This window comes from Neopsephotus bourkii, unplaced genomic scaffold, assembly GCF_033783945.1.
Source record: "Neopsephotus bourkii isolate Nb327-2 ecotype Australia unplaced genomic scaffold, CSIRO-AGI_Nbou_v1 NB_1292, whole genome shotgun sequence".
In the NCBI taxonomy this organism is placed as follows: Eukaryota; Metazoa; Chordata; class Aves; order Psittaciformes; family Psittacidae; genus Neopsephotus; species Neopsephotus bourkii.
In genome coordinates, this window is record NW_026901776.1 from 10,850,978 (window position 1) to 11,139,335 (window position 288,358).

General features: G+C 41.6%; 2 protein-coding genes across 6 annotated transcripts; one reads left to right on the forward strand and one right to left on the reverse strand.

The window, feature by feature from the left end:
• Positions 1-2,330: 2,330 nt before the first annotated feature.
• DAAM2 (dishevelled associated activator of morphogenesis 2) lies at positions 2,331-181,170 on the forward strand. 2 transcript variants are annotated; one of them, XM_061365987.1, is made up of 26 exons: positions 2,331-2,457; positions 62,373-62,575; positions 85,385-85,474; positions 107,193-107,267; positions 113,662-113,756; positions 120,258-120,591; positions 126,992-127,102; positions 128,101-128,204; positions 130,373-130,439; positions 131,364-131,485; positions 132,769-132,903; positions 134,314-134,372; positions 134,775-134,959; positions 135,909-136,226; positions 142,916-143,023; positions 145,833-145,865; positions 148,280-148,386; positions 157,504-157,588; positions 158,977-159,083; positions 159,792-159,880; positions 160,614-160,782; positions 162,525-162,632; positions 163,687-163,747; positions 169,942-170,073; positions 177,492-177,662; positions 179,537-181,170. In XM_061365987.1, exons 2-26 carry the CDS (start codon positions 62,402-62,404, stop codon positions 179,750-179,752), a joined length of 3,255 nt encoding a protein of 1,084 aa, XP_061221971.1. In that variant the 5' UTR covers positions 2,331-2,457; positions 62,373-62,401; the 3' UTR covers positions 179,753-181,170. The 2 variants fall into 2 exon arrangements, with proteins under 2 accessions (XP_061221971.1, XP_061221972.1); XM_061365988.1 differs by lacking the exon at positions 145,833-145,865.
• Positions 181,171-208,772: 27,602 nt separating this feature from the next.
• MOCS1 (molybdenum cofactor synthesis 1) lies at positions 208,773-235,682 on the reverse strand. 4 transcript variants are annotated; one of them, XM_061366000.1, is made up of 11 exons: positions 235,567-235,682; positions 227,592-227,724; positions 226,516-226,683; positions 221,781-221,945; positions 217,501-217,562; positions 216,208-216,319; positions 215,768-215,880; positions 215,026-215,136; positions 214,085-214,205; positions 212,591-212,638; positions 208,773-209,768 (listed from the first exon to the last, which is right to left on the reverse strand). In XM_061366000.1, the coding sequence occupies exons 3-11, from the start codon at positions 226,670-226,672 to the stop codon at positions 208,918-208,920; spliced, it is 1,740 nt and encodes a 579-aa protein (XP_061221984.1). In that variant the 5' UTR covers positions 226,673-226,683; positions 227,592-227,724; positions 235,567-235,682; the 3' UTR covers positions 208,773-208,917. The 4 variants fall into 4 exon arrangements, with proteins under 4 accessions (XP_061221984.1, XP_061221985.1, XP_061221983.1 ...); XM_061366001.1 differs by having other exon boundaries at positions 235,562-235,652; XM_061366002.1 differs by having other exon boundaries at positions 209,632-209,768; positions 212,576-212,638.
• Positions 235,683-288,358: the final 52,676 nt, after the last annotated feature.

A 288,358-nucleotide genomic window follows, 5' to 3' on the forward strand; every position in this document is an offset into this window, starting at 1 on the left:
GCCCAAACCTGTTTCCTGCTGGGCGTATTTTGGTATTCTGTACATTCTTGTTTTGTTTACATGGAGCAATGGAGCATGGCTTTAGCTCCCCCAAGACCCCATTTCTCTCCATTATTGGTGTCTTTGCCATTCACTTCCCCATCCACTGTAGCACCTTACCCTGTTTTCTTGTAGATAGACTCTGACTGTTTTGAACATACCAGAATAACCTTAGCTGAGGTATCAAATGGATGATCAGCTTTATCTTAAAGATGAACATTCTTTTAACTAATGGACAAGAGCCATTTATCTTGGTTACACTGTATCGTAATAAATGGTACAGTGTGCTAAGGTGAGAAGGGAGATAGTGTCAGTAATGTGAGCCTATCTAACCCTTGTCCCTTGGCCTGCTGCTGCAGGTTAGTTAATTTCTAGGGCTTGATACAGGTCTTTGGCTCCAGAATCTTGGCTAGAGGAAGCAGAGGAAAGCAAGAGAGGGAACTGGTTAATCATTCTCACCTCTTCTTTCAGCTCTTCTTTCCTCTTCCAATGAGAAACTGAGAGGATGGTGGCAAAATGGGAGGACCAAGAATGTTAGGGAGAGCTCAAAAAATGGAGATCAGCTGCAGAAGTACCTGGCATGCAGAAGGGGCAAACAGAATAATGGGACAGGGACTTGGAGGTTAAGATGAAAAAAAGTATTAAGCAGAGATGTGAGTGGAAAGTAAGGAGTAATAGACCAATGGAAACATGTGAACAGAGGGAAGGATTGATGTAATTTAGAAGATCTCTTCTATTGTGCATCACATATAGCTTGTATGTGTAAATCACAGAAAACTTTCCCAGGCTTTATGCTGAGAAAGGCAGGAACACAGTACAGCTCATGATAGAGGAACACTTATGGGTCCCCGTGGTTTAATACAAGGTTAATAATGCTCAATATTATAATTCAGTAACGTTGCTAAATGGCTACTTAGCTTACAGGGTAAAATGTATACATGCTGGCAGTTAGCAGGTAGCTACTGAACCAGCTTGTGAAGTAACATTAGCATCAAAAGGGCTGGATTCAGCTTCTGGTTTGTACCCATGTTGTTCTACCAAAGGAACAAAGAAGCTGAAGGACATTATAGCTTGCTCCCATTTGCACCTATTCTGTGAACTGCTGCGTGTGAAGGCAGAGAGAACAGGACAGTGTTGGCTCGGTCTCATCTTATTTGGTTTGGCCTGCCAGTTTGAAGGCAATATTTTTCCTCTCTAACTTGCTTTCTCTGGTTGTGCCATTACATATATACATATTTGTGTGTATATATATGACTTTCCCTTGTGATACGTGTTGATTGGTATTGTCATCATGAGAGTTCACTTATTGTAATGAAAACAAATGACTTACACATACAGAGAGCAAACCATATATTTTCATGAGTTAAAAAAGCAGATGGTGTTAATATCTCCAAATTTTAACGTTACTGTTTGACATAAAATGTGGTTTCTTCCAATGCAGACAGGAGCACACGAGTCAGGGAATGCCTCCATATTAATCTAGCTATTAATATTATTAGATACTTTTGAAAGTGAAGTCAGAAAACAGCTAGAAACAGGGGTTTACGTGGGATTAAAGCTATCCAATGGATGACTGAAGAGGAAAAACTGGGAAATGAGGGCTTTTTATTCAGTTAAGTCAGACCCTCTCAGTTGCGGGGAATAAAATCCATTAAGGTCGCAATGACCCGGGTTGCGGGGGATATCCCTGACCCTGGTACCGCCGTGGGCTGTGGGAAGGCAGCAGTGCCGCATCGTGCGGCACCGGGCACGGGGCCGGAGGGATTGCACCAAGCCCCACAAGGGGCCCCGCACCCGCGGTCCAGGGAAAAATGCGGCCGCTCCCGTTGCTGCCGTCTCCTCCGCGGAGCGGTGATTCCTGCCTAGCTGCAGAAGGTGCGAAGGAAGCAGAACTAGAATAAAAAGTAAAACCAAAACCAACGCAACACCTGAGACCCTTTAATGAAAACTCTATAGAGGAGCGTTGCCCCTGTTGCCAAGGCGCGTAGGAGCCAAGCCCATCCTGCAGTGGTTACGCCCGAGCTGGAGAGGGCAATTACCCCCGGCTCCAGGCGCCTGCCCGGGCAGCCCTGGTGTCTCCCGGCCCGCAGCGGGCCGGAGCTTGTCCCTTTAAGAAACCGCAGCACAGTAGCAGCGGCCGGCCCTGCCTCCCGAAGCCTACAGCGCCGAGTGGGGCTGGGGAATGGGAAGCAGTTCCTGATCTGGGGCCGAGAGAGCGCGCACGGCAGCAGCAGCAGCAGCAGCAGCAGCAGCAGCAGCAGCAGCAGCAGGAGCCGTCGGCACAGCCACTCGCTCAGCAGCATCAGCGTGGGGATCAGCGCTCCGTCTGGCTCCCTCGCACGGGGTAGACGTTCCTGAGCACTAAGCTCGGCTGCTGTAAAAACAACAAGTAGGAAAGTATACAGCTGGATAAAATTGGTAAGTCAAACTAAAGTTACATCCTTCTCCTTGGGCTGCAGTTTTCTAGTCTCTTGATTTGTAATGGGGTTTTTTGCTTTTTTTTTTTTTTCAGTAGTTTTTTTTTTTTTTAATTTTAAAAATTGTCTTCTAAGCAGAGCAGCTGAGAAAACATGGAGGCAAAATAAAAGTGTAAAAAACCCTGAGGATTTGTCAGTGTTCGTGCTATTTTTAAATCCTCTTTTCACACTGACGGTTTGCTGCAGGAGTGGGGAAGGGGAAGCCAGCAAGTGCTTTTGTATGTGGAGGGAAAGCAAGCTGCTAAGGGTTGTCATTGACTTTCTCAAGGAGAGGATTAAAGAAGGGGGGAGCCCACAAAAAAGCTTTCGAGAAGCTTGAAGTGACTTGTCATTTACTTTTCCAGAGTGAAAACAAATCTCGTGTTAAACAGTTTTAAAACGCACTGGAATGTGTGCAAGAGGAATAAGAATCTGTTTAAAACTGTGTTATCAGTGAAAATTTGGATGCCAAAGTATTGCCGAGAGAGTGTCGTGTATGTTTGTTTAAATTTAGCTAAATACACGGGCAGCCCTGGACTAGCAGAGGCAGTAAATGCCATTTTATTTGCTTCGGACAGAGGGCGACGTTGCTGCAGCTGGGATAACCAGAACGGGGAGCTTTTAAAAACTCAAGTGAAAAATCGAGTAGCGATATTTTAAATCATTAAAGCAGAAATTGTTCACACATGCTGAATGCTGCAGCATTAGCATTAGCATCCAGTTAGTCGATGTCTTTAATTTATGTTTCCTTAAGTTGTGGAGGTTGTTTGCTTGTTTGTTTTAAGAGATTATCTGAATTATAAAGAAAAAAAAATCTAAATAATGGTAATCAGATCTAGAAATTAAAGCCTGGTGATGACCCTGTTATCTTTTCTGGAATGTATTGTGGGGTCAGCATGGATAGAGAAAGGCAAGGAAAGCGTTGGAACTGCTTGACAAAAACATTACTCAGTAATGGTGTAGGAGGTGATGAAGAACTCTCAGTGTTGATAAAGTTGCAGGCGATCCAACTGTCGAGTTAGACATCTGATATGGGAACATATTCCTTGTATCCGGTATGGATATGTATCAGAGGCTGGAGATCTATAAGCTGAATAGTAAAACCTGTAAACCCTAATGACTGAACAGAATATTGGGAAGTAGTTTGGGGAAAGGGAAGGGACGTGTTCAGGCAGACATGCGCTTTCTTCACGGAAATCCCAGTACCACTACTGGTACTGATAGAGGCTGATAGTTGTGCCATATTTTACCCATATATAGAAAAGAGAGAATACAGCAATAGACTGTCCTTACCTCTGCGTGTGTATATTCGCATATGCATACCCTGTTGGGTATAAGAATATTCTGCCACTTTGTGGAGTAGGAACTTAGGTTTTAAAGGCTTTGAAAGGAATGAAAGTATTATTTTAAGTGGTCCAGTTCTATTGTAAGTGGAGAAGGATCAGAGCTGTCAAGCTCCTGTCTGTTACAACCACTATAGAACTTGTTTCTGTTCTGACCTGGGGCTCTTCTTGTGCCTTGAACAACAAGGTGTTTCTGTCTGGCTTTATTCCTGTAACTGACAAACCACATGCAGAAAGATTTTCAGGTTTTGGGTCCTTAATGGATATGCTGGGCACAGCAGATTAGAACTGAATGGCCATATGGAATGCAGTCATTCAAACTCCCAATTATTGTACCTCATTGAAAAGTTTAGACTGCTACTATCTCTGCTGAATCAGTGGAGTATGTGAGTGTAAGTCAACTTAGTTGCAAGAGTCAGTTACACAGTTATGAGGGAGTGCATCTTTGGGATATTAATAGGTTTTGAGGATAAAAATAGACATTTCTTTGTACTCCTTATAGTTCATTCGACATCCAGGTATCAGTGGCCCTTTGAAATGATTTTCTAGATTAGAGGAAAGATTCCCCTCTTCAGTTCATCTTTGAACTAGCAGGCACTAGATAGATGTCCAACTCCTGCTTCTGTAATTTACTGAGGACTCTTTTTCACTTTCCTATAAGCAGACTACTTGGGATTACTTAGCTGTCCCCCGTGTGCTGTGCAGGACATGCTGAACCCCTGGGCAGTGGAGCAAGTGCATTGAAAATTATAGAGCTATCATCATCTATGCACCCTGCAACAGTTTTGTACCTAGCAGATGACTGTCTTGGTTATGAGGCTAATTTATTTACTGAAAAGTGTGTCTCCTCCACCGTCACTGATGTTCAGCTAAGCTCTATCAGTTACATTTCCCAATCTATTTCATGTCTGCATGACATGTTTAGTGTGGTAGTTAAAGTGATTTTAGTTCAGTTGTACTTGCTGGTATTTCAAATTAAAAATTTTGCTTCACAAATGGAAGAGACAGTTTGGTGTGTCTGATCCTATTTTTACTATGTTGTTTGGAAATTCACTTTAATATGCATTCTGTTTTGCTCCCGAGTGTTTTTCTTTGAGTTACTTTGTACCTGAGAGTCCACACTGTATGCCTGTCTGTGGCTGATGCTGAGGTCATGCAGTTAACTCCTGCAGAGTCTCCAAAACACGAGCTTGTTATGACATGTGTGTGATATTTAAAATGTGAAGAAATCCTCCATCTATATTTATGCCAAGTTAAAGAAATGGAGCTTTCTTGAATAACTTTTTTCATTAGAGACTCTTCTTTCTACCTGCCAGGAGATAACTTATGATGTTGGCAGTACTATTAATTCTGTGCCTGCCATTGGAGCGCTTGTCTGCTACTTGCTTACACTGACTTACTGCTTACACTGCCCTCTGAGCTAGTCTTGCCAGAGCAAGACTCATAGTTATTCAACAGATTACTGACAGGTCAGTTTCTAATGTTGTTAGTTTTTGATCATTTTTTGCAGAACTTCAGGTTCTTGGTAGTTCATCTTTGAGCATCTTATATAGTCTACTTAATAAAGCCTACTGCAAAATCATTTCTCTAAGGAAGTTTCTGGCTTGATGTAGTGCAGGATGGCTTCATCAAGGGTTATGAAGGCCTGTGATACTCAAATAGTTGAGCTGAATGTGGTCTTATTCTTTGATGTAAGGCCTCTTTTTGCTTTATATAACAGAAGCAGAATCCCAGCTTAAAACCTCAGTTTCATTTCAAATGCTCACTGTGCTGATAGTGTAGTAACCTGACTTGTTCTTTGATAACAGCTTTCATAGACAATTTTTTACACTGAAAAGTGATAGATGTGTTTTTATGTCTGATTTATTTTCCTGTCTCTACTTTTGCAATCATTTGGAATGACACGTTTTCCATTACACAAAAGATATGTTTATCAGTGTAAGTGGTGTCCTCTCAAGTTGCTGTCCTGTGCAACATCAAAAAAAGTTGACTTGCAGCGAAGGTGAAGAAAAGTAAATAAGACCTAATAGCTCTGAAGGTGGAAATGGAAATGAATTATTGCAGGAATGTGTTCCCCAAAGAATAATTTTGGTGGAGTACCTCCCTGTATGCATCTAGTCCCAACTCTTCCAGACTATTAGCCAATGCTCGTGTGATGAGCATCCTCCAAGGAATTAATTTCTTTCTGTCTTCACATATGTACAGCTGTCGTATCTGAAAAAGTTGATGACTGAATTGTTCCTTCTTCTTATCTGTAGTTCCAAAGTCCTTTTCTTAACCAGATTAATCAGAATCCTTGGAAAATTTCAATCTGTCTCTGATCTCAATCCATTATTGAGAATATTATTTCTTAAATGTAAAAAGTAATGAACAAGAAGGCTGTAAAAAAAACCAAAAAACAACCAACAAACTTTTAGGCACTCTACGAGTTTAATTATACTTACAAAAACATGGTAGTGACCTAATATATCATTAAATAATCAAATTTAAATACTGCACTGACCTTGCCTGTCAGTAAACCAAAGCAATGGTGAAATCCCTTTTGTTCTCTGCTACACCCTGAAACCTGTGAAATAATCTGAGCACTGAGCAAAAGTATGTATCAAGTTGCTGTGTTTTGAAGCATGAAATGGGGAAAAGAGGTACGAATTTCTAGATTCTTAGGAACTAAAAAAGGCCCTGCTGAGATTCCCCTTTCTTTTTTTATGATTGGATAAATTCCAGAGACCATGGATTTTAAATGTACCGTATGAGAAGAAAAGACAGTGGCAGCTGGCAGCACTGTTATTTAGTATGGGCTGCACTTTTGTGTGCCTTCATTGGAAAGGTTAGGTTTTATACTCAGGTCTGCTGCTTACCATCCTGTCAAATGTTCCTCTGGGGAGGGGTGGTAGGGTAGTTGATTCACAGTGTAACTGCTGACTTTTCAGTATAGTGCTGACTTTAAAGTGGAGTATAGAGCAAAACCTGTTCTGAAGTCTGCATCATTCTTAGCTTCCTGCTCTCATGCATTGTTCTATTTGAGAACCTTGACATGAGAAATGTGGATGAGCAGGAGCACCAAATAATGAACTTTTATGCCATGTGGTGTATAGCACAACATTCAGGTGCACCAGGTAGGCTACGGGCACCCTTTGCAACTGCCCTTTTCAGTTCTTTTCACGTACGTTTCATATTTGGTTTTGGGGTTTGTTTTTCTTTCATGGGGCACTGTGTCATTTTGCCAACACGAAGCATTAGCCAGTGTGTCTAGCTCTGCAGGCTCTTTTCAGATGTATCAAGACCTATAACTTTACCTACATCTGTCTGCTAACTGGCATGATCATATAGTTGTGTTTATTTTGAAATCCACATAAAGTATATGGAGAAACACTAATTTAATTTCTCCAAGAGAATCTTTTCCAGCAGTTCATGAAACCTGAGCTTGTGCCAAATGAAAAGCTTTTGTGTTATCATTTTCACTTAATTAAACAAATAAACACCAAATCCCTTACAGCAGCAGTTTTATAAATATTGTTCATGTGCATGTATGTGCATGCCTACACTGGTGCTTCACTTGACAGCTTGGGCCTTTTACAGCAGGCTGGGCGTTATTATACACTTTCAGCTACAGAATGGAATGATGCAGGAATGCAGGGGATGAATGATGTTTCGTTTTTCTTTTTTTTTAAATACATCTTAGTGCAGCTGAAACAGGGACAAAATAAACTAAAAGCTTCAGTGGTTGCATCAAAATGATAATTTTTTTGTTAGGGTACTTCTGAAGAAAACATGTTAAAGGCTCAATTTTATCTTTGGTAAGCAAAACCCCTGTTTTTTCTGGCAGTTTGGTACTTTCGTAAAATGAACTGTAATTTGGTGAGATGTGCAGCATTTATGTGTGCTAAAAGGCTGGGTTTTCGTGAATAGAAAGGTACATTGGCAACTTGGGCTGAGCTACCTCTTGGCGGCCACATCTATTAACCACAGATCTCAGTAAGCTGAAGGATTATTATCTTTTAAAAATCCTGGACAGCTTCATTGAAGAGTTGGATTTCTTTTGTTTTCATTTTAAGAAAGCCAGATTAATTTAGTTTGGGTGAAAGCTGTTAAACTGACAGCCCTGGAAGACCACAGCCCCTTGTTCAGCCACAGAACAAGTGATGCCTTGGGCCATGGCTGAGTGGGCTTCCCCAGTGCTGTGTGTTTTGGTTGGGTCACAGGATCAAACCTCTGCAGTTTGTCCAGCATCTTTCTGTTAAATTTCTTTTTTTTTTTGACAGCATTATCATATTACTGACAAGGGCCTGACTGGTTAGATTTGGGTGGCTTATTCTGTAATCTGTTTATGCCAGTAGAAGTCCTTGTGATGTTTTTGTTTCAAGTGACAAATAATACTATGGCAAACGTGCTCGCTTGTCAGGACAGCCTTGATCAATTCAACTCACATGAGCAGCCATGAAATGGGAACGGTTTTGTTGGTTAACCAGAATGGATACAGCCTGGTGACCTGGTGGCAGGGCATACTGTAGACTATTACCAGCCCTGTGAATCATTCAATCACCTGATGCAGTTTTCAGTACCCCACTTGCATTACACAAGTCCTGTGCTTTTAGGCTCCGCATTCCTTCCCTGATTCACAGGCCCTTTGGAAAGTTGCATGCTTAACTTGCATTAAGCTCATCTAGAAGTCAAAGACTGAATTGCAGATACTTCCTTTGAGAGTGGGAGGTGGAACAGAGGGACTACATGATAGCGGTACAGAGGTTGTGATAGTACCTGCAAGGATGTGTAATAACTTACGCACAGACTAAACTGGTTTTGGCAGGATGTTGTATTTAAGAAAACAAATGAACAAAACAGAAAAAAACAACTAAAGAAACTGTTTTTAAGCATTATACAAACTTGCATTTTCATGTTTTCATATATGTTCTTTCCTGAGATTTAAACCATCTTTTAAGCAAATTCTGTAGAAAAGAAAAATCTTTTATTTCTGTCTATAGAGCACTTGGTTATAAAAGTATATGTTTGTACTGGAAGCTGTTTTTCACTATTTGTGCTGGCTATTCTTTAATGACACACTACTCAGGTTATAGAGTGAAACTTGGCAAGGTAGTTGTCACTTCCTGTTTCTTGTTCACTTCTGTAACAGTTCTTTCATCATCTAATACTGTGCAGCATTTGGGTTGGAAGCCCTTCAGGGAATCATTCATGTTGAACAACCTTTTTTTTTTTTTTTTTCTGCTTAAGAAAACACCTGAAAACAAATGGTGAGTTAACTTTCAGTCAATAATGTTGTGCTCTTGCCAGCCATCCTGTGTCATGCTTAAGGTGGCTGACTGGTAGGTGAAATTAAAATGGAAAAATGCAAACATATATGTATATAATCCAGTCATGTTATTTTTTCCTCCTGATTCATTTATCTTTTCAAGATGCCTTAATTAGCTGTAAAGTAGGCAACTACTGCAGAGCTTTGACTTTGAGAGTAATAGAGAAAGAAGAAAGTGTGACTGTCAGGGTTTGGAGACATAAGCCCATGCTTGCTACTTCAACTCCTTTCATATCCCAAGGCCCAGACAGTCAAAATATCTCAGAGTTGCATTTTCAGTTTCTCAGACTGAGAACCAAATGATATTAATAGCCAGGCATTCAATGTGCAAAATTCTTTAGGAAAATACAGCATCTCATACCTCAGCAATATTTGAACTCTCTTGAAAGACTTGTCTCTCATCTTTACTTGGTGGTTAACAGGAACCTTTCCATATTTCAAATAGATTTGCTAATCTGCACAGGGTGTTGTAAATGCTTTATTAAAGGAAGCTGTTTTTTAATGCCCTTGCACTTTTTCAAAGTATTTCTTTGGGAACCAGAGCAAAGATCAGACTCAGAACTGGAGTTCCAGTAAAGGCTACTTGCAACATGGCTGGTTTTCCAATCTTTCCTTTAAATTGTGGGTTGTTATTTTTGCCCTTCAAAATATTTACTTAATTTATAAACTACTTTGACTCTAAAAATACACTAGACTGACAGGGGAACCACTGTACCATTCTCAGTACTCAGAGTTTCTTGTAGCACAATGGTCACAGGGAGCTGGTGGGTTACTAAATAGGTCTAGTGACTGCTTCCAAGGACCACCTTTTGTGGAGCACAGCTGAAAAACCACCAGAACAAGGCATCACCAAAAGAACATTTTTGCATAAAAAATTTGTGTTCTCTTCTGCTCCATCAAATGTAAGAGGTCAAGACTGATGAACAGTCTTGGTGTGTGTGTGGACAGGGTTAGATAGTGCTACTATACAACAGTACATAGTAAACACTGTTATTTAAGGATATATATTTGGGTGAATAATGGTATATGGATACATGTAGGTAGGAGAGTGATCATTGCTATGTAGTTGTACGGTTTGAAGGGATTTAGTTCTACACTTGGCTACGTGTGTGGAAGGGATATATATGAACTATTCTATGATTCTATGAAGTTATCATGCTACTTGGTTTATTGAGTCCCTTATCCCAGGGTCTGATGCTGTGATTTGTTATGCTGTGATGTGATTTGAAATAGAACCACAACTCACTGTAGCAGGTTCTTTCTATCCTCTGGGAATGTTTGTCTGGCTTAAATGCATGAAACGTGTGTAATACAGAGCTGCAGCTTATAGATCAACACTGACTCCATTTGCGGGAATGAATTAATACCTCATATTTGATGTGCTATAGAAGAGTTCACAGATGACTTATGTTACAGTGCTATATTTTTCATGATTTTTCAGCTTCACGTGTTTTGCTTTTTCTTCTGTGTGTAGAAGAGGGTGGTACTATCCTGGACTTTTTAATATAGAAATAGAATGTGAAAAGATTTCTCCCTGCTGACTCTTTTTAATGGTTTTGAGACTTCTTTTCAGTAAAACTTCAGTCAAGTCTGAAAAAGACACGATTGTTTCTATACCCACCTGCACATGTCAAATGAAACTTCTTTGTTTAACTTGGATTCTTCATGAATGATTTGCTGTTTTAATTTTCTCACTTATCTGCCCCCTTTTACAGTTTCTTTTGACAGCTTTGTCCCTGGATACAGGTCTGTGAATATAACTTCTCACAGTCTAGTCTAATGATTGCATGATAAGTGGGAGGTTTCACCTCCGTACTGCTCATTGCAGGTGGTTATAGATATATAGATTGTTCCTGATTTAGTCTTCCTTATGATCCAAATTTTCACTTGAAAATACCAAAGTCCCCACAGGTAGACAAACTCCACTTAAAAAAACACCATCAGTTTGCTTAATAAAGAAAGCAGACTCACCCTGCAAAATAATCTGGCTTTATTGCACCTTGTTTCTGGATTCTATGTATTTATTTATTTATCCTGTCTTGGCTCAGCAGAACATGAGGTGTTCAAGACTGAAAGAGATCTCCTGATTCACGGAGTATAGCATTTCTGTAGTTGCAGGAAATTATGTTGCGGGATAATTTACCCAATCTCTGCCTCAAAATCAAACGTCTTTGCTTCTGTTGCTTCCTATTGGGAAGCCATTCAAGTAGCATAATCCTGTCATGTTTAGAAATGTGCTTCAAATTTCCAAACTAAATTTGTTCGTAGCCAGTTCATGCCCATTTGGTTTTATGCTAATACTGGTCTCTAACAGTTCTTCCCCTTTCTTACAATCTTCTTATGATCTGAGATGATTCTTGACTTTCTCACCTTCTGTTTTTTTTTCTAAGAAGGGAAGATAATTAAAATTGTGCTTCTTTTCCCAATGTTCTTCATCGTTAGTGTCATTGTGCCTTGGTTTGATAAATTCTTTAGACTCTGGAGTTTTTTAGCCCTTCCAGTCAATTTTCAGACAGATGGAAGCAGGAAAAGGTGGCCATTTGCGTTTTCTTAGATAGGCAGAGATTATGTGTAACTTCCCGGTAACTCTGAGGCCAGGAAGGTGAGATGGGGAGAAGGAGAAAGTGGCCTGCATGTTTATGTTTTTGCATCTGTATAAAGCTTTCACTGAGGACTTTGTGAAGAATGACTTGAGTCTGAGGATATGGTGCCTGGGATAGCTGAAAGCATTCATCCAGTTCTTTCGTCCAGTCCAGCTCTCTCACCCCTCTGTAAAAATCTGCTTTAAATGAGCTGGCTGATAAAGCTTTTGGAGGGAATGCAGCTCACAAATGAGTTCTTGAGGGCAACTTTGCAGCTGTTTCCTCAGAAGGAATGAGGCAAGCGGCTCCCAGAGCCCCAGGCAAATGCCTGGGATCTCTCTTCTTCAAAGTGCATGGAGGGTTCCTGACAAGAGCTGAGAGTCCAGGGACTGATGGAGAGATGAAGCCAAAGGCCTGTCAGTGGGAACCTCCTGCTGTCAGGATCCCACGCTAAACTGTAGTTGAGGGCAAGCATGGAGGGGAGAGAGAGCTAAGTAAGGTTTGTTGTGACCTTAATACGTTCCCATGCAGCTTCCCTCTCTGAGCAGTGCTCAGTGGCCTAATTTACAAGATTCCTCAAATGCCCTTAAACTCAGTAGGAAAAAATACAAGATTCATTCAGCATGCTACTATACTTTATGCTAGACTTATCAGCATGCTACTGATTTAAGGTGGTATGATTAAGGTTGGACGTCTCTTATAAGGCAGTTTTTTGTTTGAGTATATCAAAACCAGGATTTTTTTGTAGAGAAGTACCAGTCTCAGGTAAACTGTCTGAGGTTCAGGGTAGAATTTTGGGGCAGGAGGACAAAGGGTGGAGAGGAGGGAGAGCCAACAATTTTGTGATCTGCCTCCTGGATTAGAGTGGATGGTATGTAATAGATAGGTAGGACAGATAGTGTGACAAAAGTGGGAGTTCTGTTTGAATTCATCACCTTTTTTGAGGTTTTGAGCTCTTTTGAAGTTGGTGTCTGTATTTTACTATGCATGTAGAGTTCTTTTTGATTAGCAAAGAAATTTAAACACTTTTATAAATATCCCCTCCTTCTCCCCCTTATACAAAGGCAGGGGAAAAATAGTATTTGTCACCAGTTTTAAGTACAGCAGTTACATTCCAGGAAAAGAGGTGTCGCAGTATACTCTTAAAATTCAGCAGGATTGTAGCTTTGATAGCTCTATCCAAGCATTTTTACTTCTATATGCTGTTTGAACAGTTTTAATCATTTGTTGCATGAGGTGCTGATGATCTGATGACTGTAAGTAAATACATTTTAAATAGCCTTTGTTTGACTCTATGCAAAGAAGCAGAACCAGTCTTTTTCTTTTTCAGTTCCATCCTAACGATCTCCAGCAGGAAGAGCCTAAGCTTACATTTAAAGTATGTCTCTAGTCAGTGCCAGCATAGACTAGCTGCAGGTGCCCTGCACTTTTTCAAAATCCGGCATACTCTTCTGTTTTATGACAAGCCCTTGTAGTCACTCGTTGATTTTTTTTGTTTGTTTGTTTATGAAATATGAATGGTAATGATTGGCCTTACTTAGGAAGTAGGCTTGTTGAAAATATTTTTTAATTATTTTTTATTTTTTTTTTTACTTGGAGTGTATCTCTGGTATTGTGATTTCATTTTGTGATGGCTCTCCTAAGAAGGAGGAGTAACATTAGTTGTACTATACCTATACTTACGTTCTCTTGTTGGAAATGTGAGGATTGGCAGAGGGTGCCTGACTAGACTTCCTGTGTTATCTGGGCACTCCTCCCATAGAGGTAATACAAGTTCTGTGTGGTTCAGTTCAGAAGGCACAGTAAGGTCTAAGCCCTATGTGCAGGGAATAGATGCTGAAGGAGTTCTCAGGGTCCTAAAAAAAAGAGGAGGGTCTGTATGCTTGTTGGTGCATGGGCAGCCCTCACAGGAACTTAGGAGGCTGAAGTTTAGCTGCACACCCAAATGTGGCTTCCTTCGGACTCTAATCAAGCATTAATAAACAGTCCACCACTGCTCTCTTTTTGGTTCCTCTCTTGTACAGAAACTGAAGAAGAGGGTCGTGACAAGCAAAGGTTGCACTTCAACTCCTGCTGGTGATTGTTGTTAAGAGTTCCCTGATCAGGATCAGTTGTACAGAATCCTGGGGAGAGTGTTCACACATGAGAGGCAGAGCCAGAAATAAGTATACTTTTAAAAGGCAATATAATGTCCATAGAAGGAAACAAGTGGCTGGATTCAGCTTGCAGGAAAACAAAATTCTTTGCTATTACCACCCCCCTCTGCAAATGTGATACTGAATACATTTAACAGGCTCAAACTTTGAGGGCCTGATGCTGAGCATTCTTCCCATGTTTTCTTTAATTTTTTAGTAAATATATACATTTGTAATACACTAAGCATACTGTGCATGGTACTATAAGGCTCACTTGCTAATGCAGCTCACAGCTGCCATTCATTCAGAATGCCAATACAAATGACCAAAATTATCCTTTTCCAGTGAGGCAACACTTCCACAAAGACAAGACATACCTGAAAGTTCCTAGGCGGCACTAACACTGGAGTCTCTTTTCTCTCTTTAAAAAGTGGTAACAGACTGCAGACTGCTCCAGCACCTGGAGCACTTCCTCTCCTTTTTCACTGACCTAGCTTTCTGCAGAGCTGTTTCTGTTGCATATTCTCATGTCTCTCTTTGGCTGAAGTTGTTCTTTTCCCGCTGTTCTTAACTATGTTATCCCAGAGGCTCTACCACCAACACTGGTGGGCTCAGACCAGCGGCAGGTCCCTCTTGGAGCTGGCTGGCATTGGCTCTGTCAGACACATGGGAAGCTTCTGGTATCTTCTTACAGAACCCCTCCTTGTGCCCCCCTGCTATCAAAACCTTGCCACATAAACCAAACACAAGAGTCTGACATTTAGACCTTGTTTTTCTTGAACATATTTCTACAAGGAACCTTGAGTTTGCTGTAAGTGCTTAATACCTAAGACAAAGATCTGGGAAATACATGGGCAGCAGTGTTATGGAATGTCTCTAGTCTGGGCACTATTCTGATTTTTCTTGTGAAGTAGGAATATTGGTAATTCTGGAAATGAACAGGATGCTGTTTTAGCATTGTGCAGATGGGTACAATTTCCTTAATTAAGTTCTCTCATAATTAGCATGTAGTTCTGCCTTTGATCTTATTTTCCTCATTACCATGTCTTAATTTGTAAAGAGTTTCTTTTTTAAGTGGTTTTAAATGGAGTTCAGCTTTCCTGAGGCAGGCTGCAGTGCCACTTTCTGAGCAGTGTTTACTGGGTCTTTATCAACGTGAACTATACCCTGCACAATCTGTCTAAGCATATTTTGATTCTGGGTGTGTTCTGTAACAAGAGAAGTGAAAATTGATGGTACTTTAACCTTTCTTACAAATGACTAAATATCTCTTGGTGGCATCTCCTAGGCCCAACCTGGGGGGAAAAAAAACCTGTCTTATCCTAGTTCCTTTGAGCAGCCTCAAAGCAGCTCTTCTTAAGCAGCTTTTCTTCCTTCCCTCTTGTTTTAACTTCGAACATAATTTAATTATGAACATGTTCTTTTATGCAGGCAGAGATAATGATGAGTAACAGATGGTAACCTATTCTTCCCTTTCCAATGCAACTTGCACAATAAACTATGTCTTACTGCACTTTATTCTCCAGGAGAATAGTAGAGACTCTTGAGAGTCCTGACCTACTGACTGTATTCTTGGTTTTGGGATAAGGCAGGAGAAAATACAGTTTACCACTTACAGCAGAGGATGGATAATGGGTTTCTGGATTATTAAGTGCTTGTCTGTGTGGTATGGAAGAGCAGTGTCTGATTCTGAAGACTGACTTGCTGCTGAACTTAGGTAATTTGCCAAGATGTTCTGGGTGGGATACAGGCTCATCACAGTTGGTGCCAGCACTCTTATTTTGGCTTCTCAGAAAGTCTATTATTTCTCAGTGATATTGACTTCTATGTAATCATCTTTTTGGGGGGCTAGATTTTTATGACTTGGTCATCTTGGCCCTATGTCTCACAGATGCATGTGGTATTTTCCAAAAACTTGTCAGTCTGTTAACATTTGTTATTCTGTCTCCTTCTGTCTTTCCCTGCAAGGGTGGGTAGGCTTAAACGGTGAACTCAACTGAATTAGGCAGAGTCCCTAGGATGAAAGAAATATAATACAGCAGTAGAAATTGTGAATGAGTTTGAAAGCTTCCTTCCTAATAAAAATAAATTAAATCCATCTCTCATATTCTTTTATGTAATGATAAGATTCTATGTTTAGGTTGGGAGATTCAAACTTTCATTCGTACTTTTTTTTTTTTTTGATGGATACACATGTTTGCATGCACATACACACACAGATACACAAGCTTTCCCTCCTCACAGATCATGTACAACTACATAACCTCTTCATGCTGTTCAGGAATGTGTTTCTCCTACTTTTTGCTGTGCACTTTAGGTAGAACTTAAGCAGCTGAGTTGTCAAAAATGAAACTTTTTGGGTAGTCAAAATATGCTCCTTGCTTTTTGATGTCTTCTAGCAAAAAAAAAAAAAAAAAAACAACAACCAAAAAAAAATCAGAAAAGCTTCCATAAACCCCGGTGTTTCAGTATCATTTTTTCCTCCTTCACTTTTTTTTTAATTTGATTTGTCAGGTTGATCAAATTGGTGCATGGAGTATGTAGAAGTGACCTGGTCAGACCTTTTCCTTCTCTGTTGACTTTGTATATTCCCATTTCTGTGGACTTAAGTTTCATTTAAAGTGTCCTTACATTCTCTATAGCTTTGAAAAATCTTGAACTAGGTACTTTGCCTTGTCATGTCACAGACATCATTTTGCCTCCATGGCATTTTTGTCTTGAGCTACCCTTTCCTGAAGTTTCACAGGTGTCAGATTCCCTGCCAAGTAATGGGAGGATGGTCTTTGGGAGCTCTCCCTCTGAATGGTACCACCGCCTTCTCAGACAGCGCTGCTTGTCTCAATTTTGCAGCCTTAAAATTCATATGAATCTCCTGCATTTTTTCTCCTGAACTGTTTTCTCTTGAGTTCCATATTGATCTTTTCCTGACTGACTCTGCCTGTTATTGCCTTATCGTTTGTCTTTGGTCTCATTCTCTACTTTGAGCTGTCTGTTCTTTTCCAGGGTTTGTCATTCATATGAACTTGAATAGCTACTGATATTTGCTTGTCCACATTTAACCCTCTTGAAATATTAGTCCTCCCTGAATTTTTTGCTTTGGTTAGTCTTCTTTTATCACCTTTCTTCTTTTTCTTCCCTATTTGCTATTTTTCCCAGATTATGCTTATCTGTTTGTGTATTCAGGCCTCCTATCTCTCCCTTCCATGTAGAGGAATAGTACAGATTTCCCAGAAGTTCATTCTTCCACAGGAAGAAAATGCCCCTTCACAAGTCACCTTCACACTACAGTCTAAGGCAGTCTGTGATACAGTAGCTGAGAAATACCGCTGCTTTGATGTCCTACCAAGAATGAGTTTGAATAATGAAGAATTCCTGAGAGCATTACTTGAGAGGATGAATTTACAAATCTTGACAATTTAGACAGGCACTTGCTCTAGTGAATAGCACTGTAACATAAGCAGTAATCTCACTCTTGGCCATTTACTTTTCATCCTGAGCTACTTTACAAACACCCAGTTAATGTGATGACATCGCACTTTTCTGTGAGATGATATTACTGCCACTGTACTGAGGCAACACATGTTGACTCTGTCTCATGACAGAGACTTACAGTACCTTACAGTCTCCTTTTTCTTCCTTTTCTAACCATTAGTATGCATGTTAGCTGATGGTGAAATGAAATTATGGAAAGCAACAGCAACATACCAGTGTAATGTTGCTCACCACTGCTTAAGACAGAAAATGCATGATGCACACTGACAGATCTGAACTAAGTTTAGTCTGGGAAGTTTTTAAATGGATGGCAGCTGTGGTGTCTTGAACTTCAGAACATGCTAGCCACCTGGGTAATTAACCTGACTTTTAAACAGGCTTAGATAGCTACTACAAAAAGCTCTGCTGTGAACCCTCAGTGCTGTTTTACTCAAGAAATTTAAATTTAGAAGGGAATAGCTTCATGTGCCACAATCAGACCTTTCAGTAAAGCTAGAAGCAACAATAATTTCTCATATAGTAAGTGGGTTTAAAAATACCTCACTGCCCCATTTAGGGGGATGACATATTTCATACATCTGTCCTCATATTCCCTTGCTTTTCTTCTGCATAAAGTCTAGTTCTTCCTCACCTCAGTCTTCTGTGTACCAGTATTTGTGCACCTCTTTGTACCTTGAGGCTTCAGAGACATGAAGGGGTATGGTAAGCTGGGGCATAACTCCTTTGCATTAGCCTAGCTATCATTTGCCAGCACTGACACCTTCATCTAATGACTCCAGCCATCTCAGCTTCTCTGTTGACAGCAGGAAATGCACGGAGGAGGATTAGAAATAAGTCACTAGAGGTCAGCAGAACAAAGGGGTGTTCTACATAAACTTCAGTGGTGTAGACTTAAAAACTGGTGACTGGAAAATAATAGATGAAATATCCAGTGTGCTTATTTGGCTCCAACTGCAAAGTTAAAAATCATAATATTACAGATACTATTGTTGTGCAAGTAGAGGATCCAAAGCTAACAATAATGCTGAAAGAGCATGGACAGCACAGACATAAATGCCTGACCAGTCCTATAACCACTGTGAAGTACTTTTGGTGTTACTGCTGGACAAATGTCACATTGAAATCCTAACAAAGGTATAAAATCAACTGCATATCTTTTTGACAATGTTGGTCCATATAGGTGGCTTTCAGAAAGTAGAATCTAGGGTGCACTAAGCTGGATGTTAAACCTCAGTTGCTTTAAACAAATCCTCAGTTGAATGGTCATAGATTCATGACACAGCCCGTGTTGGAAAGAACCTTGAAAAAAGTCATCTGATCCAACCTTTTATGGGAAAGGGAGACCAGATGACACTATCTAGTATCCTGTCCAGTTGCATCTTGGAAACCTGCAATGATGGGGACTCTACTGCATCCTTGGGAAGTTTGTTCCCAGTAATTGTTCTCACTGTAAAAAAATTCTTTCATATATCAGAAAGTATGGTTTCTTTGTTTGTATTTAAGGTATGATTCTGGTAAGCCTTAGGGATTTCAGTGAGTCTCTAGACATGTTCTTTTCTTCTTCTAAACATCTGTATTCCTTCACAGATACCTTTCGCTCTCCCTTTCGCTCTCCCTTTCGCTCTCCCTTTCGCTCTCCCTTTCGCTCTCCCTTTCGCTCTCCCTTTCGCTCTCCCTTTCGCTCTCCCTTTCGCTCTCCCTTTCGCTCTTTAGCTTTTTCTTTCTCTTCTGCTCTTCCCTCTTTCACTTTTTTTCTTTTAATTTCCCAGTACTAAGAGTACTGTTCCAAAGCTGACATCCTCTGTAGAAGTTGCAGGGAAGTGATTACATGGCAGGGGTACAAGCATTAAAAATAGCATGAACCAGGGATCATTCCTCTTTTTCTGTGGCATCTGAACTTGAAAAATTTGTCTGGATTATTTGAAATCCACAGACTTCAGAATAAAAGTGAGTTGTTGTGTGCTTTGTCCTATAAGCAAAGCTTGGTTAAAACAAATGAAAGTGCCACTTGTGTGCCTGAAACCATTGCAGCAAGTTGGAAAATCTGATAAAATTGTTCTTGTGTTTGGTGTTGCTCTCAGTCTCTTGATAATGTGTTCTTTGCCTCTCTGTACATGTGACTAAATGTATTTAAGAAGGAATATCTGTCATCAGTCTGCACTTTTATCTGAACATTTTGGTGTCACTGTAACCCTGACAATGAAGAAGTTTCCAATAAAGGATCTGCAAGACTGGTACAAGTATTATTTGATGCATCTTTGTTTCTCAGTGTTTGAGGCAATACATAGTGTTTCTTTTTGATTTCAGCCTATGAGACCAAAACCCACCAAAATACCAACCCGGTAAGCAGTGCTGATTGATAAGTGACTATCATCCTTTAGCTAGTTTGACAATAAGGAGTCATAGCTTCAGAGAACCTTTCCTTCCCAGCTTCTGGGGCATGCCAGTCTAATGCCCAGGGTGTAAGATGTATCCATATATTTGTCAGTGGTAGGGTTCTGTAACATCCGATTTCTTCTAATAGTTTCTTGCCTGGTCAGAATTAATAGAGATGACAAAGTCATTGTGTTTTCCCACTGCAGAACATTTATTAGCTGGAATAATTTCTTGTGGCTACCAGCAGCGCCTGCTGTCCACAGCTTTAATGCCTGAGGCTCCTGTCATGCTGTTGGTGGGTTAGAAGTTGAAGGGACAGGATATGGATCCTGTGGCATGGCTTTGTGAAACTGGAGAAGATAGGTTCTGTGGTTTTAGAGTCACTGAAGATCTTATATTTGTAGCAGCAGTAAGCAGGCAGAGTAACTGTTCACGTTTCCGATCCTTTGTTTTATTAGATGGTCTAGAAAGCTCTAGAAAATAATTAATGTCTGTGAAGGAAGACACATCACAGAAAAGCACTGTTTAGGTTCCAATTGAGGCAGTCAGTGGCTTAAGCATAGAGAAGCCATCCAAGACCCACAGCACTGCTTCAAAGCCTCGGTTGATGCTGTCATAAACAGGGAAATGTACATAATCCTCCCCTGTTTTTATCAGAAATGACTGGATTTCATTATGAATGTCAGAAGTCCCAGGTTATTAATACAGTGCAGGCAAACTGGATAAGAGCCTCCAGAAGTGTCTGTCTTCTTCCACAGTCATCAAATGACCTCACTGTGGTTTTGACTCTGCTGGTGTTCACAGGAAAACAGATTCCCAAGATTTCTCTTGGAGGATGGTTGTCCTGCGATTAAAGCATCTACATATCTTTCAGGGTCTCAGTATTCATGTTTAAGCCAATTTTGGTAAACTTGCCATTTTTCCTTCTTAAAAAAAAAAAAAAAAAAAAAGGAAGAAAAATCTCCTAGAATTTTTCCTGGAATATGCTATGACTTCATGTCAGCATGAGATGCCAACATGTGCATGGAATGGAAGAGCAGCAAGAAAAATGTCTTTTGCAGCTTGGGTGGTATTTTATACATGAGAAACATCACTCTCTTGTGACTGCCAAGTTATTGCACTCAGGCTCTAAATCTGTGTTTTGTACACAGAGCTGCATGTGTGCAAACTTGTGTTTCTGCCTTCATCCTGCCTGATCAACATGTGTATGCCTGAGTATGTAAGTAGGCATGCAATCACATGCTGTTGTCCTGGGATACATGAACACATGCTCATGCTCTTCATCACAGAACTGCAAGCTTCCTAGCATGATGCTGTGCATGCACGTCATTGTACAAACCCACAGCCACATCCAACTCTCTCTTCTTCTAAACAATGGGAACAGATACTTTTTATTTTGAGGAGAAATCATGTATCTGGGACCTTACACACTTTGATGGTTTTTCTGTTTTTAAAAATCCTTACTCAGCTACTGTGTTGTGAAATGTGGCTCTGTGAGAATCTCCTGACTGTGAAGTATGAGGATTTTTTTTGTGCTGGTCAGCAGTGGGATTTTTTGACCTCCAATTGATATCTGTACAGTACATCTTGTACGTGTGCATGAGTGAGACAGCACGGTGCCTCCAGGAAATGCATGCTTTTGCAGTGGGCCATATGAGTAGCTTTGCATTTTTATGATGAAGATGGGAAGATAAGGTTTGTTGCTTGCTTTTTTTCCTTTCTTAAAACTCTTTTATTGTGTTTTGTCCCTGCACTTAGTTGAGGCATCCTAAAAAGCATGCCTGAGATAAAGCAGAGCTTAGCTTCTCAAACAGCATTTGCAACAGACTGATAGATATTTCTGAGGTGGCTCCCTCAAAGACTAGTTCTTCAGTCTTGGCTATTGTTAAAAAAAAAATAGCAAACATACCAGCTTAACCTCAGCAGGTAGGGAGTTGAAGTAGTTTTTGACTATATTAAGATAGTGCTAAAGCAAATATAAAAAACTCGCCCAAGTAGTCTTTCTATCCGAGTGCATGCAGGCACTTGTCCTGTGTTTCTGGCATGATCTTAGGATATCAACATGAAAATTATAGGCTTCTATTCCTTTAGATAAAGGAGGAACTTGGCTAGTTACTTCATCCTACTCAAACAAATCCAGGTGCTAGAAGGAGAGATATGTTCACGTGCTAAGCCATTATGTTTCAATAGGAAATGGGGAGCATATGCTGAAACTTGGACAGTCTTCCTCCAACTCAGAGGAAGTAATTAGTATTGTAATAGTGCAGAAGGCTGTTTCTGGTCTGTATCATACAGATACTATCAACTGTCATTTAAAGATAGGGAAATGGACTACTCCATGAGCAGATGATATAGAGAGGATCAGGTTATACCAACTTTAAGAAGAAAAGAATCTGAGATCTTTGCTGCTATTTCTAAAGTCTTCTTGCCTGACAGCTAGCTGCCCATCTTAAGCGTACACCTGCATAATTTGGAGACCATTTTGTTCCTCAATTATTTCACCCTCACTTCGTTCTCCTTTCTTCAGATTTATTTGCCACAGAGGAGCTGCTGTCCCCAGAGTAACAGTCAGGCTCTCAGTCTCCCACTTAAAGTTGGCTGAATAAGAGCTAAATAAAACCCTTCTTTATTTCTGTATCCTTGCTTTCCCATCCATGTCCCAAATGGTATTTTGCAGTCTTTCTGCTTAAAGGAGCAGTGTTTACATCTAGCTCCAGCTACCTAGAAAAAAAAGCTGTGACTTTGTTGTTTTAGGATTTTTTTTCTCCCCAGTTTTACAAAGAGAATCTTGTCAAACCATGCATGAACACAAAAAACCAGAACTCCTAGTTCTCTTAAGACATCCCTGTTTTCCTTATTGAGAGATTTTATTACAGTTGACAATACAGGACATTTCTTGAGACATATTCACAAGTTCCTTGTACAAGCCAAGTACAATGTTCTTCTCTGTGCTTTCCTTAACCCCTCCCTGGTTCCACTGTACCTTCTTTTCCTTCTGACTGTGATGAGGCGCCATGTTTCAGGGCCTTGCGTTAGCAGCAGCTTCAGCAGAAATTAACATTCAATATGTGCAGACAGAGCAAGGTTAGAAAGTCCTGTTACAGTAGCAAAACGTAGCAGTTTAACAACTGTTGTGCCAAGAGGGACCAAATAATTCTGGGTCAAATCTTGTCTCTAATGTAAGCCAGTGCGTACTCCTCTGCATTCCTTGCACAAATTACAAGGGCAAATGTCCCTGCTCTCAACTTCTGATCAACTTACATCTTGAAGAGTAATGACTTGGGCAAGGAAAATAGATAAGCATTATGCTGAGGGAAGTATGAGTGAAACTTCAGAGTGTTACATGTTCTTCATCATATATAAATCACATGGTGTGAGATTCACGTATTTTATACTTACTGGTAGAGATAGTGTTTCCTGTGCTGTATTCTGGAGCCATTCAATACAGTTCCGGTCTAAAGGAAACATTTCCTTTTTTTATTCCCTGCCCCCACCCTCCAAGTTAAGAAAGGTGATGGAGAGCACCTATTCTTCCTGACTCCTGTCAGAGGTTACCTTACATCCTGCAGGTTACAAATACAGTTATTTGTAGGTTTTTATGCTAGTTACAGTGTCTATCTGATGTCTCTAAATATTCTTCTTTCCACTGTGTACCTGTAGTGCATGCAGGGTTTCCTTGACCTTGGAAATACTTGTCTGTGGTAGAGATCACAAACAGTTTGTACGAAGCACAGTGAAGGAGCCTACTAGCTGTTTCTAAGAGAAGAAACTACATCATTACTGAGTGAAACTTAATAGGATTCAGAAGGCCAGTACCAGAGCGCTTAGATTTATTCAAAAGCGGAGGAAAAGACTGTATCCGTCTCAGAACATTGAATAGGGTGTTAAAATCAGCCTGGAAGATGAGAAGAATCACCTGAACAGATCAAAAGGAAAGCTACTGAGTTCAAGTGGTGTTGATGGAAACAAAATAACGGCATCATAAAAATTAATGGGAATTGTGTGTGGTAGTTGGGTCTTAGTAACTGTTGGCAATTTTGAGACAAGTTCTTGGCTTGTTTACATCTTGCATGCCACTGGAGGCCAAGGGTACCTTTGAAATACTAGGAAAATCCTGCCGAAGGCAGATATATCTTCTGTTCTATGACTGAGCAAAGAATTTGGCCAGAGGCATCAAACTTGTAGCTATTTTTTAGCTTTGGGGTAGTGTATATGGTCTTTCTGTTACCTCAGTCACAAATACTACTGGACTAGGATGAAAATTTTATTTGAGTAGGATTCCTAAATGTTTTTTTCCCTGCAAAATTTAGGAATCACAGCTGTCTAGATCTGATCAACTGCAATTTGGTAATCTACCGGTGAACTGGATCTACCAGTAGATGTTTGCTAATCTGTAGAAAGAAGTCTTGAGGTGAAGCTTATATCCTACAGATTCGAGGCTGTGCTACATTTACAGAAAGGCAGGAGACATCTTAGAAGCACTAGAGTAAAATGAAATTTGAAGTACTATGGAGGGTTTCTTTGTTGGTTTTTTTTTTCTTTATCCTTTCAGCTCACTGCTTCACCCTCGTCCCCTGCTCCTGAAAGAAAAGGAAAACCAACAAAGACCAGCAAAACCAACCCTGACTTGACTCTTGGATCTTGTTTCTCAGTTAATGTTTAGAAGCTGTAGTGCACCATGGTAAAAGGCCGAGCAGTCCTACCACACGGTTATACATGTTACTGTGTAAAACTTTGTAACCTTTTCCAGTGATGGGCGAATTCTGGGTTTTAGGGAAGTATGCGGGAAGGCACTTGAGAGGGCAAGCTCTCTTTGCTGTGCAGTATAGCGTAGGTCACAGGCTGCCCCTTCTGGACTCTTCTATGAAAAAATGACTAGTTTTCTGCATTACCTGATTAATTTAAGGGAAACTGCTGTACCACAAATGGAGTTAAACTTGAAAGTAGGACACTTCTGTTCTGGTTGTAGCTCTATGAATACCGCTCTGTACAACTGTAGTTTTCTGATTTTTAATTCTGTTCCTATATCTGTGAAACAGGGAAAATAAGCTCCTTTAAGGCATAACCCGAGACTAAATTCACTGATGCTAGTAAAGCATTTACTGTTTCTTGGATAAGGAAGGTCAAATGGAAAGCTTGATCCAGAATTGAAGTGATTATCAAACATAATTTGTTGAAGTGTCTTTAGCTGTTAAGAGACACATCCTGGACTTTTGTAGATGCGAGTTAGAAAAAGAAATAGTTGTACCATGCAGTGCCAGCTCTGTACCCACCTCTATGAGAGATAGAATCATAAAATAGTTAGGGTTCGAAAGGACCTTAAGATCATCTAGTTCCAACCCCCTTGCCATGGGCAGGGACACCTCACACTAAACCATGTCACCCAAGCCTCTGTCCAACCTGGCCTTGAACACTGTCATGGATGGAACATTCACAGCTTCATTGGGCAACCCATTCTAGTGCCTCACCCCCCTCACAGTAAAGAACTTCTTCCTTATATCCAATCTAAACTTCTCCTGTTTAAGTTTGAACCCGTTACCCCTTGTCCTACCACTATAGTCCCAACTGAAGAGTCCATCCCCAGCATCCCTATAGCCCCCCTTCAGATACTGGAAGGCTGCTATGAGGTCTCCAAGCAACCTTCTCTTCTCCAGGCTGAAGAGCCTCAAATTTCTTAGCCTATCTTCCTATGGGAGGTGCTCCAGCCCCTGATCATCCTCGTGGCCCTCCTCTGGATTTGTTCCAACACTTCCATGTCTTTTTGATGTTGAGGACACCATAACTGTACACAGAATAGTGAATGAGAAGTTATTATGTGAGATTCTGCACTTTGTGCTCTGCAAAAGGTCAGGTTTGGTGATCATAATGGTCTGTTCTAACCTTCATCTTACATGAGTATCTTTCCATTGAGTGCTAGGGAATGTGGGCTGTGCATTTATCCATAAAGCTTAGAGCTGAGTTGGTGTGTGAAGCAGTCTCCTGAACATTAATGAGAACACTTGAAGGGGACCTTTAGACTAGACTTGAGGATGAAGAATGGGTTTTACAAGGGAGTCTAATCCAGAAGAGGAAATACAGCTATTTTTCTGTGCCTGACTTTGCTCTGCCATCTGTGCTACAGTGTTTAGATTCCTGGAATGGAGGATCCTGTGGCATAAACCTGTGTGTGTGTTTATGCTGTAACCAGTAAGTAGCAGTGCTAGTCTGGTTTGGTGAACTTGGTGCCTAGTAATTCATATGAATTGAGTTTGTTCATCCCATGATCTACTCGTTCACTGTAATATTCTCCATGGTCCAGTGTGAGCAGCGTTTTGGAAAAGCATTGCTATGTGATTATAATGAATGGGTTCAAAGGCAAACTTACCCCTCTGAAGTGAACTATGGCTGTAACTGAGAACGCAGAGCAAGCACAGGAGAATATATTTAAGGTCTGCGAATTTCTGACGCTTTCTCTGTGCTTGACACCTTGCTATCAAAGATGTTGCTAATGCAGATTTGACTATTCTTTGTAGCTAAGCTCTAATGAGGAGCAAGAGGAGAAGCTGCCACTCCTCCAAGGAACTTCAAGTATAAACAAGCTGAGGAACTGATACAGGAGGATTTGTGGGAACAGTACCAGTTTAAAAAGCAAAAGCAGGACTGGGGTTAACTTTTATGCGGGGGATGTTAACACTGTTTTGTGGCTTGAAGGAGGAAATGTCTAGTGTTTCATAAGCTTTGTCCCTTGGGATTTCAGGCTGGACAAGGCATTATTGTGAGTTCCACAAGCGCTTTCTATCTAAGAAGACTATCCTGGTGCATAACTGTTCCAACACACTGCTTTGGTGGAACAGAAGGTTTAATTCCAAGGTAAACACTTGCTGGCTTCCACTTTCCTGGGGAAAATTTTTTCATTCAACACTGAGTTGCAGTTTACCCCTAAGTTCAATAGGAAGGTGGAAGGCAATACTTTGCCAGTCTCATTTGCCAGGGCTGAAGGCAGACATGCCACAAATGAATGCCTACCCTATCTTCTCAAACATATAGCCCTCTAACTGTAGAAACCAGGGATAAATAAAGCCTGAGTAGTTTCACTTTGGAATATGCATTAGGGCATTGGCATGCAAACATAAGCATATATTCATTCAGGGGTAGACTCAAGATACATAGTTTTAGGATGTCTGCAGCAATGAGCTTTTGAATTGTCTTAATACCTGCTATTGGTGCTCAATCCAGAATTTCAGTGGTTACCATAAAAGCATGTGATATCAAAAGTCAATGTATTGCTGTGATACTTCAACCTGCACTCTTGTAGAAGAATCCACCAGAGGAGTGTGTGTGGGTTGCCTTGGGTAAGGTAGCTAGAAAGTAATTAAATAGGAATATTTCCATTTGAAAACAATGGGAAACACAAGGAAGGGAGCCAGATGCTGAATCCAACTGTAGTTTTCTTAAAGCCATCTGCCATTGCATTTTAAGAAATTAAAGGATCACAAGCTACTATAAATGTTCTAGCACCCTAATATTCCTTGCAGTTAGAAGTGTTCTAGTTTACTCGGTCATTGCATGGACCTCTGGTGCACTTATCTTTGCCTGTGTCTCTACTTCTGTACAATCACATAGTGCTGGGTTTGTACAGATTATTTTATTTGCTTTTCTCCTCTGTAAAATCTCAGTTTGTAAAACAAGCCGAAGAATGTTAACAAGGGATGCTTCTCTAACAGCTGTGTGACATGCTGCTATCTTACATGTGAGGTATATGCATAAAGTCCTTCAAAGTTTGCCTAGACACAATTCATGTGCTTTGTGAAGACACAGGGGAATTATGCTATATGCCTCACTTTCCAGGAAAAATAGGATATAAGACCAGGCTAAACTTCTGCCTTACTGCCTTTATGTTCTTCTCATGGCTTTCATCCTCATAATACCTAAAGGAGATCTTAACTGGAAGTTTTGGTCTGTACTTATTAAGCAGCTCCAGGGGAGAGATAAAGGAGCTGTAGCCCGAGAAGAGAGGGAGGAAAATAGTATCCAGCAAGTATGGCAAAACACATTTGGTTATAATACAATGTGTTTATTTTGTAATTAGACAGGAATACTAATAGATTTGGGTTTGGATGTCCTCTGTTTACACTCAGACAAACAGGGCACTAATCAGAAAACAGATAGGTGTTCTGTGTGCTATATAAAAATGCTTTCAAGTTACTCTTCTGTCTACTTTGCATGAATCCATGAATTGCAAAAACATTCCCTGTAATTATACAGAAAGTGGGGGTTGGGTAGTCCAGTAGTCCAGGATTAGTTGTTTAGGGAGCTGGAGAGAGCTGCATGTGGCTTTGACCCATGCTTGTAAGATGTATCTTATAAATTTCTGTGAATAAATAAGATTTCTGTCTCAAGGGCTGTCCATATGACCCCTTTCACCAGCACTGATTCCACTTAGATTAGCTGCACAGCACAAATATGGGTCAAAGCCTGGATTGTTGGGAGAATGAGTTCCCAATTGCAAACTGCTTCCCACAGAAGTACTTGTCAGCAGCTGAGATCATAGTGCTCACACTCCTCACAATAACCTACTTTGAAATGTATTTAGAGAGGGGCCTTGGCAGTCTGCTTGCTGCTTTTTCATACAAAGTGCAGGCCTTGGTTTTTAATCCCAAACAGCAAGTCAAGGCATTCACTGCTGGGCCATCCTCTCCTCGATTTTATGTAGCTCAAGGCATCTGCGTTTCGACCAGCAATACTAACCACTTTGGGTAGCACCTTTCATGGTTTAGCAAGAGGAGAGGAACTACTCTTTGGCGTACTGCATTGTTTATTATAGAAAAGCTGCTGGGTTATTTCTGTGAATGCTATGCCCTGACTGCAAGTGGTGAAAAGAGAGACCTGAAGGGAAGGAAGAGATTTCACAGTGTCTTTGGCTTGCATACGTCTGTTGTTCCAGTGAAACTTCTTTTTGCTTTTCTCCTTTGCCTACTCTTCTGGCGGCAAAGACCCTGCATTGCAGTCAGTCATGCCTGAGTCTGCATCTAGTTTGGTTATCTACTATTGTGCCAGGATGCCCTATGGGGGAAATACAAAACTTAGCCATAAATGGGCTGCCTCACGAAGTGGATCAAAGTGTAATGGGTTTTTTTGTTGTTGCTTTTGTTTAGGGTTTTTTTTTGTCATTTTTATTGTATTTTTTGTTTATGTCTGAAGTGATCTTCAGAGCCCAGTTCTTTCTGATACTTTCCTGATTTTTTTTCCCAAATTCACTCATACTATTCACAAAGAGTCACTCGTACTATTCACATTTGCCCCATACCTGGAGGTGCTTTAAGTGCAAGTTACCCTAAGCAGTTGGAAGTATAGGTTAGGGGCTAGAACCTCTCCATGCTGCAGTCAGTACAGAGGTAAGATTATTTCAGCACCATTAGCCCTCCCATGTTTATCACCAGTCTCTTTCCTTCCCCTCTGGATAGATGAGTTTTTGACAATTGACTGGGAAATTGATATCAGTCATCACAAGACAGAAAACTGTGTCCCTTTAGATGTTGATGATGGTTTATGAGGACTTGGTAACATAGGCATAATTTTGATGTGAAGATGCTTACATCTTGGTTAGCATAGGAAGTCTACATGCCTGTTTCTGGAGCTAATACTAATGCTACTAATACTGCAGTACAGAAACAAAGGAGAGATGGTGATATTTTATTCACTGGAGTGAAGGACTTCATGGACAAAGAACACAAGGCAGGTGTTTGCTCCTGGCCTCTGCTTCTGACTTGAGTTTGTAGAACTCTCACAACCACATTCTGCTTGCATGTACAGTGCCCCCTCCTTCACCTTTGTAGACTTGAGCAATTATTGAGCAACTTAAAATGAAAGTGAACATAGCAAAGGTGGGTACAGTTGAATAGATGGTGAAGCCCTCACCTTTTTACTGGCTTCATGCCCTCATGACAGTGTGAGGCTTCTTCCCATCCTCTGCTCCTTTCTATTTGGTAACACAAGGCAGGGTACCCACAGTGGAAGTGCACAGGCTCCAGCGTGCCTCGCTGTCCTACTGTTTAAGCAGCATAGACACACAAGTCAACATACCTGAGAAAGTTTTGTTTACTTATTTTAGTACACACAGAAATGATGATGGCAGCTTGTGCTGCATGCAGTCACACTTGCGAAGCAATTCCTGGCGTTTGTGAGGAATTTGGTATAAAGAATTGTTCTAAAAATCTGAATGGTCTGCATGGCCTAGAAGATGAGCAGTTACAAAATAATGTATTTCCTGTGCATGGTTGTAAAACACCTTAGGATAATTAAAGAACAAATATTTTGGGCTAGTTTCATTTTGCCTTCTTTATGGGAGTGCACTTTTTTTTTTTTAATGCCTTCTGCTGCTGTTTCAAGACTGCCATACTAAGAACTTTCTTCAGTATTTTCCAATCTCTTTCTCCTTATGAATGCAGGAAGCACAAAATATTCTTCTGGCATTTGAGCTGCAGTTATTTTGAGTGGCTCCAAACAGAGGGAAATGTGTTTCTGCTGTAGTTGCTGCAGAGAAAGAATTTTGCTGAAAACTCTCTCCCCCACTGCCCTTTGGTGGCTGCAGAAAAGAAGCCAGTGTTTGAGGCCTCAGCTCTGTGCATCTGCTGGATCAGTTTAGGCCAATTTCCCCCAGCCCCCCCCTTCCCCATCCCCTCTTTCCATTAGCAAACTAGATATAAAACAGAAGCCATTGGATAAATAGGAAAAATGTGTAGCAGAGGAAGCCCTTGTGATTAGGGAGCTGTTAACCAGTTATTTCATGTCCGGCTTTCAGTGTATTTATAAAACTGATGCTATTCAGTGACATGTTGAATTACTATAAATGGCATTGGCTCAGTTGCTTTCTCATGGAAGCCAACTTGCGCTTTATTTTTAACTTGGGCCCACTGATTATTTTTAAAGCTAGTGTAGTATTTGTTAAAGATGCTAAAATGGCAGGCAAAGTGCAGGCAATACACATCAAATTTGCTCACACCCTGTCTTGCCAGTGCACTCCACAGTCCTGCAGAAGCACGCTGGGAGAGAGCAGCTTGGGCAGTGCCTGTCCATTTGCTGCTTGGCTGCTCTGGGCTGATTGATGTGGTTAGTGGCAGCTGCAGTGTTTGGTTTTGTGATGTGGAGGTTGTCTGTTAGGATCTGCCCAAAGACACAGTAAATTCCTCCCCCCCCCCCCCCCCCCGTTTTTCTTTTTCCCCATTGATTGCCAGCAGCCGTCACATTGTTACATGCATTTATAATGTCCTTGTTGAGACTTCACTGCGTGTACATGATTTAAATTAATGGCTTCCTTAATAGGGGGAGCAAAAGCACCAGTACTCTCTACCTGTCTCCAGCAATGTGCTTGTAAGTTTCAGGGACAGGGAGCAAGAAAAAGTACAGCTCATGGAAAAGCACCAGGGGGTTCTGAGACTACAGTTCATGCTGTGCCTTGAACAGAGATGAGTCTTGCATCATGGTCTAAATGTGGTGAGGCTTTGGCTTCCGTACAGTTCTTTTGCAACAAACGTTGTAAAACATGCCCTGTGGCACCTGAGGCAGATTCTCCAGGCTGTTCTTGTCACATGGAGGCATCTGGCAGGTCTAGCCCACTTGATAAATGGTGGCTGACAGTGAGGGAGACCTTAGTAAGCCAGGGGCACAGGTCTTATCTCCCTTGCTTTATTTAGGGGATAGACTGCAGCTCTCATCGCACTTGCTGGAGTTTCCAGATAGTCTCAGGGCTATTACTCTTAGTAAATGAGATACCTGTGGGACTAATTATTCTATAAAACTGTCTTAAAGTCAGCTTTAGCCTGGGCTGCCACTGGAAGAATCTTAAGCAAGTGCTAGGGAGCCATTTCCATGCCAATTCAATCCCAAACAACCAGCATTCATTCCAATGGCACAACATTTCCCTCAATACCTGTACAGTAGGTTCTACTGTGTATAAAATGTCAGTGCTTGAAATCTGTATTACACTGCGCACTCAACAAAATACTGTCCAGCACACTGTTTTTTGTCTGTGACAAATAGAATATACAACCTTGGTACATCTTTATCGTCTTTATTTTCTCTGATCCTGAGAGATCCAGTGCATCACAGAAAATGACATTTTCAGAGCATTCGGCCTGTCCTTGGTGGCAATCCAGTTTGTGTGTCTCAAGAGATGCTTCTTCATAATATTTACTTTTAATATTCTGATTGGAATGGAGAAGACAGATTTGTTTGTACATTGCTGGGGTGAGAAATAAGGAGTTTTAAATAATATCACAGGACAGCCTATTTGCTAACAGGCTGTTTTCTGGTCTGGAGATTTTTTAACCTACTTAAAAAGAAGTCTCTCTTGGCTGAGATTTAATAGCATATGTATTTGTGATGCCTCCTCTGATTATTCAAGTATTAGTACTTAAGTAGGCGAAATATAATTAGGAATAATTGAGATAAATCAATTTTGGCTTATCTTCAGTTTTACTGCTACCGTATTGACAGAAGAATTTAGTCTTTACAACCATTTAACCAGGAAATGACTTTGTCTTGTCTATATCTCAATTTTGTCCTCTGCCAGATGGAGGGACGATAATGTTGCTTTGAAATTCTGCTTCCTAAAGAAATAAAATCCTTTTTGTGTCTTTATTTGCTTACTTTCTAATTCTCTTAATTTAGTAACTTTGTGATTCTAAAGACCCCTCTTGTGTGTTCACTACTTGCATGGACTGACTCACTAGAAGGCGTCCTCTGATATTTCAGTTAGGTAATGGAAGTATAAGGAAGAGGAAAGAAGATAAAAACTCAGACTTGCTTCAGCGTCCTGCTCACAGCCCACCATGGTTGCTCTGGAATCCTGCTGATGGAATGTCCTGACATTATGGTGTTTATTTCCACCACAACCCTGAAATGTAAACAGGACATTGTTGGATGCTAATCCAAGGGACAGGAAATGACTGAGAATCCTGAACTTTTGGGCTGTTGGTAGTACACAAGGATGTAAATTTTACAAGAGGATTGGCATATGGCACCAGCAGCACACTGGACCATGTGTCGGAGGAAGTGTTTTCAGGAAGGATATCTGATGTACTTTTACATGGAAGAACAAAACATAGCACTAGTGTCAAAAGAAGTGAATCAGTGTATGTGGCAACTTGCAGGACATTTGGCATGTTAGGATGCTCTGTGTATCCTACCCTAACAGGATGAAAGACATAGGGAGACTTTGCCTTGAGCTTAAAATGTATACAGAATAAATGGCAGCTTATCACTGCGGTATTCATTTTACCCTGTGCCTTATAACTCAAGAATGAAATTATCTGAGGAACATGAAAGTAGCAGAGAGGGAGCCATGTAGCATTTCTTGCTCTACCCTAAAGCCCAGAGGGCACTGATGGGAGGTAGCACGGTCAGCAAAGTGCTGGTATAAGTGGTTTGCACTAGAAAGCCATCTGTGCTTCTCTTAGGCAGACTTAAATAAATTAATAGCATGAGTACAGCACTGAACTTTCAGTTATAGCTCCCTCCTCAGTGAAATTGAAAGGGGCACATACAATTTGCAAAGGATGGAGCCTGCTGTGATGTGTCTGGGGAATAAGGAGGTGACAAAGCCATCATCACGTGCTGTGGGGCACTTGAGACTCACATTGCTGGAAGGAGGGCTCCACTCCACTTTTATCCTACTGGAAGACCTTGACTAATCCAAAGAGTAGCTGCTGATGCCTTCTCTCTATTACCCCTTACAGCAGCAAAGACAGAACTGTATTGTAATGAATATAAAAAGGGTCCTTTATTGCAGTTGCTAAATGCATACAGATGCTGTAATTCACACTGGCTCTCTAGCTTCCAGACTTGCTGCCTGATGTTGCCACACAAGGTCTCCCTAAGTCTTGGTCTGGCGTCTGTAGAAAGAAAAAAGACTAGCTAAAGAGAAAATGAATCAAGTTTTCTTTGCTGTGAACACTATACACTGTTCTTTCTAGTAACTCTTCACACACTGTGCTGGATGAATTTTGCAGCAAGGCATAACTTCATGATATGCATCTTCTGACTGTTTTCATGAGCATCTTGCTGGCATGGTTGCCAGTATTGATCTTTTGAACAAAGTGCTCTGAGTCGTGCCTCTGCTATGCTGCTTGGGCTGGGTTTCCATCCGGATCTGAAATTGGAAATTTATTACTTGGAACTGTTTTTTTAAGGTGAAACTGACACCAGTTTCTCATTACTTACCAAGTCCTGAGGGCAGCATTACATTCCTGATGCTGCTGTAGGTGTTAATGATTTCAACTCAAGAAGGACAGAGCCCTGAACTCTGCTTTTGGAAGCTAGTAAAGAAGAGAAACTGACCGTCAAATATTTTGGTTTTAAAGTTTGGGGTTTTTTTTCCTTTCTTTTTCTTTTATTTTTTTTTTAATGGTATTCACATTTGCAAACTGGAATTTGTTGGACAGACTTACAGTTGGAACTAGGAAAATTTGTTGACTACTTAGCTCTTAGAAATGAAATTGATAGTAAAGCCTCAGTAGGCTGTTGAAACTGGTCTTGCCAAGCACCTCTGAAGTTGCAAAAAACCAAGAATCTGTGAGTGGCTCTGCTGTGGGTGCAGGCCAAAGAGTTTCTTTCGCTTGGTATGTTTTCTATGCCTTATGATAATCAGGAAGGATACTATTACGCAGATACAAAGTTTTTTTTTTTTTTTTCTATATTACTTTCAGTTGCATGTGAATAGCTTTAAAAGCTTGCTTTAAGACTGGAGAGATTACAGATGTGGTTTTTGTTTTGTTTTTAGTATAGCTTCTGTCTTGTATCATTCAGGAAGATGGCATTGTGAACAAGGACCAGGATTTAAAATCAGGATTAACTGGCATTACGCTGGGCTCTGTCACTTACTTGCCGTATGATCATAAGCAGACCATCATTCTCTTCATACCTATATTGTGATATCCTTGTGTCTTTCCAGGTTGCCATGAAACATAGCTTCTTTTGTTTTAAACTTGAATAACTCTTTTGATCCAAGAGATAGCTGGTTTTTAAGTGACCATTGTATATGTGACAGACTGCTGAAGAGGTCATAAATGGAAGGTTACAGATTTAACATTGATTAATCCTGGGTATTGACAGAAGAGACTCAAAAGCTTATCCTATTTATAGAGGAGCTTAAAAAAAAGGTGACTTGTTGATCACCATTTATAATTAGCTATATAGAGAACATTTGGCTATAAGATTCTTCAGTCTAGGAAAAGTAAGTCAGGACCTAGGCTCTGGAAGTCGAAACTTGGCAGATGAAGCACACATTTCTAAAGTGAGATGCGGTTTACTGAGGGTTGTGGTAGATTTTTCTGCTGCTGGAAATCTTTAAATCTAATGAGATGCCTATTGAAAAGTTATATTCTGTTTCAGTCAGGAATTAGTTTATGTCAATCCTGTGGCTTGTGCTACACATGAGGTCAGACTAGCTGATTGGTACAACACTTTCAGCTTTATCATTCATAAGATTGTCTGTTAGATTTGGAAATTAAGTCTTACTGAGGCTGGTGGAAGCCAGGTAAATCTGAGGCCAGAGTTTTACATTGCCTTCTTTCACATCCTTCATGCTTCCAACCTGTATTCACTTGTTGCCTACCTAACATGTGGAAATGTTCTCCTGTGTTGCTTTTATCACTTCACAGTGCCACTTAGCTTGCTGTGTTCCAATCTGCAGTACCTTCCACACACGCTTTAAAACTATGGGATGTTTCCTTTTTTGTTTTATTTGTGGTTTTTTGGTTCTTGGTTTTTTTGTTTGTTTGTTTGTTTTTTAAATGGGAATTGGAAAGTGAGAAGGTTTGAGCAGATCTAAAAGGCAGCATATCAGGCTGTGGACACAGCTGGACATTCCTGCTTTGCTGTTCCTTTGGCAATGATTGATATAGGGCATTAATATGTATTTATATTTATGATTTTTTAATTCTATTTCTTCAAGCATTGTACCATTCAGAATTCCTTGGCAAACAAGGGATTCTTGATTCCTGAGTTGTTATCCATGCTTCACACATTTGTCCAGCAGGTCAGATGGAGATCCACTGTTACTTTTCCCCTGTACATTTTGGCAGAAGGCAACTAGCCTAGTGGGTTTTGTTTATTTTGTCTTCTAGTGTTGTGCTGTACTACCTGTTCAGAGAAGATGAGACAGCTAAGGGCAAGGTAGAGCTCCATATACCTGACCAAATCAGCAGCTAAATAATGAATGTTACAGAAGGGCGCAGCTGGTAACAGCCTACAGGTGCTGGAGAGTTTGAGTTGGCTGTTTGAGTGGCTATTCTTAGAAGACAGACTAGACCTTGGTAAGTGTTCATCTCCCTTACTGACACTGGTGGTTAGACTAGAAGACGAGTATCCTGAACAGATCAAGCAGCTGCATAGTAAAGGGTTGCCTGAAGAGAAAGAGCACCCATCTTGTAGTCCTCGGCATAGAAGTGCATACAGCCCTGTTTCAGGATAACCTGAAATGTAAGGGTAAATGTAAGGGTTTCATTCACCTCTAAGTCTTTTGCATCTTTAGAGATAAAAATCAAGCTGTCTTGAGGGGAAGCCCTTCTGATTTTGAAACAGTTATGAAAAAGACATCAGTTGAAGTCTCTATTAGAGGCTTATCTGATAGATATGCAGTGTGGTAGGGTGGCAAGTCAGGGCCAAGTGTATACTCACTTGGCCCATGATGTTTTGGTGAATGGGAGAGTGTATTTGATTTCAGGACCCCATGGGGAGTGGCTTTATCTGCAGTGCCAGTGCATTGGTGTGGATATTAATACCCTTTCCTTCAGACCTGTTTGGGAGGAGGTGCGTGGTACCTGGTGTGCTTTGGAAAAACCACAGGCAAGAGAATAAAGTTAGAAAGTAGTACAGGACAGAGAGTGTAAGGGAGAGAAGATGAGCTGCTTGTTGCTGGAAAACAGACATTTTCATCATTGTGGTCTTTTTAGCCAGGTTTCTGTGGAGACCGTCTCTAGTACATAAACTGTCAGATGTTTGGGGAGCTACATGCTGCTGAGCAGGAAATCCTTCAAATTCCTTATCTTCCACACAACAGGCTGAGGAGAAGTCCACCAGAAAGCACGCACCCAGACCCCAGGCAACCAGGCTTGACCCCTGGGAAAGGATTTTTCTGGGATTTTGCTTACAGAAACTGGATTCAACTACTTTCTAAGCATTTGCCCTGAAAAGCTTCTGAAGTGCAAATACAAGATGGTAGTGGTTAGCAGTCCTGCTGTGGCTAAAATCCTATCCTATTCCCACAGAAATCAGTGGTCAAACATCCACTGACTTCAGTGCAAGCAGCAGAGGCATACAAGGGGAACAATTCTGCAAAGCCCTAAACCTCTGGAGAATTCAAAGCCAAACCCAATGTTGAGTTGTTATTTTTCTTGGTTTTCATGGTGGTTTGTTTTTTTGGTTCTTTTGTTGTTTTGTTTTGTTTGGGTCATCTCCATTGACAAAGACTTATTCCGAAGCACTGAAATAATGAAACTGTAGATTAGCATGTCTAGGGAATGTCTTGGAGCAAGCCAGTGCGACAGCAGTGGTCTTACCTTGCCTGGTATGTGAACCAGTAGATGCAATTCCATTGTGTTTGTCACTGTGCTAATGCAGGGACAGTGTCTATGCTGTAAATGGTATTAGCACTGGGAAACAGTAGTTTGATAAGTGCTATGAGTCAAGAACTTTCCTTTAAGCCTGCCTCTATTTGTTAAAACCTCTGCGGAACCACAGCTTTTAATGTTAGTGGTAGTTTTATCATTAATAACGTTTTATAAGCTTTACCAGTCAAGAGCTTTTCTTTAAAGCTGCTTCTGTTGGTATTCAATTGTCTGCGGAATCACAGCTTTTAATATTAATGACAAAATCGTGTTGGCATTAACATCTGGTTTTGAGAAAGAATGGGTCAAAGGCTTAATGCAGTGGAGTAACAATCTGTGAAGACTCGCCTTCTACAACTATGGAGACTCTTTGGCTAAATGACACCCTGACTGTGAATTTTTGTGTCAGAATCTATGAGTTTGACTTATGGGAAAATGTATGGGTGTGTTTATTCCTAACATACCTCTTCAATGCATGGATCTTTGTTCTTCAGCTTGAGCTTGTGTGTCATCAGCAGGTGTTGGCTTAGGAGAGAACCTGTGATCTGTCATGAAGCCAGCCTAGATCTGTACACAGGAGTAAGTCGCCATAACACTTAGAGCAGGGGCTTTGCTGGTAACAGAACTGGGAAATTTGACACTTTGCTTAAGATAGCTGCACTCTTTTCAGTGGTGCCCAATGACAGGACAGACGCAATGAGTATAAATTGAAGCACAGGGAATTCCATCTGAATGTAAGAAGCTTTCACTGTGATGGTGGCTGAACATTGGCACAGGCTGTCCAGAGGAATTGTGTTTGCATCCTTGGAAATACTCAAAACCCAAATTGACACGGTCCGGGGCATCTTGCCCCAGCTAACCCTGCTTGAGCTTGTGGGGTTGTACTAGGCAATCTCGAGAGGCCCCCTCCAATCTCAATTGCTGAGATCAATATTGCAGCATTTTCTTAAGAGCTGGCTACCTGCCTGGCCCAACCTTATCTCAAAGGCAGCAGCAGTCATGAAGATTTATTCACCCAGCCTATGAAATACTTCCCTGTGCTCTCCCTTTCCTCAGCTCCACAAGGTGTGTGGCATGTGTTTTTTGGCTTTTGACCATGTGAAAGTTTTCAGCATGTGGCTTCTGGGACCAGGAAGTTGGGCCTCCCTTCTTGGTAGTACATGTTGCTTCTAAATGTCCTCTTTAACCCCCCCCTTGCAGACCAAAACTATACTTCTTCCTTGAAGGGGACATGTGGCTTACTATTTCACATTTTCCTTTTCTTTCTCTTTTTAACTCCCTCAAAACTTGTTTATCAACTTCTGAAGGAAAGGTGTGTCATGGCTCAACCCACCTCTAACTGCTCCAGGAGTTGTTCATTCTGCCTCTTAAAGAAAATCTATCATATCTTTTTTGTTAATCTGGGTATTGTTTGCTTTTAGTTTTACAGTGGAGTGTTTGCAAATAAAATTCTCTTCATAAGTGCACGAGAAACCATCGTTCCTTGAGAAAGACATACATTTTCCGCAGTGAGGCTGAAGGTAATGTTTTCAATTTTTGCCTTCCCTTCAACCATTTTTTTTCTGCCTTTTCTTACATGTATTTCATATAAATTAGCTGCCTGGTAAAATAACGTGAATTGGTAATTTTTTTACCTTTCTGAGATGGACAGAATAAAACATGTAGTTTGGAATTCTGATGTCCTCTGAATGGAAAAATGTGGATTCAAGCATAAAATGGGGTATTGGAGCCCTGTGAGATGGGGCTCTCTCTGTGTAAAGCCATTGTGGGATGTAATACTTGAGGAAACCCTCAACTTTCAGGGTCTCATCTCACTCAGGCTTTGAGGGGACCAAGATGCTCTAGCTAGTCTGCTGAGCTTGTTTCAAAACTCTCCTGTTGCATTCCCACCAACTTTTGGATGTCATGAGCCAAAGAGGTTAGTCTTTTTTGCAGCTTTATACAAATACTCTCCCCACGGAGTGCTTTCGAAACTGCACTGATGACTGAAGGTATGGTGTAGCACAGCCAAGCTAGGAGAGGCCTTGGTAAGAGGGATGTACGTACACATCCTCATCCTTCTCTGCAGTGGATAAATTCAACTTTTTTTCCAGGAGTGCTGGGATGCAGGTGGTATTATGGAGAGAGAAAAAGAGGCCTGGACCTTCAAGTGAGACTTGTTTAAGGAAAATTTTAGCACTGTGGCCCTAGTGGAGCTGTGTATCCAAAATGCTGGAGGAGAGCCATGAAACAAACTGCCATAAAGCAAACTTGCTGTACATGTTTTCATAATTATGTCCCCAGCTACTTTTGGTGTGTTCATCAAAACATTGTGGGCTTATGAGTCTGTCTGGTGGTGGGAATGAGATCAAGGAGATTATAGAGATTATATATATGTTTTTATATATATATATATATATACACACATATATGGACCAAGTAAAGCTTTGGTTTAGGCCCTCTATCTTTAAATATCCTCACTGAAGTCTTCCTTAGCTGGAAAAAGATAGAAAAGAGGTGTTGAAAAAATCTGTGTTCTCCTGGTAGAAGGGAATTCCTTCCAGCAGGTTATTTGAGATGGATAGCAAATCCGTTTGCTTTATCTAGAGGGCACAGACAGCTTGAACTAGAGTGGAGAATTTGATACAATGGCAGTCAGTTTGAAAGAGGATGCAGTAAGTCTGGACCAAGACTGTTTAATTATCCTCAGATAGAGAAGGAAGACTTGCATGAAAGCTGTCTGTGTTTATCTTTTAGAACTGCATGGGGGTGTGTGTGGATGTTTAGTTTTTTGATCCTGGAAGCATTTACTGCATAAAAGCACCTTCCACTGAAAACCAGGAATATATGACCAAAGCAATGAAAGAAGCTTAGGAATTTGGCTCATATTTCAATAGCTGAGTTTAAAGTATGTGTTCCACCAGCCACACTTGTTACCCATTTTTTACATGTTTATTAACAAGTTACTTGTGGGAGTTTAACTGACCAGCAGAACAGGAGGACATTGTTTTACTATTCACCAATAGTCTGACAGTGCCTTAGGTGTGAATACATGTATGTTGTATGTGGATGGCTGATGCTGAATATCTTATGTGGGTTTTGAGCAGTTCTTGGATGTTAGTGTGCAGGCGTTACTTTATTTCCGTGGGGTTGTCTCACAAGTGGTATGCAGGTGAGAGGAATTTTATTTTATGTGCTCCAAAGCTATAGCTGGTGAAGAGAATCTGCAAGTAGAAGTAAGAAAACATAAAATGTTCCTTTGAAACCAACTAAGAGACATGCAGACCACTGGCATATCCCAACAAGCTCTTCAGTTGGTGTGGGGAAAAAGTCTGCAACTAATGTAACTTTCCCCTGTGTTAGTTATCCTCTGCAGAATGAATGCTGTTTATCAGCTGCTGCTGTGATGCATTGAACATCTGTGGGTAAGGAGGAGCAGTGAGCAAACTACATCTAGGTCTTTGCTGGCAGTGGTGATGGGGGAACAGAATGGAGAGAGCTGAAGGTTGTTGCAGTAAATTCCTTGGTGGGTACCTCCGCCCTCTGGCACTGGTGGTGAAGGTGCAGAGGTCCTAGAGAGGAAGGGAAGCTTTGACTTTCTGCACAGTTTGAAAGCTGCTCCTGCTTAGGGGCATCAAAGCAGTGACAACTGCCCTCACTTTCTTTCTAATTTGAGGCAAGCTGGCTGAGCTGTTACAACCAGCATGGAAGAGTATTTCTGGGCAAGGAAGGTTTAAGGGGAGGTGTGGAAGAGTAGCTGAAGCATAAAACTACTACTGATGTATAGCACTTGTTGCTTTTCTGACTCTGTAGTCAGGCACTTTCACAGAATTGAAACTAAAAAAAACTGAACCTTTTTTGAGTACATCCAGCCTGTCAATAGGTCTGTGCAACATTAACCACTTTCTTATTTCAGTGTGAGGTACTACGTCCAATTTAAATTTAGATTTCTGCCTCACTGCATTGCCCACTTCTTGAGCAGTTTGAGTGTGCAAATGAAAAGGTGTCTCATCTTTAATAATTTTAAATCTGAATTATTAAAAGAAAGTATTTTTATCAACTCTGCCCCTAGCACCATCAGCTTTTCTTTGCCTCTTTAAATGATAGAATTTGCATGAGTGAATGCAGTTAAAGAGGCATTCATAGTGGCTCCTACTGAACTCTGTATATGACTTGGAATACATTCCCCATGAGTCAGGAAATGATGATTTGGATGTTTTACTTTGTTAAATTTAGCCTGAAGAAACTTTGGAGAAAGTGAAATATTTGGGGGACTAAAATAAAAAAAATAATCTCAGGTGCCCACCTGGCACAATTCCAGTGAGGGACATTTCACTAGATATGAACTGAGTCCGAGTTCTGTTTGGAAGAGTCAGTCTCTTGTTCTGCAAGGTTCGGTGTTTCCATCAGAATTAATACGAGTCTGTTATACATTCCCTATGTAGTTTCCTCTCCATGGGTATGTTGCTCACTCATCTGAGGAATGAAAGGCTCTTGTAAAGTCTCTATAATCTAATTCCAATTCACCCTGAATTTACTGCCTTGATAAGAGGAACATAATTTTGACTATACTTTCTGATATCCTTCTGAAGAGAAGGATAAAATGCTTCCCTCTTTTTTTTTTTTTTTGCCATTTTTTTTCTTTATTTTTTTTTTTCCCTGCTGACTTTGCCTACATAAATATGTTTTTTTTTTTGGTATTTCCCTGGTCAAGGTCTGAAATAATTCACTTTACACAATATGAGACCCATAGACTTGCTATAGTATCCCATAGAGCGTAGCATTCTTCCAGCTAGAAAACTGATTTTTCTTCTTGCCCTTTGCTCCGCTTCCTGTGATAAGTGGCTTCCCTCTATTCAGTTATTTAGTAACTCAAAGCTCAAACTTTGGTCCTTAGAGACACTCCTTCCAACTTGGAGAAATACTTTCTTTGGTCTAGAGTGGTTGGTTAGAAGGGACAGAGAGATTTCATTTCCAAGATACTGTCAGTGTTTGTTTATTAATACATGAGACAAAACTGTTTCTCAAGGTGGATCTAGTTCCAGTATTAAAGATTTTTGTTTCATTTTGTTTTTCACTTGGGCCCTGTTACGTTTCATCCTCTTTTGCATAGAGGGACTTTTTTTAGAGGCACTTCTCCTATGAGCAGTTTTCTGGGACACAGGTGACTTAGTCATCATGCTAAGATTTGATGATTGAGAACTGTTCACCATGTAGATGCACAGCTGTAATTTAAATGGGGAGACTCTTACTGTAGGGGTATTCCAGTAGATGCTGGAAATGTCCTGCAGTATTGACAGGGATATGAAATATGCTCTGGAAATTAGAGTTAGTGCTGCTCTTAGTAGGCCCTGTAGGAGATTAATTGTTTCCTTACCATGAAAATTCTTTACCTCATAAAAATGTAGAAAAATTTTGCCTGTGTTTGAAAACTCAGCATGAACAGGATATTCTAAGTCCTTGTGGACTTGCTTCTGTCTAAAGAACCATTTTATTCTTGGAAAAAAAATAACGTTCCTTAAAACTACTTCCCACACCAACTCCCCTCTCTAGACTTGTGTTGCTTAATTTGTTTAATTCTGGGGTTATCCCAGTGGAGCTTTTTGTGAGTAATAGCTGATACCACTGTGAATTCAGCGCTAAGAGTATTTCCTGGGCAGTAGTAGTGCTTCTTACAGGCTGTGTTTGACTGATGTGAGGGTGTGGACAGAACAAGCACTAGGGAAAAGGTCACTCTGAAGAGTGTCTCAGTGGTGTGGATTCAGTGTCTACATTATACGTCTGCTAGTTTATATTTTTTTCAGAGATTTGGAGATGGAGCCACTTCTCAGTACAATTTTCTGTGTATTAAGCATTGCCAGGAACCACTGTAGTGTGGTGCTCCCTTTGCTTGCAATATGAATGACTATGGGAGGGCAGGGGGAAGTAAAACATGGGGATTCAGTAGTGTTAGTGCCATTTTCATCTCATATTTACTCGTCCAAGAGCCAATAGTTTAATGATAGGCTGGCAGCTTGCATGTAAATTGTTGGGTTACATATTTTCTGCTTGGGTTTGCCATCCAGTCCAACTACATAGGTCTTGAAGTTTCAGAGCTTTTGGCATTTTGCATTTTCCACTTATTTTGCTGGAAATAGGTGAAAAGTTTGTGAAAATTGAGAGTGCTTCCTTGTTCAAATGGGTTTCTGGACAGGAGAATGGTAAAATGCAGCAGGTACCTCTTATTGCTCAAAAGATTTTGATATGCATTTTGACTCACTGGGTATGTCTTCTTTACAGCAAGTAGCAAACGGGGATTACAGGAAATTCAGTCATCCTTGCAGTGGGAAATAATCTTGCATATTGTGTATTTATTTTATAAATATCCCAGCCTGAACAGGGCAGCAGAGCAAAGACCTGAGGTGGTTGTAGGAGGCAATGTACAACTGCTTACTGTCTTTAACCATATGTATTCCATCCCTAAATTTAAGCCATAAGATGCAAGAAAAATTAATTATATAAATAAGTTTTAAATATGCTTCTAAAGGGTGAGACAATACAAACTGCAGCAGGTGATGATTTGGATAAACTCCTGTACAATCTATCACAGAAATCAGTGCTGTGTAGAACTAGAGACAACAAGCAGTGATATTGGCACAAATTCTGCAAAGACATACTTCAGTGAACATAATAATAATAATGTTTGCAACCCTAAGGGAATAAGGCAGATGTTTCTTCTATAACAGAGGGTAGGCTTCTATTGTATTTGTATACAAATCGGCCTTCTTTTTGAATCATGCTTAAGGACTGTGTACCCAGATCTAGTGGCAACCCAAGCAGGGTTGGATTTGTTTGTTTTTGTTTGCTTGTTTTTCCTGTAGTGGGAAGCTGTGCTGGGTAGCAGAGGGGATTTTATAAGTCAATCTGGTTTTCTGTAGAGAGTGTGCTTAAATCTGCCAACAAGATGCAAGCACGGTGGGCTCAGAAGCTGAAAGAACTTGCTGTATCTTCAGGCAGGTTGTTGGCTTGCTGTAGGTACTTAAAAATTATCCACTGTGTGCTACTTCTCTGCAGTTTTCTTTGGTTATCTGAGCACACGTTTAAGCAAATGACCTATCCTTGAGGAAGAAGAGTGTGTTGGTCAGTTAATGTTCTAGGAAATCTTCCCTAGATATACCTTACTTAAGGTACTTAAAGTACTTAAACTTCTCTTTTAATCATGAACAAGAAAAAGCCTTGACATGAACATGACCTCTTACCATGAGAATCCAGGAGACTAGAACTAGCTATCGGCAGCCTGAAGGCAGTAGAATAGAGTCGGTAGCAACTGGCACAGCCTCCAATTCCTTGTGTATCACATGCTCTAGACCACAAGGGTATATATCATTTTGTAGAGCAGATTCTCTCATTTGGGTATTTTAGGGGGGTTCTCGCTGTCCCTCTTTTTATGCAGTCTTTTTTGCATACTGCTGTTTACCAAAAGCACCCACTGACCGTGAAAGGAAGGTGTCTGAGTTTAGATAAGCTCTTACTTTTCAGACCCTCATAACTGATCACTGCCTGCATTTCTCAGAGCATCAGCTCTGTGGAATTTAACCTAAATATAGATGAAGACTTGTTCACCCTCATGCTATGAAATGCTTAACAGCCCCAAAGCCTAACACTGTAAGTCACGGCTCTGAAATCAGCTTTCTGTGTTGATGTAAAGTCTCCTCCTGTAAATATTACAGCAGCCAGGAAATATATTTTATCTGGATGCCACTTAAAAATACACATAGAAAACAACCCAAAATCTTTCAGCAGAACTCTTTCCAAATATCCATTCTTCATGAAGACACTTTAGGTTAAAAGTTCAACAGCTTCACCAAGCTGCTGGCTTAGAGTTCAAACCTACTTGCATAATGTTAAAGTTTTGGGAAATTGAACCCAGAGTACCCCTTGCCAGAATGTTGAACAAAAATAAAAATGCTGAAATAAAATGCTGCACATGACCTTTCCTTAACTTAATTTTCTAGAGTGAATTTATTTCCAGTACCAAATTGACAGCTCTGGAATCTGAGTAGCATGAAAAATAGATATATAAAATGACACTTTGACCCTGTCTGCGCCTTGACATACAGAAACCATCTCTTAAGAGCATCAAAATCCTCTAGACCTGTTCTCTTTGTGATGCCTCTACTTGACTGCTTCTTCCATCACTAAAGAAGTCTTTCAACTATCATCCCCACCAGCTGCTTTTCAGTATGTGGAATTGAACTGAGAACTACCATTTAACTTTATTTACAGGTTTTCAGTGACATGTAGAAATATACTGCACTTTGGCTGAAGTACCAAGCAGGAAAGTGGTAGATTTGCAGGCTGGAACCTGGGTGTTGATGAACACTAGCTTTGAAGATATTCAGGGCCATCCATGAAAGCCATGCAAAAGTCCAAACGGTGTCTGTGTTTGGTTTCTCCCAGTTATACCCATTTGCTGTGAAGACTGAGAGATGAGAGAACTTCAGGAAAATTTTACCAGTGCAGGAAATTGATTTGCCTGTCAATAGTGAAGACAGCACTTGTACACCTACATCTGTGGCTAGTTTCTATTGCTTATAACCAAGGCGTATTTCTAGTCAAGTTGAGCTTTACTGTCCTGTAGTGGTCCTGAACAGTGTTAGAATGGAAATCGTGTTTTGTATGCTGTGATAACAATGGACAACAGATGAAACATTCTTATATTAATTGTCTGAATAAGAACACATCATTTCACATGGACATGAGCTGGAGTTTTTGAAAATGTAATTGGACCTCTACCATTTGTTTGTTTTTCTTGGAACACACTGGCAGTTCTTACAGATTATTTCTCCCTCATCAGAGGCACTCTAATGCCCTCAGCAGCTTATTTTGTCTGGAAAGTTCAGGCACCCAGGATAATGATGACAACAAAAGCAAAATTTTGACTCCCAAATCCCCTGGCAAAATAGTTACATCATGTCTGGAAATAATTGGGCAATGACAGAATGGAAAAATTACAATGACTCAAACAAGAGAGGATGCTTTTAGTAATGGGTTTTTGTGTGATCATTCTTCTGAATGTAGCAGTTCTTAGTGCTACTGGGAAACTCTGGATTGACATCCCTTATAACTAAACTCTACTATTCCCAGTGGAAATGTTGCAGAGATTTCAAGTCTGTAGACCAAGCTCTAGTATTAACCTGCCTTACCAGTATTCCTGGTCTTTTGGCTTAGACATTGACTGTGATGGCATGTTCTCCAGGTCAGCCTACTCCTGGCTTTTTTCTTGCGGTGATCAGGGACTCAGCACTAGGGTGCATGTCTCATCCTTGGGAGCTGGTCTTAAAGACAGAACTGGCAGATGTTGCCAATTAGGGCTAGTTTCAAACAGTGACATCCTTGGAGGCATTTCATACCGTAAGACCTGTAAAAGGCATGGGGCTTCTCCTTCCTGTAGGGGAAAACACTTCTTCAATATGAAAGCAGAAGACTAATGTGCTGTTTCTGGCTGTTAAAGTGTGTGTTTGCTTGACTAACGTTATCACGGTCTATTTCATCTTCAGTCTATTAATTCTTATGCTGAATGTGGGTTTCATCTCATACTCCATCTTTCAAGACAGTCTTTTGTGTGAAACTGCATCACAGCATTGTACTCACCACCAAAAGAGAAGGAAGTTTAGAGTCTAACCTGGCTCTGCTGTCTAGACAGCAGACTGGGGTGTGTCTGTAGCTTGCAGAAAAGGCAGTTCAGACTTTGGTAGGTAGCACAGACACAACTCAGACTGTAGCCTTCTCCTGAAGTCATGGACTTGAGATTACAGTATATTTATGGCAAGTCCTAAAAATAGTATCTTTAACACCTGAATTCTTTCAAGAATAAAATGTGGGGGTTGTAGAAAGTGTTTGAAAAGACTTACTGCTGGATGGTTTTATCCTCATTTGTGATTGGGTCCAAGGGTGGCATCCATGGAATTCTTTCCCTGTGTTTGTTTTTATGTAGCTTATTTCCCACAGCTCTTACTATCACAGTAATTTGAAGAAGAGCAACGACATAACTAACCAACCTATCTAGTGAAGATGATGCTGCGTTAGGGGAAATCATTGCATAAATACCATTATTTCATAAAGCATAAATTTATCCATGCTGAATTTCTGGACATTGCTAAATGCTGCCTCTGCAGCAGCTTCACTACTGGGGTGTGAACCATTGTGTCCTGGAAAAATTCCAGCTGGGTGACTATATTTGCTAACCTATTGTTTTCATGACTATTTGTATAGTACTGTAAGTTTACTTGGTACTGTACAATTACTGACTTAAGCAGATAGCTTAAATCCTACACTGGAAAACTGTCCTGGGTTTAGCAGCAGCAGTCATTTTTTCTCCTTCTTGGTAGCTGGTGCACTGCTGTGTTTTGACTTTCGGGCTGGGAACAAAGCTGATAAAAATAATGTTTTGGTTTGGCCAAGGACTTTGTGAGTCTCATGCTCTGCCAGGGAGGAGGGGAAGCCGGGAGGAAGCAGAGACAGGACACCTGACCCAAACTGACCAAAGAGGTATTCCATACCACAGCACGTCATGCCGAGGGGGGAACTGGGAGGTACCCGGAAGGGGAGGGGGTCGGCCGGGTTGGGCTGGTGGTTCGGCGCGTGGTATTGTACTCCTTTCCTTTGCTATTTTCTCTTATCATTGTTGTCACTGATGGTAGCGGTGGTGATTCGTATTGTACATTAGTTGCTAGACTGTTCTTATCTCAGCCCGTGGGAGTTGCATTCCTTCGATTCTCCTCCCCACCCCTCTGGGAGCGGGGAAAGGGTGCGGCAGCCCCTGGGGAAGAGGGGGGGGGGGCGGACTAACGTGGGCCTCGATTGCTTCCAGCCTGGCACCACTCACTGGGAGTAAGTGAACAAGCTGTTTGGTTGGGTTAAACCACGACAGTTCTTTTTGGCGCCCAACGTGGGGCACGAAGGGGTTGAGATAACAACAGATCTGACCGGATTAATAGTCACTCATCACAATGCTGATTTATTGGCTCTCAAAGTTGTTCCTCTTGATCTCACAGCTTCAGAATGTTGTAACTTACTTAGATCTGGTATTTGCTGTATTAGTGTTTTTCAAGTGTGGGGCTTGGGCTAAAGTTCTTGTCTCAGTGTACTTTATGATGATGACTTGTAACACAATAGAATTATTGATCATGAAACTTATCTGGTTTATGTTCCCAGTATGGTCACCACCTTTATACTTTGGGAGGTATATAATAGAAGTGCTTAGTAATTACACATCTTCTTTCTCCTTCTCGGGTGGTCAACCTGTGAAGGAGGCATTCTTTTACCCTCCCAGTCCTCCCCCAAGAGCATTTACAGCATCATTTGAGAGTTTTGAATGGCCTTTTAATGCTATTGAGACTTGTTTGCTGATTGTGGTGGGGATCACCATGTTGGCACGTATACAGAGTGTATTTTGCCCACAACTATTTCATCTGTTTTCAAAAGTTAAGCAGAGTCAGGTTTGGGTCTTGTCTGGGGTTAAACGACGAAGTAGGAGGACCAAGAGATTTTCTCTGAGGCTGGACAGCCATGAGTGGCAGGGTGTGTGGGACAGTATGGGCAAGTATCTAGGTCAGTGGGCCCCTCCAGTACTTTGGAATTTCACCACCGAACAACTGCAAAATCCAGAAGAATTAGTAAAACACTTAAATGAGGTGTGTGGTCAGTCTGGCCATACCAGAGATGGACAAATCATTGCAACGTGCTGGGGCTTGGCCTATGCTTACAGGGCCATGTTCAATGCTTTCCAGCACCTTCAAAAGGAAAAAAATGTCGCTGGATATGAGGGCAAAGCAACAGCCAGTACAGTTACTCCAGCTCCAAGTACAGCAGCTACACCACCCCCAGCAACAAGTACAGCAGCTACTCAAACTTCGACTGCAACATACAGCGCAGCTATCCCAGCTCCAAGTACAGCAGCCACATCACCCCCAGCAACAAGTACAGTCGCTACTCAAACCACAGTGATAACCACCACAACTAAACCAGAGGACCAATTCGTACCAATATCGGTTGCCCCTGTACGCAAGAGAAAAAGCAAAAAGGAGGCAGGAAGGTTAAAGCAAGATGAAGAAACGATGTGTTCACTACTCGATCCAGAACATGATCAGGAGTCATCATCACATGATGAAGAAGAAGAAGGAGAGGTGACTTCTCGACTTCGGACCTCAACTGAGCTACGGAATACGCGAAAAGATTTTACCCGTCAACCAGGGGAGCACATCATCACCTGGTTGCTCCGATGCTGGGACAATGGGGCCAATGGTCACGAACTAGAAGGTACAGAAGCCAAGCAGCTGGGATCACTTGCTAGAGAAGGGGGAATTGACAAAGCAATTGCAAGAAAGAAAAAGTCCCTCAGTCTTTGGAGGCGGCTCTTGGCAGCTGTCAAAGAAAGGTTTCCATACAAGGACGATGTTATGAGTCGTTCGGCCAAGTGGACTACTATAGACAAAGGTATCCAGTCTCTGAGAGAATCAGCCATCGTAGAGATGATCTATCACATCAAGCCGAATAACGGGAATATACCCATAGATCCAGATGAAGTCGAATGTACACGACCCATGTGGCGAAAACTTACACGGAATGCACCATCATCATATGCCCATTCATTGGCAACAGTAACCTGGAATGACATAGTACCACTAACAGTGGATGAAATGGTTCATAAACTCCACGAGTTCGAAGACAATCTCACCCTTTCCATCATCTCAGCTGTGGAAAAACTGTCCCAGGATCTCAAACAATTGAGGGACAATATATCTGACTTATACAAGTCCTCGCGTGTACCAGCACACATTTCAGCTATTAACAAAAGGCCTCCCACTGTTCGAGAAAGGAGATACAAGAGGTATACGCCACTGTCTACCCTATGGTTTTACCTGTGGGATCACGGAGAAGACATGACAAAGTGGGATGGAAAACCTACTTTAGTTTTGGAGGAACGGGTGAGTGAATTGAAAAGAGGAGCAAAGGCCAAGACTGATCGTCCCATGAGAGCTACGGCTTCAGTCTCTGGTGAGCAGTTTCCCAGGTGGAGTGGAAGAGCTGATCTTACTCCAGCTCCTGTGATAAAGAAGAATAATCCCTTTCAACATGACTTAAGCGTCCAATCCTGTGATGACTATTAGAGGGGCCCTGACTCCAGCCAGGTGGAGGTAGGGGACAATCGGATTTACTGGACTGTGTGGATCAGATGGCCTGGCACATCAGTCCCACAGAAGTATAAGGCTCTAGTAGATACCGGTGCACAGTGTACCCTGATGCCATCGAGCTGTCAAGGGGTGGAACCCATCTATATTTCTGGAGTGACAGGAGGATCCCAAGAGTTGACTGTACTGGAGGCTGAAATCAGCCTGACTGGGAGAGAATGGCAAAAGCACCCTATTGTGACTGGTCCAGAGGCTCCATGCATCCTTGGCATAGACTACCTCAAGAGAGGGTACTTCAAAGACCCAAAAGGGTACCGATGGGCTTTTGGTATTGCTGCTTTGGAGACTGAAGAAGTTGAGCAGCTGTCCACCTTGCCTGGTCTCTCAGAGGATCCTTCTGTTGTGGGGCTGCTGAAAGTCGAAGAACAACAAGTGCCAATTGCGACCACAACAGTGCACCGGCGGCAATATCGCACCAACCGAGACTCCCTGATTCCTATCCATCAGCTGATCCGTAGACTGGAGAGTCAGGGAGTGATCAGCAGGACCCGCTCGCCCTTTAATAGCCCCATATGGCCAGTGCGAAAGTCTAACGGAGAGTGGAGACTAACAATAGACTATCGTGGCCTGAATGAAGTCACACCACCCTTGAGTGCTGCCGTACCAGACATGCTAGAACTTCAGTATGAACTGGAGTCAAAGGCAGCCAAGTGGTATGCCACGATTGATATTGCCAATGCGTTTTTCTCAATTCCTTTGGCAACAGAGTGCAGGCCACGGTTTGCTTTTACTTGGAGGGGTGTCCAGTTCACTTGGAACCGACTGCCCCAGGGCTGGAAACATAGCCCTACCATTTGCCACGGACTGATTCAGACTGCACTGGAACAGGGGCAAGCACCAGAACACCTGCAATACATTGATGACATTATAGTGTGGGGCGATACAGCAGAAGAAGTCTTTGAGAAAGGGAGGAAAATAATCCAAATCCTGCTGAAAGCCGGTTTTGCCATAAAACGAAGTAAGGTCAAGGGACCTGCACAGGAGATTCAATTTCTGGGAATAAAATGGCAAGATGGACGTAGACAGATCCCCACAGATGTAATCAACAAGATAACAGCAATGTCTCCACCAACTAATAAAAAATAAACACAAGCTTTCTTGGGTGCAGTGGGGTTCTGGAGACTGCACATCCCAAATTACAGTTTGATTGTAAGCCCTCTCTATTACGTGACCCGTAAGAAGAATGATTTTAAATGGGGACCTGAGCAACAACAAGCCTTTGAGCAAATTAAATGCGAGATAGTTCATGCAGTGGCCCTTGGACCAGTTCGGACTGGGCCAGATGTAAAAAATGTATTGTACACTGCAGCTGGGGAGAATGACCCTACCTGGAGCCTCTGGCAGAAAGCTCCAGGAGAGACTCGAGGTCGACCCCTTGGTTTTTGGAGTCGGGGATACAAAGGATCTGAGGCAAGCTATACCCCAACTGAGAAAGAGATACTGGCAGCCTACGAAGGGGTTCGAGCTGCTTTGGAAGTGATTGGCACCGAAGCACAGCTCCTCCTTGCACCCCGGTTGCCCGTGCTAGGCTGGATGTTCAAAGGCAGGGTCTCCTCTACGCATCATGCAACTGATGCTACATGGAGTAAATGGGCTGCACTAATTACACAACGAGCTCGAATAGGAAATCCCAGTCGTCCAGGCATTCTAGAAGTCATCATGGACTGGCCAGAGGGCAAAGATTTCGGAATGTCACCAGAGGAGGAGGTGATGCGTGCTGAAGAGGCCCCACCATATAATCAGCTGTCAGAAAGTGAAAAGCAATATGCCTTGTTTACTGATGGGTCCTGCCGTATTGTGGGAAAACATCGGAGATGGAAGGCAGCTGTATGGAATCCTCGACGACAAGTTGCAGAAACTGCTGAAGGAGAGGGTGAATCGTGTCAGTTTGCTGAGGTGAAAGCCATCCAGCTGGCCCTGGACATTGCTGAATGAGAAAAGTGGCCAGTACTATATCTCTATACTGACTCATGGATGGTGACAAATGCCCTGTGGGGGTGGTTGCAGCAATGGAAGCAGAGCAACTGGCAACGTAGAGGTAAACCTATCTGGGCTGCTGCACTGTGGAAAGATATTGCTGCCCGGGTGCAAAACCTCGTGGTGAAGGTACGTCATGTAGATGCCCATGTACCCAAGAGTCGGGCCACTGAGGAACACCAGAACAACCAACAAGTGGATAAAGCTGCTAAGATTGAAGTGGCTCAGATGGACTTAGATTGGCAACATAAAAGTGAATTATTTTTGGCCCGGTGGGCCCATGACACTTCAGGCCATCAGGGCAGAGATGCAACATACAGATGGGCCCGTGATCGAGGGGTGGACTCAACAATGGACACTATTGCCCAGGTTATTCATGAGTGTGAAACATGTGCTGCCATTAAACAAGCCAAACGGTTAAAACCTCTTTGGTATGGAGGACGATGGCTGAAGAATAAATATGGGGAGGCCTGGCAGATTGATTATATCACACTGCCACCAACCCGCCAAGGTAAGCGTCATGTGCTTACCATGGTGTAAGCAACCACCGGATGGCTGGAAACGTACGCTGTGCCCCACGCCACTGCCCGGAACACTATCCTGGGCCTTGAGAAACACATTTTGTGGCGACACGGCACCCCAGAGAGAATTGAGTCAGACAACGGGACTCATTTCCGGAATAACCTTATAGACACTTGGGCCAAAGAGCATGGCATTGAGTGGGTATATCACATCCCCTACCATGCACCAGCCTCTGGGAAAATCGAAAGGTACAATGGGCTGTTAAAAACTACACTGAGAGCAATGGGTGGGGGAACTTTCAAGCATTGGGATATACACTTACCAAAGGCCACCTGGTTGGTCAACACCAGAGGATCTGCCAACAGATCTGGCCCAGCCCAATCAGAACTTTTACATTTTGTAGAGGGGGACAAAGTTCCTGTGGTGCATATGAAGAATTTGCTGGGGAAGACAGTCTGGGTTATTCCTGCTTCAAGTAAAGGCAAACCCACTCGTGGGATTGCTTTTGCTCAGGGACCTGGATACACTTGGTGGGTAATGCGGGATGATGGGGAAGTCCGATGTGTACCTCAAGGGGATTTAATTTTAGGGGAAAACAGCCAATGAACTTAATTGTATGTTGTTGCCTGCTGTGTAATACTTTAATAGCCCATCAACCAGATGTCTTTAGGCCACCAGCGACTAGCCCTGACTTCCCTTCAACCATCATCCCAACAGAGAGCGAACTTTGACAGAACCAGACAAGTTCTACAGTAAGGGAATGATCAGCATCAGCAGGCAACAACCCAATACTGCACGCGGCCTCTCCTGTTCTGAAAGACTGTTACAAGAGATGGAGCCTGACATCATGGACCAGATGGAATCAGCAGCTTTATAGGGACTAGTCTTTGCACTAAGATAGAAGTGCACTGAGATCGGAGTGATGGTATATTGAAAATGTAGGATCTGAGCATGACGTGAGTGGTATGGAATAAGGGGTGGATAATGTCCTGGGTTTAGCAGCAGCAGTCATTTTTTCTCCTTCTTGGTAGCTGGTGCAGTGCTGTGTTTTGACTTTCGGGCTGGGAACAAAGCTGATAAAAATGATGTTTTGGTTTGGCCAAGGACTTTGTGAGTCTCATGCTCTGCCAGGGAGGAGGGGAAGCCGGGAGGAAGCAGAGACAGGACACCTGACCCAAACTGACCAAAGAGGTATTCCATACCACAGCACATCATGCCGAGGGGGGAACTGGGAGGTACCCGGAAGGGGAGGGGGTCGGCCGGGTCGGACTGGTGGTTCGGCGCGTGGTATTGTACTCCTTTCCTTTGCTATTTTCTCTTATCATTGTTGTCGCTGGTGGTAGCGGTGGTGATTCGTATTGTACATTAGTTGCTAGACTGTTCTTATCTCAGCCCGTGGGAGTTGCATTTCTTCAATTCTCCTCCCCACCCCTCTGGGAGGGGGGAAAGGGTGCGGCAGCCCCTGGGGAAGAGGGGGGGGGGCGGACTAACGTGGGCCTCGATTGCTTCCAGCCTGGCCCCACTCACTGGGAGTAAGTGAACAAGCTGTTTGGTTGGGTTAAACCACGACAAAAACCTATTACCTCAATGCCACACCTAGGACAATGGGGTACAGTGAAACAAAATTGAAACATACTGGTGGAATATAATACAACAAAAATAAAACATACATCTTTACAGTGTAAATTGTAAAATCTACACCTTGTGTAATTTTACACAATTGTGTAGATTTACACCTTGTGTCTCATGTAGTAGATGTCTCTTCAGAGGTCTTCTTTTGTCTGTAATATCTGCTTAAAGAATAAAGAGGAGTTTTGCGGTTTGAGGCGTAGGAAGTAGGTACTACTAAGCTACTAATAAGAAAATATTTCAAATCTAAGAGTTATCATGAAGGAAAGTGAGGATATTGATATGGAGCAGCGGAAAAAAATAGAGAATGGAACTAAAGCTAGTAGGCAGAAAGAGAGGGCTAAGGTGAAAACTGGAAAGTGTTCATCCTTGCCTGAAGAAATTTTTTGTTGTGGGTTTTTTGCTTTTATTGATTTATTTATTTTAATAGTAGGGAATGGAGTAATCTTTAGGGAAGTTTATTAATAGAACAAATGTGGTTCATGGTGACGGTGACAGAGACAGGAAAATTGATTTTGGTAGCAATCCAGATTTTCTGACTGAGAAGAGGTAGATGTTGCTGAAACTGCAGTGCTACAACACTAGAAAACTTGGAAGTAATAACAGGGAGAAGTCAAGAAAAGAAAAGCAGGACACCAGACTACTGTGCTCAAACCAGAAAGGTTGCTTATATTTTGGGCGTATGCAGTCCTGTTGGATCCACCAATGTGTTGGTTGGAATTGTTGCCAAACTTGCCTAAGTGTGGAACTGATAAATAGGAATGGGAACCAGTGGTACAATAAGCACTAAGTAAAAATGTGTTCCTGCCTCCAGAGTTCCTGTTTAGCAGGACATCTTGGCCTATGATCTTGGCCAAATATCTTGTGTGCTTAGACACTGAGGAGGAACACATGTATTCTGGGTGAACACTTGTGTGTTGTGTATTCTGCTTGTTTTGTTTGCAGGTGAAGCTATGGTGATCACATCGCCATTCAGAAATGTTAAGGATGTGTTATAGTAAACCAATACATTTGTGAAAATAAAACTTCTTAGCAGGTAAAAAGATGAATGGATTGTTCAGTCAGCTAAGTCAGGTATAGAAAATTATTAACCTCTACTCGATTAAAAGGTAGACAAAAAAGTGTAAAGAAAATAAATAATTATTAGCCAGACTTATGATACTGACTCTTCTTTGTTGCTCTTTCCACTTTTTATTTTGAATCTTGATTTGACTGTTGTTTTAGCATTGCTTTTCTATGAATGCAATTTTGATGGATAAATGGATTGGGAAGAACATGAGGAACCTGCTGGTATCTTTTTTCTGTTTTCTTTTGTTGTTCAGTTTTTGGGTTTGTTTGGAGTTTCTTCGTAGTGCTTTCCCCTCTCTCCCCTCATTCCCAAGTGAGGACAGTGAGAATGTCACAAGTTCGTCTCTTCAAAAGGAAAGACCTCTTACAGTACTTTAGCTTTTTTTTTGTGTTGGTAAGCTGGTATAAGGTGAGAGTTATTGGATTTGTGGGCATTAACAGACTAACATTAGTGGTTATTAGTCATCCAGCACATCCTTGAGCATCCTTGAAGTATTAAAAATAAACACATTTTTGACAGACATGTTGCTTTAAGTATTTCTTCTAATAACCCTAGCCTTTTCTCTCAGGACATACTTCCTAGGCAATAGGTGAATAAATAAAAAAGTGTGGATAAAAATTTAAAGAATAAAGTATTAATAATATATAATGCTATGTGTATACCAGGATTTTCTTTCCTGTAATCTATTGATCCATTTGGGCCTAACCCTCATGCTGCATTTGCTTTATGTTGCATTTGGCATCTGTCATGTTACATGTGACATACATGGAGAATTCCCATGTCAACTGGAACATGGTGTGAAGCTCATAGTTTCACCACCTGTGTACTGAAGAAGCAATGTGGTCTAGGGAACTGAGCATAGGACCAGTATGGAGCTGTTTAGCTTTACCCAATGTATATATTTTGACAATTTTTAGACCAGTGCTCATTTTCTCCATTTTATCATCAGTAAGTGATGATGAAGGTAGCTATTATAATGCCATGAAGTTCTCGTGGTTTATTATTTAATAGCTGAATGACATAGAGATTCAGTATTGGATTTGGGGGTGGAAAGCATGTTGGTTTATGCTCCAAACCAGTCCAAATTCAGGTTTCTTTCTACTTGCATTATAATACATCACATTTATACGTTTTATCTTGTCATAGAGAAAGATACAAATTTGAAGGGAAATGGAAGTGATTTACTTTGTTTCCTCTTCTGTTAGCGTAAACCAGTGTGGACAGTGATTCTGCATCATACATTGAGTCCCATGCGTCCCAGTCAGGTGAGAACTGTGCCTACATCCACCAAAAATGTGTGTCTGTTGATGATCAGTAAAGATTCAGCTCTGGAAATGAGTGTGTCAGTGTTTTCCATTAATGCTTCCTTTCATTGCAAACTAGTTTTGTAGGGCTGCATCTGTTTAGTTAACCCACAGAGTTCTCTTTCTTCTGTTTTTCCAAAGGTGATGATACTTAAATAGTTTTCTCTGTTTTAGTTATAGTTGTGCTCTGGCTGTTCACTGTGGAGAAGGACAGGACAGTGAGGTAATAATTAGGTTAATCAGGTATCTTGCACAGGAGAGCTGCTGGCATAGCAGTTGTTTCAGGTGTCTTGTTTGTGGAACGTTGCTTATTCAGTATATGTTTACATGAAAATTATAATTTCTGAGATGAGAATGAAGAAAAGAAATTGAAGAAACCATTTAGAACCTCCAATTGAAAGAGGATCCTGGTGTGCAGTTAGCATGAATCCCATTCCATGTAGCTAAACCTTCTGATAAGACTTAAAAATTGCATTAGTTTAATTGTGTTTGGTCACTGTGCCAAATGGTTTAGAAAAGAACATATATGCCTTGTCAGAGGAAGAGGACGTTGTTATAATTAGATCTTGGCAGTGTTCCAGACTGTGACTCCTGACCTGAGCCGAACCACAGATGGGGCTGGGAAGCAGGAGGGGGATCACTATGAGGAGTAGGTGTGCAGTTAGCTGTTGAAATGACAGCGACTTGCTTGTGTTTTGCAAAAGGTAAAACAGTACAACTGAGAAGAGCTGTGGGAGGGAGGTATGTGTAATAGGATTCTCTCCAGAGAGAGATTTCCCATTGATTCTGGTGGAGGTATATATAGAAATATATAATTGAACATGTTTCATTTTTACAATTGCTTTACTTGCAAGAAGTTAAAGGCAACAGAGCTTTTATTAGAATAAAAAACCCCACTTTTTGTTGTTTCCATACTTACTATTTTTGACAGCTTTGCTATCAATTACCGCTCAAAGATGAAAGATGTTATTTTTAAATTTTCTTTGTTGCCTTCTGCCCTACACCCACCCTATCCTTGGAAAGCACATTTCCCCCAGATTTTGGTTCTTAAGTAAATGCCCTTCAGCATCTGCTGAGTGGCAGGTTTAATCTTTAGGAAGATAATGTTCCCACTTAGAAATATCATTCATTCAGTGATTAATTTCTAAAATAGCTATGCTGGATTCCTCTCAAAGTGTTCAAGTATTCTTATTTTAAAAGCATCTAGACACCTCACCTATCTACAGCTATGGTATTGTAGCAGTACAAAAGTACCATTTTACCCCTCTGTGTCAGTATGAATTTCCTGCATGCTGCTTATGGACAGACCTGGAAAATGCCAGTGTTAAGAGTACAAGTTGTGCAATGGAATGTTGCTTTGTGAAAGTGAGGCACTACAAGGTTAATATTTATGTGAGCTGTGTATGCTTTTGCAGAGTAGTAAAAGCTGAGTAGCTTTTGCCGAGTTTCTCCACTATAGATCCAAAGGACCAGATGGTGATTTTGTAAAAACACTGCAGGAACAAGCACTAGCTTGTGCATTTTTTTGGCATTATGGGTGAAGAAGGCCAGGAGACTGTTCACCTCTTAGGTGAACCTGCTAAAGACGGATGCTGAGTGATGATATGTCAGTACAGGACAACCACAGGTACTGCACCACAGTACTTGCTCTGTAGAAAATGTTGATCTTATCCATTCATATAGTACTCATTTCCTGCAAAAATATGTTTTTTAGAGGAGTGCTTACCAAAGTCTTGTCCTCAACTGGTAAAGGAAAATGTTACAGTCCAATCAATTCAATCTCTCAGCCATTTGTTCACAGTATCACAGTATCACAGTGTGTTAGAGATTGGAAGGGACCTCAAAAGATCAGCTAGTCCAATCTCCCTGCTGGAGCAGGAACACCTAGATAAAGTTACACAGGAACGTGTCCAGGCGGGTTTTGAATGTCTCCAGAGAAGGAGACTCAACAACCTCCCTGGGCAGCCTGTTCCAGTGTTCTGTCACCCTCACTGAGAAGAAGTTTCTTCTCAAGTTTAAGTGGAACCTCTTGTGTTCCAGTTTGCACCCATTGCCCCTTGTCCTATCATTGTTTGCCACTGAGAAGAGCCTGGCTCCATCCTCGTGACACTCACCCTTTATATATTTATATGCACTAATAAGGTCACCCCTCAATCTCCTCTTCTCCAAACTATAGAGACCCAGCTCCCTCAGTCTTTCCTCATAAGGGAGATGCTCCACTCCCCTAATCATCTTAGTTGCCCTGCGCTGGACTGTCTCCGGCAGGTCCCTGTCCTTCTTAAACTGAGGGGCCCAGAACTGGACACAGTATTCCAGATGAGGTCTCACCAGGGCTGAGTAGAGGGGAAGGAGGACCTCTCTCGACCTACTAACCACCCCCCTTCTAATACACCCCGGGATGCCATTGACCTTCTTGGCCACAAGGCACAGTGTCGGCTCATGGTCACCCTGTCGTCCACTAGGACCCCCAGGTCCCTCTCCCCTACACTGCTCTCTAACAGGTCGTTCCCCAACCTATACTGGAACCTGGTGTTGTTCCTGCCCAGATGCAGGACTCTACACTTTCCCTTGTTATATTTCATCGAGTTACTCCCTGCCCAACTCTCCAGCCTGTCCAGGTCTCGCTGGATGGCAGCACAGCCTTCTGGTGTGTCGGCCACCCCTCCCAGATTAGTGTCATCAGCAAACTTGCTGATAGTACACTCAATTCCCTCATCTAAATCATTAATGAATATATTAAATAATACTGGTCCCAGTACCGACCCTTGAGGCACTCCACTAGATACAGGCCTCCAACTAGACTCCGCCCCATAGACTACAACTCTCTGGCTTCTCTCCTTCAGCCAGTTCACAGTCCACCTCACTACCCGATCATCCAGACCACACTTCCTCAATTTAGCCGCAAGGATGCTGTGGGAGACTGTGTCAAACGCTTTGCTGAAGTCAAGGTAGACCACATCCACCGCTCTGCCATCATCCATCCACCGTGTTATTTCCTCATAAAAGGCTACGAGATTGGTCAAGCATGACTTCCCCTTGGTGAAGCCATGCTGACTGCCCCTCATAACCCTCTTATCCTTGATATGCCTTAAAATGGCACCAAGGATAAGGTATTCCATCACTTTCCCAGGAATGGAGGTGAGGCTGACTGGTCTATAGTTACCTGGGTCCTCCTTCTTGCCCTTTTTGAAGACAGGAGTGACATTTGCTTTCCTCCAGTCCTCAGGCACCTTGTTCCAAGGATCTTTCACTTTCCATGCTTCAGGGAATGCTGTTCCTTTTGGTGGTTGGTGAAGAAGCCTCTAGGCAGTGGGCCAGAGCTTGGTTACAACTGAATTAAGTGTAGTTATATTGTACTTAAATCAGGTCTCATTGATTTGAGTTCCTTCCAAACAAAAAATTTGTCAAACTAATGGGTTCAAACCTCATCCATGATCAGATTACCATCAAGGACATTCTACTCAGAGTAGTCCCTGAGAAGATAGTCTGTGGTGGACAAGTTCGACTTCTTCTGAGGCTGTCTTGTGAAATCTTTTAAGAACTCAATCTCTTAAGTCCCTACCACTGAGGGGAAATGGAAGTTGCTGTGCACTCCATTGTGGTAGATTTGAGGGCATTTTGGTTATGCTGGCAGTGTCAGAGAACAGTTTCAGGGTTAAATTGACCTTTGGCATCTCCTAGTGAGGATATTCTTATGAATGTGCTTTTGAAGCCAGCATCATGCTACCCTAGTGTCCTGCTGAGACAAACGCAGGGTTGGCATGAAGAGCAAAGGAAAATGGATATTCCAGAAGACAGTGCTTGGTACCAACTCACTTTCAGCTGTGTGAGAGTTGCAGCTGATCCCCTTACAGTGCATAGGAGAAGGTACAACATAAATTAATCCTAGCACAAAGTAGGGCAGGTGCCTGCCAAGCACATAGTGCTTCAAGGGTGGAGGTTTGGGTGCTTTGTTTTTTTTGTTGTGTTTTTTTTTTTTTGTTTGTTTGGGGTTTTTTTGTTTGTTTGTTGCTTAGGGTTTTTTTTTCTTAAGTAATCATGTTGATGTCTATACAAAATGTCCCTGGAGAGCCTCTGGTTGTGTGCAGTATGTTAAGACCCACCATGCAACTGCTGTCCTAAAGGTGCTTTTCCTAGCACAGCTACTATGAGAGCTCAAAGCAGCCTTGTTCTGGCAAGCAGACTAAAGCATTGTGGGGCAGGTTAGGGCAGCAGCTGCTCTGATGACAAAGCTCAGCTGTGTTGCTGCTGATACAGCATCCAGCATCCTGTGGTTTGGTTCACCTGTCACCTCCCACCCTGCTCTCCTGCCCTGTGCCCAGGAGCTGAGCTTCACAACAGGCTTTAATTATTTACTCTCTAAGGATGTGGCTTATTCTGCAGATTAAGTGAAAAAGTGAAGTCCTTCGAAAATATAACACAAATAAGCCCCTGAGCTGTCAAACAAGTCCCTTAAAAGGGCAAAATATGTGTCTCTCTGTGGACTGCACAGATCCCTCCTCTCCAGCTGCTGGCAGGAGACTTCCTGTTTGGATAGGCTGCTCACAAATGGTGTTGTGTGGTGAAATCAGTGACTCCTAGCTCCTCCTTCAGGCCTCCTTTTGCTTCCCTTTACACTCCTGGTACTAAAGCTCCTCAAGCCTGGGTCCTGTTAAGATGAGGTAGCTCAAATGTACATCTGAAAGCATGCATTAGCACTGCACATTTTCTCCCCTGGATACATAAAGCAGCCCAAACTAGTTATGTGTGTTTGAAAGTGGGGTGGACAAAATGGTCCTCCTGCAGTACTCCTGGACATAGAGCCATAGTGTTGATGGTCTGGCTCCGGCAGTGGGGGGGGGGGGGGGAAGTTGGGGGTGGTGAATTGATTTCTGCTTTAATGTTTCATTGTTCATTTTATCTTGACTAAATGGCATGCCTTTGGAGGATCCTTCCAGTTATTCTGGGTAAATTCTCCTGTGTATGCTTTTTGCTTCTGATACTTTGGTTCCTTTACTATAGTGGTGAGAGAAAGGCCAATGGCATTCAATGGTAGCATTCAACCTTGGCTACTGGGTATCACTGATAAATCTACCTCCTGGGAAATCCCATGCTGAATTTGTAAAACCTCTTTAGAAACTTTGGAGAAGTGATTTACGCTGCCATACAGGGACATGTTAATACCGTATTAAAGCATGGCTACCTTGTCTATCTTGAGTGTTTGTTTTGCTCTTTTGTGTCTTGGATCCTTCTGTTCTGTTTCAGCTGTTACACCTGTGGCTTGTAACCACAGAGTACTGCACAGGTCCAAGAGAGTCTTGTTTAACAACTAATGTCTGGTTTGTTTTCTTTTTTCTTCCTGTAGAACATGATCAGAAGATAGCACCATACACCATGACCATGGCACCCCGGAAGAGGAATCGTCATGCATTGGGGTTTCTTTGCTGTTTTGGGGGTAGTGACCTCCCTGAAATCAATCTCAAGGACAATAACCCCCTCCAGTTCCTTGAGTTTTCTGTTCCAATCCCACCAGCAGAAGAGCTCAATGCCAGATTCTCTGAACTTGTGGTAAGTTTCTGCTGGCAGATTGATATATTTTAGGGGGTGGATGAACTCCTCCGCTCAGAGAAAGGAGTAAAGGGACTTAGGGAACTTATTAGGGGTAGGATAAATACGTATGTTCAGGCTTCTCCCTTCCCCTCATTCTTCTATGACCAGTTCCTTGGTGGGATAAAGGAGACAAATGACAGGGTGGATGACAGTGGCACTCTGTGCGTAGGTACAAGATACTTAAATACACTTAAATATGCTTATTTGTTCTTGCAGCATTATGCAATCCTCCAAATGTAGAATTGGGAATATTAGAAGGAACCCCATAAGTTTTTTAGAGAATGAATCCCTGACATCTGATTTCTTGCTAGCAACTTTGGTATGAAATCTGCTGTATGATATAGCACAGTAGGGGTTTTGGGCCTATAAAATAAGGACTATACTGTTTGTTGATCGGTAGCATACTTCCGGTGAGGTACAAAAAGCAGGTGACCATGCTGATTGTTTCATCATCCAGCTCCCTTTGAACCATGAAATTCCTTCCCGTTCATAATGTCTGTAACAGCACAGACATGAACAGGAAGGGAAGGAGGTATTTCAGATGGACTTTGTTTGTTTTTGTGGTAAATGTCAAAGATTCCAGTAGCAGGCACTGCATTTACTGTTCGTTCTTGGTATCAAATGATTTCACTGTCTTTGCCCACTTGTTCAACCTGAATGCAAAACACAAGCAGAGGGCATAGGGCTGTGGTATTTTGCAGTCTGCATTGTAGAGGTGATGTCCATTTGATGCAGTTGATCAGCTATCTCATTACTACTCTGAGATCAGAGGTTATGTAAACTGAGTATATATATAAGCCTGAGTGCTGGCACTGAGAAGAGGAATAGAACAGAAAATACTGGATCTCAGAATTAGAGGAATTTGAAAATAACCTTTCTACGTTACACTTATAACATTAGCCCAGAAAGTTCTTGTCCATTACTATGGCTTCAGAGTGCTATGAAAATAACCACATAATTTGGGTATGTAAGTGGAGGTTAACATGTGGACAACTATGGTAAGTCATACAAAACATAGGAACAGCTGTAGTTTGTCAGATCAGTAGTCTGACAACCTAGCCTAGGATTCTATTACAAGATGGGGTCCAAAGCAGATGCCTAGGGTGTTTAGGCCTAGGCCACATTTAAGATGTGGCCCTAGGGTGGTCTTTTCCATGGTATTCTCCAACCCTCTAACAATTTTCAGCTCAAGGGCTTCCTCAGCCAAAGCTGCCTTCTGTGTACATAGTAATTTAGTATTGATTTCTTTTCCATTAACTGTTTCCATGTCCCCTAGCACCCATGACAATTTTTTAGCATTTACAATTTTCTATGACAGGACTGTGGGAATGAGAAGATTTGCAGTGGTTTGGGGAAGAATAGGGTGTGCAGCAAAAAGAGAGTCTACTTATTTCTAAGTAGCAGATGAGGAATCTCCTCTTAATAGAGAGATTTCACAAAATCCTGGTCTATATTTAAGTCAGTGTATCTTTTATGTGAGACTACTTGAACTTCTCTCTGAAAGTGTAGCTGACTGACTGGAGAATTCTGCTTAGTGACGGGTATCTCTCATGAGTAAGAGTGTAATCTGCTGTTAATTTAATTCTGGGTGCTGTTTTAAGTATTGATTTTCACATGCAAAGCTTTAATTGCTGTATCAAAGTTCACCAGTACTGAGATCCATTGAAGCATTCAAATCATCTTTTATGAAGGTGTCACCAACAGATACACTTTGCTTCTGAACTTGGCATGTGAAAGCTTGAACTTGTTTACCTTTGGGTCATTGTGAAAGACTTGGTTTAGCTGCTGCTGGGCTTCTGCTCACTGAGAAGGGCATTGGTTTCTATGAGGAGTTTTGAGAGTTTATGGTGATATTAAGGGTGCTTTTAGCTTTTTTTTTTTTTTTGTGACTGGCAAATAACTGGGTTTCATGGGCTTGTGGCAAAATAGCTCACAGCTGCTTTCTGGAAGTCTATTAAACAGTATAATTTATAATGGTTTTGGTGCAGAATTTAATGACAAGCATACACGATAATCTGTAAAAGTTTTTGGCCCCAGAAGTTTGAGAGTTGTTGGTCTGTGCTATAACTTATTAAATGTGCTGGTGCTGACAGCCTGTAACTGGCACGTGCATTTCAAACAAATGATGATATTGAAATTAAAATAGATCATATTCATGTTCTTACGTTTAATGATAGTAACTTAGCCATCATTACGTGAGAAGTGAGCTGGGAGAGAAAAGTGCTATTTTTCAGAAGGCCAATGGTGTATATAGTACATTTTTATAAAGTACTTGGATAGGATAGGTATACATGTCCAGAGGAGTTCCTGGGTAGGCAGGTAACATGGGAGCAGTTAAGGCCTCTGAGTGAGAGAACCTGGGTGAAAAACCAGGCTGGACAAATGCAGAATTTGCCTAGCAGGGATAGTTTGTCCACGGGTCTGGATTAATGCATGTTCTATGAGACACTACTATAAAACAGGCTACATCTGTATTGACAGGTGAGATGAGATTTAATTGGGTTAGAAAGATTCAGTCTAAATGCATCAGTGTAAATCAGCAACCTGGAAGTGCCTGAGAGGGCTCTGTGTGTGTACTAACCTACCTGCTGCTTGTCCGTTAGTCTAGTCTGGGTTCACTTGTATAACATAAAAAACAGATTTGAGTGTAAAGCCTTCTAACCCAAATCCCTGAGTGAAATGATGACACCAACACCATCTGAGATCTGTTTTGAGAAGAGCATTTGTGTTAGATCCCTGAAGCAGGCCCAGGGGGTATAGCTTCGTCTTGCCATCTGCTCTACAAAGGGTATAAAAAACCCCGTTGGTGTGCTCGAATGAATTTTTAAAAGCCTTATTTTCCCCCTTGTTGCAGTTAAAATCTGGGTCATTTTCCCACATAAGAGTTAATGACAAGAAGAGCTAAGCTTAGCCGTGCTGGAAAAGCCTCCCTCGTGATGAGTTTTCCAGTCCAATAAATATTCAGTGTATTTCTATATGCCTTTCTGAGAAAAATGGTCATTTTGAGGGCCAGAGCATGTGTTCTCTTGTTCTTGTGGTCCCTATATTAATATATCATGAAAAGTGAATTTGGAGATGTCCATTTTGCAAGAGGAGGAATTAGGGATGTGTTGGGATTGTTTATTTCTGATGGCGTCACAAGACACCTCCAGAGTTTGCAAGCTTGCTTGTGTAAATGCCAGACTAAGGTGAATAAATACGTATGGGCTGCTTTATCTGGGGGATGCACCCAGACCAACCAGCTAAGTAACAGCAGCTCTTTAACTGGACTCTGACCAAGGCAGTGGTTGTCAAATGACAAGTTGATGCTGATTTCAGCAGAAATATCTGTTCTTGATGCTGCTCAACCAGAAAACCAGTTCTAGGAAGGATCCCAAGATTTTGTGTTAGTTGAAGCTGCATGCTATGATGAGGCCTTTTCTCTTGGATTAGAAAATTAAACCAGGAAGGATTACTCCTATTATGGGTCAAATTCAATCTCTATTTATTCCATTGGGACTGTGCACAGAGAGTAGATCTGAATGAAGACAATGCTCACTGTGATTTGGTCTGATTTTGTTTGGGCTAAGTTAGGAAAAGATGTAGTAGCTCTCAGGCTGTCTGCTGACAGTAATTGCCTTGGGACTGATGGCTTGGCTTCACAAGCTAAGATTTAGGAAGGGCTTTAACCACGCTTACTACAAGCACGATGACCAAGGGCATGTGGGATATGCAAATCTGTTTGAGAAAAAGGGTGCTTAGGCAATCAGGAAGTGTCTGACCACGACTGTCAACTCCTGAGCTAACTCAAACTACCCATGTGGTGGTCTGCCCACATGCATCATTGGATCTTGCAGTTTCCCATGCACCTTGTCACCTACCATTTTGATCCTAGGTCTTCCATACTGACAAGTGAGAGTAAGCCCTTCCAGCCTGCGCAGTGGATTTTTTAGGTGAAGGGCAGCTTGCACAGAACTGGCCCCACCCTTTAAACTTGAGGTTTAACTGCCACGGCCTAGTTAGCTAGGAGGGTGACAGCAAAGTCCACAGGTCGTAGGTTTTGTAAGAGTGTCCTTCTCTATGATGGAAGACCATACAAGGTCAGACGAGCTCCATCAGCCCGGGTTTGCAGATAGGAGTTTTTCTTCTCCTATGAGGAAGGCCTGACTTCGCTAACGAAGATTCGGGAAGACCTTTAGCCATGCATTCTGAGCCAGACTCATCTCTTGTGTCAATCACAAGTGACTGATGATGCAATAGCACAACAAACGTCTAAGCGGGTTCTTAGAGGCGTTCAGTCATAAGCCCTCAGATGGTAGCTTCGCGCCAGTGGCTCCTCAGCCAAGAGCACGCACCAGGGGTCTGAACCTGTGGCTCCTCTCATACTGAGCAGGATTACTATTGCAACAGCACATCATCAGTAGGGTAAAACTAACCTGTTTCGTGACAGTCTAAACCCAGCTCATGTTCCCTATTAGTGGGTGAACAATCCAACACTTGGTGAATTCTGCTTCAAAATGATAGGAAGAGCCAAAGTCTAGATGCAGACGAAACAAAGCAAACAAAAACGCTTGCGACCACAAGCTTTACCCCTCAAAGGTCCACTTTTGTGCACCCAACTGAAAGAGTGCAGAACAGCTGGCATTGGCATCTCTCTTTCAATGAGCAGGCAAGGAAGAGAAGCTCTTGAGAGTAAGGTATGTGGAATGGTCCTGTACCTCATAAATTACGAAGCTGGCCCTACCTGACCATCAAGGCTGTTCTAGCCAGCATCACTTCTGCCTTTTGCTTCAGTCTCTCTTCTCAGCTGGCATTGTGTATACTACCGTGGAGTAAAGTGCTGCTGCACTTGGTGGTCTTATTGGCAGACGCCAAGCTGGTTTTGTGCCTGCTGGCAAAAATGGCTGTGCTAAGCACATATGTTTATGCTTGTACAGATTTATTGACTGAACAGGAATCTGGAAGAACTATTGCAAGGCAAGGGGAAATAATTTTTTTCATGAAACAAGTTCTCCATGTCCTTGTTCATATTTCTTAACAGCAGTGTGTTCCTGTCACAGTGGATTCTGATTCCTTTTGCTCAGTATTAGAGCCCTGCACTCTTCTTGTTGGTTAAGGGTGGTGTGCTGCTTGATGCTAAAGATATAGCCGTCTAGATTGCTCTTACCTGAGCAACCTGATCCCAGATGTGAACATGGACCATGCCAAGAAACATAACTTCAATGTTAGCAATTCAGTGAAAGTAATAAAATGTAAAGAATGATAGCACAGAGGAAAGAGGTGAAAGTTATTTACAAAAAGTTCTTTACAAAAAAACTTGTGCTTTTGTTGTTTCTCTGTTTCTTTTGTTAGTGGCTCTGTTGAGGTGATTGTGGTATTTCAGAAGGTGGAAATTAAGACTGTCAACTTTAGTATGCACTGTTCCACAGGGAAGAGGTGGAATTGTCTTTTGAATTGCTGCTTTCAAAGTTGATCATATTATTACAGCCTTCAAGCCGGGATGAGTTACTTACTCCACATTAGATTCTTACACAGGGAAAGAATTGAGAAATGCTTACTTTTATCCCCTCTTAGCCTTGGCTGTCTGCTGCAGTCTGCTGTTTCGCTCAGGTGGGACATTGATTGGATTCTTCTCTCGTACTTTGTTTCTCTTATGTTGCATCTGAACCTGTTTTATCATATTTTTTTCCTTCTTTTTTTTTTTTTCCTCAGAGTCCCTATATGTTTTGTTCACTTTATAGATTCAAAAAAGCTTTTATCTATATTACAATTTACCATCTTCCCAGGCTTTTCCACAACAAAACTTTGGACCTTATGCCAGCAAAAGTGCCTACTGAGTTCCATTATTTACAGTTGAGGAGCAGCATAAATACTTATTAATTCTCTGTATTTGAAAACTTCAGAATTATCCAGCACCTTTTTTGTCTTGCTGTTATGTTTCTTTTTGTCTGCTGAAATGGCAACTTCATCTTCTCGTCATTCTTTAGTTGCTGAAAGAGCTTGCTGATTGGGTGAGGCAACATGCATTCTTCTTCTCTCCCCCTCCCTCTCTCTTTGAAGAGATCTAGGATACATTTCTAGTAGCATTGAAAGAAGTGGTCAATAACAGAGGTTTGGGAAAAATCTGGTCTTTGCTTACTCTCTGACATTTCTCCACATCTGTTCCTCTTCTACCTTCACAGAGAGTAAAATTCAGTGATTACAGTCTCTCTTCCCAGAGGAAAGTTGAAGAAAAAAGAAAGAAAAAGGAATTTTATGTTGAAGGAGGTAAAGGTACAGCATGGAAGTGTCTGAGAAAACATTTATTTATTTCATCAGAGGAAGCAAAACAATTTCTGAGCAAGGTATCAATTTGGCACATGCCAGATAACACACCTTCCTCAAGGGAGATGAGATCCAAACCTAAATAACTGTAGTAGCAGTTCCCACTACAAACAGCTGACTTGGAAGTAGCAAGTTTCTTTCATGCTTAGTTCTCCCATGCGGGCCATTTAATGTAGTGGATACAACATAAACCTTAGATGAAAACTAGGCTTCACCACATTGAATAAGTACTCCCATATATCACCTGTCCCACTCAAGCTTGCCAGGTCATAGCTGTGGTAGTGTTCATGAGGCCCTTCTTTGGCTCTGCAACCTGCAAGAGTATTCATGGTGTAAAAAAAGTACAAGAAATGCCTCTGTTGTGGGCTTTCATGTGAACATGGACAATATACGTTAGTGTATGTATGCATAAGAAGGCAACATCTGTGTTTTGTGTTTGTTGACGGGCCTGGGGAACAAAGTTCTCTATTTCTCAACCAGCTCCCTTGGAATGCTTCTGGGGAAGAGATATGCAGAGCTGCATGATCTGTCTCTTGGCTCCCAGAGTTGAGCAACACCTTCCTAGAAATTATCCTCCATGTCTGAAGCTTGTTTAGTCCTTACTTTCTCACCGAAAGTTTGTGGCTTAGAAAGACATGCATTTTAGGTCCTCACTTCAAACCCCAAACGTATCACGTGTATTGATAACAGTATTTACTCACGTTTAAATTCAGACATGTTATCAAGATTCAGCTTCAATATCAAATATCAATATTTTAGTTTCAAATTATCTGTCTTTTGAGTCATTGTGTCCTCTTGCTGGATTTTTTGAATACAGGGATTTACTTTCTGTGTCACTTGCACTGCGTGTAAATCATAGTTTCAGATTACATCTCTGACAGGCCTATGGCTTTGAGTTCTTGATCAATGCAAATTTCTCTGCAACTATAATTTAAGAGGGCCTCTATGCTGCTTTGCCCATAAAGAAGTTCTTTTATTCTCTGTGTCCAACTCCAGTGTACTTTTCTGTAACAAATGATTGTACCTAATCAGTTAGAAAAGTTGTGTAGTGCCATATGCAATCAAGATCTGGAGAGGTTCTTCATTTTTCTCTGCCTGTGATGAGCTCTGACTCCAGCAAGCTAAGTAGGCTTTGGTGGTCTTGTTTCAGTGGAGACTCCCCACCCCAATTATTTCTTTCTTTCTTGCACTTAATGAGAATGTCCCAGTGGAGGCTGTAAGAAAATACTGATGATGAAACTAGGCTGTTTTTTTCATGACCAGAAGCTCATACCCAGGAAGAAGGCTTGGCATCTCCATCTGAGTAGAAGACATTGACTCTGAAGGCATAAAAAAGCAAAGCTTTGAGGCAGCAGATTGCTTTCCTCACTGATGGGGGCCAGGCCACAAAAACTTCCCTTTCTTTTGGGTTAGTTTGTAGTTGTCAGATTAACATTTTTCATGCACTTAGATGCGCTTGTCTTCCATTATAATAATAGCAAAAGTACTGGGTGGTTTAAGATTTCTGGAGCAATTAGCAGACTGAGGCTTGGGAGGCAAAAGCTCTTTGTGGTATTATAGTCTGTCTAGTTATGCACAGATGTTCACATATGTCCAGCACAGTTCTTCAGTCCAAGATGGTATATACCCAGGATACCTTTTTTGTTTTCAATTGTCCATATCCAGGATACCTTTTTTCTTTTTATTCTTGCTCTTCAAACAGAGAATTTTTCATAATGTTGGGTCAGTTTTACATGTGTCGCATATGCTATACATGAGTACAAGTACCCGATTTTAATGCACGTGTTGCTACTTGTAGCTTTCAATAGTTGAATTCAAGTTCAAGTACCGAAGAGGTATTACTTTTCAGGCTTTGTGGTAGATGGCTTCCCCCTTCAGGCACTCACCTGCATATGGAGTCCTGAGATAGGGACAGGCTTGTGGCACTGAGTGCCGCACAATCGCTTTCATTCTCTAGGCTCCCTTCCAGTAGGTGCAGCTTGTTGGCAGCTCCCTGACCAGCTGTGTAAGAAGCAGCAGTCACTGTGCTGCAAATGTGTGAGACCCAGATGCCATGAGAAGAGCATGAAATGGGAGCCAGGTCTCACATTCTGAGTCTGAGAATCAATAGGGTTGTGAAAACAAATGTAAATCCAGACCCAGGCTTACGTGCCAGATTTTGGGTGGGAAGAAGCTGGGGGTGTTACCAAAGTACCTGTATTTATAAGGCTTCTGTGCAGGGATACAGTTTTGAAGATCTTGTTGCTTTACTACAAGACTTATGGACCAGTAGTTATCTGATAAAAAAGTTCAGTTCTATTGGAGACAGTAGTTGAGTTGTATCATTCTACGTTGCCTGGAATTTTGGCCTATGTGATATTTTCTGTGTCTGTGGTGATTGTTGGCTTCTGACTATCCCAAGCAGACAATACTGGTCACCTTTCTGAAAGGTGGGGAAAGCTGTGGTCATGATTGCAATATCTGGAGGGAATGTTTGAGTGTGTTCTGAGTATGATTTACTTAACAGTAGACATGAAACATCCAAAAAAGACTTACTGGACTACATGTTTTTAACAGGGAAACCCTGACATTCCCTAAGAGAGCACTGGATTTTGGAAGCACAACAGATATGTAGCTTGAGATGCAAAAAGAGGGGAAAGAACAGATCCTACCACTGAAGAATGGATGTGCTAAAATGCTAACCTAGTGTCTTCCCCCTCCTGAATGCTTGGATGCTGTCATGATATCCTATTCCTTAAGCCATGAATGTCTTACTATTCAAAAAACATGTGTCCACATGTTTCTAATACCTTATTAGCTGATTTGACATCACTATCTTGTTTTAACATAGATGCAAGTGTTAGGCAGCATTACATAAAAAGAAGAAATAAAAAAAAACAAACATAAAGCTCTACTGTGTCATTTTCCTTAGGACATCATTAACGTTTGAATGGTTTTTGTGTTCCATTATGTCTATAACAAAGAGTCAGAAACTTTCTGGATTAAGTCTCAAGGCTGCTGAAGGGATAAAACACTGAGGTTATATTGATAGTAGGAGTAATACATGCTAGCTAGAAGGATCAAATTAATTTATTTTTATTTCAGCTTTCCAGGGCATTTCCAGCTCTACTTGCTTGGATACAGAGTAGATAATTCCCTACCTTCCTCCTAGAACTGAACCAGTGTTCTTATATAGTTCCTGTCACTTTGATGCCTGCTGACTTAAACAGCCTCTGCAATTTCCAGTAGAAATAGAGCCAGCAGCAGCAGTACAGGGATGTCCTATTGCTCCACTTTTCTGAGTATGATTCTTGCTTTTCTGCATTTCTGTCCTTACTTTATTTCTCTTTGTGTCTTACGTTGTTCAGAGCTGTATTAAGCAACGTACAGATCTGTTAAGTCCTTGGTCTTCACCCTTTAGAGAGGATGTTTGAATCTAGATTTGGTCTGCTAAGGAGAGGCAGGACACTGTTATGAATAAGGTCAGAAAGATAATTTGGGACGAGAAGGTGCCACCTTAAGATGCATCTGGGAGAAATGGCAGAGGAAAACACTACATCATGCAAAGAGCATGATGGACAGATCATAATTCAACAGAAGATTCTGATAAGGAAGGATAAAGTTTTCCAAAGCATTGAAGAAAATGACACAACAAATGAAGTAGCTATGGTGCTGAAGGGACAGAAAGACAGGTTGCAAAGATGAGAGTGACATGAGAAGGATAGTAGGCCAAGAGGATCTTCTGGCTGTGCTTTTGGAGAGCAAGAGCTTGCATGGTGATGGAAGGAGGTTGAATGCCAGATGTCTGCTTCTTCTGCATCTCACAGAAGAATAGACAAATCTGAAATGATGTAGGAGGTACGATTTATCATTTAGCCTGATTCAAGCAAGAAAGGGAAGCCAGGTCCCTGTGATGATGAATACCTGTTGTGGTTTAACCCCAGCCAGACAACTCGTGCACTTACTCCCAGTGAGTGGTGCCAGGCTGGAAGCAATCAAGGCCCACGTTAGTCCCCCCCCCTTCCCCAGGGGCTGCCCCCCCCTTCCCCGCTCCCAGAGGGATGGGGAGGAGAATCGAAAGAATGCAACTCCCACGGGCTGAGATAAGAACAGTCTAGCAACTAATGTACAATACAAATCACCACCGCTACCACCAACGACAACAATGATAAGAGAAAATAGCAAGGGAAAGGAGCACAATACCACGCGCCGAACCACGAGTCCGACCCGGCCGACCCCCCGTCCTTCCGGCCACTCCCAGTTCCCCCCTGGGCATGACGTGCTGTGGTATGGAATACCTCCTTGGTCAGTTTGGGTCAGGTGTCCTGTCTCCGCCTCCTCCCAGTTTCCCCTCCTCCCTGGCAGAGCATGAGGCTCACAAAGTCCCTGGCCAAACCAAAACATCATTTTCATCAGCTTTGTTTCCAGCCTGCAAGCCAAAACACAGCACTGCACCAGCTACCAAGGAGAAAAAATGACTGCCGCTGCTAAACCCAGGACAATACCTTATAACATTTATAACAAAATAGCAACTTAAATGTAACCACCTGAAGCTGGGAAAGAAGTGAATTTTTCCAGAGGAGGAAAAGTTGTGAAAGATGATGGGATACAAGTGTTTTGCAGGATAAGTGTTACCCCTATGGAGGTACAGTGTAAACGGTGCTTGGGAGCAACTACTAACAAAATAAGGTAATTGAATGGAAAAATAGGTAACAGTCATGAAGGATCACGTGTTTAATGTGTTGATTCAAATTAGTTTCTGTATTTTCTCATCTAGTAGCAATTTATGTCAGATGTAATCATTGCTCAGACAATGTATCATATAGCCTGAAGGAGAATGGGGGGAAGGGTTTATAATTATGTCATGCCTCTTTGTCCTTCTGTAGGCAGATTGTGTCCTCAGTGTTCAAGGTTATCATTCAGGGGACCTGTAAAGGTCCTCTAGGAAGGCTTTTCCATTGTTGGAGAGAAATGTCCTTCTTTTGCCATTTGCCCTAGTCTGCAAGACACCAAACTGGGGAGCACAAGGTGTCATAGGTGAGGCTGGGTGGATATAGTAGCACCTTTTTAGGGTGCAAATTTTTCGGATCAGCAGCTTCCTTGCACCTTCCTCCACACCGGGTAAGGAGCAGCTTTTGCTTTCACTAAATACAGAAGTAGTCCTTTTGGAAGGCAAGTGGCACAAGGTGCTTTTTCTGTCGCTCATCACACTGGGCCATCTCCACAGCTGTTCTCTTTGGCATGTTTTGTTCAGAGGAAGTACAGACAGATGCCTTCCACCTGTCACTAGAACACCACTGAGCCAGAGCTTTTAATGCTAGATACCTCATTTTCCGTAAGTGAAAAAGTCAGATAGCTTGCTGGGGGAAAAACATTTCAAGAGCATTGCGTCTTTTTTCCTAGCTACCTCTGCAAGTTTACGCAACTCATTTCATGTATTCGTGAGCTTGTTTCCCTGGTGTGAAGCAGAGGAGAGTAGTGCTTCTTAACCAGTTATAGTATAGAATTATAACTACATTGAAATGTGATCAAAAGATGCAGCATGTGCATGTTATAGGCAGTACAGGAGTCTTCCAGTGGCAAAACATATTGTATTTGAGGATCTTGGGAGCAGATCTCTACTACTGCCTCCTGTGCACGACAGTGTTATGCAATGGTTTACTAGGTGGAAGTTTGAAGAATAACTTCTCCAAAGGAAATTAAAAGAGGAAAGCAGATTGCAGTTTCCCAGTTTGGAAGGTGTCCAGGGAGATCCTCGAGTCATAGAAAATCCATTGGGTTTGCCTTAGTGGCTGTGTTTCAGCATTACATCTTGCGTAGAGAGCAACAGCTGGATGAGTTTGTCAGTTAGTGTAAAGTTGTTGGCTTCTACATTAGTGATGTGAGAGACCTTTTGGATTACAATTGCTTAACCAGACAGTAAATGTAATTATAACTTGTTGTTAGGAGATTAGTTCATTCTACAAGGCAAATGCTCATCCTTCTCTCTTTCCTTTTGCTGTATTTTGTGAAAGTTTACGGTAATTTCCTTCTTAGAAATACTTGGAGAAAAACATCTTGGCTGGTATTTTTCGTAAACCCAGTGATGTCAGTGCAGTTCTGATTATCAGAATACTTGAACAGAATACTCTTCTGATTATCAGAATACTTGAACAATGAGACAGGACTGGGTGTGAGTAAATAACCAAATACTGTCATGCCTTCAATTCCATGCTTGGCTATGGAAATACTTGGTTTATATGTGTGAAGAGCATTGTGGAATTGCCCTCCATCTCATCCCAGAGGGGGTAACAGAAGCCTCATATGGGGGTGTTCTTCAAGCTGGTCTAGACTGATTTGTAGTAAATGCAGCTGGTCTCCATTTATTGAAGTTCACAATTAGTAAAAAGGGGACTGATAGACTGCTCAGCCCATTCTGTGATGGTCTATTTCAGACATAGTCTGTGTCTGATATCTGTGTTGTATACTATAGAACAAGCCTGTGTTATAGGTTGTCTAGCAGAGAGGTTTAGTCTGTTACAATTTAAAGCAGGTAATTTGATTAATATTTTATCACTGGTGTAAATCCAGAGCAAGTCCACTCAGTTTAATGGAATTAGGAACATTCTAATCTCTGCTTTCCACTACTAAATTGGGATGAATAATTCGGAGAGCAAGAGAGGAACAAAAGGCAGCTTCTGGTTTCACTCCTATCCGTGCAAACCTAAATTCATGGCAGAAATTGATGGTGATTTATCTGAATTCCTTTGAGTTTAGCTTGCATGTAAGTTGTGTGTGTGAGCTGCACAACCGAAGCTCACTAAGAAGTTAGTTTTTCCCATTAAATTCTTAACTAACCTTTCAGTTCCTCCTGCCCTTTTATGTAATATTTTATCAGAGATTTAAAGGTCAGCCAAGCTCTGACTTACCCTTGTTTTCCTCCATAGGGCATATGGCAAATAAGATGCACACAAGAGGATAAAGCTGGGAGGAGAGGAGTAGGTGGCACCAACACCCCTGTAAATTCAGCCACACTTTGGCATGGGGCTGCAGCAGCAATTCCCAGAGCACATTTGGAGGGTTGAGCCATCAGGACTGTGTTTGGGCAGGAAGGGATCAGTGAGGTGTGTGCCTGTGTGCTTTGGCAGTCCAGACTGTGAATTGCTCGAGCCTAGGAACCTCTTCTGAACTCATTAGCATTAAAACAGAACAGAGGAGACACTGTAGGGAGGGAAAGGTGGGGAAGCTGGAAAGGTAGCAGTTTAGATGGCAGTTTCCTCATAACCTTTCCCACACCTACCTTCCCATACAGAGTCTCATCTAAAGGACCTTGGCATGAAAAACAAACCCTGGCAAGGGTTCCCTGAAAGGGAGGGGGAAATGAGGAGAGGAGAAAGGAAATGAGGGGTGAGGAATGGGCACTGTGCTGAAACAGCAGGCTTTATTGTTATTTAGTAGTACTTATGCTGATAATAGAAGCTCTGTTTGAGAGATATTTGATGTATAATCAGAATGTGGAGGTAAATGTGGTACTTGTCCTAGAAGGCTTGCCACCTGTCACAGTGGACTGTGCAAAGCTTGGTAGTCTCTCCATGACGTCTCAGATACAAGCCCCTGGTGATCAGAATTGCCTCTCTAGAGAGTGCATCATTAGGCTGTAAACACTGGGGATATGTTAAAAGATAAGCTTAAAAGAAGATGGTGAAATTCTGTGAAAAAAGATGGTATTCAGTGGGGACAATAAAGCGTACAATTTTACTGTAAATCTGGTAATTCAGGATGGGAAGCAGCTGTGTGGGTACACTTCTTCAGAGAGGAAACTCAGGATCATATTAGATCATGAGTAAACAGAAGTCATGCAGGGTTTGGTGATTTTATTAAAAATAAAATAAAAAGTCATTGTCTTAATGGAATACATAACCAGGAATGCAGTATAGAAGCATGAAGTAATCTTTGTACACAGCATTGATGAGGTCTTAGCTAGAACACTGTCCCCACTTTTGAACAGTGCACTTCAAGAAAGATGTACTTTGAGTGGGAAGAGCCCGGAAGTCAATTAGAGGAGGAATGAGGGGTCCAGAGGACATGACCTCTAAGGAAGACTGAAAGAGCTGGGCTTGTTTAGCCTCAAGAAAGATGACTGAGAAGGGGACATTACAACAGCCTTTAATAGGCTTGAAAACTGCTATGAAGAGGAAGGATGAAATCTGCTCACCATGTCTGTGGTTGAGGGGGGCAGAAGTAATAGGCTTAAATTATAGCAGCTGGGGTTTAGATTAGACATGAGCCTGACTATTCAGTTTTCATCCCTATCCCTCTCACTGGGCTCATTCCAATTCACTGACATGAGCATGCATGCCACCTTAACAGAAAAGCAGTGATGGTAGTCAAGTTCTTGCGTTATTGTCCTCATATGCCATCCATATCCCTCTTGCTCTACCCATATTATAGCCCTGCATATGAAAACGCATATCTAAGCTATGACCTCTCTCTAAACATCTGTGTGTATTGTTTCATAAACAGGTACTGGTTTTCCTTGTTCTTCGTTTTTCTATTTGGCCCAGCAGATTGTTGTCCGATGCACATAGTTTGCCTGTGAAGGGCAATAAAACAAACAGTAGGTGCCGTTTCTAGTGGCCTGTGAAAGGGAACTGCCCACAACAGGCCTTGCTAGTCATGGGTACTTGTATGCTGTCAAGTCAAAGAGCTTTGAGGAATAGGAGAGACAGGGTTTAGCAGTCTCTAGGAAGCAAAGAAGCAATTAGGAAAAAGGAAGTGTTATAGTATTGGTGGTGGTGGTGAGGAATGAGAGGAGAGATGTTTAGCTGTGAGATAAGTTTTTTCCACCAAAAAGCAGTATGAGATGGATGAGAGTCTTATTCTGCTGCTGAACCTTAAGAATGTGTAGCTTCTCTGTTGGCAGGATAGTAGAGAAACATATCTTCCACTTCATAAACATCAGGTGCTTTCTGTCTTGTACTGTGATGACTGAGAATCAAGTTATTTTGGCCCATAGTACTGAAGGAGTTTTAAAGCTGCAACTTGCTTGAAAAGCAAGAAGGAAGGAGTGTATGAAGGAAATTGCAGACTTTGGTTTGTCTGCTTTACAGTCAGATCTATGTCAGTAGCTGAAATGTAAACATTATTTCCTATGTCAACAGGCTGTGTGAGCAACTCAAGTGCGCACAGTGGTTTCATCATAGCTGTATGGGTGGTGGTGATGTTGCCTGTTGAAAAAGCACCTGCCATCAATCTCTGCTGTGGGTACAGCCATGCACTTGTGGCCAGGCACAGCCCTGAGAAGGTAGGAATGGGCACTGGTTGCTATCTAAAGATGGAAGCTCTGTTTCTCTTCTCTAATATCTGTCTCAATCACACTCCAGTGTTTGCAGTTGCACATTAGGCAAAGCCTGTGAAATGTTTCTCTTTTTTAGGGAGCTTTGCTGAGTGATATTTTTTTGCACTGCTCATTGCTCCACTTTGTACATGAGAGTAGGCATTTCTGCAGTCTGATGAACCTCATTCAGTGACAGTTCAGGCAAGCTGTCTTTCAGAATGCCTTATTGACCTCCTCAGTATTGGAAACGTGCAATCTTCCAGCAGGCTGCCTCTTGCATGTCAGCCTGGTGAGCTGGATTGATCAAAGCAATGGAAGGAAGACTGCAGGGGGGACAACCCTATACTGTGCCCTGGAGGTGGACACGGGGAATAAATAGGGGAAGATTTATCTGTTCTACTTGAAGGATTCAGAAGCTGTTTGCGAAGAGAATGAAAGCTGAAGATTTTTTTATTTTTTTTTTTTTATTATATTCACTCACTGCAGTTATCTCTGAAGCAGCGTTTTGGACATTTGCCTCTGGACCTCTGCTGAGAATATCCCCAGTCCTCCCCAGCCTTGCTCCCTGGTGGAGAGAGGTACAGCTTGAATGTGATCCACTAGACTGACCTGTTTGTTATTTGTCAAGAGAAACCTGGCATAGGCAGTGTGAACTGAAAAATAAAGGTTCCTGGGACTGTTGTTAATGTAAAAATGTAGCTTTCAGGCAATATGTCATGTGTTAGCAGTGTGGTCCTACTCAGGTCGCTTGTTAAAGCTTGTAATAGTTATGTTGGATTGGAGTTTCTATTGCAAAAGTTTGTAGCGTGCTGCCGACCACCTTCTCCCTGATCTACTTCCACTGCTTCTCCTTCCTCTACAGTCCCAGATGTGTCAGTGCCATTTATCTTATGTCAGCTTGAGTTGTACTTCAGCATTGATTAATCCACCATCAGCTACTCCCTCAAGATGACTGCACGTGAACATGAACCTTTTCTGGGGCCTGCCAGTGGATGCTGGATGGGATCCCATGTTGTGTCATAATCACTGTTTACTTTGTAGAAGATTGAAATAAATTCATCCAGGGCATAAGGCCGTGAGCTGTGCTGTGCCAGTTGGGAGCAGGAGAATCAGTGGAACTGGAATATGGCCCTTTTGGGGACATGGTGACAGACATGTATATACATGATGTTGGGGATCCTGAAGTGTGAGGTATTATTCTGTACAGCAAATTTATTGTAGTGGCAGCAGTGTATTATACTTCATTTGTAACTTGGGTGGGGTTGGTGCTATTAGGAGTCTGAGAGAGAATGATTGATTAGGTGGATGAGGGAGGGTGCATTTGTGCATGACAGGAGAAAAGGGTCAAGGGGGATGAGAAAAAGACTGGGGGAGAAGAAAAGGTAGGTGTGTGGAAAAGACAAAAGAAGGAATGGGGGTGTGATCAGGAAGCAAGATAAGAACAGTGCATTTAACTAAAATTCCTACAGTGCAAGGTCATAATGTAAAAATGAATTCACACTTGGAACCGAAAATTTTAAGGCAGGGATCTGGGAAGTGTTTAACCATGTACAGAGTTTGCTCTATGGCTTTGTACTTGCAGGGCTTTTCCACAGCCCTCTGAAGCTTTTGGTGCTGGTCACAGGTCAGGTAGCTGCCAGTCTAATCTGTTCTGGGAGTTCTTAAGTTTTCATTCTGATTTTAACACGGAAGAGTAAAGTTCAACCTTCCTAGGGAGCTTTGACAGTTTGTGCACTCTAAATATTTGATTCCCATGGTGCGTAGCAATGCTGAGACCTGGCTGTTGTTTTGCTTGATTACCCATCTGCTGCTAAAGAGCCAAACAGTGCGATAAACCTGTAATCAGAAAGTCAAAATGGGCATCTCTGAACAGCAGAAGTGATGAAAGCTATTTGCAAATGTATTGCTTAGTGTTACATTCTGTGATGTCAAATAAAGATTGATTTCATGCTAAAGCCCTCTGGGGATGGGAAAAAGATTTCATTCTTTAATAATTCTTTAATAATTGCCCAAATGAATTTCTAAGCAGAAATAAACATTTAGGAAATGAAAATATGCTTTTAGAAGGCATTAACTTCTTTCAGTCAAAAAAATGCAGTTAAGTATGAAACACAGGCCTGGGATGGGTGCTTATGGAAAGGATGTGATTTCAAGAGCACTATGAGTATGAGAGACCATGACCTGTGGACAAAACTCAACTACCTGTAGCTGAAATTATAAGAGATTGATGAAACAATGCAGGTATTCAACTGAACATAAGAAAATCAGCAAAATCTCCTTTTCCTCCTGACAGGATCTGTTATGCCCATATTAATCAAGTTATTGCCTGCAGTAAACAAAACATGACAGAATTCTGTGCTTCATCAGACTGGAAATGCTATGCAGGGTTCATTAAAACCCCCAAACCAAGCCCAACAGCCTCTGAAGGTTTGTTGGTTGGTCCTTTTGGGTTGTATTTTGCCTTTGACAAAAATGAAGCAGCTGTCTGACCTTAAGTCAGGGGGAAGCTCCCTGGTGACCAGGAAGTCCAGCAGTCCAGCACCAGTGGAACTGGGACAAGTAGAATGTGAAACTAGAACTGAGGAAATATCCTGTGAGTGTCTAAATGTCTCTGGAGAAGCAAGTTTGGGGCTCTTGTTCTCCAACATTCTGGCTTGGAGCCAAGAGGTGCTGGAGCCTGGAAGCCCTCATGCTCTCTCTGTACTGAGTATTAAGGTTTCCATCCTATGTTTACCGTAACTTCAGTATTATTATGTTGGGAATGGGAAGTCTCATTGTGTCTGTGAGTGTTTTACTAACTTTGTCTTTCAAACAATTGAAAGTTTTCCTCATATAAATTCCAAAATTCCTATGGACTGTATAAGTCTTCTTGCAAGGCCAAGTAAAGTAGACTCATGAAGGAGTAGCTACCATGTGATTCTGTCCCACCTCTCCACAGGTGACTGAATGGTGGGGATGCAATATACATTTCAGTACAAAGATGATGCTGGCGGGATTTAAAGGTTCTTTAGAGAAGCAAGCATGTTGGTAGGCATTAAATGTTCTCCTTTAGTGGTTCTCTCTCCAACTGATCAACTCTTCTGCATTCCCAAAATACTAATTTTTCTCTATGTTTATTTCATTTTACCTCACTAGGAAAAGTTCTGTCCAGTCTAGGTGGGGAAATACTTGTCTGTTCAGCTCTTTTGGGGCTCTGAGTGATATAATTATTCAGCTGATGGCTACCCAGCATCAAATCTAGGTTTTACACTTTGATGAATGTTCTCAAAGACAAGGGACATAATGTGGTTTTAAATCCCACAAAATCTTAGTTTTATGTTTCCTACCCATTCCTCCCCCTTGTTCTCTTTCTTTGTCTCTTATTCCCTTGGGTTGTAGCCATTTTGAATTAAGGCCATCTTCCCTTTTGGCCTAAGAACTGGACTTCGAAATACTTGAACCTCAAATCCAGCTCCAGCACATTTTAAATGTTTTATCATTGAAATTCAATCTGTGTAAGTTAAAAAGAATGCCTGGATTTAACTGAATGTTTAGCTGAATGTTTAACTGAATTTAACTGAAATTAATAGAATGTATCCCTCTCAGTAAATAAAATAAGAAATAGACAAAGGAAAGAAAGGTAAGGAATAGTAACTGGAGGTACTTTACATCTCCCTCGGGCCAGCCTGGCAAATATCTTTTTAATCAGTGTTTCACAAGAACAGTTTCAAGTATTTTTAAGAGCCAGAAGGCTGAGCTCCATTGTGCAGGGTCATGCTGGCATGAATTGCTGGATCTAAGCCACCCATCCAAGGCACAGAAAAGGATTTATTACGTTTCTGCTGGGAAACTGGCACAGGTGATGAAGGAAGGTGTTCTCCCTACTTTGTTCTGACTGACCCTTTTTTCTTGCCATTTACATTTGCTCCCTGGCCATTTGGTCATGTCGTGTTCCTTAACATGGCTCCAACTCCAGTTGTGATGACTGCATTCAGAGTTTGTAGCTCCCCTTTCCTGCCAACCTTTGCAATTCCTTTTTCCTTCAATAGCTGTTTGCTGTCACCAAGCTAACTCTAGGGTCTGAATTTCTACACAGTGACACATCTACCTCTGTCACTGGGTCAGAATGACCTATTCATGGACCAGATTACCCTTCCAAGATTTATTCTTTCTGTTTTTCCTCCTGTTTACCTCCAGGGCAGCAAGTTTCCTTATGTGCCATCTGCCAGTATCCTGAGTCAGAATAGGAAAATGGTCTGTCTGTTCCACGATCATCTTTCTTAGCTAGATCCAGGGGGTTCTTGTGCAGTCACAGTGGTCTTCTGTTCCTCTATAGAGAAGGCATGGGAGAGGTAATATGATTTGGAGGGTTCCAGAAGAAGGGTTCATGTCTCTTGTATTCTGCAGGGATTTCTTGATCCTTTATAGGGTAGGACTTGATTAATGTTATAGGTAGAGGAGTTATATAGGCTTCTTCACTTCCTACTACTCCTTTATTCCTCTCAGAAAAGAACACTTAATGAACACTAACTTCCGGAAAATATATTGAAAAACTTGACTGCTGCTTTGCATACTGGAGAAGGTGTCTCTCCCTGTTGAATATTCATGCTTGCTACCTGCCCATTTGACCTGGAGTTTAGAACCCAGTATTTTGCCTCCTAACAAACACTAGCTGTTTCAAAAGGAAACGTGCCATCTTCCAGTCAGGTGTGTTGTGGTGTGTCTCTGGTGATCACCTGGACCTGATTATGCCTGGAACCCTGAGCAATTTCCTTGTTACTACATCACCCTAGCTAATATGGTAATATGATACATTACCTGAGCTAATATGGTAATCACTCTAATGTTCTTCTGGCTTAATCTACCCTCCTGAGCCACAGTCAAGTGGGGTGTGGATGCACTTTGTCCTCACTGGATCTTACATCCTTTCAAGCTACCTTTCCAGGCTTCTGTTCTGAAAAGATTGTCATGCTATCAGCATGCAAAATTATATGATTGGAAATTGCAGATTCTTATTGTCCTATTAAAAGCAGAGTGCTCTTTGTGTCCCTGGTAGTGCCAGTATCTAGAGCAGTGTCTAGAAGCTATGAAGTATCAGCATCCTGCCCTTTGGTTGTTTTAGTCAATAGGAGTGTTCAGCTGATTAAATTGTTGTTTTGAGCTATGTTGGTTGAGATCATTATGTGGTTTTGTGCACAGCTTCTAGGAAGAGCTTTTGCTGCTTCTCTGATCTGCCACCAGAGTCCAGAAAGAGCAGAAGGGACTAAAAATCCAATCAGCTGGTCTGCATTAAAAAAAACAAACAAGCAAACAAACAAAAAAAAACCCCAAAAAAACCCCCACACCCCAAAACACAACCCACAAACAAAAACCTAACAAAACCCCCCAAATAATGCTAAGATTATTAAGTAACTCAATAAAGCGATCAGAATTTTTGTAAGTGTTTAGCTGAGCCCAGCCAGCTTATATCAGATGTCTATTCTGGCCTGTTTGGTAGTTCTTCCAAACTTGGCATTTCTGATGCCCTGTCTGCCCCTCCTTTCCCCTCCCACATACTTGACCTCCAACAGCTTTATATCACTTGTCTTAAGACCTTACATGTCATTTCATTCTCACTCTCCCCCCAAGAATGTGAACCTGGCCTGAGCTATCTAATTGTGTGTAGCAAGGATAAAACTCTTTGTCTCACTTGGCTGCCCACTTGTTTGGAAACTCACCCTAAACATTTCCACATGATTTGCACTCTTTTTGCACATCTAAAATTTTGTGGGTTGTTTTTTTTTCCTTTAAACTTTTTCTTATTTAAAAAAATACTTCTTAAGCTGCTTCTGCCTTGGGCTGCTGGCACTGACCTCACCTTGTTACTGTTTGCATTTCTTTTGTACCTTTTTGCAGCTCAATTCTCTATGGACTTTTAAATCTGTCAGCAGCCGCTACCAGGCTCAGTGTGCAGTTTAGATCATTGTTTTCACAAGTTTCCCAGCTCTGAATGCTTTCCAAATGAGCCATTGTTGGGCTGCATTAAAGAAGTATTGTCTCTGCTTGGGATAGTTTAGTGTGGGTGCCAGAACCTGCATGTGCAGTATTCATAATGCTGCAATGTCATCTTGATATGGGATCCCTGGACACTTCCTTCTTCAAACACTTTCAAATATATAGGAGAAAGAAAACCTTGCCAAAATTAACTCATTGAAACACTATTGGAAGCTTGTCTTATTGCTGAAACTCTCATTTAGACCTCTTTGTCTGTCCCTACTCAAGCAGGCTGCTTGCTAGGAAGGTAATTTTTATTTGCTTAATTCCCATTAGCACCTGAAACTGACAGCTGTGATTGAAACCCTGTTCTGGCTACTGCTGAATAAACACAGAGCAAGTAGCAGTCTTTGCTTTGATGTTTTTAGAGACACATTCAACAGGAAGAGTCTATTGTTATCCACCCTTTACAGAAAAGAAATGGAAGCAGGGAATCTGGGAGTCAGTTTCAGATCACAGCATTATCTTCCATTTTACAAATGCAAGGTTGGCTTAGGCTCTAAAAGAGTGTGTTCCACTGAACTTGCTTTTCTTAGCAGAGACTGAATTTGCTGGTCTCTTCAACCTAATGTGACACTGAGTGGATGTGTGTCCTCTTCCTGGAGCACTGGTTGTCTTGCTGGGTCCTGCAGTTCAGAGACCAAACACCTGGACAAGCATTTCCTTGTCCAACCTGTAGGTTGCTGTTGACATTACTGCCATTAGGCAAGTGTCTTGTGACCTCTGCTTAAAAGATACAGTTATTTCACTGATCTTCTATGGAAGACCAAGGTGGTACTGCGGGCCACGAAAAAGATGTATTGAATTTTCTCTAGGGGTCCTGAGGAGTGAATGTGTCACATAAGCCAGTGCTTTGGGTTTTCACTTCATGCTTTTCGTGTGCTCTTTCCCATCCTGGATGTTAGCAATGGAAGTTTGACATTGGAGTTGTTTAGGCTGCCTCTTTTCATAGGTTCTGCTCTGACAGGAAGAACTCACAGTAGCAAGGTAAAAATTATGAAACCAATAATCTTTCGAGTTTTTGGGAGCCACTAAGTCCTTTGCCCTTTGATTGAGGGCTAGTCAACGTAGTTGGTCCACATTCTTCTGTACCTATTACAAGTTACCAATGCAGGTGCTGACTGTTTTTTCCTCTTTCGCTTTTTCACAATCTCCAGGATGAACTGGATCTCACAGACAAGAACAGAGAGGCTATGTTTGCACTCCCTCCAGAGAAGAAATGGCAGATTTACTGCAGCAAAAAGAAGGTACTATGGTTGTCCTGATTGAAGTAGCTCACCAATAAATACTGTGTGCATATATCTAATTACTGATATAAATCTAGATTTGAACTACATGTTTATCCACTGTTTACTCAAGAGCATGATACTTACTCACTTAGATGTAAGGATTTTTATCAGCATGAATATGGCACAGCTTTCTTGTAAGTAGTGCATGCATGTGTAATTTCTGAAAAGAATGTTAACAAGTTAAAATAATACATTGTCCCATATTGAATCTTTCATGTGTTTGGGCTTGTCTTTTTTTTTTTTTTTTTTTTTTTTTTAAGCTGGAAGAAAAGCTATAATGGAAATGTTTTAAGGAATTTTAAAAACATTTTTGTATTTTAGAACAGAAAATGTATTGCTTGAAATCTTTCAGGATATCTTCAAATATCTCTAAAATGCAAAGTAATAGTGGTGTTTTAAAACTTGGTAATTCAAGACCTTGCAGGGCCTTTTTCAGTAGATAAATGTGACATATGGCACTGGAAATCGAAGACCACCTGCTCCTACAAATTTCAGTGTAACACTTCTTCTTTTAAGGTCTTCAAATTTCTGACAAACTGATGAAAAGGGCAGTAAATTAGAGGCTGGTATATCACACTGGGTATTTTGTCACTGCCAGAATGATGGCCAAGGGAACTGACAAGTTGTGTGGCTGTTGTGAAACTTGCAAAGGGAGGATTCCTGCAGGAGCAGTCTGGTGGGAAAGTTTTGCTGCTCTAGGAAGGAAACAGAAACAAAGATAGCTCCAATAGCATGTATTTATTGACAATAAATATTAGGGAAAAAAGGTGTGGCAAGTTTGTTGGTTAGTTTTATTTTCCAGATGTGCAAGCCATGTGTGAGAGCATCAGTTTGTATATTTAAGGCTGCGTAACAGAAGCTGAAAGAGAAGGTTTAGATTTCAGTACTGAAGATGGCAGACTGAAGCCCTGCTGATGGTCCTTCTGAGCTTGTGTTTGCTGCATTTCTGTCCTCGGGGAGGGTGGAGGGAATTAGCTTTCTTTCCATGTAATTAAAGAAAATCTCAGTCAAACCAATCAGATGGGTGCTTTTCATGTGTGTTGATTAACACGAGGAAGTTAATAGTTACAAATTAGTTACAGTGCCTCTGAGCTAGCAATTAATTCAGGAAGTGCGTAAGAGCAGTCTAAGCTCAGTTGTCTTCGTGCTCTCTCCAGTCTTCTTCCTGGAGGTACAGAGAGCTTGGAAGTGGGGGGAAGGTGCAGGCTGCTGTGATCAATGTCTGCTTTACACTTTTCCTGCCCAGCACGGTTGGCTTTTTCCGCTCTGGTGGGAGAGGATCAAATTGTAGCCATTTTAGAGAACCACACATTCCACTTCCTGGACCAGTCAGCCTTGGCAGGAAAATTCAGGCTCTAATAAATTTAATATATTGGTTGGATTCACTACACCACACTTCTTTTTTCTTAAAAAAAAAAAAAAAAAAAAAAAGAACAAACCAAGCAAACAAACAAGCAAACAAAAAACAGCAACAACAACAACAAAAAACCAACAGTGAATTTCATCTAAGGTTCTTGAAGACTTCCAGAGTTAAAGAAGCTAAATACTGGAAAATCTTTATAATGCATTTATAGTGCAACCTCAGCTGAGCTGAAGCTATCCAAAATGATGTACTAACTGGAACAGGATACTGTTGCCAGATGTCTATTCATTACATTGTTGACACTTTCAAGTACTTGAAACCTTAACTGTCCAGCGTTATTCATGTTTCACTTATAGGCAGGCTGATGGGTGATGACATATCTCTTTCTCTAGTTTACTACATAATTCACCTATCGTTGTCTTACAGTGACAGAGAAGCTTAGTGCAGGCTTCCTTTTTAGAGAAAAGTCTTTTCCCTGAAAGTTTTATAATCAAACGTTATCCAAAAAGGGCCAAATTCCTCACTTGGCAGAACACTGCAGCCATGCAGGACCCAGCCCCCAGAGCGCTCTGCCTTGCTGATATTGGGTTCTTTGAGTTTCCTGGGAAGCAAGGGCTCTTACGCTTTATAATGTGGCACATAATATCACTATAAAGAGTGCAGGTTGAAGCAACTGCTTGCAGTTGTTATTCTCAGATGCCTTTGCTTGTCTAAAAGTAACAGGTCAGAGCTTCCTGATCTGCTCTGACGGTGGCAAAATTAGTGGATTGTCTTAAGTCAATAAACATCACTTGCAAAAGTTGTTTTAGGCAGACTGTCCATTTGTCTTGGCAGTTAGTTTGGATGTTCAGTTGATATGCTGGAGGGAAGGAATGCCATCCAGAGGGACCTTGACACGCTTGTGAGGTGGGCTGATACCAACCTCATGAAGTTTAACCATGACAAGTGCAAGGTCCTACACCTGGGTTGGAGCAATCTCAGTCACAGCTACAGGCTGGGCAGAGAGAAGAGATTCAGAGCAGCCCTATGGAGAAGGACTTGGGGGTGCTGGTCAATGACAACCTTAGCATGAGCTGGCAGTATGCACTCTCAGCCCAGAAAGCCAACCGTATCCTGGGCTGCATCAAGAGGAGTGTGACCAGCAGGTTGAAGGAGATGATCCTGCCCCTCTGCTCTGCTCTCATGAGACCTCACCTGGAGTATTGTGTGCAGTTCTGGTGTCCTCAACATAAAAAGGACATGGAACTGCTGGAACAAGTCCAGAGGAGGGCCACGAGGTTGATCAGGAGACAGGAGCACCTCCTGTATGAAGACAGGCTGAGAAAGTTGGGGCTGTTCAGCCTGGAGAAGAGAAGGCTGCGTGGAGACCTCATAGCAGCCTTCCAGTATCTGAAGGGGGCCTATAGGGATGCTGGGGAGGGACTCTTCATTAGGGACTGTAGTGACAAGACAAGGGGTAACAGGTTCAAACTTAAACAGGGGAAGTTTAGATTGGATATAAGGAAGAAATTCTTTCCCGTTAGGGTGGTGAGGGACTGGAATAGGTTGCCCAGGGAGGTTGTGAATGCTCCATCCCTGGCAGTATTGGACAGAGCCTTGGGTGTCATGGTTCAGTGTGAGGTGTCCCTGCCCATGGCAGGGGTGTTGGAACTAGATGATCTTAAGGTCCTTTCGAACCCTAACTATTCTATGATTCTATGGTACTTATTCCTAATGTGGTAGCAGAAAGCCACTGTCGTATCAAAAAGATTATTCCACCTGCTTATGATACCAAGCCTTTCTGAAGAAATGGAGGAAGACATGTATGTCTGTGCATATGAAGTTATAAACCAAGGGTGCTACTTGCCAGCCAACATTCCACAGAACTCAAAGGAGGTTCAGCTGTGCATTGAAATTTCTTTATTGTCTACAGAGGAGTGTTCACACAGTATTATACAGCCATGCTTGCTTTTGTTACTTTTGGCCATTCTAAGTTTGTAGCTGAAATCATTAGTACTAAAAACAAATCACCAATTTTTTTATCTACAGCAGCTATAGGGAATGCATAATTCCCATTATTGGAGGAGCAGTTCACAAGGAATAAAGGCTGCTCTGTTGAAAAATGTTCATGCATTCTCAGTTTCAGCTGTCCTCTACCTTGCTGTTAATCAGTACAGGGTGAACAATTACAGAGGTAGTTAATTTGCATCACAAGAATCATTAATCAGTCACCAGTGATGCCACCTCTACTCAAAATACTGATACTACATGTTTTACAATGCCTCTTTCTCTGTAGTATGAACTTTACCATATTGAGTAATAAAGAAATCTGTATGTAGACAAAATGAAAATGATGACATCCTTCCCCAGTTCAGGTTCTTTATTCTGTTTTTTGTGGGATAAGCTTCATGTCTTGCCATCAGTTGAAATCTATACTTATGTAAAACATTGTCCACTTCTGTAATTCCTACATGTAAATTATCTCTGGATTTCCTACTAGTTATATGTTTTGCAGGAATTAGAAAAAGCACCAGAGCAAGCTTTCAGGTGTATTGATTCATAAATTTCTAATGTCAGGGTTTAGAAAACCACTGTTATGCGGTGCTGTTTTACCAGAATCTGGCATTAGAGTACATAATCTCATTAATTACTGGCCAAATAATGATATTTGACCAGTCAATTCAGTTATTTCACCTGTAAGTGAGCCCATATTAGGATCCCAAAAAGGGTTGAAAATGCAGATATTGCACTGCTTTGGATGCGGCCTGTGTTTCTAAGAATGATAACTCACTGTGCAGGCAACAGCTTATTGCCTTCTGCACAACCCTACAAGCTCTTAGACTTATTACTATTGGAAAGCAAATCAAGTTGTTTTCTTTTTATGGACTTTTTCTCCTCCAGAGACTAATTTGTAAGCCTTCAGTTGAGAAGATTTTAGCAGGAATCACACACATTTGCAGAGTTAAACAAGTTAGGGAATTTTTTTTTACTTTTGTGTTTGAAGGAAAAATTGCTAAGAAATCTCTTTTCAAAGTACAGTTAGACTGGACTAACTGTATTGTACAGCTTCTCTGCAAACAAATAAACCCAACAAAACTCTCAATCCTAATAAGTATGTTGAGCTGTCTGAGATATTTTGGGGTTATTTTGTACTCTTCTGAGTAGTTAAACTCTGGAAAAGCTGCTTTGTGTTGATTGTGCTTTACCTACTCAAGTGAGATCATTCAAACTCAAATAGTGAAGCAATAATTAGCACACTGCGACATTCTGGAAAGAGGCATTTATGGTATCTGAAAAAAAAGAGTATGTGCATATAATCCTTAAATTGACTATACTTTTTCTATTATGAAAAACAGATCTAGAGAAGGGCTTCTCTACAATAACAAAATAGGGGCTTAAATGTTCTGAGGAAAATTTATCTGAAACATATGCATAACAGTTATTGTCTGTTACTTATAGTTTTCATCTACCTAATGATTAAAAATGCCCCTATTAAACTGAATATGAGAACAGAAGTTAGGAAGCTCCTTAGTTCTAAAAGTCTTTGATCTAAATTGGTGTATGGTTTCAAGGAACTTCTAATTAATATGTTTACATATAAATGCATTTCTCTGTGCATGAAAGAAAGAGCAGCAAAATTAGGAAACTGTGGTAGTGTTTTCGCCATGCTACCCTCTTACAGCTTTTCCCTGTACTATATGCACATCTCCTGGCTGCATACTGCATTCCTTTTCCTAGATAAAGATCTGAATAAATTTTCAGTTTAAGCACTGTTCGTTCTTTTTCCTTGCTACATCTATCTATCTATCTATCTATCTATCTACCTATCTATCTATCTATCTCATCTATCATCTATCTATCTATCTTCTAAGATGTTCTTGTAGGAATGGATTTTGTGGTGAAGTCTCTAGACTTGGGAGAGCACACTGCAAGGAGCAGGAAGGATGAAGTGGAAGGCGCTTCTGTGTTACACAATCACAAAGGAGTCCAAGTCCCTTGGACTGAGTCAGTGCTGAAATCAATGAAACTGAAGCCTAGGTGCAAAGTGCCCCAGATGCCATTCTAGAGAAGGTTTGTACCTCTTGCACACAGAAACACCAGCTACTGCCACATCAGCTTGTGTTCAGTTCTTTTTTTCTAATGTGAGGGCTGCATGCAGACCTACATTAGACTTAGAATGCTGTGGGGAATCCTACTTTTAGTCAGACTTTTAGTAGTTTTACTGCAGTCTTTTTATACCATTTGCAGTTTAATGTCACAAACTCCCACTTTGGTCCTGTGCTGACTGTCTCATGTTAATGAAGATAATGTTTACATGCCATGTTTGGGTTGTTTTTTTTTTTTTTTTTTTTTGTTTGGTTTGGTTTGGTTTGGTTTTTTTTTTGTTTTGGTTTTTTTTTGGGTGGGGTGTGGGTTTGGGTTTGTTTTTCTATTTGGTGGCTTTTTTTTTGTGTCTTTGAGAGTTCCTCTTTGAACTTTGCCCTTGAGGTTTGCATTGTCAGCAAAATATCACCATAAAAAGTGCAGCTTGATATTCTGCAGCTGCATATAGTTTAAGATACCTCTGTCCTCCACCCCCATGCCCATGCCTGCCTTCAGACTCCTGCAGAGCTCTAAACAAAATGAAGATGGATGCAAATATAAAACCCAGAGTCCCCCTTACCTTTGGGGAAAACTTTCTGGAGTGGTGGAAGATCCTGCACCTGCTGTTTGTTCTTTGGTTGGTTTATTTTGTGTTTTTGCACTGTGAAGTGTAGTTTCAACTTGGTCACAAGGGAGAAGCAGTTATTTCTCAGATAAAGTGCACCGACAGGGCTTTCTTCCAAAGCCATGAGGTCTTTTCTTTGCATTTGAGGCCTTATGTGGAGCAGCTAAGAGCAGGAGCCTGAATTACATCTGTTGTATTTAGGTAGGAGTTCTGCAGTTCTTGCTGTAGGAAAAGTGTTCTTTGGGCTCCTACTTTAAAGTAAAAGATATACATAAAGATATTCAGAGGAAGATATTCCCTGAGACAAACTGGATCTTCATCTGGTCTCATTTAGTGACACAATATACCAGATGAAGATCACATTATTGTGTTGTCTGAGTGTGGGGTTTTGGTTTTATATTGTCTGTTCTGAGCTATGAAAGCCCTTTGGGGTATGAAAAGTGCCAAGCACATGGTTGTCTCATAATAAATGAAGTGGGTGGTTTGAAGTTGCATTGTTTTCCATTCTATGTTCTTGCAGTATTTTTTCCTCTTTGAAATACACTTAGAGTCTGTTACTGACTTGGAATATGAAGCTGTTTTGGTTATGGATTTATAGCTATAAGGAGCATTTAATGTGTCCCTTATAACTTCACTTCTTTAGCGTTGTTATTCCACACACTGTGTCTGGGAGAAGCAAATACGAACACACACAATGATTTCCTGTAGTATTTGAGAAGCCATTTGTGAGGAGTCCCAGTTTGATGAAGCTTGGATGTGACTTCATGACAGTTTTTCTCCCAGCATCCAGTGTGTAGGGGGGAGTATGGTTCTTCTATTCTCTCTTCCCCTGGGAAGTCTGAGAAATGCACAGTAACCCTTACAGCATGTGTGATAGTCTAAAAGCAAAAGTAGTATGAGGTTGACAGTACAAGGCTGAAGAAGCTGTGAGGGACTTAAGAGTGCTTAGTGGAAGTGTATTGCTGGCTAAAGGATGAGGTTATCTGATGACCACAGGGCAAAGCTCACCCAAACTGATATTGGAGCTGGGAAATTAGACTATCTTTGGTGAAACAGAAATATGTTTCTTTTCCTAGCAATGTTTTAGAAGTTTGTGGCAGGAAGTTTAGTCAACATTTTAGTGTAGCTCATTATTGAAACATTGCCAATGACCTGAACAACCTGAGCTAACCTTGAAAATAGCTTTTCTTTGATCAAGTCCCTTCTGCCCGAGGTCACTTCAATCCTAAGTTGTTTTGTGATTCTTTGAGTTGACCACAAATCAAACCAGGAAAACAGCTGCATGGCCCTGTTAAAAAAAGAAGGCTGCAACAATAAGGCTCTGTGCAACCTAGTATCTCCTGTACTGTTGCCATGACACCAACTCCTTAAAATAGGCTGTAGCAGAAGATGTTATTTGGTTCTCTCCCAGTGCCTGGGATCCGTGGTTGCTTTTGGTCTGAGAGACTGCATGACTTCCTTAGCTCAGGAGGCTGCTGCTGAAACAGTCTGAAATGTGGAATTTCTCAAGCGAATTCTCTGAAAATAGACTTGCTTTCAGTTAGCCTATGGCTCAGTGGAAATCTCATAACACTACTAAGTCACACTGGGAGGATGTTGCCCTTTGCAAACTACAATGTTCCTGTAGCTGGTTGTTTGGAAGATGCCAGCAGTTGTGGAGTTAACTTGCTTTTTTCCCACCAGCTTCTGTTCCTTTTTCTGTTAACAGAATGACTTCATGCTCAGATGTTTTGGATAATTTGTTAGCTTGATGCTGACACTGAGTAATTCCAGTATATCTAGTCTAGGTATGGAAGACAGGCACATGGCTTTAAAACTTACTCTGTTATAAATGAGTGCTGGCTTTGGAGCAGCATATTCAGAAACTCTGGCGTGTGACAAGCACAAGACATAATTAGAAACAACAAAATGCAGCAAGAGTGCCACTAATGCAGCAAATGCACACATTAATGACATACTTGGTCTTTCCAGTGTGAAAGAGCTCTTTGATTAATGGCACCTGTTAATGTGTATTGTAGGCTGAAGAATTAGTTCCCAAATTTGGGCAACACAGTTAATATAGTGTACAATAAAGTCTAAAATTATATACATTTCCTTCTACATCATTTAATGCAGAGAACGTGTTCTCACTAGAAGTTTTGAGATTCATACCTGTTTTACTGTTATACTTCCATAAAATGAATGTTCTCTTTTTTCCCATCTCACATAAGTGTAAATTTGTTGACATTGACCCCATTATTCCTTGTGTAGGTCAGCATACCTGAGAAGAAATATTGACCGTTTTGTATGGTTTATCATTAAGTTCCTGTAATTGCATCTTCATGGTTTTTCTCCTTGATGTTTTCCCTTCTATAGCAAGTACCCTGAAGGGGTTACTTGAGAAACAATACAGTAGGCTTAATGATGTAAGACTTTTTTAAAAAATATAAATATATATATATATAGTGTGTGTGTGTGTGTGTGTGTGTGTGTGTATTCCCCCTTGGAGTCACTTTCATAGTGATTTTAAAGGATTAATTTGCTGTCAAAGATTTAAAAATGCTTGCATAATTCAGCTGATATACTGTTATTACAGCTTGGCATTGTGATACCTAAAAGACCACATTGTAGCAGATAGAGGAAGAGTTAAGGAGTTTTTCTTAATCGTTCATTTTACTTTATTCCACACTTCAATGCTAACAGATGCATTTATTTACACTGGTATAAGAGGTTATTTTGGGCCAGGGCCTTGAAATTATATATTTATTTTTGTATAATTGAAAAGTCTTCTCTTCCCTGCCACTCATGGGATCAGTATGGAATATTTTTAGTTTCTCCTTCCCTCTCTCTCTCCAACAAGAAAGGTTAGCTGTTGCTTACAAAATGCTTTCCCAGCTCTTTTGTTCAGACTATTGAAGATACAAATGCCACAAACTTGCCATGGTATTTGCTATAGATATTCTGAGCATGTAGAATCTGGGTGTCCATCTTGCAGTTCAGCATTTTTCAGGTGTGTTAGTAGTGCTCCAGTTGAAGTTAGCACTCAACACTTCTTAAAAATCAGGCCCAAAATAATCCTGAGTTTATGTAGTGATAGCTGGAAAATTGTCATCATCATGCCTAATGCTGTGTTTCACATTTGGCTTGCATTCTGTCGGAGAATGGGAGAGTTCAGTGGGAGCAGATTTGACCCTACCATGGGGGGAAAAAAAAAAAAAAAAAAGAGAAAGAGGAAGAAAGAAAAAAAGGGGGGGGGGGGAATAAAAATGAAGAAAGAAAAAAAGGAAAACATTTATCCAGCTGTCTTCTTCCTAAAATGGTGTAATTTGCTGTACTTAAGAACAAACATAATGGTGAGCAATCCAATTATCCTGCATAGAAAGTACCTGTAAATGCTGATTGTGTGATTTAGTTGCTGCCACTGGATAGTGTTCTGTCTTTATCTGTCCTCTTGCAAAAGTTCTGTGTCTCCACAATCCAAATATGAGTCAGACCTGCCGATGGCATGCAATAGTAATATATACTTGCATACAATGCAGTTCTCACCATTCAGATTAGTCCTAGGTGGATAAGCAAGCAAATAATATTTAATATAACTAGCATACTTCTCTGCCACATGAGAAGCAGATCTGGTACAGACCAGGGCTTACTCTTATTTGTATCCTGAATTTCACTGGATGCTCACCAGCCTTTCAAAAGCAAGTGAATATTGAGCTAGAAAAGTTGTTGAATTCCCTATCATTTCAGTGAAAAGATTAGAAACAGGCACAGTACGGAAATGTTGTCAGGATTTAGTAGTAGCCATGAAGAGAAAGACAGAAATTTCATTCTACTGTACTGTGGTATTGTTTAGTTTTAATTACTGTCAGATGTGACAGTTTTAGCTACACACTTGTATCAAGGTGAAAATCACATTGTCTTCCACTGCTATTCAGTCACCTGTTGAAAGGCATCTGGCATCCCAAATATTTTGCAAATGTAATAGGCAACACAAATGAAGACTGGGAGAAAGGAAACAGTTTGACCTGAGTTTATGGTAAAGGGAGAGAGAGAGCAACTGAAAAATACACTCAAATATTGGGTTAGCAACTTAAAAGCCATGGGCCTCTCAGGCTGTATTTATTCCCTTTATTCAACTGCACAACAGCTCCTAACTTTAGCATTTTTCCAGTAGTGGATGGAGTTAAATAATGGAGACAGATAGAAGATACACAGCTGCTCTAACCATGCAAACTGTTATCACTCTTAGTAAAGGGCTCAGAGCAGAAATGACCTGGAACAAGCAGCAGTATTACTGGAAAAACAGATAGTAGACATGCTTTGGGCAGTGAAATCTTTTAGTTTGACATTAACGAATACTGTGTGTGCTCCCGGGACTTGTCCTGGATAACTGTGCTGACCCTAGGTAGTTCCATGCATGTGTCCTAGGTAGCACCATGCATCTGGGAGCACAATTAGTGACATTTCATTCCCATCATCAAGTAACATGCAGGGTGATTGCCATGAATGGTAGGTGACTTCATTTTATTTGCAAAAGATTGTAAGTGGTTACTTGCTGCAGATAAACAGTATGACAAAAAGATAAACTTGCACTGCAGGCAAGTTTATCTTGGCAGACAGGAGGCTGTTATGCAGGCTGGGCTCTTCTGTGGCTTTTCACAGTGCCTAAAGAATGCCAGGAGAAGGGGAGAAGATAATGAGGAAGGAGACAGCCCAAATGACATAAATAGTAGTGAGGAAGTGATACAGTTTAAAACAGTGATGTTGGAAAGGGAACAAGGTAAGCTGGATGGGTGAGGAAAAGGTCCCTTTCTGTATCTACGGGATATTGATCGTAAACTGAAGGTTAATGTTATAATGGAAATGTACACACAATACCTTTACATCAGGATAAAAAGTAGTAGGGACAATGCAGAGCTTGGGTGCTAATAAAACAACGTCCTACTGCTGTGGCTGTTTAGGATTTACCTAGGGAATTACAGACCAGTCAGTCTCACCTCTAGGGAATTACAGACCAGTCAGTCTCACCTCTGTGCCTGGCAAAATCTTGGAGCAGATTCTCTTGGAAGGTATGCTAAGGCACATGGGAAAAAACAAGGTGTTGGTGACAGCCAGCATGGCTTCATTAAAGGGAAATCCTGCCTGACCAATTTGGTGGCCTCCTATGGTGGGGCTACAGAACTGATGGACAGGGGTAGAGCAGTTGACGTCATCTACCTGGACTTGTGCAAAGTGTTCGACGCTGTCCCACACGACATCCTTGTCTCTAAATTGGAGAGATATCAGTTTGATGGATGGACCACTCGGTGGATAAAGAACTGGCTGGATGGCCACACACAAAGAGTTGTGGTCAATGGCTCAATGTCCAGCTGGAGACCAGTAACGAGTGGTGTCCCTCAGGGATCAGTGTTGGGACCGGTCTTGTTCAACATCTTTGTCACTGACATGGACAGTGGGATTGAGTGCGCCCTCAGCAAGTTTGCTGATGACACCAAGCTGTGTGGTTCGGTTGATACGCTGGAGGGAAGGAATGCCATCCAGAGGGACCTTGACACACTTGCGAGGTAGGCTGACGCCAACCTCATGAAGTTCAACCATGCCACGTGCAAGGTCCTACACCTGGGTCGGAGCAATCTCAGACACAGCTACAGGCTGGGCAGAGAAGAGATTCAGAGAAGCCCTGCAGAGAAGAACTTGGGGGTGTTGGTCTTGAAGACTTCCAGAGTTAAAGAAGCTAAATACTGGAAAATCTTTATAATGCATTTATAGTGCAACCTCAGCTGAGCTGAAGCTATCCAAAATGATGTACTAACTGGAACAGGATACTGTTGCCAGATGTCTATTCATTACATTGTTGACACTTTCAAGTACTTGAAACCTTAACTGTCCAGCGTTATTCATGTTTCACTTATAGGCAGGCTGATGGGTGATGACATATCTCTTTCTCTAGTTTACTACATAATTCACCTATCGTTGTCTTACAGTGACAGAGAAGCTTAGTGCAGGCTTCCTTTTTAGAGAAAAGTCTTTTCCCTGAAAGTTTTATAATCAAACGTTATCCAAAAAGGGCCAAATTCCTCACTTGGCAGAACACTGCAGCCATGCAGGACCCAGCCCCCAGAGCGCTCTGCCTTGCTGATATTGGGTTCTTTGAGTTTCCTGGGAAGCAAGGGCTCTTACGCTTTATAATGTGGCACATAATATCACTATAAAGAGTGCAGGTTGAAGCAACTGCTTGCAGTTGTTATTCTCAGATGCCTTTGCTTGTCTAAAAGTAACAGGTCAGAGCTTCCTGATCTGCTCTGACGGTGGCAAAATTAGTGGATTGTCTTAAGTCAATAAACATCACTTGCAAAAGTTGTTTTAGGCAGACTGTCCATTTGTCTTGGCAGTTAGTTTGGATGTTCAGTTGATATGCTGGAGGGAAGGAATGCCATCCAGAGGGACCTTGACACGCTTGTGAGGTGGGCTGATACCAACCTCATGAAGTTTAACCATGACAAGTGCAAGGTCCTACACCTGGGTTGGAGCAATCTCAGTCACAGCTACAGGCTGGGCAGAGAGAAGAGATTCAGAGCAGCCCTATGGAGAAGGACTTGGGGGTGCTGGTCAATGACAACCTTAGCATGAGCTGGCAGTATGCACTCTCAGCCCAGAAAGCCAACCGTATCCTGGGCTGCATCAAGAGGAGTGTGACCAGCAGGTTGAAGGAGATGATCCTGCCCCTCTGCTCTGCTCTCATGAGACCTCACCTGGAGTATTGTGTGCAGTTCTGGTGTCCTCAACATAAAAAGGACATGGAACTGCTGGAACAAGTCCAGAGGAGGGCCACGAGGTTGATCAGGAGACAGGAGCACCTCCTGTATGAAGACAGGCTGAGAAAGTTGGGGCTGTTCAGCCTGGAGAAGAGAAGGCTGCGTGGAGACCTCATAGCAGCCTTCCAGTATCTGAAGGGGGCCTATAGGGATGCTGGGGAGGGACTCTTCATTAGGGACTGTAGTGACAAGACAAGGGGTAACAGGTTCAAACTTAAACAGGGGAAGTTTAGATTGGATATAAGGAAGAAATTCTTTCCTGTAAGGGTGGTGAGGGACTGGAATAGGTTGCCCAGGGAGGTTGTGAATGCTCCATCCCTGGTAGTGTTCACGGCCAGGTTGGACAGAGCCTTGGGTGTCATGGTTCAGTGTGAGGTGTCCCTGCCCATGGCAGGGGTGTTGGAACTAGATGATCTTAAGGTCCTTTCCAACCCTAACTATTCTACGATTCTGTGATTTGTTGAGATAGTGATAGTGGCTCTACATGCCACCAGAATTACAGCAGAACCTTGACCTCAACCTTGCCACAAGACTTTGGGGACAGAGCTGTGGTTTCAGAAGTACAATCTAAGTCCACAGCCAAGTACCTGGAGAGCAGGCTGTGTCCATGAGAAACTTTTTGTCTTCTCGTGAAGCCCCGCTGAGTAAGGTGATCATAAACTAGCCTCCTGACTGGTAGTATCCTCCACAGTGGACCTCCCTTCACCTCCAAATAATTATACAGAATGGTCTGAGGGAACGTAGGCTCCTGAGAACTTTCTTATTGGAAGTGCAGGGAAGGCATGAATAGCCTTATCTGTCAGCTCATTATTTAGGTTATACAGTTATCAGCTGTGAAATATCACTTGATTGATTTGGGGCTTGTGAAAAGTAGAGTGTGGAAGAGATTTTAAACATGAGTATGGACTTCAGTTAATAGGACAGAAGGTTCTTACAGCAGCAAGTAAAAAGTAATTCTTACTTTCAGCTCCAACATGGCACCAACAACATTTCCACCTGCCAGATACGGCATTCCACTCCATTTGCAGTGAGAAACTGTATCTCTCAGCATGTATGCAGTGGATCTGACATGTTTTGTGTAAGATAAAAATAGAGTGTGGGTTTCATCTCCATTAGACTCATACCAATTCGAATTACACAGTAACACAGTATCACAGTATGTTAGAGATTGGAAGGGACCTCAAAAGATCATCTAGTCCAATCCCCCTGCTGGAGCAGGAACACCTAGATAAGGTTACACAGGAACGTGTCCAGGCGGGTTTTGAATGTCTCCAAAGAAGGAGACTCCACAACCTCCCTGGGCAGCCTGTTCCAGTGTTCTGTCACCCTCACTGAGAAGAAGTTTCTTCTCGAGTTTAAGTGGAACCTCTTGTGTTCCAGTTTGTACCCATTTCCCCTTGTCCTATCATTGTTTGCCCCTGAGAAGAGCCTGGCTCCATCCTCGTGACACTCCCCCTTTATATATTTGTATAGACTAATAAGGTCACCATGAATTAATTAATTAATCTGAAGTGGGTTTGAGTGCTAAGTGAGGTTGGAAATGACACATTGTGCTGCTATGACTGCTTGGAAAGCAAAATAAAGTCATGGAAGGAATAAGCAGTTCAAAACAAAGCACATATTTAACTGTATTGGAAAGCTTTTCAGCTTGTGGTGCAGTGCAACCCATCTTTCAGAAACGCCTCTTTTTAACCTCTAAAGACTGGTGAATTACAGCAGCGCACTGAAGCTTCTCTTGGTATTATGAAAAGATTGCTAAGAAAAAATCCTCATCCTTCATAAATTTATTCCTTTTTCACTTTTCTGATTTTAGAATTTATTCTGTGGCAGTGAGTTCCACAGTTTGTCAGTATAAAGCATTTTGTGATATAAATAATATTATGAAGCCTTTAATTCTTCCTTTGACAGGCTGGTTCATAACTGGCATCAGAAGTTATTATTAAATCCATCATGTTATTGGCAGCAGGACAGAGATCAGGCTAAATGAAAAAAAAAAAAATCAGAAAAAATCCCCTGTGGTCTGTTAAGTAAATTATTTCTGTGTCATAATGCAGTGAACTGGAATCATGTATGGTTATACCTGACCATTATGACAGGCAATTAGAACTTTGTAGTTACATGCTGCAGCTGGTAATTACTGAATATTCCCTTTTAATAAGTTACACAGTACACTGCTTTTGTGGCAGAGTGATTATTATCTGCACACCAATAGATTAATTCCAGGGAGAAAAGTAATGTTTGTTTTTCTCACTCTGGATAAATTGTGCTTAAAAGGCTTGGGTATAGCTCCCTCCTCCAAACCCTGAGAAAATTTGTGTAAATACTAGTCATGGAGTCTGAGAAATGGAGCAGTGACCACGTGTGTTTAGTGAATGGCTCAGTCCTGTGGTGTCTCCTGTTTCAAAATTAGCATCTCTTGGGACATGGTTGGTTTTTTGGAGGTGTAAACTGTCTGAAAAGCTTAGATGTATCTTAGCTCCACTTCTGAATTAGTATTCATATTACAGCAGGTCAAACACATTTTGTGTCTTTTAATGAGTGCTTTCTATTTATGCAACTTTGGCTGCTCTGAACTCAGACATAGCCAATAGGATGGACACTGTGTTAATGAACAGGTAAATGTTTCTTTGAAGGTTGAACTTATCCATAAAATGATGAAAAGTTGTTTCCATAAAATGATGAAAAGTTGGTAAGTCAGTCATGGAAAAAAGGGAGAACAGTGATTTGGATGAGAGTGCAATACAGCTTCAGTGTGGGTTGCGTCTTGCCTGTGCTATAGATTTCCTGTGTAACTGGGAGCTGTGTAATTGTCTGCATCCCATTTTGCCTGTTTCTGCTGGTCTCACTGAAAAAGAGACGGAAAAACCTGCTATGTGACATTCGTTAAGGACCTTTGGCAGTGTAGAATGCAAGGTGTTACAAGACTGTATTGTATTCATCATTAATAACACACGTTGCAATAAGCTGATTATTTTTAAAAAGTATCTGAAGGGAGAAAAGTAGCATCTGTGGGAAATGAAGCACAAGTGATAACCATCTTCCACCTTCCAAGCAAACAAAACCCACACAGTTTACAGTGGCCAGAACATTCATGTGGAGAGCAAGGGTCATGCACCTCACTTTGAAACAGAACGGGGACACAATCCTTCACATCTCGGATGATTTTTTTACCAGCTAAGTTGTCATTCTGAAGAGTTTGAAGGTGTTAGTTTCTTGAAATCATTTGAACTCCATGTTTATATTTTCTGAACTGTATGTGATGATGTTGACTCTTCACACCAGGTGAAGGAGGCTCTTTCAGCTCTGTGAGGTATCAGAATGATGTGTGCAACCTGTTGAGAGGAGAAACCACCTAACCTTCACATGGCTTTTGCAAAAAAATGCAATTCTTTGTGACCCAAGTATAAACTTGAGCATGCAGTGACATGATATAGCAAACAGGCTGGAACAGGAATTTACATTACAGTAGCCTCATTTCACATTTTTCATCTGTGTTTGCGCACTGTTTTTATTAATATAAGGGAGGAGTTCAGTTAATGGTATCATGGTTCCTTACCCAAGAAAGATTTTTAAACCTGCATTTTGCAGCACCAGGTATGTGGCTTGTTCCTATTCTGTTCTGAACAGTGCAAGGCAGTAAGGTCAACTGTCTGCAGCTCTGAAGAGATTGGTTTGAGAAGGAAGTCATGATGCCAATGAGTAGATGTCGTCACAGTAGTATTCATGCTTATTGTATGACATCCATAAAATATGGTGTGTTTCTTGGTCATCTGTTCAAGGAGGAAGTGTTATTTCAGTTTGCTTATTAAAAGGTTTCATGAGTCATTAGCCCTGGCAAGTTATCACAGGGATTTTGTGCAGGTAGTGTCAAAGTCCGTATGTTTAGTCATGCAGGAATGCCAAGCACATGCTGTTCCCAGGGAGTTAGTTTTGTGTAGTATAGACAAATCTTAACATGATATAAATGATGGTGGAAATAAGAGTCTCTTAAATTCAGTGTCAAATTGGTGTCTGTTCCTAACTCTGCCAGGGATTTCCTGGATAAGTTTTAATTGTCATGTCACCATATATGTCTCCCTGTCTCCACCTGCAAGAAAGGTGCGTTGTAAAGTTGATGATTTTGTGGATGCATTTATTGTTTTGACATGCTCAGGTTTCCAGGACATGCTCTAGAGAAATGCTCAACATTGGGGTCTGTTGCTGCAGTAAAATACCAATGTATCATCACTGAAAACTGAAAGCCAATGCTCACCACCAAAGAGCTTCAAGGCAGGCAGTAACTGTTCAGGCTTTCCCTGTGCTGTTTCTTTCAAGGCTGAAAACATCTTGAAAGAAGCACCCACCATATAATCAGTGTCTTTCATTTTCATGATCCACTCAGCCATGAGTGTCTGACATTTCCTCATGATTTCTGTAACACTAGTGTTGGGTACTTCTTTGTAGAAAGTTTCACAATGAAGGCAGTGGTCTGTAATTCCTGATTATGTCTGTTATTACAGTCTGTGTATTGCAAATGCTTGCCCTACTAACATGGCGTCTATTAAAGGTCTCTGCTCACTAGAGAACATCTTGCCCAATGAATCAGGTCTCCCACGATTTGCAAAAAGGCTTTTAGGATCAGCTGAGCTGTACACACAGTACTTCGCTTTATTTTGATTCATTTTGATTGGTTCAGATGGTCCAAATATTTGTAGAACTCCATTAAGTCCTATCTAGTATGAAGTCATAAGTTCCACTTTCCACTAAGGCATGGAGCCTGTCCAAATTAGTGTCAAAGCCTATATAATACCTTGGCTATATTGAGGACTTGTATAGTATCAGGACCCTGTTTTCACAGCAGTTACATAGCTGTAACTCCAGTGAAGAATGATATGACCTCTTATAAAGTCCACAAGCTGACGCCTGTTTTTTAACATGATATTTACACTATTCAAGGAGCTAAAAGAAGGCTTTGCTTTAATAAGTTCCTTCAGCTAATGTTTTCCCTTATACAGATGGGTTATTGTTTCCAGGTTTTTTATACCTATGTGGCTTTTTATATTAGGGCCTCGGTTTTTTGGGGTTGTTTTTTTTTTCTTCCTTCCTTCTCTGTGCCTCCTGGAGGAAGGGAAAGGGTTTGCCATTATCAAGTTGCCTTGCAGTTTTCTCTGAGGTTTTATTTGAGGGTCAAAACCCTGAAGATATTAAAACAAAAACAAACAGCACCCTGTTGTTGCTCCACCCCCCATACACAGAGACCCCCCACACCCTGAATTGCTTTCTGTTTTCAGCTTATCTCTGCTCTCTGAGAGGAAACATGGTATAGCAATTGCTTACCATGGACAGAAATCACAAAATTAAGGCAATGAAATTTTTTTTTTTTCCCTCAGTGGCCCTGATGCGAACTCATCTTTCTTTCGAAAATCTTGCCCAGCCATTGGTATAAATAACACTCTGCCACCTAATGATGTCATGGGGCTGCATAAAAATCTGTATCTTCATCTCAAGTAGATTTCTGGTGCTTCATAGTGGAAATAGAGTGCCAGGGTTTAAGTATATAATCACTTTTATTCTAGCTAAGTAAAATACAAATTTTGGTCTGAGCAGTGAGTGTGAAGGACCATTGAAATTACATGGACTTCCCTGCTTACTATGCTTCTGGGCTGAAACAACTTCAGAAAGAAGGGATGGTGTAGTGGAGCATGTGCTAAAACTTTTTTAACCTCAGCAATATATGGCTTAAGTGCGGGCTTTAGTTCCAGAAAAAAAGATTACATTCACTGAAACAAATTTTCTCGCAGTTATAATTAAAACCAAAACCAAATGTAAGACTTACTTACACACTCAGAGTTCAGATCAATTTCTGAGAATGGTCAAAAGCAGGATACACCAAGGAGGTTATACCATTTGCCAAGCTAATCACTTATGCAGATATACTTTAGGGGATCAGAATGTTCTTACCCACATACCCACAGAATTTAAAGGGGAAAAGGTATTGTAGCTTATTTTGGGATATAAGGGATGGATTCAGATAGTCCTTAATTTACAGGCATTTGTTTCTTTACTTAAAGTTCAAAACAGAGGCAGGAGAAGTATAGAGAATATATGTATTCCCTCTTCTGGTGATGTTCTTGTCACCTGTACTCTGCAAACAATTACAGCTGTTACTTGGACTTTTATAGTTTTATAGAGAGAAAAATTTCAGAAAGGCATATGAGCACACCTAGCATTTCAGATTGGTGGCTCAACCCAGTTCCCTGCAGAATGACCTTCCTTCACTACCCCTAGATTATGTCTCCATCTCTATTGCTCTCTTTGGTGGATAAGATTATCTTATAAACATAATGCTGTATTTATCTATTGTATGTTTTAATTTATTTTTCCATCAGCAAGGTCATATATTGACTTTTGCATGAGAGATTAAGGTCTGCTGAGGGTTATGATTCCCACTGGATATTCGACACAGAAAAGGGGCAGCAAAAGGCAATCTACCCATTACATGTGGTGTGGCAATTCTGGCTGGCTGTTGTTAGGGAGCTGCATATTATTATAATGTGGCACATGATATGGATTTGGGTACATCGGATTCCCACTGATTGTGGCCAGGTGAAGGAAGTGAGGAAAAGCAACAGAACTTCTCACTTAATTTGAGAAAGGTCACCTTGTTCTTAATTGTACCATTTATTATCGTGAGGTGGTGCATGCATAGAAACTGTGCATGTAATAGGTATCTCTTGCCACTTTGCCAGCCTCTCATACTTTTCATACAGTGGTAGTCTACTATATGATGCTTTATTTAAATCTTTTGCATTTCTTAATTGTTCACTTGGATGCAAGGGCTGAATAAAGAGTTGTGATCTGTGTAGAATATGTCTGTACTGTATTCCTTAGCTAGATGGGGACAAAGCTCTTTTGATGGTATTGTAAATGGAGATACCTTTTTGTTACCTGTTGAAAGACCAGTGGAATAAAGTGATGGGAAGGAAAGATAAAAATCTCAGTCATGACTTTGTTTTTAATTCTAAATGTGAAGATTTTGATTTGTGCAGACTTGTTGTCTGGTGTATGTAGCCTGGCAGGAACCTGCCAGGTAGCAAGATGTTTTATGAATGTGGCTCAATAGGGAGCATGTAGGGCTATTTCTGATCTGTAAACCAGACAGTTCTGGAATATCTGAGGTACTCCAAGAGAACTACAGGTATAATATTTTTGTGTGTATCTTCCAGAGTAACTTTTCTGGTGTGAGTAAGCATTCATAGAGAACATTGGTGAGAGCCACGCAGTCGTCCTGCATCTTTGTGCATCCTTAGGACAATTTAAGTGGTTCAGTCTCTTACCATATGCTAGGAGTCTTAATAAGAGTTATTTGTAGTTCATAATAGGATACTAGGATCCTAGAAACCAATCCTCATTTTGTCAGTGACCATTACACCTATCTAGAAACAAATATACCCACTACAATGAAATCTAATTTCCATTGGGTGGTGTCCTGGGTTTAGCAGCAGCAGTCATTTTTCTCTTTCTTGGTAGCTGGTTCAGTGCTGTGTTTTGACTTTTGGGCTGGGAACAAGGCTGATAAAAATGATGTTTTGGTTTGGCCAAGGACTTTGTGAGTCTCATGCTCTGCCAAGGAGGAGGGGAAGCCAGGAGGAAGCAGAGACAGGACACCTGACCCAAACTGACCAAAGAGGTATTCCATACCACAGCACGTCATGCCCAGGGGGGAACTGGGAGGTACCCGGAAGGACAGGGGGTCGGCTGGGTCGGACTGGTGGTTCGGCACGTGGTACTGTACTCCTTTCCTTTGCTATTTTCTCTTATCATTGTTGTCACTGATGGTAGCGGTGGTGATTCGTATTGTACATTAGTTGCTAGACTGTTCTTATCTCAGCCCGTGGGAGTTGCATTCTTTCGATTCTCCTCCCCATCCCTCTGGGAGCAGGGAAAGGGGGGGGGGCAGCCCCTGGGAAAGGGGGGGAACGTACTAACGTGGGCCTCGATTGCTTCCAGCCTGGCCCCACTCACTGGGAGTAAGTGCACAAGCTGTCTTGGTTGGGGTTAAACCACGACAGGTGGCCAAGGAAAAAGAAGAATTGGTTCCTGAGTAGGAGTAGGTCTCCTTTTAGAAGTTGAGCTTTGTGGTGTTTGTTTAGTCTAGTGAAAATATCAGGTGGATTTTTTTGAGAGATAGAGACAGATTAATGTTGCTTTGACTGTAATTAAGGGGATGCTATTCTGTTCCTTTAGATGCTTTGAGGTTGTGGAATGGTCTGGAGTGAATGGGAATGGACTAGAATGGAATAAACTTGTCTAATCTCTTTTTGGTTTATCACATCAAAATGAAGCATTCCTTTGGTTTCCTTTCAGTTTTCTTGATTTATTTTATTTTTTCCTTTATAGCAGATGTTAAACTCCTTTGTTCGTGAATCCCACCATCACTCTAGCAGTAGAGGCAAAATAATTTATACAAGCTCTCAGTATAAAGCAACAAAATTTATACCTGGTATCTGTAAATGGGCTATCCTTCTACTTGGAAACACAGTATGTTTAAGGGACTGAGGTTTTGCTGCTTAGATGCCAGAGATAACTTGTCTCCATCAAACTGTATCATTCTGTGGTTAATAACCATAGCTGAAGGGGATTCTTTTTATCTGGCACACCAGGGTGACAGCACTAAGATTACACTTTCAAAAAAGTTTGTAATAAATGCAACACATCTATGTGCATTATACAAGAACATGTGGGGAGATATCACAATAAAGAGCAGTGCAGTGAAGAATCACAGGTGGTTCTACTGTGGTATGTAATCCTGTAAAGGCTCCTTTTGTAACCTTGTTTAACTTTCTGTTTCAGGAACAAGAAGATCCTAATAAGCTTGCTACCAGCTGGCCTGATTACTACATTGACCGCATCAATTCCATGGCAGCAGTAAGTTACCTCTCCTGCAAAGCAGGGAAGATTTCCTACCATAGAGAAGTGTTTCTTTAGGAAGAAGTCTCCAAAGAAGAAGTACGTTAGCCCAAATGCATGACTAATTTAAAATAGAGCTTCTCAAAGAAGACAAATATGTGTATTAAGAAAGACCCCTCCTCCAGCAGACGAAGAGATTAGAAAATACTGTAAGCATTTCCAGGTTTTATTTCTAAAATACTGAGCACTGAAGACAGTCACATTTGATTCTGGAATGAAAATTCAAGAGAATATCTGATGAGAAAAGTAACTATTTGAAAACTAGGTGAAGTTTTGTCTTGTTTGTTTTCAAATGGTTTCCTATCTACAAAATAGCACTGGGGTTATTAGTTTAGTAAAAGAATTAAAGAAAATATAGTTGTTTATGATAAAACTACTTATTACCTAAGAGCAGGTAAATAGAGGAATGTAAGGCTGTAACATCTTAGACATCAGATACAAGCCAATAGAATATTTGAGGAAAACTTTTTTCAGTTGTCCTCATTCAATAGTTAGTAGTATGTCTCTTCCTCTGAAGCATGCAGTAGAACTGGTCACCAGCAGAACACCACCTGCAGATAGTGTCCACTGATCTCCTTTTTATATGGTAACTCTACAGTCAAATCTTGCCTCCAGTTATTCATAAGCAATGCTTACTCAGCTTTCTTTGGCAGTTGTGCAGAAATTATGATAGAATTCCATTCTTATAATCTTAAGTATCACACCTTGTTTGTTTACATATGCTTTCATGTTTGATATCTAAAGGCTTTTCTGCATGTATTGTATTGGATTATGAGCTATAAAATAATTCCATAAAAATAATATCTTAATGGATGCTAAATGTGTCAATACTGATGCATTTCTCATGGTGAAATATGTCTTGCTTAGTAAAAATATTAATCAAGATTTACAAGTTGTTATAACTCATTGTAAAAGGATGAAAGAAAAGCTGCTTTCTTCTGTTAGTCATGAATAAACAAAATTATAACCTTTCTTCATAACAGATTTTCTTATGGACTGGTTTTGAGAAAAAAGATTGAGCTTTTGTGACTGGCACGGTACTATGCTTTTATTTCCTGACTGAACAAATTTGCTCTACAAAAGCCATTAACGAAAATAATGAGTATGAAACCTTGTGTTCTCACTGAGCCAAATACTTCTGGTAGGATTTGATCCAAGGCATCTTGAATCCACTACAAGTTTTTCCATTGATTTCAGTGACTTTTGGATTGCTCTTTAAATGATCTTGATGTAAACCTGGATTTAATATGTACATGTCACTATTGTAAATGTGGAGCAGTTCCATGGAATGAGACTATACTTTGGCCTATGTTTCTAATTTTAAACATGTTTTAAGAGCACCAATAAACACCAGCCCTAGTAATGTTGTTTGCGTGCCTCAGCACTGAATGATTGGTAACCTTTTATTTGGCTTTAAGCCTCATGATTTACTCTTATAGTTGAAGTGTTGAGAAAACACACTGGGGTTAAAACCCCTGCTTCTGATTTAGCACTTAGTTGCTTCACTTTTACGCAGGTGAAACTTAGTTGAGTTGATTTCACAGGAATTGTATCAGTGGAAAATTGGAGTAATACAGCTGAGAACCAGCTCCAACACACTACATGTTCTATTCATTATTATTTAGACCTCTGAGATTCTTACCTTCCAATCTGTTATTTTGGGTCCCTTATAATTTCAGACCTAAATTTAGTGCTGGGGGGGTTTAAATACTTTTTTTTTTTTTTTTAATACATCCGAGTTTAGTTGGCTCAGAAGTGGTGAAAGAAAAACATGTTTCATGTTGCTTCCTGACACTGTCTAGTCTATGTCAGTTTGTGTCTCCTGGGCACTATCAGGTATTATAATATTTTAATTAGAAATACTGCAAGAAGTATTAGAGTTGAAGTGGTAGCAAAAATCACAAAAGTGTTAAAATGCCTTAAGTCCTGTTTTTTAAATAAAATTTAATCTTTGCATCTCCTGTGAATTAACTGCATGAGAATCTTTGTACATGCAGATTTTACATCTATATCCTTTTGTTTAATATATGAAGCTCTTTTTTTATATATTAGCTTGGCAAAAATGTTCTTCCTACCTGCTGATAATATGGAAATTGCACCTTTATCCTGCTGATATCATGAAGCATGTTTCTGTGGATTTCAGCAGGCCAAGCCCCCTGAGCTCAAGGATCATTTTCTCAGAAGATCCTCTGCAGTGTTACCCATCATATCTGTCCCTCATAGATTATGCTTGAGAGGAATGTGGTGATGCCTGACATGTTTGAGATTCCCTACTTGTAACCTTAGACCAGTATGTTAGGAAGCACTTCAGGAACTGTTAGGAACCACTATGTCAGGAATCACAGATTCCTCATCCAGTTCAAAAGGCCATGCATTTTAATCACAGTCCTTTTCCCACAATTTTTTCTGTTGCTGTGATTGCTAAGATTTTAATAGTTTTTAAACCCAGTTCTCAGGAAAGTGTATGACAGTAAAGCTGAATCTCTTTACTAGTCAAGAGGTGTGCAATTCCTGTGGAGGGAGTGTCCAATCCTTCAGGTACCCTTACCGAAAGGGTAAACTGTCTTCTAGACCAGTCCTTAAGAGGAAGGGACAGCTGCTAACAGTGTCTGATTTAGAAAGAGGAGCCTCCAAATTTGCTCAGGTCTCTGATGTCTACATGCTATAAATAATACTGGTGAGTGTGGACAGGTTGTACACCCACAGTTAGAGACCATTTCCATTATCAAGGTCATTGTCATCTTCTGCTGATTAATCAATACACAAAACTTATTTTCTTAAAAATGAAGCAGCTGCCCTGTTAGTCACATGTAAAGAAACCTCCCTGTGCTCCTCCTGCCCTCTTCACCCCATGATACTGTCTGCTTGGCAGCACAAATAAGCACAGCCTTCACTTCACTGGGGAGGAAAACTTCTGACAGCACTGTGTTACTTTTGTGAGCTTGCCTGCATATGTGTTTCCACAGAGAGACTTTCAGGTGAACAGTAGTTGCAGATCCAGCTTTTCTGGAGAGATGGTTTGGTCAAGAGTATGAAACAAGGGTCAAGATTAATAAATATAGCTGTAACCAGGCACTTTTCCTTGATTCAGAAGGCATTTGTTCAGGGCAGAGCAGCTTCACAGGATGTTAAAATGTATATTTTTCAGCAGAGTTGAACAGGTGGATGTCAATTCTCTTCCTCCATCTGGGTTAGATGACGTCTATGTTACTTTAAACTTATTTGCTTAAAGTTCAGGTTTTCTAATTTACATCTACTTGTAGTTTCTGATTCATAGTTTATTCTTTTAGTTCAGTCTTGGTGTAGTTAGAGATGTGGTGCACCTTGAATTTCAACTATCTTGTTTTCTTTGAAGAAATGTGTTAAATAAAAGGTATTATCCAGATATATCATAGGAGGCATGCAATGCAGTATTTTTTCCTCAAATTTTGATCTTAATTTTACTTGCATGTGTTTATGATCTGGAAGCGATTTCAGTAATGGGAACACTGTTATGATTTTAGACAAGATTTAAAGAAAGAGCTTGGATTATAATGAGAAATCAGAACATCTGGGTTGCTTTTCCAGTATTTATTTTCTTTGCTTTTTTATTTTTTTTCATTTCATATGTGTGAGACTATTAAGTAAAACTAGGCCCATCATAGAGTGTATTGCTGATGGTAACTCTTGCCCCTTTTTTCCTTTTTTTCTTTTTTTTTTTCCTCCCTCTTTCTCACATGTACTCTCATTATAGTCCTGTATTTTCCTTCCCAGCACGTTAGGGGAATGACTAGCTGTTAGGATAAGGTGTGGAAATTAATCTATGCTTTTAATAAAACTAAAATATTTCATTGTAAATGGTACCAAATTGTCAATAATAATTTCTTGGACTACCTGATGTTTTACCCATTAAATTTCATGTGAATGATTGTTTTCATAAATTCATTAATTTCTCTGAGCTGGTGAATCAAACAGTGGGATCATCTGCCTTCCTGGGTAATGGACTTACAACTTTAAATATGCAAAATATCTTTTTAAAATATAATAATAATAATAATAAAAGCCTTATGTATACCGGTTTTAGGGATCAGGTAAGGGCTTCACACTATTTTGTTTCCTATCCCTAGTATGTTTGGTTGAGTGCTAGTAGCTAGCTGCATCCTAGCACAGCAGACATTAGTCCTCGAGTGCAGTTTGTAGTTCAGGAAGGCAATTCATAGTCAGCCACATTAATGAAATCCAGCCTCAAAGAATGACAGTTCCCTCCCCTCTGTCTCCTAGGGACAGTCATGTTTTCTATAATTCTTGCCAATAAAGCTATTTCATAATGCAAACACGTGACCAGTCTGTCTTTAGAGAGGGCAAGAGGATTTGAGTTCCTGGCCATGAACAGGAGTGAGAAATGAATGGCTTTTGGCTGCCTGCAGCTTAAGAAAAGGGTTTTCTATAATAACCCTCTGTTGTAAAGGCAGGATTATTTGTACTTGTTTCATTTGGAAATGGGCCTTTTTCACTCTGAACGAAATACTGTTGAGGACCTTCCTAGCATCCATCTGCTTTCCTCCCACAATGGCTCAGAGGAGAAATTAATCCATTGGAGGAAGGGAAGCCTTTCAAAGGAGCATTTATGGGCCAAAGGAAAGATGACCAGATGGGCTGTCACCCAAGAAAATACAAATCAAGCCCCAAGATCACACCCCAGCACTCTGCCACTGAGATTCTATAATGCTTGGTCAGGATTTCTGTTTATTTTTCAAGGAGAGGGATCATATATGGCTTGGCTTAAGCATTTCAATTTATGTTTCTGGCTGTTGGGGGATGCTGGCAAAAGATAAAACATCATCAGCTCATTTTCCATCAGTAGCACTCTGTCATTCCATTAGGGCAGGAAATAGCTTGCTTTATTACTGAGTGAATTTGACTTCAGCGTGGATCAGAGAGAGGACCCCTACAGTTAAACAAGTCTCCCCATGCCAGCTGTTCAGCATAAGGCTGTAACGGCATGTAGCCACATGACCACCCTCAGGATCCGACATGTGTTGGCACCACATAGTTTGCAAAAGCAAGCAACATGGGAGCACTTCCAAGGGAAGTGAGGTGTTGGGCTGGTGGCAGGGGGAGGGTTAAAGGAAGTTCCAGCGAGAGGGAGGTTTTCTTTGGTGCTTGCTAAACAATAAAAAAGGACTTAAATCTTTTGCTGTAGTGGGCCATAATTGTAGCTACTTAGATTCCACCACAAAGATGTATAATATCAAATATCTGATAGATGATACTAGTTTAATTGGGTTATTCATTTGAGAAGGGGTTTAGAGCTGCTTTCCAGACACCACTCCCCAGGGAGTCCTGCCAATAAAAGTCATTTAACCTCTCTATTTTACAATTAAAGTGACTAGAAGACACTATATAGGCTAAGAATTTCCAGGATTGAGTCTTGACTTTCTACAGTCACACATTAAGGTTGTGAGCCTGAATGGTATATGTGATGGACACTGAAGAGTCTTCACATCACAAAGTTGCACTGATGCTGAGAGGAGATCTGGATCCCTGATTTCCTGATACACCACTTTTTTTAATGGCATTGTCTGTAATTTTTTTGCATGTATTCCACTCATCATCTCTCACCCCAATTTACCCCCAGCATCTTCAGTTCCAGTTGACTGCAAGCTCTGATTATCCCTGGCTTCATAATGGGGGGTAATCTAGTTTCCATGTGCTTTAGTTTGTTAGATAAAAAACAGTGATTTTATGATGCTCTAACTTTTTGTAGTAAATGTTCCTAATTAGCAAGTCCAAAGTGTATAGGGAAAATCAGTATCTTAAAACAAGTGATAGCTCAGGGAAGGAAGGTCAAACTTGTATGTACACAAACTGTAATTTCAGGTACTTACAGGCTGTTTAGTCACTTGAAGAATAAAGCTTTTATGCTTTGAAATCTGACACACAAGTCTAGGATTCTTTTTCTTTTCTTTTTTTTTTTTTGTTTTCCTTCCAAATCCCTTCAGCCATGTCAGACTGATAAAAGATATTATGTCTTTCTACAGACTTTGCCTCATGTATCCATAGATCACCATAGCCAATCACTGTTCCAAATTAGGTTGTTTTCTGATGGCATACTGGCAAGTATGTTTTTTGGGGGGGGTAATCTGAGAACCCCAGTTTGGCCAGTGTGACGAAGCAGTATACTGCTGCCAGTCCACATGAGCAGCCTCATCTGGATTCAGTTTTGCAGCTGAGGCGCTGCTTTCCTGGTGAGAGCTCAGCAGGCACCTCTGTTGAGGTGTTGATGGGATGGTTGTTTTTCATAATTCCTGGCTTGTCTCTTAGCTTCCAGGCAGTCCGAACTTTCCTGATTGTCATCTTCTTTTCTGAACAGATGCAGACTCTCTACGCTTTCGATGAAGAAGAAACAGAAATGAAAAATAAAATAGTTGGAGACTTGAAGACAGCTCTGCGGACTCAGCCTATGAGGTAATGTTTGTCTTTCATCAAAATTCACTGCTTCCCTATGGTCTGACGTGACACAGGAAAGAGTGTCAAGGGCAGAAACCTCACTGTCTTACCTCACACAAGCCTCTCTGATATTTCAGACAATCCACAGAGAGCCTTACAGACTGTGGTCTGAACCTGCCTAATTGGGAGGGCACACTAATGTTCAAGCATGTAGCTTCAGGAAAATAAAACACAAAGTCTTCTATGAAAAACCACATATCTGTGGCAGATATGTATGAACACATGCAATGATTATGAAGATCAGATTGTAGACTTCATATCTGAAGTCTGAACATCCTGAACATCCCATATACATCGCATGTAATTTAACTTTAGGCAAAATCTGCTCTGAACTTTGAATTCAGTCTTCCCCTTACCTTTATGTAATGTGAATTGTTTGGTACAAAGCAGCTGATCCATCTGACATCACCTGGTTTCGCATCCTTCCTGTTCTATGTGTAAGTGTGCTGTAGAGACATGTCAAGAGAATTTATTGTGTCTTTGAAGGTAAGGTCATCTTTGTTTACCTGCGAACAAAGCTCTGAACGTTAGCTAGCTAACTAACATAGAAACTTTTTCCATTGAGCATTGTGCAGAAGCAGTAACTGTAGTTAATATGATCTCAGGAAACACTTGGTCAAAAAGTGCCTGGATGCCTTTGATTAGGCCAAAATAGGCCAAATGCATTTGCATCCACACTGTACTGAAGTCATAGTTTCAGAGAGCTTCGCTGATGCCTAAGCATTAGGAACCTAACCAACCAAATAAATAAATGAAATTATATCAAAGAATTTGCATTGCAGCAACTTTGACTTGAAGTAAAGATATATTCTGAGACTTCTTGAAGAGCTAAGTGCTAATAGTGCATCCCCCCTTCCTGATTGTGAAAAAGTTAACTGCATGCAGCTTCTCACCTTGCAGCAAGTGAGAGGCAGAACACATCAGCTTAAACCTCAGGTTTTTTTACGTCCTGTTATGATGGCCTGTAAGACAGCACAAAGCCAGGTTCTGATGCTCCTGAGGCATAAAGACTCATCAGGCTTTGGTAACTTTAGCATGTGGGTAGGGTGAGTACTTTTAACGTGGAGGTGGAGAAACAGTGGCCTATATGGAGACCTAGCCCAAGGGGATAAGTGACTCTTCGATCCTGTCTATCACTGTCCTGAATCAGAGAACACAGTAAAATGCAGCTGGACTTTATGTTAAAATGGAAGTTGCCAAACTCCCAACTCACACAAGGATTTTAAAACAAAGTCCTTTGCTGCTGAGACTTGCTGGAGCAACTGTTACATTGAAGTGGAGCTGATTTGATGCTTACTCTGTAAGCAATAGCTTTCCTTGAGCATAGCCATGGCAGCAAAGCCTCTCTGCTGTGTCCAGCACTTTGGTGGCCACCACTGGTTGTTCTGCTGTCATTTTGAATAGGACAGCCCAGCCTCCTTATTGAGAGCAAGGCAATAGAGAAGAAGAGAGAGAAATGTCTTTTGCTCAAAGCCTTGCAAGGTTTTCTTTCTCATAGCTGTATGGCTTATGCTGGATCCCCTTGACAACAGCCTGTTGCTTCATCTGTTTATAATAACCCTAACTAGCTTCAGTACAAGCATCCATGAGCTGCCCTATAAAGTGTTCACTTCTCAATCACTCGTGATGCTTAGGGGGCTCTCTTTTTTTTTTTTTTTAGTAGTTAAGCCAAGCCAAAATTTAAATTAAGTACTATGTTTCAACTAATTTCCAGTGACTCAATTCGTTAGCTGCCAAATGGGCTGCATGCCAATGCCTGGTCAACAACCCAATTTCTTCCTGATGCAGTAGGGAGGCCCTCAGCTCCATCAAATACCTCTCATAAGCACTACAATACCCAAGCCTTCAAAATACTAGTCTTTCTAGTCGAATTTGGACATCAAATCCTATTTTCCTTGCCACTTCTGTTCATCAGGCCTCTGACGAAAACAGAGACCTTTTGGGATAAGCTGTCTGGAATCCATTTGTGATGGTAGGGTATACAGGGGCTCTGACCAAGGATCCTCTGCTTGAATTCTCTGATCTAGAGGAATTAAAAGAAGAAAAATGCATGTGTTTGGCTGTGTGTTTTATTTTACTGTAGAACCATGACACTTCTAGTAGAAAATGCAGAGTAATGGTATTAATCTGTGCCTCTACTCCAACACCTTCTAACAACACAAAAATTGAAGCAGACCAACCCAAAATCAAGTTCCTCTTCTCTTTGGAGAAAAGTGATAAAAACATCCCTGGGCAACTAGTTGACTGCCTCTGAGCAAGTGCGTTTTGTTCTGGTGTTTAAAAGCTGCCCTGAAATAACAAAGACAGTTTACATCTCAACATGCAGGAACAACCCCAGCCTTAGAGAAGAAAAAACACACATCTGCATCTTGTAAGTAAACACATTTTCTTTTAGGTTTGTAAGAACTTATGACTCTAAACAAATGTTGAACAGAAGCAGTAAAAGAATAGCTTTACTTTTGGTATTTTAGTGCCCCAAAATGAAAGTTCAGAAGTGTAATAAAAGTAAAAACTTACAAGGGACTGTAAAAAAAAAAAATAAATCAATTTTTGGGACCCCAGAAAAATCTCTCCTTTAGTCTGATTCATCACTAACTCCCTTTGTTCTCTGCTTTTCTCCTTTTGTTTAATTTGGATTTACCTTCTGTTATTTTTGTCTGATTTAGCCATCTTGCATTAAGCGCATACTGGAGATGATCATCTATGCATCCAGCAAGCAAAATCCATTATGCTGAATTTGTCAGCAGTTCGGTAGTTGTCCGGATTACGCATGCCCTCTGATTCAAAAACTGATGCTGCAAGGAAATGTAGCCTTGGCTGTTCACAGGGGGGGAAAATCCTGCTCTCTGCACACCCATGGCATATGATCTTTCTTTCTGAGCTGAATCAACACTCTCAGGGAGGCTTTTCCACTCCTATATTTGGTCGTTACCTCTTAGGCTGCCGCAACTGCATTAGCATGAAAAGTTTGTTACTGGAGCTAGCTAACCCATTCGGATCAGCACTCTCTAAAATTTGAAAGGCTAAGAGACACCCTGACTTTTAAAGTGTGCTAAACTGGTCAGGTGAGAGTCTGAGGTGAGGTTAGGCTTTAATTTGCTTGTTTAGCACCTATGAAAACACACCCTGCTTTATTTAAAACTTGAGCTTTTGGATGTGTTAGCCAGAATGCATTGGCAAACATGCATAACTTTACACCTTCCAGTCTAGAACATGACCTTACTTCACAACATACAGGATGTATAGTATGTCAGCTATACGTGTGTATATTGTGAGCAAGAAGGTACTTTATGTGTATGAGTTGGGTTTGCTTTCACACATGAACACACACACACACACACACACACACGTCCCTGCTTACAGTCATACAGATACACAAACACCAAACAGTGTGAAGATTGTTGCTCTCAGCCTGTCAGCTAAACTCCTCCTTTTTCTCTGCTGTACACACATTTATGCACACACCTTCCCACACTGAGCAAATCCTCATACTGAGTGTGTCTGTCAGCCCAGAAACTGCTACTGCCATTTCTTTATCTCTTGCATGATTTCTGGCTTTTCTGGAGAATAGGAAACTGAGTGGTTTCAAAAAGAAAGATTAAAATCATCATTTGGTTCCTGCTTCTGATGTCAGCTGAAATGGAGAGGTAGTTGAATTTGCTTCCTATTGAGTAATGCAGATTAGTGTTTGCTCTCCGGATTGGGAATAGTACAGGAAAATCCCAACACTGTTTTAAGTTATGTTGTTAATCAAGGTCTGTGACACACACCGCTTTCCTGCACATGCCTCCTTTTTTGAATTACTTCACTCAGACAGTACTAGAAAAATTGCTCTGCAGTGAATTTAGTACGGGATTGTACTTAACTGGGACAATGTGACTTTTGTGTATTTACCATTTTTCTTTCACATTTTCATCAGAGCAGACTAAAATACATGAAGGTTAGATTGTAGTAGCTTACATGTCTTAGCATCAGACCAGGTGTTCCATCCAAAAGTATGTTTCAGGGAACTGTTGTTCAGCTGCTTCTTAAGGGTGTTTCCTTCTATCAGTAGATCTTCATATCTTCAGAAAAGCATCCATCATAAGTCTTTCCTCAGCCCTGGAAGTGAAAAGAACAGCAAAACATCTGCTTTTTGGGGTTGTTGGGTGTTTTTCTTGGTTTTTTGGTTGTTGGTTTTTTTTTTTTTAGCTTTCCACCTTCCTTTTTTTTATTTTTTTTTCTGTCCCCTAAAAGATAGAAGGAATAGCTAAGGTATAGGATGTATTCATGGAACTGTATTTTGGAGGTGAGGAGGAGTAGGAGAATTTAAATTAGTCCTTCCATAGTAGAGGCAGAGAGTAACTCTGCTTTTTAGGCCAAGGGATAGAGAAATGCTCAGAAGCCATTGGCATCACATTGTTTGGTAACATGTTGAGTTTGTGCTTATTTTGGTTCTGAATGCATCCTTTGCAGCAACTCTTTTAGCAGTGAATGTACTTATTTCAGTTGTCTTTGTCATGCTAGCAGCTAAATGCATTACAGAAACTGAACTAAGTTTTAGTCTTTCTATAACTGGTTTAAATAACAAACTGCTTTGAGTGACTTACCAAATTCCTGGTGCACAATGTTGGTCCCAGTCTCTGGCCTGTGGGCAGAGGGACTTTTGCTCCTATGATCTGCTAGAGAGATAAGATGACTCATCCAAATAAAGTGTAAACAGACCTGTGTGAAACTTGGCAGGTTGTCTTAGTGGGGTTCAACTAAATCTTGTTTTCATTTTTGGTGCACATGTGTTCCTGTATGTGCTTGCCCTTACTCTGATATTCACTTTGAAATCCAATTTTGAGCAATACCCAAACCTCAGACTGAAATTTTGTTGAAAGCACCAGGCTTTGCCATATTTCTGGCCCAAACAAGCTGCAGCTTGGCAAATCTATCAGCATAGTGAGCATAACTTTGAGGTAGGCCCTGAAACTTCCTGTGTGCTGTGGGGTATAACCACCAGAAGACCATACATATGTCAAGACCATTTTTCCAGTAGATGCATAAGTATGGCTCAGGTTTGTCTTGCTGGTGCAGACACATGAATAGAGACCAGTGAAATTCAGTCTTCACTGTGGTGTTTCCATTACATGTTAGCAACAGCATCTCACTCAAGGACAGAAGAGAGAAAGACAAAACATCCAACAGGGAAGAAGAGGGCCTGGGTAAAATTACAATGACATAGATTTTTGGTATTTTTAATTTGTTACACAGGTAGCAATTGTTAACGACCTTTTCATTTCTTTGAGGTGTCTTTCTACATTATGCTTTTTAGAGTCTGGTCATGAATTTATTACTGATGGTGTGCATTTTGGTAGACTGAAAATTCAAATGTAATTCACATGGTTTTGCATTCAGACATTCTAAAAAAGTGCACCTACCCAAATGACCTGTTAGAGGAGGCAGGAGGTAAACAAAGTGACCTAGAAAAATTATTTGCCCAGCTTGATCTTTGAATCCCCATATTTAAGCCTGGTAACTATAAATGAATGATTGAACTGATTTATATAATCCCATCCCTTTCTATTGATTTTTTTCTAGGAGGCTGTCTCCATGGTCTAATTTGACCCATCTGTATTTTTTAACCCTGATTTTCAACAAAACCTTAAACTTTTCCAAGACACTGTTTTCATCCTCCATTTGCATAATCTTAACCTGAAAAAAGGCAAATTTTATGGCAGAATACAGTGGTAACAGAACTCTAGTGATGTCAGTTGTCAAAATAAATGTATCCTACTATAGGTTCAGTCTTTGATGTGTCATTTAGCTGATTAATTCTGTATTCTCTCTATTTATGATGCTTCTACTGTATGTTTTGCTACTGCTGGTTGACAATGGAGCTGTTCCATCCTTAGTATGCCTCCTCAAACTAAAACCAAACAATCAAACAACAACAAAAATATCACCCAATGCCATTACAGGAGCTTTGCCTTTTACTGAAGGACATGCAAGTTATATAGGAACAATATAGGATATGCTCCTATGTATTCACGGGATCTGGGTGTGAAGTCAGTGCAACTGAGATACAAAGTTGTAATGACTTTGCCTCTGCCAGCATACCCGAATCTTGGAGGTGAAAGCCTGTAAGCAGTATTGGCTAAGTCCGACCAAAGTCTAAAAACGTTTTTCAAGATAGTCTGAACTCAAAAGTGTGGTGATGAGTCTGTATGAAAATATATCTTGTGTGGATTAGTGTATATGAAAGATGTAACAACTTGAAAGAATCTCTTCCACTTTGAAAATGCAGCAACTGTTGGGGTGGACTACAGCAGGTGGTGCTGGTAGCTTCAACAAAGATCACAGCAATGGAACGACAGGGTCATAGTGATAGAATATAATTACCCTGAAACTGTGACACACCATTATTAGCTAGTCTGCTTTCCTTATTTTTCCTGGGTTTTATGGTTTGTTTGGTTGTTTGTTGTTTTTTTCCAGGTTTGTGACCCGGTTTATTGAGCTGGATGGCCTGAGCTGTTTGCTGAACTTCCTGAAGAGCATGGACTATGAGACCTCAGAGAGCCGTATCCACACATCTGTTATAGGGTGTATCAAGGCGCTGATGAACAACTCCCAAGGACGAGCTCATGTCCTAGCTCATCCAGAGAGCATCAACATAATTTCCCAGAGTTTACGGACTGAGAACATTAAGACTAAGATTGCTGTGCTGGAGATCCTAGGAGCTGTCTGCTTGGTACCAGATGGTCACAAGAAAGTCTTGCAAGCCATGCTTCACTACCAAGTCTATGCTGCAGAAAGGACAAGATTCCAGGTACAAGGATACTTTGCCAGAAATACCCAGTATGATGAAATCTCTGTAGTGAATGATTTTTACAGTGCCTATCTTGCAAACTTACTAGGTAGTAAAAAGCAAAGATTTCTCATTTTGGCCTAGGAAAGGCACTTCCTCAAATAGATTATCAGCAAATTATTTTTTTTTTCTCAAAGACCTGATTGCTTGTCATTAATGTTAACTTAAAATTTATCCAAAAACAGCGGTTCCCTGTGTTAAATGAAAGCTGCTAATCTGTTCATACTATAACCAGATGGCATTTCTGGGTGGTACTGATTGGTTCTGCTCTGGAAGCCAAAGCCACAGAATTCCAGGAGCCCCTGTCTTGGTTTTAAAGCCCTTAATTTAGTAATAAAGGAGTTTCTGATTAAATAATGGAGACAGTGGATTAAATAACGTACAGTGGAGGCACTTCAATTGCCACTTAGCAATCAACTTATGAATTGTCACCACTTAGCAATTATTAGCTCAGATAACTCCTGTTCAGAAAACAGAAGGGAAACTCCATCTCAGAGACCTTGAGATAAGTCAGTAGGTCATTGGCAGGCTTTTATTATGGATACTGTTGGCTACTATTGTAACAGTTCTCCTCCTAGTGAACTGAGTACCTTTACAAAAAATGTAACAGAATCTGTTGCTGTGTACGAAGCTGTAGTTCCTAAACTTTGGAGTAACCTCACCAATTTACCATTCTTCTGTAAGTGAAACAATAAGAGTAGTGTTGAGCCAACACCCACTGACTGTGACTCACACCAGAAACTGGGGTGCAGGAGATCTTGGCTGGGTTTTCACCCATATGTGGCATTGGCAGGTGACCCCTCTGTCTGCACTGCTGCATTTGCATTCAGATTTGATGCGTCTTCAATATGCAAATATGATGTATATGATATATGACTCCAGAAAGGGGGACAGAGGGGTTTTCAATCTCTGTTGAAAGCTCTTCAGAGCTTCAAAAGAGAAAATAATGATTACAGTAAAAGTTGAAAGGTGAAGAGATTGCAGCTGCAGTCATAAGAATTTCACCATTCCCTAGTTACAGGAGTAGGATAGGAATGACCAATGCAGAAGCAGAAAATTAAGCTATGTAGAGTTATGATGTGCAGGTTTATGTGGACTGCGTTGGAAGAGAGAAGTAAAAGCTTTTAAATCAGCTTATTCTCTATAAATTAGCTGAAATAAGGAATCCTTCCTGAATTAATTCAACATTTGTGTATACCTGAGAGACAGGTGCAGATAACCTTCAGTGCTTAGCAAAAAGCAGTGGTAACTCATGGTTCTTCTTCTAGTACTGTGTTAACTTATCCTTGATGAAAGGACCCTGCTTAATGAGCTCATATGGGACATAGATGCTGAGTTTACTTAGAGTCTCCTATTTGGGTGTTCTCCCTGTTTTTGTATTAACTCAAAATTGTTTGAATAACTTATGTAATTAATTGCTGGGCAAAGCATGCACAGATCTTGTACAACTGAGCTTTTGAGGAATCTGGTTTAATGATTTGCAGATCTTTACAAGGTCTCATGTTCATGTAAGTACTTTGCATAAATACTTGTTTTTTGTCAAAATGCTTTCCACTGGGGAAAAATTCAAAGATAAATGGGTACTATTTCTTTTTTCTTTCTTACACACAAAAAAATAACCCTACTGAAACCCCAAAATTATTTAGCAGAAGTGTTCTTGTGTGCAATTTCTAGTGCTTGTGTCTAGATGACAAAATGGGATTTTTGTCTAACAGAGAGATGAGAAATTTTTAAATGCTGGTGAAATAAATGCAGTCATGGTCTTCCTTACATTTTGGTTGAAGATTCTCATACTCCAGGACTTGTCAGTTAAGAGACTTATATCTCTTTGCCTCTTGCCCTCCTACATCTGTGCTTCAGACCAGTCTTGCAGTTTATTATCAAGGAAAGTAAAAAGTGTAAGGCTTTCTGGAAACTGTACTAGCTCACCTTGATCAGAATGTGCAATAAAGAACTTATAGATAACGCTAACCTCTGACAACATCAGTGCAATTGTGCTTTTCCTTAAGTTGCCTTCCTGACAACAGTGGTTGATTCTTCAGCATTTCAGTCAATTTATCCTTCCTCATCTATGAAAGCTGGTACTTTGTATACTATGTGTTTGGATTTATTTTCCCCTCTTGCATATTGCAGTAAATATAAGTGTCCCACTCTTCCCATATCATCTGCATCGACCAGCACCACATACTTTGCGGAATCAGGAAGTATATATAAGAAACACTGTTCCAGATGTGTTGCTGTACTTCTTGCAGAGAAATATCATCATGATGAATAAAAATTTGGAGTGCACAGTTCTGCTTTCATTCCTCTTTATAAGAAGGGAGGGTCAGAATTTACTGGCAACCACCTAAAAATTGAACTAGTGCATAACTTGCTGCTGAAAACATTAAGTTGGAACATTGGTTATTTTGAATTTGCACGTGTTCAGGTGTAGTGGAGTGATGTAGAGATCATGTATTTGACATAGTAACATAAAATATGGCATGTTTTGTTGAATGCCAGAAATTATTGCTGGTCATAATTCTAAGCAAAACCCTTGCTACCTGGCACATCTAGTCAAAAGTAGTCAGAAGACCCAGCAACCAGTGAATTAGTAGAGAAAGAAGGCTGAAACTTCAGACATGGCTCTTGCTAAACTTGCATTGGCTCTGTCCTGCTATAACTCTTACTATTTGGAAAAGATTTCTTTGCTTTTTGATGTGTGTTTGTTGGTTTTGTTTTTGTTTTGTTTTGTGTTTTTTTTTTAATTGAAGTTACTGTAAAATATAGATGGAGCTTTTATGAATATGAAGGAATATCCTTAACAAAATTTCATCTTTTGCTCTGAGTGGAAATGTTGCTTTAACTACTGTCTTTTTCTATATTGCCAGCATTGCATCTACTGATTGCAATTATCAATCTAATCCTTAAATTCAGGGAGGAGTCACTTTAATGCTATGGGAGATTCTCCAGAATTTACCCTTCTTTGTTGAGACTTCAGTCTTCACTCAAATGCCTTTTAGCACTCAGCTACAACCTATATCTCCCCTGGTCAGTGTGTTCAAAGGTCTATCAGGATCATCTTTGTCTTGACACTTGCAACTAGAGGCTATGCATTATGTTTGTATGTGAATATATATCGTGACTATTCCAGTTCTCTCACATTTGTCACAGCTTCTTGCCTGAACTGATTGTTTTTCCTACTTTAATCTTTGACGCTTCTTTCATGCTGCCCTTCTGCCTGGAATAACTCTCACTTTAATGTCCAACAGGCAGTCTTCAGTTCCTCTTTTAAGATATTCCTTGAAAACTGTCCTCTCCAGAGCAGTATTCCATCTTTACTCAAATACCACAATAACATAAAGGCATGCCTTCAGACTTCTTCCTGAGGCAGTCTGGAAAAACTGTCTTCATTCAATTTTTGTTTGAAATATGCTTCTGTGCCTACAAATTCTACTCCTTGCAGAAGAGAAATGAAAGCAAACATAGGAAAGCCAGACAATAAACCCTCAAAGCAGGAATGTGGAACTAGGAAGATGAGCCTTTGGTGTCCTTGCTGGGATTCTTTTCCACCTGATGTATTCAAAACCAGTACTAGCATAATTCCATCACTGATTTACAGCATGACCATCCAAAAGTCCAAAAAGTTGCTTTATCTTGAATTTCTGAGGTTCTATTATTGTGAGAGTGGAGGTTTCTAAAAAAAACCAAAACCAACAAACAAAAAAACATTGAGAATCACTGATTTCTATTTTCATTTGCATTTAATTATCCCATTTACGACTGGTTTCCTTTGTGAAAGGGGCACAATCTTACTCTTTCCTAAGCTGATGCCTTTCTGATTATTGTTATGCTTGCTGCCTCCCCTCACTTCTCCTGTGGAGCGAAGGCATTGTGTTATCTCATTGTAACTCATTGTGCTTTTTAACATTCCGCATTTTGAGTCAAACCCATGTTGCAAAGTTGTAATGCTGTGTACTAGCTCAGAAAATGTTATCAGGGTGTTCCAGTGCCCTTCCAGCCTAGTCTGTGATCTAGGACACCTACCTAGTTGGAGACCCCTGGTGGGGGGGAGAAAAAAAATTTCTTTTAGCCTTGGGAGAACCTAGGTGTTAAATATTGTCAGAAAGGAGCTGATTTAAATTGCTGATGTAAATATTAATAGGGCTTCTTTGGGTACAACTCTTGTTTCCCTCCTTAATGATACTAGGAATTTTAATATTTGAAGTGAAGGAATAAAGGAAGCTTGATATCATCAGTTGAAAAGGTGGAGATTAGGAGCATGTCTTCCAAAACCTTCTTGTCTGTTTTGTGTTAAGCATGCTCAGTACCTACATAATCTGTAGGAAGAAATCTGAGCAGTTTGGAATTGTAGTAGGGGAGCTAACAAGGAACAAATTAAAATCCTGTATTCCCAGTTGATTTGCTTCTTCCCTTCAACACTTAACCAAAGCCTTTTGAGGTTTGCTGCAGATTGACCAAAACCCTACTAGGTGTCAGTGATGAGGAGTAATGGGATTAAGTGAGGAAAGTTTTGCTTAAATAATAGGAAAAACCTTTACAGCCGTAAGATCAATTGGGCCACAGAGCTGGCTGCCAAGAGGTGTGGTGAAATCTTCACAGGAAATGTTCAAGTGAAGACTTGAACCTCAGCCATTTGCAAAGGGTTGGAGATATTGGAGTTCAGCCACAGTGTGGGGGTGTAGACTCTGATCTTTAGGAATAGCATGAACTTCCAGTGTTGCCTTCTAGGGCTGAACAATTGCATGAAGATGTGCTGCTCTTCAGTTAGCTTAGTGCAGATTTGGCCCCCACTACTTTCTGCTCCTAGTCCAGCCTTCTAACGTGGGGGATAGAAAATTTTTGCATCCTTAATCCTGTCTGGACACTGTATCTGCTATGTTGTTTCATGGATTCTAGCATATTACCAAAAGTTTCTGAGAATATATGGCAGGAATGAGGCCTCTGAAGAAAACTGGCAAAGCTATCCTTGGTTTTGATGCTTCCGTAATGTTGGCTACTTAAATTATTCCAGGAAGACACAGGTGCTTTGGATTTCTATGTCAGATCTGACAGCAAGAGAATTAAATTATTTACTTCTGTTTATTTGTCACATTGAAGAGAGAGTTTTGTTGGTGAATTTAAAGACTTCTTAGATAATCTTTTATTGTTAGAGAGAGAATATTGGACTGGACTGGCCATCAGTCTGGCTCAGTAGGGCATTTCATGTGTTTTTTTGTAAGACTCATTTCTAAAAAAATGGGGGAAGAGCTGGTAATTAGTCATTATATAACTACCGGGAAATCACAAATGTGATGGATGTTCAAATACCAGACGTAGCATATTTGCAAATACCAGCTGGGCAATTTAGAAGATGCAAGAAAAGGAGTTTATGAAACTGAGCTTGCTTGATATTGAGCATACAATGCTTGGATATAAGAAAAGCTGTCAGTAGCAGTGCATGATAGATCAAAATACTTTTTTTACACAAAACCAAGCAAATTGTTTGCATTAAGCCATGGGAGTATTCTTTCCCCTGGGGAATGCACAGGAGGATATATTCCGCCTGTTTCTTGAGACGTATCTCCATTTTCCAGACCTATGAAACTGATGACTATCACAGGAAAGATTTTGCTATGAATGAACACTTTCAATAGCTAGGGAGGGAAGACTGACTAAAGGAAAATTAACTTCCTTACTCAGCATTATAGCTTCAAAATATTATTTAGATGGTCTGCTGAGCTGAACACTAGAAAGTTACTTTTGTTTTCGTTCTCGCTTTATGGCCAAAACTTCTTGGGAAGAGTAAAAAGAATTCTGGCTTTTCTAGTGCATCAGCAAAACAAATATATGAGTTTATTATTAATGCTGGAGTGAGATGCATACAATTGAACTGGCAAATCTCGAGTGGAATTTGTTCCTCTTCCAGTAAGGAAAATAACCCTTGGAATTATGAGCTGATCAGAGAAGATCTTCAAGAGAAGATTCACTGTCATCAGCAGAAAGCTAAAAGTAGAGTTGCTTTCATGGCTAATCAGTTTCGACGTATAACCTCTATGGTAAATATTCAAGTGGAGTTAATCCTCAATAGACCATATAAACACAGGCTACCAACAGTATTTGTCTGTTTTTGTTTTTTTTTCTTGTTTGTCTCCTAATGTTCTCAAAATTATGGCAAAATATCTGTATGTATGTTAGCTATTAGACCATAGAGTCACAGAATGGTTAGGGTTGGAAAGGACCTTAAGATCATGTAGTTCCAGCCCCCCTGCAAATATACAGCAAATCAAAAGAAGACTCTCTGTATATCCCTTGAAGAGTATGCACAATGGTGCAAGAAATCAGTTTATATCATCTAACGCAGACTACTATTCTGTTTTAGACATTGCTGAATGAGCTAGACCGAAGTATGGGTCGATACCGAGATGAAGTAAATCTCAAAACAGCCATCATGTCCTTTATCAATGCTGTTCTGAATGCTGGTGCTGGTGAGGTGAGTCATTGTCCTGGAAATTCCTTCTGAAATGTTGCGCTTGTTTTAATTTGCCTTGGAAATAGTTAGTAGATTAAGTCACATATCTTGTGTGATTGAGAGGATATAGTTTGTGGAAAATAATGCTTAATTGTTAATATCAGTCTTATAATATCTTCCATATTATTTCGTTCCTAGACTCTTCTAATACAACATAAACTACTGAAATTATTGTTTTGGGGTCTTTTGTTGTTTTATTTCAAGAACAGCAAAGCATTTACCTCCTGATTTCAGCCTTTTGGAAAATATTTTGGTTTATCTTCAGAAATGTTTTGAAATTTTGAAATTTTGTTTCAAAACCAAATTCAAAACATTGAGATTTAAAAATGTCAAAGGGAGAAATTTCAGAAAAGATAATTTGTTGGTTTTTTGTTCATTAACAGGACTTTCTGTTGTGTCTGGAGGATAAACTGATATTTTTTCATTAAAATTGTTACTTTTGTTACCCTGGCTTTTCTTTTATTGGTTAAGCCACAACAGACAACAAGCTCTAAGAGCTCTGTCTGGCACTACGTTTGTGCCTGTCTGTCCTGTAACATCCTGCTGAATAAGTTCAAAGTTTGCTAGAGTATGTGGTGATTTTATGACAAATAAACATAAAAGCTAGGAGAAAGCATGCAGTACTTTTCACCTGTAAGCAGCAGGTAGACCTCTAATGGATTACCAGGACAAAGGCTAGTAACTTCTGTTTTCTGTGGAACAGCATGGGGTGTGCAGTTCTGACGGGGTATTCAGAACTCAGTATAAGTAAGCAAGTACTGTATTTTTAAGTCAAATGGATGTAAAGGCATTAGGTTTTTTTTTTTACTTTACTGGAATTAGTTACTCTGTGAATTTGGTGTCAGGACAGAAGATATTAAAAAGGGAAGAACTGAGGTTTTAAGTAATTTTTCTCTTTTATAATGTGATTAATTAAAAGCTTTTGAAATCTAGTAACTTATTTTCCCTCACTTCTTAAGGATAATTTGGAGTTCCGATTACACCTACGATATGAGTTTCTAATGCTGGGAATTCAACCTGTCATTGACAAGCTAAGAGGACATGAGAATGCCACACTGGACAGGTAAGACATGTTTTCTGAGAACAGTTATTGACCAACAGAAAGAGTTCTTAGAAACTCTCCTCCATTTGGGTTTCAGATTTAAGCATTAAGCTGTCTCTGTCACTCCTAAATCTGACTTCCTTTAAAGACAAAAAGGAGATTTGTCCTTAAAATCAGCAGATGAAGTAGGAAACGTACATACTGAATTAGCAGTGGCTGTGGCAGGGAGCTCCTGAATTGCTTTTCTTCAAAGGTGGGATGGCAATTGGAATGAAAAAAAAAAAAAAACTCAAAACACTAAAAATGTTCTTTTTTGTTGTTGTTGTTCTTTTTTTTTTTTTTTTTTTTTTTTTTTGCTCTTTTTTTTTTTTTCCCTTGTAGTGAAACTGTAACAAAAGCCAGTTTTGGTAGGAGGGAGGGAAGTCAGTAGTTAATTGACTTTCACTGAGACTGAGTATGTGTGGTCAAAGCACAGGTTCTGAGTTTCCAAGTTTTTTCTTTAAGTTCAGCCTTTTTTGTGATCTAGCTGTATCACAACCTCCCAAACAGCATCATAAGCACAACTATGAGAGAAGGTGGGTAAAGGGGTAGAGATGCCAAGGGGGCAAGCAACAAAAGTAAGGAGCATCTTCAAACAGCCCTACAACTGCACAAAACGTAACACCTGGGTCAGAGCAATCTCAGGCACAGCTACAGGCTGGGCAGAGAAGAGATTCAGAGCAGCCCTCCAGAGAAGGTACTTGGGTGTGTTGGTCGATGAGAAACTGAACATGAGCCAGATTCAGTGTGCACTTGCAGTCCAGAAAGCCAACCATATCCTGGGCTGCATCAAGAGAAGCGTGACCAGCAGGTTGAAGGAGGTGATCCTACTCCTCTACTCTGCTCTCGTGAGACCTCACCTGAAGTATTGTGTGCAGTTCTGGTGTCCTCAACATAAAAAGGACATGGAACTGTTGGAACAAGTCCAGAGGAGAGCCACAAGGATGATCAGGGGCCTGGAGCACCTCCCATATGAAGATCGGCTGAGAAAGTTGGGGCTGTTCTGCCTGGAGAAGAGAAGGATGCATGGAGACCTCATAGCAGCCTTCCAGCGTCAGAAGGGGGTCTATAGAGTTGCTGCTCTTCGTTAGGGACTGTAGTGACAGGACAAGGAGTAACGGGTTCAAACTTAAACAGGGGAAGTTTAGATTGGATATAAGCAGGAAATTCTTTCCTGTAAGGTTGGTGAGGCACTGGAATGGGTTGCTCAGGGAGGTTCTGAATGCTCCATCCCTGGCAGTGTTCAAGGCCATGACAGAGCGTTGGGTGACATGGTTTAATGTGAGGTGTCCCTGCCCGTGGCAGGGGGTTTGGACCTAGATGATCTTAAGGTCCTTTTGAACCCTAAGTGTTCTATAATTCTGTGTTACTTTTGATCTACAACGTAATAACCAAGAAGACAATCTGTCCTATAGACAATCTGTGTTCCTTCAGTCTGTAACCAGGAGGTGCTTAGGGGCACTTTTGATCTAACAAGTCAGTCATGCTAATGATAACAGTGGTCTGAGACTACCCCAGATGCCTGGATTACACAGTTTATATGCCAAGTCTGTATACAGGGGGATGTGCCACAGCCTTTCTCCACATCATCTTCTGTGGTGTAGTCTTGGTGTAAGAGAAATCCAGTTGCCATGGTCTTTCACCAGGACCCCAAATCCCACAGAGGCATGCTGCTGTGCTCATCAGTAGGGAAATGTAGACAGTTATGAGCTCTGCTGCTCAGCTAATCCATTGAATGCATCTTTGCTCCACCATGTGAAAGAAACAACTTGTTAGTGGTCTAATATTTGGTGAACATGTGTGGCATGGACTTTTTAGAAATGTATTGTCACTGCAGGCCCAGCATTCACCACATATAGAATATCCCTTTCCTGTTCTAGGTGTACTTTCAGCAGCCTTACCTCAACACAGTGACCTAGCACAAGGGTTAAACAGCACGTATAACTCAGCCAGCCATTCCTTTTGGCTTGTTGCTGACCCCCCTGAGTTGCCTTGTATACCTATCTCAGCACTTCATGTGAGAAGTGCTTGCTAATTTCCAGGTGTTCTAACTGGAAATGTGTTGCTTCTTCTGTAGTGATGTTCTTAGTTTCAGTCTGAATTGTGCTATTAGCAGGTTTTGTTTGGTTTGTTTTTCTGTTTTCTTTTAGGCACTTAGATTTCTTTGAGATGGTCAGAAATGAAGATGACCTGGAACTTGCCAAGCGGTTTGACCTGGTAAGTTTTTCTCTGGAGTACCTGAACTTGCCAAAACTGAACCTCCACTTTGGATGCTTAGTGCAACTTCCCTTTGTGTTCCCTAAAAACAGTGATTGACTTTGGTACTGAGAGTGGCTGGTGCTTTTGTTTTAACTGTTTCTCATTTAACAAATAGCGGGTTTGTGATGTGTGAATAATGAAGACAGTGATCACAGACAGGGCTTCTGCCAACTGTCTTTGACAAAGACTTCTTTCTTTTGTTTGGCTGAAGGCTCAGGAGTGCAGAGTTTCTCAACCCTGCCCTCGTGTTCTCAGTCCTGATGATCCAGGTGCATTCTAGATTCAGACATCCCCTTTACAGGACTATAGGCGAAGCTTGGGCTCTTCTGTGATACTTTTCCCAAGATTACAGGAAACTCTCCTGAAGACTGTCACCTCAGAGCCTGGGGAGAGAATCAGTATTTTAGATTGCATTGATTTTAAACACAAGCCTAAAACAAGGTTGGTTTCCACAACCTGTAGCAACAATAAGAGCCTGTAGGGTCTAGAACAGATTCCTTTTTCTTCATGACCAGTTCTGGCCATACACAGTACAGAGCAACTAGCCCTTTCCTGATCAGCTTTTACTATTTGTGTCACCACTTTCTATGACCCAAATGTTTTGCTTGCTGCAGAACAGCTCTTCGTGGCTTTGCCTATCTCTACCTTTCTAACCCTTTACTTTGGGGATCTTTTCCGTACTGGAGTGATGATGGCAATGATGGTCTCAAAGACCCATATGTCTGCTCCTCACTGGAACTTGTAGCTGGACATTGCAGGAGACTCTGCAGAGGTCCAGTTGCTGTAAATTTGCCTGTGTCTATGTCGATCAGATCTTTCACAGTCAGGCTTCCACTATACATGCTTTTTCTCTTATTCTTTCACTACCTTCTCTTACTTCAGATCCACATTGATACAAAAAGTGCCTCTCAGATGTTTGAGTTGATCAAGAAGAGATTGAAGCACACAGATGCCTATCCCTATTTGTTATCCATCCTCCAGCACTGTTTGCAGATGCCATGTGAGTACATAACAGTTTGCCAGAGCAAGTGGTGTTGAAGAACTAGGTGAAGCTTTGGTGTAGGTACATGGTCAGAGACACCAGAACACACATCACCCCTGTCTTTCACTACGAACTTGGCAGTGGCAAAGGGCCATGGTATCTTACGCTGACTCCATCCAGTAGATTTTTGTAGCAATACTTAAAGCAGCAGCTTGACCTCTCTTCACTTGTAAATAAAATGAAGTAGCTGAGACATTCCAGTTAGTCACTGACAAAGCTTGTAATGATTTTAAATTAGAAGTCTTAAAAAAGAAAGAGCCCTTGTGCTGTGAAGCAGGGAATTCCCAGAAATAGATACCGTTTTGAATATTAACAAAATGCAGTGAGGAATTTTTCTGGTGAAACAGTGCAGTACTGAAAGCTGCTCTGTCACTGGGAAATTCCACTGTAAGTCTTTAGGCTTCTGCCTCATGGCAGTGCATCAGTGGAGGGCTTCTGAACTCTAACCGAAAAAAACCTGTTGGTATTTGTTTTCAAAAGAAGTGATAGGAATCTTCTTGTTAACTGTAATAAAATAATTCAGTTATGCTTCGAGAGTGTAGCAGCTGAGCAAAGGCATACCAGGATCACTAAAGAACTGCCTGCCTTGGAACTGTTTAGGTATCAGGTGCTGATCTTTATTACAGCTGTACTTGAGCAGTCAAACTGTTTTAAAGAATCTAAAGGTCTAGGCTGTGCAACTCAGGGAACTTAGATGAACTTTGTTTCTCTGGCTCCATGGGATCAGTCCCTTTGGTTCAATCTCTGCTTTCTCTCTGCACTTTTTTGGTCATGTTTGTATAAATTTCTCATGCCATTTGAGTTTCACTGACCTTCAGATAACCAAGTATACAGTAGAACATCTGACTGTTTTTACATTGCTCACCCCAATGTTACCTTGGTACCAAAAAAAAACCCCAGCATCAAACCTCAGACAATACTGAGTAACAGCTATCACAAGGGAGTCTCTTCTGCAGAGATTTAAAGTGCAAGTTCGAGTTAATCTGTCAAAATGGTTGCACAGCCTGAATGTGCAAATCAGGTGTGGAGTTGCCTATGCCTGTTATGTGTTGTTCCAGTATGCCAGGGGTTTGTAAATAATCTGCTAGCAACAGTTTGGGATTCAGCTTTGTGTTCTAACACTGCTACATACAGGATTGAGATGGAAGGTGGAAAGGAAGCACTGCCAGTCTGTTGGCAGGTGTGTGCACTTTGGCGTAGAAATGAAAGTTCTCATGAGTTGGTCTCTTTCCATGCAGATAAGAGGAATGCAGGAGGAAACTTCCAGCAATGGCAGCTGTTGGACAGAATACTCCAACAAATTGTTCTTCAGGATGAGCGAGGAGATGATCCAGACATAGCTCCATTGGAAAACTTCAATGTCAAAAATATCATTAAAATGTAAGCTGCATTATTATAATTTCTGGTTTGCAGGTCTATGATAAATATGCAGGTGCTTAGGAAATATAATATCTGAGGAGCTTCTTATTTTAACTTATAGCTCCTCATTGTCTTGTTAGCATTCTAGTTGCCTTTGAATGACAACTAGATAGTATTTTCTAGTGGCTTCTAATTTTTATTATATTAAGCTGGTTAGAAGAGCAGAAGAAATACCCATGATTTTATAACAAGGCTTCCTCATGTGCCTTTTTCTATTCAGAATATTGATGAAAGCTTTCATTGATATTCACAAAAAAAAAATAAAGTAAATGATATCTCTATTTAGATCTCATTCCTCACTAATGAGCACATGGTTTAGAAAGATTTCAAACAGAGGAAAGCAGCCTTCGCCTAGCACACAAAACCATTTACCTCTCATAAAATGTCTCTGTGCTCTTACCCACAGACTTGGCTAAGGGCATTACCATTATTTTTTCCTATAGGATGCATCATTTGAGAAGTCTAGCTACATGAGCTGGCTCTTGTTTCAACTTTCTTGTTTTCAGTCCTTTTTTAGACAAACTTTTGGACTCTTTATTCTACCCATATGCCTTTGCAGGTAATTCCTGGCCCATTACCCTTCTGAATTATCTACTGAAAAGAGCATTTTATAGAACATAAGCCACATATGAAACCAAATTCTCCTGTACTAAAATTCTTACAGTCCCTCCTGTTACAGGCATGAGCCAAAATCAAAAAGTGATTTCTTATCATGGAAAAATACACTGGTGTTGATCTCTTTCTGTCTATCTGGATATCAAACTTCAGTGTAGACCTCGTGCCTGATCTTCCCTTTCTACTTTTATGGCTACTCCTCATTCTGCATATCTAATCAATCTCCAGCATGCCCTGCATATTTTCTGTCAGTAAAGGAAATAGTAATGTGAAATGCTCATATCTCAAGATATTGCCTTGTTAGTGGTATTTTACCCAATAGATATGCATCCTCTCTCCTTATAAGAAAGGAAAAATAAAACCACAGAAAGCAGAAAAAAGATGGTCTTGTATTAAGGGTGAGGTAATTTGTAACCCACAGCAGCTATGACTATTTTAGTGTTGACTTCTCTCTTTCAAGATAAGTAGACTTGGCACTTTGAGGGCCTTACCTGAACACAGGAATATATCAGTTTTTTTTTCACCAGGCATTTGTTTATCCCTTTTCAGCACCTGGAACAACAAGCCATCACATTTATATTAGTTGTTGGCTACAATAAAGATCAGGATCTGGAACCAGACTGACCACTTTTATGATCCTGTATAAATATATAAATTCACCAGGTTGCCTTTTGCTGATCACTGTATAGAGTGGCCACTTGCCTTTTGGCCTTGGTAGCTCAGAACAGGATTAAATTATCTGATGTCATTTTTCAGGCTGGTGAATGAAAATGAAGTCAAGCAGTGGAAGGACCAGGCAGAGAAGTTTCGGAAAGGTGAGTATGTCCTCTGTGCTTGGGGAGGCCAAAGAGGAGGGAAGACTGATGCCAATTCCATCACAGAACAGCAAAGCTCGACACAACTTTTCCTTTTGTGGACAAACCCTGCTTTATTCCCTCAAATAATTTTGTCTCATGGTGATCAGTTTAGGTGTTTCATAGGATGGAGCTTCCCTCAATCCACACATAAAGTGATTTGACACTCCAGGTGAAACTTAGGCATTGCTGTTTTGATAACTGAAGATCACTGCAAAGACAGACTCTGTTTTCTTTTTCTTACTCTCATACATTCTCAATTGAACTGACAGATTTATCAGCTTTATTTCAGCATAACCTGCATCTTTTCGGGGACTCTTCATGTGCTCTACTTCATCATCACCGCTTGCCTGTTCCTCCTAGATCATGTTGAGCTGATAAGCAGGTTAGAGAAGAAGGAGCGGGAATGTGAGACAAAGACCCAGGAGAAAGATGAAATGATGAAGACACTGAACAAGATGAAGGACAAGCTGCAGAAGGAATCATTGGAGCTGCGCCAGACCCGGGACCAGATGAATGACCTGGTGGCTCAACTTAATGAGTTCTCGGTATGAGACTGGGACTTTTCCCATCCTTGTTTAAAGCCTGATAACTAATGAATGACAAACAAAAGCACATTACGAGTGAAATACTTTTTATGGTCAGTACAGAGAGAGTCTGTCTAGCCAGCTCCGAAGATGAGTACTTAGAAGCTGCTCGACTTTTACCTCAGACTGAAATCCCTGAGGTGGTGGTATAGAATGGATAATGCATGTGCTGTTCCATTTGTTCTCCTCAGCCACCTTCCTCACAGAAGCTACTGAGGCACATGTGTCTTCCTTCAGCCATAATTTTTACTGTTGAATGGGATGGCCCTGATTTTTATTTCAGTGCAACAGAGAGAAACCTCCCAGATACAAAAGTAAATTTAGTGAAGAATTCAGTGAAGATTGTCACATTTCAAGAGTATCTTTACTGCCTTGGAGCCCTGCAGAAGTGACATTTGCAGCTGCTTCCTCCTGCTTGCTGCTCCTTCCTGCTGCTTGGTGCTCCTTCCATCCCTGCAGTGTGCCTGAGCCTCAACTTGCCAGGACACAGCCCTGAGAAGTTAGACGCTGCAGAAAACAGATTCATTCCCTCTTCCCTTCTCCCACTTTGTATTACTGGGGCCTAATGACAGGCATTCTGTATTTCAAACCCTAAAGTTTAAAACCCAGGAGTTCAAAAGTTCGTAAGACTGAACTTTTCTTTTTATTCATACATAAGGAGAAAATAATACTTTTTGGCTTTTGTGGTCCCTTTTTTCAAGCTCTTCTCCATAACTTCAAGGGCTTGAAACTTTCTCTTAAATGAAAGCTGAGATTCCTCCCTTTATTGCCTGACTTTGAGTGCAGGAGGCTTTAAAGAAAACATCAAATATTTTGAGTCTCATAATAAAATCACATCAGCTGGCAACATGGAGTTACTGTGCCTTTTAAATGGTTTGCTTTCTTTTTCTATGTGTTTTTTGTTTTCCAGCAAGGGAGCAGCATTTCTTTCCCACCCCCACCTCCACCCCCTCCAGGTGGCCCATTAGCTTTGCCCTCTTCTGACATGTCTGAGAATCTGCCACCGCTGCCACCTCCTCTGCCTTTCTCTAGTTGTCCCCTTCCTCCTGCTCCGCCACCCCCTCCAGGAGGACCTCCTCCTCCACCAGGAGCACCACCTTTCTTCAGCATGGGGATTCCACCCCCTTCAACAACCACCTTCAGCAGCAGTGGCACCAGCCTGAAGAAGAAATCTGTCCCACAGCCTTCGCACCCACTGAAGTCATTCAACTGGGCTAAGCTGAGTGAGGTAAGACATTGCAGCAGTTTATTTCCTAAGTATAACTCAGTGTTCATTAATGCCATGAAGTGCAATGTGACAGAAGCAAGGGATATGACAGAAGCAAAGGATGACTTTCTGTGGGCTGAGGTCAGTAGGAGACAGTAACTCTCTTGAGGGAGTCCCCAGGGCAGCACATATCCTGTGATGACCAACGTTCTGGTTAGGTTGAGCTGCAGTATATCTGGGCATGCTATCAGTTAGGCAAAGCTGTAGTGGAACAGAATATGTAAGCCAGAGCTAGACATCTCCAGGACTGGTGTGCCAGAGCTGCCTTCACTTGTGTGTCAGGGAAAAGGATGGACAGAACCAGTGTGGACAAACCATGGTGAGAACCAGCTCCAGAAACAGCTCCCCTTGTGGGAGCTGTCACCAGGGAGAGAAAGGTAGCTATTTTTTCATGACCAGAGGGGAAGCTGCTCTCCTTGCGTGGTTACAACTCTGTCTCTTGGTAATAAAACTCCAAATAGGCAATAAAAATGGAGAACTTGTTTTCTTCTGTTGCATTCTTTTTCTGCTACCTTGGTTGCCTCTCCTTTCCCTCCACTTCTTTCTCTTCCTTCATACTCTCTCACTTCTCTGTGCCTTCCCCCCCCCCCCCCCCCGTCTTTGGGTCCCAATTATTTTTTTTAACTGATTTAGAAAGGAAAAAAGTGTCTGTGTTGAGTTTGGATGGCTTCCTAGAAACCCAGGTTCTCTTTTAGACTGAAACTCACCCAGGGCCCTACTCCTGTGTTCGGAATGAGTGTCCAGGGACCTCTGGAATGCTGCAAGAATTCTCTCTCCCCCTCTCTCCTTTTCTGTAAAATAAAGTGAAGTGAAATATTTGCTGCACCATCTGTGCTTCTCTGTCAAGGACACATGGGGTGTGGCAGAGAATGTAAGGACAGGGATTTATTTTCCTTTGCAGAACATGTGACTTAGTGCTCTGAAGAAAAGAAATAATAACTAATATATGTATATATATGAAAAAGAGAAAGTCACAGGTGTTTCTGTTCAGTGTACAGTGACTGTAGGCTTATCCTGCCCTCTGGTTAGAAGTGAAGGCAGCAGTGCTAATAAAATTGAAGACCTGGGTGGTGAGGTGGGTAAAAAATGCTATTTTGAGGAAGGCAAACTAGGTGGAAAAAGAGGGCATAAGAGGGTGGGGCTTCATTTTTGAGTGTTTGCCAGTGTTTTGACCTGGTAAGGTCTCTGCAAAACTGCAGAGGTTGTGTTGCAGACACAAATGGCTTTCCTTGTTATTTGGGTTGCACTTTGTTACGGAGTTACTTAATTCCATCGGCTGCTGGAGGAGGAGATACCTTTTGGTCATCTTCAGCAGTTACCCTAGATTCCTGCTTCAGTAACAGGCACTTTCTGTTCACATGGCTATGAATCCTTTGAATGCAGTGTCACAAGTGGGTCATATGGCCTTATCTTGCCTTTCATTACTTTTGTGGCGCTTGCATGGTGTTCTCCTGAACTGTCAAAGTAGCCATACTTGAATAAATGAATGAATGCTCACAACAAGCACACTGGCTGGGATTCTCTCTCCTAAGGTTTCTTCCAGTAAGTGAAGATGATGTCAGGACTGAAGCAGCCCATATGAGAGCAAATCCCTTTCTATCCATGCAGCCTGCCTCAAGAGAGTGAGAGAAAACCAACAGAGGCTGAATGTGACGAACAGAGATGGCCGAGAGAGATTTGTCTGCAATATACTTTCTCAGTAATGGAGTCAAGACTGTTCTCCAGGGCAACTTATTTTTTTTCCCTTTTTTCCCAATGCTAATACTGTCTTTGGAGGGAAAGGGCTGAGCTGTTGGGTGTCAGGAAAATGACCAAATATATTTAAACTCTTGGCAGTTGACTAACAGATTGTCCACTCTTCCCATGGGCACCATGAAAAAAGGTTTGACTGGAAAGTATTCATTCTTCTAATAAGGAAGCTCCAACAACCTGCTAATTTCCTTTGAGAATTAAAGATTATGTACTAGCTTTGATGTGAGCTGATGATCAGTGGCAAAACCATTTAGACGCATGGATGGGGTGCGTTCTGATGAAGCCCTTCCACATCGCAGCTCCATTCATACAGTGTTATAGCATCATCTGTGAATTCCATTCATACAGCACTTCAGTAGTGCTGATGCCAAGGTTCTCTGTTTTTTAGGAAAAAAGATATTGCAGTGTAACCACTGTAATGTCCTGGAAAGATTCCTTCCTTTGTTTCTGGAGAGCAAGTGGAGTTTGCTCTCTCACTGCATTTTACACAACAGCCAAGGTCAAATAGCGACCAGACACTTACAGTTAATCCAAATGATGGACTTGTTTCAAGCACACTGGAAGTATAAGTATTAATATTTAATAATGAGTATTAATAATTATCTCTTTAATAAATATAAACATATTGATTTGGAGCTATCAGAGTAAATCAAGTCAACCTTCAACTGCACTGCTTGTTCTCATGGGTGGAGGAGAAGCTTCCCATTACAAGTTGGGGTGCTAATGTCTAGTCAGTGGTCTGAAAGGGGCTTTCTTTAGCCAGCCCTAAATAGATCTGGCTAAAATCGCTTCACAAGAAGGGTACATGTTCTACATAATACGTAGGAGTAAAAAACAGACCAAACCAACCAAACAAAAAACACACAACAAAACATCACCAGGACAAAAAAACTCCAACAATCACGTAAACAGAAAATGTTCATTTTGAAACTACTTTAAAAACAAAACAAAACAAAAACCTGTATTTCTGTAATGTTATTGTTGATTCTGATTTCTGGAACTTTCATCTTAAAAGCAGCCAGAATATCATGGCAAACAATGACGAAAAACTGCTGCCAGGGATTCAAAATGAATGGAAAAATTTCTACATAATCTCAGTGAGAAGCTACTCATAACATCTTTTGTGGTGCCTTATCCTACAGCGAGATGAAAGAGCTGTCTCAATTAACAAACATGCCAGAAATACCATTTTTGCTCCAAGTGGACTTTTCTTACACTGAGGAAAGGATCTGATATCAAGAGAGAAATTTGAAAAGCAATCTCTGTTTATATCCCTTTTTCAGATTCATACTGGAAGTAGAGATTAAAATTTTAAGATGCTTTGTTTTTTGATGGTTAATATTGTAGAAATATAACCTACTAATAAGTAGGGTTGCCTGCTCCAGTATTCACAGGACACTCATAGTTTCTGTGGTTTATCTGGGTCTGCAGGACAAACAATAGGCTTTCCTAAAGTACAGTAAGTTTTCACTCATGCTGTGAGGTTATTGAGGCATGATGAACTTTAGTGGCTTGCAGAGTATTGCTGTTTATCCTTCAGGATAAATAAAACCATCTGTTAGATATAGCAGAGGATAGCTTGATGTGATTTGTAGCTCCATGAAACACTGTCATTCTCTAATCTTGGTAGGTCTCAGCAAATTGGGCTTCCACAGAGGTGATCCCCTGGCGATGTTCAAGGCCAGGTTGGATGGAGTTTTGGGTGACATGGTTTAGTGTGAGGTGTCCCTGTCCATGGCAGGGGGTTGGAACTAAATGATCTTAAGGTCCTTTCCAACCCTAATTATTCTATGATTCTCTGAAATGACAAAACTGCAGCAGCTACAGTGGGCCAAGTTATTAAATGTTAACGTACCAAAAACCTCAGTTGAGTTTATCAGCTCAGCCTGATTGAGCAAATGCCTTGTCAGTACATGATCTGATAATAAGAGAATGTTTCCTTACCTAGTACATACCACCATTTTGCTATAGGACACTGGGAAATGTAGTTCATAGGATTTGCTTCCCAAAGGGGGCCAAGAGTTCGCAAAGCAGAGGAACTAGAGATCTTGGAAGACTTGTAGAATGAATAAATGAATAACTCTTTTATCTTTTTTTCATTAGGAGACAGAAAAAAAGGAAAGAATAAATAAATTATTTACTTTATTTTTAAATTATTGGTTAGGGACCATAAATATTTTTTGTGATGCTGAGGGAATCATTTATCATAGCAACTACATTATGCAAGTCTGTTTCTCTTGAAATGTTCAGTCTCCCTGGCTGATGACAAGGAACTATCAGCCAGTTAATCCATAACAGAATAGCAAGACCTCAGTGTAGGAAATTATATGGCAGCAGCATGAAAGTTTTGAAGGGCAGAGCTTAGGTAGAAATAGAAAGGACAGCTCCATTGCAAGTGTTTTGTGTAACAAAGGTTGTTTATACCTCTGCCTCCCTTGTTTGTTCTTTGGATTAGCCCATTTGGGCTTTAAGCACTCACATTGGGTTGCTTGGGTTGAAGTTATGTTTGTGCACACCACTGCAATAGATGCTGCTCTAGAATTTGTCTTTCTCTACAAGTAGCATATAAACCATCTTGTACAGGGCCAGACTCAACCTAGGTCATAAAATGAATCTGAATTGAGAATAATTTACATTTCCTTGGGTTCTTTTTCTGGTAGAGTATGGATGAGAACTACTCTCCACAATCCTGTTGTAAGTCTCAAAACTGCCTCTTCTGGCACCTCTGCAGTTCATTCAGACTAACCCATTATGTAGCACGTTTTCACTGGTTTTGCCATTTGTGAGGAAACTTCACTTCCATGAGGGATTTATAGCTGGACAGGTAAATGGTCAAGACTGTCATGAGTAGCTGTCTCCTGAGTCACATCCAGCCTTTTGCCAAACACAGTGTGTAGTTTTTGGCATCCTCAGGGCTCTAGCCTGATGATGTCTCTAAGGATTGCTCCTTCATGTCCACTGGCTCCTGTCAAGAAATATTCTTCCATTTCAGTGTTTGATGGGACAACCTGAAACAGTAAGCTACTCAGAGAACTGCTCTGCTGTTTAAAATATCCCTCAGGATTTATAATTAAAGGTTTATAAAGCCAGCCTGGAAACTGAATGTGAATGAACATTCTGCCTGGATGTTTCTGGCTAAGATTGGCAGTAGAGCCCAGGGCTAGGATAAAATGAAAATTAACTTTGTCTCCTATTCCTTTGGCTGAGACGAGCCTCCCAGGCTCGTTCATCCTATTACAGCCACAGGGTCATGATGTTTTTCCTGCTGTGGAAAGAAAATCCACACTTATTGAAAGGAACAATACAATGCTACTGGGGAGACTGTTCAGGGATAGGTGTTGTTCCCATCTAGTTTATGCTGTCACTGCACATAGCACTGCAGAACTGCAAACACCCATCTTTCCCCTCAGGCACTCAGGCTGCCTCTGGAGGGAGTGTATTGGTTTTCCGCCAGTGTCTGCGCTGCTAGGAATTTCCTCCAGAACACTTCACACCTCCATTTCCTCCTCATTTCATCCTCCCATCAGTTTTTTTTCCTTGCTCCTTTTGTTTTGTGGCTTAGCACATTTCCCTGATTCCTTTGATGACTGTGAATAGGAAGTAAAGCCTATTCCTAATTAGTTCTGATAATTAAGTGTTAACACACTTTGCTGTGTAGGTACAAGTCAGGTACTCCAGAGCTGGAGCCTGTGTGAGGATTTCATTGCTATTGCTTGCTGTTCCTGTCTTTGCATCAGTGTTTTGCTGGCTTTTCATCTCCTGAGGTTTGCTTAGGTATTTTTACAATCCTTGCTGTCCATTTCCTTTTTCTTTTAATCAATACCTTCCTTATTTTTCCAGTTAATAAAGTACAGTAAATGTACATTTCATTAACTACACAAACTGAAAAACAGTGTTGTCAAGTCTGAAGGGCAACTTTTCCTTTTCTAAATCAGTTATCACCCAAAGCTTGTCCCACACAACATGCACCTTAACAGTCAGTAGGGAGGAGAAGGTAGTTCGATTTTTGTGTTCTCTTTGTCAGCAAGGACATCTGTCCTGAGAATGTCAGCAGGACATCCTAAGGCCTTCTCCTAGTTTAGGATGACTGCTGATTAGCTAATTCATGTACTGCAAGAGCTTATTTGGTCCAGGGTTGGTGGACAGCAAAGTTGAAGGACTCTCTGTCTCCCTCCATGCTAGAATTCCCTGGCATTTAGGATAACATATCACCTGGGCTGTGAACATTTCCAATTAGTGTGGATAATGCTGTTTCAGAGATCTGGATATAGTTTGTGGCTATAGGAGTCAGCAGAGAACTCATGTAGACAGGGGAGATCATGTAATAGGAAATAATTAGACTTCAAAGTCTCAGGGCCTTAAAAGTAAAATAAAATAAAATCTTAAACTACTTTCACAGGCAGGCAGGATGAAAACCACACACCCTTTGGGCTTTACAACAGAACCTGGCAAAATCTGTAGAAGGGAAGATGTGTCTGGGGTTTGTCATGCATCATTGCCCTTCCTAAGCTTCTTTCTCATAATGATAACACTTCCATCATTGTGACCACAATGATTGTCATAGACAGATAGACTTTCTTGAAAGGGAATGTACTGTGGGATCATGGATATTGCATGATATGTGGTCTGCTAGTCTTGGAATGTGCCCTTTCTTCAGAGGTCTACTGTGATGAAAAATATAAAATACTGAGTATGTTTAAAATTTTAAAAACAGAAAAATAGACACCACTATTTTTTTTCTCCTTTGACTCTTGAAACAAAATGTGCTTTCTAAAATGACAGCAGTATTACATAGGAATATGGCCAGTGAGCAGGAGAGAATGAGCTGTCCAAATGAGATTGGATGTTCTTAGCTAAAAGCTTTCGCTGTCTCATTAAAATACGACCTTTTCCTTCAGGAGAGGATCCATGGCACAATCTGGAATGAGATTGATGATTTAAAAGCATTCAAAGTGCTGGATCTAGAAGATTTTGAAAAGATGTTCTCCGCGTATCAGAGACACCAGGTAGGCGTGAACTCGTGCACAACTTGTCTTCCATGAATTTCTAGAGGAGGAAAGAACACATGACAGTGGTCTGGGTCCTTGTCCACCTGAAATCAGGCTGCATTATTTGCTGCTGTGCCACTGTTCAAAAATATCACAAAAGAACTGGGGAGGACATATAGGGCAGAGTATAACCTGTTACCAACATACTTCATGCTAATGGACAGCTCTCAGAGACAACAGCTCCCAACAGATAATGCTCTATTTGATCTTAGCAGCCCCAGGCTTCCAAAAGGTCCTGAGTTTTACGTTCATGCCTGATACCTATCTTTCTATTTCTCCCATTCAACCAGAGAAAAAAATCTGTAGCTGCCCAAGTACTGAGCAAGGTGACTGAATTAGCTGTCTTTGGCTTTGTCTATTTTTATTTAAACAGCCAACTGACCCTGCTGGCTAAGTGATAGAAAGTGTCTGAATTACAGATTATAACACAAACAGCATATTTAAAAGCAGTCATTTATTAGAATGTCTTTCCCCCCCTCCTCTTGTTCTTTGAAAGCAAGTCACCTTCAATCTTTGTGTTTTTGTTGAATGAGGTTTAGCAGGAGAGGGATTGTACTTTCACACTCTGAACTCCCCCAGCTTTCCTTTGCTTTTGGAGTATGTTTGGAGAATTCAGTCTTTCATAATCTGCAGAATTGGGTCATTGCTCTGAAGTTTTAGGAAAAGACACAAACATGATTGCTATAAGCAGCCTTTATGATTAAGTATTACCATGATGATAACTACTTTGTTAACTTATTCAGTACCTTAAAATTAACAAACATATTATTGGGCTTTTCATCTGTTCCCTTCTCTCTCTTATTTTTCTATTTAATCCAATAAGCATAATTAATAACTCATTGGATTTACTAGCTCACAGCCACATAGATAAACATCCCAACTTGAACTGTGAAGAATGTGATGTTGCCAGTTGCATGGGAGATTTCATTTTTCATTCTGCTCCTACAAATAGCTGCTGCCATTTCAGTGGGTACCTCTTTCTTCCTGAAACAGAACTCAGTTCTCAGAACTGAGAAGAGAAACTTCAGTTTTGTTACTGAAGAGAAACTTCAGTGTTGTTACAAGGACAGATTTAGACCCTGTGCCAACAGCTTAGCTTAGCTATGGTGGTGATCTGTCATTTGTCTTTCAAGCAACCAGACTGTCATCTGTGCATGTGAATAGCCACTGCAGCATCAAGTTGCCATTCCAATGTCTCAGGTGCAAACAATGCAGCTTCCTCACTAGAAGCTTTGCTTCCTTTGGGCTCCAAAATCCAAAGCCAAAGCTGTCCTTGTCTGCCGACTCTCAGTTGGAATCATAACATTTTTGGCAGCTTTACCAATCACTGAAAAGCAGCCTGGCCTGTTTAACTGTAAACTAACTTGACCTTTACCCCTACCCACTGGAATGGAGCCATCATCTTGGAGTGACCTCATGTGTCTCAGAACAGTTTTCTTCCATCCTCATTAAACACATTTTATGACAGTGGCTCCAGACACTAGAGTATCACTTATGTAAGCTATTCATATTTTTGTGTAGTTAAGTATGTTGCTGCCCTTCCAGCTTCTGTTAAGGATTTTGTTGGTTTGGATTTTTTGGTGGGTTTCGTCATGTGTATATCTTCTCTCCCCCGCTTCAGTATTCCATTATTATTACTTTACATGATAATTTCTTTTTCATCCATACTCCATGTGAAGAGGATTCCAATCAACAAGCCCTTATCAATTTTCTTTATTTTTACTTTTTAAAGACCAGGCCACCAAAATTGCTTTTGAATTGAAAGCTAATCAGAACTTCTGCAGTTGGTTCACACTTTATCTTTTCTCCTTTTTTGTTTTTGGAAATACTCCATTCTGGCCAAGCATGTGTTTACCCTGGGTTTGTGAATTTTATACTTCATCTAAATGTCTGTAAAAAAAAATGTCAGTGCAAAGCCCTGATCTTTTGCTTTTGCAACATTGAATGAGTACAGATAAAGACATTTATTTCTTTGCTGCTAATAACACGATCTTCATAATTTTTTCCCGTTGAATTTACATTAAACAGCTTTTCTTTCTTCTTCATTTTGTTAATGACAAAGGGTCTCTTCTCCTCTCTCAAGCCCAGTGTATCGTTTTTAGTGGTTATGAGGGAAAGCAGAATTGTCCAGTGTACAGAATGCTGGACCAGGAATTCTTACATTTGTCTTCTGATCTTGTTCCAATATTACTGTGTAATATTGATCTTTTGATTTGGTATATCTGACGTTTTCCTGGAGTATGGAATATGTTGTGAAATAGTTGGTGTCTGTCACCTAACAGTGCTGTAAGGCTGCTTTTGGTTACAGAGTGCTTTCAAAATACTTGGATATAAATTGTTAAAGGATATAATAATGTTATTGAAATAAGTTATTACTAACAGTGGCAAACTATGCCTGTGCGTCAGGAGACGAGAACTGACCCTTAAGTTTTAACCTTAGCAGTTCGTTCAGTAAAGCTCCAGCCTAGGTTTGTAAAGGTATTTAAGCATTATATTAGTAAATATTTAAAGACCTAAGATTAATGTTTGGAGACTGAATTATTCTTTTCAGAAAAGACCTAGAACTTTTAGTTCCCCAGCATCTGCTGATATAAAATATGCAAAGAAATGCTGAAATGCCTTTGAACCACCTGGGTCAGTATTACTTGCTAAGCATTTTATTCTCTTAGTGTGTGTCTAAATTCAGCTGCCTTGTTAAACTGGATATCTTTCTATGTGACTAATTTTGGCATGTTTCCTTCTTTATCTGTGGCTGCTGCCTGCATAGGACCTGCTAACTAACCCCTCCTCCTATAAGCAGGTGAGTATCATTGTCTGCTTCCTGATCTTGCAGGGTGTGGGAAGGGGAAGTCCTGCACCATGCCGTTATGGGGTCACCACTCATCTCATGCTACACTTTCATATGTTCTTGCACTTCTCCTTTCTGGGTGAAGGTGGTGCAAAAGATTCCTTTAGTTGTGTTAGCTCTGAGATAGGAAGTAGTTCCTGTTTTTTCACTATAACCTTACTATGGTTAATGCTGATGTCTGTAGTTCCCTTTTTGGTGATCCAGAGGGCAAAGACCAGGGACAAAGTATAATGTGAATGTGGACTCTTAACCAAAGTAATAGTCTCTTTAGTGGAGAATAAAAAGGGAGTCTCAAGGAGCCTTCACTCCCACTGTTCCCATCTGTGGTCCATCTGCTTTGCACAGTATCGAAATCTCCAGATGTATTCACTAGCCACAGACTTTCTGATAAAGAAAATCTTTCTTTCTGTAAAACCGATCTTTGGTTGGGTAGAAGGAACAAGCCTAGCTCTCTCAGCCTGTCTCCATAGGAGAGGTGCTCCAGAGCTCTGAGCATCTTCATGGCCCTTCTCTGGACTTTCTCAAGCATGTCCATGTCCCTCTTGTGTTGGGGGTCCCAGAGCTGAACACAGGACTCCAGGTGGGGTCTCATGAGAGTGAAATAGAGGGGGAGAATCACCTGCATTAACCTGCTGGTCACAGTCCTTTTGATGCAGCCAAGGATACATGGTTTCTGGGCTGCAGGCGCATACTGCTGGATTGTGTTGAGCTTTTTGTCAACCAACACCTCCAAGTCTTTCTCCTCAGGGCTTTTCTCAGTTCATTATTGTGTGGCCTGTAGTTGTCGTTAGGATTGCCCAAATCTAAGTGCAGGACCTTGTACTTGGCCTTTTCTGTCAAGCTAGACACTTTGGACACATCCAGCAGAACTATCATGTTCATTTCTTCAGCTGGTGCATTGTACCTGATTATAAATGCCACTTAGTATTGGTGGTGGCTCACTGCAGAACATTTAGATATGGTTGTATGAATCCTTTAAATATCCAGGAATAACACAGGCATGTTACAGCTGATGGTACCGGGAGCTTAAATGGCAACTAGCAATGTGAATCTACAATTTAAATTTAACTCTCAAGTACTTGGGTGTCAATATCTCTTGGAGTGGATTAATCTTGCTGACATAAATAAACCTTGAGCTGAAGAAATTTGAATCCTGGGAGAGAATTCTGGGAAGCACCACAATATGCTTGTCATAATCTTACAACTTTTCCTGGGTGCCTGCTGTTAACCACTCTTACAGACAGGATAGTGGGGTAGATGGACCTTTTGATCTAAGTCAGCATGCTTGTTGTTATGTCTTAAGAAAAAAGTCACGTTGCTAATTTGATAGGTGCATTCAGAGCTAGATTATACTTGTAAATCTGAAAATCTCCAGGCGTGACAATATGGGTATCATGGAAAGGTATTTTTTTACCAGAAGGTAGGTGGGAAAATAAAAACCTGTCCTGTTTCCAGTTCCCTCTTTTCTGTTGGCAACTAGAGTGTTATTATCCAGGATTGACAACTTTTATCATTACCTCTACTTCCCTTTAAGGAATGGTGTTAAAAGATACTCAAACTAACTACAGAAATCCAATCTCTGAAAGTAAAATAAATCTCGTTGCTCTGAAGTGTATGTAGGACAAGGAGACATACGGTTCTGGATGGTCAGACTGGATTTGCAAATAGTTTCTCTCTGTGTGCTGTGACAAACATTTTGGATGGGATTTTCCTTTTTTTTTTCCCCCAGGTGATGAGTTTATCAATGGGGATATGCAGAGAACTTTGAAAAAGAATGGTTTCTGTATGATTAAAAGTATTAATTAAAAAGAAAAAAAAAAGAAGCTAATTCAGATGTAGATATTGACCATTTAGTAAGGTATATTTAGTAAAATAGATACCATCTAACCTTACTGTTGTATCTCCCATATAAGATGATTTGGACTTGTCCAGTGGCAGCCTTAAGAGGTTATTGCAGGATTTTTCCTGATTCTGCTGCAGCCTTTAAGAATGCTGTGTAACCCTTACAGGAGACATCTACTGAAGGATATATGCTGTGACATCAGTGGGCTTTACTGTAATGTGCCCAATTTTCTTGTTATGCCAGTTTTGTACATTAACATAATAACATAACTGTTGGTAGAGAGTCCAATAGGTCAAAATAAGATCCAGTATTTCTTATCAAAGATAATCTCATAGGTGGCAATGAATGGCTTCTGTTTCTCTAGTAATACAGGATCTACCTACATGTTTTCTGCCCTTCGCTCATTTTCTCACCATGTGGGTAGATTTTCCAAGGTTGGGGTGGGTTTTGTTCATTGCACTCAGCTAAGCCTTGGGTGAAATATAATGCTGATTGTTTTCCCTCCCTTTTGAATTATATGCAGAAAGAGATGGGTTCAACTGAAGACCTTTACCTCTCTACACGAAAAGTGAAAGAGCTCTCTGTGATCGATGGCAGGAGAGCCCAGAACTGTATCATTCTCCTTTCCAAGTAAGTGTGCTAAGGATATGCCATGGTCAATGTAGAGGCAAGAGGGGATGGAATTAAATAAACGGACATGCTTCTTTTCCGAGCTAGAACCGCTTTCTAATACCTGCAGAACTTCAGAGAAACCTCTCTTGCAGTGTCATAAAAGCATGTCTTTCTCAAGAATTAGCCCACTTAATAAACATATGCAAACACACATTTTGTGCTTTAAGCAGATGAGCATCCAAGATTTGTCTGAAGACTCATCACCAGAAAAATATTAGAACTCACAGGCAAATGAAAGCAGTTCTTTGGCAATGCTTGCTCTTTACTCTTAAGTGATATGCCCCCCCATGTCGTTTGTCTCTGTCATGTACACGTTTCTTTCTAGTGCTCTGAGCACCTCCCTGGAATACAGCAGAGCCGAGAGTGATGTTCATCTTTGTTGGTTTTGACTTTTGATGGGAAAAGTGGTAAATGTAAGAAGATATGTTCAAGAATCAGGTCTCGTATTTGTAAATAAGGTTTTGGAAGCCAGGGGTTGCCTTTACATGCTCCTGCAATGACTAATGCCTTCAAATGCTGTGACATCAGGGCCCTCTATATGCTTTTCATGTCTTTCTGCCAACATGAGTACTAGGCTGGATGTCTGTCACTAAATACCAGATTTGTGCAGACAATGATCCACCAGAGAGAGCTGCCTTTCCTACCAGAAGAGGGACAGCAAGGTTGGAGACAGAACCTGGGAAAGCTGTGGCAGTAATGAGCAGTACAGCTGCGTCACAGATCGGTAGAAAATGCAGGTTTGCGTGGATGTGATTGCTTGTCTGCTCTAGCAAGCTAACAGTTAAAAGCAAACTTGCAGCCAGACCACCAGGACTGGAATGAGTTCTTTCCATTGCTTAGTGAAACCCATTATGCTACCCAGGTGGCATTAGCCTGCATGTCAGCAGGAACCCCACCATCCAAACCAGCAATGAGGGAAGGCTTACATTTCTCTCTCTGCAACAGTTGCCAGCATGTCTTTGCTGGTGTTGGCAGCTGACTGCAGGCTGGGGCAGACAAATGGGGAGGCACTGAGGCAACAGGATTTTCATGATGTTTGACAGACCTGCTAAATTGTGTCTGAGGTTCACACTAACTCTTGTGAGCAGATGGGACATTTCCTAGAGGTGGTAATATAATGTGTGCAGGTGGCTAGGCTCAGAAGGATTCAGGAAGGTGGTCCATAACTTGGTATGATGCTAAATATTTATTAAAATCTTCCATCTTCAAAATGAAAGCAGTGTGGACAGCAGCAGTATGTGTTTTTCACCATTCACCTCTTCTGCCATGCAAGTCTGGCCCATTCTTGCCTGAGAGGAATCCTCTTTAAATAGTGAGAGAGAAAGGACAGTCTCTGTGGTTTGTCTTCTCTTCTGCTGGCTGCAGCAAAGTGGCATGAACTTGCACTTCAGGGTACACAGCATGTGTTCACTCTAGGTATGCCATGAAGCCAGTCCACTTCAAGCTACTAGTCTGGGCTCAAACCAGAGTTGAAAAGCTGTGGTTTGTGATTGCCAATTTCTCCACCAGGAAATATCATGGTCTTACCATAGCATGGATGTTAGCAACTTGGGAAATGAGCTTGCTGTCCCTAAGAAGCACATTGTGCTGTTAACTTCACTGCACTGTGCTGTGGGAAGCACCAGTCAGCATAGCTATCACTGCCTCACATAATTTAATGTTTGTAACAGATAGCGTTACACCCAGTGTATCAGAAATATATTACAGCGTGGCCCAGGGTTGCTATTCCTCCAAAACTTACCTTTTAAACTAGAGAAGCAGAAATCTTTGGGAGCGAAAATGGCACCTCTGCGTTGATGCCTTTTTCTGCTCTTTTTGCTCATATGGTTCTATTATTAAAGAGATCAATTGGGCCACTTGGCTACAGACAATAATTGAAAGGGTTTTACAACCCCTTTGCAGTTCTTTTTCGTTACCCCACTTCTTCCTCCTTCAGGTTAAACCCTGAAGGTGAGATGCTCCCAGCTAAATCAGCCCTAGCTTCTGACATGCCTTTGCTGCTGCAGCACACCTTACATGTGTGTGCATGTGAGTGTGCACACATGTGCAATTGAGAGAGGACTTAAAACCAGTGATGAACAAAGAGAGTTTGTGCAACCCTGAGCTGCAGCCCCAGCCTTCAGGTTGCCACAGTATCTGCCAACAGCTGTTTCCTATTGACTCTTACTGTGCATATATCCCTGTAGTTTATTCCCCCTTTGTTTACACTAAACTGTCATGTCCTTTAAAGTAAAATCGCTGCATGGGTTGGGTTTTCTTTCCCTCCACTCCTCAAATGTTTTTGTTTTACTAACACTGTGTTAGCAGGGGTCAGGCAGAGCTCATGTTTCATATGGTCCAACAAGCCAAAACCTAGCTAGAGTGAGAAATTGATGTCTCTTGCTTTCTTTTGCAGAGAGACTGGAGCATGGTAGGCTAAGAAGAGATGGAAATTGAATCGCTAGTTGATTTTTGCTGACAGTTAACAGATTTGTAAAACTTCCTCCCCATTCTAATATCTATTTTCATTCAAAAAAACAAAAAAACAACAACTGTATTTCAAGTAGTTGATAGCAGCATCTTTCAGATTTCCTGCAGTAGAAGGATGCAGTTTTCCTTGTTTAATGGAGTCTGGTAGATCCAAAGAGAAGCTCTGTTCCCTAAGCCAACTATAAAGGTTTGAATAAGCACAAGATCAGTTTATCTCACAGTATTTCCAGTAGGCCATAATTCAACCAGGACATGGAAGAATCTGTCTGTGGTGAGTCCAGGTAAACAGGTGAGAGCAGCTTCTAATCTGGTTTTCTTAATGGTGTTCCCAACATACAGTTATTTCTGTCACACTGGGAATCTGCTGTCTCTCATGGATTTCCTGATGCCTTCAGTTTCTACCAGGCTGGAGATTTACTGTCAGACTTGTGTGGTCTGGAAGAACCATCCCACATCCCTGCTTTTTGCCAAGAAGCTGGAAATGTCTCTCACCTTTTTCACCAGGATGGCTTCTTCCTGCCTCCATTACTTAAGTAATGGATAGTATTTTCACTGTTCTAGTGTTTTTGTTGTACCGTATCTTTAAATGTTCATGCAGAACATAGAATCATAGAATAGTTAGGTTGGAAAGGACCTTAAGATCATCAAGTTCCAACCCCCCTGCCATGGGCAGGGACACCTCGCACTAAACCGTATCACCCAAGGTCTCGTCCAGCATGGCCTTGAACACTGCCAGGGATGGAGCATTCACAACCTCCCTGGGCAACCAATTCCAGTGCCTCACCCCCCTAACAGGAAAGAATTTCCTCCTTATATCCAATCTAAACTTCCTCTGTTTAAGTTTTAACCCGTTACCCCTTGTCCTGTCACTACAGTCCCTAATGAAGAGTCCCACCCCAGCATCCCTATAGGCCCCCTTCAGCTGCTGGAAGGCTTCTATGAGGTCTCCACGCATCCTTCTCCAGGCTGAACAGCCCCAACTTTCTCAGCCTACCTTCATATGGGAGGTGTGTTGCTTAATGTCTTGCTCTGTCAAATGCTTTGGAGGGGTGCAGTTCTGTGAGAGACATTGCTGAGAAGAAGGCTCAATGTATACTTATGGAACATTTTTGTGCAAGTTATTGTGCATGAATTTCAGCAAAATCAGTGTTCTCCTGAGATGTGCTTGTTATTCCTGTAGCCCAGCTAGTCAGCAGTAACCCGCTCAAGAGGCTTGAAACAGTAGGAGTGCTAGCTAAATGTCGTAAAACCAGTAGTAGCAAAAGGCCACAGAGAACCATTTCTGTATGTCAGTAGATAGACACTTTACCAAATGTGGTTTTCATGTTTCAAATACATACCAATTAGGAAGAAGAAAATGGATTTGTGCAATGTTTCCAACCAGAATACTAGAGACCAAGTATTTCTCTCACTTAGCTGTGCCTCCTCAGTGCTTCTAAACCTCCTCAGTTCAGGCATTAAGAGGAAAAGCTATTCAGCCAATGTCAGTCTCAGCGTACTGACAGTGCTGTGCCTTTCTGCCATGTGACAATACAGTCACACCTTATTTCAAGGTAGATTCCAGGCAACATGATTTTGGGGTATAGGTTGTATCTTGAATGCAGAAACAGCTCACTGGACTTAGTTCAGTTCCTCGGTGTGCTATCTTGAAAAACACTATGCCATAAACAGTGTCTCCTGGGTTCCTCGAGCGATTTTCTGATTTTAAATGAAGGCCTACAATCACAGAATCACAGAATCCCAAGGGTTGGAAGGGACCTCGAAAGATCATCTAATCCAACCCCCCTGCAAGAGCAGGGTAACCTAGAGTTCATCACACAGGATCTTGTCCAGGTGGGCAATAAATGGCTTTATCTGCTATTCTGAGAATTAACCCTAAGGTTAAACTGAACACGGCAGTCAGTACCGTCCTGCCTTAGATCACAACTAGGAACTGATAGGTAGGGTTCTGGTAAGGGATAAACCACTGCCTCATCAATATGTTATTGTAATTTCAGAATTCCCAAGTTTGGCCCTGGTTTGCTCTGCCTGGCATAGAAAGACAGCCATCCCCAAATCCTTCTTGGTAGAAAATTGAGCATATTTGGATACAAAGTCTTGGTCATTCATGAGCTTTTGCTGACAGAAAAAAAAAAAAGCCTGTTTCTTTGGCAGAATACTTTCACAGTGAAGTGCTAAAAAGGCACTGGTGGATTTCTTTTCCCAATGTGTTGCTATAATAGTGGAAGATGTACCTGGTAAAATGTCCCAGCTGTTGTCGGGCAAAGGTTAAGGCACTGTTTTTCATAGGCAAGATGAGTTGGCAGCTGAGATAAGAGGATGTGAAAAGACTGACTGCATCTTTCCGCCTTCTTAGTGAATGCACAGTTAGACCAGCCTGACTACTGAATGCTTCTTCTCAGAACAGGGAAACATCTTTTCCTGCCTTTATGGGATAGTGACAATAAGTATTCCCAAACCACAGATATTTAACAGCCCCCAGATTGGCAGTGGTACAGAGCTTTGGGAGAGATCAGGAGTTAAAGAAGCCTTATGTCCCAGTCACAAAGTTTGGGAGCGAAATAACTAGTAGCCTGTGTGAAATGGGTTATGGAAATGGAAAGTTCTGCAGTCAGTAAAAGCTAAGATTTGTGTGAGCTACACAAACTAGCCAAGTATCAGTTAACGCCTCTTGGTGTCACATCTACTACTGTTGGCATCTTTTGGAAGCACTGGGGTTCAGTTTAGTTTGAATTAGAAAATGGCCTTGACACATGATAATCGGTTCTCCAAGTTAAAAGGAAGAGTGGGATTGTGATCCCTGTGGTATGGGAGCTTAATGTAGCTGCAACAATGCTCCAGGTTCTCTGGCAGTAGGCAAGCATGCTTCTTTCTCAAGAGCTAAGCAAGATTGAAGGAACAAGCCCATGAAATAACTCACTTTTTCCTCTGATGGGGGAGATGGTTAGTGAGTGACAAGTATTCTGCTTTGATCCACAGGAAGGAGGAATGAAGAGGGGAGGTTACTGTGAATTAAATCAATGGGTATATTTAAAGAGGAAAAATGAACAAGCACTGGATGTCTGTAAGGGAAGTTGGTATAAAACTGCAACATCTCCCAGGCATGTTCAGAGTCAGGCCACCAGCTTTCTCCAAGGGGACAAAACAATAAACCATTTGATGTCTGTAAGTGAAGCTGGTGTTAAATCAGACAAGGTGTCCTGGGGAGATTAGTGATGAATTACTCTGCAGAGTCAATAGAGATTATTTATGGACCTGGAGGGGATAGAGGGAGGCAGACTAAGTACCATATCAGAAGTTATTTGGTACATGTTGGTCTTTAAGATTGCTTGAAAATGACTCAAGCAGTTGGACTTCCACAAGCTGCCACCAGATGTACAGCCAAGGGAAGAAGGAGGGACTACTCTCAGTAAAGATCCTTTTCCTTCCTCATCTAACCAGCATCAGGCTGCTGTGAACAAAACCAGTCAATATCTGTGCTATGAGTGAATGTGCTGCAGCTGAGGAAAGGGGGAGTGCAATTCCTTCTGGTCACGTTTACTTCCTGAGTTCTGATGGCAGTATCCATGAGTTGCTGAGGTGTCACGCAGGGCAAATACAGCTTGAATTGTATGCTGCTCTGAATTGAGTTGTCTCCAGCAGCTGGAGGAAAAGTGCCTGGATATGAGAAGCCGGTAAGAAAGTCATTGCAGGCTTTCCACTAGATACTGAAATGCAATTTCTGTAGTGTAAATTTTTGGGCCGTAATTCCACTTTAATTTGCTGTCTGTTCCATATGAATTTTAGGCTTCGAGCCATGCCTCTATTCAGTTCTAAATGAAAAGATTTTACACATCTGCTTCAGGTTGCTCTTTAATCAGTTCACCTGTTTCTATTTAAAAGCAGCACATCTGTTTCACGTTACTCATGGCCGTCTTTAAGATCTACTGCGTGGCTTGGGCATGACTTTTGAAAATACAAGAAGAATCACTTGATTAACAATTCTTTAGCCACTTATTCAGCCAGTTTTTAAGAGGGAAGATCCCTGTTTTGTGCTGTTGAAGCACAGCTCTTGAAATGCATCCTACCCCAGAAGAGGAACAAGCCCACTTTGGAACAGTAAGATTGTTTTGCTGTACTTGTAATTGGATTGGTAATAATCTAGGATGCACACCTGCGGGCATTGTGACCCTGTTATAGGCCTGTAAGTCACTAAGTTCAAATGCTTCTTGGCAAGGGGCTGGCAAGCTTTCTGCTCTTCTCTACTGCGGGCTAAACCAGTCCACCAGAAGCTTTCCTGCTGATGGCAGGGGACAGGCTCATCCAAGAAATCCAAGTGTTTGTGTGTCTGTCCTTGGGGCTCTCGATTATTTTTGAATGGAAGATGTTTTGAAATGTATTTAGTGCTGATAAATGGCAGCAAACAGAGGAGCTTGGAATCTGATGTCCTTGAGCTCCTGGACAGAACAGCAAATCAGCAATAACGTGTATCGCATCTTCTGTTGACATACCTCAAACCTGTCTGTTTGGTCCTGTTTACTGCCTCCCCAGACACACACAGAGGTACTTGCACTGTGCAGTGGAGTGGTCGGTTTAGTAATTGCTCAGGTCATTTGCATGGAAAAAAAAAATTAAACTTGCTCTCAATGTTTTTATCCTCAGCAAAAGTACCAAAAAATATTTACCCGCTCCCTGGTGTTCATGGGTTGGCTTCTTGCATCTGACAGACTGTGTCTGTGTTACAAGATGCAGCTAATCTGCAGACTCCAGATTGTGGAAGATGTAAAGGTGTTCTCTAAAGGAAAAGTAACCAACAAAACATAGCACTTTGAAAACTGCAGGCACCAAATTTTCTGGGCATGTGTGTATGTGTCTGCTAGGAGCCAGGCCCACACTCACTAATATACCTCTCAGCCCTCATGTGGTCATTTTTTTTGATCAGTTCCGGGTCACACAGCCATGGACTTTACAATTCGTTATTATTAAAGCCAGATTGTAGAGATTGCAGATTTTTATTATTATTAAAATATTTTATTATTAAAGCCAGATTGAGATTGTAGTGCTTTATGCGGAACCCCATGCTCTGAGCTTTGTTGTTTTGATCCTCAGTCAAACTGGTCATCTAAAGTAAAAAGTTTCCAGCCTTTTCACTGTAAAATATCTAATCCTCCTATCTCATACATGTGTGGCCAATTATGTAGCTTTTCTGAAAATTCAGTAGCTTTATCTTAGTTGGTATCACTTTGGCCTCCTTGTCAAAAATAGACACAATGACCAGCTAGGAACAGAGCAAGAACAATTAGTTCAGAGGTGTAATATGTAAAAGCTTTTGAATATCTGCTGATTCATATTTTAGTTTCCAGGTGTTTGTTATATTGAGCAATATTAAAATGGTTTAAGTCTCTTAGATTTAGTAATATTAGTCTGTAAAAATAAAACTTGCTCTTTTGCTTTTACCTAGTTTCAAAAATATGATTCTATCCAAATGACAGTAGCAATGTGAAATTTCAACATGGAATTTCTTAGCACTGAAGACAAAAACATTCTGCCTCATGCATCAGCCCATCTCTCATTCAGATTTGCATTTTCTCTTTCGTCTGTCAATTAATTATATTGATTGTAAAAGGTCCATGGAGACTGCAGACTCCACTTCTCAAATACTTCTTTTCACACTTTCCTGGTTTAGTCACACAATTGAGATTTTCTTGTGGATAGACTTTCCTTTATGATTCATTTGGTCCTCCTCTACTCTCCTGAAATGACTAATGAAGGTGTCACGGTTAGGGGTGGTGGGGTAGAATTTGTCAGTTGTGCATTTCTTCAATGACATCTGTGCTGAGAACCACCAAGTTCATTTCATATAATCTATCAAGGAATCTCTCAATAATCACAAATGTTGATGACTCCTGTCTGCCTTGGATTTCAAGTGGAGACCTTGAGAGGCTTTTTTTTTTTTGATGCTGTGTTTTGTTGTAACTGATGACCCCTATTCATCGCACACAGATGGGCAGGGGTAGGTGGGAAGGAGAGTGTAATTTTAATACCTCTGATAATATTAATAAGCTATTGTTTTCAGAGCACTTTGTTATTGGATGAAAAACATGGCTATGTAGAGGCTGTTAATTCCTTCTTCAGCTGCGACTGCTAACAGAGCAAACTTACCTAATACAACCAGTCTTCTTACAAGAAACTCTGTTCTCAGGTCTGTAAGGGAAAGAACAGTCGCATTACTTGTTACTTGGGAGGTGCTTTAATATTCACAAGCTGGGGTGTTACATGGGCTTACAGTCACTTACAAGTCACATAGATTCAAGTTAAAGAACTTAATGAGGGAGGTATCTGATATGGGGGAAGTTGATCTTTGAGGCTCTGATTGTTCTTAATAACCTAATTTTTGACATCTAATGTTTGATTATCTGAAGAGGATAAAATATATGATCTATAAAATCTCTGCTTTGGAACAGATTCATTCATCTTACTGAATACTCTAGAATAGCAGTTTCATACTAGAGCTTTCCATGATTCTTTTGTAACTTTTAAGTGCAGCTTTTTGGCCTTTCTACTTTCTGAAATTGTCAGAGGCACTTAAGCTTTGCATTAATGGTCCAATGTTGATGCTGTTGAAAGGCTGAAGCTGACTAATGAAGAAATCAGACAAGCAATCTTGAAGATGGATGAACAAGAAGATCTAGCAAAAGATATGCTTGAGCAGGTGAGAAAGTTTGCAATTGGATATGTCTTATTCTTAAGTCCCTCACTGCCCTTTTTTCACCTAAAGTGGGTAGATGTACTGGCTCTTCTGGCATGTCTGCAGATCTGAACTTGGCCCCATCATGTCAGTGGAGCACATGAGAGCACAAGGAAAGTCTTTCTCCCAGTATTGTCAGATAGACCTTCCTTGTGTAACTCTGTATCGGGTTGATTTCGTGAGTTTTCTCTTCTTGATCCAAAATATGCATTGTTACTGTTGGTATGAGGTTTTCTTTCATGTCCTGTCTTTGCACCTGTGATTTTTCCATAATTTTCCCCATCTGTTCTTTATACTGCTGATTATTTTTTTATCGTTCCTTTTTCTTTTTCTTAATTTCCCTTCCCTATCTGCAGCTTTTCCACTGTGAAATGCCATGAACCAGGTCTTTTAAGTCAATGGTTAGAGCTGAGACTGGAAGAGATCTCACATTCTAACGAGAAGGGTTAGAAACGGAGTCAGGGTCTCCTATCCTCTGCAGCTGTTTCGCCCGAAAAATGTGATTCTTTCTTTGTGTGCAGCCATGGTATTTAATCATGTACAAAGAAGATCTTCCATTTTAAATTTATAGCCTACTTGTTATCTGAATGCTCACAGCTGCTCTAGAAGTCACTGCAAGCTTATGATGCTCCACACCTTTGAATATCACATTTTATGGGAGTAGGATAAAATATTAAAAAGCAAAGTGCTTGATATGCCTTGTGAGCAGTTTTTGTGGTTGTGTGTTGGCAATATTTATAACCATACTAAAGCACAACTACCACCAGATATGTCAAAAATCCATCAAACTATGCTTTTAAGGTCAGCATATGAACAGCAGTCAGTGTCAGACAAATATTTAGTCACTTGGTTATTGTTTATTGTTTCAGCAGAGTAGGGCAGAACCAAGAGAGAGATAGATGAGGCTTTGTGTGTACTCTAGGATAGGCACAATGGGTACTTCACACTGAATAAGACACATTCTGCTCTTTTTGCAGAAATCTAAACTCCAAGTACTGCTGTGGGAATCAAAGTTCTCTCAGTACTTCCCCTTGGATAAGTTGCAGTAGCAGTTGTCCTTTAGGATGTAAAAATGGGAAATTCCCCGTAGAGTTAAGAATTAATCTAATGGGGTCAGTGAGGGATAAAGACAGAATGGCAAGCAGGGGCTTAAAAAAGGTCAGTTTTGTATCTTCAGCTGTGTTATTTTGAAGTTATGGTCACATGAGTGAGTCAACCTAATGCATCCCCATGGTAACAGAGAAATCTGCGGGCCCTCTGTCTCTCCATCAGGGTGTTTTGTGCTTCACTGTCCCTCTCTCCGTTTCCCTGGACTACTTATCTCCATGTTTTGTTTATGTCTGTCACTCCAGCTGCTGAAGTTTGTTCCTGAAAAGAGCGACACTGACCTGTTGGAGGAGCATAAACATGAAATTGAGCGCATGGCCCGGGCAGATCGTTTCCTCTTTGAAATGAGCAGGTCTGTTTGATGCATTATGGGAAAATGCTCAAAGGGCTTCTTGGAAACAGCAGTAATTGTTATTGAAAATGGAACATCTGGCACTGAAGGAGAATGTGCAAGAGTGTGGGCCAGCATTATACCCTGCATTTGACAGAAGCCCACAAATGTTACAAATATTTCCATTCATTACACAAACTTCTTATTAATGATAAGCGCTTTCCGTGCTGTCATTTAAGGACATGTCCCCTGATGACAAGCAGAAATTTGCCTCCTCTGACTAAACTTGTTCACTAAAAGGAATTCAGATCCAACTATCAGATGTAGTATAGTCAGGGGTCATGATTTCATATAGATCCCTTTTTCCACTCAGCTATCTCATCCTCTGACCACCTTTCTTGTTCCAACTTTGCTGCACCTGTGATCAGGATTAACATCTTTTTCTGCTAATTGAGATTCAGCTGGCATCTCCCATGAGTCTTGTATTTTGAGAGTAATGGGAATTCCTCCAGCTGCTTTTCAGTTGTGATCAAAATATGCCTTGAGTTCCTCTATTTTCATAAGAAGGTTAATTATGTAGTGTCAGATGTTTGAACTATATCTGTAATCCCATGCGTAGGCCTTGTGGGACTGAACACCCAACCATTAGATTACATAGGCAGTATACTGGCCCAGTGCTCAGAAGTACAATTCCAGTTCAGTGTTGGCTTTTCTCTGCCCTTCATGCAGAATTGACCACTATCAGCAGCGGCTGCAAGCATTATTCTTTAAGAAGAAGTTTCCAGAGAGGCTGGCAGAAGCAAAACCAAAAGTGGAAGGTATGGTTAAAGCTTTTGCTAAGAGTTTGGTAGAGAGCGGCTTGTCTCCAAAGGAGGTGCTGTTACATGTGTGGTATGGTTGTGGAGCCAGTGAGTCTGAGGCATGTCATGTGCTAAGAAATTAATTCTGTCTAACAATCTTATTTCACCCATTGAATTAATAAAGTCATCTTCATGACTGCTACACTGTAAATGATGTGGCAACGTACTGCCAGGCTGTCCTGAGCTGCCAAAAGTTTTCATGGCCTCTCTGTGCAGGTCAGCCTACCCTTCTCACCCTCAAGTCCTTGCACCTTACCTCTCCTTGGGGTAGTCAGAATAGATGCCTCAGGTCATTGGTATTCCAGGAATGTGTAACTTACACAGAGGGAGGTGTATGGCTTATGCACTGCTTCCATGGTTATTGCAGGGAAGAGGCGAGTGTATCCAGTTCTGCTCAAGCCTTTCCCCTGTTCTCACTAGCTATGATTTTAGAGTGTGAGGTCTAGGAGCACAGCCTTGCTCCTGGATTCAGATGAGCATCTTGCAGTCTAGATGTAGTTCATCTTCCTTCCCATTCTTCTGGTTCTGGGCATGTGGGTGAAGGAAGGACATTACACATACAGACTGTGTTGCAGCATTTGCTGGGCAATAGTGAGATGAGCATTTTAAGGTACTTCAAATTACAGGGCCCAGCATGTTAAAAACAGCCACTGTGCACAATAACCTGTTCTTTTTATTTCCTCTTTTCAAGCCATTCTTCTGGCATCCAAAGAACTCATCCGAAGCAAGCGTTTGAGGCAACTTCTGGAGGTAGTTCTGGCCTTTGGGAATTTTATGAACAAGGGCCAAAGGGGAAGTGCTTATGGCTTCAAAGTCTCCAGCCTGAACAAAATTGCAGATACCAAGTCCAGCATAGACAGGTATGCTAGAAGGCTGTAAATGAGTTTGTTACTGTGCTGCTGCATTTCTTACCATAGTAATGAAAGCAGGTTTTGTTTTGTTTTTTAACTCTGTAGACCATTTAAAATAATGTCAGATTTGGCATTTAAACAGTGTTTTTCACTCTAAAAGATCCTGCAGTAGTTAAGACCAGCTATTAACACAGCACTCAAGTTCTGCTGTTTCTTTGGGTATTGCACATCTGTTGCTGGATTGTGTTTCTGCAGCACTATGCAAAGATGACAAAAGTAGTATTTCACAAATAACTGAAATAAGTTTTTGGGGGAGGGAGGATTTCTATGGAATTTGCCCTTTATACCAAAGTTTTATGGCCATGGTTTTGCTAAAAAAAGAAAATACAAAAAACTCTGACCACAGTTTTATGTCTCCTGTGAAACATGGTACATGTTTCTAAAGCAGGACTGTCATAAACTGGCTCTCTACCTACACCAGTAATAGAACCACAGTGCATAGCTTTGGGAGACTGAGCCAGGTTGTTTCTAGAGCAGTTAAGGAAAATAGCTGGTTTTGGAAAGGAAAGTGGAGTTTACTATTTATGGACATGGGCTATCCCACGTTTTGCCCCACATCCGCATACTGGTTCTGGAAATTAACCAAGCTATGACTGGTGAGAAAATACTATTTTTGTGCTCCTTCAGCATTAAGATTTTCCTTGGATGTCTTCTATATTATTTCTTACTAACTAACACCTTCGTTGACTTGTGAGACCTGCTGATACCGTAGTTGTGGTGAAATGATTGAAGGCTGTGACAGAATGAGTGATGGCAGTAAGTAGCCACAGGAAATTCATCCCTATCTAAGAGAGTCTTGTTTTGACTACCACAATGTCCTTTCTGTATTCCAAGGCTAACACCTGTGTTGCTAGTCCTGAACATTTTTTGCTTTAATGTAACCTGGCTTGATTTTTCATATATTGAATGTCCTGTGCAAATTCTGTTCTCTCACAAGTTCCCAGCACCCAGGCTGTGTGAAGCAGTGGCCACCTGCTGTCTTGCCTGTCAGTTAACCACATAACATCCACCTCAAGTAGCTGTTATGGCTGGCTGTTCTCTCTACATGCAAAATTCACTACTGTAAAATTCATAGTTTACTTTGCAAAATTTCTTAAACCTTCTCCTGCATCCCCCATACACCTCATTTCTAACCACTCCTGCCTGAGCTGCCGTTGTTCTTAGTGAGCCTGACCACTACTCATAAGTATAGCTGTTTCATTACTGTAGTTTTCTTTTCAGCTTCTTCAGTCCTCAAGAGCCTTTTCCTCTTCTTAGTTAACTCTTGCGTTTTATTCACATAACCTCTGAGAACAACTCGCTTTTCCCTTATGAGTTAATGTCACTTTAGTACTATTAGTTGCTTATTCTCTGAACTATCTGGGGACAAATATTATACTGTTTTACACAATTCTCTTTTCTGTTACACTATTTACACAGATGGATGGAAGCATGCTGGTACTTCCAGAATAAATCAAGGCATAGTATATTGCTTGAGGTTTTAGGAAGGATGTGTCATAAAGGGCTAATTCATTTCAATCTGTGATACTTTTCTTTCAGTTACAGAGCTGCTAACTGATGATATATTGTTTGTTTTGATCATTCAAGCACATTTCCTACCCAAGTATTTTTCACTGATTTGTCACAATCCTCCCAGCATCCTTTTCCTTCTTCTTTCTCATTTCTCCCTTATCTTTTCTTTTTTTCTTTAGAAACATTACACTTTTGCACTACTTAATTATGATCTTTGAAAAGAATTATCCAGATATCCTGGATATTCAGTCTGAGTTGCATCATCTTCCAGAAGCAGCAAAAGTCAAGTAAGTCCAGTGCTTGCTTCCAGAGCTGGAGTTTCTAGTGATTTCTGTTAACTCAATGATCATTAGTTTTTTTCTTTGCTGTTTTCAGCCTTACAGGTGAAATGCCCTTGCTCACATCCTTGATGTGATTAACAATTCATTATTGTTAATAATAAATAATTATCATTATTGATTATTAGTAATAATTAATAAAATTATCAGAGACTTTTGGTCCATATCCATCTGTAGATAACTAGGGAACTACTCCAGGCAATGAAAGGCAAGTAAAAAAAATAAATGTAGGTTCAAACTTAGAGGAATTTATTAAGGCTTTAGTGGTGGTTTTGAGATGTAAACTACTACTCACCAACTACTTGGAGGAGATACCTGACTATTCATAAATGGGTACTACCTAGTTTGGTTTTTTTTTCTTTAAAGTCCTAGAAAAAAACTTGTTTCTACATGATGAGCAGAAATTCACTAGAACACTTGTGTCTAGAGAAGCATGTATTAACAGAGTTCTATGCTCATTTACAATGTAAGCTTGCAAGGACAACCATATAGTAGAAATGCAGATGGAAAAAACAATGTTTGGACTCTGAGGAAGTAAAAAAATCACAAGTAAGTGTACTGCTAATGGGATTTAGTAGTTAAGTAGTTCAAGAATCATATGTAGAGATAATCTGAGACTCCAATAATGTGTGTGGTAAAGCTGGGGTCCTTGCTTATGCTTGTTATTGCAAGCTGGCCATGTGGCATACACTCCTTGCTGGTGTGTCAGGTTCAGCAGAGCAGGTGTTCTGACAGCAACCCCTTCTCTTCTTTACACGAAAATCCTGATCTTCTGTATGACCACAGGCGAGCAGGGTCTGCCTCATCTTATATGTCATACAAAAAGCAGCACAGATAATTAGCCAGGCCCCTTCCCCTTACTCCTAATCATTTGGCATGGCTGGTGCCAAAGGCCGGATACCAGACTTGATGGGCCAATGGTCTGTTCTGCCTCACAGTTCCTGTATTCTTGAGTAACACTGCTCTTCTTGTTCTGTCTGCCCTTTGTCTGTCTCCTGTGCAGCTTGGTAGAGCTGGAGAAGGAAGTCAACAACATAAAGAATGGATTGAAAGCTGTTGAAGCTGTAAGTATCTGAAGGTTTGCAAAGAGCCATACTTAAAATATCTCACTCAGAATCAGGAGCACTATATGCTTTATGGTAAGAGAAAGTGGGCTTTCTCTTTCCATTCCTTTCCATTCTGTTCTAGAATGCATGAACCAAGTAAAAACAAATAAAAGCTGCTCATGTGGAGCTCCTGCTGATGATCTTAGCAGAGTTAAGCCTAATGAAAAGCTTGTTTGCTCTCAGCCTGGAAAGTAAAAGAACAGTTTGACAAATGGTATGGACTGAAAGAAGAAATAAAATTCTTGCTCCTTCTTACTAAGGGATGTCTGGCTGCTGAGCAGTGTTTCACGTGGCTCTTGGAGTAGTAGTAAACAGGTAGTGGACTTCTAACTGCAACCCTAACCTATCCTAAGCACTCCTTGGTAAGGCAAAGATAAACTAGTTAAAGATGAGGGAGCTGAGCTGACAAGCAAAGCAGCAGTGGTGGCTTTTCCTGCTGTTAATGAAAGTCTTTTAAGCTGGACTTAGCTTGCCTGTGTTCTGTTTATACTTACATAGTGCAGAGCCTTACATCTGAACACAGAACAGTACAAATGGTGCGTTGGCACACCTGTGTGTACTGAATTACAAGGGTTAAAGCTGAGGGATGGGCCCAAATGCTCCCTGGAGCTGCAAGTTCATGTGTCAGCTGTGGTTCCCCTCCCTGGAAGCCTGTGTTAGTTAAGCTCTTGATTTTGTTCCTGGGGAAAGACTCCAGCCTAACTGAGACAGGAGAGCACACAGCAAGACACCATGTTTGGTGGAAGGAGGTAGGAACTCTCATATTTGCCTCTTGCTCACGTCATTGACATGTGTATGGCTTTGAACAACCCCATGCTTTCCAACCCTAACTAGTCTGATTCTGTGATTTGCCTTCTCTTTGTGATATGGCAGCCACAAATAGCTGCCATTCTTAGAAGGCTTGATGTGAGAAATGTAAAATTAGTGTCTGCACAGCAGTTGAAACAGTAAACATTAACACTAAAGTCATTCTGTTCTCTCTGTCCCCTAACACCTCCCATCACCTGCACAGATAAATACATTCTGAGCCTAAGACCATCATTCTGTCTCTCTGCAAATATAGAAACATAATCCTACATTTAGGTTGGTGCTGGCATCTCTTACCTGTTGGATATACTAAGATGTCATGGTTTAAACCCATCCAGACAGCTTGTTACCCAATCCCCCCCCTTCTTGCCCTCCCCATACTCCTGAGGGAACGGAGAGGAGAATCGAAAAGAAATGTAACTCCCACAGGTTAAGAACAGTTTAGTAACTAAGGTATAACACAAATCACTACTGCTACCACCAATAATAGTAATGATAAAGGAAATAACAAGGGAAGAGAATACAACACCCCATCACCAGGTGACCAATAACTTGCACTCCCAGCCCGATCAAGCACCGACCGATACCTCCTCCAACCCTGCAGTCCACCCTCCTAGCCCTTCTGGCTCCCTCCCAGTTACCTCCTGTGCATGACATGCTGTGGTATGGAATACCTCTTTGGCTAGCTTGGGTCAGGTGTCCTGTCTCTGCTTCCTCCCGGCTTCCCTCCTCCCTGACAGAGCACGAGGCTCACAAAGTCCTTGGCCAAACCAAAACATCATTGTTTTTCAGCTCTGTTCCCAGCCTGAAAGTTAAAACACAGCACTGCAGCAGCTACCAAGAAAGAGAAAAATGACTGCTACTGCTAAAACCAGGACATTATCCACCCCTTATACCATACCATTCACGTCATGCTCAGATCCTACATTTTCAATATACCATCACCCTTATCTAAGTACACTCCCATCGTAGTGCATGGACCAGTCCCTATAAAGCTGTTGAGTCCATCTGGTCCATGATGTCAGGCTCCATCTCTTGTAATAGTCTTCCAGAGCAGGAGAGACTGTGTGCAGTGTTCACACTTGTGAATAACCTGGACAGTAGTGTCAATTGCTAAGTCCACCCCTCAATCATGAGTCCATCTCTATGTTGCATCTCTGCTCTGATGGCCTTAAGGGTCATGAGCCCACCAGGCTCAAAATAATTCACTGTCCCCTTCAGCAGTTTCTGCAGCTTGTTGCTGGGGACTCCATATAGCTGCCTTCCATCTCCAATGCTTCCAAAGCACTGGAGGGGCCCAGTGGACTAGATACTTGCCCATACTGTCCCACATGCCCTGCCACTCATGGCTGTCCAGCCTTGGGGAAAACCTCTTGGTCCTCCCATATTGTCGTCTAATCCCAGGCAAGACCCAAACCTGACTCTGCTTAACTTTTGGGATCAGACAAAATGGTGGTGGGTAAAACACACTCTGCGTGTGTGCCAACATGCTGATCCCCATCACAGTCAGCAGGCAGGTCCCAAGGATACCCAAAGGCAATTCAAAACCTTCAGAACTCTCAAACGATGCTGCTGTACTTGTCACTGGGGCTGGTGTAGCTGCTGTGCTTGCCGGCTCTCCCACCACCAGCTTCTCTTTTCCTGAGTCCAGATCTTCCTCCTCTGCCCTGCTGGGAAATGCTGCGGGGTCTCCTGCGTCCTCCTGGGACTCGGCGAGCGGCTTCCGGGGAATGCTGTCGGCCGTCGAGGGGCTCGGCTCCTCTGCGGGGCTGGGCTCCTCCGCCGCCTCCTCCCGCTCCTCGACCGCCCCGTCCTCCTCCACCGGCAGCCGTTCCCTGCCGGCCTCCAGTCCCTCTCCCACTTGGTCCCTGGGGCCGCTCTCCCGGGCCGCTTCAGCAGCCGCCGGCTCCCGGGTCCGTTCCCCCTCGGCTCCCCGCGGCCTCACGCAGACCGAGGCGAGGGCGAGGGCCAGGACGGTGAGGAGCAGCCGGATGGCCAGGGACCAGTCCACGGCCACGTCCGTCCCACCCTGCTGCTGGAGCCCGCCCGTATTACAAGTTATTGCCATAAAGTACAGTGAGACAAAAACCTTAGCCCAACCCCCACACTTGATAAACACTAACACAGCAAATACCCGCTCTAAGTAAGTTACAACATTCTGAAGCTGTGAGATCAAGAGGAACAGCTCTGAGAGCCAATAAATCAGCATTGTGACGAGTAACTATCAATCCAGTCAGATCTGTCGTTATCTCAACCCCTTGAGCCCCACGTTGGGCGCCAAAAAGAACTGTCGTGGTTTAAACCCATCCAGACAGCTTGTTACCCACTCCCCCCCTTCTTGCCCTCCCCCTACTCCTGGGGGGACGGAGAGGAGAATAGCAACAACTATCTCCAACAGTTCATCATGTAATTAGCCAGTGATCTTCCCACAAAAAAAAAAAAAAAAAAGAAAAAAGAAGCAAAAACAAACCACAAAACTTTCTAAAGTTTATTTCTGCATTGTTGGGGTAAGAGACAGCGCACCCATGAGAAAAGATACTTATGCATCCATGGAGTGCAGTGCTTGAGAATTAAAAGCACCTGCAAGGGAAGGCTGACTTGGAGTTCATGTCATGAAGAGAGGCCAAGTTTTGACTGGGACCCACAATTCCCCTCCATTGAAATGTGAGTGCCTACTTCTGTTTTACTTTGTGTGACTGGGTTATTTGTTTTGCCTTTACAGCCAATTTTTCTTCTCTTTCCCATACATGGGTTCCATAGACAACCTTTTATCCCCATTCAATCACCATCTTCCCACCTCACTGTTCTCCCTGCCATGGTACTTTTTGACTGGGGTTGCCAGCACCTCCCAGTCTGCTTGCTCAATTCATGTTTTTTTGGTGTGTAAAAAGCAGCACTATAGCAACAATAGAAGATCAGTGTCAGGTGGAAGGTGGAGGAGGGGAAGGTGTGATTCTTGATTCCATTCTAGTGTGTTCTCACCACAGCCTTGGCTCCAGTGACTTGAGAAGTTTCTTCAAGGCCCCTTAAGAACAGAAAGCTAAAAATAGTTTCACAGTCAGATGTTCTTAAAGGTACTGTGAACCCTTTGCCTTCCTGGGCTGGAAGCTTCTTTGTAAAAATAAGACACAGTCATTTTCAAGAGGTGCATGCATCTATCACCTTTGAGTAGGATGGTCCCAGAAGGACAACTAAGTAGTTCTTGGTCTTCTCCAAATCAGGAAGTGAATTCTGTCAGCAGAGCCCTTCTCTCACACGGCAAGAAGATCATAACAATTGCTTGAGAAACCAGTGCTATGCCTGTATGTTTAATCTCTCTAGAGAATCAGCAGCCCACCCCACAGGAGCTTCTCCTAGCTTCTCCAGCTGTGCTGTTATGATTAGTATATACCATTTCTAGAAGATAGAGATGAGTTTCTTATTCTCTGGAATCACTCTTGGGCTGATTACATAATCATGCTGGTTACTTGTGTTTCGTTGGTTTTTATTTTGGAAGAATTACTCTGCAGTGGAGGACTGAATTTGAAACGGAAGGGCGGACCACCCAATCTTAGTTTGCTCTCCAGTAACATCCCAAGTGCCATGGCTTTCAGCAATGTGTAAGATGACAGAACTGTTTTACCCACCTGCTTGAGGAGAGGGGAAGAGAGGGTAGAGCAACTTTCAGCTAAAATTAACTTATAAATTACAGTGGAAAAAGTGGCTGAGAAAAAAATATATGAATGATTCTTAGAAGCATATGAAGTGACATTTCTTGTATGCATAAAGTCCAATTCAAAGTAATTGTAGCATAGAGACAATTCACTGCAAAGTGATGTAAATGAATCGTGCTCCTGGCACCATCCCTTGTGATGTGTTCGGAAAAGAAGTGGAGAAGAGAATGTAATATAAAGCATGGGAAATAGCACTTCTTTAATATGGATTTTTCTCTGGCCATCTGCTCATTTCTTTTCCGTTTTCTGCCTTGTGGTCTTTCCTTGTAGTGGTTACATTCTCTTTCCAACTTACATCAGACCAGATAGATATATCACATTTGATTTTAGATTGTTGATGGCCAAAGCTATTCTATGCATTCAGCAGCACTGTGGAGCAAATCCCAAGGAACCTCTCAGCATACATGCTTACAAACCTATCCATTTGGCTCTGTGAACCAATATTTTGATGACTAGTAACACACAGCACCAAACATGGATGTAGCTGGAGTTGGAGCCAGCACAAAAACATTTTTTTTCCAAAGGGAACAGAGGGTCAGATTGCAACTTGACCTGCTGTTTCATGCTGATTTTCCCTACACAGGAAGTAAGGCTTTATCGTTCCCACTGATTATTCATCTGAGAATAAAGATGAGGCCCAGATTATGATTTCCTTGTCCTCATGAGACTGTCAACAGCACGCAAGCCAAGCACAGGCATGGGAAACTGACATTCTTACCATAACTTGGTCATTTTGATGAGCTCTGTAGCTCTTTCTGCACCACAAGTATGGTGAATAGAGTAAGTAAGGGAAGAGATAGCATGAGTAATCTTGACTTAAAACTAAAAAACTTGAGCCAGAAAGAAAGAATCTTACAATTTTTTTTCTCTTCTTTCTGTAGCTAGTGGACAAATAGAGCTTAGTTTTCTGTGATTTTATGTGGGGCTTTTTCCTTCTTCTTAAATCTTCTTATCATAATAGCCCCAGTTTATAAGTGTGAATTTTATGATTCCAAGCTAATGCTTATTGGTTAGCAGAGTTCTAGCAAATGTTGCACCTGACATCTGTCTGCTTGTTCTAAAGTGGGAGAACTAATTTTGATGTCTTTTTGCTGCCAACCTAGTGCTGTTCAGGGAACTAAAGGGGAGATCCAAAGCTAAGAACTACACCGTTTATTCACACATGTATGCATTTCCCCAAGAATACAGCTTTTGAGTCACCATGGGAAGAGAAGATGGAGGAAACTCACTATTAAAAATTCCAAAATCACTTGCTACGCAATCTGAATTCTCTATTATTTGTAATTTTGCACAGGAAAAAAAAAAAAAAAAAAAAGCAGCATTTAATATACTTGATGCTTAAAGTTGCCTTAGAAATTCAACATATTGATGGCTTTCTTGGGAGTGGTTGTTTGAGGATAAAGGAAACCATAACTTCATCCCACCTTAACTTTCCATCTCATACTGAAAAGGCAAAACCTTTGACTAAGTGAGAAAATGGTTTCTAAGTAATAGCTCTGGATGAATGTGTGAGGAGCAGGAGCATAGTATGCTGTGCACTGAGTGAAATAGATGGGCTTCCCTATTCCCTTTCTTGTCAGAAAAGAATCTTTGATGCTTGCCTGTCTACATCTCTTACTTCTTCTCTTTCAGGAACTCGATTATCAGAAGAGGCGCATGTGGGAATCAGGGGACAGGTTTGTTCCCGTCATGAGCGATTTCATCACTGTGGCTAGTTTTAGCTTCTCGGAGTTAGAAGACCTTCTCAATGAGGCTAGAGACAAGGTAAGAATACTTTCTGAAGTGTCTGGGGTTTTTCACTGGCTCAGTCAAAGGCCTGATCAAAACAGAAGCAGTAATGCCAGAAGCTGAGACTATAGTGAAAACTATAACAGACACTGAAAATGGTTTAGGTTGAAGTTTCTTACTTTTCCTAATCTAGTCTGTAGCCATTTAGAATAAATTTTAGGTTTAAAAGAATGCCCTTGCCCACTTCTTACTAATCTTTCTTAACATTATCCATGTGTGCCATAGAATTGCAATGGCAACATAGAATTGAGATGGCAACATGGTATCACACCATGTGGTTGTGTTGAAGGGACTGCTTTTGAGAGGTCTCTCAAAAAGAGTTCCTTTAGTGAGTGACTTCATATCTTTTACCTTCTTTTTTTGACTTCATCCCACTGTGCTTATTCAGCTGGGGACATTTGTGTTTCATTTCTTAAAAAATACACCTCTGGGTAGTTTGGTAACCCTGAATACCTGATCTTTTCCATGTATACTTCTCTGTTACTGCCTGTATTTTATTGCAAGGATAGAAATCCCAAACACGCATGGTTTGTCTGACATTCTTGGTTCCTTCTTACACAGCCAGCACTAGTTTAGACTACCTGCTTTTGGTTTAGTATTTGGTTTAGTATTAAGATGGCGGTGGTCCTTTCTTTTGGCACTAGGACAAAAGCCCAATGCAGATTCTTTATGAGGTAGGTCAGGGATTAAAAACCAGCAAGTGGTACATGTCCAGCACAGCAATGCAACTTTCCTTGATCAGGCAGTTGCAGGAAAAATGCCATTCTTTTGCTTTAATAATAACCAGAGAATCTCCTTACAGACAATATGTCTGGAAGTTGCTGCATGCTTTTTTAGACATAGCCAACATAAAGCACTCAATAGAAAGAGACTTTTTATTTTAATGACTATAACATGCTTAGGAAACGTTTCTTTACCTTCTCCTCACACACCCTTACTATGTTTGAACACATGCCATTCCAGCTTCTGCTCAACCTATGGCTTTGGTTCTTCCAATGGCAAAAAAGTGTCTTCCATTGCCTGCTTTGGGGCTTCTAAAAGGGATCTGTCTGTCCTTACAAGTGCTCCAATACTGAGCTATTTCTCATGTTTGCTTCATTGTTTTTCCCCTCTCTTCTTCCTCTTTTTCCTCTTTTTTGTTTTTGTTAAGAAAAAAAACTGGAAATTTTCAACAAACCAGATGTGCTTTGCAAAGCCTACAACATCCTCCAACCTCAATAGGCTCTCTGTGCTTGTTGAATCACAAGCTCTTTCTTACCATGGAAACCTACCATAACCCCAAATTAAAGGAAGAGAGGGACCAAGACATCTGATTATCCTGTACTTCTTTTATTTCTCAAAGCAAATTGAAAAAAAGGGTAGTGAAAGAGGGACGACTTTGAAAAATATCCTAATGAGCCCAGGAAGAATTGGTCTGGTTCATAGATTTATTAATAATAATGAAGCTCTAGTTTTAACAGCTGGAGTTGGATATCATTCTAGATATAGATGTGGATAATTGATTGCCACGAGGTAATCAGAGCCATGTTTCCTCAGCTGGGATTTAAAACAATACAACTTATCTTTTCAAACCTGGGATTTTTTTTTATTTTTTAAAATGCCTTTAATATTAACAGAAGTCATTTCTTCATTCCTTTTATTTATGGAAACAATCCATTACAAAGGTGTGATGCTGACCTCCTTGGTAGAGGATATTTTTCACATGCAGTACTTTTTTTGGCCTTTTTGCTTAAACCAGGACCATTTACAGTTAGTGACCATGGGGAGGAAGTGATATTTTAAACTTAAAGGGCCAGGTTGTCAGATGCAGGCATCCATGTTTGCAGAGGAAGCCTTGTAACTATACTTACCTTCATGCAGCAAACAGATGGCTTGGTTAAGAACTGATTTAAAACTTAGACTGACTCTTTAAACAGGCTTCCTAGTACAGCTGGTTCTTGTTCTTTTTTGTGTTTTTCTCACTTTCAATGCCACTTTATAAGGGAATATATGGATTAGATCAAGGGATAATGTTTTCTGCCATTTCCCATAAACTGGAAGGTGGGGCAGGAGAAAGCGAAATTCTGCCCTGGAATGCTTCATCAGTTTTTACATGGTTGAACAGATGACAAAAAGCTTTTTTTTTTTTTTTTTTTTTTTTTTTTTTTACATCAGAAAGAACAAAATGGGGTTGAATTTTGTCTGTGAACATTTTTCCCTGTGTTTCCTGTGGGGAAATAATGAAAATGCCCAGGCAGAGGAACAGTGACCTCTCATGGCATGAATTTCATTTTCCTACTTGAACAAGGTAACATTGCTCTATATGAAGTTTTACAACATACTTAAATGCTGAGAGGTATGAACTTAGATTGCTAGACTGCTTCATAGCTGTTCTACTTTGTGCTTGGTTTATAACAAACTTGTTTTTAAGAAATTTTGGATATTCCTAGAAGAGCAAAATCTGCTGTATCAGGCATTGCCATTCGTGTGATCATAGAATCATAGAATGGTTTTGGCTGGAAGGTACCTTCCAAGATCCTTCTGGATCTAGTTCCAACCCCCCTGCCATGGACAGGGACACTTTCCACTAGACCAGGTTGCTCAAAACCCCACCCAACCTGGCCTTAAACACTAAGCCTCTCTATAGAGGCACAACAGAGGCCACTGCCTGGGCAAGACTGATGAGGTGGGTAGGAAAAGTGTCCATCCCCAGTCTTTCTCATGACAGCTCCTCTCAAACAGGGTATTCATTATCATGGAGAAAGGAGCTCAGATTCTGCACATGCATTTAATAAGCTTAGCACATATAGTAATTATTTTGAAGAACAGAAAGGCAATGAAAGCCAAAATCCATTTAAGAAACTAGTAATTAATGGCAGAATGCTACAAAGCACACAGAAATACTGTACTCCAAGTGCCAGTTACAGGCTGTGCACTTCAGTCATTCATTTTGGGGGACTGGTATTTTCTGTCAGCCACTAGGGCTAATGAATAAGCAATGGATCAGGATGGAGACTGAGAAAGTCAAGACAATGTGCGTTACAAAGGGCATGAGCTGGCACCACAGTCAGCTATCAGGAACAGCCTTTTGTTAAATGAATTACAAGCTATGTCTGGTAATTTAGAACTGCACATGCTTCAGGCCAAGTTGGCATCTAACATATCAGAAATGTTTATAGTACCTGTATCTTGATTTTGGGGCTGCCAGAGTCGTTGAACTCCTGGGAGAATTCTTTAAGAGCATGTAGGCACAAGTGCTGATCCCAGGCCTGCCTGAAATTGGCTGGGATCTTTCCATTGACTATTCTGAATCTGCCCCATAAAGAAACAGACATTTATTTGAACTGCCTCACTATAGGACTGGAGTCTTCATAACAGCAAACTCAAGATTACTTCTCTGGGAAAGACAATTCATGTTGCACGGCTACATGGTATAATTCATCATACATTGCCTCCTCTGGCAATAGCAGACAGCACAGACAGTTGGAAATTTTTATCATGGCTGTTTTTCCTCCTCCTCATAGAGGCCTGTTCCTGCCGTTTCTAGAGCTTGCCGCTGTTTAACATTTCATTGGCAAGCACAGCAGCGAGCGTGTGTGCTGCTGTCCCGTTTTCCCTCTCCCTGCTAAAATGTTTTTTTTTTTAAATAAACAACTGTCTAAGCGATTTGCTTTGTCAAGGGGATGAATTCAGTGGAAAGTTTGGCAGAGGAAGCAGAGCTGGCACTGAGCTTGTGGACCTGTTGTATCATGGAGCATGGGGACCCTTATGGTGTGGAAATTAATGTTTTAATGAAATGAAAAAAAAATATATACAGTCCTGTATTACAGTGGAAAACCTGCTGAAACAGTTTTCCATCTTGCTTTTGCCCATGTCATCTGTCCCCAAATGACTTCAGGAACAATTGAGTTTCAGCCCTTGTTCCACACTATTACAGTACATCACAAAATTGTGGGAAGCATTTTGCATGCATGAGGTCTTAGCTACAGATTTCACAGTTGTGGCAAGAGCAGGTACTGTTTGGCAGGAAATCTGCCCATGGGGCAGTGCAGTGATTAGTACAGGGTGATACATATCCTGTGGCAGAGAGCAGAAGAGAAGGCTGGAGTCCAGAGTATCTAGGTCTGTGCTTCACTGCCTCTTATGCTCCGAGTGAAGCATGCAGTGTGGTTTTAGCCACTGTGAGTAGTTAGGAGCCTGGGCTTCATACCAGGGCTGGGAAGGCTGCCTCCAGCAGCTTGCTGACCCTCATCCAGGCACCGGTGCTTTAAAAAAGCACACATGGTAGCAGGACCAGAGCTATGGGGAAACAGAAGTAATAAAAAAGAGGGGTCTGTTGCAATTTAAACAGTGAAAATACAGTGAGGGTCTGTTTACAGTAGTGCACTGAGTTGATGCAGTGCCCTGCCAATGTGAGCAACTGATATTTTTTTGCTGTTTCTTATACCAGATTAGTGGGCAACACTTGCCTTTCTGTAACAAATGGAGAAAGGAAGACTTAGAGAGGGAGCATGAGTTCCCAAGCCACATTATATGCAGAGCTGGCAGCAGAGGCTGGAACTCCTGACTTGCCTTCCTCTGCTCAGTCAACTTTTTTTTTTTTTCCAGAGGGGGTAGAGAAAGAAGGAAAATGTTTACTTCAGTGAAGTGCAAATTTCTCTTTTATAGTTATTTTAGTACATCTAGTGCTCAGACTCTTGCTTTTCATCTTTCACTGCTTTACTGTAAGTGATTGTGAGCTAGTAAGCCATGTTACAGGGGACCAAAGACAGGCTGTTCTCAGCCTCTGAATTGCTGCTGCTTAGAGACCGCAACACCTTACACTCGTGAGGGTCTCTGGAAAGGTCCCAGGCTGCTGGGGCTTTCCAGCACAACACCACTTGCTCCTTTGAGTGGCAGTGGAGAGGCAGTGGCAGAAGCTCCTCTGCCAGTGTGACAATAAGGAGCTGGTGTTGGTAGGTGGGTGACAGGCCATGTGCAGAACATTTGCAGTCAACACCTCCCTCTAATGGAGAATTCCATATATGGAGGATCCAAAAGCCCCAGACAAGGACCCCCTCCTTTTCAACCCCCAGCCTCCCTAAGAGTCCAGAAAATCCCTGTGGGCATTCTTGGGCTCAAACCAGCTCAGTTCCTGCGTGCCCACTCATTCACATTAGCTGTACACAGGAGGGATGCAGGGCATGGAGGCAGTGCATCACTAGGTACAACAATCATCTCCTGTGGGCTGCTCCTGAGCTCCACTTCACAGGAGGTTGACAAGTCTTCCTTCTGGCTGGCAGCTCTACTTGCTGCTCTTAATTTGCACCTTATCTTCAGTTGTCACAGGAGTTAACCACAAGTGGGAAGAGATTCGAGGTAGCACATCTCCTGTTAGCAATGAGCTTCAAGTGTTCTATGTGTTCAAGGTGGCAATGTCTGTGCTGAAGTTTTTCTCTTGCACGCCTGCTTCTCTGGCTGATTGGCATGCTGAGGCAGGCATGCCAAGTACATATAGAACATGGAGATGATTTATCTCCTCCTGTGGTATTGACAGCCTGTATTTTCTCTACTGAACAGCTGGTGTTGGTTGGTTTGGATTACTGTGAGACCGCTGCACTTTACTAATATTCAAGCAGCATATGTGTATGCTATATACAGAGAAAATACATATACACAGATGGGGAAGGAGAGAGGGAGTAGGTGTACGTACTTGTGTGTGTGTGCCTTCAGAGGCTGCAGGGTAAAGGAGTTAAACCAGAGAAGTAATCTATTGCTGTTTCCATACCCTGAAGTCCCTCCCTGACATTGCTGCTGTAGTGCTTCCTTCGGCTCCTGACATGGTTGGTAGCTCAAAGCAACTTGCATTTCTTCCAACACTTTCTTTTTTTTTCCTCCCAGATACTTTGAGTTTCTTTGTTTGTTTCTGGCTAAGAATGAAGCCTTTTTAAAGAAAAATAATCTGTTGCTTCAAACTGCTTTGTGGGCCTGGCAGGGAAAGTAAAATGTCCAATCAGGCTGAGCCAGAAGGAAGCCACTTTCCCTGGAGATTTGTTCCCCCTGCAGTTGACTGGAGGACATTGTTTATGCTTTACCTGGTACAGGGCCAGAGGGGTTCCTAAGACCTGCTTCCAAACTCATTGTGTGCTTGGGATTGGAGCCTGAACTGTTCTTACTGTCTTTTCCATTCTACAAGTTCACCCACCTAAGGAAAGGGAAGCTGGGCTCTGTTAGTATGAGCTGAGTATACACACAAGAGAGTTTGAAAGCAGTCTATAGCTTGGGAGAATCTGGATTTAGTAACTGTTGAGGTCTGTAAGGATGCTCTGCTGCTCAGTGTGGGTGTATGACAGGCAGGCAGGGAATGCCAGGGGAGCTGTGTACCAGGGCAGCAGTGCCAGGGGAGAAGTGTTGCTGGTGCTGCCTGTTGTGATACAAAGGTGTGTGAAAGAAGCTGTTTGGACAATGAAGCTTTTAGATGTGTACAGTTATACAGGACTTTGGACACATGTGAACATGCTGTCGACAGACTATATGTGCATGTATTTGAGTGCATTTTGGTGAGTAGAAAGGCATGCTTGTGAGTGTGAGAGAGCAAATAAGAGAGTACAACTACTGCAAGACTGATGTCCAAGAGACAGGGGATGCTGTGAATTTACCATACCCCAATCAGGACAGCTCTGTGACTGAAGTCCTGCCAGTTGGCTGCCTTCCCATGTGTTCTGCAGCCTCAACATTTGCCTTTTAATATAAAAGCCATTTGTGATGTATTCATGCTCTTTTAAGTCTGCCTGGGAGCCCTGGCTGCTTTCCTTGCCCCACTCTCATGCCATGTCTGTCCATAGTCTCCTCTCTCCCAGGCAACACCCTGACTCAGACAGGGTGATGGATGACACAGCAAAAGGCTCCTGAGAGGACAAAATGTAATATTACTGCAAAAAAAACATCTAACTCCAGCCATTCAAAAAGTAATTTGAGGGGAATGTGAAAGGGGAAAGGATGGGCTAAAACTATTTATTTGGTAGTCAGGATGGGCTATAACTGCTTGTTTCCCCACTAGCTCACTGTCTTCCATGCCTCTGCTGTCCCACAGCTGCAGCTTAGATGTGGCTTGGCAACCAACTTCTGAACTTTCTCCATCACCTTCAGGCACTGGAGATAGGGGGTTTTTGTATAAGTGGACAGCTAGTGCTCTCCAGCACCACTGGCCCATGTTGCCTAAAGGATATCCAGGAATGCAGATTCTTCAGGGACACAGACACCTGCCTAAAGGAAGGGCACTTCTGTTGATGGGGGGAGGGGCAAGTTTCTGCTCTCACTGCATGAATGATAAGAGGGTATTGAACTGTATGTGTGGTTACTCATAAGCTTTCCTCGCTGTCTTCACCAAACTGCTTGCCTAATTATTGTTCTTTTGTTTTCTGCCCCCTTGACAGTATGCCAAGGCACTGAAGCATTTCGGAGAAAGTGAGGGCAAGATGCAGCCAGATGAATTTTTTGGCATCTTTGACACTTTCTTACAGTCCTTTGCAGAGGCCAAGCAAGATCTGGAGAATATGAGGAAGAAAAAGGAAGAAGAGGAGCGCAGGGCACGTATGGAGGCCATGGTGAGGACCTGGGCACAGGAAGGCTTTTCCTTCCCTCGCCTTTTCATGTCTCAAGAAAGAAAGGTTAAGAAAGCCAGTTCTACTGTTCATGTCCTGTCACTGTTTTATGTCCCACTCCATGACACCTCTCTTTGGCATCATTCCTTTCTCAAATGATGCCATTTTTCCTGCTGGCTGTCCTGCCAGCTTTCAAGGGCTGTTTGGGTCCTACATTACTCTTGGATTCTGATACCAAATCTAGCCCTGTTCTGGCCCAGCACTTTGCAGGATAGTGTTGTGTCTGCCCAGTGGCAGACTACCCTGATTTCACACTGCAAAAGTGTGCAAAAGCTCTGGGAGCCTGATCCCCCTTGGTCCTGCCAGCTGGTTGGCTTCTACTCAGACTTCATCATCACCTGATGCATGCCTGTCACCTGACAGTGCACAGTGACACAGCAAATGCCAGGCACCTGCTACAGCCCACACTGTTAGTGTTTCTGGCCAGTCCTAGTGCCTTTATTACTCTGGCCTTGACATGGTGAGAGAGATTTTGTGCATTGTTTATTTTGCTCCTGGAAGACAGACGTGTATCCCCAGGGATTTGTGTGAATGAGCCTCTGCCTATAAACTCAGCCTTTCCCAAGCCCTGAGAACAGCTCAGCTGTCCCCTGCCTCCTTCCCCCCTGCTGTGGCCTCACTGTGGGGAGGTGCTGCTTTAAATATTTGCTGTGCCAGAAGCACTGGTTTGTATCCTTTAGAAGAGGAGAGGTAAAACTCTGGGATGCCAGCAGGTTTAGTTGGGCACAGGGCCAGGACATTCAGTCCTAAGCTAGGAATTACATTTAAGCTTCCTTTAATGGCTGGACTTGATCTTAAAGTTCTTTTCCATCCTTGTTGATTCTGTAATTCCTCTCAGCCAGCCTGGAAAGTGCAGGAGCCTGCTGTTAAAGTCCCTGGATGGTTTTGTAGTCCTAATACACCATGAGAGAGGTTGCAGTTTGCTTATGGAAAGAGTCTTCCTGCAACATGCAGGAGTGAGTGACCTTCCTGACAGCTGCATCCATCCCTTGCCATTTCCACTAATCTTGGAGATGAGCAGTGGAGGGGAAAATATGAGCTCCCTGGAGCTACCCAAGGGAGATCAAGGGCATCATGTTGACAGTTGGACCTATCCAATGATTTGTAAAGTCTACAGTCCTGTTTCGTTGCTCTTTTTATTTATAAGCTATTTCTCTTTCCAGAGTTGAGACAATGTGCCTACCTTTTCCCATCACTGCAACACACAGCCTTCATGCAAACATGAGCTGTTTGGTGGATAGGGATTTTGTTCATGTGTTGTTACCTCACACAATTTTCATTCTCCAGGATGTTTAGTTTGTTGTTTTCTGGGGTTTTTCCTTCCTTCTTTTCCTCCTTCTGTGGGACTTCAGCCTTTCTGCCTGTCAGTGTAGCTAGCTATGCCCCAAGTGCAAAGCTGTTTCACTATACTAGTGACTGTGTTTTGTACAGACACATTCAAACTAACTTTAAATTCACTAGGTCAGCACAGTGGTGCTGCCACACTAATGTTGCTACAAGCCTGGCCCCAGAAGCTATGTAATTACTTATGCCAGCACCACTTGTCAAGTGTCATTTGGCACAACTACTTTGGCTGGCACTATCTTACTGTAAAATTAGTGCAAAACAGCAGCAGTATGTACATCCCATGTGTTCTTTTTGCTCCAGGTAACACTTTGTGAGGCAAACATACAATGCTACTCATTCCTCATCTCTCCTACTCTTATCTGTGCAGAAGGGAAACCCAGCATAGTCCACCACCTGGTACAGGTGATGGCCTTGTGGATGATCTGGCACTTTGGTTTGCTAATCCTAAAGCTCTGTGTCTTTCTCCACAGCTAAAAGAGCAAAGGGAAAAAGAGAAGCGACAAAAGAAAGCGAAAGCTGGAAGCATCTCTGAAGAGAGTGGGGAGTTTGATGACCTGGTGTCAGCATTAAGGTCGGGTGAAGTCTTTGACAAAGACTTATCCAAGCTCAAGCGTAACCGCAAGCGCTCGGGGAACCAAGGCTTAGAGACAAGTCGGGAGCGGGTGGTGACAAAGCTAAATTATTAAGTACAAGAGGAAGAAAAAAATAATCAACCAAAAGAAGGTGACGAAAAAGTGCAAAACAAGGAAGATGAATGTGTGCAATGGCGCCTGACTGACAGCTGCCCCAAAGGATTTATTTGGTCTTTGGCTAGAGATGTTACCTGTCCATTATCAGCTTTCCTCTCATCCCTCTTCTGTGCTCCTATTTTGAACCATTATAAAAGTGCCTCTGCAGACCCAGCAGGGCCCATGACTGGACCATGCAGAGCTGACAGATTTGCTTCTAGGAATTTATTGTGTCATCAGAGGCCTTGTGGTGATGACAGAAAATACTTGGGCCTTGCAGACTGCCTCACAGCTGGAGACAGATAAGTTTTTGTGTGCCAAAGTGAAAACTAGTCACCATCTCCATCTTGATGATAACAAGCAAGAATAATTTCAGAGCAGCTCTATAAACACCTGTCACATCTTCAGGATCTAGGCTGGCCTCCAGGGGCTTATCAAAATCTCAGTGTTTCCAGTTCCTTTCCAGAACTGGATTTTATAAACCATTGATTAGTATGAGAAAAAATGCTTTTGATCTCATGTTCTGTATAGTATTTTTGTGTAGCCTACACTGTCCAAGGCAAGTGATGCTCAGAAGTTCTGGAAGAGGTTAAAATTCAAGACTCAGGATCAACATAAAATGCTTTGTAAAAGTCTTTTGGATTCTGATTTTCTAGAAGCAGTTTTCTGGAATTTATTGATGGTTGAGCCTTGAAGCTATGAAATGCAAACATAGGAAGGAGGCTCTGGCTTCTCTTTAGAAAAGTAAGCCACTGCCAGGTTGTGATTACAAGTAGATGACTGTGGAGCATGTTGTCATTGCTGGAGGGTGGGAGGAAAACAGTGGAACATTTCTTACCCGTTTGTGCAAGGTTCCTTAGTGCAGCCCAATGGAAATCGGGAGCTCTGTAGTATCATTCACAGGTCACAAACATCAAAAAGCAGACAGTCACTAGCTGCAAGAAATGAGATTTCCACTTGATGTTAGCTGTAATTTCTGTTGACGTGAACTCGTCTTTCTGTCTAACAGGCTGACCTTTACTGCACACACCCACTCCCACCTAAGAGAATCACGTAACTCAGTAAGTTATAAATGTGTCAAAGGAGAGCCATGGAGCCCACAGCCTGATTTATTTTGAAGAGCTCACTTGGAATGAATCAACAGAAGGTCCCATAATGAAAATTGAGAATTCTTCCAGGAAGACATAGAATTGTATATGTCAAGCAGGCTTTGGAGATGGGTTTTCATAAACAAAAAACAAATTTGTATTTAAGCTACATGTATGAAGCACACAGTTGAAAGCAAAGAACACTAAGAGGCCTGGATTCTGAATTCTGTGTGACTATGGCTCTAGGAAAAGGATTGGACTGTGTGGACTGGTGTGGGCTGCTTTTTATATTTAAAAGAAAAAAAATCTTCCTTTTAATTATTTTCTCTGGAGAAAGAAAAAAAGTACCAAAAAAAAAAAAAAAAAAGTTGTGATGGATTCTTCCTCATAGACAGGAAGAAAAGAGAGAACATTTGAGAAGAGGGACCAACCATCTACAAACTTTGCATCAATAGTCAACAGCACAAAATGCCAAGGATACCAGGGAAGTGAAAAAAAGCTCTATTTGTGATTTTATTCATTTGGTTTGATTTTTCTCTGAATGTCACTTAACCTCAGGCTCTGCACCGAGTCTGCAGAACAGAACTTCCTCTGCCATACACGCTGCCTGATCAGTATTACACACTACCAATATTGGAGAAGCAAACTGTGGTGGTTTACTGAACACTTTGAGAGTAAAAGAATTATGTAAACTACGGAAAGAATAAGAAGAAAAAAAAAAGTCAGAATTGTTAAACTCTAATGTTTCATTGTTTACTGAATTTTGAGTCTCCCACCCCAGAATTTCCCTATTTACGACATTCCAGACTGCTGCGCCTCCATATAATACTCATCGTAAAGAGCTGGTATCTTACAAGAGCTGGGTGCATTCTCCTCCCTTACTATCCCACTCCCCTCCTGGGATTAGCTATTAACAGCAATGCCTATTGCAGTGGACACAAGCACCTTGTAGAAGAAATACTGTCTTTCATAAAGGTTTTGAAAGTTTAGAAACACACTCACTTTTTAAAGCATTTTTATTTTAAATTACAAAATGGATTTTTAGAAATGTCTCTTGTAAATTATATTAATAATAAGCTCCTTGCTGCTCCCTGAAGTAGAAATGCTATATCCCAGCCCTTTTTGTTTGTCTTATTTTAAAGCATGCCATATAACATATGCCACATAAGCCATATGAGAGGTGGTAATATGTGCCAAATTGGTATACAGTTGAGTTTAGATTTGGATAATCCCTGAATTCCAAAGATTATGCTTTTAAGGACTGGAACATCGTAGGTTTTTTCCTGTCTTTGTTCTTCCTGGGTTTAGGACTTGCCCAGAAACTCAGGTGTAGTGCCAAGGTCAGCCCTGGTGCAAGATTATGTGATTCATGGTTCTGCCCAATTTACAACTGCTTGCTGCTCACCAGATACTTGTTTGGTAAGGCAGACTGTCAACATGGCAGTGCTGTCAAAGAACACCTCAGGACAAAAACCTTGAATATAAATACAGCATTATCCCCACCCCAGTATTTGTTAAATCAGGTTTATGCTATGCTTTTTGAAACTGAAGTCACTTTGCCAGGCCACAGATGTAGCAAATACAGAGAGAACGATAAGCCCTCTGTCCATTTGTGTACACAGTTCAACTCTGATTTCAAGAGATCCTGTATGATGGTACTCAGTGCTCCAGCCCCACTGACAGAGTCAAAGGAAGCTGCTGTACTTTTGTCACCTCCTTAACTCATGTGCAAATAATAAGATTGTGCAACACCTGTAAATCATTTGTGGGATATTTACTGGGACAGACGGAAAGCTCAGAGTCATGCCCCCTGATTCATTACAGCTCAACTTTCTCAGCACCCCAGTGCCCCAGACTCCAGTTTTGAATCTGTGGTGGTGGCTGAAGGCTTCATTCAGTGTGTTGGGAAGTCCTCTCCCTGGCTCTTGGCTCTATGGTGAATGTTCGTAAAGAAGGTTGTGAAAAAGCTCACTTACACACTGAGGCAAGCAGTGATTTCGTACAAGTGGTGACAAGTAGAGAGGCCCATTAATAGGTTTACTGTATGAGATGAGGCTAGCTGCACAGATGATAAGAAAAAAATTGGACTGTTCTAGGGCCTGGTGTCACATTCTTGCTGAAGCCAAGTTTGTCCTTGCTTCTCATCTTTTGGGTACAGCAAGTGCATCTACACTCTGTTCTTCATCAGCAGCTGTGGTACAGTTGCTGAGTGCTGAAAGAGAAAGGAAAATCTTATTTTCTTGTCCTCTACTGCTAGCAGAGCCTGAGCAGGTATAGCAAGCAGTCATGACTTAGTATGACATAGAGGTGTAATCTCTTTACTGCACTGAGAGCAGGAGAAAAGCTAGGGTCTGCTGTTGTCCCCTCATCTGTGCCTAGCACCAGCATTTTAAGTTAAATCATTCTGCCTTTAGAAATAAGTGGAGGAGAAGGAGATCAGAGAAAAAAGGGTGTAACTGAGGGCTTGTTCTGCTTCTTGCAGAAATGTAGTCATTGCTAATTTTATGATGAAGTTTTTCACACCTAGAAGAGGAGGTATTTTCTAACTTTCCAGACTTTGACCCTAGAGGTCTAGTGCTCATTTACTTGCCTCTGTCTCTGCACTGTTTTTAAGCAGGTTGCATTAGGATGATCCCAGAAAAAAACTGAAGAACTCCCTCTTACTGCCTTTGGTCTGGGTCACTCGGTCTCTGGAAATGCTACAAGGTAAAGTGACTTTAGGGCAGGCCCTTCCATACCCTGCAGCACAGCTATCTTCGGGGCACTGTTTCCCTGCAACAGCAGAAATAGGACTAGTGTTCAGGAGTGAGAGACTCCCTGCTTAGGAGACAGCCTGGGAGTTCTTCAGAAGCATTTCTGTAATGTGTTTACAATGTCTGAGGAAGGGAAAGGAATTGCAAAGGGCCCTGGTAGGAGGCTGTGGAGCAGGTATTTCCATAATAATCAGCCCCATTGGCTGAATCTTTCCACTTCTTTAGGAAAGCTCACAATCTGAGCTGGGTTGCATGGGAGAAGCTTGTGTCAGAAGTTTCTGTGAGGAGAAAGGTGATCAGTTGTACAGTTGATGATGTACATCATATATGCAGTTTTGTTTCTGGGTTGGTTGTTTTGGTTATTTTGTTTGTTTGTTTGTGGCTTAAACGATTTAAATAAAAAAAAGGTTTTAGGAATTTCTAATGGGAACTTGTAAATCTGACACCTCTATTTATTTTGCCTCATTTTAGTTTGCTATGTTTGTATGTATACACTGCCTTACAGCAAAGACTATTGAGACCATGCCAGGGCATTACACCGGCTAGACAGCTGACTTGGCTATTGTGCAGCAAGCTGGGCTAGGCAAGGGGATGCATGTGAGCAGTCTTGGTGTGGGAAGGGAGGGCAAGAAATAGCTTTCTTTTTGCTTTGGGCATAACCACTCTTCACCCGGTGATCCTGGTTCTTTCCATAATGCCAGAGAAGCTTTGGTAGATGGGCAAAAGTTGTTCATGCCCTGCAACTTCTCACCGGAGTTAACATGCTGGTGAGACGAATCAGGACAGTTCTCCTTCCTTCACATAGGAGATATCTGGTTTCTTGCAGTCCAAACAGGTAGCCTCCACTGACCACCTTCATTTCCGTTATCAGAGATTGAAGAGGCCAACCTGGGTAACACAATTTGACCAAATGAAAATACAGAATTTATATCAGTATAATAAAAAGCTATTTACTACTCTAAGTAGTAGGCTTGATGACCAGTATCTCCTGAAGTTGGCCAGATTTTATTCACTGTGCCTGCTGAGAAGGATGCCATTAGTCTAACATGGTATTTTGACACCTTGTTTCTTGAAGAGAGTCTGGATGCTTCCAAATAAGAGTCTTCCGTTCCAGGTGGTAATGTAGAATAGATCCACTGTAACCAGCACAAGTTGGTCTGGGTTTACATCAGCATAATTCAAAGCAGCATCTGGATCAAAACTTTCCTTTAAGCAATCCCATCCGTTTACAAGATGTTCCACAGAGTTCATGAAGGGCTTGGTCCTTTCAGCTGTCCATCACTAGGAGCTCTCACCCAAGTGATCTAGAAAAACCCCTATGACAAGCTATTCCCCACCACCACCTCCATACTTGCTCTTAAACAGGATTTTTAAAAACCTTTGCAGTTTTTAGGAGAATTGTAAGGGGAAGGCAGATACCTGAGCAGCTCTGTGCTCAACACCTGCCTTCCAAACCATCACCATCTTCAGTCTTCTTCTCCCCTGCAAGCCTGCTCACCTTGAAACTCACAGATCACTTTGGAAGGTGCCCCTGCCCACCAAGCTAGAAAGTACAGTGCTGCTTACTGAAGTGGAAGGTCGTTCTGTGCTGCCTTAATGCCTTGGCGTATCCTCATTTCTTAGTCAGTTTAAGACTATAAGTGAATTAAATGTACAAATCCTGTAGTGTCCTTTTTATCCGTACCTTTTTATAAGAATATACTGTAATACTAAAAAACAAAAGAAAAAAATTAAAGAGATATTGTCCCCACTGCGTCTCAGTAGATTTTTTTTTTTTTTTAGTTGCATTTTCTGTGCATTTTGCTGGAAAGACTTAAAGGTGAGCTGGAGTCTGGATGCACTTTTTTGCTAAACTACAGGTCTCTTTGGTAAAGAGCACACAGCTCCTTAGATGACATTGTCACTGCATAGCTGGTGAGAAACTTCACAGGTTGTTCTGGGGGAGCAAACAACATGTTGGAACACAAGCACATCCTCCCCGCACTTTACAATGGTAAAAAGCTAACTGTGGAGCCTCCAGGTAAGCAGGTATCCAAGAGTCCTCTTAAAAAGACTATAAAGCACTCCTTCATTGCTTTTTCAGAACAATGTAGGAGATCACTTACAGAAAAAATAAATAAAATTAAGACAGTCTTGCTATCTAAGAGTTTGTAATCCATGTCTGGACCTAACTAGTCCAAGAGAGGAAGGGAGCACATGGCTGCAACACTGGCCATAAAGTCACTTGCTGTCAGGATATTGCTCAGTTAAGAGGTGACTCAAAGGAGGAGGGGGCAGGAGAGGTTTGCTTCAAAGGAAGGAGTTAAATAAGGCCAGCTGAAAAGAAGCCAAGAAAACCAGCATGAGGAGTGAAGACTTCAGGGGTGTGGGAGGGAAGACGTGAGAGAAGTTGGACACAGGGCAAGCAGGAGGCACACAAAGGCTAGGTCTAATCTGTAGCTGAATCAAGGGATGTGCTGAGGAATTCCTTGCAGCTCAGGGGCAGAACCTTGTTTTCATCTTAGATGCAATGTGTGCAGCTGTTTCATTTACACATGGATCTCCTGTCTCTGTTAATGGAAATAGCGTGCTGACAAAATTCATCCTTAAGCCACAACTTCTCATGTTTACCTTCAGCCCATCAAAGGGCAACATTTTAAATGTGCCCTCCTGAAAAGCTCATTCCTAGTTTACAGTGGGAGCCTTTGTGGCTTTTCAGTACATTCCTGCACTACCTGGATTCCCAGGAACCACAAAGCAAGCCTCAGCAGGTTGGTTTTGGCTCTCAGGTGGGAAGGGCATTACAAATGAGAAGTGATCACGGGATAATTGCTTGCACAGACTGAGGACCAACAGGTGGCAGATGGGAGTCTTAAGTGCTGAGTGGGGAAGTTCTTGGTTTGTATTTGTTAAAAGGGCTCTTAATTTCCCTTTGGTTCAGATTTCACTAAAAGTCTGGTTATGAGGTTGTTGCTTTACAGAGGCAAATGGATGTTTCTGAAATCCACTTGTGGAGAGGAGACCAAACCATTGCTTTTCCTCTTTTTAGAGATGAAACACAGTGGCATTTGAATTCTGTCTGCTTTGAACAACAAGAGAGGTGTCTTGTCTGACTTCTGTCAATATTTTTCTGTCTTTAATGTTCTGAGTGGGGCTGAAGCATGCAGTGAGGGACTGGTGTTCTGCCCTGTGTGGTGGGTCCAGCACAGAAGCCTTTTTGCATCTTCCCACTTGGCATCTTCCCTGTGATCATTGTCATTGCTGCAGAGAAGCAAGGTAAGTACCTCATGGCTTTTTCTGAGCAAAAACTAGTGTTGGGGTTTAGCTGCCCTGAACGACTGGGGTTGAGGAGGAGAGTAAGGGGAGCTCTTTGCTCTTGTTGGGAAGAGCTGAGCATCTATTATTCATTGGTTTTTTGCTTTCTTTAACCTTTGGCTTCTGTTTAAACAAAGATGACTTTTATGTCTGCCATAGCAGACCTGCTGCTTTCTGGGAGAAATCTGTTTGGCCCACTGCTAGGTGTTGTGGTTTCAGCATTAGTAGTCATTTTTCTCCTTCTTAGTAACTGGCACAGTGCTGTGTTTTTGACTTTCAGCCTAGGAAAAATGCTGTTAACACCGATGTTTTTAGTTGTTGCTCAGTAATGTTTACTCTGACCAAAGACTTTCTAAGTCTCATGCTCTGCCAGGGAAGATGGGAAGCTGGGAGGAAGCAGAGACAGGACACCTGACCCAAACTAACCAAAGGGGTATTCTGTACCGCAGCATGTCATGCCCAGTATATGAACTGGGGGCATTTACCCAAAAGGGCTAGATCACTGCTCAGGTTGGGCTGGGTATCATTCGGCAGGTGGTGAGTGGTTGTATTCTCTTTCCTTGTTATTTCCCTTATCGTTCTTACTATTGGTGGTAGCAGCAGTGGTTTGCGTTATACCTTAGTTACTGGACTGTTCTTATCTCAACCTGTGGGAGTTACATTCTTTTGATTCTCCTCCCCATTCCTCCAGGAGCAGGGGGAGGAAAGGCAGGAGGGGGAGTGAGCGAGCAGCTGCATGGTTCTGAATTACCGGCTGGGCTTAAACCATGGCAGTTCTTTGCAGCTCCCAATGTGGGGCACAAAGTGTTGAGATAATGACAGATCTGACCAGAGTGTGTCTAATCATATCTGTGATAAGCATTTATTGTTTCGGATTAGTAGTCACTCTTCGCAATGCTGATTTATCAGCTCTCAAAGTTGTTGCTCTTGATCTCGGAGTTTCAGCATGTCGTACCTTACTTACAGCCGGTACCTGCTATTTTAGTGTTTATCAGCTGGGTGACCTGAGCTAAGGTTCTTGTTTCGCTGTACTTTATGGCAATGACTTGTAATACAATAGACCCATTGATCATGAAACTGATCTGGCTTGTGTTCCCAGTGTGGTCATCAACTCTATACTTTGGGAGGTATATAATGGAAGGGTTTAGCAATTACACATCTTTTTTCCCCTCCTCAGATGGTCAACCTATGAAGGAGGCATTCTCTTACATTTCCAGCTCCCCCAACAGACTATTTACAGCATCATTTGAAAGTTCTGTAAGTCCTGAATGGCCTTTGGATACCCTGGAGACCTGCCTGCTGACTGTGACGGGGATCACCATGCTGGTACACATACAGTGTGTTTTTACCCACAACCATTTCTTCTGATCTGAAAAGTTAAGCAGAGTCAGGTTTGAGTCTTCTCTAGGGTTAGATGATGATGTAGGAGGACTAAGAGATTTTCCCCAAGGCTGGGCAGTCATGAGTAGCAGGGTGTGTGGGATAGTATGGGCAAGTGTCTAGGCCAGTGGGCCCCTCCAGTGCTTTGGAACTTCACCACTGAACAAGTGCAAAATCCAGAAAAACTAGTAAAACACTTGAATGAGGTGTGTCATCATCCTGGTCATACCAGAGAGGGACAAATCACGGCAATGTGCTGGGGCTTACAGAGCCCTGTTCAACACTATCCAGCACCTTCAAAGGGAAAAAAGTTTCTCTGGATGTGATGGCAAAGCAACAGATAACACAGCTATTCCAGCTCCAAACACAGCAGCTAGACCAACCTCAGCGACAAGTACAGCAGCTACTCAGACTCTGACGGCAACAGGTAACACAGCTACTCCAAATCCAAGTACAGCAACTACACCAACCCCAGTGACAAGTACAGCAGCTACCCAAACCCCGACAGCAACAGACAGTGCAGCTGCTGATGCTACTCAAACCCCAAGCACAGCGGCTGCAGCAGCCCCTAGAACAGATACTGCAGCCACTCCAACCACAGTGATAATCACTGCAGCTGAACCAGAGGACCAGTTTGTGCCAATATCAGTTGCCCCTGTATGCAAGGGGAAAAGCAAAAAAGAGGCACAAAAAGCAACCCATACAGTGAAGGAAGATGAAGAACCAATGCACTTACTGCATGTGACAGCATCTGATCAAGAGTTATTATTACATTAATCAGAGAAAAAGGAAGAAGAAGAGGTGACTTCTTGACCCAGAACCTCAACCAAGCTACAGAATATGTGAAAAGTTTTCATCTGTCAACCAAGGGAGCACATCATCAACTGGCTGCTCTGATGCTGGGACAATGGGGCTGAGGTACACGAACTAGAAGGTAGGGAAGCTAAGCAGGTGGGATCACTTGTTAGGGAAGGGGGAATTGACAAAGAAATTGCAAAAGAGAAATGGTCCCTCAGCCTTTGGAAGCAGCTCTTGGCAGCTGTGAAAGAAAGGTTTCCATACAAGGATGATGTTGTGAGTCATTAGGCCATGTGGACTATGCTAGAGAAAGGCATCCAGTCTCTGAGGGGAATCAGCCACTGTAGAGATGATCTATTGCAGGCAAGATGCCAGGAATGCACCTGCAGATCCAGATAAAGTCGAATGTACAAGACCCATGTGGTGGAAATTTACATGGAAGGCACCATCATCATATGCACACTCACTGGCAGCAATAACCTGGAATGATGTAGCACCACCACCAGTGGATGAAATTATTCATCAACTCTGAGAGTTTGAAGACAGTCTCACCTCTTCCATCATTTCAGCTGTGGAAAAACTGTTCCAGGATTTCAAACAATTGAGAGACGATCTATCTGGTCTGTTAAGCTCCCCCCGTGTACCAACACACGTCTCAGCTATTAACAAAAGGCATCTTATTGCTCGAGAGAGAAGATACAGGAGGTATAAGGCCAACCTATGGTTTTACCTGCAGGATCACAGAGAAGACACGAAGAAGTGGGTTGGAAAACCTACCTCAGCTCTGGAGGAACAGCTGTTTGAATTGAAGAGGAGAACAAAGGTCAAGGATGATCCTCCCATGGAAGCTGCAGTTTCAGTCTCTGGTGAGCAGGTTCCCAGATGGAGTGAAAAAGCTGATTTTACTCCAGCTCCTGTGATAAAGAAGACTAATCCCTATCTACGAGATGTAAGTGACCAATATTATGATCACGATTAAAGAGGCCCTGCTTCCAGCCAGGTGGAGGTAAAGGACAATCAGATTTACTGGACTGTGTGGATCAGATGGCCTGGCACATCAGTCCCACAGAAGTATAAGGCTCTAGTAGATGCCAGTGCACAGTGTACCCTGATGCCATCAAGCTGTTAAGGGGCGGAACCCATTTCTATTTCTGGAGTGACAGGAGGATCCCAAGAGTTGACTGATCCATGGACTGGAGAGCCAAGGAGTGAGCAGTAGGACCCGCTCTCCGTTTAATAGCCCTGTATGGCCAGTAAGAAGGTCTAATGGAGAGTGGAAACTAACAGTAACTATCGTGGCCTGAATGAAATCACACCGCCCTTGAGTGCTGTCTTACCGGACATGCTAGAACTTCAGTATGAACTGGAATCAAAGGCAGCCAACTGGGATGCCACAACTGATATTACCAATGCATTTTTCTCAATTCCTTTGGCAGCAGAGTGGAGGTCACAGTTCGCTTTTACTTGGAGGGGCGTTCAGTACATTTGGAACCAACTGCCCCCAGGGGTGGAAATGCAGCCGTACCATTTGTCATGGACTGATCCAGACTGCACTGGAACAGTGGCAAGCTCCAGAACACCCGCAATACATTGATGACATTATTGTGTGGGGCGATACAGTGGAAGAAGTCTTTGATAAAGGGAGGAAAATAATCCAAATCCTGCTGAAAGCTGGTTTTGCCATAAAACGGAGTAAGGTCAAGGGACCTGCACAAGAGATTCAATTTTGGGGAATAAAATGGCAAGGGGAACATTGCCAGGTCCCCACAGATGTGATCAACAAGATAACAGAGATGTCTCCACCAGCTAATAAGAAAGAAACACACGCTTTCTTGGGTGCTGTGGTGTTCTGGAGAATGCACATCCCAAATTACAGTTTGATTGTAAGCCCTCTCTATCATGTGACCCAGAAGAAGAATGATTTCAAATGGGGGCCTGAGCAACACTAAGCCTTCAAAAAAATTAAACAAGAGATAGTTCATGCAGTAGCCCTTGGACCAGTCTGGACAAGGCCAGATGTAAAAAATGTACTGTACACTGCAGCCGGGGAGAATGGTCCTACTTGGAGCCTCTGGCAGAAAACTCCAGGGGAGACTTGAGGTCGACCCCTCGGCTTTTGGGGTTGGGGATACAGAGGATCTGAGGCCAGCTATACCCCAACTGAGAAAGAGGTACTGGCAGCCTACGAAGGGGTTCGAGCTGCTTCAGAATTGATTGGCACTGAAGCACAGCTACTCATGGCACACCGGTTGCCCGTGCTGGGCTGGATGTTCAAAGGCAGAGTCTCCTCTACATATCATGCAACCGATGTTACATGGAGTAAGTGGGCTGCGCTAACTACACAATGAGCTCAAATAGGAAATCCCAGTCACCCAGGAATTCTAGAAGTCATCATGAACTGGCCAGAGGATAAAGATTTGAGAATGTCACCAGAGGAACTGAAGAGTGCTGTGCTGTGCTGAAGAGGCCACACCATATAATAAACTGTCAGAAAGTGAAAAGCAATATGACTTGTTTACTGATGGGTCCTGCTGTATTGTGGGAAAGCATCAGAGATGGAAGGCAGCTGTATGGACTCCCAGATGACAAGTTGCAGAAACTGCTGAAGGAGAGGGTGAATCAAGTCAGTTTGCTGAGGGAAAGCCATCCAGCTGGCCCTGGACATTGCTGAACGAGAAAAGTGGCCAGTACTTTATCTCTATACTGACTCATGGATGGTGGCAAATGCCCTGTGGAGGCGGTTGCAGCAATGGAAGCAGAGCAACTGGCAATGCAGAGGTAAACCCATCTGGGCTGCTGCACTGTGGCAAGATATCACTGCCCTGGTGCAGAACCTGGTGGTGAAGGTACGCCATGTAGATGCTCATGTACCCAAGAGTCAGGCCACTGAGGAACACCAGAACAACCAACAAGTGGATAAAGCTGCTAAGATTGAAGTGGCTCAGATGAACGAATTTAGATTGGCAAGAAAAGGGTGAATTATTTTTGGCCTGGTGGGCCCATGACACTTCAGGCCATCAGAGCAGAGATGCAGCATACAGATTGTCTCCTGATTGAGGGGTGGACTTAACAATGGACACTATTGCCCAGGTTATTCATGAGTGTGAAACATGTGCTGCAATTAAGCAAGCCAAACGGTTAAAGACTCTTTGGTATGGAGGACGATGGCTGAAGTACAAATATGGGGAGGCCTGGGGAATTGACTATATCACACTCCCACCAACCCGCCAAGGCAAGCACGATGTGCTTACCATGGTGGAAGCAACCACCGGATGGCTGGAAACATATTCTGTGCCCCACGCCACTGCCCAGAGCACTATCCTGGGCCTTGAGAAACAAATCTTGTGGTGACATGGCACCCCAGAGAGAACTGAGTCAGAGAATGGGACTCATTTCCAGAAGAACCTTATAGACACTTGGGCCAGAGAGCATGGCATTGAGTGGGTATATCACATCCCCTACGATGTACCAGCCCCTGGGAAAACTGTACGGTCCAATGGGCTGTTAAAAACTACACTGAGAGCAACGGGTGGTGGAACTTTCAAACACTGGGATACACATTTACCAAAAGCCACCTGGTTGGTCAACACCAGAGGATCTGCCAACAGGGCTGGCCCACCCCATTCAGAACTTCTACTTCTATGTACTGTAGAAGGGGATAAAGTTGCTGTAGTGCACATAAAGAATTTGCTGGGAAGACAGTCTGGGTTATTCCTGCTTCAGGTAAAGGCAAACCCACTTGTGGGATTGCTTTTGCTCAGGGACCCAGATATACTTGGTAGGTAATGCGGGAAGATGGGGAAGTCCGGTGTGTGCCTCAAGGGGATTTGATTTTAGGGAAAAACAGCCAATAAACTCAATTATATGCTATTTTCTATTATGTGGCACTTTTATAGCCCACCAAGTAGATGTCTTCAGATCACCAGTGACTGGCCCTGACTTCCCTCCAACCATCATCCCAAGAAAGAATGAACTTTGACGAAACCAGATGAGCTCAGCAGTGACCAGATGAGTTCCCCGGTGTCATCAACAGGCAACGATCCACCACTGCACACAGCCTCTTCTGCTCTGAAAGACTGTTACAAGATGTGGAGCCAGACATCATGGACTGGATGAACTGAGCAACTTTATAGGGATTGGTCCATGCACTAAGGAATGATATCTCCCTCTCTGTGTGTGTGTGTGTGTGCGTGTGTGTGTGTGTGTGTGTGTATATATATGTCGTGGTTTAACCCCAACCAGACAGTTTTCACTCACTCCCCCCTCCCCCCCTTCTTGCCCTCCCCCTACTCCTGGACGGACAGAGAGGAGAATCAGAAAGAATGCAACTCCCACGGGTTGAGATAAGAACAGTTTAGAAACTAAGGTATAACACAAATCACTGCTGCTACCACCAATAATAATAATGATAAAGGAAATAACAAGGGAAGAGAATACAACACCCCATCACCAGGCGACCAATAACTTGCCCCCCCAGCCCGATCAAGCACCGACCGATACCTCCTCCAACCCTGCAGTCCACTTCGCCCTTCTGGCTCCCTCCCAGTTACCTCCTGGACATGACATGCTGCGGTATGGAATACCTCTTTGGTCAGTTTGGGTCAGGTGTCCTGTCTCTGCTTCCTCCCAGCTTCCCCTCCTCCCTGGCAGAGCATGAGGCTCACAAAGTCCTTGGCCAAACCAAAACATCATTGTTTTTCAGCTCTGTTCCCAGCTGAAAGTCAAAACACAGCACTGCACCAGCTACTAAGAAAGAGAAAAAATGACTGCTACTGCTAAACCCAGGACATTATCCACCCCTTATTCCATACCATTCACATCATGCTCAGATCCCATTTTCAATATACCATCACTCTTATCTAAGTGCACTCTCATCGTAGTGCATGGACCAGTCCCTATAAAGCTCCTGAGTCCATCTGGTCCATGATGTAAGGCTCCACCTCTTGTAACAGTCTTTCAGAGCAGGAGAGGCTGTGTGCAGTGTTCACACACATGAATAACCTGGGCAATAGTGTCCATTGCTAAGTCCACCCCTTGATCATGAGTCCATCTCGATGTTGCATCTCTGCTCTGTTGGCCTTAAGGGTCATGAGCCCACCAGGCTCAAAATAATTCACTGTCCCCTTCAGCAGTTTCTGCAACTTGTAGCGGGGGACACCGTACAGCTGCCTTCCATCTCCAATGCTTCCAAAGCACTGGAGGGGCCCAGTGGACTAGATACTTGCCCATACTGTCCCACATGCCCTGCCACTCATGGCTGTCCAACCTTGGGTGAAACCTCTTGGTCCTCCCATATTGCCGTCTAACTCCAGGCAAGACCCAAACCCGACTCTGCTGAACCTTTGAGATCAGACAAAATGGTGGTGGGTAAAACACACTCTGTGTGTGTGCCAACATGCTGATCCCCATCACAATCAGCAGGCAGGTCCCAAGGATACCCAAAGGCAATTCAAAACCTTCAGAACTCTCAAACGATGCTGCTGTACTTGTCACTGGGGCTGGTGTAGCCTCTGTGCTTGTCGGCTCTCCCACCACCAGCTTCTCCTTTTCTGAGTCCAGCTCTTCCTCCTCTGCCCTGCTGGGAAATGCTGCGGGGTCTCCTGCATCCTCCTGGGACTCGGCGAGCGGCTTCCGGGGAATGCTCTCGGCCATCGTAGGTCTGGGCTCAGCCACGGGGCTCGGCTCCTCTGCGGGGCTGGGCTCCTCCGCCGCCTCCTCCCGCTCCTCGACCGCCCCGACCTCCTCCACCGGCAGCCGTCCCCTTGCAGCCTCCAGCCCCGCTCCCGCTTGATCCCCGGGGCCGCTCTCCCGGGCCGCTCCCCCTCGGCTTCCCAGAGCCTCACGCAGACCCAGGCGAGAGCGAGGGCCACTCACTCCCCCCCCCCACTTCTTGCCCTCCCCCTACTCCGGGAGGGACAGAGAGGAGAATCAGAAAGAATGCAACTCCCACGGGTTGAGATAAGAACAGTTTAGCAACTAAGGTATAACACAAATCACTACTGCTACCTCCAATAATAATAATGATAAAGGAAATAACAAGGGAAGAGAATACAACACCTCATCACCAGGCGACCAATAACTTGCACCCCGAGCCCGATCAAGCACCGACCGATACCTCCTCCAACCCTGCAGTCCTCTTCACCCTTCCGGCTCCCTCCCAGTTACCTCCTGGGCATGATGTGCTGTGGTATGGAATACCTCTTTGGTCAGTTTGGGTCAGGTGTCCTGTCTCTGCTTCCTTCCGGCTTCCCCTCCTCCCTGGCAGAGCATGAGGCTCACAAAGCCCTTGGCCAAACCAAAACATCATTGTTATCAGCTCTGTTCCCAGCTGAAAGTCAAAACACAGCACTGCAGCAGCTACCAAGAAAGAGAAAAATGACTGCTGCTGCTAAACCTAGGACATTATATAACACCAGAGTGATGGTATATTGAAAAATGAGGGATCTGAGCATGACATGAATGGTATGGAATAAGGGGTGGATACTGTCCTGGGTTCGGCAGTAGCAGTCATTTTTCTCCTTCTTAGTAGCTGATGCAGTGCTGTGGTTTTGACTTTCAGCCTGGGAACAATGCTGATAATACTGATGGTTTTAGTTGGTGCTCTGACTAAAGACTTTCTGAGTCTCATGCTCTGCCAGGGAGAATGGGAAGCTGGGAGGAAGCAGAGACAGGACACCAGACCCAAACTAACCAAAGGGGTATTCCATACCACAGCACGTCATGCCCAGTATATAAACTGGGGGCATTTACCCGGAAGGGCTAGATAACTGCTCAGGTAGGGCTGGGTATTATTCAGCGGGTGGTGAGTGGTTATATTCTCTTCCCTTGTTATTTCCCTTATCATTATTATTATTGGTGGTAGCAGCAGTGATTTGTGTTATACATTAGTTACTGGACTGTTCTTATCTCAACCCGTGGGAGTTACATTCTTTTGATTCTCCTCCCCATCCCTCCGGGAGCGGGGGTTGGGGAGGAAAGAAAGGGCGGGGGAGTGAGCAAGTGGCTGCATGTTTCTGAGTTATTGGCTGGGCTTAAACCACAACACTAGAAAATAAAATAATTAAAGATTTCCCCCTCTCCTGCCCCTCAAAGCTCAGAACTTTGGTTTTCAGTATTATTGTGCTATATTTGTATGTCTGATGTTTCTTTAGCTAATGGGCTTCCTGCTGTTTTCTCTGAGACATAGTCACTGTTTATCCTTACTCAGACTCCCATCAGGAGTAGGGTCCTTTTTTTTTTATTCTTTTTCTCCTTTTCCTTTCCTCCCCCCTCCTTTTGTTTTTTTCCTTCTCCTTTTTTCCTAACTCTCCCCCTCTGTCTTGGCACAGATTATCTAGGGGAGATGAGGGTGATGATGCCTGTGTAGCCACATAATTCTGCTAAAATGTTGGATTTTATCCATTTTTGTAGATCTGGTCTGTATGAGCACCAGCCTGGCAGACTGAATTTCGATCTATGATAGTGATGTAAAGATGCAAAATGCCCTGCTCTTATGTGCCTTGTGAGGGAATAAAGCAGAGGAGGAATAAACCAGGGTAGGACATTAGTTTGGGGTGCTTGGTTTTAATCTTTTTGTTGTTTCCTGGCAAGGTATGTTTCTGCTGTTTTTTTAAATGCCTAAAGTGCTGTTGAAAGGAAATGCAACTAGGATTCTTCCAGAGGGTTAACCTTTGCTTTCTAAGGACAAGTATTAGTCCTCTTTGCCCAAAGCTGAGCTCTCCTCTTCCTTCCTATACTTAATTAATGAGGAGGAGTTGTCTGACTAAAAAATACCTTTCCAGCCATGATCAAAGAATGAAAAATGACATAGATGTAATTAGGAGGATTTCCAGCTCATTTGCTACCCCCAGGTGGGGTGCTGGCTGAGGGTGAGATGGGCACCCTTGGCTCTGGGTGGGATGGGAAGGCGCAGGCAGGTTCCACTGCACAGGCTAAGGAAACCTATTGAGGGATGGGAACATTCCTAGGGTTACTTGGGGCAAGGAAGTGCCAGACATCTCCTATCAGCTGGTTTGCCTGGGTGAATGGAGCACCTTAATGTCTGGTCTCATTCCCAGTCTCTGCAGTCTCCCCTCAGGTTAGCTGTTGCCTGCTCTGTTCACCGAGGCTGCTGTATGGCAGTGGGGATGGGAGCTTAGAACATGCTGGGCTAAATTTTGCTAGCATATGCACTCGTATGCTATGCATATCAGCCTCTTCCTAGAGATACAATGTCAGGTAGCTACTAGTGCCTGTAGACTGCCCTTTTTTTGTTCATATGGAATTTCAAATGAGCAATTATTTGTGCTGCTGCCTCTCTCCCTCCATGCCACCATTTCTTCTTGCTTGGTCTTGGAGAATCTCTGTGGGTGTTGGAGGGTTTGCGTTGAAGCTGGAGGCTTGCCTTGAGAGAACTGCTGCAGCTTTCCTGCCATGGCAGCACTGAAGCCTGGGGGGCCAGAGGGTTCTGAAATGCTGTGATCAATTTAATGTGTGATGCCAGAGAGCATTCTTTGCCCATCTTATTTTAGATGTGGGGTGCAATGGTGCTGAACCAATTCTTTGTAGTACTCATGAAAGGAGAATATGTTTCTAATTACATTAGCTAAGAAAAATAACTAGAAAATGGTGGTGGAGAGAGAATGGAGAAAAGGACTTCATAATTTATTGCATAGTGTGAGATGTGGAAAAAGGCTGAGATTTCTATGACAAATGGTGGTTGGGTCTGTTGTGTTATAGCAAGATTTTTGCTGTCCTCTCCCTTCATGGAGATACAATGGAAATGGACCTTCAGAGCAGTTCTACTGAAAACAGAGGCAGCTGCTAAGCAGGGAAAGCACACAAAGTCATGCAGGGGAGGCAGGGGTCTGGGGAGCAGGATTCATACTGGTCCTGGACACCCTTTCCATGGGGAGAGTGCATTGTGAACTATGTGATGTTGTGCCTGTCCCTGCAGAGAGAAGGGCTCCCTTCTCCCCATGTTCTTTTTGGAGGTTTTAAAAGATTGTGGGATTGTAAGATTTCTCGAGATAACAGGGTCTTGTGCCCAAGGGACCTGGGACATAGGGATACTCTGCTTCTCTGTAAGTAAAAGATTTACCTTGCCAGTGGGTCTTCAGGGGCAAAGCTTGTGTTCTATCATCCTCTAAAATATAAGGAGTATTGTAAGAATCAGTTTGAATACCCCATGAGAGATGTCCTGAGTACTTGCCTGTGGTGAACCCATAGCTCATGCTCCGATTACCTTACTCTGCCAGTGTTTTGCAGTTTGTGGTTCCTGGTAAGCCAGTGGCCTGTAAAGTTTTCAGAAGGTGGTCTGTGAACAGTGGCTGAGGAAGGAAATAAAGATCAAAAGCTTTTGCACGCTTCATTGCCCATAGGGAGGAGCAAACAAAACAGGAAGAAAATGAATGTCCATCTACTTAAAGCTTAAGCTATTTTTCATTTGGTTATGGCATTGTGGCAGTATTGTAAAAGAACAAAGATGGATTACACATACCCCATCCCCCCAAGAAGGTTAGGTGGTCACCAGAGTCAAGAGACAAGAAATGGTGCTCTAAAGCATCTCTACTGAATGTTCCTGTGACTGAGAAAGGCCTGATGAAGGCCATGCCTTGCTGGCTGCTGTTTGTGTGCGATGGCCTTTGGGTGTGATTGGAGCTGCCATCTTAACTCCTGCAGTAACTGAAACAGTGAGGTATTAGAACTGAGCAAGAGTTTCCTTGGGTAACACAGACTATGTCTGTGTCTCCAGGCAAGTCTGGATCTGCCCCCCAAGGGCAGATTTTTCCCAGGGTTGTCCAATCCAGGATCTTCCTTCCTTTTGGACTCCCAAGCAGGTAAATAACTCTTCAGAGCTGTTAACTACTACTAGCTATAAACTACTCTTTGCTTCTGCTCCCAGATCCCATCAGCATCTGAGTCCTTTTCCCCTCACTCTTGTGCCTTTACAAGTCCTTTCTGTTGTCATGACTCTTTGCTTGCCCAGTTTGGGAGGTTCTGCTGCTCCTTCTCTGTGGCAGTAACAGCTGCTGGAGATAGGGCACCTCAGGCTCCAGATAAATCCCCTTGCAGAGGATTGTCTCTGGTACAAATGCTCACAGAGCACCCACAGGTGCTGCTGTAATGGGGTAGGAGTTGTCAGGAGAGCATTTCCTACCTTCCTGTTCTCCTTGTGTCATCTGCTGGTGGTGCAGTTGTTGTTCATCCAGGGAGTGATGTTAAATGTGTAGTGTTGTCCTTTTAGAATGGCATTAACATCTTCCCTTGCTCTGGTCCGTGAAATGCAGGCTTCTTCCTAAGCTGAGAAGAGGCCCTTTCCACAGCTGGAGAGCTGAAGCTGCCTCTGCAGCCACAGGAATGGGCAGCCTTCCACCGCAGAGGCAGATCCAGCACTGAGGCTATATGACACTGGGACCAGAACTAGCTGTGGCCTTGGGGATGCTGATCTTGTGCCAGCTCCTGGGGTGTCAGTGCTGGGATGCATCAGCAAGCATGTCTTGGACTTGTACCAGGGTCAGTGAAAGAGACTCTAAGTTGCAGCTTGTCCAATTGCTGTGATCTTGTCCTTGTCAGGCAGTTGCCAGTTCTCTGTTCCTGATTAATCTTCTCCCAGGGGGAAGCTGACCAGCACATCCCAAAGTAGGATGGGAGGAGGAAGGGGATAAATCAGATATTAAGGCAATCTTACTCTCTAAGTTTTAACTGATGCGGGCACCCTAATCCAAACAGGAAGGCAGCAGGAGTTTGGATAGAGATCAGTAGACCTGACTTAGTGCTGTGTGGAGCAGAACCAGTATAGTTATGGGCAGATGGACATAATCACAGAAATAGCTGAGCTCTGATGAGGGACAGTTTCTCACAGGAGTGGTGGCCAGTTTGCTTTCCTTCTTCCTCCTGACCACTCCTTCCTTCAGCTCTGCACTGAGCTTTGCCATCCCAGAATGTTTGCACCTCTCAGTTGTTAGAACAGGATCTGGGCTGGTACACAGAGGCAAGGAGGTGAAATCTTCATCTAATGTTTGGGAGAAACTGAGGGACAAAAGCCACATTAGGGTTATTAAAGCAACCCTGTCAGCCTGGTGGTAAACATTAGCACTCTGGATGCAGGTCAGATGTGAGGAGCTCTCAGGCTTCCAAGTCTGTCATCAGGTACTTTCTGGCAAGTACATAGAGCAATGTGAAGGCCAGGTTAGTGTCCCCATATGCAGACAATAATTTGAGTGACTCATTGAGCATGACTTGGTGGTCTGGTCCACATCCCTGTGATCAGGCCCTCCTGCATTACAGTCCAAGCCTGTAGTGGTGGTACTGTCCTCGTCTTCCTGCCGTGATTGCAACAAGCTTCGTGGGATGCCAGGGACTGTCTCTTTGCTCACAGCTTGGGGGATCTCAGGAAAGGACATGGTCCTTGAGCCATGGGACACCTGGCACGTATGCCTGGAAGACAGCAGCCACACAGCCAACCTCACCAGCATTTTCAGTTTTCCTTATTATTCCGCTGTCACCCCATCAGCCATTCCCACTTCTTCTGCCGCTGGTTCTGGTTCTGGTTCAGTTCCTGCAATCTTTTCCCATCTTCATGACCCTTCTGATGCAGAGCAGGAAGGTTTGGGATTGAACTGTACCATCCTTCCAATAGCCCTCACAGAGCCACCTCAGCCATTCCTGGGAGCTTTGCTTCCCAAGTGCCTCCAAGGCTCTCCAGGCTCCCATGTATGTGTGTAGGGCTCCACCAGTGTCTGACCAGGAGCTTTGCTTCCCAAGTGCCTCCAAGGCTCTCCAGGCTCCCATGTATGTGTGTAGGGCTCCACCAGTGTCTGACCAGTCCTTTGGTGATCTTCAGCTGCATGTGTATTGGAGACATTTTGTCTGAGGGATGAGGCTAAATCTAGGCTGTGGTGACACCCCTGAACAGCAGCTCAGGCACCAGCTGCTCCCAAGAGCTGAGGCACTAGTTTCTGAGCCCAGCTACTTGCTGATGGAGAGGGGGTCCCCACAATGTGTGTCAGGCAGGGGAACAGGTGTCAAGAGCCTGTCTGGGAGGGAAATCCTTTCTGGTGCCATACAAGTTTGGAGGAACACTTGGGTTTTCCCCTCCCTTCTATAAATGGTTTTTGTGGAAACAGGATTCTTAACTTAGGTTACAACAGTTGAGGGATAAATGAGCTTCACTGTAAGGAGGATGCACAGAGTCATAGAATCATTTAGGTTGGAAAGGACCTTTGAGATTGTTAAGTCCAAGCAGGTAGCTTAGACAAGAGATAAGCCTAAGGAATGCCACCTGTTCTCATAAATTATGTTAAACAACTTCTCCTGGCCACACTCAACCCTGTGTCAGATGCCTGAGGGATGCCTGCTTCCATGCAGCAGGCAAGGGCTTTCCCAGGGCTGCTGGGGAAGGACGTGCAATCACTGCTATTAAACCCTCATTCCCTGTGTAGTAAGTGGTGGCACCTCTGCTTTTGGGTAAGACACTTGGTCTGAGCCTGGCTTCCTAGAAATCTGCCTCCCTCAAGGCTGAGGACACGTGAGGTGTTTTGCCAGGCTCTCCTGCAGCTCAGCGAGGATGGGAGCACAGGAGTGCTCACTTGCTTGCTCTATGCCCCAGCTGGGTTTAATTTTAGAAATACAGTTCTATCTTGGGGCATCTTTTTCCTTGGATTGCAATTTTTTAAGTAAATAAATAACAGCTTTGTGGAGGTGGAATGATGGCCTGCAACAGCAGTGCAATGCACACACTGAGTCGTTTCACTTCCATGTGAAGCATTTTGTACAGATACACTGGCTGTGCTGCCTCACTCCCCTCCTCTAGACCCCTCCAGAGCTGCCCAAGTGCATTGATTAAAAAGAAATAAAAACACCTTGAAATGCCAGCCTTGGCGATGTGGAAATGAAACTCCTCCAGCTGCTGGGATACAGTGAGAGTTCTCTGGCATATGTTTGCAAAAGCTATGGTTTTCAGTGATGGGTTAACTGCATGTGGGACATCCCACAGGGATGCGCTTGGAGGCATCCTCACTGAGCTGGGCAGGAAACAGAAGGCTATAAAGATGAGTGGGAGAAACTTGGGTTTAAATGCACCTCCCAGTCTGGCTGGCCAAGCGCCTTCTGTACAGTGTTAATGGTGGCTGAGTGTCCTGGGTGTGTCCCTCGGAGCATGTTTGCTGCCTGGAAAATCTCATTAATGCTATTTTACCAGAGCAAGAGCCTGCATTCGCTTCTCAGGTGCAGCAGCTCTGAGATGCCTGCATGGCATCTCTTGCATAAGGTGCTGGTAACCCTCGACCCCTAAATCAGCAAAGTGAGTTCTAAAGCTCCCTGTCCAAGCAGGACCCTGGTGCACCATAGTGGCTTCCTTCTGATGTAGGGACTTCGGTGATTCACTGTAATCTGCAGTATGGCACAAACGGTGTCAGAATCACCCCAACTGCTGGCTACTTGCTTTGCTCTGCTCCCACTGTGCATTTCTGCTGCCACTGGTACGGGACAGTGGCTGAGATGACAGGGCACTGCATATATAAGCTTATCAGGCCAGGAGCACTCACCTTGTGTACATTACAAATTGGCAGTAGCACTTCTGGGTGCCTCCTTAAAGCCAAAGGAGAGGGTAGACTGTGCCTAATCACAGAGGTACAAGTGAGCTTTGGCTATGGCTTTTGTAGAAGTGGGCTTGAAATTAGTGCCTGTGGCTTGGAAAAAGCATCATGTAGCATCCTGGTGCCACATGCAGACAGGATGCTTGAAGAGGCTTTGCTCTTGACTTTCTCTCATAGGAAGACAAGCCTGTCCTTTCTCCTATAGCTCTTAGCAGGAGCGTTTCCACACAAAGCTGTGATAGTTTTGCGTGTTTGTTCAGGGCTGGTTGTAGTATTTAATTCACTTCAGGTCCTGGGGATTACCATATGCCCCCCAGCCTTGCTGGTGATTTCCCACCCTTGCAGGCTGTGGGATGGGAGGATTTTCCACATGGTCTGGTTCTGCATGTGCCTCCTCTGCAAACTACCTAAGTGTTTCCTGTCCTCCTTGGCCTCAGCCTGCTTCTTCCACTGACACCACAGCCCTGCAGGGGATTTTACTTTACTTTTTGTGAACTCTAGTGAAGGCCCTCTCCTGTGGGGCCAGGCAAACTCTGTCCATGTTCTCTATAAGGCCTGGCGGCCCTGGCAGCAGCTTGTCTTTTCCACTAATCCAATTAAGATTCAGGCTTGGCAGGATGGAGCCTTTTGAGCTGCCAGCTGCAATAGGAGAGATGAGGCTTTAGGGGCAGCAGAAATTCCTTACTTCAGCTCAGCTCGTTTCTTGGATCTGGGCTGAGATTGGCCCCGGGAGCTGATCTGCTGGAGCCAAGTAAGCCACGCAGAGCTAAAATGTTTCCATTGAGCATCAGGACCAGGGAGGGGAAGCGCAACTCTTGGAGGCACACAGACTGTGGGTGGCAGTGGGGAGGTAGTGGGAAGGGATGGGATAAGATGGGATGGGAGGGAGGGAAGGTGCAGCTCCATGCACCAGTCAAGACAACAGCAATTCCAGGCTTGCTGGAGCTGCATGTGGGGAGGCGTGAGTGCTGAAATGATCCCATTAATGAAACGGGAGTTCATTAAGGCCTTAGGGGGTGGCAGTAATAGCTGGTTGGAAACCCTTCTCTCCCAGCCCCCCAGAGGCAGATGCTACCAGCAGCGTCTCTGCCTTGTGCAATGGTACGCATTGCTGGTGCTAATTGAGCTTTGCCACAACTGGCCCATGGCACTACTAATGGAGTGGCTATGTATCTGATGGCATGTGGAACCTTCCAAGCATAATATTACACACACTACACAGTTGCCTGACCCTCCTGCAATCTCCTCCTCCTCTTCCTCCCCAGCCTCTTGTCACACTGCAGCCAAGCCGCCCTTGACATTGCAACTGGACACTCTGCTTTTGCTGGCCTTGCATCCTGCAGCTGTGCACACTGGAAGTATTATGAGCATAGAAGGCTATTTCTGTTGTATTTATTTTTTAAGGCTAAACCATGCTGGAACAGCTCAGTAGTACTTAAGAGTTTCTGGTTTTGAGCAGGCTCTCCAGAATTTGAAGATAACCTCTATCCCTCTCTGTTGATGGAGCTATTGGTGAAGCATGTCTCTATACTACTGTTGCCGATTTGGGCTTCTGGAAGAAACTCTTAAGCAACAATGAAGTGTGAAGTTTTGCTCCGTGGAGCACGTGTTGTGTCCCTTGGAGAGCCAGGGGCACTAGGCAGGCTGCCTGAGGGGCATGGCCATGCCACTGCAGTCAGGTTGTGCACATGAAACTGAGCAGTGCCTAGTTTGTTGTGCTGCTCTGTTCAGAGCAAAGCTCAGCAGTGTCTCAGGGCACTCATCTCTTCCAGCATTCAGAACTTGTACTCAGCTGCAGTTCACAACTGTTACTTTGGGTACCCTTTGCTCTCTAAAGGAGCAAGAAGGCAAGTACAAAAACAGAGATGCTAAACTGAAAGCTTCCTAAACATGGCACTGGCAGTGTGGAGAGATAAGGGAAGGTCGGATTTGTGTCTTGGCTGCCACTGTTTTAAGCTTGTTGTGACCAAAATCTTGCTCTTACGACAGGGTGCACCAAGCTTGCTCAAAGCACTTCAAGCCCAGCCTGTGAAAAAAGATTTGGCTGCTCCAGCCTGTGCCTTTCCAGGGAGTGTGCCAGATGTGTGAGGGGTTTGCCCACCATAGTCATTACTTTGCAATGCTATTTGGATCCACTGATTTTGACACCTACATTGGGATTTTAACCTGAAGTCTCAAAAAAATGAAAGTCTAGTCATGCCACTGCAACCAGCAACTCTTCTAACTGCTGGGCTGCCTGAAATGTTAAGCTTCTCTTGGAGCAATACTCTAGTAAGTGAAGCAAACTGTGGTTCCGTGTAACTAATTAGCAGTGCTATATTAAGGCCAAAGCACACACAATGTTATAGCCCTTCTTAGGCTCTTAGATGCCTGCATAACTGCTGCTGAGGCAGCCAGAAGGTGCTGCAAGCTATCAAAAGGCCACAGAAGGGGTGGGATGAGGAGCCAGATTCTGTGCAGTCAAATACCATGTAAAGCTGAGTAACGTCAGCAACTTACAGAGAATGACTACAGGTCACCAGTGGCTCAGAATAGCTTAAAATTCATTCCCTTTTTTAGTGCTCAGCTGTTGTTGCTTTTAGTCTAGTTTTGAGTGGTTCCCATTGTGAAAAAGAAATTCCTTCCTAAGGTATTTCAAGCCGGGTCTTACTTCAAAGTCCCACTCTTTCTCCAGCAATTTCTGAGAGCACTGTTCTCTCTGACCTAGATTCAATCTCTTTAGCAACAGTGACCAGCTTTTGCCAGCTTCTCCCTTCTATGCTGCATCCAGTTTTTTCCCACGGCAGTCTGAGGTTGGGGTGAGCAGCCTCAGGCTGCTCCCATGAAGGAAAGACAGGCCGAACTGCCACAGAACACATACATAGGCTGGATTAGCAATGAACAAGCAGGAACTCACAAATGGGACATGAGCTTGGATGAGGCAGAATTTCAGTTAGGCAAAAGCTATATTGTAACATTGTAAGGACTGCCAGGTTCTGCAGTACTGGCTTCTGTGTGGTGTTTGGCAGCACAGCGCTAGAGATGACTCATTCTTACAGCTTCCTTCAGGAGAAGGGATGTGGTGGGCTTCGTGCTTTATACTGTTTTGGTTAAACCTTCAAAAAACTAATTCCAAATTAGGAAGCAGCGCCTAGAAAAAAGGATGTAAACTTTGTGCTGTTATTCTGGCACTTGAAGGTTGTACCTGGAGAAACCCTTTGCCAGTAGAGCTGCTGTCTACCCTCTTGCAAAGCACCTGCAAGTGCACTGTGCCTGGCTACAGTTAACAGCTCATCAACTTCCTCAAGTAGAAACAGGCTTTCTTGGTAATAGGTGAGAGACTTCCTGGAAGCTCAGGTGGATCAGAAGGGGAATTTTCCTTAGACTTATGATTGAGGGGGTATGGACTTCTCTACAGGCACTTTCCCAGACCTCAGTTTCTGTGCACAGTCCCTCAAGTGTAAGAGTGAGGGCTCTGGAGGCACCAGTACCTTATGCTACCCTGCAACACAAAGCAGTGCTGTTATATACAGCCACCGACTTGAAACAGGCATGTGGGAGAAGTTGGGATAATGATGAGATAAATTATTATGTTAATAGGATTACTCAGTTTAAGACCAGCAGATAGAGAGGAGCATCACTCAAAAAAAAAAAAAACAAAAAAAAAAAGTAATAGATTCTTTATAGTAGTAACTGTTCATAGAAGCTGTGGATTAAAACACAGGTGTTCCTTTGAATGAATAAAATGGGAATCCAAAGTACTACAAAACCTACTCCATTACAATTAGTGTTTATTAAAAATGCAGTGGAGAAAAAAAATAAAAAAGCAAGCCTCCAAAAAGTCAGTTCATGAACACATTTTACACCATTGCCCACCCAGCACCGATACATACACTGCTGTCAGCGCATTTTTCTCACAAATGTTGACTGTTATCTATATATTTATATAAGTTTATATCTATATAGATATATATCTGCATAGTTTCAAGACTTGATAATGTAACACAACCATAAAATGGCACCAAAATCTGTTTGCCTAAAGCGTTCTGCCCCTCTTAACCCAAGAAAGTAGTGAAACGTGCGTAAGTAGCAAAATGTGCGTGGCAGTCATGCATGTGCTCAGTAGTCCCTTGCGTAGCCTTGAGTCACTCCTTTGGGTGAGCTTTACAGCATGATCACAAACTTCTCAGAAGCCAAAGTACCATATGCCCCAAAGCATCATTTTAATACTACTTCCTTTTAGTTTTCAAAGCTAGCTAGAGACTGGGTGGGAGCAGGGAGGGCAGGGTGGGTTGTGTGTGGTGAGGGGAGTTAAGTGCTTGTGTGTAATTGGTTAACTTAGCAGGTTACACATGTGCGTCCTTTTTCTGGCAATCTGTTTCCATGCTGAGCTAGGGAAACTTCTGTGCTGTGGGCACAGCTGCTCCACAGGTGAACATAATCTTGTGTATTTGCATGGCTGGGGGATTGTTGGTGCTCAGTACAGCAGTGCTAGGTACCCTTCTGCCCCTGCTGTTAACTTACAGACAGATCAGTGCTGTCCAGGCATCATGACTGTAACACTGGATGTAGGTGTACAAACATTAATGGAGTCTGAGCACCAAGCTTTTCTGACCCCTTCCCCATTCAGTTGTAGCTGCTGTGTATGTGCCTTATCTCACAGTGACAATGAAAAAAGAATCAAATTAATTAATCTATGATGGAAAAGGTGACTTCTGTGGTAGCTAGTGTACAAAATTTGTAGAGGATTTATCATAAAACTTCTGCCTCCTCATCTTAGACCTGTGCTTACTTTAAGCGAGTAGGATGTGCAACAGTGTGATGTGTGCTTTACTGATGCTCACAGTAACTAAACCTTATTTCACGAGAAGCAGCTACCCACAAGGTTTAAGATGCTTTTTTGGTAGCGTCTCTGATGTTACTAGAGCTGTCTTCAACTCTCTGTGCGTATGGAGAAGGGAGCACCCTGCATCATATGCAATTTCACATTAGCCATAAGCACTAGAAAACAAATAAACTGAAGCTGGAAACACACAGTTTAGAGAATTTAAATTAACATCTGAAAAGGATCCATCAGTATTAACAACACTCTCGAGTAATCTCTTGTCTAGGATAGTCAATTATCAAAACTATTTAACGCTATGTGACAGTGGGCATTGTAACATTTATGGGGACAGTTAAATGCTCTGAGGCCAGAAGACTTCACAAAAGCAAATTTGGAGAAGCATGCAGGAAAACACTCTCACCTAGCCAACACCAATTACCTTACTCTTTCAAGTGGCTACTAGTCTTAAAGTTTGTTTTATCTATCAGGACAATGCAGGTTGCTCATTAGTAGGAGCTGCACTGTAGAACTGAAAAATTTCGGGTCTTCTGGGGCTTGGTGTGACACCTATTTCTAAAGCCAGGGAGAGCTGACGCCTACTTCCGTGCATGGCACAATTAAGTCCTTAAGCATGCAGACACAGGGCCTCTATGTATGTGAGTGCTAGAGATCAAAATGCTGGGACACGCTTCTGCCATTGTAAAAGGTATCTTTTGGATCAGCAAAATAATTCTTCCAAACCCAGAAAACCTCTGTTTTTACATCATCATGTTTTACAGAGAAGAGAACTGAGTAGCTGCCATCTTTTTTGTTTTTTTCTTTTGAAACTGGTAGGTGGATATTTCCATTTGCAGGCAGGGGAAGAAGTAGCAATGCAAAGGGATGGGAGCTGCACATCTGAACCTGGCTGTTCCCCAGCTATAATCTCTGCTGTATGGTAAGGTTCCCAAGCTGTGTTCTTCTGTCACCTTCTAAATTCAATCAAAAACATCAGGGAGAAAGACAGGCACAATTCTGAAATCTTAATCCTTGACTTAAAAACAGTTGCAAATAACAGCACTTTCAGCACTTGCTTCATTTCCAGAACTCACAGTTGCACGGTGTAACGACAGCAGCTGCAAATATTTCACAGTAAGAAGGAAAAACAAACTCAACTCTGTGGCATGACTACGGATCTTTGCTGTAGCTCATGGTAAGGACACTGACGTTTAGGTACTGGCAGAGTGGAGAAGCTTGTTCTCTAAAAAACATGTGGCTAGCAACAAGGATAAGTGGCTCCAGCAGTGAGCTGACAGTGTAAGGCAAACTCGAGTTTTTGGGTTGCTGTAGGGTACACCTGCTGAGGTCTCCAAGCCTACCAGCTAAGCAAAGGTAGTTCTGTAAAAGGCCAAACATGAGCAGTAGTCACATTGAGGTGTCTGGGTATGATCTAAACTCTTGAGAAGTCTCCCCTCTGGCCACCTGTCTTACTAAGCAACCTCACCTCTTCAATCACAATGTCACGACTAACTGCTTTGCACATATCATACACAGTTAGGGCAGCCAGGCTGACAGCTGTTAGAGCTTCCATCTCCACTCCTGTCCTCCCCCAGGTCTGACAGGCACTGCGAATCACCACTGCATATCTGTCCTCATCCAGGCTCAGAGACACCTCCACATGGTTGAGGGGGATGTTGTGACACAACGGGATCAACTGGCTCGTCAGCTTGGCTCCCTGAATTCCTGCAACCTGGGCGACTGCCAGCACGTTCCCCTTCTTCACCTGGTTCTGCCTTACCATCCCAAATGCCTTCTCACCCAGGCGGACCACAGCAACAGCAACAGCACTTCTTCTTGAATCTGATTTTCCTCCAACATCAACCATTTTGGCCCGTCCTTCTTCATCAGTGTGAGTTAAGCTGTCAGAGGCACGAGATACCATAGTGCCCAATTCTGATCCTGGACTTGCCCCTTTGGACTGGTAGTCCACTGAAACTTGGCTTACAGGAGAAGCATCAAGGCACTTTGGGTCAAATGTGGAGCTTGGGTCCTTCTGGAAGACACAGGGACCTCTAAGATGTGGTTGTAGAATTCCTGTTGTTATATGCCACTGTTGCTCTGGGCAAGATCTTGGCAAGTAGAGTTGTCCTGTAAGCTTGTTTTCCATTAATGTTTTTCTCATTTGTTTGGGGAATCTTGCTCTCAAAGTCAGCCAATGGATGAATGTGTGACCCCCCTGTTTTGAATTTGGGGAATTCTGTAGGGCATCTTGGCATAGTGGGAACAGCACCAATGCAGGCTCTAAAGGGAAAAACCATGAGTAACATGAGAATGCATATTATTAACTGAAAAGCTAAGCTGAGTCTGCAGTACCTGAGAAGCCTGTCAGAGCACTGCTTGGGACTTTCTGTACTGCAAAAACCTCAATAAGCCTCCAAACATCCCCTTTTATCCTCAGGCCTTTCTCTCTCATCAGTTCCATGCATTTGGTAATTGTTATTACAAATCCAAAGACTCAAACCACTTATTTCAAGTTCTCTGATAAGAAGAAACAACTTGCTTTCAAAACTATGAACACTGAGAAACAGCAGCCAAGAAAGCTTGTAAGAATATCCATTCTGAAGAAAAGGAAGTCACAGCATCTCAGCATCCATTTGAGATTGTCCCAGCAGTAGTCTTCTTTCAAAAGGCTTGAGAGGGTTAATAGGAAGTTCTTGCACTCAGATTTTCAACTTTGCCTTTCCAAACACCTTCCTCCCAGCACAGGCAGCTACACTTCCTGCTTCCATCCCCTTTGGCAGGGAAGGGTCATGCCAGCACCTAAGGACAGCAGGAACCAGAAGCACTGCAATTGCACTATGAGTTCAGAGGGTGGCTCTGTGATGGGAAGCTCTTTTATTACTAACAGCTTTTACCATGTTAATGACAGCTGAAGCTTAAGCACTGGAAAAATCATGCTCTTCTCACTAACAGATTTTAAATCTACTCAGAAGTGTGTTCAAAGCTGAGCTGGCAGAGTTTCCAGCTGGCAGAGAAGTAGTAAGCCCTCCTCCCCCCTTTCACCATTTAATCCCTTGGTTTTGGCATTTGCAGAAGGCTAAATGCCAAGTGTCAAGACAAGGAGCCTTTTTCATGTATAAATATTGATTTGTTTTGGAAGCAAGGAGAAAGCAGTAGAGAGGTAAGCGGTTAAGCACTAGTTTAAGACCCTCATTGATAAGCATGTTTCTCTTTTTCTGGAGCTCCTGCTCTCTTTGGTCTGAGAAATTTGAAATTAGACCACACTTACAAGTATCCCCTTGGACTGTTCACACGATAGTAACAGACACAGCATTGGGCATTGGTTGTGCCATCATGCCCTCTTTCTTTAAAAACAAACCAAGCAATCTCTTTTTCTTGTTAGTCTCAGCCTCTGATGTGCTTAGTGGCTTTTTCAACCATAATACCCTCCAAACATTGATCTGAAAGCTAAAATCAATCAGAGATTTCAAGGTTTTTTTGTTTGTTTGTTTTTAAATCACTGCAGTCGTCTAAATTCAGGCAAAGTCCCTTTTTGATCTGCAAGTGATGGCCTACCCACTAAAATTAAGATTCCTGCAAGTTTAGTGTTAACTTGTTTACCCTCAGAGAAATGGAATTAAATGGACATAAACATTCTGAGTGCAACACTGCTCTGTTTTAGAAGAACACAGAAAATTATTCTTACTCTTTCATTCCCTCTCTCTTTATACAGTGGTGCCTAGTATGAATACTCCTTTTGAAATTAAGGAACTCAAAGTACTGTCTTCTGGATTACTTGATTAGCTTTAAAGCTCAAGCTAAACCTCTGGCAAGGTGTCGTGTCTTCAGAAACTGGACTGAAAGGTGGACTAGTATTTACTTCTACAGTGTAGACACACATGGTGGGAGCGGGGAAGAGAAGTGCTGTTTGCTCTTAGTAGTGATAAGTAAAAAGACAGCAATAGACAATAATGCATGCAAAACATCTTTGCTTTTCCTAACAATCACAATCTAGATTTTCTTCAAGTTGTACCTAGTCATCTATATTTTCACCCAAATTGCTTGAACATATACAAAAAAAAAAAGAATAGTTTCCTACAGCACTACATATAACACAACTGAAACCATATGATACACTGCATCTCCTTATAACCTGTTACTGTGTTACTGCGCCTGCAATTTAATTGTGTTAGCTTACAACTAGCACAATCCTGGGGGGACGAGGAAGGCAGGAGATACTTAAATTACAGAGGAAATTCCCATAACTGAAGTGAACCCATGAGGAGAGCAACCTGCCAAAAGGAATATTTTGATTAAGAGAAAGGGGATACAAACCATACAAGCAAAGGATCAGACAACAGCAGTGCAGGGAAGAAGCCAGGTTTGGCTCACTGGGACTAGCAAAACCAATTAGTGATTTCCACAGCATTCATTAAGTTTCATTAAATTAATTCCATACACACACCCCCACTGACTGCTTGCACGCCAGCATTATTTGAAGTTTGTAAGTAATTCAAAACACAGTTGGGAAATCTCCTAATGAGTACCCATGTGTCACAGTGAGACACTCTCTACTCATCTCCAGTCTGCAGTGACTGCCAGCAGTTAGTCTCAAAGGGAGATGGAACAGCTGGGGGAGGACCTGGCCAGGCTGCCTCTTTTATGGTATGTCAGACAATGTTAAAGCACTGCTCAAAAGGAAATTGGACAGATCAGAGCTGTAGCCATACAAACATTGCTATGAATGCTAACTTTGGCATGTGGAGATTTTTTCAAATGCATCCTGAAAAATTACGTAGGTCCCCGTGAGCTGTCAAGAGTTTAGTATATATGCTATTAAATATAAAATCCTATTTAATATAAATATATTTACATATTTAATATAATGCTATTTTATACATAACTACGGTTTGGATAAGGCTCGGTAGGGACATTAAACCTTTCTCCTCTTCTACTTCCGCTTGTGAACCACAACTGCCTTTTATAGAAATCCATTTCTTTGTCTAAACCTAAGCCAGAACCAAATGCAAGTTCGACTTGAAAGCCCAATCCACCCTGCTCCCCCAAAGACAAAAAGCAAACAAAATCATTGTATGTTTATTACGTACTGATTTGTCACCCACCAATCAGGATCATTGGCCGGTTTTTCATCTGGGAAATGTTAAACATGCCTAGAAATAAAATAAGGAACACATAAAAATCCTAGCTTTTTAGGTTTGAACTCATGCATCTGGTTTATATATCTTGTTTTCTGCTCCACAGTGCAACCTGCATGCTAGGAAAATCAAAGCTCCGTAAAGACGGAGGAAGCTAGAGGAAGGGAAATCCAGCATGGTATTATTTAAAACCATAGCTGCCACAGCCTCCAAGCATCCAGCTGCTATGGCTCAATCAAACTGTAGAACCCTTTCCCAGAAAGCTTTCCGTAATCTGAATTAAGTCTCCCTACTACAGAATTCAGATAATTTGAGACTCTCTTGTTTCTTAACAATAGCATTTAACTGTATTACTTCCATGGATAAGCTGTTAACAGTGCTCCAGTTCAGAGTTGTCCAATCACAGAGGGCCCCAGGGACAACACCGGGATTAACACAAATCGGAAGATGACAGACAATGCCAGGTAAATGCTGCTGGTGGCAAAATGGCTTTACTACATGGGAAAAACACTCTTTTCTCCTAATCAGAAAGTCAGAAATGAATGGCCTGAAAGTAAAGGAACCAATCTTTCTACCCCTTCCCTTATATTTACACAGCAGTATTTTATCTGGGCAAACCAATGAACTTTGAAGTTAGTCTATGTCCAGATTTAAAAATTCCCTTTACATTTGTTTTACATATCATGCAAAAAGGGCAAAACCAACTGTTAGTAAACTGGCAGAATCTGCAAAAGAACAAAAGGGCCAAAGTGTATTTTTAGTGTAATCATACAGCCAGTTCATATATTAGGTCAGCATTCCCAGCTGCAGCCAGATTACAAAAATATAGTTAAGTACAGATGTGACTGAAATACAGTTGCTATGAATATAAATTCAGAAGGTTAATCTAACCTGAGGATGTGACTGCATCATCATGGAACTTGTGTCATGACCTTATGCAGAGCAATAGATGGGTGGTTATGAATTTCTGCACACTCAAAAAGGGATTTAATTGCATTTAATTACTGCATTTAATGCAGTAATTGGACCAACAGCTCAATTTCATTTTGGCACTTATTTTACAGCAAACAAATTTTGAGAAAAAGGGATCCGGCACAACTCCATCAATTTTTACTTAGTTTTACACTTTGCTGCTGTTGTGAGCAGTGGTATTTGCATCTCTTTAAAGACAAAAGTCAGCCTGAAAGACTTGTAGATGGTCCAGATTCTAGCTCATGTGGAAAATTAGAAGACTCAAAACTAACATTCAGACTCTGGAGTACCTGCAGAACTGGTATGTTACCAGCTTTCTACCAGACAATACTCTTATCAGATAGGAAAATACTTTCCTTAAACAATGCAGCTTCATTCAAGAAGCTTTCCTTTCCTTCTTTCTCCTGGCAAGTCAATGCATTCTGAAGCAGTACCAGGACATTGCTTTCGCTAGTCATTGCTGTTATTTCTCAGGTACAACAAACATACCAGCGTGCTGTTTCTTCTTCCTGCCCACTGCTGCTCCAATGACTTGAACCAACTCTTCATCTGAGGCACCTGACCGTAAGTGATCTCTCAAGGACACTTCTGAATTCCCAAAAAGGCACACCTACAGCCAACCCAAGCAAACAAAGAGCAGAAATGAGAAATAATAAAGTAAATAGCTACTACAAGTATTTCATGCTAAATTCAGAATAAAGAGGTTTGAACAGGCCCATCCTACTGAAGAACGCTTATGGAGATTTTTTTCTTTATCTCTCTTCATGTACACACATAGAGAGCCTGGGATGTTTACATAACACAATCTCACTGGGCCTTCAGGCTGCCTTGGTAATCTGACATTAGACAGCAGCACAGCTGTTGTCAATATCAGGTGACAATATGCAAATGCCAGTTTTTAATTGAAAACTTTAATTTTCCCCCAGATACTGCCAGCTTCAACGTGGCAATAAATAGTTATTCCCCTTCCCTTTCCTACAGCCACTCCACAAATATAAGGACTGCTTTTGAATGAGTAGAGTTGCAAGATGTTTGGTGAAACATGACAGGATCCTTGTGGAACACAAAAGCCAGCCCTCACAGCTGCTTGGATCTTTTTGTTAGTGGGAAATTATCTGCTTGTCACACGTTTAAGATGATTTTGCGTCTAAGATTAAAACAAATGTTTATATTTCCTGGCCTTGCAACCATGTTTTACAAGTGAAGTTAACTATGGTAGCAAAACAGAAAAAAAAAAAAAAAAAGATTATGTAACATCTCCCTAACAGCCCAACAAGCTTGACCAAGTATACATACAGGATTACCAGCTAACTCCTGTTTATAATCAAGTATCTTTCCATCCTATTTTACATCCCAGCTACTTTGGAGGGAAGAATTTCAACATTACTTTTGCCACATGAAAGCAAAGAGAATCCTGTTTCACTACCAACTTTTAGGTTCCCATCTGCTGTTATCCTCAGCCGACTGCAGGATCCGCAGAAGTGCTCTGACATGGAGGTGATAAAGCTGATTTGGCCCTGGAAATGTGGCACTTTATAACTCTACAGAAATACAGAGGAGGAAAAAAATAAATAAATAAAACTCAAACATCTACTCCTCATTTTTACTGCTGCACTTGTCCAAAGACCACAGATTTTCTTCAATTCTAAGGTTACAGCAGAATAAGAAAAAAAACCAAAGTCATCTTTGTCAGGGGTTCCTGTTTATTCTGCCTTTTCCTGGAAATTCACAAGCTTGTTAAATGTTTGCTCTTGTACTTATCAAATGACTGGTGATGCCAGTACTCGGGCAACCACAAGCCATAGATTCATGTAGGCTAGAAACTCCCCATGTGACACTTCACACTCTAGAGCAGTACTGTTATTTCATTGAACAACTGTTTCATCAGGCTTGTTGATGTGCAGACAGACAGTTTCAAAAATCGTAAATACAGGATACAGGCCTCAAATTCTCTATATCCGACTGAGGCATACAATAAATACATTGTATTTCTAAAAATAAAGACTGATGAGTCAAATCACATGCAGGCAGCTTGATCAAAATCCTACAGTTACCACACTGAGTATTTTTATTTTGCTTGTCAAATATAAATGCTGAATTTGGGAGAATTTGGGGATTAAGGGCAGGGAAAGAATGGGGACACATTTCACATGATCTTTGTCTAACCCCAACCTTGGCTGTGCTGGAAGTTTCACAGGACAATTTCTCCAATTCAGGCCACTGCTGTTTAATTGTATCAAGCATTTCTTTGTAGCTCACCATCTTCTTGAAGTTCCATTTATTGCCTAGAATTAACAAAACCAGCATAACTTTAAACTGTGGTATGTATTTTCTTAGCAGAGAACCACATTTACATTCTCCACAAATCTCAGTTTCCCCTGTAGGTGTCCCAGCCCCCACTAATCCTGCCACCAATCTTGCTCCAGGTTATCCCAGGAAGACAGGTAAGCTGCAAAAGATACAACATAAAATTTAAAGCAATTCCTAATTCCCCAAAAGAGCTCACCAGGATTTCAAGAGACAAGTCAACAGGGTGAATAAACACAAACAAGATTCACCTGTGTCCAAGGCACACTGCCTGCCATGAAGAATCTCAAAGCAGGACTGCTTACCATCAAAGGGCATGTATTCTATGAACCGCACATCAAGGGGCAGATCCTTTGTGAAATCCACAAAGCCCAGCAGTTCATCTTCATTGAAGCCTCGCATCACGACACAGTTTACCTGCAGGAAAAGCAAACACTTGAAATTAGTGAGCAGAGTATGACTTTATTTCATCTTAACACAAGGTTTCACAGTCCTTGTAGAAGGCAACATAAAAAGAACTTTGGGTTTGTTTTTTTTGCAAGCGAAAATGATGAGAGAATTCGGCAGGACTGCAATGATACAGGTGATCATTTCTGCCAAGCTTGCCTTTAAGTTTTTGCATCCAACAACATTAAAGTTTTTAGTTCTCCATTTAGCAAGGTGACTAACAAGAGCTAGGCAACAAAGGTATCATCTTACTCATCTAGTGTATGGCAGTATTTACTGTCTAAAATGACAATTTCACTCCCCATTCTTATGTTGTACAGCTTCTGCGAAAGCACTGGCAGGGGACCTTCTATAGTACTATTTATGGCATAGGCAAATTCCCCAGATCCAGAAGTGTTCACAGTGCACTCCATAACCATAGGCTCCAGGACTGGTTCTGCCTTCCTCCAAAGCAGGTTGAAGCTGAGTTTTCTGGATATTCCTCATAAACAATATTTACACTGGAGCCTCAGGTCCTCTTTGCTTTATCTGTAAAGATAGCTATGCAGTTGCTGAAACACTCCCTGGTTGTAAGGCAGATTTGTATGTCTGAGCATCATGCATCATGACTCTTCCAGGAAAGCCTAAAACCTACTTTAATTTCAACTGTTTTTTCATAGCTCTATAGCCTAAACCACTCACACATAGTAGATCTTCCCAAATACTGGAAAAACTGAAGGGAACCACAGCTGCAGAACCTCAAACAGATGAGTCATGGTGAAGTTTCATGTTACTGGTTTACCTGCACCCCAAAGAAGGACTCCCTTTCTCTCTCCCTGACACTGGCACTCATCAGAGTCTGCTCTAAGCAACTAAGGAGATAAGCCAAGAGAAAACATGTCTTTTCTGCAGGGCAGTTTTCTACCTGTTAACTAACTCCCCTGGCCAAGTTCACAGCTGGGTCAGACAAGCGCCCTCAGCTATGCAATGAGATTATATGGATTTCTCCCATTGCCTCTGAACACAATCCTCAATCTACTATAGTTCTTTTCAGTTTTACTAAAAATTATTTATGGGAGAGAATAATAAATTCCTTATCAGGTGAACTGCATCTTTTAATCACAATTATGGTAAAACACAACAGTTTCAGAGTAAATGAACACTGGCTTTACCTTAACAGGATGGTAGCCAAGTTCAGTGGCTTTGTGGATTCCTTCCATTACTTTGTGAAAGCCTAAGATATAAAAAGAATAAAAATTTATTTCTCCTGTTTAAATACAGAATGCAAAAGGAGGTTATTTATTAAGTACAAGACAAAAAAAAAAAAAAGAAAAAAACCCCAATCTGATTCAGCAAAGAGGGCTGCAGGTAAGAAGAGCTGCAGGTAAAGAGGCTTAAACTACACCAGTACCCCCGCCCTCAAAATGCCCAGCTTCACCCTACCATTTTAGTGTGGCCTCCACTTGTCAGCTCCTCCCAGATAGAGATAGATAGATAGTTAATTTAGGGCAAGTATCTTTACCCATACATGTTCTTCTTAAATTTGGAAGAAAAATACAGTAACAATGCAATTCTGGAATTCCCAAAACCTTTAGGAAAGCATCTTAATCATCTCATTCAAACCACACCTTCTGTCAATTTTAAACAAAGTTAAGACCTTTCATCAAGATATCGGTTTCAGATTTGACATCTTATTCCTTCTCTGCCATACTCATCAGCTGGCAGAGAAACAATGTGATAGCAACAAGAATGAGACAGCAAGTTACTGAGCTCTGGGTATGTGTTTCTGGTGAGCGGGTGTGCTCAAATACTATCACCATGTTTGTGAATGAGTCTCCTATACTGCCAGGTAATACACTTAAGCTCCCATCCTGTTCTAAACTCAGATACGAGAAACCAAACACTGTATGGGACTGAGCTCCTTCTTCCAAAGCTGTAGTCTTCAACAACAAATACTTACACATGCTAGCAAAAGGGCAATATTTTCCAAAAGTCTGTAGGCACTTTATCAGGAATAAGAAATAATTCAATCATATTCTGTGCATACTTAGTATTGGATGTGTTCAAAATCAGAAACTAAAGGAAAGATGCAAAAATTTCACTTAACTGCCTTCTGGCTGGTAAAGGCATTATTACACATGGACACCAGAAAGCAGAAGAAACAGCCTTATGACCCAGTCCTGATACTAGTCCTAGCTCCAAAAGGAGAAGTGAAGAGCAAGGAGAAGACAGTGAAATAACTTGCAAGCAACTGTTTGAAATTATGACTTGTCATCCTTCTCCTTCACCACCTACTTGTTTTGCATGTGCCCAGGAAGTCTGCAGTACCGGTGGTATATTTCATCAAGTTTAGGCTGAACGTGGCAAAAGAGATAATGATACACTGCTGTAAGCACATCCTAGAGCCACAAATGGAATCAAAAAGCTCTGCAATAGCTCAGAAAACCTTTTGTGTGACTTCAGGATTGCAAAAAGGTGAAACTTAACTAAAAAGGCCAGGAAGCAACCTCTAGCAAGCAAAAGATCAAATCCTCCACATTTGAGTAGAATCAGAGTAATTTAGGTTGGAAAAGACCTTTAAAATCACTGAGTCCAACTGTTAACCCAAAACAGTCATGTGGCTGGGCTCATCTCACTGTGAAGGTATGGAACAGGATTACAGCTTGCAATGCATCTAACTCAAGTGTTGTTCCCAGTCCTGCCTCTTACCTCCTGCCATGCTAGCACAAGAGGGTGGTTTAGAACAGCTATCAAAAATTTCTACAACAAGTTAAGCTGTTCTGATTAACAACTATGAGTTATTTCTACTAAAGGAATTTTGGGGCAGGGGTATATTTAAAATAAAGATTTGTTACAGTAAAAAAAATGGACATCTGTTGCTGCATTTCCTATTTTAACGTTAATAGTCTTCTGTTCTTCTTTTACGGAAAGCTGTTAGGCGTTTATTTCTATTGTCACATTTATTGAAACACCCTCTCTAGATCAAAGTCCTTGTGTGGTAATGGAATAACAAAAAGAATAAATGCAATGTTTCAAGACATTAGAGCAGAAATTAATACTAGATGTCATTGTGTCAGCAAGTACGGTCAAGGGTCAGAACTTCAAGTTTGTGTTTGATATTTAAAACTGACAACTTCTTTTCCACCCAATGAAATATTTAAGTATTTTCATCAGTTTAGGTTTCTTCTGAAATCATAACTTTAGCCAACTTCAAAGCACAGATAACCTTAGACACATCCAGATCAATCCTATGTGGGACATCTCCCAGCATTCAATCCTTACAAGAAGAAAGCCAGTGTTTAATGATTTAATTATGGTACAATATTATCTGATTTTTCTGTAGTGAACAAAACAGAAGGAACAGGCTGTGAAAACAAGTTAGACTGGCTACCTGCAAGAAAGTACTTTTAATTTGTTCAGCCCTTAGAATGTGGTAGATAGATGGGGAGAAGCAGAAATACTATGGTCCTCTAATTGCTTTCATACATCAGTGAAAACACTGATCACCTCACAGTCAGTGCCTCTGTCCCAATCATTTGGGAATAAAAGCAGATGTACTGCAGGTCACCTGCACCAAAGACACAAAATTCCTGCCTTCTGGAAACTCATTCTAAGGTTTTAAGAGAGGAGCGGAAAAATTCATTCCAAGTTTCTCAAGCTCCTGGTTAGCTCCACAATCAGATGCCACCTTTACTTTCCACAGAATTTACCAGCCTGTGGGACTCTAAGATCAAGAATCCTTCTCACCTTAATAGAGCTATATCTTGTCACCTCTGGAAATGCCACAGTAGACAGGATAGCACAGTAGGACAGGCACTTTATTCTCTGCTCATTCCGTACACGGAAATCTCCTATTAAATGAAAAACCCTCAAACACAGTAAAAAAAATACATGTATATAATTTCAGCCCTTAATAAAAGAAAAATCCCAACTCAGCATTATTATCCTTAACTTGGAAAAAACCCAAGGAGAAAAAACCCAAAGGAGACTTATTCTCCTCCTCAAAAATACTGAATCATAGAAACTTCTCCATTCATTCTCTATGCTATTCAGCTGAGCAATTTCTCTCTTTGTGGTAAAAACTTTTTTTTTTTTTTCAAAGGGGGAAAAGGGGAAGAGAATGTTTCTATAAATAAAAATTATCCCCATTCCCCCAAAACTTTCCGCTTTTAAGCAGCATATTCCTAACAGTTTCCAATCAGATATGAAGAGCTGTGGCCATATAATTCAGGAAGTTGAAGGACCAGGTTTGTCCCTTCAGTAGCAAAGGGTGGGCTTTTTTTTCCAGTGAATGTCACAAACCAGGTAATATTCAAAAGCAGAGAACAATAGGAAAGAGCACAGTCCACACCTGCTTGTGATTACACACTCTTTGGAAGCCAACTGTGCCATGGCACAATGAGATTAATGCAATAGCCTACACCAGAACGATAATGCTCCAGTCAGATTTATGAAAGGAACAGATTCTGGCATCATGATGTAAAAATCTGAAGAAGTGCTCTTAGTGAGACTATAGACAAGGACACCTTTTTGCACCTGCCAGCAGAACCTGACAGCAGGGTGATTCAAACGTTGAAATTATTTCTCACAGCACCCCAGATTTCTACAGCCCTTTCTCTAAATTTATCTTACGTTGTTGCACCATCTAGTGGCTATGCGAAGGTTTTGTCTGAACTAGAAATTCACAGACTGACAAAGTTACATTACTGTACAGAAATAGAGGAACACAAGATCAAATCAGCTTTAGGTTGGAAGGAAGCCAAACCACAAAGCTGAACTTCATAATGAGCTTTATGATTCATTTAGACAAGAATCTGTAACACTGGGCACACCCAAGCATTTTTAAGACTTTCTTTGGAATTACTACTCAACCGGATGAAATTACAAAGCCAATAGCCCTCCTCAAGTGACCTCAGGCATGGTTTATGTTTATTCCTATTAAAAAATTATGGAAGTAGGGAACATCACTACTCGAAAGGGAGACCACTGCTAGCATGCCCAAATACAGCTTCCAGAAACTGCCACTATCTGTGATAAGTTCTGTTCTTGCAGCATCTTAGTTCCTGGCTGCTATAGCAGGAACATCTGGTTCTTTGACAGTATCAAATAGCAGCACATGAGACCAACACAAGATTTGGAAAGTCCTCTTGATGTCCATGACTAACCGGTAATCAGCCATTTGCTGCCAACTGTAGTCACAGTCCCACTGACTGTGCTGAGTTGAGCATCTTCTACTCTACCAGCTCCAACTAAAGGCTCTCTACCTGCCTAAAGGTTGTAGAAAGAAGGAAAAAAAGTCACTACCAATTAAGCTAATACAGACTACATTTTCGAGCCTTGGAAGGACAGCAATTCACTCCCCTACCAAAGTAACCAAGTTGAACAACACGCCAAACAACTTTTGACACTACTGCAAGTACGAACACAGTTGCATTAGAAGCCAAGCTTGTACCTTTTCTCCGGACAATGAACTCAAATTTAGCTGGGACCAAGGTATCCAGGCTAATGTTAATGGCATTCAGTCCTGCCTCTTTCAGTCGGGGCAGCAATCTGGTTAAGTTCATCCCGTTGGTTGTGACAGCAATGGTTTTCAGACCTTCTAACTTGTGCAGTTGACCTAGGAAAATAAAAGTAAACAGAACACTTTAAAAGAAGTAATTCAACTATAAGTTACACAGAAAAACCAAAAGGAGATTTGTGAAACAAACAAGAAAAATATCATTGAGGGTGTGAGGAAAACATGGACACTTTGGTGCTTCAGCCTCCTTCCAGTTGTATTGGTTTAAGAGACCCATTTTAGCATAAATCCATTTCAGAAGGTATGAAAGACAGTAGGTTTTTGCAAGCAAAATCAGTTATGAAAAACACTGAATATGCACACTGATTCTGTTCTCCATTTCTTAGAGTAAATAGCTATTTTACTGGTGCAAGAAAGCCTGATTTTGTTTATCTTTTCCTCAGTCTAGCTTTGCAAACTGAATTCTGTGTTTTGCAACAATAATTAGCAGCAAGCCACACCTTTTACATCTGACACCTGAACTTTTATCCTACTATACTTTACCAATAACCAATTCTAACCCAGAGGTAGCTACCAGCAGTTGTGACTCTGAGCTGCTGAAAGAAATACCACATATACTCCTAACTAAACAGAAAAAGGTCAACATACTGGACCATTACAGAGAATCCAAGGCATCAGCTTCCAAGTGACAAAACACTTGCACTTGACAACTGACATACTTCCATTACCCACGGTAGTAGCTCAACCAATTGAAGTGTGCTTACAAAAGACACTAAAAAATGTCTAATGAAAGAAAACCACATAAGAAGCAGTTGATATCATATGATTAACATTTAGAAAATAGCTGCCTTCTCATAAGCCAAATGCAGAAATCCTCAGCATACCAGTTCTACAAAGGGCACGCTTTCAAACCTCCAGTTATCAGTACAATAACAAATAGGAGAAAACCCTCATAAACCACTTGCAGAAACAGAGCTGCGGCAAAGTAATTTGCTTATTTTCCCTTCCTCCCCTCTCTCATAGCCTCCACCCTAATTAGTTGAGAAACATTTGAAGAACCCATACTCTTGAGGCAGCTTTATTTACAGCACAAGTATTTCCTAGTCCCTTCTCTCCTCCCTATTCTACCTCTATTTGTTCATGCTGATAAGAGCTTTACTTCAGCTTTACCCCATTTCCCAGCCATTCTCAAAATATTCGCCCTAAAATGGGCAAAAATCTCTAGAATGGGACAAGCTGGGTCACACCAAAGATGCTGAAATGTACAGCAGCTTAATTTTGCAACATGAGTAAGAGCTCTGTGAAGATATTTGGAACCTGAAGTTGTAACAGAAGAGTAATAACCTCTTAGAGGACGAGTGCTACTGCCACAAGTTTGCCAAAGATTATTTAACACTAGCTACCACTAGCAACCTATTCTTTGTGACAGCGCAAGATACACATTGCAGTCAGAGGGTAGCATATAACACCACTGCTTTTATTTACAGCCTCAGAATGCACAAAATGCTTAACCTCCTAACAACAGAGGCAAAAAAAGACATACAGTTTTCATTACTAGAAATACAAAATGCATAAAGGCATTGAGTAAAATCAAAGTCATGCTGCAGCCTAAAATGGGAGAAGTAAAAAAAGTAGCACTAAAATGGGAAAAATAAAAAAAACCTGTAATTGAACAGGGCAGTTAGTGCAGGCAGCGGCTGTTATCAATGCACCTTATACCTCATCAGACAGGATGCGGCAGTAGAAATACATTAGTATGTGGAAACAGCTGTAATAACAAATTGGATAGATGCTTACTGTGAGCAATTAGAGATGAAGACTTAACACTAACACCAACAAGTAAAGGGATTCTAAGACCAGTTAGTACATTCTGCCTTATTTGTGCAAGCTAATAGGTGGAACATTTGCAGTTGCTTGCTTTCTTGATTGTTGACCTTCAAGTCCAAAAGAGATAAGAGGGATTTCATAACTTTGTAACTCACCTTGTACCTGTATTAATTCTGTTTGCTGACCAGTGGTCACAGCTTTAGCAACAATCAGCACAAGCAAAGACAACCAATAAAAGTGTGGAGCAGGAAAGGAAACAGAACAGATGCTGTAATTCAACAGCATGAAGCTAAAAGCTTCTACGTCAGGATCAAGCAATCAAGTAAACCCTTTAACATTTACTTTTTTGATTTATGATCAGGAGCATCTTCTTAGACAAGCTTCTTACATGTTCCCCTCCAATCATTTTCTCAATTGCATTTCTCCTGATTAAATACAGATAAAGTATGTGTAACACCTAATACATTAACAAGTCTGTCCTGCATCATTTCACTCTTGAAATGTGTATGTAGCTATAGTCATCTAACCAACCACCCCCTACCCACTGAAAATTATTTTATCAGTGAAGTGTACTTCTCACGCTACTAATAATAAACAGCCATCAGTTTATATTCAGTGATAATTTAAGCTTTGTGTGTTCAAAGGAGATGGATACTATATTCCACTGTCAGCTGCCTCAGAAGTCTCAAACACATTCTCAGCAGTCACCAGGACATGATTTAGCTTTCAGCGAGTGTTAGTTGCTGAGTCATAGCTTATGTATGTGCATGTATTAAAAGATTTGAAATAATCTAAAGAACTGTAGCAGGTCTCTGAATAACATGATCTACAGTGCTTCAAATCACTTTCGTTCATTGAAACAACAAAGTATTCACTTTAGTATTAGAAAAATACAGTAATGGTAATCCATCATTAATATTTTTGAGCTTTATTGGTATTTCATAAACCATGTATAGTTAAGAGAAAGGTTTGCTGAAAACAAATCTAACTTAAACCTCACCCCTATTCAGCACCCAAAATATTGCAGCCAACTTCTATAAATCATCTAGAAATCCAGATTAACTCTATGCCAGCCTGAATCAGTACATAATGCTAAAGATGGTTTCAATACAGATGCCTAACTCAGATTCTGCAGAAGACATTTTTGGGCTTTTTGTCCTTCAGTGAATTTTCCCATAGTTGCTACATGGGATCTATTTAGTTTTGAGACATTTATCTTGGTCCCAAGATTACGCATCATAGTGTAACACCAAGGCCTGAGAAGATACAAAGTGTTTAGAATCTGGCAACTTTCAATATGCCTTTTTAAAAAACAGCCAGGCTAATACAAATTCATGACAGAATGAACTAATGCAACAGCACAATCATCTTAACATCCATTATCTTTACCCTAAGATCACTACTCTCTTGTCATCCATTAAAGTTATCACTACGAATCTTACAAAGTTTAACTATGAACAAGAACACAAAGTAATGAAAGCCCAGTGGTTCAAAAAGATCCATCTCTCTCTTTCAGCCACAGAAATAAACTTTTGAGAATTCTACTGTTGCTGTAAAACAAACAAAAAAGCTTTCTATCCTTCCAGTATCAATACTTCAGAATTGCAGCAAGGTTGTAATTATTTTGCAGCAACCTAGCTACTCAACTTACACCCTCAATATCAGAGTAGCCATGATGAGTACAAAAAGCCATCAGCTACTTCTAGTGAATGATAAAGCTGTACTCAATCCTAAATAAAATATAAGCTATCGTGCATGGGCAAAACACCCTACAGAATTCCAGAGTTCCAAAAAGATGAAGTTAGTGCAGCTTCCTCACAATCAAGGTTCAGGAATACCTAAGCCAGCTCACTCTAACCATACCTTTCCCAGCTATAAACAGGTCAGTTCTACTTACTACACCACTCTGCTGCTTCCTTCAGGAAAGACCATAAAAGTCTTCTAAATCCTGAACAAAACAAAGCAGGAGCAAAGACCAACTATTCTCTCCGCACCAAAGCTCAGTGTATCAGTAGGCAGCCACTCTACTTTCAAGACCTTCATCTTCAATATTAATCTTTTCTTATCTTCAGTACTTACAAGAGCAGACGTGCAGAAACAGATGAGTTCAGTTCCCTACAATACACCAAAGTACACTCACCTACGTAGCCTTAATCTAACACATTGCCACTACACAGAATTGTTGTAATAGCCAGAATGTACAAGATTTTGAACAGGGGAAAAAGAGCACGTGTCTCAAGAAAAAAAAAAAAGAAAAAAAAATCAGTACAAAACCCAACAAATCCCTCCCCCTATAAGAGGCACAGTCAGTCTACACAATACCTGTTGAAAGAGCTAGACTTCTAAAAATAAGCCAGTAATTTATGTTCTACTGAAGTAATAGTCTTCATCAGTAACTGTGACAACACAGACATTTCCTTCATTCCTTATCAAACACAGGTAAACAACTGTTATCAAGGAAACAAAACAAAGACACAAAAACAACCCTTCAAAAAAACCCAAGAGAAAATGTCTTTTTGTTTTGTAAGCATGTATAGACTGTTCCTTCTCAGTGAGGAGCTGGTCGTATTAATTCTTGATTTAATCCCAATGCTGCATAATTCTACTAGGTTCTGAATAAAACTATGATAAGTTCAGCTGTTATAATATGGAGAGATATAAGCTCCCTCTAAGGAGAACAGAACTAGAAGTCTTCCAAAAGGAAGAATGTTGGGAAAAAGCACCATCATTTAATATATAATTATTTCTTCAGGTTGCTGGACTGTATTAGTAGATAAGAATAGGTTTTGGATCAATATATAGCAAGTCATTTTGAAACACACTGTATTTATTGGGAACTCACCCACAATATCAACCACATCAGGACGGATAAGTGGCTCTCCTCCTGTCAGTCGGATCTTTTCTACACCTTCTTTCACAAACAGTTTGGCCAGAGTGATTATCTCCTGAGTAGTGAGTAGGTCTGATTTAGGGGTCAGCTGAACACCTTCCTCTGGCATACAATACTGACCTGAAACAAAGAATACAGAAGTACATGGGGAAAAAATAAACAGCAGCAGTTAATCTAATATTGATGGGCAAAATACACCAAGTGCAACTGTCTTTAACGTGACTTGGCTTTTCTTAAATATGGATAAGGTCACACACCAAATCTTAGAAAAAATCTCCTAACAATTTCCTGTTTTCCTTCAGAAGAAAACCCAGAACTCATTTGACAGGTCTCAAAATTACAACAGATCCACTTTGAAGGAAAAGCTGAACTTACTGCTATCTAACCTGCATTCAGCAACACCAAACTGATATAGCAAGCACTGGTACATTGCCAGAGACTCTGCTGACATAATTTGGGAACACCTAGGTACAAGCTTTCATGCTTATCACATGCTTTGGGTATAGCATACAAGCATCATCATCCAAACCACACCAATTCTCATGAAAAGACCCATCACTCCCACTGTTTCTGGCCAATCCCATAGGCTTGCTCCTGCTTCCCCATCCCACCAGCAGCTCAGCCCCGAATCAGCCTATCCTTTACCGTTACTTTGCAAAGACAAGAAACAGCACACAGCCAACACAGCAGTAAGTACCCTAACTCAGTTCTTTGCACCACTGTGCGCAAGGACATTGTGCGCAAGGACATTGTGCGCAAGGACATTGTGCGCAAGGACATTGTGCGCAAGGACATTGTGCGCAAGGACATTGTGCGCAAGGACATTGTGCGCAAGGACATTGTGCGCAAGGACATTGTGCGCAAGGACATTGTGCGCAAGGACATTGTGCGCAAGGACATTGTGCGCAAGGACATTGTGCGCAAGGACATTGTGCGCAAGGACATTGTGCGCAAGGACATTGTGCGCAAGGACATTGTGCGCAAGGACATTGTGCGCAAGGACATTGTGCAAGCAAGCAGACACTTACACCTGAGGTTGCATTTCTCAGTCAAAGAAATTCGCAAGTAGTTGTGCTGACGCCCAAAGCTGTCTGTCAAAAAAGCAGAGAAGGGAGCAGCATGTTCCAGTAGAAAGCGTCTTCTTCCTGAGCTTTGCAATTCCTGTAATGAAAACAAGCAAGTGCTAGGTATGTGAATAGTTATCCTGCCAACTTGCTGTATAAACATTAACTTTGAACTCAACTGACAATTATTATTCCATTTTGCCTCACAGGGACAGCTGCACAAGAGAAAAATGTAACTTGTTTTATGTTCAAAACTGGTCATTTATTAAGTTTCACACCCTACTTAATTCCATGGAACTGTACGATGCTCCTCCCTGTGCATTTTAAGATGCACTTCTCTGCCATATGTGCTTCAGGTTTTTTGTCCAGAATAGGAAGCAACTTCTTTTCAATTGTGTGTCTCTTCACTTTCCAGAATCAATGAGACAGGACCACACAATCTCGCTGTAGCTCTCAGATAAATGAAATCATATAGAATGGTCCCTCCCTGTGTTTCAGTACAAGAGAACTAAAAGTTGATGGAATGCTTGTGTCCCGATCAACTTTAATGTGCAAAACATAACATCTTGTTAACAGCAAAACCGAATTATTGCTGTGTACAATTATCTGTTTCAAGAACACTTCCAACATGGTCTTGCACAAATCTATACAACAGAATACTGCCAAACAGCTTGTCTCAGTTAAAAGATGACAAATACTACAGGGCACAGTGGGACTGGAAGAGAAATGTATGATCCTGAACACTCCAACTGTTCAAGCCTGCATGAAAAGATTCAGAATTTTAATGACATCTTTCTTAACTGTCATGAAGTGAATATTAAAAGCAATTTCTGTTTACAATTTCTGGGTCTTTTAAAGCACAGAGTCACATATTCTAAAGCAACACAGTTTTCAGGAAGTACTGAGTATTTGCCTTCCACAATGAGACTGATCACTTTAGGTATCAAATATCCCAAATCAGTAGCTGCTAATGGAAACAAATACATTTCAACTTTATGCCAAGCATCTTTAAAACATTGCTACTGCCAACACCAGAACACTATAGCAAGGTCTAAGCTCTGGGAGTCCCACTGCCTTTAGCCCATGACTTTCAAATTAGCATGTTATGTCTCTATTTTTCTAACCCTGAAAAGCACAGCTGAAAATACTCTGCTACTTTTGGAAAATATTTCAATACCTTCAGTGAAACATATAGCAATTGAACCAATTCTTATCACAGTAGTGCAGAAAAGCAAAAGTTTATCAACATACTTTAATTAGCTGGTGGATACTTGGTTCAAGCAGTAGATAAAAATGCCCACAAACAAAATCATACAAAACCTGTCAAGTTTGGTGTCTTTTCATCATCACAGTTAAATTAGTATTTTATAGGAGGCCCATTTAATAACTCTGACAGAGGTCAGCTGCATAGCATCACAAAAGTGAAAAGAGGATCAAAATAATTAAAACAACTACCTTCATTTTGGTCCTGCTAGTTAACCACATACGGACACTTAGTAGCCAGATATGAAAACTGGAAGCTAAGGGGTTCCTAAGCATAGAGTGAACTTCATCTCCAGTGAAGGAGCAAATACAAACCTGTTCCGGGATACATGGTGTTCACAGGTTTAAAAGAAGGGGGGATAGGGGTGGGGTGTGGTTAGAGAGAGAATATCAGCTGCAGAACTGTCAAACTGAAGCCACACTGGCTAGTCCTGATAGGCTGCAGCAGGCAAAGGATTAAATAAAGCTTTGGCATCTGCTCTTGTGAGACCTCACTTGGAGTGTTGCATGTAGTTCTAGTATCCTCAACAAAAAAAGGACATGGAACTGTTGGAACAAGTCCTCAACAAAAAAAGGACATGGAAGTGTTGGAACAAGACCAGAGAAGGGCCATGAGGATGATCAGGGGACTGGAGCACCTCCCATATGAAGACAGGCTGAGAAAGTTGGGGCTGTTCAGCCTGGAGAAGAGAAGGCTGCGTGGAGACCTCATAAGCAGCCTTCCAGTACCTGAAGGGGGCCTATAGGGATGCGGGGGAGGGACTCTTCATTAGGGACTGTAGTGATAGGACAAGGGGTAATGGGTTCAAACTTAAACAGGGGAAGTTTCAACTGGATATAAGGAGGAAATTCTTTCCTGTTAGGGTGGTGATGCACTGGAATAGGTTGCCCAGGGAGGTTGTGAATGCTCCATCCCTGGCAGTGTTCAAGACCAGGTTGGACAAAGCCTTGGGTGATATGGTTTAGTGTGAGGTGCCCCTGCCCATAGCAGGGGGGTTGGAACTTGATGACCTTAAGGTCCTTTCCAACCCTAACTATTCTATGATTCTACGATTCTATAAATTTAAGATGCAGAATAAGGAACCAGACAAAATTAAACATTAGCTAGTATTCAAACTGCTTAACTGAGCAAAAGTAATTATTTTCATCTAGTGAAAAACAGAGCTGTGAAACCTCCAAACATACTAAAATTGGCATGTATGGGATGACGCCAAGGGACTGGGCAAAAACACAGCTGCAGCCATCATCTCCCTGGCTCTGGTCATCACTAGTAACCACAGGAGTTAATCCTGCACAGTATTTCAAAACAGCCCGTGAGAGAAGTCTGGAAATGATCAGCTAAAATGTTGAACAACCCAGATAGCTATTTTAAAGCATTTTATTTTGGAAGCATTTGTAAGATAGATTTGGGGGTAGGTGGAAGTCAAAGAGAACACCCTCAGTGACAAGATCAGCCAGGCAAGCGAAAGTTACCTGGGGGGAGTTCCAACCTCAGCCATGAGCAGCTGCAGCAATTTCGATTCCAGCTGTGCTAACAGCACGGCTGCTGCTAAATTTATAAGCAGGAGAAGTCTTTCTTCGCAGCACAATCTTTCCACTAGCCTCTAAACAAACCACGACGCTTCTTGATCCAAGCAACTCTGTGGTTAGATAAGAAGATCCCTAAGAACATCCCTTGCAGGGGGGCCAGAGAAGATAAAGGAGACACAAAGTGGCTGTTTCAAAGCCCAGAAAGCATCTGTTTACCCCGATAAAACAGAAGTTCCATGTAATTGCTTTTCTGCCGCAAGAAAGCAATCTCTTTCAGTTTCTGTTTTGTAGTGGTGGCCACAGCAGCAGGCAGATAAGGCCCTTCCCAGGCCTGGCCTTTCCTCCCTGCAGCACCAAAGGTGTCAGCGGCAACCTCTCCACAGTCACACACGCTGCTCACACCTACAGAGGTTCCTACATCTCCATCTTCTCCAATGTGCACAGGCAGCATAAGCCATCTAGGTTTTAATCCAGCCTATGCACCTGCACATTATGAGCTCTGCACAGCCTTAGTTTCCGCAAGAAACTAAATTCAAAATGCTGTCTCTGTTGCATTTATTGTGCATTCATTATTTTCATTTTAAACTGCACAGCTTTCTCACCTGGCTTGATTTCTGATGTTCTCCTTCCTTTTATTTTTATTTCAGGGCCAGGCTTTCCTACCCACTCCACCTGATAACAGAAAAGTAGGAATATCCTGCCTCCCCGTTTTAGAGTGTGCCTTACAGGGAGGGAGTGAAGTGAGAAATACTGCCCTTCATTAATTTCTTTAAAGTCAGTTGTGCAGAAGAGGTATTAAAAGGCACTCAACAGGCAGTTGGTGTCAAGATACTTCGAAGTTCCTGTTAGAAATAACATTTGCTCTCTTGCTGCAAAATAGCCAGTGCTGGTATGGGAAAAAGAAGAAAGTTTTTCAGAGCTACTAGAGTTTCTTTCTATCTTTTCCAGCTTCCTGTTGTGTGTAAAGATAGGTTTGTCTGGGAAGGAAGAACAACTGGAGATGGAAATTTTTAAGCTTAGTTCAGTTTCTGATGTCAGCAAAGAGGAATTAGGAGACACTCATGAGTTCAGTAGCATTAGCCTGAGCTCCAGTGGGAGTGAATCCTGTGTTACCAAAACTGACACTGCACCTAGCACTGACACACTTCCACATGGAAGGACAAATATCAGAGATGGAAACTCAGCTTTCTGATTAACTCAGGGGAAGGATGAAGCACTCTATCAACTAGCCACATGAGCAGGATTTTCTGAAGGGGAAGAACAAGATGAGGACCTAGACTTGAAGCCTGTGTGAGAGCTTTCAGAGCAGGAAGAAAGCAAAAGCTACCTGATGCAGTTCCCAGGCTAAAGTGAAAGGGTTATTCAGTTCCCTGTAGTTGGGAAAGATGGGTAGTTGTTGGTATTTTAACGCACCAATGCCCAAACACAAAACTTTTTCACTTAAAAGGGATGGTTATAATCTCCAGTCTCCACACCCCTCTCTCCATAGTTGACAGGAGACACTTCTGCACATCAGAGGCAGACCTGACACAGTGGGCTTTATCTCATCTGTGAAGAAACAGTTTCATTCTCTGGGCTGTCAATCCCATGTTCTATACTAGTAGTGAATGAACAAGAGCTTAGATGACTGCACCTAGCAGCTATATTTTGACAATCTGTGAGCCCTTCAGACCTGCCAATTCACGTGTAATTTCCAGGAAAACTCTTAACAAAGCAGCAAAATTTGAAGCTGTCACTAGATGTATTAACAGCCACCAGAACACCACCAACTGACAGATACTGGAAATGCTCAGTTAAACACAAGGGGGAAGAGAACAGAGCTGCTAGTTATTTATCAAATTGAAGATCGAGTAGTATGCTTGCTCTACCTTTCCACCTTCACCTTATCCCCAGTGACAGTTGTGCACTGTGAAACAGTAATGCTTGCAAACACAGGCATCAGGGACCACCACAGCCTCTGTACTTACGACACTGCCAGTGCTGCTCTCAGCCACTGCCTCTTTCAGCTCCTGCAATCCTGCTGGGTTTGTGCATCAGCGCTGCCACCTTCACCACACTACCTAACGCTGCTGAGCCAGCACCATGGACACCACTCAGCAAAAGCTCTTCTGCTTCATGCCTCACCTTTAATACCATAATCTGTAGGGAAGTGGTGACATAATGTCCTTGTTCAACCTCGAAATTAGGCAACCACAGAGGCTGAAATGGGTCTAAACAGGCCAAGTGCCAGTATGAGGCCTGAGCTGAGAGTCCAAAACAAATGTTTTTCTGAGGGCTCTGCAGCTGCTGCCCAACAGTTGACCCCGCAAAGCATGCTAGAGTCCTGGTTACGGGCACAGAGAACACTGCTCAGCTTGGACCAGCTACGCACAAAATGAAGCTCCAGGACACAGAGTTTCAGACATGACTGGCAAAAAATAAGGGCCATATGAGGTCTTCCAAGACAAGCTGCACTCTGCCCTTTATCCCAGTGGTGAAGACTCCATGGAGGCCACAGAAAATTTCAAGTGGTTGTTTGAATTGTATCAGGATGGAAGTCCTTTATTGGAAATGATACAACAAAAACGGGAAAAAAAACCCTAAGTTCCTTAGTGTTACTGTTCTCAAGCCTCACTATCTTAAGACTCCACTCATCTTCCTCCTTTGTTTCAAAAAGTTGTCGGTTTTGCATGTAAAGTTCCAGTTTACAATAAGAACAATAATAATTTTAAAAGTACAATGTACTTTTTCTATTATACTGGAAAATACAGTGTTGTAGTAGAAATACGTAATCCTATATAATTTTTTTAATTCAAGAACATAATTTGGAAAAGTATCTTGTGTACAAGGTAACAAAGGAAAGTCTGGTGTTATCCTGTCAACTGTGAATTAGTCAAGAAATGCTTGAACAAAATCAACCAACCGTGAAAATGCTGCTTTCATAGAGCCTGTTGCTACCTGCCATTATGTAGTCTTAGGAAAAAGGGACCCTGCACACATCTCCAGACTGACAATTGCATCTTAAATACTGAGGTACAAACAGGCTCATTCAATGCAAAACAATCCAGTAATAAGCTCATCCAAGTTCTAGGGTTTATTTGTAAACAACTTCTGATCAGCTTCCCAAGCATATCTGATTTCACCTTCAAAACTGACACAAATTTTTACAGCCCCATATTTGCCCAGTAAGGTTATCTGGTCAGTGTAATTTCAATTCTACAAATACATCCATTTTCATCACATGTTTCATATACAGAACATTTTAAGAACTAAATGGACATTCAATATGCAAATAAACCTATTAAGTCTTTCTGCTGGAAGGAATCATTTACCAAGGATTCATATAAAGTGTTACTACAAATAGCAAATGCAGGAGGATACAGAATGGATAGTATGCATACATTCTCCACTATCTCAAAAACCAGCACACAGTATGAAGCCCAAAGAGTCATAAATTGAACATAAGCTCACAACACACCACCAATACAGTAGCTATACCAATCCCCCTGTTTATAACCTCACCTAAAGACATAATGGACACCAGCTTTCAGTCATCTCCTGAAGTCCCCCGAGTTCTTCCTTCCACAGCTAGAAGGATCGTTTTAAAATGGGATTAAACACAGAATCTATTCTCCCCTTTGCACCCCCTGAACCCAACTGAAATCTCATTAAACTAAACAGAACCCAGGAACACTTTCAGAACCAACCCAAAAGATGGTCAAACAATATTCACACTTACTTTGAATGTCTGAACATCCCATCATCTTAAAGTATGTTTCACTGCCCTATGGCTGTAACACTAATTGCTTCCCTCTACAGATGGATGCTGCGACAGACTGAGAACAGTGATGAGCAGTGAGTATATTACCACTGTATAGTTACTAATTTTGCACTGTCTTTGCTTTTGCATGAGCTTGCTGAGTTCTCATGCCCTGCAGGACATCACAAGTACTCCAGCACACCTGCCTCAGTTACTATGCCACACACACAAACCACCCATCCCATTCTTCACTTCAACCGCTGTGGCTTTCATCCCCTAAGGGAAGAGGGCTTTCAAAGATGATTAACGTAAACAAGCTCTCTCTAAAGTATTCCTGAATGTATGTTAGAACTACCCGATTCATAAATGTAGTTAAATAAATTAAAAAAAAAAGTACATGGTTTAGAAAAAGCAGAAGAAACTCAATAGCCTTTCAAGACTCCTGAGGCAAGTAAGCATTCAATAAAGCAATGCACAACTCCATTTGGCTCTCTGTAAATGAATGGTAGTGAATGCATTCAATGTTGGTGACACAAAGACGGTTACTAGTAGCTTTAGCTAATTTTCTGCTCCTTAAAGTCAGCCATGCAATTGCAAGTAAATCAATAAAGCATGTTCCAGCTGGGATTACTCTGCCTGTCATACTGTATTTCTGCTATACAGAACCTTTGCCTTTCTGTGCAGCTTTTTCTCCTGCATTTGGACACCAAGAGATCAGATCCACCTGAGGACCAAAAGCAAAACGAGGAGCTGGATTAGGACAACACCTGCGCTGATTTCACACCAGGGACGAACACAGCTCAGTCACAAAGTTCCCCATGACCACTCAGACAGACCACGACGCCCAAAAGCTGCCAAACCACTTGATTTTGACCTAGGCAAGAACAAATGCTGTTGTGTAACCTCTTCTTCAAATCAGGAGAGAACACAAAACTGGTTCAGCCCAGACTCTGAATGTCCTACTTACTGCCAAAGAAAGGTGACATTCAGCAAAGTAAGGCAGTATAATTATACATTAGTACACGTTTTGTTGACTCCCGCCCAGATCAAGTCACGTTCGCTATACAAATCACCTATCGTTCTGGGACAGGTTGCTGGATTAAGCGTGCCTACTGAAAACCGCGGGTCAGCTTTAGCGCGCCCAGCCCGGCCGACTGCAGCTGAAGCGCCCCCCGCGCTACACACTGCTATGGCAGGGGCACTCCGCTCGGGCACTCCGGCCAGGCCAACCCTCGGTTATCACAAGCACAAACGACGTAGTCTTAATTTTAACTGCAAGGCACCGGCTGGGCACTCCAAACCTCCGGCAACAGCACTGCACGCTCCCCCGCGTCAGCAGCACTCTCCCGCAGGCCCCGGCCACTACCTTCCGCCCCAGTCCCTCTGCTCACTCCCGGCTGACCTCACCTGAGCCGCGGCGGCGGGAGTCCGCACCGGCGGCCCGGAGCTGCAGGCGCGGCGCGGGCCTGCCCCGAGCGCCCCCCGCAGGAACGCGGTGCCCCTGCGCCACCGCCACCGCCACCGCCACCCCCACCCCGCCGCCGTCGCCGCCATGCGGCCCCCCCAGCACTCCAGGGACCTCGGCACCCTGGCACACCGTCACCCGGAGGAGGGAGGAGAGGGCCGCAGCCAATCAAAGCTGCCGTCGGTGCTGCGCGGCACGCCGGGAGTTGTAGTCCGCTCCCCTCAGCGGGGAGAGCGGAAGGGAGCGGTAGCACAGGCCTGTACTCTTTGCGGTAGGGACCCCGGGCGCCACGCCCCTCAGCAGCAAGGGCAAAGCCTGCGCTGACAGCCTTTACTGCCTGCTTCCGCTATCCTTGCCTCAGCCCACCAAGAGCCAACTGTCGAGCTCCAGGCCTGGGGCTGGGAGGTCTTCATGGGAGAGGCGGGTTTTGGAGGGCTCACACACGGGGCATGCGTCCCCGCAGGGGCAAGCAGAGGAGCAGGATCCACGGTTATCCGCAGCTGGGAACATTTCTGGTAGAAACAACAGCTTCAACCTCAGTCCTGCCCGAGTCTCAAGTAAAACCTGTAAAGCATTGTGAGAAAATGGTCACAGGAACTAACTGGGGCATAATGGGTCTTAACGGGGCATAAGAAAACAGTATTTAAGTTTTCCAGTCCATTATATTTTCCCCCACTGTGAAATACAAACTCACTCCTCTAAACAAGATAACAAGGTTTTACTGAGGGACAAAGTCGATAAAGCAAATCAACAGCGCTGGGCTCATGACTAGCCAGAGGCGCAATTGATTAGTATTTGTTACAGGTTTATATACTTTCACTATTACATTAGTCACATAAATATTTGTAATTCCCGGGTATAGGTGGGGAATATTATAACTAGCCCCAGGAACTTACTATTAAGTCCCCTCCTCTTGGTGTCTGTGCACTACTCTCTGGCGATTGTGGGCAGGGGTCTTTAGGATGAAGTGAACAGTCTTCCTCTTGTGAGTAGGGGTCTTCAAGATCAAGTACACAGTCTTCCTCACAGTGTACTTTTCACCTTTGGCACAGTTGGACGCACCAGTAATCACACGACTAGCTGAAACCAAACATATCTGTAATTCTTCTGATAACTAGCAAAGATTTAAAACAAAATTTATTGCAGGATGGGCAGACAAGGACTATCCCAATCTAGCAGATGATCGGGAAGCTCTGTCTCTAAACTAACTGATAAATAGAAGGATGGTGTGAAATAACTCATTCATGTTTAGTGGGGCCACTAAATCCTGTTACCACAGAATTCCAACACAAATATTGTTCTTTAAAGTTAAAGATGCTTTAGAAGACTAGTGTGAAACAATTAACTCATGTTTAATGGGGCCACTACATTCCACAGACTTACAACATAAACATTGTTCTCTTTCTACAACCTAAGTGAAGCTAAAAAGTGCTTTAACTATGTTTTCCAGGCACTAGCTTTTCTTATCTCAAGTGTCCCCCCCATCTTTTACCTTTACAAATTCTTTTGCTATGTGACTCCATTTTGCTCAAGAGTTCTGTCCCTTAACTTTTATCTAATCTTGTGTCTTTAGTGATCTTTGTTTCTGTTATTGTAAACTCATACAGTTATACCCACATAACCACACCTATGATTTGCCAAACCCAGTACATTTATGTGTTTATCACACCCACACTTCCAGTGTTTCACAGACAAAGGGCCTTCTGGCAAGATGTTTGATGGCCCATTGTCCTCTGCCTCCGGGCAATGGGTCTGCAGAGCATGGTCACCCATTGCCAAGCTGAACTTGAAGCACTTGTTCTGAACCTAATTCACACATGAAAGGAGAGCTTGCGTGCCCAAAATTTCCCTGGATCCCATTCCTGAATCATGTCAGCCACTCTTATGAAAGACATATCTTTCCCTAAGTGACATTAGGGGCGATACTGTTGTGGGGGTCTGTTACAGGCCACCGGATCAGGGTGAGGAAGTTGACAAGGCCTTCTACAGGCAGCTGACAGCGGCCTCACGGTCACAGGCCGTGGTCATCGTGGGGGATTTTAACTTCCCTGATGTTTGCTGGAAGGACTACTCGGCAACCCAGTCGCAGTCCAGGAGGTTCCTCCAGTGTATGGATGATAACTTCCTCATGCAAATGGTGGATGAGCCAACCAGGAGAGGTGTGCTGCTGGATCTCATCCTCACTAACAAGGAGGGTCTGGTTGAAGGAGTGAAGGTTGAGGGCTGCCTTGGCTGCAGCGACCACGAGATGGTAGAATTCAGGATCTTGTGTGGTAGGGTCAGTAGAATAGCAAGTAGAATCGCAACCCTGGACTTTAGCAGGGCAAACTTTGGCCTCTTCAAGCGATTGCTAGGGGAAATCCAGTGGGCTAGGCTGCTTGAAGGGAAAGGGGCCCAAGATAGTTGGTTGACGTTCAAGGACTGCTTTTTCCGAGCTCAAGATCGGAGCATCCCGACATGTAGGAAGTCGAGGAAGAGGGTCAGGAGACCTGCGTGGTTAAATAGGGAATTGCTCGGTATGCTCAAGTGGAAGAGGAGAGTTTACAGGTCATGGAAAGAAGGGCTGGCCACTTGGGAAGAATATAAGGCTGCTGCTAGAGGATGTAGGAAAGCTGCTAGGATGGCTAAGGCCTCCTTGGAATTAAAGCTGGCGAGAGGGGTCAAGGACAGTAGAAAGAGCTTTTTCAAATACATGGCAGATAAAACTAACACCAGAGGCAATGTAGGCCTGCTGATGAACGGGACGGGTCCCCTGGTGACAGAAGATACAGAGATAGCAGAGTTACTGAATGACTTCTTTGTCTCTGTCTACTCTGCCGGAGGCAGTCCTGAAGAGCCCTGTACCGCTGAGACCTCGGATGAAAGTAGGTCAACGGAGCGGTCTGCCTTAGTTGATGAGGAATGGGTTAAAGACCAGTTGAGCAATCTGGATATCCATAAATCCATGGGTCCAGATGGGATGCACCCGCGGGTGCTGAGGGAACTGGCTGAGGTCATTGCTGGACCGCTCTCCATCATCTTTACCAAGTCTTGGGAAACGGGAGAGGTGCCTGAGGACTGGAGGAAAGCAAATGTCACTCCTGTCTTCAAAAAGGGCAAGAAGGAGGACCCGGGTAACTATAGACCGGTTAGCCTCACCTCCGTTCCTGGGAAAGTGATGGAACACCTTATCCTTGGTGCCATCTTAAGGCATATCAAGGATAAGAGGGTTATGAGGGGCAGTCAACATGGCTTCACCAAGGGGAAGTCGTGCTTGACCAATCTGGTAGCCTTTTATGAGGAAATAACACGGTGGATGGATGATGGTAGAGCGGTGGATGTGGTCTACCTCGACTTCAGCAAAGCGTTTGACACGGTCTCCCACAGCATCCTTGCGGCTAAATTGAGGAAGTGTGGTCTGGATGATCGGGTAGTGAGGTGGACTGTGAACTGGCTGAAGGAGAGAAGCCAGAGAGTTGTAGTCTATGGGGCGGAGTCTAGTTGGAGGCCTGTATCTAGTGGAGTGCCTCAAGGGTCGGTACTGGGACCAGTATTATTTAATATATTCATCAACGATTTAGATGAGGGAATTGAGTGTACTATCAGCAAGTTTGCTGATGACACTAAGCTGGGAGGGGTGGCCGACACGCCAGAAGGCTGTGCTGCCATCCAGAGGGACCTGGAGAGGCTGGAGAGCTGGGCGGGGAATAACTTGATGAAATATAACAAGGGAAAGTGTAGAGTCCTGCATCTGGGCAGGAACAACCCCAGGTTCCAGTATAGGCTGGGGAACGACCTGTTAGAGAGCAGTGTAGGGGAGAGGGACCTGGGGGTCCTGGTGGACGACAGGGTGACCATGAGCCGACACTGTGCCCTTGTGGCCAAGAAGGCCAATGGCATCCTGGGCTGTATTAGAAGGGGGGTGGTTAGTAGGTCGAGAGAGGTCCTCCTTCCCCTCTACTCAGCCCTGGTGAGACCTCATCTGGAATATTGTGTCCAGTTCTGGGCCCCTCAGTTTAAAAAGGACAGGGACCTGCTGGAGAGAGTCCAGCGCAGGGCAACTAAGATGATTAAGGGAGTGGAGCATCTCCCTTATGAGGAAAGACTGAGGGAGCTGGGTCTCTATAGTTTGGAGAAGAGGAGATTGAGGGGTGACCTTATTAGTGTATATAAATATATAAAGGGGGAGTGTCACGAGGATGGAGCCAGGCTCTTCTCAGTGGCAAACAATGAAAGGACAAGGGGTAATGGGTACAAATTGGAGCACAAGAGGTTCCACTTAAACCTGAGAAGAAACTTCTTCTCAGTGAGGGTGACGGAACACTGGAACAGGCTGCCCAGGGAGGTTGTGGAATCTCCTTGTTTGGAGACATTCAAAACCCGCCTGGACACGTTCCTGTGTAACCTTATCTAGGTGTTCCTGCTCCAGCAGGGGGATTGGACTAGATGATCTTTTGAGGTCCCTTCCAATCTCTAACCTACTGTGATACTGTGATACTGTGATACTGTGACATTTAGAACTGTGCAGCTGTTGTATTGTTGTAGCTGTGAAACCCCACAGCTTTGTACACCATGTTGGCTTTTATGATAAGTCTTCCAGTTTAAACACTTTTCCATTACCAGTTTACTGTGCCAGGGGTATTTGTATTTTCAACTAATGTTTGCAAAAACATTAATGATTCTCTGCACAGTCCTTTAGTGTTTGACCTGTGTAGTACTTGTTGATATATGAGTAACTGGGCCTTGTAAATGCTTGTGTCAGCCATTATTTCAAGAGAGTTATATGTGCTGAAATGTTTAGACAGGTTATACTTTAATCCTTGCTCTGTAGTAAAACACCTTCTTCTGTCCAATTCAGTCTTAAGAATTTAGACTTTAGACTTTATTCAGAATTTAGTCTGGGTAGAAACTAACAGGAAAACTTAATGAAACTTTTTTTCCCTCCGCTTTTTCATTTCCCCCTTTCCACTGCCCCACCCAAAAAAAAAAAAAAGAAAAAAAAAAAGAAAAAAAAAGAAAAAAAAAAAAGACCTGAAGCCATTTGAAAATAAATGAATGAAAATTAATGACCTGTGTTGTGGCCAAATACCCATCCTAAAACCTTTCTCATCAGTATGATGTCAAGGTAACGTATATGTAGAACAAGATAACAAAGCAAAATACTGTTTTTAATTACAGTTTTCGAAGGATGCAGAAACAAGCTTGATATTTACATTTACAGAAGGTTTATGAAGCCTCACTTTTTCCTGTAGAACTGGAATAACTGTAATTAAAAGCTTTCCTGAATTTAATTAAACAGCAAGTGACAATGAAGGCTGAAATACACAGAGCATTTCAACTTCATATTAGATGTAGTAGTTGTTCAATTCAGTGAACCTTTCAATTGCAAAATAGTTTAATTAGATGCAAAGTAATGGAAGTTCAAAATTTATTACAAGCCCAGAAAGAAAAAAATATCAGTTAACATTAACAAAAATCTTCAGGATCTCTAATATTTTTCTCCAGTAAATGTTCTTACCTACAGTGAAGAGTCTGCTTCTGTGGCTCTAAAATTATTTTATTTTACTTAAAGACCATATTAAGCTTGATTTACATCTGTAATCCAATTGAATATGCAATGCTGAGCATATGGGGAAAGTTAAGAAGTGAAATGTCTTTGCATATATGAAGCCTTGTATTTTTCCTGTTTTATCAGATTGCACAAATAGAAGCATATCTTACTAAACCAGCACAAAACTGGCTTTTACATCTCCAAAGACAACTTCTTACTCTCAGAAGTAGCTACTGCTTTTTAACAGAAACACTTGCCAAAAAAATTAAATGAAACCATAAAATAAATGTAATGGAATAAAAACGTCTGCATAAGAGACAATTCTGTTTTAACTTTACTGGGACACTGTCATGTCATGTCATGTCATGTCACAGTCAATAAAGAGTAAAGTTTTTACACATCTGAGAGAGCAGCTGAAGGTTTTATTTCTTTCCTTTTCTCAGCAGCTACCTAAAGAGCTAATTCTCAGTAAAGAATTAAAGGTTTGAGGCTTGTATATTTAATCCAAGGTGCTGTGCACTGTCACGTCTTTGCATTGTAGCTGAATTTGCATGTGATATGCTACCCAGGCAAAATCATTCCTATCTACGTCTAGCTGCAGAGACCACTGTCACTCTAGTGAAGCTCAAGACAATTACTCAAGGCACTTTTAGGATCCACAGAAAATTTTGCCACTGGTCTTTCAGTTGTCTTCTAGACATTATGCAGATATTCACTTATATTTGGCACAGAGTGATTCTATAGTCTGAATTTCAAAGACAGGAATTTCCTGCCCTTCCTGCTGCTGCCTTCCTTTATGACTTACAGGGAGCCTATATTAGCCATGTCTTATTTAGCTGTGTGTTTTCTTCAAATTTTGCTGAATTCACACTTAGCGCCTTACAAGTCTCATTCAGCATTCATGCACATTCAGAGATTAATTAGCTTTCCTTGAGACTCTGCACCGTGCCATTCATAAAACTGTGTGCCTGCCAGGGTGCACTATATCTACATGGGCAACTGAAAGGCAGAGTCCAGTCACATACCAGCATCCTCTCGGAGCCTATCCCAGAACAATATGAAAATACAAAGTGATGGACTACTTCCAGTGCTATTCATGCTTCAAATAAGCATCAAAGTTTTAAAGATACCTTAATAATGAACTACTAATGATAATTTTAAAAGTTTCAGTAGAGAGCACAGCATTTGAGCTGGATGGATCTGCCACACTGAATCACAGTTGCCTCATAATCTATATTAGGCATCTGTTAAGAGTTTCTCAATATCTTTCTGAAACTTTGGGCTGCATGCCTAAACAAAAACCAGAGCAAAGTGGAAGACCCAATGGTGTCCTCATATGGGGCTGGAAAACAGCCAGAGCTTATGTTGGGACTGCAGTTAGGAAAAACTGTGGGAGTGCTTAGTCTAGTGCAAACTAAGGGAAAGACTCCACATACAGCTTCCTGCAATTTGAGCATTAAATAATTTATAAGACTTTTCAAGACACACTGATTGTTTGGTCTGTTTCCTGCAAGAGCAGATACATTGCCTCTCTCTGCATTTGTTACTAGTGAGCAACATGGACACTCACATAAACTCACAGTTTCTTTAAGAAACTGCCAGGAGGATAGAGATTCACTGGTAAACTTCGGGGCATATATGAGGTATTAATGACTAGGTTAGAACATCTCACAGTTGCTCATGAGCGTCATAGCCTTTTTCAGTTCAAAGTATACCACTGTGTAATTTATGTACAGGTGAGGGAGCTGATACATAGGGAGCCGATACAGCAGAGGTTTCTGTTATAGTTTGCTTTCCTCATTAGAAAAAGGCATGAAAGCCTTCCTGGTGTTTCTTCCTAGTAGCTGGCACAAAATAATATCCACAGTTCTCTAGGGCATACTGCTTCTATGCAATCAAAAAGCATGTGTCAAAAACCAGAGTTGCAAGTAGGGCTTTTGTAAATACCCATGCTAAGGCTGCCCCAAAACAGCAACCTCTCAAAAATGCAGAAGTCAGAACAAGACCTGCCATTCTAATCAAAATGGTCTGAGAATCATTGGCATGGAACCAGCCAGGCTGGTTAGAAAATAGGTGTCAATGCTGTCTTCCCTGATACCTCCTTACCTTCTGTGTGAGAAAAACACACTCCTTCCTCATCTTATTACTCTCCTCCTTTGCTGTATTTTTATTGATGTCCTCCAGTTTTTCTGCTTACAACATCAAGAAAAGAAAAATGATCTTTTAATGTTACTAAGCTCATAGTGATGAAATTTGTGGCATTCTCTAAGCAGTATCTAGCAGCATGTAGAGTAATGGGCTGTAGAATGCCATGAAATCCAACTGATCCTGCATGATAAACCTAGCTGGTTCAAAGAAGGAGAGTGAAGCTGATGAAAGGTCTAGAACACAAGTGGTATAAGAAGCAGCTGGGGGAACGTGGTTTAGTTGTGGACCTGGCAGTTTTTGGTTAATGGCTTTACCTGATGATCTTAAAGGTCTTTTCCATCCTAAACAATTCTATGATTCTACTCTTCCATATTTTTGCACAGCTACAGTGCAGAAAGGAAATTAGAAATGCATAAAAAAATAGAAGCTGACATAAGTAGAAAAGAGGAGAAAAGGAATTAAAGAAGAGAAGGCAGAAAAGAAGAGAAGGAGAGAAAGAAAGAGAGAGGAAAGTAAAGAAGAGCTGTGAGCTTGACCTTATCATTTATATATGACCATACTTTTTTCTCTTGGCTTCCTTCGTTTGCATGAAATATCATCATCACCTTTCAGAATTACACAATTGAGGAACAATAACACTTTGTGCCCTCCTGTTTTTATCTAGAAATTCTGTGCAGGACAGCTACTGAGCTTTTGTTTCTCTGGAGCAGGATTGCACAGTTTCACCCTTTATGCAATGCTCCAGGTAAACAAGCTGTTTATGGGCTGACCACAACTTTTCTGAGTGCTTAGTATGTTTAATTCCTGAGAACTGGGAGAAGAAATAATATACTACACACAACAGCCCCATCTAATAAGGTTGACACAGACATAACCAAAGGAAGGTTTAAACAAAGTCAGACATTGTCTTAGTTTAACTCTGGGGGCTTATTCTGCTCCAGGCAGCTACCCCAGGTTGTAGATTTGGGGTTAATCTGTTAGCATGCGTACATTTTTTTTTCATATTTTACTGAAATCAAGGACCCAGTAAAAGGAGTGCCCAAGTGTCAGAAAACACCAGACTTCTTATTCCTTTACTACAGATGACCTGAACTACCAATGCTCTCCCCTCTCCTCCTATGAGTAGCTCCCATTCATTCCTCCTTTCCACATTAAAGAAATCCTGCTTAACTTTATGAAGTTAACTGTGTAGGTGGTATATGATGGCTCTTTAGGTATCAGCACCATTGACGTTACAGGCATAAGGCACTGGATGAGTGGGTGATTCTCAGACCTGAGAATTCAGCTGTATTTTGGACAAAACAAATCAGTCCTTGGACTTTATCTACTCTGAGAGATTATACTGCCTCTTTTCAAATACAGCTGGACGTTTCATCTTATGAAATATTATGAATATTTTCCATTTAATTTGCTTTGAAGTGGGAAATTTCATCAATAATAGCAACAAAATCCTCCACAACCCAACAAAACAATAAGCAAGATCACAGATTCTAAAGGCTGTTTTTGTGCTGGATGAGTTTGATGTGACTTGAAAATTAAGTTTTGTCAAGGCTCTAAAGTATACCTGTTTTGTCCCTTTCAAGGGTAGGTGGTAGTGTTTATGGCTATGTTCTTAATCTGCCTAAGAGAGTATTTTTTTCTCCTTATTTCGTATTGTTGAAACAAGCCAACTTCCAGTTTGTTACACATATTTCATCAAGGTAAGTGAAACTGTAACAAACAGTTCTCTGAGAAAGTTAATTTGTATCCAAAGAGTTATATCAAGTTAGAAAGTCACAAGGCAAAAAATGGAACAAAACAAAATAATAAAACCATCAGGGCATCTTTATGGGCTGTTGGCATTTTTGTTTTGTAGATGCATATATCAAAGACTGTGCTTTTTCAGATCCTGTTAAGTCACTTCCAGATCTAGCATCCTGTAGATACTTCTCTCTTTGTCATTTCAGACCCTCTAGGCACTTCAATTGTGTTCAGTTCTTGCAAATCACAGTAAAGTATTGTGATTAAGCATACAAAATCTCACTGAATATTTCCTTCTTTCGCATCTTTGGCTATCATCTTGTAAAAGAAAGACAAAAAGGAGCTGTTTGCAGATTCACTCTGTTCTTTCATCTCCTCTTCCCAATGTTTTCTTCATTGTCAATTTCTAAGCTGGGTTTCCAAAAAAGGTGAAAAAACCGACAATGCCTTGGAAGAACTTTGAGTTTTTAGAGAGAGGATCATTACTGCCTCTGCATTTTTTAGTCACTTAGGTGATGGAAAAGTGGGTTTGAGATGCTATTTTTACAGAAGAGAATTCTGCCACTCACCTTCATGTCAGTGATTACAGATAGGTAAAATGATGTAACAGAAAATCAAGCCCTTGAGAGGCAGCTGTCTGAACAGTGGTATCCTTCTTTACCCTGTGTTATCTAAGGAGCATTGATTTAATTAGTCTTATCAAATCCTCACATTTCAATATAATAACCTAAGTTATTTTACCTTCACTTACTTGTATGAGCTTCATTATACACTTTTTCCTTTGGTCTTTGGCAAAATTACAGCCAATAGGAAATGTCCATAGTTTTGGAAGGAGTGACAAGATAGCTGTAACATAGACTGAATAATTCTCATTAAGAATATGCAATGGGAATACTTATTTAATTTTACTGCCTGTGCTTGCTTCTGCCTTCTCCCACCATTGTAATCTGGTAGATGGGATCCTCCAGCTCCTAGCCCATTGTCAGCTGCACTTTCTGCCCACTTGTTAGTTGTGCCAGTGTATAATTTATTTAGCTCCTTGGGGTGATGAAGAAGTAATGTTGAAGAGAAACTACCTGGCACAGCACTGTCACAGGGCCAAAGTATATCTTGCCACAAAGGTGTGTGTGAGTTCAGGGCAGGGAATGGAATACAGATATTTGAACCCTTCATTTCCTACATTAAGAAAATTATCTAATCACCTTGCAATCTACACCTGACATGGCACATCAGCCTGCAGGTCCTTAGACTGGGTTTGTATTTGCCATCAAGGAGGTATTTGGATGTGTTAGAAAAGAGTGAAGTTTTAAAGATAAATAATCATATAAAATGGTAGGAATGATTATGTTTAAGAGGTTTATAAATCAATAGTGATCAATAGTGTGATTTTGTAGATTAGAAAGAGCTATAATTTTGCAGTTCTGTCTGTCCAGTATTGTGGTCAACCTGTAACCAGTGATACAATGGTAGTCTTGGTAGCAAGAGCTCATATAACCATATATGGTGAAGGGTGTATGGGTGAATTTAGAGAAGTATATTGTGAAATTCTATCCAAGCAGAAGCTAGAAATTAACAGAGGTAGCCAAGGGAAAATAGAACAATGCTGGCGTCCACATAATGGCTGGGATATGTCCAGAGGACAAAAAGGTGAAAAGAACAAGCCGAGGAAGACTCCTTACTTCATCCGAGGAAGACTCCTTACGTCATCAGGACGACCACCAGAGGGAGGCTGCGCAAGCGCAGAAGAGGCTGATGTTACAATAGACTGACGTGGCAATCCTTAATGCATATGTATTAGTGAATGATGCAATCTATATCGAATATGTATAAATTGCGAACGCGATGTGACGAGACCGAAGCCAGATTTGGGCGCGTGCCCCTGGTTTCCCAGCGCTGCAATAAAGCACCTCATATAACCATTCCGGTGGTTATGTGTCAGTTCCTACGCTAACATTTTGGCGACCCAGATGGGACCTCGCGGGCATTGCTGAGGCGGATCGCGTCTCGATCCTGCTCCAGCCGGCACCAAGAGATTCTTGGGGAGCTATCGACCGCGACCGACCTCCGCTGCTCACGATGGACCTCTGATATGATAAGGAAAGGTGCTTTTTCTTTTTTTTCTGACTCGATCACAGTGCCGATTTTGTAAAGTATGGTTTGGTAATTACGGTACCGAATTTCTGTATGGTTTGGTAATTACGGTACCGCATTTTTGTATGGTCTGGTAATTATGGTACCGAATTTTGGTAAAGTGTAAGGGTACAGACTTCTAATAAAGCTTGGCTGTAGGCGAAGCCTGCTTGGTTTGGTGAAACTTTGGCTTCAAAAAGTCTACCAGAGAGATGTGGTGAAAGCTGCATCTGGCCTCGCAAAGTCTGATTTGGTAAAGCCTGCCTGTTAGACGCGGCGAAAGCTGCGCTTGGTTGGGGCTAGGGAGCTCCCGGGGTAAAAGCCTAGGCGCCGTCCGTTAGACAGTAGCGAAAGCTCTGCAGGTTCGGCAGAAGTGGTATTGGTATTGGTATTGGTATTGGTATTGGTATTTGTGCTGCAGGATCAGCATCTGTCTGTCTAAATGTTGTAACTTAGTGGTGAGTGTGTGGTGTGTGTGTAGTAGAGAAAAAGAGAAAAAAGGAAAACAAAGAAAAAGAGAAAAAGAAAAAAAAAGGGAAAAATAAGGAAAAAAAGAAAGAAAAAAAGAGAAAAAGAGGAAAAAAGGAAAACAAAAGGAAAAAAAAAAAAAGAAAAAGAAAAAGAAAAAGAGAAAAAGAGAAAAAAAAAATGCTGTCAGTTCCCAAGTCCTCTCCATTAGGCTGTATTTTAAGCCATTGGAAGGAGGGTGGATTTGGGCAGAGTATGCTGAAAAGCAAATTAATTAATTATTGTAATGTATGGTGGACACAGTATGAACTGGGGATCAGGAGAAATGGCCTGAAAAATGGAACTTAACAGTATAATACTATACTGCAGTTGATGTTATAACAGGAAAGAAAATGGGACAAGGTGTTATATATAATTCTTTTCTTTAAGAAATAATGATGAGTGGCAAAAATCTTGTGAAATAATGGGTGCAAAGGTAAATGTTAATGAACAGTGTAAGGAATGTGTTACTGAGAAAATGTATGAAGTGCCTTGTTTTAGACAATAGCTTACAACGCCGGAGCAATATTGAAAGTTTGGATTTGGCAGCCGCTCCGTCAGCCCCGCCAGCATTAAATGAAGAAAGGTGGGGGAGAAGATGAATGATAGTGATCTCGAGAGTCTGGATAGTTGCGAGTGTAAAAGAGATCAGAAAGCAAGCCTCCCCATTACCCCAGTCTTGCACAGAACTCGCCAGAGGGGAAATAAAAAAGAGCAGACTCAGACGTCCACAGGAGTGCTTGTGCCTTTAAGACAGGGAGTTGGAACAGAAGGACCAGTGTGCATTAAAGTACCCTTCTCACCTGGAGATTTATTTACCTGAAAACAATCAGCAGCAGAATTTGTTGGCAGCAATCCAGGGGAGAGAACAAAGTTTTTCTAATCTGAGGGGAAGGGGGAGAGGAAGCATGCGGGGACGAGGAAGAGGATTCTATAATCCGAGTGTAGAAATGAATATGGGAAAAATAGGATATAATCAGTGTGCAAACTGCAAGCAGGAGGGACACTGGAAAAATGAATGTCCATTAAAGGGAAGACAATTTATGTCCCCAAGGAACCCCTTCATGGGATCGGAGGCAGCTCAGGCAATGGTGCTGGGGAAGTATAATAATCAAAGTTGACTAACTGAAACAAAGAATAAGGAGCCCCTTGTAAAAATACAATTAGGAGAGGAAGAAGTAAAATTTTTAGTGGACGCAGGGACTACCTATTCAGTTTTAAATGATTTGCATGGAAGGTTAGGAAAGAAAACAACTACAATTGTAGGAGCCACAGGGAAGGAGGAAACATGGCCATTCCTACGACCCCTAGACTTGCGTTTTGGGGGGAAAGAATTGACACATGAATTTTTGTATATGCCTGAATGTCCTGTTCCACTTTTAGGACGAGATTTATTAGCTAAATTGGATGCAACAATTGTTTTTGAAAATGGTGAATTAACCATGCAGGTCCCGGAATCGAAGGCAGGACAAATTTTGGTTTTGAAAAATAAACCAATGGCCCAGATTCCGGAGGAGGTAGAACGAACTGTAATACCGACAGTTTGGGAAACAGAAATTCCAGGAAAATCAAAAACTGCTCAACCAGTAATAGTGGAATTAAAGGATGGAGCTAGACCAGTAAGAGTTAAACAATATCCCCTGAAACTAGAAGCAAGATATGGGATTATAAAAACAATTGAAAAATTTTTGAGACATCAAGTTCTAGAGGAATGTGAATCAGAGTATAACACCCCAATTTTTCCAGTAAAGAAACCTAATGGTGAGTATAGGTTGGTCCAGGATTTGAAGGCCATAAATGAGATAACAAAAGATATCTACCCAGTGGTCGCAAACCCTTATACATTGTTAACATCTGTGAAGGAAAAGTATAAATGGTTTACAGTGATTGATTTAAAAGATGCCTTCTTCTGCATTCCTCTTGACAAAAATAGTAGAAAATTGTTTGCATTCGAATGGGAAAACCCACAGAATGGACGAAAGACACAATTAACATGGACCAGACTCCCACAGGGATTCAAGAACAGTCCGACACTCTTCGGGAACCAGCTAGCCAAAGAACTGGAAGTGTGGACCACTCAAGGAAAAGTACAGGTACCGAGATCACAATATCTCCTATTGCAATATGTTGATGATATCTTTATTGCAACGGAACAAGAGTCACTGTGTATACAGGTAACCATTGAAATTTTAAACCAATTAGGTCTGAACGGGTACAAGGTTTCAAAGGAGAAGGCACAGATTGCATGCACGACTGTGTTGTATTTAGGTTGTGAGATATCACAAGGGCAGCGAAAACTGGGAATAAATCGCATAGAGGCGATTTGTGCCATTCCAGAACCATGGAACTTACATGAACTAAGAACATTTTTGGGCATGGCAGGGTGGTGCAGATTATGGATAATGGACTATGGACTCATTGCTAAACCCCTATATGAAGCCCAGAAATCACCTGTCTTTGGGACAAAACACAGAAAGAGGCCTTTAGGAAACTGAAAGAAGCGTTAATGAAATCTCCAGCACTGGGACTCCCAGATCTGACAAAGGATTTTCAATTATTTGTCCATGAGAGACAAAGACTAGCACTGGGAGTGTTGACTCAGAAACTTGGAAGCTGGAAAAGACCAGTGGGATATTTCTCAAAACAACTGGACCCAGTAAGTGCAGGGTGGCCTGCATGCTTAAGGGCAGTAGCAGCTACTATTGTTTTGATACAGGAGGCCAGGAAACTGACTTTGGGAAAACACATTGAAGTGTTTGTGCCACATATGGTAACAACCGTCTTAGAACAAAAAGGGGGGTACTGATTATCTCCTAGCAGAATGATGAAATATCAAGCAATTTTAACAGAACAAGATGACGTGAGTTTAAAGACTACTAACCTGTTAAATCCAGCAGCCTTTCTAGGAGCAGATCTAGAAGGAGAGATGCTTGAACATAACTGTATAGAAGTCATCGAACATACATATGCAACCAGAGCGGACCTGAAGGATACACCTCTGGAACAACCAGACTGGGAACTCTTCACAGATGGAAGCAGCTTTGTGGAGAACGGAACACGATATGCAGGATATGCTGTAACAACACTGCAAGAGGTAATCGAAGCCAAAGCATTACCTCCAGGGACATCAGCCCAGCGGGCAGAACTGATAGCTCTCACAAGAGCACTGGAACTGAGCAATGACAAAAAGGTAAATGTATGGACAGACTCAAAATATGCATTTGGTGTAGTGCATATTCATGGAGCATTATGGAAAGAACGAGGACTTTTATCTTCACAAGGGACTAACATAAAGTATCAAAAGGAAATTTTAGAATTGATAACTGCTGTGCAAAAGCCTAAACAGGTGGCCGTTATGCATTGCAAAGCACATCAAGGAGGAACTTCAAAGATATCTGAAGGAAACACATTGGCAGACCGAACAGCTCGACAGGTGGCCCGGAAGGTATGGAATATGATGGCAATGATACCTGTCAAGGTAAGCCCATTCCATACCTATCTCTCACAGAATCCAGACTATTCAGCGAAGGATGAAAAATTGGCAGGACTTTTAAGAGCTCAAAAGAACTCTGAGGGATGGTATGTAACAACAACTGGACAAGTGATAGTGCCACCGGCAGTAATGCGGAAAATTCTACAGACTGAACATCAGAAGTGTCACTGGGGTGCAGAAGCATTGGTAACTTATCTAAGACGAGGAATAATTTCCACACAGATGTTAACTATGGCAAAATCAGTGGGATCAAAATGTGAGGTTTGTTTGAAAAATAATCCGATAGTGAGGAGCAAGTTGAAATGGGAAGGATCAGAATAGGGATGGAACCAGGAGATTATTGGCAAATTGATTTTGTGGAACTACCAAAGGCACAAGGGTATAAATACCTATTAGTAGGGGTCGACACCTTTTCTGGGTGGCCGGAGGCCCTTCCCTGTCGCACTAATCAGGCAAAAGAGACGGTGAAGTGGTTGCTCAAAGAAATCATTCCAAGATTTGGTGTTCCTTTGGGAATGTCATCAGATAGAGGCCCACACTTTATTGCAACAATAATACAAGAAATAAGTAAATTATTAGGAATAACATGGAATTTGCATACCCCCTGGAGGCCTCAATCTAGTGGGCAGGTGGAAAAGATGAATCAGACAATAAAAAGACAAATTAGCAAAATATGTCAAGAGGCTAAAATAAAGTGGCCACAGGCACTGCCCATAGCCTTGTTACGAATCAGAATAAAACCTAGAAGTGGAATGTCAGTAAGCCCCTACGAAATCCTCTATGGAAAACCATATGAGGCACCAGAGCCTAATCCTAATCCCCACATTAAAGGAAATCAGGATGTTTATAATTATGTGCTATCTCTAGGTAGAACCCTAACCAGACTAAGAAGCACCTTGGTGTGGAACAGGCCATTGTCCTTGGAGAATTCAGTGCATGATATTCAGCCAGGAGATCAAGTATACATCTGAAACTGGAGTGAAGAGCCGTTAAAAGAGCGGTGGAACGGACCTCGTCAAGTACTGTTAACGACGTTCACTGCAGTAAAAGTAGAAGGGGCGGACTCTTGGATACATTATACACGAGTGAAAAAGGTCCCGAAAGTCTGGGAATCACAGATATTAAGTCCCACAAAACTTAAACTGAAATGTAAACAGAATGTCTAGATTTTTCTATAAAATTGTGGTTATTGTCTGGATACTAATACCATTGACGATTGTCCCCTTTCTGGAAATCACGCAAAAAGCAGATGTTTTAACACAGTTTGTCGGGCAAAATGCCACTCTGATCTGCAGGTTTACTAACACCACTCCAATAGGATTAATGTCAGTAAGAATAATCTGGAAAAAGGTAGACGAAGTCTCTCAAAAATCGGGTCTAATTTTTGATAGCCAGGATAAAAAATCGACTACAGAATAAATGAGAAATCAATTACAGTTCTTTTGCATTCGGTGTGAAACTATAACCTCATTGGAACAGTTGTTGTGGATCAAATATTATTGTCATAATAGCTGACGAGAAATATACCTCTGACCTGCCAAAGAGGGCAAGACCGAAGGGAATCAGTGCTGCAGCTGGAAGGGTCTGCCAAGGGCTGCAACCCCTGGGGCTGTGACCGCTGAGCACTATGATCCTAACCGGACCTCTTTTGGCGATGGTTCTGTTTGGGCCCATATAGGCAAATGTCGCGGCTGATAAAAGCGACGACTGTAATGAATGCATTACCACAACTAGGCGAAGGGGAGTAACCTCTCAAATATTAGTCTATCACACCATGTATGAATGTAAAGGAACAATAATTGGCAATTGTATACACAACCAAACTCAATACAGACTTTGCAAAGAAAGAAAAATAAAATGGTTTAAAACAGAACTGGGACACAATCTGGTCAATGAGCATTTTGCAGAAATTTCAATATATCGGAAATACATCTTGGTGCCTTAAATGGACAGGAAAGCAAATCGTAGCAGAGAATATAGACACTGATGATTTGCTATCTATAAATAGAGTTAGTCAGAATGTTATTAAAGACGTTCCTTGATGGAATTGTACTAAAGTTTTAGATTGTGATACGGACCCTGAGGAAATTACAATACCTCCAATTAAAATTGCTTTAATGGCAGGATGTGCATGCTGGGGACTAAAAATTGGAGAAAAAGGAATACAGGTCCCTATTAGCAATGAGGATTGTAAATATTCTACGGTGCGTAGTATAGGACATTTTGTTTGGGCAGCAAGTGATGGAACCTGGACTACTCACCTATCCATAGGAGGCCCAGTCAAAGAAATCACCCTAGGATTACCAACTCTTTGTCCAGTTTGGAAAAAGTCACCATTCAAAGACAAGCTAGAAACCCTGCAAATTCGAACTAAAAGAAATAATGATGATGATAATGACACATGGCAGGAGCCCTCCACAGGGGGTTTTGAATCTTTATTTGCACAAATAGCTGCATATCGAAATAGAGAAATGATTGACAGGCTAATTGGCCAAACAAAAAGATTAGCCAGGGTGAAAAAGAAAGGATTCAGAGATTTAAATTTGCAATTACAAGCAACAACTAAAATGACTTTGCAGAACAGAATGGCATTAGACCTGTTGTTACTTAAGGAACATGGTGTTTGTGGATATTTAAAGGATAAAATAGATCATTGTTGTGTTCACATTCCTAATGTAACTGCAAACATAGAATATGATATTTCCCAGCTGACCAAAGTGGAACAAGAAGCGGAAGGAGAAAGAAAATATATTGAACAAAATTGGATTGGAGCACTCTTTGATAGCTTAGGCCTTCACCTTACTGGATGAATCCGTTCCTTCTTGCAAACTGTAGTCGTAATGATAATCGTGTTTTTAATGTTATATCTGATGTATTTTTGTATTCGAAAGGAAATAGCCCGGAACAATGCATGGACCCATCAAATTATAGGGGCAGTAACTAAAGAACATCCAAAATCTCCCACACCTCCCCCTATTTATCAGGAAACAGCTACCTAAGGAAATGAAAATACTTAACTTAAATTGAGTGAAGTATTTTCAAAGGGGGGAACTGTTAGAAAAGAGTGAAGTTTTTAAGATAAATAATCATATAAAATGGTAGGAATGATTATGTTTAAGAGGTTTATAAATCAATAGTGTGATTTTGTAGATTAGAAAGAGCTATAATTTTGCAGTTCTGTCTGTCCAGTCTCGTGGTCAACCTGTAACCAGTGATACAATGGTAGTCTTGGTAGCAAGAGCTCATATGACCATAAATGGTGAAGGGTGTATGGGTGAATTTAGAAAGATATATTGTGAAATTCTATCCAAGCAGAACCTAGAAATTAACAGAGGTAGCCAAGGGAAAATAGAACAATGCTGGTGTCCACATAATGGCTGGGATATGTCCAAAGGACAAAAAGGTGAGAAGAACAAGCCGAGGAAGACTTCTTACTTCATCCGAGGAAGACTCCTTACTTCATCAGGACGACCACCAGAGGGGGGCTGCGCAAGCGCAGAAGAGGCTGATGTTACAATAGACTGACGTGGCAATCCTTAATGCATGTGTATTAGTGAATGATGCAATCTATATCGAATATGTATAAATTGCGAACGCGATGTGACGAGACCGAAGCCAGATTTGGGCGCGTGCCCCTGGTTTCCCAGCGCTGCAATAAAGCACCTCATATAACCATTCCGGTGGTTATGTGTCAGTTCCTACGCTAACAGATGTATTATGGTAAAACAGAAAGAAACTGACTTCTTTGGTCAGTAGCAACATGTAGAACTCACACATGAGCAGAAGGATACAAGCAAGAGCACAAGTCCTACTAAAATCCTGTCACGGGGAACATCATAGTAAAGTTCTTGTGCTAAAGCACACTATGCCCATAGGGACCTGGGCTCTGCATTCATACCAGAGGAGATAGTACCCATAGTGAGGAACTTATTTCTGACTTGAAAAAGTATGCAGTGGGAGAAAGGTGGGGGAGGAGGCTAAGACAGATAAATTAAAATAAATAAAAAAAAATACCCCCAAATCTGCAGGACCTAGTGATAATATCTGATTTCCACCAACTGGGGTGGCTCCACTTTCTGCAGTAACTAATGGTGAGTAATGACAAAGAAATGTTCTGGAAACTTCTCTGTAATTTGTTTGTGCTGTCAAAACTTTTGACTTTCATAGAAAATTGGGATCTAGAACATAGCCGTAATAAAGTACTTCCTTTAGGGTGATTAATATGCAGGGAAAATAAAAAACAAATTAAGCCTATTTTACTGTATCAGGACAAAATATAGCTGTGGGATTGAATGAAACATTCCTATCTATGGCTTATTCTTATCTGTCATCTTTGGTCTGTAAACTTGAGTGACTTGAGAGGGTTTTTTTTCTGTTCATTTCTGTATAGACACTTTCTATATTGATGGTGTTTTCAGATTTTTCCTCTTATATCTTTCCTCCTCTTCTTTTTTTTTTAATATTTGCAAAAATATGCAAAATATGGAAAAAATAATATCAATTTTTTTCTCAGAAATTTGCCATAAAATTTAATTTCAGAAAAAAAATTTGTGGAAAATGCCTCCTCTGGAAAAAACTATTTCAGGCAAACTAAACAGTTTAACAACTAACATTATCTGTTAACACAATTGGTGTTTGAGAGGGAACAGAAAGTCTTCCTTTAAGTAGGAAATATAATCCAAGTCATCACTGACTTCTGCCTTGTACAATAATTTTACGGTGATCTTGCACAGGTAAACGATTGCATGATTGAGCAAGGCTAAGGAGTACTGAGCCTTTTGATCTAATTTTGACTCCAGCTCAAACGAAGGAAAAAGTTTGTCCCCAGATTGATAGGAAGGATATGGCCCTAATCCTCCTAGTTTATTTATGATTAGGATATTAGCTCAGTCTTGAGGAAATTTACAAAGACTTTATTCAATTCACGTGCACAGTCTGGAGAATGCAGATATTAACTCTAAGAATGGATATATTACAACAGAGGCAAGACCAAAACAAAAGCCATCATCATTTCAGACTCTCTCTGCTTATCTTTCCAACTGACTCCTAGTAGAGTTTCATAATTGTTTCACTGCCTGCTACCATCTCTTTGTCTTCCTTTCAGGTTGCTATGACCTCCAACAATCACAGGGGTAATTCTCAGAGGGGAAAAACATGAAGAGGGAAGACTGGCTGGAAATTTTTCTCAGAAATTTAATAGGACAGGAAGGGACTGTGAGTATCACAGAGATGAGTCTGTTGCTGTTACAGGTGGCCACATCACAAACTTGTACTTTTACTGTTGCTGAGAAGCCAGTTTATTGCCAAGGAGCTCTGATGTCTGGAAACCACCTTCTACCTAAAAACAAAACAAAACAGAACAAAACAAAACAACCTGAAAAAAAAAAAAGAATGTCAGCAGTTTACGCACAAGTTGGTCTCTATCTTATATGCACATCTTTTCCTGGCTTTCCATTCAGGTGTACCCTTTCTCAGAGCAGATGATGCACACCTCTTTCAGATTTCTCTTAGTAGATGTGTTAGAGTGATCAGGGAAATGGACAGCCTTTCTCTGGACTTGTTTTGCTATAATTAAGTTTCCTCATGGGCAATTAACTGTTCTTACTATTGTTTGAGTGCTGAGAGCCAGATAAGTGTTGCTACTTTTTGGCAAAGTCATTCCTGGAGGCCCTTGGCTACAGAACAGTGCTATAAATTCCCAATGCCACTAGGTGTGGCACATATGTTGATAATCTTTCTGCATGACCCAACATTCTCTTTGCACCTTTTCAGCATTAAGAAATAAGAAAATCCTTTTCTTCACCTGAGTGGCTGGCTAGAGATAAATTCTAAGGTACATCCTTACAGCAGCTTAAGTCTGAACACTGCCTTAGGTATTAAAATTAATCCTTTCTCAATACATTGGCTGCTGGAAATACCTTTCCTAATATGATCCCAAGATGTATTTGTCTTTTTGAAGACCATATCATACTGGTGGTAATAGGCAAGTATGACTAAGAAGTAAACATAGGATCTTCTGTCATTTCATCACTAAGGAATGATCAATAATGCATGATATAAATACATGACCTTCCATTTGTGTGATTTAATTTCATCTAATTTCTCTTACTCAGGGCTCTGTAGTAATCTAGTTTTTCCTGTCTGGTATTCAATACCTCCTCTGATTTGCAAAGTCTATGCAGCAAATTTCATCAGCACACCAGATTTCTGAGCCAGCATCATAAGTGGAAATATTTAACAGGAAAATTCTGAAGAGAGATACTGAAATGCTCCGCTAGCTATCTCTTTCTAGGCTTTCTCTTTCAGCAAAATATTGTTTGCAACTTTCAGATACTGCTTAACCAGCTGAGGTTAAACTAATAGACCAGTTGTCTGAATCACACCACTACTCCTTTCTTAAATAGAAAATATCGTATCCTTAAATCTCATGGAACTATTTACGACTAGAAGGGACAGCTTTTTAAATAACCTTGCCACCAGCCTTGGGTCAGAAGACCAGAGAAATATTCTCTATTGAATGTGCTTACTTTCCATATCTATGCACTCATTTATATTAACAGTCTTGTCTTTACTGCGCTTTCAATAGGATTATATATGCAGAACAGGGAACAAGATATTATTTACTGTTTGGTTATGTATCATTTATCTTTAGTCCATACCACCTCCATACAAAGCTGCACCATTTCTTTCATTATTAGTTTTTATTTCTGTGGACATGCAACATTTTACTTTTTTTTTTAAACTTCAAGTTCTGACAGGCATTTATGATTTCTTACTATTTTTGTACCTCCACTTTTGTATCTCCAGAGCATAACTTTCTTTTCTGGTCAAGGTTTTCCTCCTCACCCCATTCTCATTCCCAATATCCCTGTCTAATTGAGTCTTATCTCTGAAGCTCATCCTTCCAGATTATTCCCCTTGACTGCAAAAAGATAGGATTTATCAGCACAGATGCAACTGTTGTGCAGATAAGGGCTATTCAAACTCATCAGGAGCAATCATGTCATGTGAAGTCCTGCAGGAGTAGGTACAGAAGGGAAATAAAACACTCTTAATTCCCCAAATAAATCCCTTTCTCATTTTTTTAGGATAAGAAGAAATTTTTTTGAGCATCCTGTATGCCTGTACTCTGGCAAATTTCTTTACTCTCACATTATTTTGTCCTATTAAATTAAATCTTGGAGCAGATTCTCCTGGAAGGCATGCTAAGGCACATGAAAAACAACAAGGTGCTTGGTGACAGTCAGCATGGTTTGACAAAGGGGGAATCTCCTGCCTGACCAATTTGGTGGCCTTCTATAATGGGGCTACAGAACTGATGAACAGCGGTAGAGCAGCTGATGTCATCTACCTGGACTTATGCAAAGCGTTCGACGCTGTCCCACACGACATTCTTGTCTCTAAATTGGAGAGACGTCAATTTGATGAATGGACCACTCGGTGGATAAAGAGCTGGCTGGGGGGCCCCATGCAAAGAGTTGTGACCAATGGCTCAATGTCCGGCTGGAGACCAGTAACGAGTGGTGTCCCTCAGGGATCGGTGTTGGGAAAAGTCTTCAACATCTTTGTTGCTGACATGGACAGTGGGATTGAGTGCGCCCTCAGCAAGTTTGCCGATGACACCAAGCTGTGTGGTTCAGTTGATATGCTGAAGGGAAGGAATGCCATCCAGACGGACCTTGACACGCTTGTGAGGTGGGCTGATGCCAACCTCATGAATTTCAACCATGCCAAGTGCAAGGTCCTACACCTGGGTTGGAGCAATCTCAGGCATAGCTACAGGCTGGGCAGAGAAGAGATTCAGAGCAGCCCTGCGGAGAAGGACTTGGGTGTGTTGGTCAATGAGAAAATGAACATGAGCTGGCAGTGTGCGCTTGCAGCCCAGAAAGCCAACCGTATTCTGGGCAGCATCAAAAGGAGCATGACCAGGAGGTTGAAGGAGGTGATCCTGACCCTTAACTCTGCTCTCGTGAGACCTCCCTTGGAGTATTGTGTGCAGTTGTGGTGTCCTCAACATAAAAAGGACATGGAGCTTTTGGAGCAAGTCCAGAGGAGGGCCATGAGAATGATCAGGGGACTGGAGCACCTCCCGTATGAAGATAGGCTGAGAAAGTTGGGGCTGTTCAGCCTGGAAAAGAGAAGGCTGGTTGGAGACCTCATAGCAGCCTTCCAGTATCTGAAGGGGGCCTATAGGCATGGTGGGGAAGGACTTTTCATTAGGGACTGTAGTGAAGTTGTGAAGGGAAGTTGTGAATGCTCCATCCCTGGCAGTGTTCAAGGCCAGGCTGGACAGAGCCTTGGGTGACATGGTTTAGTGTGAGGTGTTCCTGCCCATGGGAGGGGGGTTGGAACTACATGATCTTAAGGTCCTTTCTAGCCCTAACTATTCTATGGTTCTGTGATTCTAAATGTGAATTCTGTTTCTCTGGGCTGAAATGGTGAACCATTCCAGAGTTATACAGCTGAAGCAGCTGTGTATGTTCTGAATAGTGGGGAAGAATATGTGTTGAAAGGCAGGTCTTAATGCCAGAAACACCTCAATACCTTTTCAGGCACCCTCACTAAATGTTTAAGTGTTTAATTTCCCCTTGAGATCCTTTCGCCTTTCAGATTTACTTGGCTGTAGTTCTTTGCTCATGCATGCAAAAAATTTCATTCAGACTTATGTGAGATCTCCCCATCGATCAGAGGACATGTGTGAAGGACTTTTCTGTATGCTGAGAAAGCACAGGCCCAGCTGTGTAATGATGGCATTTGAATTTTTTTTGCAGGACCTTTGTTAATGATACAGAAAGAACAGTCTGTACAGTTTGCAAGTCTAATTTTGTGCAAGTAATTTTTTGCAATGACATAAACGAATCTTGAATTCATATTGCAAAAAGACAAGAAAGCTGACATGGTATAAAATGCCTTTTCAAAGAAAAAGAAGTCCCCCCAAACTGTTCTCTGTTCTCTCAAGTAGGTACTGCATCTTTATGAAAGGCATTTTTCTGAACTCTTCCAGAGATGAACACTAATAAAGAAAAACTTCAGCTTTCTGTTCTTTGGCCAAATATAATAACTATTAATGGTAAAATGATCACTCAATCATGAAGACCTTTCCATTATAACTCAAGCATCTTTCTGACTGTAAGCCTATGCAAGGCCACCAAGTTCATAAATGACCTATTTTGCAAATGTCAAATTCTACTTCTTTTATGCCAAGGTTTCAGGGAAATGTATCAAGAGCAATGAAGGTATTAATATATCTTGATGGATCTCCAGCCTGCACTGTGGAGTTGCCTAAATAATATATTTGATTTTGTTCAGTGGCTGTTAGACATGTCCCAGAAAAGGAACACATGTTGGCTTAGATTAACATAGAAATTAATATCTATTTAAAGAAAATAGACAAAATACCATTTTGTATAGAGTAAGAATGTTTCTTTTGATGCCCCTCTTAAGGGAACTGTTTCATTTCTGTGTTTGCTTTTTCATTTAAACTTGAAAAATATGGGTTTTGATTTTATTCAAAAATATATTTGTCATGTTTTTGAGAGGTTGCAGAAAAAAAAATAAAAAAATTTGGAAATCTTAATATTTTTTTACCCCTTTTTGAGAAGTAGAAACTGCTAAATTTCATCCAAAGAAAAAGTTCTTCTAGTTTCCACAAAACAGCACAGCTTGGTACAGTTATTCATCAACATTTCTTTTAAAATGCAGCTGTAATTCCTACTGTAAAATAAGTGTTTATTTATTTATTGTGCTTGGTTTTAGTTTTTTTTTTTCTCTGTTGGGGTGATAAAACAAATTTGTGATTTAGCAGACAAATAACTTCAGCATGTGCTGTGGTCCAGAACAAATAAATATGCATTAGGAACTTGGCTCAGATGAACGATCTTATGCTTAGAAATGAGCCTGAGACAGCTGAGCTCTTTTGATCGAGCCAGTTCACATAACTTAAGCACTAATGCACCATCCTGTAACAAATCAGTGAGACAAGCCAACACGTGCAGAAGAGTTGGAACAGATCTGGAGAACCATAGATCAGATGATAAGTAGATTTGTAGTAGTAGTTACCCCTTAAGTGGGCTAACTATTTTTTTTAGCTAGTTAATTCAGTGCTAGCTGAACTAAAAAGGTGGTTTTTGAAGTGAAAAAAGAAAACCCATGTGTTTGCAGCTAGGTGGTGCCATAGGCTTATGCAATCCCAACCAAATTAGTAATGCTTTATAAGGGGTCTTCCATTCTACACATGATACTTTATAAATGCAGGCTGTGATCTAGGAGTAAGAAACTGCTTCAGGGAGTATGTTTTGCTGTCTGTTGTACTGCAGGAATACTAGTCACTTCAGAATTATTTCCTGTCCCATGACACCCGCAAATCAAATAGAAATTACAGCAAGACCCCTCTGTGAAGCAGCAGAATTGAGGTAATAATGGGAAACTTCACTGGGGGAGGAAGAGATATTTTTCCTGAGAAATACGGAAACTCTATACAAGCTCTAAAACAAATTCATGCTTACAAGTACTAGACATGAAATAAGATCTACCAAAAATATGTGGCAGATGGTCTGGCTTGAACTGGAGTAGAACAATGTGAAAACCCAGGAGAAGTTACAGACACTGATAATTTGCTTTAACGCCTGGGGTCTTTAGCTAGTTGTGCACATGGAATTACACGCTCTAGTGAACCCCCTCCTGAATAATATATTCAAGTTTTGTTCTTTACCCTTAATAGTTATCCAGTTACATTTATTTGACTCCCTTAAACTCTTCAAAAATAACAAGTATTTCATTACAAAACTCCCACAGAAATCTTATGTAGCTAGGGGAAACAGCGAGCTAAGTGCATTTGTAAGGTTTATTTTCCAGGTGGTGTACTTTCACACTGCTCCTGAGGTCTACAGAACTGTTGTAGCTGAATCATTTTTGTGCTTCCTAACAATTCAGATTTTGAGGTTAACTTCTGATTTTTATATTACTATGTAACACAGTATAAATGACACCAAGTACAAATGCATCATCACTACATGAATGTGTTTGACAGAGAATTTGAACTATGTATCTCACCAGCTTGAACCCAATAGCAAAATCTGAAGACAATACAATTATTAGAAGGTGGAGTTCTGCTGAACTAAGACACATGGTTTTCTTAAATCTCTTTCCATATAACATCTCTCTAGAAGTCAGTTTCATCTTCTCTGTTACTCTGGAGCTTACTGCAGTTCATGTAGTTGGTCACAGTCACTTTGGAAGCTGTGCATTAACAGATCAGGAATGGGACTCAATCTGAATAGAGACTTGTCTGAAGTTCAGGTGTCAAAAGGTTCAGTGACCTATTGAGACCATCTGTCTTCAGCTGGCTTCAAGAGGCAAAATTATGTCCCTGTTTGGGCCACAAAAAGGACTGTTAGTGTCTATTGCTGAAATCACCAAGTAGATTAAAATCTGGGGTTTCTCCCTGCACTAGAAGTGTCTCACAGCTGAATTTCTTAGCTAGAGTGCTTTTTCACTAGTTTATGCATTTCATTCTCCTCTTATGATGGAAAGCTCTGTTCTTTCCTCCTCTTTCTACTATTTCTACCTTCCTCCCTCCCTTCTCTTGAGACACCACACCATGTGGAACTATATCACCAGAAGAAAACCAATTTATCGTACTGCAGGTGATCCATTCCTTAGTGTTTAGTACACTCTTTACAGTTCAGTATGTACAAGATTTGTATCTTGCAGTAAGAGGGCTGTTGTGTTTATTCTGTGCTCTTTACTTATTTGTGCTTTGATTATATAGTTCTTTCATACAGTGACATTTGCAGTGAAAACGTGCCAGAGGAATTGTATAGAAAATTGTTGCCTACTGCTTATCTGTACTGTGTCTTGCTTATTTTTATGCCTTTACCAGTCGAAACCCCTGAATGTAAAAGAATGACTAATGCCATTAGAAACTCCATTATTATTATCACAGGGAACCTGAGCCAGACCAGAGAGTGATAGGAATGAGGAAGGTTTCCATTTGTGCTTCTAATCACACTTGCAAGCTAGTGTGTGACAATCAGGTACCTTGATGCCTTACTCAGTGAAGAGTAATCCAGTGGGATTTTTACTTAGACTCTGGAGGTGATATATATACAAACCTGAGAATGCAGTCCTTCACATGCTGCAGTACGATGGGGTATGCATCTGTGGGCTATGACAGACTGCCCTGCCTTGCCTCTTTCTGTAAATGTTATGCAAGGTTCCATCTTTTGGGGGGCAGGCTAATGAAAGTGTCAGAGCACATACTGAGCCCTTACTGGAGTCTCTTTGTCACTGTGTAGCCAGTTACTCACAAGAGAATGATGCTCTGGTTTTCAGCAGAGCTGTTTTTATACTATCGTCTTATAGCCAGTTTTTGGCCACATGCTGGGTCATTGGTTATGCCTGGTCTTGCATAATGCAGCACTTTGCACAGGCTTTTGCCAGCTGGTTTGAAAGAGCTAATTGTACATGAACAGCTGTAAATACAGAGTAAGTCAGTTCATAGTGCTGGAGGACAAATGATGGTCATTATGTTTTGGGTTGTGTTTTTTTTCTCCTTAAAAAAAAAAAAAAGGTAAAAAAATATCAGGGAAGTCTGTTGTCAACATGCCCTATAAATGATCCTTCTTGCTGCTTTTACTATGATATTAATTTTAATTCATTATTAGTGGAGCTAGGCAAATGCATTGAGCTATTTCAGGATTAGAGTAGACCATACCCATTTCCCTGCTGTAGTGCAAATTGCTGGGATATCTGTAAATATTACAAAGCTTTCAGACCTAACATTCAGATACCTAACATCAAATACGCTATAGATAATCCAAACACTAATTGGAAAATAGACCTCTTATATAAAGCCAGATCAGTCTATGTAACTGAATGCCAGAGATTTGTTTTCCCTAGTAGAAGAGATTCAAGACATGACAGATGTAACTTGCCTTGCACCATGCAACATTTAGAAGTACTGTGCACTGTGCAGCAGAAGCAGAATTCAGAGTCAAAAGTTTATTTGTATTACTTCTTGTCTACTGCAATGCAGAGGCAGCTGTCAGATGGCCAAAGAACTGTTACGAAAAGGTAAACTAACTGAAGGCAAGTCCCCCTCTCCAGCTGTATTTCTAGGTTGCAGGAATATGGTAAGAATAGGGAGCAACCAGATATAAAACATGGTGTCATACCTGTAATGCTCTCCTTCACCTACAAGGGCAAATATTTGAAGTCAGCAATAATGGAGTCATTGAAGACTTTGGAGAGTGACAGCTAAGCAGGTAAACATAGGTGATTCAATTTTGTGTCAATAGTCATTCAAAAGACCAACAAAACTCAGCAACAGGCAGTTCCTGCTTGAAGGAGGGTGTGCAAACACACAAAACCGAATCAAAGCCTACCCATAGACACAGATATGGAAAATAAAGTTGCTTGCATGATAGATTGGAAAAGTGATAACGATTTAATTTGTGCAGACGTCCAGTTTTTGTGACACCTCTTAAAAATCTTTCTGGAATGGTATCAAACATTCTTCTGCCTTTCTTTGGTATTTTCCCTTCCTTCTTAGGGTTTCCAATGAACTATGCAAAACCTTCAGAGGTTTTATACACACATTTTGTAAATACATTCAGATTTTCCCTCTATATATTTTTTATTAATTTAAACTTTCTCTCTACTGCTTCAGTGCAAGATCTTTCTCTATTATCATACGAGAGCTGAAAACTTGTCTGTATCTTTTCATCCTATCAGCTGAAAAATATTGTCCAACTTCCTCACCTGCTTGGTTTTTAATTTCTTCATTCTTCTACCCAATTTAAAATCATATAGCACTTTGAGATCTTATTTACATCAAAGACACTCCACAGGATATCTCTCTGCTGTATTCATGTTCTGTACATTCATCAAATACTCGCCTGCTCCATTTGGAACATATACTATTGAGTTTCTTCTCCCTTTCAAAACACCAGGAGTTGAAGAAAGAGAACCTTCTTTTAAAAGCACAAACGTTTGTGTGTGTTCAACAAGACACTTTGCATTATTTGGATCGTTTCTCCTGTTTATCAGGAAGGTTTGCATCAACAGCAAATGAAAACAACATCAAGCTCCAATGGACTGAGATAGTGACAAAAATTGAAAGAGAGCTAGAAACCTTTTAAAGACAGTAATAAATGAAGTGGCGTGTCTATCTCTTATCATTTGAATGACTCTGTACAAGTCTAACTTAGTTTTTGTGTCCAAGTCCTGATCAGGATTTTGGCTTAAAGAGAAAAACAACAGTCAGGTGTTGAATGCTGGGGTTTTTTCTTTCCTCCCCTGTACAGACTACATGAAAACCATTTCCAGCATCATATTTTTTGTATATGACATTTCTGTCTGCCCCCACATGTGCATCATGTTATATTAAATTCCCTGGCATCTGTACACCCTGGAAGTGCAATAATAGGTCAATGTTTTATTTATAAACTTGGCAAACGCATATCATCATCATGGCTTGACTTCGTGAACGAAGATTTAGGAAGGGCTTTACCCACGCTTACTACAAGCGCGCTGATGACTAAGAAGGCCAATGTGGGATAGGCAATTCTGGCTACAAAAAGCACAACAGAAGGTCTCCTTGGGTGGAACAGGTGGGGCGCGATTCTTCCTGCGTTGTCTTTTCTCCTCGAGACTAGTTCTTCGTGAACTCTCAAAGGAGTCAGCGGCATTATGGATGGTGTGCCTCCAAGTCTCCCGATTGGAGGCCAAGGTGGACCACTGATGGTAGTCAATATGGCCAAGGCTAAGGTATTGTTTCAGGGAGTCCTTATATCTCTTCTTTGGGGCACCTCTCTTGTGGCTACCGGTGGCAAGTTCACCATAAAACACGATCTTAGGGAGGCGGTGATCCTTCATTCTAGAGACGTGCCCTGCCCAGTGCAGCTGCAATTTCAGCAATATGGCCTCGATGCTGGTGACCCCTGCCTGTTCAAGGACAGTGACATTACACACATAGTCAGTCCAATGGATGTTTAGAATTGTACGGAGGCAGCGCTGATGAAAGCGTTCAAGGAGTCGCAGGTGATGACGGTAGATGACCCATGATTCAGACCCATATAAAAGAGTAGACAATACAATGGCTCTATAGACACTGACCTTTGTACTTTTCTTCAGGTGTTTGTTACACCAGACTCTTATGGAGTTTTCCAAAGGCTCTATATGCCTTTGTTATTCTGTTGTCTATCTCTTGGTCGATCGTGGCATCCGAGGAAATGATGCTTCCCAGATAGCTGAACTGCTGAACTGTCTTAAGCTCTGACTCACCAACGGTAATATGGGGATGGTGATAATCTTCTTGCGGTGCAGGTTGGTAGAGGACTACTGTCTTCTTCAAGCTGACTTCCAGCCCAAAAACCTCAGCCGCCTCCGCAAAGCAAGATGTTAAACGCTGCAGAGCTGCTTCTGTGTGGGCAACAAGGGCGGCATCATCAGCAAAGAGCAGTTCACGGACAAGATGGTTTAGGGTCTTAGTGTGGGCCTTCAGTCGCCTTAGATGGAATAGGCTACCATCGGTACCATATCGAATACAAATGCTGTCTTGTTCATCGAGGTCTGCTGTAGCCCTTTGGAGCATCATGCTGAAGAAGATTGTGAATAAGGTCGGTGCGAGAACGCAACCTTGTTTCACACCATTGGTTATTGGGAAAGGCTCAGAGAGTGCATCACCATACCTGACTTGGCCTTGCTGATCCTCATGTAACAGAATGATCATTTTGAGGAACTTGGGGGGACAACCTAATCGTTCCAAGATCAGCCACAGGCCTTTTCTGCTCACAGTGTCAAAAGCTTTGGTGAGGTTAATGAAAGTTATGTATAACCCCTTATTCTGTTCTCTACACTTTTCTTGCAGTTGTCTGAGAACAAATACCATGTCTGTGGTACTTCTATTAGCCCTGAAACCACACTGACTTTCAGGTAGAAGTTCTTCTGCGATAGCAGGTACTAGTCTGTTCAATAGTATTCTTGCAAGAATTTTACCAGCAATGGAGAGCAGAGTTATACCACGGTAGTTTGAGCAGTCTGACTTGACACCTTTTTTCTTATACAGAGTGACGATGATTGCATCACGAAAGTCTGACGGTATTTTGCCTTGTTCCCAACAGCACACAACTAGCTCATGAAATTTAGCGTGAAGTGCTTGGCCTCCATGCTTCCATATTTCAGGTGGGACTCCGTCAACCCCAGCTGCCTTGCCAGTTTTCACCTGCTGTATGGCCTTAAGAGTCTCTCCCATGGTAGGGGCTAAATCCAATTAGTTTTTCACTGGATGTTGCAGAATGTGCTGGATTCCTTCGCCTTGGACTACACGATTAGCACTAAAGAGGGTTTGAAAATGTTCAGACCAACGATTCAGGATGGAGATTTTATCTGTAAGAAGCGTTTGGCCATCTGCACCAAGTAAGGGGCTTTGAACCTGGAATGTGGGTCCATACACTGCCTTCAGAGCCTCATAGAATCCTCTGTGGTCACCCAAATCTGCGCATAGTTGAGTCTTTTCTGCTAGGTTGACCCACCACTTGTTCTGGATGTCTCTAAGTTTCTGTTGGAGTTTGCTACATGCAAGACGAAAGGCTGCTTTTCTTACATGGCAGAGTGGCTGAGCGAGGTGTGCTTGATGAGCAGATCTCTTTTTTGTCAGCAATTCCTGGACCTCCTGGTTGCTATCGTCAAACCAGTCTTTGTTTTTTTTTGAGGAGAACCCAATGGATTCTACGGAAGACTGCAGGATGCTATTTTTTATATGTTGCCAAAGCGCTTCAGGAGAAGAATCTATAAGTTGGTCTTCAAGCCTAGTTTGAAGGTTAGCCTGAAAGCTGTCCCTCACTGCAGCTATTTGAAGATTATCAACACTGAGCCTCCTCCTTGGAATGCCGCCCCAATTAGGTTTGGGCTTGAAGTGGAAATTAAGTTTGCAACACACAAGGCAGTGGTCTGTTTGACATTCTGCACTAGGCATCACTCTGGTCTGGCAGACATCACGAATATTTCTCTGGCACACTAAAACATAATCAATAAGGTGCCAATGTTTAGATCGAGGATGCATCCAGGTTGTCTTCCAGCTGTCTTTCTGCTGGAAGGTAGTGTTGGTGATGGTAAGCTGTTGCTCTGCACAGAACTCTAGTAAGAGGTGACCGTTATCATTGCAGTTGCCAACACCGTGCTTGCCTAGTACTCCTTTCCAGGCTTCAAAGTTCTTTCCTACTCGGGCGTTGAAGTCACCAAGGATTATGATCTTATCTTCTATAGGAACCTTTTGAGTGAGGTGACACAGGTTGGAGTAGAATTTTTCTGCAGGGTCAGCTTGCAGACTTGGAGCATATATGCTGAAAAGAACAACGTGTTGCTTATTGTGTAGTGGAAGACGTAAGGAGATAATACGGTCGGAATGACCTATCGGCAAATTTTCAAGTTTAGAGATGATGGAGTTTTTAATCATGAAGCCGACTCCAGAAATATGACTTTCAGTTTTGGGTTTGCCTGACCAGTAGAGTGTATAGCCAGCACCATGTTCTTTGAGGCTACCTTCCTCATGAAGGCGAACTTCACTGAGAGCAGTAACGCATATACCATTATATTATCTCAGCTGGGCTAGTTCATTTCATTTCACCTCATTTCCTACATAACTCTGAAGTGTTTTTTCCATCTACCCGCCAGTTCTGGCAGCTGCCTCTAATTACATTCTCTTTTGCTGTAATTCTCCTTTGGGTACGTACATCAGTGTCTATAATAAACTTATCAGCAACAGTTGTTTGTGTTCCTATTACCATTCACTAACTGACAGCATTTTATTTTTTTAAAAGATGACTGGTGAGTGTGGCTTCAGCTTTGTGCAGCATGGGGAATTTTGCAAGTTACTGTATCTTCCGTCTTTGTCTTGCAGCACTTCGTTATCTGAGTCCAGGAATTCCTGTTATGGTTGTCTGCCATACCTCAGTTGTGATCTGTATTTTTGTTTCATACATAGTTCTTTCATAGCTCCTGTAGTTTGAAACAATCCATTAGATGTTTTAACCTTCCCCCCACCATTATTGTCTCCATTTTAGAGGTAGAGAACTGAGGCAGAGTGGAGAGTAGAGGAATGTCCCTATAAACCCAGAGAAAAAAGAAAAGGGGGGGGGGGGAGGGGGGAGGGAGGGGAAAGACGAGGGTGTGGGGGAAAGAAGATTCAAAATGCTTTGATCATGGTCCTGTTTTCTTCATAATGCAAACATGCACCATCAAGAAGGCAGTACACAGAATTTGCTGACATTTAAAAGAATGTTTTCAGTGAGCTGTCACCACTAATGAGATGATCAGTGAAAGAGGCAGCAGAAATGAAAGCTGCAGATGCAAGAAAGGGAAAGCCTGCTAATAGCCAGCCTTTTTGGTTTAATAGAAGAATAGCAGAAGAAACATGTCAACTAGCTGACATGAGAGAAAACAAGAAGTGCAAGTCAGAATACAATACTTTGAATATATAAAGGCAATCTGTAAGTTAAGAATTAGAAGGAAAAAAAATACTCAGCCTTGATAGTCAGAAATGGGATATACAATACTTTCTTACATAAAACTGTAAGTTTGGAATATTTCCTTATTTCCATGTTAACACACCTGATGTTTCCTCAGGAAAATGGATGCACTTAGATATACAGCAGAAAATATATTTCACCTTTGAGAATTCTAGGAGTTGGCATCAGGTGACTTAAAATTCCCCTGCCAAAGAACACTCACCTAGCAAATATAAATGAGTATCTATACAGTGACTTATTGCATATTTAACTTACACTGTTCTTTGTCACCACAATATTCAGGCTGGGACTGCAGAGCGAAATATATTACCCTGATTTCCCTAATCCATGCAATATAAAGTGAGAAAGAAATTGAAAGAAAACAGCAGAGAAATATTTCCGCTGTGTACCATTTATTCTGTCCTATGTTAATCAATCCCTGCCTTTGTTAATTGACTCATTTTTAACACTGTGCTGTTAAACTCATGCTGCATAGTGCTTTGGGTGAGCAGCATCTAGCTTGTATTAGTCATTGAATCCCATGGTTTAGAAGAGACTGAAATTCAGCAATGCTCTTGCCCTAAAATAAACAGCTATTAATGTATCCAAATATGCAATAAGAGAGAGAACAAACTTGATTCCAGTGCAAATTCAATGAGGTCAATGGAATAACTCCTGTGCAAAACCAGCATGCATGCAGCTGGAATAGGACCACAGAGTACTACTAATAATTTCCTCATCAGATCAAAGTCCTAGAGTACATTGCGTTGCTACTTGCTGACCACTTGGTCCAGATTCCTCTTTAGGGTAAGTCCAGTGATGTCAGAAGGACTTAACACAAGTTGCAATGGTAAGAATGCATGCTTACTGAGTAATACACAGCAATCTGCAAAACTGGAGACCACTGTGAAAAGTTCTAAAGATAGTTTGAAAACGCTTCAGTGGGCATATTAGTTTGAATAGAGAGAATTCACAGAACCTCTTTTCCAAAAAAGAAAGAAAGCATTCCCTAGACTTCCCATTATAGGCACTGATTCAGGAAGACATTTAATGCGGGTTAAGGATTTAAGCTTCCTCACTGAAGTCAACAAGCTTTCCATAATAGTTAACCTATAGGCATGTTTATTAGTTATTTCCTAATCAGATCCATTTTACCCACAATATGTACTTGCTTTCTGCATTATACTCTTTAATCTGCTTGTATATGAGAAGCTAACAAAAACAATGTATTCAGTAAAACACTTGAATGCTTGTTCTTTTTCCACTCCTATAATTCAGTCAAGGTCACAACTAAATGTTTCATGACATATCACTCAAAAAAAACCAACAAAAAAACAAGCCAAACTCACTACTGGCAGTATTCATTTATTCCAGAGTAAAACTGAAGACACCTGCAAGGACAGCCTCCTTTTATTTGTATGTTACTGAAATGGTTGAAATTATGTCAATAAAGATTTAAATATATCTTGAAAGTTCTTGTATCTTGGTTTGTACCTTGAGATTCATGTGCTTTATCAAACATTACATCAGGCTGTACTGCTTATTGTTGTTGAAAAGAAACTCATGGGATTCTTTTTAGTATATCTAAGGGAGCAGCGGGGGGGAAGGTGCAAATAAACAGTCCGACTTCTAACTCTCCTACATACGAGACCACATAGCTGGATTAGTTTGCCTTGCAGGATGCAACTCCATATAGTGAATCTAAATGTCTGCTAAAACCAGAGCAAACTTTCTCATTTTCCTTTGGTGTATATAAAATTTTTATTCATTTGAAAGTTCATATCTCTCTACATTTTATTTTTTTTTAAAGGATGAAAACAAATTCAAATCTGAAGATTTCCTCATAGTTGTTATTTTCTCAGCATGAGATTGTTCTATTTCACTTACTTTAGGCTCTTAACCACAACTATCTTATTTGTTCTAAGGTTATAAGTGGTTTTGTGATTGCTTGTAATATTTTAACTAAAAATCACACTTGTTATAAATAACAAAAAGGACTTGACTCACTTCATCTTCCTGTATCAAGCAGAATTACAAACAGAATGGACTAATTTTTGTAAGGGAAGAAGAAGGCAACAGAAGAATTAGAACAGAGATGGAAAAAGTTCCCTTCCTACATTTAAAAGACATATTCCAAATTTGTGTTGCTGCCAAGAGCCACAAGGCACATGCATAGGATAACCTGGTTTTAGTTTGGGTGTCTTTCATTTCCCTCCGCACACTAAAGGGAATGCATAACCTGGTTCATGGTCTAATAATACACTATCTGCCTCTTTTTGTAGTTGTATGATTTCATGCATGTTGAAGATCTCTGTGCTACTTACATATTTGTCCTGTTAAGAGGTCCCAGTTACATACTTCAGAGATTGTGTGAAGGCCTCCCTATTCTCTGTACAGCATACAAACCTGATGTATAATCTACATACAAACAGAAAACTTGGACCAGAACTTTTATCCTTTATCTGCAAAGTGTAACAGTCCTTACAGTCAGAATTAAGAGACAGCTTTGATGGCCAGGGTTAAAAGCGTTCTTGGTGCCAGAGGCTAGGAGGGAATATCACCTGTAATTGGAAAGAACACATCATTCCACAGCCAAGGGGAAAACTCCTTCTAAAGTTGCCTTCTCTTGGCATGTGAAATGCACAAAGATAAACACACATTTGTTCTAGATTCTAACCAGGATATCCATTTTCTCCAAAACCTATCATAGAATTTCAAAAAACATGCATTTGTGTCTTTAGGTGCAACTCCCACGGGCTGAGACAAGAACAGTCCAGCAACCAATGTACAACACAAATCACCACCGCTACCACCAACAGCAACAATGATCAGAGGAAATAACAAGGGAAGAGAATACAATACCACCTGCTGAAAAATGAGTCCTACCCAGAAGACCCCCAGCCCTTCCGGGTAACTCCCAGTTACATCCTGGGCATGATGTGCTGTGGTATGGAACACCTCTTTGGTTAGTTTGGGTCAGGTGTCCTGTCTCTGCTTCCCCCCAGCTTCCCCTCCTCCCTAGCAGAGCATGAGGCTCACAAAGTCCTTGGCCAAACCAAAACGTCGTTGTTATCAGCTCTGTTCCCAGCCCGAAAGTCAAAACACAGCACTGCACCAGCTACCAAGGAGGAGAAAAATGACTGCTACTGCTAAACCCAGGACAAGGTCCTAAGTTACCCTTACACTGGGACTCCTGCTCTCAGGCTAAGATATAGAGTAGATGTTGAAGGCAGGAGGATAGTCTGAGAAGCACAAGAAAACCAGCAGGCTTTGCTCTATGGGAGTTATAGTGATGTAGCTATCCCCACATTTTATCATCTTTCACATACTGTGAATAAAGCAGGATTGACCTTGAGAAATGCCTGTTTATCCTGCAAGATAACAATGCTTTGAATTTCTGTACAGACCCACATCTAAGGCATTCAAAGAGCTTTACAAATGTTAATCCATTAAGTATAAGTGTAAAGCATTCCCATAAGACAGGTGTTTTTAATTACTTCCATTTTAAGAGCAGAAGCAGGCAAGGCATAGGGAGATCCCACCACATTGTTTGCAGGGTAACACAGTAAATCAGAGCACAGTCAGGGAGAGAAACCAAGTTTTGACACTCAGTTCTGCTGCAAATCTCTTTCCCCTTCAATGCCTTCAATAATATTTTTTTTCTTTTTTTTTAAAGAAGGGAGCCAAGAGGGAAGTTTTAGTAAGGGGATGAACTGGTTAGATTTTGGCATGAGATTACACCATAGAAGAACTGGACAGAGTCTTTGCTCCATGGATCAGTAGTCAGACTGCTGCCCTGAATGTCATTAAGCCCCAGGAGGGCGGAAAGGAGAAGAATTAAAAAATGAAAATAAAAAAGCAGTATCTACCAGATTTCCCTTAAGGATAATGTAGGAATAAGCCTCATTTCTTCACCTGAAGCAAGTAGTAGAGTGGAGCCAGCCCATTCACCTGACACCAGGAAACACGGTCATCTCTCTTGGTTCTGCTGTTCTTAAGCAGTCTTTTTTTTTGATGCAGTTGTAAACCAACATGATCCCACACTCCCCATTGTATTCTTAGGAGTTTCATATATTCCAGAGGAGGCAAAAAGTATCATGAAGCAACACATAATGCTGCTTATACTTTTACAGGAAGAAAGAAAAAACAGTTTTGATGAAGAAATGAGTCTTGGTTGTCTTCTTCTAATAGAGCAATTTAGGGTTACTTTTCTCCAGTGTTTTTTTTTTTTTCCATAATCTTATGGAAAAGTAGATGTTCACATGTGTACAAACAACCTTCTTTTCTCCCTCACAGAGGAAGAAATTGCCCTTTAGTGCACTTATTTGAGCATTCATAGACACATCTTTCCCTCCCGAACTCCTCACTCAGTTCAGTGATGCAGGCTGCTTATTTGAAATTATTGGAAACTGATTAGCAAAGTATTAAAGTTGAAGTTACAAGGAGAGGGCAATATATCAATAATAAGGATGTGCACAAGTCTTCCTCACATAACCCCTGAGTAGGCATGGATAGTTACGGTTAGAATGGGTAGGAGTACTTCTACCCATGTGAACATATGAGTAGAGCATTCCTGTCCAGTGTTCAGTGATCTGATCCTAGCAGGGGCATTCAGTGTTAAAACACACTTCTTGATAATGTTATTCTTTGCAATAATTCTGAATAATCTTATCCTTTATTATATCTAACATCTTAAATCTTATTATCGTCCTCAAGTAGCTTTCCTGTTGCTGAATTACAACACTGCATAGCTGCAATCACTTTTTTTCTTTTAGGTCTGTGTCATGATGTGTCTTTCTCAGCCCTTTTAAACATTCCTACTACACAGAATCTTTCTCTTTGAAATTAAGTCTCCTTCTTCTATTTGCACAGCACCACTGTCTCTCTGAGGTATTTACCATCAATCTGGACCCCATAGTCTTAATAAGATAGATATGTTCCATCTCTCACATCTCATTCTGTTTTTTAACATGGTGAAGATCAATCTACATATAGCAACATTTAAATGCAGTAACATCTGTTAAAATTACTTGCTGGAAATGCAAGTCTCTGATCACTTGGGAATTCAGGGATGCCTTTTTTGTATTATGCCAGAGAATAAACACATTGAGACCGATTTGCTCCAGAAACAAGTAGCCCTTAAGAGAAGTTGTACCAATTGTTTTCATAATGCAGCAGCTCCGGCAGAATTGGCTATCACTGCTCACCTTTACTCTGACTACCTTTTCCAGCCTATGCATCTTTGGTCTTCCTTGCTGCAGACTGGAATTAGTACCAGAACCATTATTTAAATATTTTTACTTTAGCAATGGCAAACACCAAGCAGCACAGCATTTGGATATTCCTGGGCAAAGAATGACCAACAGCATTTCATCTGGTAGCCAGATTCCAATGTACACTAACTGCTTTCCTTTACCATATGGTCTGTCACTGTGTGATGCATTTGTTAAGTGGCTCCAAACATGTTTACATATTAGGCTATGCACCATCTGATAGGCACATTGATCACTTATTTGGCATAGGTATTCCCTGCTGGCTTTAGAGGACTATAGACCCACAGATACACTTTTGGAAAATTGTGCATATACACTGATCATAACTTTAACCTTTACCAGGTGAACTATGGGTATTTATTTTCGCTGGTGTTACTGAATTCATTGTAGATGTCTCCACATAGCTGGCAGCTTTCCTGCTAGTTACCATGCATAATCTTGATGATCAGTTCAACCCAGGTCTGCAGTATGTCACAGGGCTGCTGCATAGCACATAATCAAGAAACCAAAGTGTGCTGGAATAGAGACACAAGAGGACTGAACCAAAATTCTGTGTACTGCCATCATTCTGCCAATTTCTAACTTTGCACTGCAAAGTTGCAACCTTAATAAAATCCTTTTCACTTCTTGCAGTGTATAGATCTAATTTACAGTCAAGAAGGAAGTGTACTTGTTTTCTTTCTTAACAATGGCATTTAAATCAGAGAGCCTGTGCTTTATCTTGTACTGCAAAAATAACCACAAGGCAACAGTCTGAGCCTGGGGAACTCTAGAGAGGCCTTTGGAGATGGGCTGGACATAGGAGTGACAATTGGTTTCATTTATTTATTTGCCCTCCTTACTGATCTCTGTCCTGTGTTATTTTCTTATACTGTCTATTTATACGCATGAGTTGCCTTTCCTTTCACCTCAGTTTCTTTCTCAATTTTAATTTGGACCTTTTATATATTTGGGTCTCTCTTTTATATGTTTGCTCAACGCTTGGCACAGCAAAGCTCTGATTTCAGCTGGGCAGTCTGGGAAAAAAAAGTTAAGTGTTGCCTGCAAGATGCAGAGTTTAGAAAAAAATCCCCTTGTAGTCTAGCTTTAGGCCATACAAAACAACGCCCTTAGAAAAGCATTTAATAGACTGCAAAATTATAACTGTTAGCCAAGCTATTTGCACTTCGGTCGACAAGAATAAGAATTTGAATGGTACATATCTGACTATGGCAGCTACACTCCATCTTCTTTGCTTCTCTACTCAAGAGAGACACTTCTTGTGGGAGTAAGCAGCATTTCCATATTGTAAACACTCAATTTTTAGTACGTGCCATTAACCAGGCGAGGAAAATGGAGGCATAAATCCACGTTTGGCTTTGTGTCCCATTAATCACAAGGCTAGTCCTTCATTGTTACTTCCCCTTCCTTCCCCCCAAGTTAGGATGGGCCTGTTCTATCACAGTCTGTGAACAGCTGCAAAGGGAAAATGATCACGCTCCTGTGTTCCTCCAGCCTGCCTGGTACCTGTCACTGTCATTTGACAGTGGTGATCAATGTTGGGCAGCAACACATGCAAAGCTTTTAGGAGACTGAACTTTTGTGACCGAGGCCAAGAGCTCCCTGCCTACCGGGTTTGGAATAGGTGAAACCTTTCCCCTATTATCAGCACTCCTTATCAGCTCTTTTGTTATTGCCGTCAGTTCATCCCCAAAACAGAGGGCATGAAGATGCAGTTTTCCCTGTGAACCACTAGATGGCCCGAGATCTCCTTGGTTCAACATTGCCTTCAACAACCAAAACTGTTAGTAAAGAAGAAATCAACAGCATCCCAGCTAAACCAGAACAGTAACATGCCTGCTTGTGGGGAATATTTTTGCGATTAAAGTAATATCTGATTTATAAATGTATTCAGTTCAAGCACTGAAAAGGAAAGGAGTATACATATTAGGGAATTTATCAATATATCTGTTGAAAGATAGTTCCTCCAGCCCATGATGATAGAAGCCAACAAATTAATATTACAGAGATGGAAATCTCTCAGTTGCCCCATATCACAGTCAGTTCTGCAAAACCTTAACATTTCTGGCAAAGGTATCCTCAGAAGTGTAGAGCACTTAATACAGTTGAGTTATGGCATTATTGCAAAGCGGTATAGGCTAAAGTAATGCCATTAATGTCAGTGGAGTTATTGTAGTTTGCATCACTGTGAAATGAAAGCAGAAGCCCTCAAGGCATGGGGCACATTTACCCAGATACAGCAAAGCCCTTAAATACATACTAGCCTTTAATTCCTTGCAGAGAAGCTGCTTACTGACTATGGCAGGAGTACCCTTCCATTTAAGCATGCATGAGCTGTGTTCTGGTGTGACCAAGCCCTCAGTGCACAGTAGCACAGATTGTGAAAGGGCTGTGATTCAGTAGGCAGGCCTTGCCTTACCAAACCTAGATAATCTGTAGCTGCCACACAGCACGCTTGTCCTAAAGCTGAGGCATAACTGAATTATATATCTTCTTTTTTAAGCATGATTTCATCCTTGATCTACTCAATGGGCACCCTGGGGCACATTTTAGTGAGTAAAGATCAGACACCAGCGATTTCTCAAGACACTTAAAGATTGTAGATAAATATTTGTTATATGTGCTTTCATCTCAGGTTTGAGGATTCTGTCTGAACTATTGTGAGCTGACAGAGATTCCTTGACTTCCCTTGGCTTTCTCATGATCTGGACACTGTTTAATGAGGGAGAATTCATCTTTTATAATATAGGTGCTTCTACCTAAACATTTCAACTTAGGAAGACTTTTTTAAAAAGTGGAGCTTGCAATGATCAATTGTTCTACTCAAAGATAACCCAGCACATTAGTACTAGAGGTAGAGAAATAGAAAAGATATTTGGATGCCTACATTTTTGCTTTGATTAACCCATCTACATTAGTACACCTGCAAAAGCTCACCTCGCTCTACTCTCTGGGTTCTCTGAAGAGCTCTGTGAAACAGCTTGGGGGGTCCCCACTACAGAAGAAAACTCTTCTGAAAAAATAGGTAAATCTGCTCTCAAATGAACAATTGTTTCTCCTTTCTACAAAAGCAATCATCATATTAAATCAGCTTTGCCTCATATGGATATTGAAGGATACTGAAACAGGCTTACCTGTGCTGAGTTTTTAGGTATCACCTCTCCTCCTGTTTCTTCTGATACTAGAATGCATTTGTTCTAGGCTGCAGCTTCAGGGGCTTGCAAGAGCTCACTTTTCCAGGGAACTTCAGCAATATATCACTAAGCAAGTGGTTCTCAAAATTAGCTAGCACAGGGACAAAACCCAACCAGGCACAATGTTGTTGTATAATCACTGTAATCAGGCTTACACTTGCGAGTTTATACGTTATGCATCCACCCACCTGGATTCTGCTCAAGGTGTGACCTTTCAGAGTGTGAAGGGTGAAAAAAGCTTTGTGACCTGAAGACCATATTTTTTCAGCAAGATTCAGAATGTGCTGTCCCTTTGAGAAATGTTAAATTGAAATTGGACTTCACAGAAAATATTAGCTAATTTAGAAGTCACTTTGGGCACATAGATGTTATCTATTTCCTGAAGAGTTCTTCAGTCTTTAACATGAATGCACTGAATAGTTTGCTAAGTTGAGGCCTACTTGTGATAAACAGACGGGTTAAACTCTAGTTCATAGAATCATTTAGGTTAGAAGAGATGCTTAGGATCAAGTCCAACTGTTAACACTGCCAATACCACCACTAAACCATGTCCCTAAGCACCACATCTATTCCTCCAAGTTAAATGCCTCCAGGGATGGTGACTCAATCACTTTTTTGGGCAGCCTCTTCCAATGTTTGATAACCCTTTCAGAGAAGGATTTTTTCACAATACCCGATTGAAACCTCCCCTGATGCCGCTTGAGTCCATTTCATCTTGTCCTACCACTTGTTACCTAGGAGAAGAGACCAACATCCATCTCTCTTGATCCTCCTTTCACGTAGTTGTAAGAAATTATAAAGTCTCCCCTAAGCCTCCCTTTCTCCAGGCTAAAAACACTTCAGTTTCCTCAGCTGGTCCTTGTGAAATGCTCCGCTACCTCCATTACTGTTCTTCGGACATATTCACTTCCTTAAACTCACTCATGGACATAAACCAATCTAGTTTTTCTCTCCAGCTAGTGTACTTCCCTCTCATCTTTTATTCTTTTTTTTTTTTCTCTTCCTAAGTTACTCACCTTCCATAAGTTTAAAGAAGCTACAAGTCAGAGCAATTTGTGTTCAGATAGCAGCACCACACAGAAGACATTTCTCTGCAAGTTGAGCCATCAGCAAGAACCACAGATAGGGTCTTAAGCCCCAAACACCTGACACCTTTTAGCTAAAGGATTACCTCTGTTCATAAACACTGCAGTAAAGTCTTAGCTTAACCAAGAAAAGCAAAAAAAAGACTTAATTTTTTCCAGACCTCCTCGCCCACATGGCACTGTAGAAAATTATATTGCCATCCTTTGTGTAAACCACTTTATAAAGTCTGATGCTGTTTGTAGAGGACCATGTAAAGTATTTCAAGGTTCTGTTGAGCAAAGACCTTGTTAGTTCAGCTATTCCTTTTTCAGGATTTTGTTTGACTACAGACACCTGGTTTTATAAGAATAAAAGCAAAGGGAGAGGGGAGGAGGGGTTGGGTATGTGTAGCAGGGGTTTCAGAGTTAGGGAGTGCTTTCTGTATTAAAAGGACATTTACTACAAGCAAAAATGAGTTAAGTTTTGCTTGATATCCTTTACCACTAAGAAAGAAAGGGTAGAATTTTATTATAGATCTTTCTTTGTGAAATGAGTAGTCAATGTTTATAGATCCTTCACTTTGAGAGAAGGAGCTAGAACCTTTGATTCCCATAGGTTTTAATACCAGAATAGTTTCTCTGTGTGGTTTTTTGTGTCCCAGAGCATTAATCTGTGTGGCTTTCTGTGTTCCAGAGAGCTTGGGCTTCTAGTTCAATGCGAGGCAATGCCAGAATCACTGTGTTATCCTGTGATCTGATTTTCTTCTAAAAGGCTTCACTCAAGCTTCAGAAAACAGCTTTTTTTCCTCTGGCATTTAACTCATCCTGGAGTGTGCTGTTTTGTCTTCCCTGGCTGAGGTCTACTCAGGTAGAAGCTTTTCTCAGCTACAGATAGCTGCATTTTTTTTACATGCAACTATGCTTCCTTTAGGATGCATTGGTAAATCTTGAATTTTGGGAATCAGAGAGCTGGTTACCTTACCTGGAAAAAAAGCCTGGAGTAGGCACTGAACTTACGCAGTTGTAATGTCCACAGTAATATATGCTGCATAAAATATTTTGTCAGTGACTTTCCTTTAGCCAAGCATAGCACAGCCCTGCTCCTTTCTGGGTGGCAAAAGCATGGAGGATAGAACAATGCTTTCCTTCTGGTCACTACAAAAGGGATGTATTTAATCTTTAAACAAGTGTAGGAAAAATAATCTTGGATTTTTGGGATGTGGGGGTACTAAGTAGTCTCACAAATGAGTGATTTTAAAATGAGTACAAGAGCATAAGATGAGGATAAATACATTAAGAGACAACACTTTAGCAGAACAGGAAGAGATGAGAGCTGTTAGGTTATGGGATGATTACCAAGCACTGTGATGGAAGCTCTGTTACACAGACCATTTGGAAAAGCAGACTAGATAGAGTGTTATTGAGCACATTTCAAGGAACCATCCTGTCTCTGCAGGAAACCTGTTACATGGTTAATGGCCTGATTATCTAAATGTGTCATGTGGCTGTTTTTAACACTGCCTTTAGCAAGACTTTTGGTTATTGGATTTTCTTAGAAAATAGCAAGTTATTGGTAATCAGTGACCTCATGCCCATTCTGTGGCAATGAAAGCAGTGTTGGATTTTTTGAGTCATGCAATGTGCAGGAGATTCATGACTTTCCCTGGCTGCAGTAGACCATGGCACTCTCTTTGAGGGGCTGGTGTGTCACTGGCTTCTGCTTACATCTGAGGTAAAATAAAGTGCACTAGCCGAAACACCTGGTACAGATGAGGGAGGCCCTCATCTGTATGGCATTTGAGCCACCATTTGCAGCTACCTGGGCCTAGTAGAGCTGCCATGAGCAGAAAAGCTGGGTGTGTTACAGAGTTAAGTGGCCCCATGGAGAAAAGAGCAGTGGAGCTGCTTTAGTTCTGCAAGATTCGCTCTGCCTCTCCTCAGCAAGGGGTGGCACATGCTGCAGGCATTGTGATTCCAGTACTGCAGTTAAATATTTAAATTTCATTTACTAGAGCAATAGGGAGAGCTGAAATTATGTTTTATAGGGAAAATTATTTTCCAGCATGCAGCTTAATTTTTAATTTGTTGGACTTTTTCCTACCTCTTCTCCTCCCTTAGCCATTGTACCTATTGAACCTCCATTTTTAATTCCCTTTTAATTTGCTTGAGTGACAGAGCAAAAAGAGGAGAACTGGAGGTAAATAAACGTCTCACTAAACATTTTTTTCTTCTCTGAGAAGGTTAGGTTTGGTTTTACAGAAGTCCTTTGCTTTAGACCCTACACCTTCTAAGGACCCCCACTATTTAGATATACCCACTCTGCTACACAGATCCTCTAAGCATATATGGTCTTAGGCTACTTACGGACTAAGCAGCATTACCTCTCACATGCCTGGCAAAAGTCTTGAATACAGTCAATAAATTAAAAACATTACAAATAGGCCAATTTCTGAGCTATTTAAAATATAGGCTGCTGGTGCCTTGTGTGGCAATATATACACAGAAGAAAGCAGGATTTATGATGGTTTGCTATGTACCTCAAATACCATGAAAACCAGTCAATTTCATTTTTTTACAGAGTGAATCTCTCTTGGCAGCTCCTGCCACAGCCTAGTTCCCTTTGCAACAGGGAGTACTGAAAATGGTACAGCCTGTTTACAAAATGGATTAATAAGAGCTTCTGGTAAGGAAAACGGTTCTTAGGATTTTTTTTTTAAATGTCAGTAGGTGATACAGAGTTTTAGCATTCAGTCACTGTGAATTAAGGTACTGTCTAAGCTGATCTAAATGGGTGTTCTCATCTCTCTGTCTACATATCCTAATGTGCATGATCTGGTTGCTTATGCTAGTCCCTCACAATGGTATCTGAGCATTGCTATGGAGGAGTGAGTGTGCTATGCAATGTGCAGTATCTGCTGCTCCTGCCTGCAACTAAATTAATTTGACCATATCTTTCCTTCCTTTCTTTCTCTGCCTTCCCTGAGACAATCCTGTAAAGCAGATTTGTACATGATGCTACAGCATGCAGTAGGCAAGAGGGAAAGGCACTGTTTGGGTGCTACCTAGGAAACATCTACATAGAGAAAATTTAGTTAGCACCAGAAATATTTTCTGTCTGGTGAACTGCAGATTCAGCGGAGTCTCCAGGCACAGACTACTGAATATCTTAACTCTGTGCAGCCCTCACACGTTCATCCCCAATGGAACTGCAGAAACACTGGCTACTCCTTTTCTTTTTGCCTTTTTGAGATCTTCATAAAAATGAGTTCTGTGCGCAAGTGGTGAGCACAAGGGAAGTTCACAGTAGTGTTTACAGGACTACGCTCACAACAGTTTTTCTGACAGTGATAATTATGTATTTGTATTTCACAGCTGTGGGAATTCTTCTGGAGAGCCACTGTCAGAGAGATGTAGGACTCTTCAGGGTAAAGCTCTAGGACGCAGCTTCCACTGGGCTGTTACATTGATCCTCCAGAAGGCTGTAAATCACTTGTTGAGCAGACATGAATAGGCTCCTGCATAAACCAGAAATGTCAGCCAAGAGACAGCTTTGAGCCTGCAGTATGATGGATCCATGCTGCACTGCAGTAAGAAATAGCAGAAGTCAGTGTCCCTGGATTGAAGCCACTTATCTGGCTTAATAATATATGGTTTCTAGATGTTTTCATTTTATAGCCACTCTTTGCTACCTGACTGTACAGATGGCTGAGTCAGGTTTTCATTAACAGATCTTTGCTGACATCTGTTAGGTAAATCTAGAAGGGGACCAAATCTACATGTTAAGAAAGTCCTCACATACCCATCCAGAGGCATGCCAGCTAGATGGTATGTCTGAAAGAAGGAAGACCATTGCCTGACCACTGTGGAAGTCATTTTAACACTGTTATCTGTGAAACAAGATTCTGCAGTGAGTAGTGTGTCTGAATGATGGGCAGGTGTAAACAGCAGTTTGCCTTTCAGGAGAGCATTATCACATATTCAGAACCAGTAATAAAGCGATAAATGTTTCTATGTCTCTCAATTTATACAGGCTATCTAATCAGGATATGGATGTCCTCATTATCTATGTAAATATCCCTTGTTTTCCTCAGTGCTGATAAAATCTTGTTTCATAGGTTTTCATGAAGCAACAGATTTCAAAGATTAACTTTAGTTTGTTTTAAAACCTTTTTCTACATCCTGTGTTATTTTCAATAAGAATGTTTCCCTTTATTAATCAAAAGTCCAGAGAATCTTCCAGGAACTACCGGTATGCAAGCAAATTCACAGAATCCTCCTCCATCATAGGTTCTTGGTTTAACAGTGGAGTGTTGGCATGTTGATCTAATGTCTGTGCAATTATTCTGTGAAATGAGCTCATGGGAGTCTTTCAGTTGAGGCAGGAGAGCTCTGAGGAAAAACATCAGGGCTTCAGTCCTCTACTAAATTCTGGTACTTCTTGTGTTCCTAGGTTTATAAAAATGAAAATTGTTGAACTTTTTCCACATGGCCAAAACTTCACTGCATTTTAAATGCAGATTCATTTTGATTTCTCTCTAGGAACAAGATGCTTCAATATTTCTAAATCTGAACACTTTGTTGCAATGACTCAGATGTGTTCTTCATTAAATTGTGTTTTCTTTGGGTGCTGTAGTGTTGAAGATATTTCCTAGAGAGGGAAGAGAATGTATGTCTCACATATCTATTTGTTCTCATCTTCTAGATACATCGCTATTTTTCAGTTGCTGCTTTTTTTTTTTTTTTTGTCCCAAAATCATGTTGATTGAATATTTATTCTTCTCAATACTTTTTTTTTTCCAAGCAAGTGTCCACTCTAATTCACACTCCTGTTGTCAGATTCAGCACTGGTGATTAAGTGGTCATAAATGATCAACTCTCATCCTTTGTGATGATCATAGAGGGTCTGGTTCAGATGTGTTGGCAAGGCAGCAAAAGACAAAGTATATCTGAATGGTCAAACTGAATAGCATATTGAGATGCATTTAGGTGGCTTGTCAGGAAGAAAAACATGCAGAAAGAAGAAAAGATCTCTGTGGTAACAAGTGAAGTACTAGTAAAATAGAAAAAAAACAAATAGAAGCACAAAAATGATTCAAGGATTGAAGGATGAGACACAAGGAGCTAAATTTACATAGTCTAGAAAAGAAAATACTGCTAAAGAGACATCAGTCTATATATGCCTTCATCAGAGCCACCATTTGCAGTAGAAAATCATTGAGGAGAGGTTAATGGAAAGCACGTTAGCTATGGGAAAATACTAGAGTGGAGCTGATAGAATGGATAGCCCTTATACATACAGGCTTTAGTGTGTGAAAACTCTCCAATCCTTTCTTGCCACTCCCAACGAAGCACAAAAAAAAATTCAAGTGTGTCAAGTGTTAAAGCTGAACTTGCAAGTGCAATGCATGTAAGTTCTTTTAAGATTCAGTGGTCCATAAAACAAACTGATAGATTTCCCAAATCCTGTGAGACTACGTAACTTGGAGTCTTGTGGAATCAGTACGTCAGAAATCAGTGCCTGTATCTCAGCCATCCCAAAATGTAAAATCAAATGCACTTTCTTATTTCAAATAAGGCTGATGAAGAAGTTGATCTATACAGGCTTGAGGATATTAAAGCTGGAAGGGGTTATTGCTAGGTCCAGCTGTCTTGACCTTTTGTACAGCACAAGCTGTGACATTCATTATTTCAATTCTGTACCAATTTTGTAACTCCTGCTTGAGTTATAAAACATATCAATGGCACAAAATAATTTTAGGAATATCATTGAGGGTGGAGATGGCATCCGTCCATGACTCAGAAATCAGGGCTGTCATAAGAAAGGAGGGACAGGTAGATTTTCTGCTAAAGGGATGATGTGTAGTACTGTTGTCAGGCCTGTCCCACCTCTCAGTTCTTTTGACTTTTCTACTTACCTCTTGCAGCCATTTCCCTGGTCATGACTGAGGCATAAATGTGCTGTTTTGTTTTCTTTATTTACACTGTTCCTCCACTGGCTACATTACCTGTGGTTTAGGATATTCTATTGCTTAAAATCTCATGACACAGATAATGCTTTTGAAAGACTTCTCTGGCTTTTTCTCTGACTGTTTCACTTGTTTCCGCAAGCTTCCAGTATTTTGTGTTTGAATAATTTGGTAATGGCTCTCAAATTTCTAACTAGGCTTTATTACAAAATGGATCAGCCTGTTAACTCCTCTATGGGTTAAACTTTAGCCAAAACCCAGCATAACACCTGCCAGTTGAATATGCATATAATAGTTCATTGTTTTCTGCAATGTGGGAGTTGATAGCTTGTATCTAGAAAAAGGAAGTGCATTTCACTTGTTTTGTCTCACTTGGCTTTTATGGATATAAACTTTTTAGACTTACAGTGAGGCTTCTTCAGAAATAGTTACCTTTTATTTGGTAAGCAGTTCCGTCCGTTTTTTCCTCTTAGTGCATACTTAAAAAAATTAGTTCTAGGTTTTCTCCAGTGTTGGTGCTGCACTTGGATACTCAGCACATGCATCATAGGTGTTAAAGGTACCACTCCGCAACAACTGCTCTGGTTCTCCTAAAACATTACTTTCAGTAAGGAAGCGCAAATTTTTAGATTTTTAGAATCTCTGATGGAATGACATTTCACTGGCTTTCAGTTTTTGTCTAAAGACTCAGAAACAAGGTTTAGTGCATTGGATGCCAATTGCAAAAAGTTTTACATGATTTGATAGGCAGCAGGATAAATGCCCAAGCTTCTTAAAATAGAGAGATATTTTGTACAAATTTTAAATTAAAAGAAAGAAATCACACTTTGGTTGGTGTCAATTTTCCTCCTTCTCTTTCTACCTGATAGAGCTTTATTTGGCGATGCTCTTGAGCTTAAGGTTTGACTTTTCTCTGTTAGATTGCTGCATTATGATGAATTTCTGAGTTCTGAAGTACTCATACTCTGTCTTCAAACTGTTAATTTTTCAGAAGCTGAATCTGGGGAACAAAATTATCTTTGGCCCTCATATCGAAGCATCATATAACATAAATCCGTGTTCTGTCTTCCTAAACAGAATACAGTGTTTATTGCACACTAACGTTTTCTATATTACTATTCACAATTTCATCATGGATTGGGGCATTGTTACAATTGTATTTTTTTTTCCTAAAATACTTCATTTACCTCTGCTGACCAAGTATGGTACTTTATACACATTGGCTTACCTTATCAATTTACTATAGTTAAACAGAGAAGAGTAATAGAATTCAAGGGATGGAAACAATTTCCAGTAATAGAGGAAAACACAATTGATTTCAAATATTTCTCTTTGGGTTTGGGGGCAAATATGCATTTACAAGGATTAATCATATAAGATGTTCCTGAAATAGTTTGTTTTTTTTTCATCAGTACTAATAATTAAGGATATTAAATCCTTCAATTACATGATAGAGGTATCAGTAAGAGCTAACTAGATAAGTACTTTCCATCTGCATTTGAGCACAGTTGAGTCACTCCTGGAATGTGGTATCCTGATTTGACATTTGAAGGTGAACAATGATATAGATATATAACAGAAACTAGTATTTCTGCTTCTACATCAGATATCTTTGCACAACAACGTGTACTGCAGCTCCACATACTCTGGCCCAGAGCTCTAGAGGTATGCCAATGCCTTCACTCATTATAATTATTATCTTCCAAGTAAGAAGTTAATTTACATTACTGTCACTTCATCGGTGGCTTTGTAACATGAGCAGTGATTGCAAGGGAGTTTTTTTTCTTTTAGTCCTTTCAGTCCTTTTAGTTTATGCTATCATGGATTATCTATCTACAATTTTGAGGAAGAATTCCCATCAGTCCTTTGAACAAGGGATTTCTCCACTAAAAAAAAAAAAAAAAAAAGGACTTCACTACTTTATCTCAAGGAATAAAATCTGGAACCTCTGGAAGAAGTTTCCTTTTTATGCAATCCAGCTGCTGCAGTTGAACATGGCATGCTTAGCCACAATGTTCTAAACGTATTTGTGTCTTTCTTCTTTGAGGCTTTCTCATCAAATTATAAGGTCTAAGGCATTTATCTTACAGACACAAGTCAAGTTTCTTGAATTCTGGGAGAACTAAATTTGTTTTCATATCTTGACTGTAGTGAGGTAAAGTCATTGTATCAAGTCTGGGTATAGTCTAAGAAAAAATCAGGTGGGTTGTTAAAAAAGAAACTGGAATAGAGACTTCTGTGAGGGGAAAGGTTAAACATGGTAGGATTTTCAGCTTGCAGAAAAGATGTTCAAAGAGGAATTTGATAGAGCTTGATACACTTGATACAATGAAACTGAAAAATTTGCAACTTCAGATTGTTGCAGGAGCCCAAAGTATAAGTGGGTTCAGAAAAAGAAGACCTGACATATTCATGAAAGACAAGTACACTGAGGGCTATGAAGTGTGAAGAAGCAGGTACAATCTCTGGCTCAGGACATCTGTAAACTACTGATTGCTAAAAACTTGGATGTTGTAATAAGAAAGTGTCACTGTAAGCTTACCTTACTCTCATATTTTTCCCCAAATTTGTACTATTGGCTAGTGATAGGTTGTGGTTCAGCTTGACTATTCTGGTGTTTTTATTTTCTAAAACAATAAAATGTGTTTTTTTTTATAGGTTCGTTCAGTCTAGCTGGGGTAATGCCCTGCTGTGGTTTAATAGTAGGAAACACTGTATGCTTTTCTGAATAGAGAACAGGATTGACAAGGTTTTCTGAAACATAAACCTAGTGAAAGTTTTTGTTTTTGGTTTTTTTTTTTTTTTATTTATTAAATAAGTTAACCAACCAATCAAGTAAAAAGCATGAGTGAAATGCAGCACCAGACGGAGCAGCAAGTCCAGCATCTTGCAGGGGAAGCTTCATAATAAGAATAATAAATACAGCATATAAGATGAGACAGATAGTGGGGAAATGCTGTATTGAACAGTCTGAATCCTTATGCTCTGAAATGGACAAGGAGACACAAGCATTTTGCACAGGAAGATGTGGGATTTGAACCCTGCTCCACTTGTCCCTAAAAGACTGATTTCTCTAAGGCTTAAGAAAATCTTGCTTATTGTTTAGACACATGGACATCTTATTCTAGGGTAACATGCAAAAGCACAGTAGTTGAGCTGTGGAAATCACTTGTGGTTTTA

Bases quoted from the DNA above. Each gene is read 5' to 3' on its own strand.
- DAAM2 (XM_061365987.1), top strand. From the start codon at position 62,402: ATGACCATGGCACCCCGGAAGAGGAATCGTCATGCATTGGGGTTTCTT. The intron at 127,103-128,100 runs GTGAGTCATTGT...TCACTTCTTAAG, and splicing joins TGAATGCTGGTGCTGGTGAG to GATAATTTGGAGTTCCGATT. The intron at 159,881-160,613 runs GTATGGTTAAAG...CCTCTTTTCAAG, and splicing joins AGCAAAACCAAAAGTGGAAG to CCATTCTTCTGGCATCCAAA.
- MOCS1 (XM_061366000.1), bottom strand. From the start codon at position 226,672: ATGCCAGAGGAAGGTGTTCAGCTGACCCCTAAATCAGACCTACTCACT. The intron at 216,320-217,500 runs GTAAAGCCAGTG...CTTTTCCTGCAG, and splicing joins TTGGCTACCATCCTGTTAAG to GTAAACTGTGTCGTGATGCG. The intron at 212,639-214,084 runs GTATGTTTGTTG...TTTTATTTCTAG, and splicing joins GAAGAAGAAACAGCACGCTG to GCATGTTTAACATTTCCCAG.